Raw genomic sequence first — 288358 nt, 5'->3', positions numbered from 1 at the left:
ATAGTGTTGTGCTGCCTCCTTGAGGTGTGGAGGATCATGTAGAAACTTCATACTTTGGGTTTGCCCCTGCTGTTGTTGGGTCACCCTGATGGGTGATTTCAATGATGACTCTGTTTCAGCTCCCCTTTGTGTGGGGGGGGGGGAAGGGAGGGGGTGATGGCACGGCTGCCCCCCACTGGTAGAAAAGGGGTTAAAAGCAGCACTACGGAGGCTGCGCTGGAGGCACCAATTAGAAAAGGGCTGAGAGGAGCAGCTAATCATGGCCCGGCAGGCTCATATAAGAAGGGCTGCAGGGCAGAGCAGAGGTCAGTAGCTGACTGGAGAAGACTAGGCTCCTAGCAGGAGGAAGAAGTGCCAGCACCAGGTGCAACTCAGTGTTGCAAGCAGGGACATGGGGAGCTAGAGAGAGCTCCTGGGTAGCTGCAAGGGCCTGCAGGCTGAGGCTCTGAGGTAAGGGCAGAAGAAGGTGCTGGAGCCACATGGGAAGCAGCCCCGGGACAATGGACTGCAGTTGCCACTGAGGGAAGTGGCTGGACAGAGATTGCAGGTCCCTCAAAAGGGGGGAAAACACAGTGTGTGGCACAGCCGGATGCCGCACTCCTGGGAGTGGTGTGGGTCCTGGAACAAAAATTAAGGACAGCGAGGCACCACCAGAAGAGGGCACCCTGGAGAGCAGTACTAATTCCCAAGATAACCAGCAGGAGGCGCCAGAGTGGTAAATGAACCCCATGACAGGGGGACAGGCAGATTTAGTCAGGGATGAGGAGGGCAGTATGAATGAAAATATATATGAAACAGAGGGTAAATGTTTGGGCCTGTCCACTGAAGGAGTGCACTTGGTACAAACAGATCCATAACTGCACGCACATTTCAAACATGATTTAAGCTAGGTGGTCCAAAGCCTGCTCTGTTATACTTGTGCAGTTACACAAGTGGAGATACTCCAGGTTTATATTGGCATCACTGAGCAGAGTTCGGCCTATTATGCTTTGTGCTTAAGTGGTATTAAACAGAATTCTTCACCAACAGAAATTATGTGTAATTGTGGTTCCAGTTGTCTCCTCTGTTCCTGTGAATGCCGCTTCAGAAGGGGGCTTTGTGCAGCCGAATGGGGAAAAAACAGATGTGAGGAGGGGAGGTGTCCTGGGAGGAGAGAGAGAGGAGGAGGAGGAGGGAGAAAATGAGAATCCCCTCCGCTCGCCAGGAGCCTACAGGATGCAACCTCCGCATGTTACTAAGAGACAAAGGATTTCTGCGCAGAAAAGCGATTGCCACACAACGCCCTGGTGTATACAAAAGCAGACAGACTAATACCTTACCCAGCACCCTGCTTTTTACAGAAATGCAAGAGGCGTCTCTGAGTGCACCCAGTTATTTAGAAAATACTTAACTGCAGGAGATTATATAGGCCTGATCCTGGTCTTGCCCCCACTGGTGTAAATAATGGGTAACTCCAATGAAGCCATGGAGTTACATCAGCATGGGAGAAGAATCCAGCCCAATCAGCACAGCTTTTTATTTAGAAAAATCCACTGATTTGGTGACTCATCCTGCTAAAGTGCAGTATTTATTTATTCATCATGTCATACCTGAGGGACTCTTGGGGCTGCCCAAGGTGGTATTTAAACAATTCTGCATGTGGTACATGCTTACAGACCCACATTGCAGCAGCATTGTGTACAGAAATTCATTGGCAAGCTTGAGCATGGAGTTGATCCCACCGGCTGTATGAGGTGTTCTTTTTTTCTGAGAATGCATTTCTACACTGTTTTCCTTACATTTGTATACTTTATTCCCATTTGGAATAGAGGGCTTTCATTGAAGAGGGCTTTTCACCAAACCTACACACCTTGGCCAAATTCATTTCTGCTATACAGCCTACAACTGTGCCAATTTATATCCGGGCTAAGTTTAGCTCCTTGTCATCTTGAAGCAAACATGGTCTTTTCCCCTTTGTAACAGGAGACTTCCTCTGGCCCTGTGCCCCTACTACCTGTGTGTGTGGAGGGATATTTATGTGTATATACTGTTGTTGCCCCTTTGCTGAGCAGTAGCGCAATCCAGGTCCTTCCAGGTTAGTTTCCCCATCTGGAGCAGAAATTGGTGATGCAGAGTCACCTATTTCCTTAGTGTAATTTGTTCATTTACAAAATGTACATGAGTCCTGTTTCCGCAAACATACAACAAATAGGAAACGCCCTGTTTGCAGAAACCTCAGGTAAGGCACCTCTGCCCTGTCCCCAGAAATAGCTACCTTGTGCCTCTGACTCTCTCACAGTTTCACAGTGTTCCTCTTCTGACCTCAGGCCTCTGAGTTTTACACCTTGAAAACCTTTAGTCCAAGATTGCTCATGGAGAGACCACATGGCCTAGAAAGGTGAGCCTGGGCTTCCACCCTCCCTTAGTGACACAAAGGAACCTCAGAACTTCACCTGCCAGGCAAAAGAAAAGAGCTTTGATCCCACAGTACTCTGAACAGCTGTGCAGAGAGTGGAAATTCTGTCTTGTAAAAGATTTCAAAGTTTCAGAATTGTTGAATTCGGAATAAAACCCCAAAATTTAGAAATTCTTCACAAAAGAAAACTCGGGGATTGAGGGGAATCTTTGGGATCAATCTAAACATTTCAATGTTGATCTTTTACAATTGTATATTTTGTTATGATAAAAAATCAAAAGAATTTGAAATAAAAAGTTTCAAAATGAAAAATCAAAATGTTTGTTCCAACTTTTTTTGTTTTTTCCTACACGAAACTTCAGCAAAATCTACATGATTTCACAAAGTGTTTCAATTTTGACAGAACTGTATATTCTGACAGAAAATAGTTCTGTCTTTTTCTTTGTCTTTTTTTTATCAGCTTTAATTATTGTATGGTATCTTTAGTCTTCTTTTGGGGACATTTCCCCCTAGGTGCTTATATTTCAACTCTTTATAAGCACTCTTTGCCATAACAATTGTAAATATGCTGCTTGTAATGGAAGATTTACAGCGTTGCTTGCAGTCTAGTATCTGATTTTTCCAAAGTACTCTTCTACATAGATTAGACATGTGAGGGGATTTAGGAGACCATGATGCCCCAAGGCTGAAGAGGCCATATAGAATTAAGAGGAAACAAACAAACAGACAAAAAGTCATCCAGGCATCCTTGTTGTCCAGCACTAGAGAATCTTCTCCTTGAGTCCTTCCCCTATGTGCACCACATTGGCTGCACTTATGTGACAGTGCAGCCCAAAGGCACATTGCATTAGCCAGAAAAAACAAGGCAGTTTCCAAGACATCTTAAAAATAAAATAAAATCACAAGCTATGGATTCACATGCCCAGTATGATATGATTCCAGGCAACAAAGACATGGCCAGAGGCAAAAAATAATTCCAAAACATTTCCATCACCAATTGCAGCAGCTTATCTACTACAGATCAGCTTTAATTGGTTGTGCCAGCAGAGAAATCAGAGCTAAGCAAATGTTGCAAAATAATGTTTGATGAAAATAAATTCCAATTTTTATATGAATTTGTTGAACTGTTTCACCTGCTTCTTGTGTTTGCTTTCTGCCAATGGGTTTACTGGCGCACGAGTATGGAATCAGAAAATGTCAAGCAAATGTTAGAGAATAATCACAAACAACAAAACTTGAATTCATAATAAACAAGTAGTTTCACCAGGAACCTGAGTTATTCATCCAATTAGAGAACACAAAGATACCATGTGATGTTTGTGTTCCATCAAAACTAACCAGCACATTTTGAATTTTGAATATTAAATTCTTGTAGCAAACTGCTTGCTACAGACCAAGAATCTTTTCAGTGTAACTATCTTCCTTCTAGAAAATATTTTTGTTTATAAATATGGCATTATCTTTGAAGACCTCATACAAATTGCTGCTCCTAAATGAACCTCATGTGAATCTTGGCACCTTAGAGGAATTTGATCCTGAAGACGTATATTGCCGTGATTGTGTCGCTAATCTGAAAACTTTTTAAAAGCACCTTAATTAGAGGGTTAAGTAAACAAATGTAAGTGTAAAAAGAAAAGGAGTCCTTGTGGCACCTTAGAGACTAACCAATTTATTTGAGCATGAGCTTTCGTGAGCTACAGCTCACTGCATCTGATGAAGTGAGCTGTAGCTCACGAAAGCTCATGCTCAAATAAATTGGTTAGTCTCTAAGGTGCCACAAGGACTCCTTTTCTTTTTGCGAATACAGACTAACACGGCTGTTACTCTGAAACCTGTCAAAATGTTAGTGTATTATACTTACCGGGGACTAGTATTACTTGCTGTATAAACTGCATGGTTAAGTGAGAAATGCATATTTTGGCACACTTAACGTTTGTGAAAATGCCTGATATTCACATCTTGCATATACTACCTCTTTATGCAACAATCTAATACATCGTGTAGCAATAACAATATACACAATGCATGTGCCAAAATATGCATTTCAGGGGACTCTACCAAGTTAACTTTGACTGCAAATATGTGTTTAAAAACAAACTTTCATAAAATCTAAACCCCATAGAAATGTTTCTACAAAGGGACACTTGGACCTACCTCTCCCATCAGCGTCCCTCACTGCCAGACGTGATTGCTGATACCAATTTTTTCTAATTTTCTTCCTTAACAGTTTATATTTTGTTATGAATTGTCATAACAAATTATGAAATGAAAACTGAAAACAAACTGTTGCCACTATTTGTTTTAAATTCAAATGTAAACAATTGCTTCAAAACACATTCCACTGTGGTGTTGGGAGTAGAGCCCTACATTGAAACTGACTATAAACAAAAGTGGAATTGGCTTTGTTGTCCAAGCTGAAAGAGTTGCACAAAGTAAACAAAGAGCATAAATGGGACAAGCCAAATGGATTAAAAAATTCTTTCACTTGTACTAATAGAACCTCCTATCTTTAACCCGAGTATGAGCTTGTTTAAAGCATATGATTTAATAATATACATTGTCTCTTTAATCAAATAATACATAGTGTAATATCAGGAGTATCCGAAGGAATGAGGGAAGACCACATTATCCAAAAATTCCACACACTTTAATGCTGTCAAAGCCCTGACACAGCCGTGCCAATAGAGCTGACGACAGGCAGCCCCAACCCAAACCAAGAACACTGGGTTTCAATTTCCCATTCCCCCAGCCTCTCTCTTACACCACACCCGCCTGCAACCTGGGCACAAAGGGAGGGGAAGCCCATTACAATATGCTTTTTTAAAAAGCCCGTGTATGTACATTACAGATGCTGCAAAACAGGGTCCTGCTCCCCAGCTCATTGAAGTCAATGAGGGTCTTTCCATTTTCTTCTATGAGTGAATGGGTGCTGAATCAAGGACTTAACTGCCGCAGTTCAGGTCGTTGCTATAGCCACACAAGCCCCCGCTAGCACTGTCCCTGCTGTCAGAGACAGGATGTTGGACTAGGTGGACATTGGGTCTGATCCAGTTTGACTTTTGTTTGTTCCTCTGTTGAATTAGAGCCTGTCACCCTTGCAGCAGGAACACAGGGTAAGAACAAGAGGGTGCCTAAAGTGGTTTGATAATGCCCCATAATGTGCATGGAATTCTGTGAAGATTTAGGCCCATGACCTTCAGGTAGGGTGACCAGATGTCCCGATTTTAATGGGACAGTCCTGATTTTTGGGTCTTTTTCTTATATAGGCTCCTATTACCCCCCCACCCCCTGTCCCGATTTCAATCCAATTTCAAGCCCGAACAAAGCAGGCAAGTGCCTCTGGTGCATGTGCAATAGAAGACCCTGTCCAAGTTATAACTGTCAATGACAGAGATATTTGCTGCTCTTTTTAATAGCGCTGACCATGAGATATTGCTGTCTTGAGAGTGTGAAACATCTGATCTCTCCTTTGCTATATTCTGCAAAGATAGTAAGATGGGCCCAGTAGTCTAAGAGGTCTTTTCCCTCTCTAATTTCTGTGATCTTGCTAACATTAATGTCATTCCACTTAGTTGGATCCTGCGGTCCTTACTTGGGCAAAACTCCACAGAAATCAATGTAAGTTGTACCTGGGTAAGGATTGCACGAGCTGTCCATTCTTTGCACGCTGTGGGACCTATCCAGCTCCCATAAAAGTCAATGGGAGTCTTTCCAGTGACTTAAGTGAGAGTTGAAAAGACTGATTTAGACCTTGTGTACACTTGTGGCATCATGTAGGGTATGTGTAGCTTCATGCCACAGTGAAAGGCGGGCTGCAGCCTGTCACGGAGTCCCCGGGCGATGCTCTGGAACTGCTCCCCATGAAGCCAGTCAGGACTCTGGGGAAGTCTCCTTTCTGTGAGCAGCCTGTCTTCAGGACACACAGCTCACACAGCTTCCACCTTCCTGGGTCTGACCTCGGAGCATTCAGCATCCTCTGCCCCTCCGTGCGCTTCCCACAGCGACTCCGCCCAGGCAGTGTCCTGGGGAAGCCAGAGGGTCCTGCACCCCAACTTCGCAGTCAGACGTGGCTCTCAGCCAGCCAGTAAAACAGAGGTTTATTAGACAACAGGAACATGGTCTGAAACAGAGCTTGTAGGTGCAGAGCACAGGACCCCTCAGCTGGGTCCATTTTGGGGGACAGTGAGCCAGACAACCACGTCTGCACTTCACTCCATGTCCCGGCCAGCCCCAAACTGAAACTCCCTCCAGCCCCTCCTCCTCTGGGCTTTGTCCCTTTCCTGGGCCAGGAGGTCACCTGATTCCTTTGTTCTCCAACCCTTTAGCTCTCACCTTGCAGGGGGGAAGGGCCCAGGCCATCAGTTGCCGGCAAACAGGGTGTAGGTCATTCTCTGTGTCCAGACCCCTGCACACCCCTGCCCTCTAGGGCTCTGCAATGATCATTCATCCTTACCCCACCACCTAGATACTTAAGAACTGCATAGGGGAAACTGAGGCACCCCCCACACTATTCAGAGGAAACATTAAGAACAGTCCCACTTTGTCACACAGCCACACTCACTGCAATGTGTAGCTACAAGGGGCAGTGAAAGGCTCTGGCAAAGCGGAGGGAGCTCCCCTTTGCCATAGCCTTTCCCTGCTGCTGGAGTCTTTCACTGTGGTGGGGAAAGGCTTCGGCAGCAGAGAGTCAGCGGGACACTACACTGCTACAAATAGAAATGTTGATGTGGGAGACACTGCTTAGGCATGTAGAGAGCTGTGTAGGGTACATACCCTAGGGTTCAGTTGTGTAGAGCACTTTATTGTATTTGCCTAAGCCATTCCTCACCGTCTACACTGTTCTTTATACCTCTGTTAGCTGGGCATGCAGTGTCTGTACTCTACATGCCATCATAAGTGTGGACAGTACTGGGTTTACAATGGTGCTAGCGGCACCAGGCCCACACTCAGAAGGGGCCCTGGCGCCTGGACCATGGCCCCGCTCTCCATCCCGAGGCCTCATCTCCACTTGGCTTCCTCCCCTCGAGGCCCTACCCACGATTCACTTCTCTCCACCCCCCTCACCTCCTGTTCTCTACTCTCTGCTCCCCTCCCTGTGTGAGCGGTGGGCAGGGCCTCCTGGCAGAGCACGGGCAGAGCAGGGGCGGGGTCATGGTCCAGGCACTGGGGTCATGGTCCAGGCATCAGGGCCCACAAAAGATTCATCCAACCCTGAGTGTGGACATGATCTTAGAATAAATGAAACCCCTTCTTGCACTTGCACAGGAAAAAAATGCTTCTGAAGTGAACACTGGAGTTGTCTTTTTACTGGAGAGGAAGACTGGTCCAGTAGTTAGGGCACCAGCCTGGGACTTGGGAGACCTGGGTTTCTCCACCACAGACTTCCTTTGTGACCTTGGGCAAGTCAGTCTCTCTGGACCCCAGCTTCCCATCTGTAACATCATGATTACAGCCTCACAGGGGTGTTGTGGAGATGAATACATTAAAATCTGGGAGGTGCTCAGATCCTGTGGTAATGAGGGTCATACATGTTTATAAGTCATATAATGGGGGTCATAGAAGTTTTCCCCAGCATTCCTAAAGCCTCTTATCCTTATTATGGAGCAATGGTCACGATTCAGTTTTAAAAAGCAAAGTTGATTCTGGAGTTTTGAGAGACCAAAGAAAAAGATTATTTAACCAGGAATCTTTATTATTTACACCAGTACCTTTACGTCAGCCCCACTGATTTAACTGAAAACTTGTAAACAAAATATTTGTTCCCACGGTGAAGTCTTGAATGCCTGCTAGAAACCAGTTAATAGCATGGACAGAGATACTTCTGAAAAATGGGCATCTAAAAAGGAAATAATGGCAGACCCTTAATGACTAAATGTGCCAGGATAATAAAAGATGGGCTGTGAACTCCTTTCTGTTTTGGACCACATTACAGTAGTGTTTTTTCCCCTGACAGAAATGCCTCGTTATACTTGGAATTTTATAATAATCAGAATACTGGGGGGAAAGGTTGACTATACATCTAGCAGCATGGCTATACTGTATTGAAATGCCCAGTGTTTTCTGAAGCATAGTTGCTTTCATCTCCTTCTAAAGCACCAGCTGGAGCACAAAAGAAAAATAAAATAGAACTATCTTGCTTCCCTCAAACACTGTTGTCTCCTCCCCCACCCCCTCTTCCCAAGCAAGTACCACGAGAATAGGGAATCAGCTTTTCTCGGTCTCAAACACAGGTGTCAGTCCAGGGCGTCAGAATGTTCTTCTGGCCCTTGCACTGCACATTTTGTTCTCTGGGTTAAAAAGCAGGATGTGATGTAAGTCCCTTGTAGGTCTGAGATGAGCAGAGGTTGAATTAGGTGATTAGTAAGTACTTGCTGGTATCAGCTGTTTTTTGTATTTGTGCTTCTGAATGAACTACTGGAGACCTGAGAGATGTTATAATACTGGAGACCTGCTGAAGAGAGTACAGGGCAGGCACTTTATGTAGGAGAGAAATTGCACTGTATTCCGAGGCCTAGCTGAATGAGCCTTTTGAAGCCAGAACGAAAGTTGGATCCCTGCTAAATGCAGTGTGTTCTTTGTTCTCAGGGGTTTTAAAAGAAGTATTTTATATCAGTGTAAAGCTGCAAATACTTTTAAATCCCAAACTCTTCTGTAGCTCAATATAACAGACAATTACCTCATAGAAAAATGTCTCCAAGCTGTCAGTTAAGAGCAGATAGGAGTCCAATGGCATCCTCATTTTCTCAGCAGAGGAACATGATGCATGACAATGGGGAGGGATGTGGTATAATGACTAATGGAGAGGGAGAGTTGCAATTCTGAATCTCCTACTTGGTGCATAGGGAATCATGTCTGCTACTGCTTGAAAGAAAATATCTTTTTGTGTCTCAGTGTTGCTAGGGATCTTAGTTCAGCAATTCAGTAATAAGTTTGGCATATGCACTGGTTCTCCCCTCCACACACACACTTTTCTAGTTTTAAACTGTACTATGAAAAATCAGTTTAAACTAGAGATGGGTCTGAACGAAAACACTGGATCAGAACACCGGTGAATTTTGGAAGAGATTGGATGGCTGATTTTAAAAAAATAAGTGACTTTAATGTAGCCTCCATTTGTGTTTGTGAAATCATTTTGTGTGTGTGTAGTTTTTGGAGAGCTAACACTTATGTACATAAACTTACCCCAATATTTGCAACACAAGTGATAATGCCCCAAAACTGTGTGCACAAGTGACTGCATGAGTAAAGTTGGGAAACAATGGATGGACCTGCCCAGACCAATACACATTACTAATGAGGAGCCTTCCATGGTGATCAACTAGTCCTTGAAAAACCCTGGAGAAATACCTCTCCATTGGTGAACTTTGATGCCAGGTGTGGAGGACCAAGAATAGGCACATTAGTCCCATCAGTGGCCCCAACGCAATTTAGGAATCCCAACCATGTAAATCTATCAATAACCTCCTGTTCGTTGCCAGGCCTTACAACCCAGAGAGAAAGAGAGAGAGGACCTCCTTGATAGCAGTGCACACCTCCATGACAACAGCTCCAGTGGTTGATCTGCCAAAACCAAACCCGTTAGCTACTGACCAGCAGCACTCAGGGGTAGCGAGCTTCCAGGTGGCATTGACCATGCACTTCTCCATGCTGAAGGGAGCTCTCATGTGGGTGGTCCAGCTGATGTTGCAGCTCTGGGCCCAGCTCTGCACAGATTTCTAGGGAAATGGCCTTTGACATCCTGAATTTCTGCCACCATGAGTCTTCCTAAGTCTCAGAATTCCAGTGCACAGAGCCTAGTGGAGGAGCATTGCACCATGGCGATGTCTGCACATAATGCTGAGTGCTTATTTGCAAACAGCAGGAGGGATCAGGACCTCATTGTAGGAGGTAGTTGTGACACTTTCCAGAGGCACCCTTGGTTCTGAGGCGCCTCGCTACCACCTGCCCTTAGAATGAGGGAGCCTTGTCTGTGCCTGCCATGGGTCAGCTCCCTAAACCATTCTCCCTCCCTCCCCACACTCCCCGGCCACAAGAACTCACCTCTTAGCCTACACAGGCTCCACTGTCCCTCTGTAGGTTAATGATAGGCACACTCCAACCTCCGAGTGTCTCCCTTGGGTGTCCAGCCCCTGATCTACTGGACATTCATAGAATTGACAGATTCGCTGCTCCCAAAGGAATGGTACCCCCCCAGCAAACCAGTTACATCTAAGCTCACAGCTCTGTTTAACACATAGCACTTAGATCTGTTTGTAGCAAAACCAAGCAAAAGTTGATTTAGCAAAGAGTAGAGTAGAGTTTCAAATGATAGCATTGCAAGTAGAAATGTTGGGAACACATGGTGCCATATAAAATAAAATCATAACCTGCACTCTGGAACACAGACTTACTTAACTAGGTACTTTCATATCTTATAGAACAGTGCTCACCTAAAGTCCTCCAAGCGTTTTACAGCCAGACTTGGCTGTGATCTACTGTTCATGAGATGAGTCATACTGTCAGCTTGCCTCCTCAGTGGAAAAGAACTTGGGAGTCTCTCTCTGTGCCCCCAGTTACACCCCCCCCAATCCAGTGTCTTTATCTATAAACAAGATGCCCCCTGTTGGTGTTCCCCCCCCCCCCCCCCATATGCCTCTTTCTTGTCAATGTCGCAATCCCCTGATTAGTATTGAACTCAGACTGTAGCTAGGCCTCCATTGTGAAGCAGACAATACAGAATACAAACATAACCAGCTGGAGAGAAAGAGAGTATCTCTTCCTTCCTATTTGACAGGAGCATGTTTATCACCTTCTGGTGACATGTTTTAATTCACATACTTAAGAACATTATTTTCAGTACAGATACATAATTCCTTAAACATTATCCCTACATTTATTTTGTAATGGTTATGACCAGTGGACTCTTGGTTTTTGGTAGAGACCTCACATGCCACCTTTTGGAAACTTAATATGCATTCATCTGATCCAGGGGATTCCTGTAAAATTCTATGCACCTCCTGTGCCCTCTGCCAGCTGGATCAAGATGTTTCTGGGTCACAGCACTAAACACACTTTTAAAGCAAAAACCGTACTCCTTGCACCAAAGAACTTACAATATGCCAAGATGCAGCAGTGAGATGAGACAAACAAAAATGGAGGACTGGGAGGGAATAATGGGGTCAAAAGCAAATGGCCTGGGATTTTCAAGTGACTTGTGATTTCAGACATACAACATGAGGCTGATTTGTTCTGTAATCTTTACAATCTATAGCATTGTTCTTCAGGGGGGATTTGGATACATGCTGAGATTGTAAAGTCTTCTGGCAATTCTCTGTCTCAAACACATTCTTCATGGTCTCTCACAGGGTTTTTAATCTTTTATCTCCTGTGCTTTTTAACAATTCAGCCAGTATTCTATTACAACCTGGTGTTTTTCCGTTCAGAAGTCTTTTTATTGCTACCACGATTTCTTCATCCATTATTGGCAGTGTAACGGGGCCGCGCCCACTTCTCGCAAGCGCCCCCTCTGGTTGGGCGTGTCTACATTCTTTTAGTTCCAGTGACCCCTTTCGGTGGTTCTCAGGTGGGTTGTTTTTTTTTTTCAGCGACTCAGCCCTCTGGCTGAGTCACTCACACTGTCTGCATGTGAACCAGAACAGCCCCTTTCCGGGGTATACAGTCCACCAGCGCCTATCTCAGTACCCTTCTGGTGGTGTCTCCCTAGCTTTCCCTGGGCTTAGCCTTTAAGTAGTTCCAGCCCTGGTATGGGGCCATATAGCCAGCTTTTCCTCCCTGGAGACACTATCTTCCTGCGGCCCTACCTGGGCTCAGTCCTCACTCAGTCCCAGCAGCGAGCCAGGAACTTCTTCATTGCTCCACTAGTCCCTGCTATCAGACTGTCTTTGGCTCAGTCCTAGCAGCCAGCCAGGAGCCTCTCACTCCCCCGGTCACTGCCAGCAGACTGTCTTTGGTCCTCCTGCTCTTCCAGCCAGGCACACAGTCTTTTCTTCTCCAGCTCCAAACAGCAACTAACTGCTGCTCTGTTTTCTACAGCTCCTTTTATATGGCCCTACTGTCCCCTGAGTGACCGTTCCAGCAGCCCCTCTGATTGGTTGCTTCCTCACAACATTCCAGGCCATTTGGAGGACCTCTCCACTGCTCCTTTCCTGGGATGGGTGTGGCAGAACCCTGAGGCCTCCACGAGGTGACCTATAGGCATAGTCCACCCCATCACAGGCAGGTTTACTAGATTAATCTCTAGCTGAATTTTTTCAGGCCTATCATCAGCATATAGTTCCTTGATATATTCCTTCCATCTTTCATTCTTCTCTTTAGGGTGTGTTGAATATTGTCCATAAGGGTTGTATTGGTCACCTTCTTTTGTAACAATGATTTCAAAGCTGTTAACTTCTTCCCTACATGTTTATCTGCTGTTTGATAGCTGCTTTCAGATGTTGCTTTTCATTCATGATCTACAACACTTCTTCTTGATAGTGATTTTGTATCTCATGATTCCTCAGAGCTTCAAGTTTCCATCCTAGATAGCATTTGACTTTCTGTAACTTCTTTGGTATTGATGAAACTGAATATCAAACTAATCTATCATCCATAAAGACTTCAAAACAATCAGCCTAATATTGCATGCCTCTTTGATACTTTTGCAAGTTGTTCAAGACTGAGTACAAGGAAAGTTTTTGATAAGGAAATAAACAAACAATACAGCTTCACACATGGAAAGGGCATGATAAACGCCATTATGAACTTTAAGTTCATACTAGAAAGATCAGTTAAACTGGGGAAAACAAGGTATTTGTCTTTTATTGATTTCCAAAAAAATATTTAAAAGAATCTGCAGATACAAATTACTCAATATATTAAGAACTGTAGGGATTGATGGATATGAACTCCAAGTAATTAAACAATTATACTGGAATCAGAAAGCACTTGTAATGGCAGATGAAAATGAAAATTAATAGAGCTCAAGAGAAGAATGAGACAAGATTGTATAATGTCACTGACTTTATTCAACATTTATAGCAAGTGTTTGATTAAATTAATTGAATAAACAAGAAAGTCTTAAGATGAATGGGAAAACGGGTGAATAATATTCACTATGCAGATGTCACAGTATTGCTAACTGATTCAGAAGGAGGTCTGATGAAGTTAATGGAGATTATATATGAATATGCCAAAGAATATGGTCTAGACTTGAAGGTGACCAAGATAAAAACTATAGTGGTATTCAAGGATCCTGGGAAAACATGCAAGGTTCCAGTGAATGACACAGCCATACAGTAAATGAGAAATTATTGCTACTTCGGAAGCATCATTACAGAAGATGATTATTGGATACAGAATTCCAGCACCAGAATAGCAAGAGCTAACGAGACATTCTGGAAGAATAAACATCTGCTGAAAAGGGACATAAATCTGCAGACTGAATTCCAACTCTTAATTTAACACAGACCAAATGTAAGTTTATTGCTGAGAAACATGGACATTCAAATAATCTTTAATAAGGAACTACAATTCTTCGAATTATGGTGGTGCTGAAGAATTCTGAAAAGTTCATGGCTCGACTAACAAAAAAGTTTTAGAGATGACTGGAACACAGCAAATGCTAGTCAGAGATCTGATGAAAAGAGAGATTCAATTTGCAGGGCAAATTTTAAAGGGTTCAGTAGGCAATGCATGTTTACAGCCACTGAAAGGGAAAGTTGATAGCAGAAGAACACAAGACAGAAAAGGATCTTGGATGGATGTAGGGAGCCAGGGTGGCTTCCTTCTGAACCAGGGGGTAAAGAGCCACTCTCTCAGCCTGAGTGGGCGGGGCCAGACCAAGCTTACTCCAACCCCTGGAAGGGGAGGGGTGGGACAGGAAGTACAAAGGTGGGGGGACCTTAGCCCAGTGAGGGCAGCACCAGGGAGGGAGGGAAGGAGACACAGGCTGCTGGCTGTTCCCTCCAGACCTTGCTGTCGAGCCAGGGGAGGCCCTGGACCAGGAGAAACCTGACCTGGAGGAAGGACTGGGGCTACCAGGACTGCCAGCCGCCGAGTACCCAGAGGAACTGGAGGAGCCAGGCAGTAACCCGGGCCAGCGTGAGCCTGATGTGGAGGGGGAGCTGCAGCTGCCAGCAGCTGAATGCCCTGACGAGCTGGAGGGACCAGAGGGACCCGCTTGAGAGACTGGGTAGGAAGTAGCCCAGGGGCAGAACTGCACAGTGCGGTGGGTCTATTTGGTCAGCGTGTTGTGGATGGCTCCCCGCTGACCCAGTGGCGGGACCCTCTTCTCCTGCCACTGTCAGGGCCCTGGGCTGGAACACAGTGGAGTTGGGTGGGCCTGCGTCCCCCGACCCCGGCCAACCCGCCTCGGGTAGCAGAATCCCGACAACACCACTGACTGTGGCCGGCGCTCCCCATGCCCGAGGGATGCGCCACTGACTGTGGCCGGCACACCTCCCTCCGCTAATTCCCTAGTGACAGAAAGGTGTAACCAAGGCCTGCCAGTGAGGCAGTAGCTTCCCACCGCCCCGCAGCGGCTTGGTGGACCAATTGAAACCTGTCACAATGGACAATGTGGTATCCTGGATGGATCAAAATGCCTATTCATCCACAAATTGATTAATAGAAGGGTCCACCATGGTGGCAAACCTCCAGTAGTGGAGATGCCTCATAATAAGAAGAAAAGGAAGACTTGTGGCACCTTAGAGACTAACCAATTTATTTGAGGATAAGCTTTCGTGAGCTACAGCTCACTTCATTGGATGCATGTAGCTCACGAAAGCTTATGCTCAAATACATTGGTTAGTCTCTAAGGTGCCACAAGTCCTCCTTTTCTTTTTGCAAATACAGACTAACACGGCTGCTACTCTGAAACCTATAAAAAGAAGAGTGATTTTTGGGTACCTCCATTTTTGGGTGTCCAACCTGAGAAACCTTAAAGGGGCCTGATTTTCAGAAATTGCTGGACCATTTAAGGTATCTCAAGTCAAGCATCCAAAAACTTGAAACACCCAAAATCATTAGTCCTTTTGAAAACCTTGGCCACATTGTACACTGACCAGTAGTCTTGAGAGTGTCTTTCCTTTTTGCAGGGCAAGTTACCTTTTCAGCAGTGTTTTTATGTGTATTTTTAATGCAAATTAACTTGCTTTATGGTACAGTCATGGAAAAGAGAGACAGATTTGAAGAGCTTTTCATGGGAGTATTATTAGATTAGTATTTGGGAGATAAACAGTAACAGCACACCAGAGCAGATGCAGTCTATCAGTTTAAGACAGAGTTGGACTCAGAAAACATGCACTGAATTTAAGCTTTTAAATGTATTTACATGTTAGTGTGGACGGAAAACAGCAATAAACCTTTAGAAACCATAATTGTCTTTTGGTTAGATGGGAGCTTGGTGCCTCGAGGGAGGCAGCAGTATGCATGCTCAGAGGCAGAAACATAGGTGCCTAGGGAATTTTTACTGCAAAAACTTAGGCACCAAATGAGTTTAGGTGCCTACAGGGTTCAGCAGCAGCAGTTTTGTGCATCGTAGTGGTCCTGAAAATGGGACTTAGGTGCCTAATTCCTTTTGTGAATCCAGGCCTAAACTCCCCGGGGGCAGGGACTGACTCTCATACTATATATTTCCTCAGTGCCTAACACAGTGGGGCCTCAATCTCTGTTTAGCCCTCTAGGCTTTATCGCAATGCATATAATCATCATCAATAATAATGGTGAGTCTCCTAGTGGCCCCTATAGAGCCCCAATGGGAGTTAAAGTGCTGTCTTTGGATTAGAAGTAGGAGTTGTTACTACAGGAGATGAAGAATATTTCTGCTCTACTTTTAATGCAGTCACCATTTTTAACCAGATGGGTACACACTGCCATCTAGAAACAAAATCTAAACATTAGGTAGTGTGAGGGAAAACCTGAAGGTTCATGTTTCTGTAGCAATATTTTGATATGTTTCATCGAATATAATAATGGTGCAGCATCCCAATAAGTGGTGGCTAAGAAACCATTTGGAAAAGACTTCTCAGGGTTTAGATTTCTTCTGTTGACATAAAAAAAGAAGCAAGATCTTTGAAGTATGACAGCTATAGCTTTACTACTGCATATTTTTACAGGAAGGAAGTTGAAAGGTCCTTCCATGCACCTTGCTGTGTCCATAGAAGACCAATTTACTGTATATAAAATACTGTCAAAGGTATGCGGGCATTAATGTTGCAACAAAAAGGCCAAGACTTGTGTAATGTCTTGGTTACAAACCCTCTGATTATGGAAGATGAAATTATGCACTTGAAAAGACCAAACAATACTCTTGCCAAAGATAAGGGTTAATATTTTGTTTGAAACTGTAAGGATAAATGAACGGGGTGTGAGAAGAATGAAGGATTCCTTTTACAGGAAACCCAGTACACTAAAAACTCCATCCAAAACACAGCAAACATGAGTCGGAATAAAACAAAGCAAAACAAATCCAAATGGCTTTCTGGAAGTATTTTGTATTATCAGACTCTTCCAGAATCTGTTGTTCGCTTTTGAAAAACTCCCAAATAATCTAGATTATTTTTTTGTGTTTAACCTAAAACAGGTTTTAGGTCTGACACACGAGCCCTTGCAAAGTTAATGGTTTAACATTTGAAGATTACATTTCTCAAGAAAGAGTGCTCAGCAATTATAAGAATAGTGAGCACTTCTGAAATACCAGCTGGAGTGGCTGACTGAGTCATCACTGTGCAAACAGGTTCTCTGCTGTCAAGGATGGGAGAATACTTATCTCAATAACATTTGGACCTTTTGTAGTACCAACCACACTTAACAGTGATATTCATAGAGATGAGGGTGGCTCTGTTAAAGAATGTAAAGCTAAGATCAATACTCTATTTGAGCAGCATGCTTATTGCAGCAGATTTACATTTATTATTTCAAATATGTCCAGCATTTATTATCTGCCATTTTCTGGAGCTCATTATTGTCACAAATCTGTCCATGGTAGGGTGCCCCCTTTAATGGAAGTCCAATTACCCCCATCCCAGCAGGTGATGTGGGGAGGGGGTGTGTCTTTCTAGTGGGCTGGCGCTCAATCCATCCAGCCAAGGCCTCTTGGCTGTTTCTTGCCCTCTGGGGATCCCAGGTAAAATATCAAAACAGCCCACAATCAGCGTTTGAGGTGAAATAAAGGTATGAAGGGAAAAAGAAAGGGTGAGGCGACCCTGTAGGCAGCTCCTGTGAGGATATGGGCGTCTCTTACCCCAGAGGGCTCTGGGAGTATCACAGTCCACTTCTGAGGTCATTGGCTCTCCAGTGCATGTTTGTCTCTTTCCCCTTTTTAGCTCAGGGGATCCACAGTCTCCTTCTGTGAAGTCAGAGAATCTGCTGACAGTTCAACACCCTGGTCCCTCCCCAGGGTTGCCCCCACCTGAGTGGAGTTCTCTCCTTTGAATTCCTCCTCCAGTGCTGGCATGATTTGCAGTGCGGAGGGGTGGAGTCACTCCAGCCCAAAGCAGCTCCTTATCCCCTTCCATGCTACTGGGAGGTTTATATACCCCATCACGCACCATCTCCCTCAGGACTGGCACAGGGGTGTATTCATTGGGATTGGAAGCGCCAATTTCTTATGAAAATAAATCCGTGTTCTGGTGTTTCTTGCAGGCCCAGTGAAGTACCTGGCAACTATAAGACTACAATGACAGGTACCAATGCATTTTCCATGGGTTAGTGTCTTTTAGCATATACAGCCACCTGAATGGAATGTGGTCTATGATCAAAGAAAAGGAGTTTCCCAACACATACTACTGTAGTGCAGCCATGGCCCACTTCACTGCCAGTCAGAGGTGAAAGTAAGCCAGTACGGCGTAACGGCAAGAGCCAGTGTGCTATACCGGGATCGGCTTTCCCAGACGGCAATTTAAAGCCCTGGGATAGCGGCAGCGGGGCTCCGGCAGGGATTTAAAGGGCCCCGGAGCTCCAGCAGCCGCTACCACCCGGGCCCTTTAAATCCCCGCCAGAGTCCTGCTGCCGAAGGCCTGGGGTAGCAGCGGTGGGGCTCCGGAGGGGATTTAAAGGGCTGGGGCGGTAGCGGCTGCTGGAGCTCCAGGGCCCTTTAATTCCCGACGGAGCCCGGCCACCGCTACCCCAGGGCTCGAGCATCAGGGCTCAGGCGGGGATTTAAAGGGCTCGGGACTCCAGCAGACGCTACCACAGTGGAGCCCCAGGCCCTTTAAAGCTCTGCCAGAGCCCCGGGGTAGTGGTGGCAGCCGGGAGCCCCCAGGGCTCCTCAGTGATTTAAAGGGCCTGGGGCTCCACTGCGGTAGTGGCAACCGGAGCCCTGGGCCCTTTAAATTGCCCCGGTAAGTCATTTAACTTACTTTCACCCCTGCCACCAGTGTATCCTTCTTTGTGATGGAGTATATTTTTTCTTGAGGCAATGGCTTCCAGCTTATATAAAGTGTAGTGCGTGTTCTTCTCTGTCATGTCAATCTCCTGTGAAAGGACCATCCCTACTCCCACATCTGAGGCATCTTTTTGCCAAGTCCAAATTAAAAAGGACAACATAAACACTCCTGCAATGTCTTGAAGGTTTGATCACAAGCCTCTGACCACTAGAACTTCCTTGGGCATCCACGCTTTGAGGTCTGTGAGTAGGGGCTGTGATGGTGGCAAATCCTGGCAAGAAGCACTAATACTATCTTGCCAGACCCAAGAAATGCCAGACTTGTTTCTTTGTCATGGACAGTCTATCAATGCTCGTATCTTATTGACTAGTGGCCTCTGATGTAGCCCAAATACATAACTTTGCAGTTCCCTATTTTATATTTCTCTAGATTAGGTGTTAGACCGGCATCTGAGGGGGTCCGGAGCACTGCTGCAAGCTGCTTTACGTGGCTCTCCCAATCTGGACTGTAGATAATGATGTCATCCAGGTAGGTGGCTGAATACTGCCCATGCAGTTGATGTTTCCAGTCCATGAGCCTCTGGAAAGTCTCTACTGTCCCATGGGAACCAGAAGGCATGCTCCTGAATTGATACAAGCCAAAGGACATGGAAAAGGTTAAAAGCCAAAGGACACGGAAAAGGTCCTAGGAGTCTGGCATCAACAGTATTTGCCAGTAACCTTTTGAAAGGTCTTAAGAGGATGTATATCTGACAGCTCCCGACCATTCTCATAGTTCACCATCAGGTAGGCACTGAATTTTGATGTTGCATTGATCTTTTGGAAATCAGTGCAGAAATGGGTCATGCTGTCCTGCTTTGGCACTAGTACAATGGGATTTCTCCCTTGACTGTGTGATTTCTTCAGCCACCCCCATGACCAACATGGCTTGGAGTTCATCCCACACAGTATCCCATATTTTACAAGGGAGCAGCTGCAGAGTTTCCCTGACCTGTTGTCCTCTGACTGTTTCAATATGGTGGTATGTTTGATAGGTCTGCCCTGGTAGGAGTGAGAATATCGTGGGAAATGAATTAAAAAGTTCCTGGGTCTTTTGTTCAGTCTGCAGACCTTTGCTCATCTACATGGGCCCAGCCATTTGTGCTGTGGGCACCTGGGGTCCTAATTCTGTGTCCAAAGGAAAAATCTTAAGCATAAAAAAGGATATGGGGTTATGAGGAACCCCTCTGGGTCTTTCCAGGCTTGTAATAGATTCAGATAATAGACTTGGGTCTCTTTTTTTCTTCTCCCCGTGCCTGATCTCATCGCAGCTGATGAGGCCCTCCTGCCTGACTGCCTCAAAGGATCCCTGCCATCAGGCCAATAATTTGGACTCTGAGCCTGGTCACCTGGTTTGAATACATGCAGCCGGGCCCTCTTGTTACAGGCCTTTTCTTGTATCCATTGTGCGTTTAGCAGGTTTTCTTTAATGAACGCTCCCGAAGTCTTCAAGAGATTTCTTAATAAGAACCTTTTTGCTGTTCAAAATTATGCAGGGGGACTCTTCTGGCATGCATCCACCTCAGGATTGGAGAAAAGCAGAGATCGCCTTGAGCCACTCCCTTCTGAGCTGCGCTGTGTGCTCCTCAGCCACAATGTAGGCTCTAGGCCTCAGAGCGGTATATACTCACCCTTCGAAGTATATGTATTAATGCCAGCCTATCGTCTTTACTGACAGCTAAACATGCACATGGAGAGTAGACTTATACCCTTGAGCAGTAAAGTCAGTGAAACTAGTCCAGTGTTGACATTCGGGAACTAAAAACAATAGCTGTCCACGCCTTTCTCCACTCACAAACACTTTTTTATGCTTAAGATTTTTCTTTTAATAATAACAATGAACGGGCCTGAAAAGACAAATAAAAATAATCTTCAGTACATAAAAATTAAAACACTTGAGGTTTCATCATCAGGCAAAGTGCTCTGAGAGGTTACTCCTGAATTGACTTGCTAAGAAAAGGAAAGTGTTGAATTGAAGAAGAGTGCAGATTTCTGCATACAGATGTGTACAACGTATGAGTTTGACAGAGACCATTTTTTAAAATAAGAGAGGGCTATAAGGAAGTCTGTGACCTGAAATAAGGTGAGATGCATTTACTCAGGAAGATGCATCCATAACAAAATTACTTTTGCAGAAATGGATCTCTTGAAATGTTTGTTTTTAACTTTTATTATTTTTTGCCTGTGTGTAGCTCAGAAGAAAATTACAGATCGTATCCATTGAGAGTGAGTCTAACTGCCCTGCAAGGCTCCTCAAGGCATTTAATATAGGAACCAAACTTTTAATAGTCAGGGTAAGGAGCAGAAATATGCATATAGAACCAAATCCTAATCTTCCTAAAGTTAATGGCAAAATCTCTCTGAGTTCAGTGGGACCAGACTTGGCCTTAAATGAGCAACTATAAGCAAATTAGAAAGATGGGTTTTTTAAAAAAATCCTGTATTTTTGCCTGATTAACTTTTCCCAAATGTTTCAAATATTTGCTGTTTTATTAATGCATACAGAACTTGCCAATTGCACACTAAGAAGGCTTGTCCAGTCATGCAGAAATCCACTTTACATACCTTGCCTTTGTGCCTCTATGATTAGTTTGCTTTGAATTAAAAGTTTGATAGGATTACTAATTAAAAGGCAAAGACTTTCTATTTTGTGATCATTTCAAAGCCTTAATTTCCTCAGAGTTCTAACAAATGCTGTTGACACAACACAAACCCTAGCATCTCAACCATACTGAAAAACCAGCAAATAGGCTAATGAACTTCCATGATAACTAGCTTGTGGAGATTGAGGGCTGGATTCCAGAACCTTGTGCTGGTCCATGCAGCATATAGATGGAGCATGCCTCAGGGTAGTTACCCAGCACAGGTGCATGTCAGAGATGGCACAGGAAGGGCCGGACCATTCTGCACTTAAGCAATTCCAGCAACAGGGGAGAAGGAAAGTTGCAGAAAATTCAGAATAGAGTCCAGAGCTGCTCTAACTTATGCTGTGGGCTCCACTGGTTCCCAGAGTGGCCCAGCATTTGGGCAGCACCATGGTGGTTTACGGCCACATTTGTCCCATGGCTGCATCTTTTGTACTATGTCTCTCATGACGTGCCTCACGGAAGTTGTTGTACCAATAAAATAAAAACCAGCAAGATCTTATTAAAGGGGAAAAGGCAAAATGCCACATTTATTGTGAATACAGAAAGAATCATAGTAAGCAGTTAGTTATAACTATAACATTCCATTCAATTTCATATTTATTCACACATTCATTCATACACACACACAGAGGTTCTGCAAGTTTGTTATCATAGTTACCAGCCTTAGAGTTGCTCATGCCAAGCCACTGGCCAGGTGGCCTGGACATGAGGAGGGAGCAGGGCCTTGTCAGATGTTCATCTGATGCTCCTAGAAGTTGGTTTGCAGAATCAGACCCCAAAGTTCTCACTTTCTAGAGTCCATTTTTATAGGAATTTCTTCCAATGCCAGTCTATGGGAATTGCTTCGTCATGCTGTTGCTGAATCAATCAGCAGATGACACATTCCTGATGGCTCCGTGCTGCCAGATGTTATCTTGCTCTTTGGTTCTCCCATTCTTGAGGCTGTTGGGTGGATTCCAGTCTGCCCTCCGGGGGTCCTCTGGTTATTTCCACTTGACGCCTTCTTCAGCTGATGGACGCTGGATTCTTAGGCTGGCACCTCCCTGATCATTCACTTATTATCCACACCAAGCATCCATCCACATACATCCTCTATCTCTATTTTAATCACAATTGTTAATACAACAAAAGGGTGGGGAGTCTCTGGGTGCTGTTTCTGTTGTTAGAGTATTGCTTTAAGTCTCTCTCTCTGTTAATTGCTTTGAGAACAGACTCTGTCTTAGAATGTACTAACACAATTAGCAGCTTGCAAGTTTCACAAACAGAGGGATAGAAACAGTACCAAAAACCAAGAGACCTCTTAATTAGTAATACCCTGGAATTTAAACTATGGGGAATCAAACTCATTTGTGATTTTAATACAGAACTTCTTTAATATGATCCAACAAAGTGGCCATGAGTGAATAACACAATCTCCTATTAACTACTAAGATTTACCTCTTTGGGGCCAGCTTTTAAAAGTTGTTCTGAGTACTCTCAAGTCCCATTAACTTCAGTGTGACTTGAGGGGAATGTACGTATTGGTTACTTTTCTAAATAGAGAACAGCAGTGGGAGTGTCCTCATAACACAAACACCCCCACTGAAATGCTTTCCCGTCCCTGTCTGTGTTTAACATTCTGTGATGTGGTGTGACACATAATGATATAGAGTGGCTGATTACTGTAGAATAGCTATGCAGATGAATGATATGAGGGCCTTTGAGAAATCTATTCCATTCTAACATGGTACCTTGTCACAATATAATGCACTCACATTAGATTGTCTCACACAACTGTGCAGAATGTGAAAACACTGGGGAAGTGGTGGGGAAGCACCACATGTTGACAGCACCAGTTTGGAGTCTTCTGATGGGTGTTGTGATGTTGAGCTAGCTCTAGGGAGATGCCAGGAAAGGTGCTGAACTCACGCTGGATAACAAGGATCCCAGAGAAGATATTGACAGAAATGAGGTCAGAGTGCTGGAAATAGCTCATAAACCTGGCATAAAGGCCTGCCTGTGGCATTTGTTCAATCTCTGTTTTGAAGCACGTTAGCAGGTTAATATGTCTGTGAGCTGCCGTTTTGCCTAGTTTGGTTCTCAGTAAGTAAGATGTACAAGTAGTATGTCATCACTAATACATTTTACTGTCTTCTCCAGGGAACTCAGGAGTATGACAATGCCAGTTGCTGTGCCCACATTTCAGACAAAGGGGGAAAAAAAAGGCACCCACAAACAGAAAGGAGAAAGCTTGTGTCAGAGTGTAGCAGCATAGTCACCTGCTCCGGCCCTGAAGGGGTTAAAACAGCCTTGGGGAAGGGCTGCCCTGGGGAGCCAATAGGCTAGGCTGATTGGGGAGGCAGCCACAGCTGGGGCCATGCCCCAATCAGGCCACAGGTGGCCCTGTAAAGGGCTGTGAGCCAGGAGCTCAAAAGGATTCTCCCTCTAGCTTCAGAGGGAGAAGGACCTAGCTGTCTGGGGGCTGAGGGTGCAGGCAACCAAGCAGGGCTAGGGAAAGGTGAGAGGAGCTCCTGCCTGGCAACTTTGCAGGCTGCCGGCCTTGTCAAAGGCCAAATCAGGTACTGGGGTTGCAGAGGCTGCAGCCTAGGGTTTGGGCAAAGGCAGCAGGTCCAAACTCCCCTTTGCCAATGATGAATGGCTTGTACACTGCAGTCTGCCCCAGGGAGCGGGGGCTAGATGGTGACTGGCAGTAGCCATAGACTGAGGCAAGGTGGGGATAAAGGGTTGGGGGTTCCTCTGGGTGGGGAGACCCAGAGAGAGGGTGTACTGCCAGGGGGCAGCACCCAAGATAAAGGGGTACTGGGGTCTGGGAGGGACGTTGGGGGGCCTGAGGCAAGCAGGACACTGGCCTGCAGAGGGTGCTCCAGGCTGCAAGAGCTAATTCCCTGGACCTCCAGCAGGAGTTGCTGTGCTGGTGAGTCTTTGCATCGCTACAGAGAGGTTACAGAAAGCTTCCAGATGGACAGTGGGAGGAGGATGCAAGGGAATAAGGTGAAACTCACCAGAGGAAGAACATCTCAGGTAAAGACTTAACATGTTATGTGACATGTTCCCCATAACCCCTCCCTAGTAAACCAGCCCTGCTGACTGTTCTGACATTGCCTGTTTCCCTTCCAATCTGTGGGAGCCCAAGAGGGGGAGCCTGAGCCAGAAGGAAATTCTAGCAAATGGAAACAAAACTGTCACTCTCCTTTCCCCTCCCTGCCTCTTTCTTACTTTCCTTTCCCTCCCTTCCCATTCCTTAGGTCTTTAGTGCTTGTGTTGTGTTTTTTTTTTTTCTGTTCTCCCCTTATTTTTTTAGAGGGGGGAGGGAAATAAAATATACATTTTAAAAAAAAAAAAAAAAAAAAAAAAAAAAACGGGGGAGGCTCCTACACTCACTCACAGGAAGCCCAGGGGAGAGGTGAAAAAGAGAAGTTGAGAAACAATCACCATATATGACTCCTTAATTCTCTGCCCCAGCCTAGATGCAGGTTATAGGAGCCTCATGGCTTCTCTAACTTACAACTGTTATCTGTAGCCTCCAAGGAACCATATGTTGTCTGGGGATATAGATAGAGTACAGTGGTCTCCAGCCACTCTCCCTTCCTGGAGGGAGGAGGTATAGGGACTGGCTATTCCTACTCCATGCCCTTTAGTGGCTTTCCCCATGCTCGGAACTCATGGCACGGCAGGGTTGTGGGTTATTTCTACTCCTTTTATGCCATATAAATTGTGTAAAGGGAATGGAACAGGACAGAGAATCTGCCCCAATGTATTGATTGTGGCCCTTAGACAAATTATTTCAAAAAGGCCAGTTTGACCCTCAGGCTGAAAAAGTTAGATGCCACTGTCTTGAAGCAAGACATAAGAGATGATTATTATATAAGAATGACCATATTGGGTCAGACCAATGATCCACCTAGCCTAGTTTATGGTCTTCTGAAAGTGGCCAACACCAGGGGCTTCAAAGGGAATGAACAGAACAGGCAATCATCAAGTGATCCATCTCCTGTCACCCATTCCCAGCTTCTGACAGTCAGAGGCTCTGGATGCCAGAGCATAGGGTTGCATCCCTGATCATCTTGGCTAATAGCCATTGATGGACCTGTCCTCCATGAATTTATCTAATTCTTTTTTGAACCCCATTATAGTTTTGGCCTTCACAACATCCCTGGCAAGGTTCCAAGGTTGACTATGTATTGTCTGAAGTACTTCCTTTGGTTTGTTTTTAAACCTGCTGCCTATTAATTTCATTGGGTGACCCCTGGTTCTTGTATTATGTGAAGAAGTAAACAACGCTTCCTTATTCACTTTCTCCACTCCATTCATGATTTTATAGATCTCTATCATATCCCTTCACTATCATATTGGCTCGTTTCCAAGCTGAAAAGTCCCAGTCTTTTTAATCTCTCCTCATATGGAATCTGTTCCATCTTAATCATTTTTGTTGCCCTTCTCTGTATCATTCCCATTTCTAATATCTTTTTGAGATGGGGTGACCAGAACTGCACCCAGTATTCATGGTGTGGATGAACCATGGATTTGTACAGTGGTAGTAAGACAGAAAATATCAATATCTTTCCTAATGGTTCCTAACATTAGGTTAGCTTTTTTGTCTGCTGCTGCACATTGAGCAAATGTTCTCAGAAATATCCACAATGACTCCAAGATTTCTTTCTTGAGTGGTAACTGTTAATTTAAATCCCATCATTTTGTGTATATATAGTTGGGATTATGTTTTCCAATGTGCATTACTTTGCATTATCAAAGTTGAATTTTGTCTGCCATTTTGTTGCTCCATCACCCAGTTTTGTGAGATCCCTTTGGATCCCAGTCTGCTTTGGAATTAACTATCTTGAGTGATTCTGTATTATCTGCAAATTTTGCCACCTCACCGTTTGCCCCCTTTCTCCAGATCATTTATTAATATGTTGAACCGCACTGGAGCCAGTACAGATCACTTGGGGACCCCACTATTTACCTCTCTCCATTCTGAAAACTGACCATTTATTCCTACCCTTTGTTTCCTGTCTTGTAACCAGTTACTGATCCATGAGAGGAACTCTTATCCCATGGCTGTGTACTTGGCTTAAGAGCCTTTGGTGAAGGACCTTGTCAAAAGCTTTCTGAATGTCCAAGTACACTGTCTCAACTAGATCACCCTTGTCCACATCTTTGGTGACATCCCTCAAAGAATTCTAATAAATTGGTGATGCATGTTTTCCTTTTATAAAAGTCGTGTTGACTCTTCCCCAGCATATTATGTTAGTCTATAATTCTGATCGTTACTATAGTTTCAACCAATTTGCCTGGTACTGAAGTTAGGCTTACTGGCCTGTAATTTCTGTGATTGCCTCTGGAGCCTTATTTAAAAATTGGTGTCACATTAACTATCCTCCCATCTGGTACAGAAGTAGGAATCACCAGATGGTGCTGCTCCACATAGTCTTACAAATTATTTGTGTGCTGGCTCAGCTCAATCTCTGAAGAAATGCTGTGTTGTTAGTTTTGGGAGACCGCTCCTTTTCGGGGGGAGCTGTTGGAACCAGCAAGGGAATTTGCTGTCTTCCTTAATCTTCCTAACTACAGTCAATTCTTGGAGCAGAGTTGCATCCTGGAAACACCACATTGGTGTTTGTGCTGAGATCTCTGCAATAGGGAATTTACTGGGGGGTCATTGGTGACCCTCTCTGATGCAGAACTGGTGTACATAACAGTTACACCAAGAAAATACCCCAACTCCATGTGACATTTTCTCCCCCAATCAGAAGCCAGCCTGATAGGAAAAATGGAGGGGCACATGGTGCAGGTGGAATATAGCTCAGGAGGGGAGGGTGTAGTCGTAGCTGAGCGCAGTTCAAAAGACAGAAAAAGGAAATGTCCAGAGTAGCTCAGCCACTCCAGTGGGGGTGAGAAGAGATGGAAAAGCTGAACGTGGCTTGAGAGGAAGAAGTAGCTGTTGGGGTTTTTTTTTTTTCTTGTGTAACCACAATTGCAGGACCAGGAAAACATGTGAAACATTTGGCTTCTACCAGCAGTAAAATATCCTGTACATATAAATAAGTTGTGAATATTATTCACAAGTGTAAAAGCACCAGAATTCCGGGCAGCAAAGGATGAGATATATCTAAAGAATAACCGTAACCATCTTTGTCTTAGCACAATCCCTAAACTCCATCTCCAGGAATCTGTTATCACAGTAAAAAGAACATCAAATCTTCATTGATAAGAGAGTCTCTGGGATGGGCTCATCGAGAGGCGCGTGCACAGCACAACTGAGACTATTCAAGGAATGCCACCTGCTGCACACAGTTGGAATGACTGACAGATTGGCGCTTATTCCAGTCTTTCGTTTAGACCACCTATTGAGCAAGGGACATTGGACAGTGATCATAATGGGATAAATATCGTCACAGAAAATGTTAAGTACACCCATTCTGTATGTATGTGCATGTATACTGAAAAAAAATCAGTCTGTAATATGTGCATAGTTAGGGCAGCTATGCAGCAGAATGGGCCTGAGCCAGTACACACTGAAATCAATAGCAAATCTCCCATTTACTAATATTTGGAATTCTACTATTTTGTCTTTAAATTGTAGATATACAAATGTGTGTTTGTATAAACACGTTTTTCCCCCCCTTAAGTTACAGCAGTGACCGCTAAATAAATTCCCAGGCGAGATCACCACTTGGCAACATTTGTGCTCAGTTTAGCTGTCGCCACTCTAAGTTGTCTTTTGAAAATGCATTCCTTTCACTAGGATGTTTCTGGTCTGCTAAATATCTATGAATATTGTTGGAGGGAGGTAAAATGTGCTGTCTGGATCATATATTATTCAGCAAATATTCCTGTTTTTGTTGAATAATTTATTCTGTGAATTTTTTTTCACAAGGGTTTGACCAGCTCCAGTGTTGACATAATGGAAATTAAATTCATGCTGCTTTCCCCCTGAATCTGTATGCAACCGACTGCAATGTAACAGAATGCTTTCTGGTTCATGAAAAACTGATTAAATCATGGAATGTAACTTCCTTTATCTCCAACAGAAAGTTAATGAAATTTCACTGTTCCCCATTCCCCATGGTGGTAAAATCACTATTTTATATTGCAGTCTGCAGACACATAAATAAATCCAGGTATTTATATACATGGACAGTCACATAACCTTTTCAGGGGAAAGGGGCTTCTACAATTGTTCTGTCTGGTTGTGTGAGAAAATTAATGAGTAATGCTCTATATGGTACAAAGTTAAAGGGAGAAAAAGGAAAGCAATTATAACTACCCTGCTGTAAAATATCAAATTTAGTAATGTAGACAAGCAAATAGAATTTAACCAGTATTTACTCCAATATCTTGCCATGGATACAGTAGCTCAGAATATGATTGCTTTTGTCTCCGTAGGGATCCATTTTATCATGGTGTATGGACCATAAATAGTGCAATACAGGTGATCTTACCTTTTACCCTTTGTAACCAGCTTTTCTAGGTACTATATGTATGTAACTTCTACTGGTCCCTGGTCAGGCAAAGGGCAAGCATAACAATAATACCACACTCTGTCCTGTCTGAGCTGATTTACAGCACTGGTAAGTCCATCCCTAATAATGGAGCACTGTAAGGCAGAACAGGGACTTAGAGTAGGCAGAAAGAAAGATAACTGCAAGTTGCAGCATAGTTAAATGTTAATGTCAAGTGCAAAATATTTAGGAGCTGACTGGTATGTGTCAATGCCTATTTGCACAAAACACATACACATTTCTTACAGGTTTGGTTGACATTAAAACCAACAATCTCAAAATATAGTCCAGCTTTTGAGCCTGATGCTGCAAGGTACCAAGTGCCCTTAATTTCTATAGATAGCATGGGAATTGGGGGTTCTCAGCGTTTGCAGGGTCAGATGCTTATTTTGTACTGAATCAGTTACATAAATAGCATTAAAAATGCTTGATTATTTGTCTCTTGTTATACTAATATTTAGGCAGATTCTCACCTGAGTTAGGGTTTCTTTGTTGGCAAGATAAATTCCCTGGCCAGTGTTGCCCTAAATTTCATGGGGACGGGGGACAGCTTTGTACATGTGTTATGTACAATGACCTCACAATGAGGTGCTAATCTGGATTGGGTGCACTGTAATGCAATAATTTGTATTAAAATGTGTTATGGTTTGTAATAGACCAATTAATACAATTAGAGATACATCTGGGACCCAGATTTCAGATCTTGACTATCCCAAGGCTTTTGGGATGTTTGAGATATATTGGTCAGCGCATTACAGCAATAAGGATCAGTTGTAATGTTCAGATCTGGATTCAGATTCTGAACCCTTCAAAATTAAGGGGAGGTTTCATCTTGGGTTAAGTTGCAGGCCCATCTCTATGGAAAACTTTTAAAATAATATATATGAATGTAATGGAACGTATTAGCCCTAATAATGGTTGGTTGTGCCAGTTTAAATCTAGCTCAAGTCATTGTTAAAAAAAAATCCCCATCTAACTACAGATTCATGGTCTATATGAAATAACTACAGTGGTCTCAGTCTAGTTCTTACTGGATGTGTATCCATGTGTCACAAACCATCCACACATTTGGCACCCTTGATCCAGTGCCTATATAAGTCAATGGGAGTCTTTCCATTGATTTCAGTGGGTGTTCTATCAGGACCTTAGGTCTTATCTACATGGACAAATTTACCAGCAGAACTATAGTGGTACAATTATACTGCTATAGTTATAATGGTATAACTCAGTGTGGACACTCTTATTCTGGAATAAAAGTGTTGGCATGGAAAGTTACACTGTCCTAAAGGTAGCAGTATAATTATACCAGTATAATTCTGCCAGTACATTTTCCTTTGTAGACAAACCCTTGATCACATTGGAGAATGAACTACCCTTTTACCTACAAAGCTGGCACCTCAACTGCATGTGGGCAAGACAGCATGAGGAAGTTTCAGTGCTACTGTCTATGCAGTATTTATTCTCTGCAGAAATGAAATAAAGAAAATTCAGGGCTGCCATTCCAGTGCTATTCATGAGAACTACGTTCAGTAAAGTTGTTTTTTTTTTTAAAACAAAACTTTATTTTTAAAAATCATCAGGAATGTTTGAGCATCCATTACTTAATGCGTGCGGGTGTCTGTGTATAAATACACAGAGAATTTTTCCCCCAAAAAAATAAGAGAACAGAAAAACAAGACACAGGGAAGGGAAAAGAGAATGATTCCTAGTAGATTAAAACTGAGATGGCGATCAGATTTCTAAAAAGGTAGCCAAAATATTTCCAAATTTTCATCTTTTCCAAATGGTTAGTCTTCAAAATGTTACCCACTCTTTAGCTGCCAGATCAGCCATGTTGTTGAGCCAAGCTTCTACCCCTGGAGGCAGATTGTTCTTCCATCCAAGCAATATGAGCCGTTTGGCTACCAGCACTGCTCTAGAGAACCAAGCTTGCCATGAGTTAGGGCAGTTCTCAACCTTTCCAGACTACTGTACCCTTTTCAAGAGTCTCATTTGTCTTGCATACCTAGGGTTGTCAGGTGTCCGGTTTTTGACCGGAATGGCCGGTCGAAAAGGGACCCTGGTGGCTCCAGTCAGCACCGCTGACTAGGCCGTTAAAAGTCTGGTTGGTTGTGCAGCAGGGCTAAGGCAGGCTCCCTGCCTGCCGTGGCTCTGTACAGCTCCCGGAACCAGCAGCATGTCCCCCACGCCGGCTCCTAGGTGTAGGGGTAGCCATGGGGCTCTGCATGCTGCCCCCGCCCCAAGTACCAGCTCCGCAGTTCCCATTGGCCAGGAACCACGGCCAATAGGAGCTGCAGGGGTGGCACCTGTGGACAGGGCAGCATGCAGAGCCACCTGGCCACACCTCTGTTAAGAGCTGGAGTGGGGATATACCACTGCTTCCGGGAGCTGCTTGAGGTAAGCGCCACCCAGAGTCTGCATCCCTGACTCACTCCCACGCCCCAACCCCCTGCTCCAGCCCTGATCCCTCTCCGAATCCCTCTATCTCATCCCCCACCCCCAGCCAGAGCCCTCACCCCCACCCTTACACCCCAACCCCTTGCTGTAGTCCTGATCCTCTCAGCCCCAGGCAAGAACCCCCTCCTGCACCTCAAATCCCTCAGTCCCACACCAGAGCCTGCACCTCAAGCCGGAGCCACCCCAACCCCCTGCTCTAGCCCAGAGCCCCATCCCGCACCCTGAGCCTCTCATTTCTGGTCCCAGCCCAGAACCCACACCCCAATCCCCCTGCCTCAGCCCAGAGCCCCTTCCCATACTTCAAACCCCTCGGTTCCACCGCCCAGCCCAGAGCCCCCTCCTACAGCCCAAATCCCTCATCTCCAGCCCCACCACAGAGCCATCACCCCCTCCCACATCCTAACTCACTGCCTCAGCCCAGAGTCCCCTATTGCACCCTGAACTCTTAATTTCTGTCCCCATCCCGGAGCCCACAACCCCAGCCACAGCCCTCACCCCTTCGTGCACCCCAACCCCCTGAGCCAGTCCAGTGAAAGTGAGTGAGGGTGGGGACTGTGAGTGACATGAGGGAGGAGGGATGAGTGAGCAGGGGCGGGGCCTTGGGGGAGGGGCAGGGCAAGGGTGTTCAGTTTTGTGTGGGTAGAAAGTTGGCAACCCCCAAGTTTCACCTCACTTAAAAATTACTTGCTTACAAAATCAGACATAAAAATACAAAAGTGTCACAGCACACTATTACTGAAATATTGCTTCCTTTATTATTTTTACCATATAATTATGAATCAATTTGAATATAAAATTGTACTTACATTTCAATGTATAGCATATAGAGCGGTATAAACAAGTCATTGTCTGTATGAAATTTTAGTTCATACTGACTTCGCTAGTGCTCTTCATGTAGCCTATTGTAAAACAAGGGAACTATCTAGCTGAGTTGATGTACCCCCTGCAAGACTTCTGAGTACCCCCAGGGGTACACGTACTTCTGGTTGAGAACCTCTGAGTTAGGGAATTTCCAAGATGATAGCTACATCCCAAAACACAGTTCTGGAAAGTAATTTTTAAGGAGGTATATCCATTATCTCATTAATCCTCCAACCTATTTTTAGCCAAAAGAATTGTATCCTCCTTGGACAGTCCTAAAATGTGTGAGCCAGAGTGGCTCTGGGAGACTTGCATCTCCAGCAGCAGCGCTGTGACAAGGCCTATCTACTGTAGCTGCTGTGGGGATCAGTGTAAACGAAATATATATTTCTGCCTTAATTGTAGATCAATAGTAGAGTTTTTAATGTTTTGCAAAACACTTTCCCACTCCCCTGTGCTTAGCATCAGCAAAGGGAATAGGGTGACCAGACAGCAAGTGTGAAAAATCGGGACGGGGGTGGAGGGGTAATAGGAGCCTATATAAGAAAAAGACCCCAAAATTGGGACTGTACCTATAAAATCAGGACCTCTGGTCACCCTAAAAGGGAAGCTGTTTGTAACTTTCACCGTATATTAAGAATTCAGACTAGATGTGATCTCTGATCTAGCATTGCTTGAAGCTTCTGACTTACCCTTTTTGTGGAAGACACAAGCTTGAAGTTGCTGAGGTAGTTGTCAATGGAGATCCTTTAAAAGTGGTGCTGTCTCCCCACTGTCTTTGGATTTTCTGCTTTTATTGGCTTCTCACCTGATTCTGCAATGGTCTTTTCAATGAAGAAAGCATAATGGGTAATATTAAAAATCTGTGAATTTCGTTGTTACTATAGAGTGAAAGTTTAATGTAGCCAGATTACAAAATAAGGATTTTTAAAATTCATGGGCAATCTGATCTTGAGAGAAGAAGGCAAGAAAGTACTCAGGTATGTCTGCACTGCAAAAATAGGTGGGTGTTTTTTGTTTTTGTTTTAACTCAGAGTAGCTAACCCAGGTTAAAATAGCAGTGATGACATAGTAACTGTGCCTTTAAATTCAGATTGGCACCTTGAGTTCAACCCCAGGCTACCCTATAGGCTTTAGCTTGAGCTGCTAACCTGAGTTAAAAGTACAGTTGTCTTCACTGCTTAGCTAACCTGCTTTTAAATAACAGTGAGGACACAACAACTGTACTTTTAATTCAGGTTAGCCACTCAAATTAAAACCTATAGGGGTAGCCTGGGGTTCTACTCAAGGTGCCAACCTGAGTTAAAGGCAGAGTTATCATGTCATCACAGCTATTTTAACCTCGGTTAGCTTCCCTGAGTTAAAAAGCATACCTTTATGCAATATAGATGTACCGTTAGACAAAGAAGGTGGAGGAAGCAAGAATCGGAAAAAATAAAATGAGTGAATTTATTAGCCCAAGACTCTTTCCCCTCCCCCAATGTTTATTTATAGTTCCTTAAATACAGCACCAAATTAAATTGTTATAATAAGACTTAACTCTCAGAAATTAAATCAGATGATAAGCAGGCACATATTTTTATTGTCCTGAAATAGGCCCTTATTCAGCCAGTGCACTTAAACACATGCCTAATTTGGGCAAATGCATCATCCCAATGAAATCAGTGTGATTTACAAGCTGAAAGTTATGCATGTCCTTATATATCTTGCTGAACTGGGGCCCTTATCTGTCAGTGTGAGACATCATTTTCTTTCCTCATTTTTACAGCAAGAAATGCTTTTCATCTGAAGTATAAGAAAGGCAGTGTGATCCAATAGACAGGGCAATGGACTGGACCTCTGTTTTATTCCCAGCATTCATTCATGGTGAACTTGAGTAGATCACTTAACCCTAAATGTTCAAACCTAGGGGCCTAAAATTAGGCATTTATATTTGAGCACCTAAATAAGGTTATTTTTCAGAAGTGCTGAGTATCTGTGGCTCCCATGGGCTTCTTTTCTGTCACAATTGAAATCAATCTGAGAGTTGTTCAATGGGATTAAAGTGAAAGCTCCTTTTTTGTTTGGTTGGTTTTTACATTTCCTATAAGCAGTCTAATAGAATGTTTTAGGTCATTATCCCCTTGAAAACGGCAACTATGGTCAACTGGCTGCTTTCCAGAAGGGGACCCTATGATGTATATGTAAACTGTGGCATATTTTCTGGTGCAGGATTCCTTCAGTTTTCCCTCTGCTAACCCCAACTTATGGTCTGTTATCCATGGTTTATTGCTGGTACTATGTCTTTTCCCCTGGGCATTGCTGAACTTAAATTCTCTTCTTCATGTACCACTCTGGTGCCCTGCCAACAATCTTTTAAAAATGTTATTTCCTGGTTTCAGAAAAGGTTTTGATGAATTCAGCCTGCAGGGTTTGCTGGAGCTCCCGTGACAGCAACCCAGATAGTTATTTCCTGCCACACAGAGTCTATTTAAGCAAACTTGTGCTTAGTTTAGATTTTCCAGGCCAAATTCTTAGCTGATGGAAATTGTCGTAGCTTCATTGACGTTGCTCATGCCATAAACAGATAGTGCCCATCTAGGATGTACTTCTCAGGATGAATACGCAAAATCATTTATCCTGTATTTCAGTCCAGCAACATAAAGGATCCTCACTATTATCTTTGCTTTTGTTTTCACCATCTCAGTGCTATTATTTCACAAAATTATCATATGAGTATTTCAGACGACTTTGAGTTTATGTGCACCTGACCCCATTATATTGTATAATTTATAGTTGATATGAAATGACAATTTCTAGCTATTGTCATCAACAGAACTTTATTGTAGATAATTACTCAACTGGAATCTTTCTGAATGAATTAATCAGATTGAAAAGCCACTTTAATTTTTGTGGCACTCCAACCCTAAAAAATGTAACCATACACATTTTCTTCAGCAAATTGTAGCTATTCATTTTTTTTTTAATTATTAAACTCTTTCAGGTAAATTTGGCCTCCCAGAACTCAAACCTGTAATGCCATACTCAGCTTGTGAGATTTAATTAATTCACAGCGCAAAATGGAATTACTATAGGTATTTTGCTCATTCGTAGATTTGCTGGGATGGCAGGTTTTCACTAATTTTCAGGGGTGCAGGTAGGAGCATATATAGAAATTAGGTGCTTGAGAAACTTGGGAGCTTCCACATTCCGTACTATTATTGGAAAGAAGATTTGCTCTATGCTTCTGGGAAGAATAGAGGATATAGAGTATGTCCCTCACGAGACCTGATGTCACATGAAGGTGTAGTTTTCCTTATTGAGGCAATTGTCAATACTTAAAATCACTGGGTATGTCTACACTTACTGGGGATCAACGCTGCAGTGATCGATCCACCGGGGGTCGATTTTAACAGATCTAGTGAAGACCCACTAAATCAACTGCAGATCACTCTCCCATCGACTCCAATACTCCACCGGAATGAGATGCATAAGGTGAGTCAATGGGAGAGTTTCTCCCATCAACCCAGCACGGTGTAGAGACAACAATAAATCGACCTAAGCTATATCGACTCCAGCTACATTATTCACATAGCGGGAGTTGTGTAATTTAGGTCGACTTAATCCCATTGACTTCCATGGGACTACTGACAAGTTTAAAATTAAGCAAATGTTTAAATGCTTTGCTGGATCAGGACCCTAGTGCTCAGTGCCCTGCAAATTCAAGCCCTACAGAGAAATCAACTATTACCAACTTCAATGGCTGTTTTTGTTTTATCTTTGTGTACTTTAGTCATTTATCATCCATATACTAACCCATCTCCCCTAAAAGAAATTCTTTGAAGTGAAAGCCTAAAAGTATATCTTCCATTCTCTTAAATTACTATATATCATTTATAGTGTGAGATGGAAGCCAGTACCTACCGTATTGGTTTTCCTGTATCTATCTATCTTTCTGCTGAAATTTTCCAGAAAAAGATAAGCAATATGAAGAAGACAAAGTACCACAATAAACTCTGAAAAAGAAAAGAGGAAAAAAATAAGCAATACTTCTGAGATACAAATACATTGTTTCACACAGAGATGATATTCATTGGCTACAATAGCTTATGTATTCTTGATCTGATGAGTAGAATAATTACTACCCACACATATTGAAAGAATTTATTTCATGTCCTGCTCAAAAATGAGTTGAAGCAGAAAAGCAATAAAGTATACTAAAGATAGAAATGTAGACAAAAAAGAAAGCAGAAGGAAAAACTATGCTGAGAGACAACGTTGAGGGCAAGCATGCTGTAGGTAAATTAATTCTTTCATAGGCTATTAATTATAGGTTTATTCACTCTTTGTTAAAGCCTTGTCCTAATACATTTAGACATGGAGAAGTGGTGTCCATGCGGTTTACGAGTGGATGCAGAAAAGCCATTGCATGCAATTCAATTCCTCCTTCTACATGCTGTGGTTTAAAAATCGCTGCCACTCCTGATCTACAATTAAATATTTTAGCGTATCCTCAGTGTTAAAATCATTTATATTATTGTGCTTAGACTGGCTTATTTGCATTAATTTTCCTTTAATCCATCTGGAGTTGTTTATTGACAAGTGTTGCAGCATATCATTGTGTAATTGTTGTTTTTGTTTGGCTGTGCTTGCTTCCTGTATATGTGCAATGTCAAAATAAAGGCAGATCTCAAATACTGCAGGCTGTATATATTAAGGGTCTGGCAAACCTGTCCCATGAGGCCACAAGTAGTTCAGTGCAAGATCGAGGCCGCTCTAAGTTGCGACAACTGGGGAACTAGTCCCAGGATGAGGCCAAGATTGAGTGAATTCCTAGCATGAGTTAATGCTCCCACTCCTAGAATTAGCTTACACTGGTTCCCCCCCTACTACGCCATTGAAACTCCCAGAGTGAGATGAGGAGCTTAGGGTGAAACAGCAATTGGGAACAGCATGGAACCACAGATCCTGCTGGTGTTATACTGTCAGGCAGGTGAAAGGGTAGAACCAGGAGTCAGTGCAGAGACACAGGGGACATGTACTAATAGATCTCGGCAAGTTCCCTCACCACTGATGAAATCAGTTGAAAAATCCACAAATCCAGACTTGCAGAGCTCCTTTTCCCCTAAGCAGGATCTACCTGGATGGAGGGTGTGATGTTCTGTACCTCAGGGGAAAACCCAGCACCTCCATGTTCATCCTTATAATATGATTGTGTTGTATCTAATGCAAAGTTTGTCATGTCCATTGTCTTTTGGAAGGCTCGTGATGCCCTGAGCACTGTTATAGTAATGTTATAGGTTGTAATTTCATGTATATAGTTATGAGGCTGAGAATGTGTCCTCATGGCTTAAAGCAAGCCCAGGCAAAAACTCTCCAGGAGCAGAGAGGCAGTTCACACCTCATCAGGGCATGTATGCGACAAACCCAGCCCAGCCTCACAGGAACAAAGGACACTGGCCTAGGCAACAACAAAGGATCTGTTGGACTCTTGAGTGAGTCACCCCCCACCCCCCTTCCTTTGGTCAGTTTGGGACTGCGATGAGGTAATGCTCACCTGACTCTGAAGGGGCAGGGTCAAAGCCAAGAGGGAAGAAAGAACATGATAAAAGGGAGAGACGTTTGCCATGCTCTTCCTCTCTCTCCCACCTCCATCTACAAACATCACCACCAAATGACTGAAGCTCTGGTTGAAGGGCAGCCAGCCAGCCTGTGGTGAGAAGTATCTAAGTTTGTAAGGGGATTGAAAGTATTAAGATCAGCTTAGAATGCGTTTTGCTTTTATTTCATGTGACCAAATCCGACTTGTTATGCTTTGACTTATCACTTAAAACATATGTTTCATAATTAATAAATTTGTTTGTTCCACCTGAAGCAGTATGTTTGGTTTGAAGCGTGTCAGAGACTTCCCTTGGATAACAAACCTGGTACATATCAATTTCTTTGTTAAATCGATGAACTCATATAAGCTTGCAGTATCCAGTGGGCATAACTGGACGCTGCAAGATGGAGGTTCCTAGGGTTGTCTGGGACCAGAGGTATTGGCTAGTGTCATTCACTTGCAACTAGCCGGGAGCAGCTTACATGCCAGAGACTGTGCGTGAACAGCCCAGGAGTGGGGACTCTCACAGCAGAGCATGGTAAGGCTGACTCCCAGAGTCAAGGATTGGAGTGACCTAGTAGATCACCAGTCCAGATAACACCAGGGGAATGTCACAGGGTAATTTGGTCCTAAGAATTTGCAGTGTACTATACACTAACTTTTATTCTTGCTATTAGCTACTAGTAAATGCTATCAGACCCTTCAGACTACTGAAAAATTCCATAATACCCCATTAATTTCTTCTAACATGAAGAGAAATTGTTACAGCAATATCAAGAAAATGAATAGTATTAAGTGTTTTGGGGACAGGAGAGCATATGTGATTGGAAAGATGACATTTTAGTACTCCTATACAAATAGGAATAGAGAATTTAAAAGTGAAGAAAATTTAGAGTTATAGGGAGCATGATCATTGAAAAACACTTAGAAAATGCACAAGGACTCTAGCTTGAAAAACATGCTTACAAGAGATGGGGCATTTGAGCTACCTACTGAGTTTAATAGTCAATAGACAAACTTGCTATCTATTAAAGCTTCCCAGAAAAATCTTATGAAGTATTTCCATGTACCTCAGTTACCATTATTTTAGCTTCCCAGAGCCCTTCATTGTGCTTAATTCTCTACTGCCTTGCACCTTTTGTAACATCTTGCACTCACTTTGTTCAGGTGCAAATAATTACACAAGGATTGGGCTTGGCAGAATTTTATTTTGATGGATTATATTAGTTTATTTTTAAGCATTTTTTTTTAATTTTTATTGATTTACATTTTCACAGTTGCACAAGATGAGGGGCTCAACATCACACGTCAAAATATATGAAGTAAATATCTATATATCAAACTCTAATTAGTTCTCAAGCAGCATTTTTCTTTCTTTGCCTCCCTGTTAATTCTGATTATTATCAGTGGAAATATTGTTCGGTCAGTCTGTGTCACAGAATGTTGTCAAGCGTCACCAGTGTGGTGCTTTGCTCTATCCAGTGTTAATAACTGTCGGCTGCATGTGTGTGTTCGCTCCCTGTGCAGATAGCTGGCACAGCAGACCCCGAGAGAAACCCCAAGGACTACAGACTCCGATAAAATATGAAGGCATCCTGCCAGTTTATTGCCAGATGAAACAGTCTCTAGCTCCCCAGATCAGATGTCTACAGTTCTGCTAGTACATATGTACTTCCTGACAATGGACCGGCTCAGTCAGTGGCGGGAATTACCACTGCCCCCTAGGCCAGACAAATGCAACCCCTTGGGGTACATTCTTATACACAGGTACAAACAAGTTACACCTCACTCCTGACTTATTGTGGTACAACCCCTCTACATAGTAAGGGGTTGCCTATCGCCCTGTACATGTTGGTTCGATCAAAACAACCCCATCCATCATCTTACCCTTTTGCCCTGTCTTTAGGATGGGTCAGCATGTTCCTTGTTATCTGCATGGAATGTGCTAGTAGCGGAGTGTTCTGGTACCATCCTGGCACATGTTTATATCTCTAGTGTCCAGTTCCTTGTAGATATGTGTGTTTTGCAACATCAGCCCTCTCCTTGCCAGACTCTGAGCAGGGCCTGCCTCTTGCTCACAGCTTAACTTTATGTTAACAAGGTCTTGACCATTGCTTTAGTTCAGGCCTTAGGCCTCATACTGGGCCTCTGATACAAGAGTTTATGTTTCAGGGCCTCATCTAACAACATATATGGTGAAATTGAAATTTACCAACATTTACTGATTAAAAATCTAATCCTTCAAAGACTACCCATAAATGTTGGGCTCAATTCTCCATTTATTTTGCATTCTGTTGATTTAAATGGAGCTACTCCTGAGGTGCCTCAGTGTGACATAGGGTTGCCAACTTTGGTTGGATGAATGTCATGTGATGAAATCTCCAGGAAATTTTTAATTAAAGATTAATCTTTAATTCCTGGAGACTCCAGGACAATCCTGGAGGATTGGCAACCTAGTGTGACAGGCGAATCAGCCTTACATACAGCCTGGATCTGTTTCTTCTCTCACTAACACCAATTTTAGAGAAGTGTAATTCCACTGAGTCCAGTTAACTAACTCTTGATTTACATTGTTGCAAGTGAGAGGAATCAGACCCAGGATGGCTAAAGTTGCTAATAGATTTTCCTACCCTGTATCTTTGCCAAATATGCATAGACTTTCCACGAAAAGAAAAAATCTGCATGAGAATTTTCCAGAAGATGTGTTTCTTGGGTAGGATAAAGAAAAGAGTCGAAAATAGAGTGTCTAGTAGGAAGTTAGTCACAGAGATAACTATGGAGCTGCTACAGGACATAGAGAAAGGTTGTTAAAGAGAGAAAGTGGATGAGGTAATATCTTTTAACAGGAAAAACTTCCATTTGTGAGAGCGAAACTAGCTTCTGAAGTTGCGTTGCTCAGCTTCATTGCCATACTTGGCCTTGTGGCTCGTCGGTGGCCACATACTTTCTCGTTTAAGTTATTTAAACCCCTAACTTGGCCCTAAAAAGAGAAGAAACTAATTGGGGGGAAAAATAGAGTGGCTGTGTTGGAAACTACCCTCTATGGACAGACTGACTGTTTCAAACAGCAGGGTTACTTTCAACATACACTTATTTCCATTGCAAATACTAGATGGGAAGCTGTTTAACAGTCTCTATGTAGGTTTTGCAATAGAAGGTAAAAGCTGATGGCCCACAGTTCAGTTGAATGCACCAGCCAGCTCTTTGGAAAATAGGAGGATCTGAGCTAAAATTCTCAAGCATCTTAACAAAAAAAAAAAGGGGCAGAGGGAGAAGGATTGGGGGTGAATTCTGTTCCCACTTACACTGATGCAGTTAGATTTCACCAGCATAATTGAGGGCAGCATTTGGAACAACTTGGTCCACAATGTAATTAAGTTCAACATCCTTGGAGGAGGCAATTTACCAAATATTAGCCCAGTGATACTACATTTTACAAAGGAAGATTTGTATTTAAAAATGAGGAACTTAATCAAAATGGTACTGAAGTCTAAAGTAAAGAAAAGAGAAATTCCTTAGACGTGACCTAGATGCTACTTAACGAAACAATGCAGAGCCTCAGAAGTCATGCATACCTCTGAATACAAAAGGAAGCGGGAAGGCAAGAAATAAACTAATATGACTATATGGCAAGGGTCAAGAGGTTATTCTAGCCAAAGAGAGATCCTGCAGAAACTGAAAATCTACTCTAGTAAAGCCTATAAAAAGAAGCATAAACTATACCTGGCAACATGTAATGAGGTTATTAGGAGGGCTGAAATAGAATTTGAAGGGCAAATGAGTAAAGATATTAAAAAAACTAACAAGAAATTATTTCAGTATATCAGAAGCAAGAAGCCTGCAAAAGAATTGGTGAGTCTTCTGGTTAAAAAGAGCAGTTAATGAAAATAAGGACTTGACTTGACTCTTGTCTGAGGTGCCAAAAAAGAGGAACAAACTGATGACAAACTAAAAAGCACCAGGTCACCATGCCCAAGAGTTCTGAAGGAACTTAAGAATGAAGTAAGTGGCTGAGCTGCTTGCAAAAATATGGAGTCTTGCATTAAAATACCTATTATACTAGAGGATAATAAATTCATAGATTCCAAGGCCAGAAGGGACCACTTTGATCATCTAGTCTGACCTGTATAACACAAGCTGTAGGACTTCCCTGAATTAATTCCTGTTTGAATTTGAGCATGCCTTTTAGAACAGCATTTAATCTTGACTTAAAAATTGCCAGTGATGAAGAATCCATCCCAACCCCTGGTAAGTTGTTCCCATGGTTAATTACCTCACTGTTTAAATGTTTGCACCTTATTTCCAGTCTGAATTTGTCTAGCTTCAATTTCTAGGTATTAGATCTTGTTATAAAATGTTGTATCTATATTATAAAAAGGTTGTATAGGTGAGCCAGGGAACTACAGCCCAGGAAGTCTTTCTTGTGTACCTGGTAAATTGGTTGAAATTATAGTTGACATAGAATTATAAAACCTAGAAAATCGTGATATGGTATAGCCTAATTGTCAGGGCTTCTGCAAAGGAAAATCATAACTCACTAATAACTTATAATGCTGTGAATATGTCAATAAAATGGTGGCTAAAGAAGAACCAACTACGTATTTTATTTAGACTTCCAAGAGGCCTTCGGTAAGATCTTCTCACAAGAGGTCAGCCTTCCAAACCTCCTTTCGCCATCCTTCTTGCACCTACCCCTTTCCCAACATAGACTTTTCCAAAACAACTACTATACCAAATATCCACAACTACTACTGCTGGGAACAAGAATTTGGTAAAGGAGTATATGCAGAAGGGCCAAAAGAACACAGAGATGAGGTTGTGATGCATGGTCTGTGGTGGATGGCAGCTATAATAATGGTCAGGTGTGTGCTTGTGAGTGGATAAGAGGGTATGGGCTGTTAGGTGGCTTAAATTTTCATTTCCCTGCTTTTGTAGGTTTATCATCAGCCACGTTACAGTAAGCCTAACTTGTTCAAAATGATGTTTTTGTATATTAATATAAATCACTATGTGCTCACCTAGAACACTGTTTTCAAAAGGATATAGCACAAATAGATGAGAATGCGTGAGAATGATTGGGGGCATAAAAAAGAGTGAGAGTGAGAGAGTCAAAAGATTGGTATTTGTCTTAGAGAAGACAAATAAAAGGGAGCATGATAAATATATGAAAAATAACAAATAGTCTACAGAAGGTAGATTAGGAACTTCTATTCACCCTTTCTTGTAACACAAGGACAATGGACAAACAATGATATTGAAAGGTGTCAAATTCAAAACTGACAAAAGGAAATAACTTTTCACACACAATTAGCCTGTGGACCTCGTTCTGACTTCATGGAATCTGGATTAGATATTTATATGGATCAAAAGAGTAACAGAGTAAAGATTAAAAGACCTCACAAGTTGGCAGGAATATTAAAACCTCATGCTTCAGGGCATAAACCAGCTTCTAACTATTGGAAGATTAGGAAGAGATTTCACTAGGAGTAGAAAGAAAAGGAGTACTAGTGGCACCTTAGAGACTAACCAATTTATCTGAGCATAAGCTTTCGTGAGCTACAGCTCACTTCATCGGATGCATCCGATGAAGTGAGCTGTAGCTCACGAAAGCTTATGCTGAAATAAATTGGTTAGTCTCTAAGGTGCCACTAGTACTCCTTTTTCTTTTTGTGAATACAGACTAACACGGCTACTACTCTGAAACCTGTCACTAGGAGTAGGTAATCCTATAACTGCCTACTGCATCTTCCTCTGAAGAATCTGGTTCTGTCTGTGCCAGGATACTGGCCAGGATAGACCACTGGTCTGATGTTCTATGGCAATTTCTATGGAAACTCTTACTCCATTTAAATGTTATTTTACACTGCAATACAAGTCTTATGCAGTTTCATTGTGGATCAAAATTGTGCCCTGTACTATTGTTAAATCAGTGGTTCCCAACTTGTACTTTGTACTGGAGTTTTGCCTGAGTTAAGTTTGCAAGATAAGACTGCAAGATACACGCAGCTGGTGACAGATATGCGGCTAGTATTCAGAGGCTCCCATTCCTTTGCTGAGCCAGCTAGAATACACTTCTCTCACAAGGTATGAGCTAAAATCTTGATGATGCTCCAGTGTCCCTTTCATTGCTGTATAATCTTGGGAGCAAATTCTGCCTCAGTTCAATAGGTGCAACCCCCATTGATTGTGGGGTTGTGCGAACCCCACCTGTGTAACTGAGAGTGGAATTTGGCCTCTGGTTTTACTGGATGGAACAACAGAGTCTACTAATGTTCCCCCAAAATTTTCTTCTTTCCCTCTCAGCCATGTGGTTCAAACTGAAAGTCTGAGTGCTATGCATATTCTTATTTAGACTTCTATCTCAGAGATTCCAGACTCCTTGATCTAGCTTGCTATAATCAGTGCTGTACTGAAGACACAAAATAACCAATGAGTGGCATCCAGAAGATCCATGATTTCTTTTTCTGAGGGTTGTCTCAGTGACTCAGAAATACAGAAGTTCTCCTTGAAAAAAGTGAACGGTCATTTATGTGATTAACTAGAGCTGGTTGGTTTAATACTAGAAATTAATAGTTGATAACTATATCACTGACATTTGCCAAATAATATATTCCATGCATAGTACTGAACCAGCTCTAGTGCTTTTCCATATCTTGACTTGCATGGAGGTATTAAAGAAATTGGACGTCAGGGACCACATACTTAGAGCAGACAGTGGTATGGATGGTTTCAGAGTAACAGCCGTGTTAGTCTGTATTCGCAAAAAGAAAAGGAGTACTTGTGGCACCTTAGAGACTAACCAATTTATTTGAGCATGAGCTTTCGTGAGCTACAGCTCACTTCATCAGATGCATGCATCCGATGAAGTGAGCTGTAGCTCACGAAAGCTCATGCTCAAATAAATTGGTTAGTCTCTAAGGTGCCACAAGTACTCCTTTTCTTAATGGTATGGATGTGTAGCTACTATATGTTGCAGCTAATCACATCTGCTCACCACCACATAAAAAGATAACATAAAAAGTTAAGAAAATCTCTTTTGAATGAGTTCTGTAACCTTGCTTTAGAAGAAATTCTAACATGGTTACATCGTTAATTTTTCCCCCTAGCCATTCGTGTTGAAATATTTTGTACAGATTCATACTGTGTGTTAGAATCTTGGACTAAATATTTTCAGTGCTAGAACATTTCTAAGCTAGGCCCAAAGAAAACAATCCAGGGACCTGATCCTGCACTCCTTTCTGAGGTAAATCTATTATTTGACTTTTAAATGGAGTTTCTTCTGAATACAAAGTACAGGACTGGTCCTCATATTTGTTACCAACATCCCCAGGAGTAGTCAAGTGACTCAACCCCTCCTTACTGTAGTGGAAATATACGAGTCAGTATTTTGCAATACTCAACCCTAACACCTGCAAACCAATCTCATTGAAATAATGATGGCCTTTTACAAGAGTGAAAGAATATAAAATATGCAGCCAGATCAAGAGATGTATCTGATTTTTTTTTAAACTGAAATGAATGTGCCTTTGCATTTTTTCCTCTTGATCTGGGAATGCATCTCTTCATCTTCCTATGGCAAATAATCCATGGAAAATTTGGTCACCCCTGTCAGATTAAACAGTCCACTTATCACAAATTCTCAGTGAACTCTTGTTTTTTTCACAAGTTAGAAAACGTTCAGTATTGCATAATAACTATAAGCATGAATATTTGATTACAAAAACTTCCATAATTGTAACAAATCTGATATACTGCTGGAATCCATTAGCTATTCTGTTTACTCCGTGAATGTACATTTTAAAATATCTGTTGAAAGCTAGTGACCCCAAAGATTTGAAGCTGGGTATTTATTATGGAGCTAGGTTTTGAATATAAATGATGTACTTCCCTGGGAGTTTAGTCAACATTACATTCACAATGTGTATTTCTAGATTTAATGAATGTTTATGCAACAGCATCACTCTTGCTGTTTACTCTTATGTGATGAACTGCAGCTACTATTCTGCAAACACTCCACTGTACTGCGTTTGAAAGTTACATGAATATGCCTAGTCTGATACACAAATAAAGTAGATTACATAATTTAAAAAAAAAACCATACAATCTGGTAGTAAATACATGTTACTCTAACTCTGCTAAAACTTTCTGGTGTTTTGACTACTTGCAAGAAAATCTGAAATTATCCCTGGATTTGTAAACAGACTGTGTTACACATCACTAACTTTCTTTAATACAGTGAAGATCTGATTTATATGTGCCAAGATTATCCAAATGTATGGATATAATAACTTGTACTGTGCATACCATTGGTTTTTAATCTGAAATTTGGGGGCTCTTTCAGATGTAAATAAATTTGCTGTCTGATTTGGGTGAACCAGTCTAGCACTAATTTGGTAACGATAGCAGAAAAAAGGGAAGATCATCAAAAATGCTCCTCACCAGAGCAAAGAGCTCAGCTCTCCTTTGGACACTTAAATATAGTGACCAGATTTTGAAAAAATAGGTCAGCACCCTATAAGTCCCAGGGAGCGAAGCTGTTGCTGCCGAGCACTTTTGAAAGCCAGCCACTTAGTTAGGTTCCTAAATGGAAGCTGTTGTATGTTGAGCTCTTTGGAAAATCTGGTCCTAAATGCAAAATACACCAGACCTACTGTGCAGTGAAAAACCAGGGATATGTGTGCAGCCCAGCTGAAGATGGAACCTTAACTATTGAATGGATGCCGGCAGTTTCAAAAACACAGAACATGGTGAGCGCTGATAGAGGTTGCAAAAACTATTTAAAGGGCTACCGCCCTATTTCTATATACTACATTTGCATTTCCGGACTTTTTGTGAGCTGAACAGTGCAGCTTACTTAATTTATGTGGGGGAGGAAGGCTGGGTTTTGTTTTTTAGAGCTTCTCTCTCCCCTTCCCCTCCCCCCCTGCTTCTTTCCCCCAAGCTTAAAAGAAAATTAAAGAAAAATAAGGATGCTAGCTGACTTGGAGAGTTTCACCAGAACAGATTATAAAGTCCTTCAGCCAGAGCTTCTGAATATGGTAGATCCAATAAACTCTGCCAACTTTGCCAGAAATGCTTGTGAGCCTCCTGAATCTACACATACTATTATAAATATTTCTATTGAAGTCAGTAGGACTATTTGTGATAGTTACATGTGGTACTGTTTGTGAGATTGGACCCTAAAGCAGATAGAAGAGCAACTGATGATGAAAAGAAACAAACAATTTTATATCTTTTTAATAAGGCCTAGATAATGGGACCAGTGCTGGACCTAATTTGCCATTGCCCTGCACCTTTGACTCCAGTACAAAGTGAGTATAAAAACCTACCATTCTGATATGGTGTTGCAAGGTGCAGGACAATGGTGAATCATGATCCTTCTTGCCAGATTTTCTCTCTCAGAAATAAAAGCAGCTCATCATACCTCTTTCTTCCTGGCAGACAAAGTCAGTGAAGTCCAGTAATGAATCTAACCGAGCTGATCATTTTAAATCTGCCAGTACAGTATGAAAATGTTCACACCACTAGGGTATAATTTTTTAAAAAAAATATTCAGAAGGTTAAAGTGATACTGTCAGCTGCATTTTTAAAATAATTTTTCTCCCCTTGCCAATGTTTATAATATTCTCCTTCTAGCTTGAAATTATATCATTTCCCAGGTGTTTTTCATTGGCCTTCTCCAATTGGAAAAAATCAGTTCTGCTTTCCTTTTTCCTTAGCATTACAAAAGCCCTTTGGGGCTCCCCTTTAAAGAAATCTGTGCAGTTATTTAACACAATATGCAACCTTATACTGTATAAAAATACTAGGAAATACACACCTGGAAGCTGTTTGAGAAGGAAAAGAGACAAAAACAAAAGCATCATCCAACACTTTTAAATGAAAGATATACTACTTTTTGTAATCCTCTTTAAAGTTTACACACCCAATCATGTTAATAATTTGTTCTTCACGTGTGTCTCAACCACAGCCCAGAGAGAATAGTGCACGGCAGTCAGCCTCCCCGTACTTCTAGTTGTGCAAAGGCTGTGCCCCCACACTGGTTACGCCCAATTATGAGGTGCAGTTTATTCAGCTGCCAGCTGAATATATATGTGGGTAAGGGGGGGAGTCATGTCCCCAACATCTCAGTGCGCTCTGGGATTGCTGTGTACTCCCAGGAGTATAGGGAAGGAGCAGCACAAGGACTGCAGTTCTGCCTGGCCTTTATGATAGTGCACAGACGGTGGAGGCACACAAGGAGCTTTCCCCTTTGTACAGGCCAGTCAGAATCTAATAAGGGTCCCAATCTACACAGCAACATGCAACCAGTCATAAAACCCATCCTCCAGACAGAGCACCACACAGACTGAATGACAGGACACGTTTTATGTGTCTTTCGTCTCACTATTGCCAATATGAAACAGCAGTAAAACTCACCCACCGTGACAAGGGCTGAGGAAAACAACACAGGAAGCTTCTATATTAGAAGAAGAAGCTGCTTTATTTGTGCTATGTTGCTCATCATGATAAATGCATCAAACAGGAACTAAGCAATGCCTCTTCACACCCCTGACTCCTTTAGCTGTCCTGGCAGAAGTCTGTAGTGTAGATCTGCCCTGAGCAATTTGAAGAAAATTTAGGAGTCCAGAGTGGTGCCCTACACTAAGTAGCAGTTTATTCCAGTCCCTCAATGTTTGTCAGTCAAGGTAAACTCCCTCTTGACTTCCTTAGACTCCCCGGTACCAGATTCTGATGTCATTTACACTGGTGTAAATCTGAAGCAACTCCACTGACTTCAATTTTATGCTTGTGCAGCTTTGGGTTCAGTATGTAAGGCAGTGCAAGTTAGACACTCAAGGCTCCATTGCCCTCCCTTAGATCCAGTCTACTGCTATTGAAGAAAGTTGGAGGAGATGTAATTCACCTGGCAAGAAGCCAACAGAAGGTGTAAAAGGATGCGAGTTAAAGTAGCCCAGACACAGAGGCTTCAGTGGAATTTAAGAGACCTGGATTTTATTCCCCTGATTTGCTTTGTGACCATGGGCAAATCACTTCACCGCTTTTCCCCCCGCCCTTCCATGTTTTTTTTCTGTCTTGTCTGTAAGCTTGTCAGGACAGAGAAAGTCTCTTTATGATGTGTGTGTGCATAACAGAGTTCCAGTTGGTTAGGGCCTCTTGACACTGCTACAGTACACATGGTAATGATGAGGCGAAGACTCCTGGCATACATAACTTCTCCACTTGGCAATTGCCATTAAAGTACAGAGCACATAACGTCTCCAGGATCTTGGTAGCCACAATACCATAGCATTAAGGGACTCCTACTGCAGCACAAGGAGATATGATTTAATCTAGTAAAATTCCTTAGGCTAATTTTACATGATTAAAAGACTGCTGTCTAATTCCAGGCAGTCGTTACCAGGAGAGTTAAGAACATCAGGCATGTTACTGGTCTGTGCTTGAGACAAATTAAGTATAAGGGAAACCAAGAATTCTCCCCAAACCCCACATAAAATATTTGAACCATGTAGGCATACACACTCCTAAAGGCATTGCTGAACTCTGCCTATGAGTAGTAATCTAATGACCTATTTTCCAGGACTGCAGTAGCTATAAACAGCCCCAGATGTGTAAAAAAGGTAACTAAGCTTTATTTTTTTTTAACGGATTTTGTTTGTTTTTATTCCTATGCTCCCATGCAAGCGAGATAAATAGAGCATGCTTCTTACTCCTGCCTACAAATTTCTCTTCCTTGATCCTTCTAAATCCCCTGTTGGAATGGATTCTGTTCACACTTCCACTGGTATAATTCTGGAGTAACACCATTGACTTCACTGAGGTTACTCCAGAGCTAGACTTGCATAGCTGAGAAAAACTGGCTCTTTATTTGTTCAGGGTCTTGACTTCATATTCTTTCTCCCTTCTTGAATTCCAGCAGGAATTTCCAGTTTGCTGCCTCCTGTTTGCTGTTGCTGTTATAAAAATCTATCCTGCCCTTTGGTTTGCACTCACTGAAAAATTTGAGCTGCTTTTCCAGTTCCCACGCAGAGCTCCTAAACTAAGCCTGTGAAGCAGCTCATCAACCAACTCTCTGGATAGATCACAGGCTATTGCTTCATGTTCAGCCACCCACCACTCCCCAAAGAAATGTCACCTTGCTGCTTCTCTGGTAAGCTACTATTCTCTTGGAAATTCCCATGCACTCCCCCGTCAGCTAAAGAGGAAAAGAACAAAAGGGTATCTGGTATGAAAGAACAAGTTACATCGAATTAAATTGAGCTCAGTATGTTAATTAATTTTAAATGAGCTCGGTATGTTAATTACTGCTTCTGTCTTTATGGATATTCTTGCCTTTAATCCAAAGGAGTGGTTGAATTCTACAGCTAGGGCTTCTAGTTTTCAACAACGTGCTCCAGACTGTACAATACAAAAATAAAAGGGAGACTCTTTCCTGAAGAGCTTACAGAGCTTACAAAGCATCTGTGAGCTAAATGTGATCAAGTAACTTGCTGGAAGTTAACTATTGCTCCAAAGATTACCTATTTTGAAAACAAATTACATGTGGAAAGATGATAACTGAGATGTAAACATATAGATATTGCCAGACTGTAGCCGGTAAGAGGAAAGCGTCTGCATGTAACAAATGCAGGGGTTTAAGAAACATATTTATTGAGGATAAAGGAGAATTAACTGTTCCCACCATCTTTCTTTCCCCCAACACACCCACAGAATCACAAGTGGAAGTTTAGAATGTGGAAGCAAAATAGGTTTTTAAAAGTACAGATTTGAATTACACATGGTCAAATTCACATAGAATTTCTGTTTCTAATAAGGGAAAATAATTCTTGGTTACATTGTACAACATGGATTTTTCCTTTTATCTAATAGCTTCAGTCTTTATCCCAAAAAGTCTGATCGTGATAATATGTATTAGCATGTGCAATTCTAATTAAGTCAGTCGGATGATTTACCATAGAAAGAACTATGCCTCAGTAAGTGGTAGGATTTAGGCCCCAGTTCTGCAACATTCTCCATGCAGGTAGACTTCTGTTCCCATGTACAGCCCTACTGACTTCAGTGGGGTCCTGCACAGGTGCTAGGATCTCCCCACATTGAGTAGCTTGCAGGGTTGGGACTTAAGTTTGTTTGCTAGGGAGCATGTAAAGAACTAGGTACTCCTTGTCACAGTTTAGGGCAACTGCACCCATGTTCCCCCCTCTGTGGTCCCTCAAGGGCACCCACTTAAATATTTCTGGCTCCCAGCCATCGTCTCTCCTGAGCAGAGACCTATGTCTCACTCCCTTCTGATGGGGGATTTTAAGGCTGCACAGCTCCCTGATTTACACTGTGATATCCCCAGACTGCCTAAACAGACAGGAGTCTGAGCTTTGCTTTCTCTCCAAAGATTATGACCAGTGTATTGCCTGCGGTTACAAGTTACCACACAGTTTCTTCTAAGCAAGCACATTTATTCTTAAGGTAAAAGCATTGCAGAGAAAACATGAAAATAAAAAAGTGCCTCCATGCATGCTAAAAAGCTTAAAAGAGGTCACCCTGCCCCCCAATCCAACCTAGAGCTCTGATAGGTTTCAGTCTTTCAAAGCCCACATCTGGGTTTTCCCCATGGTTACAAGTTCATATACATTTTAGATCGAGAACCAGGACAAAGGCTGGGTAGGTCAGCTGTTTCTTTATACAAAGTGGGCCTTTGAGCTTGGCCTTCCATAACAGGTGATCAGTAGACAACAATAACCCTCTGCTCAGGGCATAGCTTCAAAAGGCTGGGTTTTTGCATAACTGGAGTTGGGGAATTTGCATTAGCCTCTCCCTAGTATTCCCCAAGAAATCCACTTACTGTTTATTGTCCATACTTGTCAGCCACATTTTCAGTATAGTCTTTGAACTCCTAGGCCTCACATCTATCACATCTCCCCCCTACAGATGTTACATACAATCCAGGCCCACAATAATACACGAACATAATACAATAAAGGATATTGTAATCCAAGGATATTACAGGAAATTGCCATATCTGTGACACTCCCATCTTTCCATGTTGGTCATATGTAGCTCTGTACACATTTGGGGGAATATTATATTAATGTATATCTATAAAATGACTGAGGTTAAAGTTATTATAGAGTCTAGAATATTGTGCTTGGCTGGATGACAGACCAGATCAGTTTTAAGGAATCTAGCGCACTGGTGGATCATTTAATTAAAACTACCAGACACGCAGCAGTTTTTGGAAATCTTCATATCCTGTGGATTACCAGCTACAATAAATGGATTCTGACTTAGATTCCTGAGAACTTCTTAGAACAGGAACCATGGCTGCTTTTCTCTTTGGAAAATGCCAAGCATGTTGTGGCTGCTACTGGAAGTAAATAAATTAACAATAATAAATAAGTGAAATGATTGATTTTATAATATCTAGCTATGGCTATCAGAATCCAGACTAGGAAAAAAAAAACATATAGATGTAATTAAGAATAGGATTTGGACTTTTATGAACACTGGAAGAAGATACATAAGTCTCCTCTTCAAATTCTGTGCTGTTTCTGAAACATGTTGATTGTAGGTATATGGCTACTCATATCTAGATACCTTCCAATAAAATAAAGAGAGAAAAATTAATGAAAAAGCAAAACTATTTAAAATTGCCTAGTGCCTCCAACCTTCAGTACTTTATGGGACATAGTTTAAAATAATAATCTTTTATGACTAAAGTAAATTTGTAATGGCTCGCTTATGACTTACAGCTTTTCTGTTTCAGAAATATTACTCTGTTGCATTTTCATGTACCAGCAGATAGTACTAAAATTGACTTGTTCAGATCAGAGCATCAGATGGATTACCAAACTAACTGAAGAATAGAATTAATGGAACCATTCTTACTGTCAAGTATCTTATCATTCATACACAGTAGATAAGTGTGGCAACTGCTGTAGAAGCTGAAGCCATGTGCATGTGTTTAAAGGAGATAAAGATATGTAATTATTGTAAAAAGCCACTTTATGTAAAATTCCTTCATGTACAATATTCCCTCTGTCCTCAACTTGTACCTCTTTTTCCCCCTTCTAAAATGTGATACTTAAATGTTACTGCTGAAAATATGGTGGTCTAAACAAATCAGTCATCCTGGCCACTAATTTGCTAATTGGCTACTGGCACTTCCTGCAAGGAATATGCAAAGCAATAATATGTTCTGAAACTCAGTGTAAAACCACTTTATCTAAAATGATTTTATTACTATTCTTATTTATTTGTATTACAGTAGCACCGAGGGGCCTCAACTGAGATTGGAGCCTAGGGCCTGTACAAATGGACAGTAAGAGACATTCCTGCCCTGAAGAACTTACAGCGTAATTAGATAAGGCAGACAAAGAGGCTAGAAGGAGAAAAAGGCACAGACAGGTGAAGTGACTTGCCCTTGATGGTTAATGGCAGAATTTGGAATAGAATCCATGTTTTCTGAGTCCCAATGCAGTGTCTAATCCATGTTGCCTCTCAGATTTCCCTTCCATCTGAAAACATTAATTTTGCAGTTAATTGTAGTTCTTGGAGTGATAGGTCAGCACAATCTAGCTGAAACAGCCTTTTAGGAGGTTCCCTCTGAAATACATGCAGTCCACAGATAAGCAGAGATATGCGGAGACAGGTAGCTCCATTTCATGGAGAATTTCAGAATTTTGAAATTTGGTTTTGTTCCAATTTGGAACAAACCCAAACATTTAGAAGTACTCTGCAAAAGGGAAAGCCCTGAAGTCCTCAACTCTGGGGCAGTCTGCCTGGCTAACTGGCACAGAGCCATGGACTCTGGAAGCACTGGGGTCCCCAAATCCAGGGTGGTCTGCATGGCTGGCTGCCTTGAAGCCATGGACCTTGGAAGTCCAAGCTATTGACAAGCCACAAGCTGGTGTTCCCAGTCTCCCTATCAACCCACCTGGTGGCTGTGAAGGAGCTGGGAGCCCTCCTCTACAGTAGCTTACCAGGCAAGCTGCAGAGGAGCTTGGGAGCAGGGTCTCTCAGGACTTCTGGGCTCTCAGCTTCCCCACTAGACGAGCTGCTGAAGACCCAGTACCCTGGAAGCCTGTGAATTTCAGCAGCCCACCAGGTAGGCTGCTGAGAAGCTCAGCAGACAAGCTGGCAGGAAACCAGAAAGGTTGCCACTGGACCAGCATGAAAATTGAACCACCTCTGCAAAATATTTCGATGAATCAATGTTCTGTGACGGAAACATGTTCCGTCGCATATACAGCTCTAGAAATAGTTATAGTGTCTGAATTTTAAGCTATAAAACTGTACTTTACCTCTGATTTAATAGAAGAGGATCAAGTACCCCCACCATGGACCTACTAAACCAAAGTGTTCGAATGCTGCAGGGGAGCAGTGTTCCCTCTAATTTTTCCTATCCATGTGGGGAATGAATTTTGTTATGTGCACCATTATGGAGGTGATGTGTGACACATCACCTTCATATCAGTGCACATAACAAAATTCATGTGGTGGGGGTGCGGCCGAGGGGTTCAGAGTATGGGAGGAGGCTCTGGGCTGGGGCAGAGGGTTGGGGTGCAGGGGTGTGAGGCCTTTGGCTGCGGGTGTGGGATCTGGGGTGGGGTTATGGATGAAGGGTTCAGGTCTGGGACAGAGGATTGGGGTGCAGGAAGTGAGGGCTCTGGAGTGAGGCCAGGGATGAGAGGTTTGGGGTACAGGAGGGAGCTAAGGGGTTACGGTGGAGAGAAAGGACTCCCCCCAGCTCTCTCTCCCCACAGCAGCAACAGCACGTGGGCTGGGGGGGAAGGGTGCCTCTCCCCACTGCGGCTGCTCTGGGGTTGGGGCTGCAGGATAGGTGCCCCTCCCCCAGCCCAAGCACGTCCGGGTCGGGGGAGGGCTGTCCCGGCTGTGGCTGGAGCTGGGCCACTCTGGCCTCACCACCCTGCAGGTCTGGGCTCCCCGGTCACAGCTGGGGTCGGGCTGCTCCGGCCGTGCCTGGGGCCATGCTGCTCCACCCCAACCGTGGCTGGGCCCCATCCGGCCGCGCCGCCCCAGCAGGTCTGGGCGACACCGCTGGTTCTGGGCCGCGCTTGGGGACGGGGGAGGGGTGCCCCACACCCTGGCAGGTTAGGGGCCATGCTAGGTGCGGGCTGGGGGAGGGGCGCCCCTCCCTTGGCCACAGTAGGTCCCCAGGCAGGTTCCTTAACTGCTTGCGCAGCGCTAAATAGGCTGCTGCACGGCCACGCAGCTTGCAGGGAACTTAGAGAAACTCATAATGTTGGCTGCATTCTCACTTGGAAATACATGTAAAGGTTTCAGACCCACAGTTGGGAAGTGTTTACTCTCACAACCAAATTGTGCCATTAAGGGCCCAGTTTTCAGAGGTTCTGAGGATCCACAATCCCAGCTGAAGTCAGCAGGAGCTGTAGGTGCTCAGCATTTCTGTAGATCAGGTCCTTGAAGCACAGGCTTGTGTTGGGGTGATGTGGAGCTTAGCCAGCTCATGAAAGCTCTGAGAAAGAGTGGGCCTCAGGAGGCACACGTCTCTTCCTCCACTGCCCAGTGTGCAGAAGAGCGTGCAAACTTGTACCAGCTTTTTAGAACAATGCAGCCTTGTCCCCTGTCCACATCCAGCCAGTTCTTTGGGCCAGAGCAAAGGTGGAGGAGCAGAGCTATGACCCACCACCTCCCCGCCCCATTGAGACACTTTGTTTCATTGGGCATGCAGGGAGGAAGCACTAGGGAAAGCGGTACATTTTGAGAGTGGCACTTGGTGGCAGAGGAGGTACTGGATAGGAACTTGGGACATTTTGCAAAGATATTTTTTCTTTGGGCTTCCGGGCTGACCACTCCTTCTTGCTTTTGTTGGGAATTTCCTTTAGTGCATCCCTTACTGGTAGGCATTTTGTGCTCTGTGGTGAATTACACAGGAGTCCTAGTTAATTCTTTCCCTCAGTCCTTAATCTCAGACTCTTTTGCAATATTTTTTAGCTTTGGAAGCAATCTTGATTGGAGGAGCCATGCCCCAGTGACTGTCAAGTCTGACCATCTCTCCTCTGAAGCCTAAGAGGAGGAAAGCCCATAGCTGGAAAGGTGAGCCTGGAAGCTGAAAGGAAAAAAACACCAATGTGTAACATAAATTTATCCTTCCTGCACATGTTCATGCTAATCAACCTTGGTGATAGAATGTTCCCAGAAAGGAAACACTAAATGGGCAGCCAAAGTGAATTCACTGGAAAATTAAAGCAAATGTTCAGGGTCATGTATTTGCCCAGCTCTAGTTGTGATTGTGATCTCTTTTTGCCCAGTGTGGCCAGAGCCTAGTGAGAGCACTACCCAGGCCCAGCCGTGATAATTGACAAGTGTATGCAAACTCAGCCTATTGTTTCAAATATCACACATGCACTTAATTGCTTGTTTCAAATATGAAATGGATCAAAAATGAACAGACGAGTAAAGTGAAATACTCTGTAGAATTCATATCACTAGTCTGATTCTATAAATACTCTGGGGTACATTCTTCTCTCATTCAATGCTTGGGAGTCCCATTAGTGTTAATGGAAGCTACGTGAATGCACTGAGAGAAGAATATCCCCCTCTGAATTTGAAGAGGAACTTTCATACTGGATCATACATGGATGAAAGAAAGAATATTTATATCACAAGCAATTTGCTTTGCCAGGGAATGGTTAGGAGGGCAGAGGGAATAACAAGCAGCGTAATGATGGGGTTATTAGCAGTGGGGGCTTAACAAGGGAGTTACCAAGATAGTGGATTTGGAAGAAGTAACGGGGGAAGAGGTATTTAATGGATGGAGGTTGTCACAGTTCATGGCAACTGCATCTGTATTCTCCCTGTGTGGTCCTTTGAGGGCACCTACTCTAGTCCCCCAGCTCCTCAGCCATCACCCTTCTTGGGCAGAGACCTGTGTCTCTCTCCCTCCTGACTGGGTTGCACAGTTCCCTGTCTACACTGTGATATCCCCAGCAAGCCAGGCTGTATCTGCACTTTGCTTCCCCCCCCCCCGACGCTATAAACTGCATAATGACCAACAGTTATAAATAACCACACAGCCCTTCCTAAGCAAGCCCATTCATTCTTAAGGTGGAAAGCATTACAGAGAAAATTTATTTAAAACAATAAAAGAACCTACACACATGCTAAAAAAAACCTTACCAGAGGTCACCCCAACTCCAGCCTTGGGCTCTAGAAGGTGTCCGTCCTCCCAACCCTTCCACAAGGATTGGAGCCCTGCTGGGACAGAAGATCCTTTCCATTTGCTGGATCAGAAAGAAGGCCCTGAGCCCATTTAAACTCAGGCTATTTATCCAAAAGCTTTTTCTTTGTCTGTTGGTCTCTGGAAAATCCTATTTGCACTAGTATATGTGAGTCTTTCCGGGAGATGGTACCACTCCGGAAGGGTTACAACCTGGCCGATTTGTCTTAATCACCATCCATTGCTTTTAGTTCCTGGAGGAGCTGTTGTAGCCCTCCCCCATGAAGCAGAATACATAAACCATTCATTTAAAACAATGGACCCCAAAGATACTTAACCTTAATTCAGTAAAAAGAAAAGGAGTACTTGTGGCACCTTAGAGACTAACCAATTTATTTGAGCATGAGCTTTCGTGAGCTACAGCTCAAATAAATTGGTTAGTCTCTAAGGTGCCACAAGTACTCCTTTTCTTTTTGCGAATACAGACTAACACGGCTGTTACTCTGAAACCTGTCTTAATTCAGTAAGTTTCCCCAAGGATATAAAGGAAACTGCCAGATCTGTCACAGAGTCAACTAAATAATAAATGGACAGGGGCTTTGTCCATCAGGAGAATCATTGCAAAACAGATTTTATGTGGAGGGGAAACACATTTTTAAATTTAAAAAACTGGGACATTATCTTTGGCCCAATGGATTTGAGGTAATTGGAAAGTGGAGTATAAGCAAATGACTCTGCACAAGATTTTACGTGAATGATGTTACCAATCTTCTATCAGCTCCTATTAATTCTACATCCAAAGTGTGCTCCCATGAGGACACTAAATAAGCTACTTGTTAAAAGCTGCTGATTTCCAACATATATTCTGTTCTGTTTTCCTGGGCCGATGGATCTGTTCCTGTAGCTCAGCTGTGGGGAGCCAGAGAGGAATGGGGAAAGAGATTTGTCACTAGGAACCTGGGCAGCATTTTCCATCTCAAATTTAAATTCTTTATATGTGTCCTTTGGCTCTTTAGAAGGTTTATTTTGGTGTCTACTAGATTCTGTTATTCATTTGTATACCAAGTTCATTTATGGAGCATTGCAAGTACAACTACTTCTACAGGAAAAGTAGGTCATGAACATTTTTCACAAGGGTAAATTATTAGTTTTCAGAGTAACCTGTGAGTGAAATTTCACAAAGCATTTTCTTGCATATACTAACTTATAAACTTGAGCACTTGCTCCAAGCTGAAGCAATAGTTCAAGCCAATAATTGTTTAAAGTCTAATTAAATTATAAATCCCTTAGGGCAGAAATCCGGTTTTCTTCTATAATGTATAGGACTGGGGATATTGTTGGTGCTTAACAAATACATAATAATATATTCTTTATTACAGGTGACACCTAGAGTTAAGGTTGTCTGACATTTTCCATTAGAAGATCCTGTTTTCAGTCACTTATAACTTTGCCAAACTTCAACCATTTAGGATGAGTGTCCGTGCTAGGTGTCTGCCTCAGGCAGTTTTTCTGTTTTTTTGGTGTATTGGGGGGGAGGGGGGCGGGGGGTTGTTGTTGGGGTTTTTTTGGGGGGGGCACCATTTCCAAGATCAAGGATAGGGAAAATACATTATTTTGCTCATGTTAAATAATTCTGGTGACCTTTTCTTTGAAAAGCTCAAGGGTCCCCAGGCTTAGGAGTAAGGAGTGTCCTTTTTGTCAGGGTTACGTCTTTTGCTATCCCCATGAAAATGTGCTCAAATTTGACCAAGTTGCAAGACTCTGAAACACTGCTGTTTGCACATGCTCAGTAGAGACTTCTTTGATTTTAGCAGCTAAAATCCCTGAAGATTCCATTCTCACTGAGCATGCTCAAGCCTCTCACAGTTCCTAGTGCTAATCAGACTCAGCATACACCCATCCCCACAAAGTGACTGATGTGCTTCATCCCCTCACAACTCCTATACGTGACTAGAATACACATGTTCCAGTCTAGGACTATAGGGGTGAAGCTAGTCTTTCTCTGTAATTGCTGCTTCCAGCTGCTCCAGGCTCGGACAGGGCCAGAGACCTGAACTGAGAGCAGGGAACCTTTCTCTCTGGTGCTCTCAATGAGTCTCCTTTGCCTGCTCACACCCAGGCAGCATGGAACACAAAGTCTGATTTGAATGCATCAGATCTGGAACTGGTGGGGAGAGAAGGCTGGACTGGGAGCTGGTGAAGGAAATTGTGGGTGGGACTGGGAGCTTGTTGGAATGTACATTGAGTTTGCTGGGAGGAGGGGAGGAGACTGGGACTAGGAACCAATGTGGGAGGAGTGGCAGTAGTGTAATGAATGAGGAAAGAAAGAGAAAGGAGGGTCTCAGAGTTAAACTAATTAAATGCTGCCCTGGCAAATTAGTTTTGATTCTTGTCTCTGCCACAGAGCTCCTATGCAATGCTGGGAAAATCACTGAAACCAGACTTTTCATTGGTGGTCACTAATTCTGTGTACCTCATTTTCTGAGTGCCCAATCTGAGACCCCTGGATCTGATTTGCAGAAGTGCTGAGTACTCACAGTTACAATTTAAGTCCATGGGAGCTTTACTTTGAACATATAAAATGCTATTTTAATGCTAAATACTCTGAAAAATGAGGTCCTAGGTGTCTCAACTTGGGCACCAAAATTAGTGGAAATTTATTACTTTAATCTCTCTGTGCCTCAGTTCCCCATCTGTAAAATGAGGATAATGTCCCCTCATCTCACAGGAGTGTTGTTCAGATAAATTCATTAATATTTTTGATATTATAGTTATGAGTGCCACAGAGAAGCCCTTTAGGAAATTAATATTCCTGTCTTCATACCAGGGTTTGAATAGCATACAGTAAATAAGGCCCAGGACCACACATTGAACAATAAGGAGAAAACAAAATTTTGAATAGCTGCTTATTCAGAGAGAACTATCCATCTTGTGCACTGAATGAGTTAGGAGAGCTTGTGAAAAAAATAGTATCGTGATAATATAATTAAATGACTGGATTTTGACACACAAGGGAGCCAAATTAAGTTACTCAGGCAACTTTAATTCTGGCATTTCCTAACTTTGAGTGCTTGGTTTCACAGCCTTAATAATATTCTTTTAACATAGGTAGAGGTGGTTTTTTTTGTTTGTTTGGTTTTGGTTTGGTTTTGTATCTTTTCATTATATTTTCTTTATCGTACTCAGAAACTGCTCAAAGGCAAAAACCCCAATCCATATGAAGGCCAAACTCATGCTGAGTTTATCAAGCAGACCTCAGATTGAATATTTCCTTAGGCATATAAGAGACACGAAGAACCTTCTGGTTTGACAATTTAAATGTTAACAGCTGCTCTGGACTGTTGGCTGAATGACTGTTGGCCGAATGATATTGTGAAAAACTGTCTGTGCTGATCCATGTTTGCTGTCTCAAATTAAGTGGAATGCTCCTTTTAATCAAATCATTGTGTAACATGTTTTAGTTGTGATTAATTCACTGCTGCTTGACTCCTGTTTTACACCAGTGCAACACCATTGATTTCAATGTTTTGTTTTTATTTAACGCCTTATTTATCTCAACATTAGTGTAAGTAGGAAGACACATACATATATCCATTGTGTATCACTTAGAGTGCATTCTGTGTTGCTTAGTGTCTCTTAAATACATAGGCCCAGATTCTCCGTTGTGCCCTCTATGAACTGAGCAGAAAAAAAGTACTCCCTGATCCTAGGGCCCGGATCTATACTGGCACTCTCCCTGGTGTAATTTAAAGCAGACTCTGGGCTGACTACACCAGCCTGGGACTGTTGGAGCAGAGTTATACTCCTCCCACATCCTCATGACAGGAGATTGCTCATCTGGCCAGTTTTAAACCAGAACAGCTCAAAGCAGCCAGACCAGGGGTTAGGACCTGGGCCCTGTGGAAACATTAACCAAGTATCCTGCTTGCTAGCTGAAGATTGGAGATTTTTCTTCAAGACTGGATGTTTTTCAAAAAGATCTGCTCTAGGAATTATATTGGGGAAGGTCTATTGCCCGTGTTTTACAGGAGGTCAGACTAGATTATCACAGCGGTCCCTTTAAGCCTTGGAATGTATGAATCTATCATTTTGATCAGGCTATAATTAGATTCTTGTGCCCTTGATCATTTCCTGATTCACATGAAGAAAATATAGCAAAAAGATCCAACCACTTGTAAGCAGTATCTAGTGCTCTCAGTGATCTTCCTGCTGGGAAGGAGCATAACATATAAAGTACTCTAATAGGTGCGCTTATCACTACTCGTGCCTACTTGCGGCATAGTTATTCCATACTTCAAAATAATTTTTTTTAACAACTCTCCACCTCAACATACAGCTTTCAGACTGTTCAGCAATATCACAGACCTGTGTTAAGATGAATAAAATAAAGGTGCCAATTTGCAATCTGACTGTACATTTATGAAGATCTACTATTAAAAATGAGAGGAACCAATGTTGGGTTAAAATGTGGATTCTGTATGCAATTTTTGTGTTTTCCAACCATGGAGTTGCTAAACACTGTGTCCCAGGTCCTTGGCTGCAACAAAGTAGTGCACAGAGCAATTCAGGGGTCTAAGGAGGGAGGCAAAAGTGGCTTTAAGACATCTTTATGCTTCGCCAATCCTAGGTGAGCTGTGTACCATGCCAGTGTCCTGACATAAACTGGAGCAGCCTGAAGACTTGTGCTAGTTGCCTGTGGCCCCAAGGACTGTTCCAATGGTACCAACTGCAAACAGTCCCGATACAGCAAGCAGGTCAGCTGCGTATGGTGATGTGCTGACCATTTCCCCGTATGCCAGTCACAGGGATGGTGAAGGGAATACTACACTAACTCTATGATCTCCAAAAATTTCCTCTACCCTGAGGTAATCCTTCCATGGCCAACTCTTCTGTCTTAAGGGCTGTTCCGCACTGGCCATGCTATTCAACAAGGTTATAGTCAGTGGAGAATCTAGCCTGTGGGCCTGATTCTCCACTGCCTTGCACCTTGTATAGCACTTTACAACTGCATAAAGGGAATGTAAAGTGGGTGTAAAATGCTTCTATTTTGATTTGGGAGGCTTTACCACTGTAAAGGGTAGATCATAACAGGGTTCAAAAAAAGAACTAGATAAATTCATGGAGAATAGGTCCATCAATGGCTATTAGCCAGGATGGGCAGGAATGGTGTCCCTAGCCTCTGTTTGCCAGAAGCTGGGAATGAGCGACAGGGGATGAATCACTTGATGATTACCTTGCATAATGACAGGTTTCAGAGTAACAGCCGTGTTAGTCTGTATTCGCAAAAAGAAAAGGAGTACTTGTGGCACCTTAGAGACTAACCAATTTATTTGAGCATGAGCTTTCGTGAGCTACAGCTCGCTTCATCGGATGCATACTGTGGAAACTGCAGCAGACTTTATATACACACAGAGAATATGAAACAATACCTCCTCCCACCCCACTGTCCTGCTGGTAATAGCTTATCTATTAATAATAATAATAGCAGGATAGTGAGTTTGTGTGTGTAGTTTTAGGGAGGGGGGTGAGGGAGTGATAGAACCTGGATTTGTGCAGGAAATGGCCCAACTTGATTATCATGCACATTGTGTAGAGAGTTGTCACTTTGGATGGGCACTCTCCAGCAGGAGAGTGAATTTGTGTGGGGGGGTGGAGGGTGAGAAAACCTGGATTTGTGCTGGAAATGGCCCAACTTGATGATCACTTTAGATAAGCTATTACCAGCAGGACAGTGGGGTGGGAGGAGGTATTGTTTCATATTCTCTGTGTGTATATAAAGTCTGCTGCAGTTTCCACGGTATGCATCTGATGAAGTGAGCTGTAGCTCACGAAAGCTCATGCTCAAATAAATTGGTTAGTCTCTAAGGTGCCACAAGTACTCCTTTTCTTTTTGATGATTACCTGTTCTGTTCATTCCCTCTGGGGTACCTGGCACTGGCCTCTTTTGGAAGACAGGATACTGGGCTAGATGGACCTTTGGTCTGACCCAGCACAGCCATTCTTATGTTCTTAACTGTAATTTACACTCACTTTAAGGCACTGTACGCTGAAAGAATGATGGAAAGTGCCATTAATGTAAATGAGACTCAGACCCACTTTGTATAGGTTTAAAAGACAACCCAAGGGGCAACACAGCAGAGAATTGGGCCATGTAGAAAGCACTTCAGATTACTTAGGAGAACAACAGAAGCACAGATAAAGAGGACGTGGGTCACATCAAGAGCAACTAATCCTCCTCTTAAAAAAGAAAGTTTGTGGGGGGGGAGGAAATCCATAATTTTTTTAAAAAGAAAATTTTGTTTAAAGGGAAAGTGTTCACATGATAAACTGAGTATTCTAGAGTGAGAGAGAGCTTCCTGTGACAATTCAGCCCTGCTAATCTCTCATGGCATGTCTACACTACAGCAGCGACAGATGCATAATTACGGCCCTGCAGCTGTGCCGCTACAGTGTAGATGCTTCCTGCATCAGTGGAAGGGGTTTTAGGGTCAATGTAGGTAATCCACCTCTCTGAGAGGCGGTAGCTAGGTTGATGGAAGAATTCTTCAGTCATCCTAGCTGCATCTGCAGCAGGAATTAGGTCACAGACTTGAGCAATGTAACTAAGTCAACCTAAGTTTTAGGCCTCTGTAATGGGGATGAATCTCCGATAATATTAGAGGTTAGCAACATGGCAACCATCTCCTATACACAATCTGTGCAATTGATTATGTAAGCCCTGACTAAAGTAAACTCTTGAAATCTGTCATTCTGTGAAAAACTTCCAAAGGCTAAAACTGTTGTTTAAACTCCAGTGATGGGGCCGATTTCCAGCTTGGCTGATCTATCTGTTATGTACTGTCGACCTAAAATTGCCATGATAGTCTCAGTTGGAAAAGGCATTTCTTATTTCCTGCCCTCAACTGATGTGTAGTGTTACTGTGCACTGTTAGGCAGCGGCCATTTCTCACCTCCGAGATGGCTGTATTTCAGTGGGGAGTGCTGTATACAGGGCTAGACTGGGCCTAGCCTTGCATAGTTATTCAAGGGAGGAGGGTACATGGAACTGCCCACAAGCTCATAATTAACCAAGGCACAATTCCATGAGGCACCATAGCACCCTTTTTTGTTTGTGCTAACCACACAACCCTAGTCTATCAAAATTGAGGAAGGTAAAACCCCTCCCCACCAACCAACAAACCTGGCCCAGCTTGAAGAGAAGCATATACTTCATCCTTTCAAAGGGCGGCACAGCTCTGGTATGCAAGCCCCTACAGGAATTCTGGGTGAACCAGCCAGAATTCCTCCAAGAGCTCCTGCTGCAGCATGGTTGTCCAGCCTTCCCCCCTGCAGCGTGACCATGGGTTTAAGAGCTGCAATCTGACCATAGCACTTTGAGATCTTTCTGGTTGCATTGCACTATATAACTGTCAGTCACCGTAATTAAATTCAGCACCTGAAAGCTGCTGACTGTGGCTGGAGTTCATCGGGTGTCCAGTGTGTTTGTCTTGGAAGTTTCAAAATCTGAGACTGCCCTGCTACTTTTGGTTGATAGTCTCCTTCTGGCAATGGACATACATCAGATGTCCATGACAACTGTATTTGATCTTTCACTTCCCTTTCAGAGGGATGAGCATGAGGTGCCATTGAATCATCTGTGGGGCCTGGAAGGGATGGCTTTACAGTGGCTCCATTCATAGGAGGACCCAGAGGGGGCTGTGTCAGGCCATTGCTCATTCTGCCCCAGGACTCTCATGAGTAACATCCTGTGCAGTTCCATCTCATCACCGTCATCCCTGCTCACTGTGAATATGTAGCTACTCGCGGGGATTGTAGGGTATTTTGGCATGCAATATCATTCCTTTTTCACATCGAACCCAGATTTTGCAGTATCCTTGCTATTCTGGTACTTAAATGAGTTAGGTTCCTTGATGAAGACTAGCTGGCTTAAACTCAGTCTATTTAGTGGAGATGATGTTTGTGGGCAGGGGAATGGATAGGTTTATAAAGAACAAATAATTCTAGCCCAAACTGAATTAAAAAAAATCTAATTACAAAATCAATGGATGAGGGCAATGAACTATAGGTAATATGAGGACCTTATTAAAGCATTTGATGCAATGGGAGTATTCACAAATTAAATGTTTCAAAAATTCATTCAGCATGGTTCAGATATGAATGCTTATGGATTGAAAACCAGATTGCAAACAAAGGACAAATTGTATTAAATTGGGACATTAGGTGCAGGAGATTATTTTTTATTATTATTACTAATATTTATATTACAGTAGTTTACACACATGTGAAGACAAGATCTCTGCCCCAGGGAGTTTACAGTCAAAGGCCCCTTTCTGAAAATCGGTATGCATGAGCAGAACACACTGCTGTCTCCACACAGAGTCATTTGCAGGACGGAGACACAAGAAGAGACATTTTTATTGCAATTTAGGATACTGCTGGGATGTGATGGGATACACCCCCACTCCCTTAGTGGAAAGGCTAATGACTAGTCCTGCAATCAGACAGCACCAATTAGGCACACCTGCAGAATGTGCTCCACCTTGAGAAGTGATGATTAAAAGGATGAGACTGGCCACAGAGGAGGGCATTTTCCCAGGAAGAGGGAAGCTACTAGGCACTGCTAGTGAGTTCCAGTAACAAGGGGTACTCAGCCTGAGGCAATTGCTAACCCTTTCCTTCATCCCCACCTCCTATTTGAGGCAGATGGGCACTACTTCACTTGGTAAGAATGAAGGCCTTGGAGGGCTGCTTCCAGCCAGTGACTTGTGGTGGGTTCTGGGAAATGCTGCCTAGGGCTAGAGATAAGGGGACTGTGCTCTGTGGTCTAAAAAGACCCTGGGAGTGAGCTGAACTCCTGATGGGAACAGTAAGATTGTCCAGGAGAGGGGATTTCTCTAGGGGACCCAGGGGCAAGATACTATGGCTTAAGCCTCATAAAAAAATAATACAAAGGGACCTGGAAAGGTTAGCATTATGGGCTGGCAGCAACAACAAAAGGAGAATCAACCTGGGAAAACAATCTAAAATAGGCTGTTTTTAATGGCTGGGAGGAACATGGAAAGCAATAATACCAAAAGGAATGTAGAAAAGTGTCACCAAAATATCCTCTGCATCAGAATCATCTGTAATAATGTAACATAAAAGATCCTTAATGTGGGTTTAAATGTAACTTACTCACATTTCAAGGTCTCCTTATGCTGCCACAGAAATATAAATGAGAATTCAGGTCCTATTGTCTTCAGGTAGGAATTTTTAGTTAGGGTTAGGCTTACTCAACCTCTTCTATGGCAACCATAATGCTTCTTAACTTTTCCGACTCTCATCTTACAGATTTGCTCCACTAAGTTAAAAGTCATGAGTCAGACTCTTTACAATCTGGAGCTATTTTTTTTTTTTTAATGATTTTTAAACTTCCCTTACCCACTCCAGATGCCTGTGCATATGCAGGCCTGCCACTTAGTGCTGCCAACTCCTCCAGATACAAGGAGTAAGGGGACGCTGGCTGCTCCAGCGGGAGCTCATGCTGGCACTGGCTGCCTGATGATGAAGTGCTTCAAGCTCCTCCCCAAACACCAACATTTTAATTCATTCATTCTAGGCCTGCCTATCCCTGAGCAATTAACTGTGCGCCTCTTAACTCCTCATCAACTTTGCCCCCTCCCAGCCTCTGCATCTGTCCTTGGCCCTTCGGCGTACTGCTCCTTCTCCAGCTCCAGGGGTTCTTCATTCCCCTTTTCCAGGGCTGGGAGGGAGGGGAAGGGCTGCAGCAGAATCAACTTCTCCCTCTTCCTAGGCCTGGGAGGAGCAGGAGAGAAAGCACCTGCTTGGGGTCTTCAGTCCCCTACCCTTCGTTCTTTCCTAGGCCTGGTGTTAAAAAGATGGGGAGGAGGAGGAGCAGAGAGCAGACTAACCCATTTTTCCAGGACAGGAGGGAACAGAGCTGCCCTGAGCTACAGGGCTTTTTCTGCTTTCCATCCTCTATCCAAAACCCCATCTTGGTTCCTGAGGGAAGGCAAAGAGCTCTGCCTCCGGCAGCAACCCTGACTGTCTGTTCTTCCCCTGGAGATGGATAAGGGGAAAGGTAGCCAACCAAAGGGAGTTTTCCCTTAGACTGGGCTGGAAATCACTAGCGAACTGGAGCTTCTGGCATCACTGGGAGACTAGCTCCAGCAGGGGCCAAAATACAGGTACTCAGGATGACATCATAAGACATGGCAACAGTGCTAATGTATAAATGTGCTATATATTTGCTATAACTGCATTAATAAATCATGGATATGTTGTAAATGCCAGAATGCGCAATATGCGAAAGAATGCTTGAAATATGATGGTACTGTTGCTACTCCAACCACAAACCTCCTCAAGTCCTATATTCTCCTTTAAACTAAATCAATAGCTCTTTTACTGTCAGATGTGACTGTTCCTAGAGCAATTTATGCTGGCATAGTTTCTTCACAAAGAAGGAAAATCCTTCACTCGATGTTTCACTTCACTGGCTTGATCCTGCAAAACTTTGCTTGTCTGAGAGTTACACAGGTGAGTAGGTCCATTGATTGCAATGAAACCGCCAATTTAGGAATTATGCAGCTGAGTGTTTTCAGAATTCGGACCTTAGTTACTCTACATTTGATTTTTCTGCACTGACCCTGTTGTATTTTGGCATGACCACATAACCAGGGAAAAACACATTTATGCAGGCAAGGCCTTTACATGCAACTTCATGGCATTTCTGTGTGTTCGTCTGGATGTAATGCGGTAAACTTGAGCACTACATCCTCTCAATTCCAAAATCTCAGGGAATGTTCTAGGCACTGATGAGTAGAACCCTGTTGATTCTTTTGAAGACTGGAAAAAGCTATTTGCATTTAAAAAGATCTTTGCTCTGCCTGCTGAGATCTACCAAACAGCTGTGGGGAGATGCGCAGCCAGCAGGGGGAGCCAGAGGGCAGGAGGCTTCCTTTTCCCCTCCCTCCTAGCATGCTGCCTCCCCAAAGCCTGCTGCATGACTTTGGGGAGGCAGCATGCTGGGGGGGGGGGGGAGAAGAGCGGGAGAGAGAACAGTAGCTGTTTGGGAACGGTACTTGTGGGTAGGGGGCGGGCGAGGAGAGATGCACAGAATCCCTGGGATCTGGTTGAACGGGGAATGGGGTTGAGTGGGGGCAAGAGGGAAAAATAGGGGGCACACAGAGCCCTGGGGCTGCGGGGAATGGGAGGTAGATAGAGCCCTTGTCATGAGGGAGGGGACAATGTGGGGGAGAAGTCCCTGCAACAGAGGGAAAATGGGAGGGTGGCACACAGGGAGCTTCTATGTGGGAGGGGTGCTGGGGAAATGGAGGGATGCAAGGACCCTGCGGTCTTAGCTTGCAGAAACAATGCAGTGGGCAAAATCCTTAGTTTATTTCAATTTCTTAAACTCTTAACAGTGCTGAGAAGTAATTCTGTATTTCCTGACTTGCGTGATTAAAATCTTATTTAATGTTAAATTAGCTTAATTTTTCCGTGTGACTAACTTTTGAAGAAAATAAAATGAAAAAAGTAGTTTTTCTTTACTGTTGTTGTTTTTAAACAAACATACAAACAAATTTTAACCAAAGAAGGAACTATAGAGTGGCACAATATAACCCTACCTCACTCTCATAAATACTACTAAATGTGATTAAGAGTTGCAGAATCTTTTTGCCTGATTAACCAGTAGTAGTTATCAGTAGTCCTGTTATACTTTATTACAAACTATTTGGTTAATTCTTTTTTGTACATTTCTTTTTCATTTTTGTTTTATTTTTCTCTAAGGTTTATTTGTATTTAACAACTACGGCCACATGCTTGCAAACACTTGACCACATGAGTAGAAAGGTGGCTAGAAAGCTGGCTAGATCGTCAGGCTCAACAGGTAGTGATCAACAGCTCAATGTCTAGTTGGCAGCTGGTATCAAGCTGAGGGCCCCAGGGGTTGGTCCTGGGGCCGGTTTTGTTCAACATCTTCATTAATGATCTGGATGATGGGATGGATTGCACCCTCAGCAAGTTCGCAAATGACACTAAGCTGGGGGTAGAAATAGATATGCTGGAGGGCAGGGATAGGGTCCAGAGTGACCTACACAAATTGGGGGATTGGGCTAAAAGAAATCTGATGAGGGTCAACAAGGAGAAGTGCAGAGTCCTGCACTTACGACAGAAGAATCCCATGCACCGCTACAGGCTGGGGACCGACTGGCGACCGACTGGCTAAGCGGCAGTTCTGCAGAAAAGGACCTGGGGATTACAGTGGACAAGAAGCTAGATATGAATCGACAGTGTGCCCTTGTTGCCAAAAAGGCTAATGGCATATTGGACTGCATTAGTAGGAGCATTGCCAGCAGATCGAGGGAAGTGATTATTCCCCCTCTATTCAGCACTGGCGAGGCCACATCTGGAGTATTGCATCCAGTGTTGGGCCCCTCACTACACAAAGGATGTGGACACACTGGAGAGAGTCAAGTAGAGGGCAATGAAAATGATTAGGGGCTGAGGCACACGACTTAGGAGGAGAGGCTGAGGGAACTGGGCTTATTTAGTCTGCAGAAGAGAAGAGTGCGGGGGGCAGGGGAATTTGATAGCAGCCTTCATTTACCTGAAGAGGGGTTCCAAAGAGGATGGAGCTCGGCTGTTCTCAGTGGTGGCAGATGATAGAATAAGGAGCAATGGTCTCAAGTTGCAGTGGGGGAGGTTTAGGTTGGATATGAGGAAAAACTTTTTCACTAGGAGGGTGGTGAAGCACTGGAATGGGTTACCTAGGGAAGTGGTGGAACCTCCATCCATAGAGGTATTTAAGGCCCGGCCTGACAAAGCCCTGACTGAGATGATTTAGTTGGGGTTGGTCCTGCTTTGAGCAGGGCGTTAGACTAGATAACCTCCTGCGGTCTCTTCCAACCCTAATCTTCTATGATTCTATGAGTAGCTTTACACAAGAAAGTACTTACTGACTTCAGTGGGAATTAAATACGTACTTAAGTTATTTCCTGAATTGGGATGCTTGCTTAAAATAGTGACTATAACTTAAGTCAGAACCAGGCTTTGCCAAGGTGTGCTAACCTCTCTGAGGATTCTGTTCTGTTATTTATAGGTTCTTAGACTACCCTCACCAGTGTAATATCTGACCCACTCAATAAGGACTAACATCTCATAGTTAATTCTTTTTCTCCTCAAGTCAGGACTTCATCCCCAGCCATTTTTATCTGGGCATGCCTGGCCTCCACGCCTACCCTCCATTTGGATATCTTCTTGTGTAACATCTACCCTTGCGTTTCTACCTCTGTCATTTTTCTACTCCATTATTTTTAGGAGGTGGCTAGCTGGCCCCCTCATATTCTATAGCCTGGCCAGTCACTCCTCCCATCTCAAATAAGATCCCAATAGTAATGATATTTCAGCCAGATTGCACATACAGTATTTTGGATCTCTGGTTAGATGGTTGGATTATATGCAATGTGGCCAAGTTAATGTTACTATTACAACCTTGGGTCAGAACCTCCGCTGCTATAAAGTAATGTAGTCCCACAGACTTCAATAGAATTATGCTAGTTTGCACCAGTTGAGGATCTGGCTCTGTAACTTCTGCATTTCCTTACATTGTAATGTTCGCATTTGTAACCTTAATGTTGCATCAATATTGAATTTTTTTCTATTTTATATGTGAGAGCAGTTATGTCACAGTTATATCCAAGTGTAAAAATATACTGTATCTTTGACATAGAGGAACCTCAGCACTTGCAATAGAAAGGAGGCCTCAACATTTTCTGGCAGGTAACGTGATTTTAGTAAGGCTTTTGACACAGTCCCACATGACAGTTGTTCCCTCTGTCCATTGAAGGTAGGACAAGAAGTAATCAGCTGAATCGGAAGAAAGAGAGATTTAAGAAATCAAGAAAAAACTTCTAACGCTAAAAATAGCAAGCAGTGGAGCAGGCTTCCAAGGGAGGTTGTGGGATCCTTGTTGTTGGAGATTTTTAAGAATAGGTTACACAAATACCAGTTAGGGATGGTCTAGGTATATTTGGTTCTGCCTCAGCACAGGAGGCTGCATTAAATGACCTCTCAAGGTCCCTTCCAGCTAAACATTTCTATGATTCTGTGCCTCTCAAGGAAGTGAAGCATGTGTTTCAAGCACACACATTTTTCTGTTGTGACAAGTGGTGAGCCAACAATTTAGCAGTTTTAGTGGCATGTCAGTGCCATTTACTGTAACGTTTTGATGTTGCCTTTTAAGTTGTTGTTCTATTTAAACATAATCATATTTCCCTTTTCAGAGAAAAAGTGCCTAGCAATCAAATAGTTTACAGAAAAATAAACACCCTCCTTCTGAATGGAAACACGAGGTAACTGAAACTGAAGAAGCACTACCAGCATGCACTCTGGGTGGCCAGAGAGAAATGGACAGGTAAGGGATGCCAGCACTCACTCTAACTGCTTACCTAGGAATAGCTCAAAGGTCATGGCATGGAGATCCAAAATCCATGATATCCAAATTCAAATCTAGTTCCCCATGTAATTTACTGGATAGAGATGCTAACTTTGGGCCAGGTTCTAGTCTCATTTGCACCAGCGTGGCTTTACTTGCCTTTTACATCGTGTAGGCATTTATTTACACGTGTGTAAGATGCACCCACTCTGATTTGGTAGCATTTTATATCCACTTTGCACATGTGTAAATGACTGAGTAAGGTGCATGGCTGTGGAAAATCAGGTCCATAAATTTTACTGTGGAGATCTTGCAAAATGGTAGGCATGCCATGACGACAATGCTGAATTGCAAGGTATGCCCTCAAGAGATGCATGTGTGTGATATGCCTTGCCCTTGCATTTGTTTGCTAAGATCTTTTTTGAAAAAACTTAACTCCTCAGCATTGGAGCCTTTGGCATGTTAGTAATTTAGAGTTAACAAAAGGTTTAATTTAATATATTTAAAGGTTTAGCAAAATCATTGGCTGCAGCTGTCAGGGGGATGTATTAGAACAGTGGCTCTCAACCAGAGATACACGTACCCCTGGGGTTGCACAGAGATCTTCCAGGGGGTACATCAACTCATCTAGATATTTACCTAGTTTTACAACAGGCTACGTAAAAAGCACTAGTGAAGTCAGTACAAACTGAAATTTCATATAGACAATGACTTGGTTTATATACTATACGCTGAAATGTAAGTACAATATTTATATTGATTTAATAATTATATGGTAAAAATGAGAAAGTAAGCAATTTTCAGTTATAGTGTGCTGTGACACTTTTTGTGTATTTATGTCTGATTTTGTAAGCAAGTAGTTTTTTAAGCAAGGTGAAACTTGGGGGTATACAAGTCAAATCAGACTCCTGAAAGGGGTACCGTAGTCTGGAAAGATTGAGAGCCCACTATGAGAAAATAACAGTAGTATAGCAATCAAGCCTTTGGAAGAAGAGGCCCCAAGATAATTTTAAGCAGAAATATGAATTCAAGAGATCATTGCTATCCCCTTTTTCATTTAGTAGGGGACTAACCTGCAGACTAACATCAAAACAATGGCAAATGGTACAAACATGAGAGCTGAACACAACTAAATAGTTTAGTGCTGGCTTTTGACCCACCACAGCAAATACCCTGCATATGGCCTGCCTTTCGCTTATGGAGAAGAGAGAGTACAAACCATTTTGTTTTTAATGTTTAATTTTCAAAAGGTAAACTTGTATATTCCCTGTATGTTTGACATTTTGTAAGGTATGTTTATGCAAAACATTCTGTGTTCCAATAATTCTGGCTTAGTATGCCCTGATAATCAAAAGGTTACAAATCTGATAGCAATTTTTGTAACTAAGTTTCCCCTGCGCCCCTCTTGAATGTTTTGTTAAATGTGTACAGGAAAAAAATCCTCTCCTGAAAAAGCAAGTCTTGCCCCCACAACCTTTGAACTTTCAAGCAGATCCTTTGCTCAGTAGGCTATAATGGAATACTAGAAAATATACTTTTAAAATGTCAGACATGTTAGTACAATAGCACTGAACCACAGAAATGCTTCACAAAAAACCACCGAATGCCTTTCAATTAGGAAGGTGTGATAAGGTGGTTATTGAGGAATTTAAACAAAGAGAGCATGCCATGGAAATAGTATCATATGAGAAGCATCTTGTACGCTCACACGATTCAGTAGGCTTTTAAATGGATGAAATAAAAGAGAAGAGGTTTATTAAATACACATGTGAACTACATTATATTTATGCGGATTAGTATGGAATCCGTAGTTAAGAAAGATTTAAGAGTAGATTTAACCAGCAAGCATGAGATGAAGGACAACAGAGTAGAAAATAAGGGCAAGTTTGTGAAAAAGGTTAGTGATGACCTGTCTGTCTTGGTTGAAGTGGTACACATACAAAAAATGGCAAAAGTGCAGAGATGTTGAAGAGATAGTGTCACCACTATAGGGTGAACTGCGCCTTAGACTCCTGTTAGTTCCTCTCAAATGCACCCCTTACATGGTAAGCCTGGCTTCCGGCCCCTCACTCTGGGTGAAACCATGTGGCCCGACCACTCTTGGATTGCCTCTCTGGGCTGCAGCATTTTGGTTCCCAAGGTTTTAACAGCACAGGCCCAACTTGGTTTTGGCACCTATTATAGCTTCCTTCTGGGAACCTGTGACAGGATAAGTTTGCAGTGACAGAAACAGCATCATCAAAACAAAGCATGATTTATTCATTCCTCTAAAGTGCAAAACATATAGAGCAGAAGTTAAAACAATAAATAAGAGGCCTATATGCATCCGTCTGTCTTACACCTTTGTAAGTTCCTCTCAGCCCAGCTAATACCATCTCTGGCAGGGAGAAACAGACTGCTCCTCCTACTGCAGTTTCTACCTCTCTCCCTTTGTGTGAGTGTTTGCCAGGCTGTCAGCTTCCTACTGACACACATTGGGCAGCCTATCTGAGCCCACCCAACCGCTCTCCTTTTTCTAGGATCTTTGAGGTTTTTAGACTCCCTTCAATCCCAGGCTTTAGCTTTGGGGAGAGTACAGCATTCTAGCCTGGATGGAGTCAGACAGGTAGTTTCTTCCCTATTGATGTGTCTAGCCATCGTTTCTTCAACGAGCCTTATCATTGTTTTGTTTTTTTGTGGGTTTCAACCTTACCCACCTCCTTTAATTTAATTCCTGGCAGCCCGCCCAGTTAATATCAAACAAATAACTTGAGAGGCATATGATATTTCTAAAAAAATAACACACATGACTCCCTCGTTCTCCACAGATGGTGAGAGCCAATCCTTTATAAAAAGACAGACCACACTGCATTTTCAATAGAGAGATCATCAGGCATGGAACTCACTTCTCCTAGCTGAACACAGTCAGTTGGGTAGCCTTCTGGGTAAAAGGTAGCAATGTGAGGCACAATATAAGCAATAAGTAGGCTTTTTAAATTAAGTGTTTTCAGGGCAACATGGACAGTCCTGCGAGACAGGGAAGACAGTCATTGGGCTAAAATAGTCTTGGGTGTTGGTGTTTTAATCATAGATTAATGTTTTAAAATGAACTATAATAGCTGTTGTATATAAATCCTTCCCCAGGTGGATGTCTTTAACAATTTCTTGGGTTGCTCAGGACTGATTCATCTTGTTACCCACATCCCCCATCTCCAGTGAAAGGAAGATTTCCTTGTGCTAAACTGAGTGTGAGTTCCTTGACACCACCACCCCTTACTTTGCCTTGCAGGTTAACAGTAAGTGCACCCCAAGTCCTCTTGAAGCTTTCCCCTGCAGTGTCCACCCCTTAACCACAGGATATTCAGAGAGATTACCAGGTAAACTGTCCCCGAAGGAACAGTGCACACACCAACTTGTCTGGTTCCACTGAGGATTGGTTCCAGAATAACATCACAGCACTGAGATACATTTGTAGTGAAAACAATCATAAGTTTATTAAAGGCTAAGATTTAAAAGAGAGGGAGTAAGGATAATGATGGAAACAGAAATAGTTATATATAAAACAAGAAGCATAACATGTTTCCTAGAGTCTAAACTTAATTGAAACAGGCTAAAATCCTCTAGTTTCTCACCGAAAGCAACCTCGCAGCATCTCCAACCAAAATGGCTGTTTCATGAATGCAAAAAGTGCTGTCCTTTGTTCCTTCCTCAGTGAAGGATGAAGGAGTGTCTCTTTGCCTTCCTCTTATATTCCCCTAAGCCATCAATTTGTCTCTAGAATCAAGAGGATCCCTGTGGTTCATTCCCTGGTGTACTGGCTCCATGTTAACATCAATATGAGGATATGATGGTGCATGCAAACCAGCTTCCATTATGCTGGCTTACAATGGTTATTTTACATGCAAACCAAGGCAGACCGGTGAAGATGCATCCTTTGGCTGGTCAAAAACTGCTCATCAACGCTGCTTTGATTCAGACTTTAAAACGTTTTCCAATATATACACACAACTCTTTACAAATAATCTGTATGTACATCTTGCAATGATCATGAGGATCAATCTGACATAAGTTTTTAATAAATACCTCACTTGTCCCTCTTGGCTTGAATACTGTGAAAGCAATGGGTTGGGTGTACTGAGTTTGTCAGGCCCGTTAAGAGTCTTTCCTTCACAAGAGTGAACCCTTTGCCAATTGGCTACACTAGAGAGTTTACAGCAGCGCAGCTGCATGACTGTAAGCTCTCCAATATAGCTGCTCTAAGCCAATGGGAGAGAGCTCTCCTTTCGGCTTAACTATTCCAGCCCCTATAAGGGCCAGTAACTATGTTGGTGGGAAAGGCTCTCCCGCCGACATAGCGCTGTCCACACCAGCGCTTGTCAGTGTAACTGATGTTGCTCAGGGGGGTGATTTATTCACCGCCCTGAGCAGCATAAATTATGCTGATATGGGCTGTAGTGTAGACATAGACGTAGGGTCACAATGTCACCTGGACTTATTTCCCAAGGTTTTGCATGCTTGTTAGAGGGAGAGTTTTATGGTTGGAGGACAGCAGGGCTGAGTTAAGACCTTAAGGTGGTGAATCCATTTCTGATTATCCCCTCAGGCTGGTAACCAGGAGCGGGAAGAAGGTCATATCGGGAAATCATGCTGGTGGGGATAGTAATTTGTGTGTAATCCTCAATATGTGTTGTCAGTGAGATGGAGCAGAGGCAGGAGAAAAAAGCAGGTGGAAGGGGAGGTGCCAATTTTGAACTGTGCTTCTCAGGAGAAACTGCTTAGCAGGCTTGTCCAGGCTGCTGGGAGTAGGGGAAATAAATAGTGGGCTTGCCTACTTTAAGGCGTTTATGCCTTCTTTATGCTTTCAGGATTCTGGGCCCTGCTGGGGATTTGCTTGGTCCTGGGTGTAACTTTGAGGAACCACAAGGGCTGCAGTGAGTTGTTATAGCTTCCAGTGGGCTGTTCTCTCGCAGAAACTGGGAGCATTACAACCCCCTTCATGTTCTGCCTAGCTCCTGTGCCAGGAGCTGCAAGGGGGGATGGCATAGGACTGCTCTGCCAGTGCTATATCACCAGAAAAGCCCTTTTGCACAGCTCTGTTATCTTTTCTTTACACTCCTGAAGCAGCATAAATGGGCTGCAGTGGCAGACTGAATTGGGGCCAGAGTATGAAGTGCTCGGACTCTCTGTGGGGTTGTTGCCAGATGAGTGCTCATAGAATCACGGGGTTAGAAGGGACTATAAAGGTCATCTAGTCTAACCCCATGCCAAGATGCAGGATTTGTTGTGTCTAAACCATCTAAGATTGATGGCTATTCAGCCTCCTTTTGAAAACCTCCAGTGAAGAAGTTTCCACAACCTCCCTAGGCAGTCTGTTCCGTTGTCCTACTGTTCCTACATTTAGGAAATTTTTCCTGAGATTTAATCCAAATCTGCTATGCTGTAGCTTGAACCCTTTTGTTGCCCACCAAATCCAGGAAAAGTCTCAGGAGCAAAATCAGGACCTGTACATGGCCTTCATTGATTTGACAAAGGCCTTTGACTTTTGGCTGCCCTCCAAAATTTATTACAGTCCTAAGGCTTCTTCATGGTCAGATGACTGCCACCATTCTCTGTAATGGCCTGGAGACAGATTCTTTCATCATCAAAACTGGGGTTAAGCAAGGATGAGTTATTGCCCCAACTCCGTTCTCCATCTATTCAGCAGTCATTTTGGTCCTCATTAAAGACTGCCTCCCCACTGGAGTTGACATTCAATACAAAATGGGTTGGAGGCTTTTTAATGTTCAGCGTCTCCGCTGTTAGTCTAACGTCCTCAGGGCTTCAGTATGCTGATGACTGTGCCATCTTCGTGCACACTAAGAACGACCTTCAGTCCACACTGGAGTTTTTTGCACAAGCTTATCAAAGCCTAGGACTCTTATTTAATATTGAGAAGACTAAAGTGCTCCATCAGTGTGCTTCAGGCCCTGCACATGACCCACCACAAATCATTGTCGAGGGCCAGACTTTGGAGACAGTTGAGCACTTCTGCTAGCTCAGTAGCCAACTCTCTCAAAATGCAAAAATCGACAGTGAGATCAGCACAGGATCCAGTGCACATGTGCTTCCTTGGGAAATTGCTCTGATGCACTTTCATGGATCATGACCTACAGAAGGACACCAAAATTCAGGTCTACAAGACAATTGTTATTCTTACACTTCTTTATAGCAGTGAGACCTGGGTGACCTATTGATCTCAAGTCTGGAGAGGTACCTCCAGACTCCAGTGATGTCTCTGGAAGATCCTTCACATCAAGTGGGAAGATTGTGGCACTAACACCAGCATCCTTACTAAAGCCAATGTCACCAGCATTGAAGCAATTGTCCTATGCACCAACTCCTCTGGGCTGGACATGGTGTTCAGATGCCAGACTCTCGCCTCCCAAAACAAGCCCTCTACTCTCAGCTAACCCATGGGCAGAGATCCCAGGGTGGTCAGAGGAAACGCTACAAAGACACACTGACAGCATATCTCAAGAAAACTGATGTGGACATCACAAGCTGGGAGGAGCAAGCCACCAACTGACCTCAATAGCACCACATCCTCCATCAGCCTTGCCCTTGAAGCTGAAGAGCGAAAAGGAAGGAAAAAGAAAGAACTTGCTTCCAGCAGGCAGCTGACCCACCAGAAAATGCCTGTACCTAGTGTGGGTACATCTGTGGTTCCAGGATCAGACTCCTGAGTCATCTTGAGACCCATATGTAAACCTTTGGTAGAGATCATCCTAAAATTGAGGGATTGCTGATGAGTTTGAACCCATTGCTGCTTGTCCTGCAGAGAACAACTTTTCTCCATCTTTTTTATGGAAGCCTTTCAATTATTTGAAGACCGCTATCATATTTCCCCCCCCCTTTGATCTCCTCTTTTCCAAATTAAATATACCCAGTTCCTTCAGCCTTTGCTCGTATGGCTGCTTTCCATCCCTTTTGATAATTTCTGTCACTTGTCTCTACATCCTTTCTGTACATTTGGTGACCAAAATTGGACACAGTAATCCAGCGGAGGCCTAACCAGCGCCAAGTAGAGTGGTACTGTCATCTCCCATGACTCGAATGCTATGCCTCTGTTAATGCAACCTAAAATTGCATTTGCTTTTTTTGTACAGCTCCGATATCTTTTTGTGCTGCTGCCAAAGCAGTTTTCCGCCATTCTGTATTGATGTATTGTTTTTTCTTCTCTAAGTATAGCACCTTACTTTTGTCTTTGTTGAATTTCATTTTGTTGTCTATAGCCCAGTTCTACAATTTATCAAGATCCCTATGAATTTTAGTTCTATCCTCCAAAGTGTTTGCAGCATTCCCTAGCTCTGTGTCATCTGCAGATTTGATCAGTATGCTCTCTATTTCTACATCCAGATTATTAGTAAAGATGTTAAACAACACAAGACCTAGAACAGATTCCTGTGGAACCCTACTTGAGACCTCCCTCCACTCGGACTTCATTCCATTAATAGTTACTCTTTGTTTGTGGCTGTTTAAGGAATAATGTATGTACTTAATGGTAGTTCTGTTGAGATGGCAATTCTCCAGCTTACTTATCATAATGTCCTGTGGGTCTGTGTCAAAAGCCTTGCTGAAGTCAAGGTGTCTTATGTCCACCACATTCCCCCTATCCTCCACATCAGTTACCCTGTCAAAGAAGGAAATCAAGCTGGGTTGGCATGCTTTCTTCTTGGCAAATCCATGCTGGCTGTTAGTAATTTACCCCTTCATCCTCCAGGTATTCACAAATTGAATGGTTTATTCATTGCTCTAATAGCTTCCCATGTATCAAAATTTCCCGCTCCTCCTTTTCCCCCTTTTTAAAAATGGGTTATCCCTTCTCCAGTCTTCTGGGACCTCTCCTGTCATCCTTGAGTTTGTAAATATTATTGCCAGTGGCTTTCATTCAGTTAGGAATGAGAGAACATAGAAGTAGATAGTGGGACTCTTGTAGGGATGGGGCAGAGATACTGAAAACAATACTCACCGTAATAGTCGTTCAGTACAAAACATGAAGAACAAGTGTACTCATCTTAGATACTCAGATAGTATATGGTGATTAGTGTGGTATCAATGACTTAACAGATCTTCAGTGTTTGAAGGGTTAATTGATTCTCTGGGGTAGTGTCGGTTAACAGTCAGCTACTGATTTAAGGTATAATGACATATCAGTAAATTATATTCTGGTTTATTCCACATCTGCCTAGTGTATGTCTACACTACAGACTTAAATCTACCTATGGTAGGTTAATTTACAGCCAACACAGTAATTACTGCAGTGGCTGATGTCCACACTACCCTTCTTCTATTGGGGTGTGTATGTCCTCACCAGGAGTGCTTCCACTAACTGAAGAGGGGCAGTGTGGGGGGCTGAGAGCCAGAGCTCTCAGCTCCATGCAGCTCCCCACAAGGAGCCCAGCTGTCCCACTGGGCTTCTCACCTCCCTGTTTCCCACTGGGAGCAGGGGGCAGCCACCTGGGCTTCTCACCTCCCTGAACGGGGAGCTAGATAGGGGCAGCTGGCAGGGAGCCGGGGGTTGCCAGGCTCTAGCTGCCCAGCTTCCTTGTCAATTTCACTGATCCAGCATGAAGCCCTGAAATTGACAAGTCGTCCAACAGCTGATGTAAGTAGCAGTGTCTGCAGAGACACTGCCCTGCCCTAACTGCACTGACATAAGCGCTATGCCTCTCGTGGAGGTGGAGTTATGTCGGTGTGGTAGGGCACTTACAGCGGCGGCTAAGGCTGACATAATTAGATCAACGTAAGCTGCCTTATGTCGACCTACCTGTATAGTATAGGCCAGGCCTAAGACCCCATTCCTCCAATAAGACTCTGTTCTATTCAAGGGTTCGGCACTAGTATATCTCCTTGAGTGACTAAAGTCTGTGAGAAATATAAATCTAAGCTTGCCTATTATAATAGGTCATTGTGCAGTGGACAATATAAACAATATCAATATTTGCTGCCCAGAGTAGTTAAATTTGCCACAGTTTCCATAATTAGTAAAAACTGTGGTAAAGTCAAATACCATGGTGTGGTAAATGCTGAATTATTTAAAGCTACTTACTGTATCCTGGCTTCTCCTACTTCTAAACTTTCTATGTACCTGTATGGTAGACTCAGGAGTAGTACAAAGAGCTCCTGTTGCAGGACTAGGACTTGTAGGTGCTATGGTAGTATAAATAATAACTAGTAATTATATGGAAGCACCTTTATACAATATCATCTGTTGCCAAGTATGGATGCTTTATGCATGCCCTCTAGAGGGAAGATATTGAAATTTTAAAAATTAGTCCCTTTTTGAAAGTACAATAGAGTCAAAAGTAAAATATGCTTTAATAGCCCTTCCTTCCATTCACTCATTTGATGGGTGACTCTCATGTACATGGGATTAATTTTAGATGCAGTTGTGACAGATTGAGTCACAGAAACCCCCTTGGGACTGCTGCCTGTTGTGCTGGGACTACCTCTGAGCCCGTTTTCCCTGACAGCTTAGGACTTCAGTACCTTGCCTTGTTGAGCCAGACACACTAACCTGCTACAAACACAGGCCCAGGTCCGAACCATGTCCCCCAAAAGCTGCAGGCTTAACTGAAAACAGCTTAAGAAGTGCTTCTGTCTCCAACACCCAGATACCCGGTTCCTAATGGGATCCAAACCCCAAATAAATCCATTTTACTCTATATAAAGCTCATTACAGGGTAAACTCATAAATTGTTTGCCCTTTAGAACACTGATAAAGAGATATGTACAGCTGTTTGCTCCCCCAGGAATTAATTACTTGCTTTGGGTTAATTAATAAGTAAAAAGTGATTTGTATTAAATATAAAAAGTAGGATTTAAGTGGTTCCAAGTAATAACAGACAGAACGAAGTAAGTTACCAAGCAAAATAAAATAAAACACGCAAGTCTAAGCCTAATATAGTAGGAAACTAAATGCAGGTAAATTTCACCCTCAGAGATGTTCCAATAAGCTTCTTTTACAGACTAGACTTCCTCCTAGTCTGGTTCCAGCAATCACTCACACCCCCATAGTTACTGTCCTTTGTTCCAGTTTCTTTCAGGCATCTCTTTGGGGTGGAGAGGTTATCTTTTGAGCCAGCTGAATACCAAATAGAGGGGTTTCCAGGGGTTTTTATAGTCTTTATTTTGTGGGTGGAAACTCCTCTTCTCCTCTGTAAAATCCCCTCCACAAGACGGAGTTTTGCAGGCACCTGGGCAAGTCACATGTCTATGAATGATTCAGCTTTTTGCAAGCTGACACCATTGTTTACATATTAGTTTGAACGTTCCCAGGAAAGCTTAGATGTGGATTGGCATCTCCCAAGGTCCATTGTTAGCTAAGTACTCCCAATTACTCAAATAACTCCTTCACACTATGTTGACCAAATTTGCCTTATGTGCTTCCTACAGCAAACACTTTAAATACAAGTATAAAGTTAACGCTCATAACTTCAGATATAAAAATGATACATGCATACAAATAGGATGATATATATAGTAGATCATAATGTTTGCAAAGGTATGTTACGTGGCATATCTAGCATAAACATATTCCAGTTATGTCATATTTACACCCATAAGCATATTTCTATAAAGCATTATGGGGTGCAACATCACAGCAGGTTTTAAAGTATCTTACTTTTAGTGTGAGAAGGATTTTGCAGTGTGTTTCAATGAGACATTTAAAATCTCACTGATTGATTTATTTTTTGAAATCTCCCTCACGCACAGGGCATGAAAAGATTACCAGGCACCTGCTACTAATAATACTCCATAGCACTTTTCATCCAGACATCTCTAAGTGCTCTACATAGGTGGATATGCATATTATTTCCATTTTACTGATGGAAAAATCAGGGCAGAAAGAGATTAAATGACTTGCCCAAGGTCACACAGCATATCAATAACAGAACAAGGAATAGAATCTAGATTTCCTGATCCGCCCCCCGGCCTGTGCCCTATCCAGTGAATGATGCTACCCCCTATTATCTAGAGGACTTAAATTTAGTAGCCAGAGACAGATGGGAAAGGACCTCACTATCAAAATCTAGAGGCAAATCCCTGCTAAGGAACTTGCTTCACCCCTTTCTGCTGGAAATGTACATGGATTCCTGTCGTGGTGCTGCCCCAGGACACTGCTTGAAGGCCCCATTTTTAAATCCCCATCTAATTGTAGGTATCTGATAACTTTTGAGTCTCACCCCAGCCTCCAAGTTGCAGAAGGGCCGGTAGGTTGGAAGGTGGGATGTCTGCTACTTTAGTCTTCTCCTGCCTTGTGAATAGTTCTATTGCTTCTGCTGCTACTGATTCAACAAGCAACAATGTGAAAATGGCACTATTCTTGTAATCCTTATGTCTATTCCCTGGGTGTATTCCCAGTTGTCAATTTCATTCTGCTGCTTGGGAAATCTATGAACAGGGCAGAGACAATAGAGCTGTCTGCAGACTCTGGAATATAGCACTTCATTGGTTCACATCTGAAAAATTATACTTGCACTCTAAGGGTTTGTCAAGGTTCCTTCCCCACTCTGAACTCTAGGGTACAGATTTGGGGACCTGCATGAAAGACCCCCTAACCTTATTCTTACCAGCTTAGGTTAAAAACTTCCCCAAGGTACAAACTTTGCCTTGTCCTTGAACCCTATGCTGCCACCACCAGGCGTGTTAAAGAAGAGGAAAAGAGCCCACTTGGAGATGTCTTTCCCCCAAGCCCTACACCCCCTTTCCTGGGGAAGGCTTGATAAAAATCCTCAACAATTTGTACAGGTGAACACAGACCCAAACCCTTGGATCTTAAGATCCATGAAAAATCAATCCGGTTCTTAAAAGAAGAATTTTAATTAAAGAAAAGGTAAGAGAATCACCTCTGTAAAATCACGATGGTAAATACTTTACAGGGTAATCAGATTCAAAACATAGAGAATCCCTCTAGGCAAAACCTTAAGTTACAAAAAGACACAAAAACAGAACTATACATTCCATCCAGCACAGTGTATTTTACCAGCTATTAAACAAAAGGAAATCAAACTCATTTCTAGCTCGATTACTTACTAACTTTACAGAAGTTCTGAGTCTGCATTCCTGATCTGTTCCTAGCAAAAGCATCACACAGACAGACAGACCCTTTGTCCCCCCCAGCTTTGAAAGTATCTTGTCTCCTCATTGGTCATTTTGGTCAGGTGCCAGCAAGGTTATCCTAGCTTCTTAACCCTTTACAGATGAAAGGGTTCTGCCTCTGGCCAGGAGGGATTTTATAGCACTGTATTCAGAAAGGTGATTACCCTTCCCTTTATATTTATGACCGGATTAGAAACTCTCTTTTCATAAAAGCTTAAATTCTTCAGATACTGATGAATTAATGCCTGCTGTCACCAGGAAAGTTTTATATTCACCGTGGGGAGCTGGGCTTTTCAAGACCTCCTTTTTTCAAACTAATGTAGGTTGACAACACTGCTTCACCTATAGACACTGGGAACTTACATTGGCATAGCTACATCTCTCAGGAGTGTGAAAAATCCATAACCTTGGGAAATGTAGCTATACCAACCTAACTCCCAGTGCAGACAGCGCTAGGTTGACAGAAGAATTCTCTCAGGGAGGTGAATTTTTTACACCCCTGAGAGATGCAGAAGGGGTTTTCCTGTCAGTGCAGGTAGTGTCTGCTGTAGTGGTTTAAGTGTAAGCATACCTCTGGATGATCTTGCAAATATACTATAACTCCAAAACATTCTCATCTTTTTTCCCAGTGGTATTGAATTAGTTAAGTAAGTGTGCATTGTACGTCACACATTGCTGTCAGGGATGTGATGATATTTGTATTCAAGTAGCACCCCAGAGTCCTAGAGAGGAAGACTGGCCCAGTGGTTAGGGTGCTAGCCTGAGACTCATGACACCTGGGTTTAACTCCCTGTGTGGTGTTGGACAAGTGACTCTGTATCACTCTGCTTCTGTTCTCCCTTTGTAAAATGAGGATAATAATATTTCCCAGCTTTGCAGGGATGTTGTGAGGATATATACCTTTAAAAAATTGTGAGGTGTTCAGATACTATGGTAATGGCAGCTATTTAAGTACCTGAGAGAGAGAGACCAAGAAAGGGACTGGAATCCTGTGTTGATGACACTGTACAAATGTACAACAAAAAGGCAGTTCCTGACCCAGAGAGTCTAAGTGTAAGAGAAGCTAGCTGAGGAAGCACAAGTAAACAATGAGACAATATAAGATAGACTTAATGGGAAGTCAGTTAATTAGGTTTGTTCTGTTAAAAAAAATGTGCTGGATCCAAATGCAATATAAAGGAGAATCTCGTCTAAAACTCCAGTGGCAACAGAAACTTCAAATATCCGGTTGTTAGGATAATGTATTTTAAATAATAATTAAAAAGCTGTCTGCTTTTTAACAAAAGACAAGGGTTTTTTTTGTTTGTTTGTTTTTAACCAGCGATCCACCCCCTTTACTTCCCTGCAACAAGAGGACGAGGAATCCCTCACCACAAATCTTCCTCATTCAAGATGACATACGCAAAATCTATATAAACAGCTGATGTAGTAAACCAATCAGCGCAGTACGACTAGAACAGCAAAACCCTAGGCAAGGGCCAAAAAAGGGGAGCAGCAGCAGAGAGCATTAGGCGCCTCCTCCTCGTATTTCCTCTCACGCCCACTTCCAGCAGAGGAGGTTTTTTGCGTTCAGCTTTTGTCGCTTTATTTTAAAAGTTAACTGCGAAAGAAAGTGCAAAGAGTTTGAGCATTTGGTGAGCTTCTTCTTTTAATCTCGTTGGGGAAAATTGTACGGGGAGGGTTGGATGGTCGGCTGTCCTCAGCAGGGGGAGGTTTTATTGGTATGTTGCAATGGGAAGGAGGAGGGGATTAAGCGTAGCTGCTAGCGAACGGGAAAACCCAGAGAGCAGAGGAAGGAGGACACAGCATGTGTGACCTGCCAGTGGCAGCAAGGAGGAACCTCCGGGATCTCCGCGTCAGCAGCAGCCCCAGTTATGCGCATACATGGGAGTGTGTGTGTGTTTGTGTGTCTTCTCTGTCTGTGCTGGAGGGATGGGCCGCTGTAGGGGGGAGTGCGACACACACCTGCGTGCCCACTGCAATGCATTGTGACAGCGGTCCCTCATGGTGGGGTGTGAGAATGCAAATAGCTTTGTAATAAGTTTTCTTTTCTTTAGGTTCTTAATCAAGTCCTGACTTTTTGGTCATGTCTCCTAGGAAAAACAGAATTCTCTTTAATAAGACTTTAACAGCTGCTTGCTGCTGCTGCTGCTGTTTGGGATTAACTGCTTCATGGTTGAAAATGTGTCCAGTAATACCAGTTGACCAAATAAGATGTCATGATACAACTTAACATGGTGCTGCACTATCTGACACGTTCTAACATGTTGTTGCATGGGCTGGCACGGTGCTACATCATCTAACGCTGTCCCGAAAGTCTGACACACTTTTGTGAAGTCTGGCGCAGTGACGCTGTGTTTGGCACAATGCTGCATGGCTCCACTGTAGTGCTGGGCAGCCTGTTTATTATGTTAACACCACTTTATCTGACATGGCACTGCCAAGCCCAGTGTGGCCCTGGGCACTCTGGCACGATGTCACTTTTGCAGGGTAGGGATGGTGGGGGCAGTGTGGCTGGGCTGGGGGAGAGGGAATCCTTGCTGGCCGGGTGGTTTTTTTTTTTTTTTTAAATCTTAGCTTGGGTGCGTATCTAGTTTCACTTCTGTCCCTTCCCACCAGCCTGCGAGGAAACCCCCTCAGTGACCCCTCCCCCTCCCTTGCAGACAGGGAAGAGGGCGGGACCGGGAGACCCGATGACGTCACTGGACCGGGCCGCTTCCTGCAATAGAAAGTGAGAGAAGGTAACCCCCCCCCCGCTCCTTTCCCTCCCCCCCCCGGACTCGGAGCCGCCGCCGCCGCGCGCCTCCCCTCGCGCTGCCCAGCTGCTGCCCCCAGCCAGCCCCGTGAGTGATCGGCCGGGAGCCCCCAATGGCTGCGCCGCCAGCGGCCCGCCCGGCCCCGCTGGCCTGAGCTTCCCGCTCCCCAGGGGGACCCGCCTACCCGCTGCCCCCTTTGCACAGCCCGGCCCCAGGGACGCCTCCCCCTGCAGCCCGGCCCGCTGGCCCCTGCCCGGGACATGAGCGGCTCTGCCCAGCCCGCCCCGTGCAGGGAGCATCCCCCGCTGCTGCCTGCGCGCCGGGGCGGGACTAGTGTCAGACAGACAGACATCGCCCAGCGGGGGCTCCCTGCTGGGGCCTGGGTGGGTGGGTGGGTGCGGGCGGCGTCAGCGCTGCTGGGGCGGTGGGTGTTTGGGCGGGCCGGCCGGGGCTGTTTCGGGGCGGCACGGTGGAGGCGGGGGCCGGGGCTGTTTAGGGGGGCTCGGGGCGGCACGGATACTGGAGCGGTGGGTGTTTGGGCGGGGGTCTCCGGGAGGGTGTTGGGGGCTGTGCGGATGCTGGAGCGGTGGGGGCTTGGCGGGGCTAAGGGGGGGTCTGGGGCGGTACAGATGCTGGAGCGGTGGGGGCTGGGGGGGCGGCACAGATGGGCGGGCGGGGGGCGTTTTGCACGGCTGCTCAGGCAGGGGAGGGAGCCAGCCCCGGGTTATGTTTGTCCGAGGTTGTCAAGTGAAGGAGGCTCCCAGGCGCCGTGTTTCCTAGCTGCTGCCTCCGCCGCTGGTGCCCCCTTACACCGGAGCCGCCGCCATCAGCCGCGGCAGCCAGCAGGGCCGGCTCCAGCCGCCCCCCGGAGCAGGCCGGCAGTGGGGGGCACAGTCCGGCGCTGCTGTGAAGCGCCAGAGCGGGTCCCATGCGCCCGGCGCGGCCTGGGGAGCCGCCCCCTCCGCCCGTCTGAGCCCCGTGCGAGCCGCGGCGGCGCCCAGACACGCCACGGTAGGGCGATCGGGGCGGGCGGGAGGCAGGGACCAGCAGGCCCGGCTCCAGCTGCCGTCTTCCCCCACCCCCACCCCCCTGCCGGGGGGCTGCGGTTTGTGCGAAACCCGCCTTTACTCCTCTTCCAGCCGCGTGTGTTTGTTTCCCAGCCGGGCTCTGTGAGTGTGTGTGTGTGAGAGAGAGGGAGAGGAGCCCGCAGGCAGGCTTTGCTGGGTTGTAGCAGGGAGTAGGCAGGCATCCCGGTGATTCCCCCTCCCAGGCCTTCCCAGCTATTCCCCACCCCCAAAGCCTCTTCCCCGGGTCGGTCCCGGTTTGCGGTAGCTCTCCCCCTTCCTGGCATGTGGATGGATGTGTGCAGCGCTTTGTTCGGTGCAGCGTTGCAGAGGGGTTTTCCCAGGCTCCTCCCTCTTTATTCATTCATGTTTTTCCCCTTTGCAACTTGTGTTTGCACTTCTCATCATTTCGTGCTTCTCTCGCTCTCTGCATTTTTTTAATCTTTCTTTTATTATTATTATTATTATTATTTTTTTAAATCCTTGCCTCTAACGTACTTTGCTGGTGATTATGATATGGCCAAGTTTTTAGGGCAGATAACTGAGGAGGAAAAAGATTTCAGATTTCTTTAGTTTTTAAAAGATTTCTACCTGTACCTTTGCTACTGCCTGATTTTCCCCTCTCTTCCCCCCCCCCCCAGCCAAAAAATCTTATTATTTTATTGCTGGTGGAAAACTAACCTATGGAGTTTTAAATATTATGTAACATGTCACTTGTGTTGCAACTAAACACTAGGAAATGTTCTAAGAAGCCCTGTTCAAATATATGTCAACATTTTGAAACTTACTTTGATGCTTAACTTTAAGCACTTAAGTGGTATACCTTTTCCAAAGGTGCCAGGTGATTACCCATAGGTCTCACTGGAGTTTATTATTATCATCAGGATTCAGAGATGCTCAGCACCTTTTAAAATTTGGCTACTGATGTAGGTGCCTAACTTCAGTCACCAAAGCTTGAACATTTTGATGATAAATGCTAAATTTCATTTATAATGTATTCATAATTATACCAAACATATTTTAAAGGATGACCAACTTAAACATCACACTACTGCATGGGATTTTATTTACATAATAATTTATTATTACAACTAAAAGAAATTTGTGAAAAAAACCCATTTTCCAGTTTTCATTTGTGTAGTCAGTTCTCTTTTTTGTTTGAGTCTTTCACACAACAGATAAGAGAAAAACATTTAAAATTAATAGCAATGTGTCATTGTAAATACAAAACAACCTGTAAGCTTCAGGAGTAGGTGTAGTAACCGAAACATATACACTTTATTATTGACTTAAATTATTTCAGGTTTATGATGTCCTTTTATAAACAAAGAATTGGAAACAAAATACTATATCTTTGTTGCACCTTGAAGATAAGGTGTGTGAGGAGGGTCTTTATCTCCCCTTTCCCTGTCAAGCAGTTTCACTTGCTACCTAGTCCAATTAAAGGCTCAATGTCAAGTAATTAAAAAATCCTTACCTGTGTTGTTGTTAGTACTGTAGACTTTACATTTTAAAATTAACTCTATATTTATATGGATTACTTTTTCATTCTGTTTAGCTTGGATAGTGGAAATGTACAGGTCAATTTCAATAAGCAGTTCTCATACATGAGCAGGATCCTGCAGTTTTAGGGTTGTAAACACTGCAGAGAGATTTAAATCCAAGCAAAATACTGTTTAAATAGAAATAAAAAAATCATGAGAACGTTTCTGTGTATTAAGCTTTGTAGAACTGGGGGGGTTCTAGCTCTTGTGATTAAAATACTTATTTGTGTCCCTTCAAATATATGGAAAACCGAGTTGTGGAATATTAGAAGAGTGTCACCTCACCTTGGTCTATTTCAGATATTGGCCTTACACTTAGACCCTGATGTTGCAGTTTCTTTGGTGTGGGTGGACAGCTACCCCCATCTAGAGCTCTATTGATTGGCTTCAGGGTGGTTCAGGAGTCTATCCGCATGCAAGATTGGGGCCTGATTTTGTTTTCAATGTTATAAAGAAATGTTGCAATGAAATCACCAGCAAAATTTCTCCTGACTTTGTCACAACTGCAGAGTCCTACAGATACCTAGTGTCATGGAGGGGAAGGAGTGGGAAGTATATATGAGAGGATCTCTAGTACAACATATTTCTGTTCACTTCCTTTCATCATGGGTCAAGATCTCAAAGCCTGAGGCTGAGTATTTTTGTGGGGAAAAGTGCATGTTTTTGGAAGTTAGAGAAGAAACTGGTAAATGGTATGAGCAGTGTTTTATTTCTTAGTCTGTCAATGACATCCTTTGTAACCCTGGAAGTCTGTTTGTGCTAACAATAGCGATAAAAGACAGTTTGCGTTTCTTGGAATGAAAGATGCTATACAGGTACAAAGGATTATTATCTATGCTTTATTAATTTGTGTAGCAGCTTTAGGGTAAAAAGGGTAGAGAAGATATGTTTTCATATTAACATTATATGTCTCTCTTAAAAAAACAAACACCTTTTTTCTCCCTCTCTTTTTAGCACATGGATTAATTGACCCCTTTGGCAGATTTATGGAGCTGCCTTTCCTCTGCTTGCTCTACTTGCTATACTGGGGAGGAGAAAGTGGCCTCTGATTAAAGCAAAATGCCTCGGACAAAACAGATACATCCCAGAAATCTGAGAGGTAAGAAGCTCATACCTAAGAAAGCAAAATCTCCAGGAAACTTGGGAACAATTTAAAATGGAAAATTAAAGGAACACACAACTTGAAAACCAAAGTTTCTGTCTGAAAAATATTTTACACACTAGTGTTAGATGTAATGTCTAAGATTACTGTAATAGAGACAATTTTGAGAGAGGTTGGGGGGCACTTTTTCCATTCTTGTAGTTTGTTTATTTTGTGCATGGACAGCACGTGGCTGTTCTACAGATTGCAGAAGTGCCCAACATAAACTAGGAACTTTGCAAACACAGAGGAAGATGTGGTTTCTTGCTGCAGAGAGTGTACAGTCAAAGGCCATGTCTACACTTACAAGCTTATAAAGGCACAGCTGTACTGATACAGCTGTGTTATGCTGACTGACATAATAAAACTAGCGGTGCTAGTTATGTCAGTGGGTGGGTGTCTCCCTCTGATATAGTGCTGTGCATGCTAGCATTATCATCAGAGTTTCTAGTCTTCTACAATTAAGTGAGTCTTTCGTTAAAAAGCAAAGAACTCGTAGAAGGAAAATCTGGGTATAGAGTAAGCCCAAATTTTGTAAAATGATTTTTTACAAGCGTTCCTTAGCACGTATCGTTATAGTTAAAATTGCTTAAAGAGGCTATAAACTACATATATATATATATATACACACACATTTATTATAATCTTAGGTTATAGAAATGAAGGAATTTTAAAAATCAGTTTACTTTTCATTATTTATATTGTTTCCATTTCTCTCATCTTAAATAATGAAGCAAATTTAGTCAGTTTCACTTCTGTTTGGTCAGTTTCACTTTTCAGGTTTAGTGTTGCTTTATCACTGTTTGCAAGCTATACTGCAGGAAATCTCTGCTTAAAATAGTTGTTTTCACTGGAATTTTGTAAAGTAGAAATATTTACATATTTTAATTTTAGAGACTGTTTACAGTGTCTCTTTTAATGAATAGAACTTCTAAATGAATCAGACATATGTATGATGTAATAAGTTATAGCAGTTGGTTCAATTAATGATTAGATCTGCCAAAAGAGGAAATGTATGGATTCTAAGATGAAACTCAATGAATATTTTCAATTTCAATAAAAGCATAATTTATTAACAGTATAAGATTAGGAAATCTTTACTGTATTTTAGGGAGGGCATCATGTACTTTGTTCGGTAGGTAGATTGTCAGCATCTTAAAATCACTTGTAGCAATAGTTTTATCATCTCTCCCCACTCCTAATGAATGGACTTTCCTGACTTCTCCCTTCCCTATTGCAAGTGTTATGTACTCAGCTTCTGAAGTTCAAGCAATCTGAACGCTTTCACTTCCTTCAGAGCTCCTTACAGGAGTCACTATTAAACATCCTGTAACACGATCTGTTTCCAAATGTGCTATGTCTGTTGCACTTACATCCCGGGCCACTCTGGAGAGTGAGCAACCATGACCAAGAATTTAACATTTCTATTGCCTCTTAGAGACTTGAAAATAATCTCCTTTTTGGTTAATACTAGACTTTTCATAGCATGGGATAAAGTTTAAAATCGTTGTTTTAATATGTTCTTGTGTTTTAAAAGTTGGTTGATTATTGCATGGTTTGAGAGAATGAAATAGCATCTGTTGATATTAAATCCAGAGATAAGATATCCAGTGAAATATGGCTTTTTCTTCAGGTGAGGTGAATTTCATTTTCTCAGGGTTTTAAGTAAAGACATTTGACTATCACTTGCAGACTAGATGTGTCCCTAAAGCATTCTTTAATTTTATGGGCTTTGAGGTGGTTGGTTTTTTTGTTGCCTTTTCACTGTATTTATATAGTGCTGTACTAATCTGACTTTTACAGAGGGAAGAAAATTTAGCAAGAAGACAGGACGTTGGAAACATTATTTCACAAATAATTATGTGAGAATAAGATCATCTTGTCACTTGCTTTCATGATTATACAATACTGACATAGGGGTTTTTATGTCAAACGGGTAAATGAGCATTAAATTGGAACAGTCTCAGTGGAACACATTGCATATACCTGCTTTGTATCATTTTGTTTCCCAGCATTAATCTTCTCATTTCTTTATGGCTGTGTTAAATATATCCTAATGTGATAATTTTTTAGTGACATATTGAGTGTTTTGGCCAAAGGTCTCAAAGATATTTTCAAACCTAGGCTCTTGACTGTTTAACTTGAAGATGTTAACTCCAGCATTGGCGATGATTGACAAAAGTCTGAGACAAGTTGTATGTTCTCAGATCTCAGAGTAACAGGATAATTATACTACCAAAACTATTCAGTAGTTCCAAACGTAAAGTCCAAAGGCATGCCCAGGTTAAAGCAATGACAGATTATGCTACCCATAGGTTAAACTAGAGTAACGGTTCATAAACAGAAGTTCTCTGCACTTTTCTAGTTAGTGCTTTTTTTTTCAGGCATTTCTGTACTTTTCTAGCCTTATAAGTAATCTGATGGGATATCATGCCTCTAACTAAGAAACATCAGCGCGTTTTAAAAAAACAAGAAGGAAACACATTGTTTTCTCCAATAGCTAGGCACAAAGACTAAAATCATTAGGTGTTATAGTTCAGTTCCTAAACATCTTGGAGGTTACATTTTCTTACCTATTCCTTCCTTTTCATCTTTTGAATACTATTCATGTCTTATTTAATACAACAGAATTATAAAGGGGAGAATTGACCGGTGAAGGGAGCACTCTATGCAGCTACTCTGTCTATTTTCATGGGACAGGCCAGATTAGCCAGTTGTTCCACAAATATAACAAACATTTCTCACTAATCTATTCCCCGAAGTGTAATTACATTAGAGACTCACTTTTAGCAGGGTTGATTACATTTGGTATTTGTTGTCAAATGGCTGTGCGGATATAGAGCAAAACACTCACTCTCATGCTTTTGCTTTCTTGGATATTTATTGAAGGTCACAGTAGTGAGGGATTTGTAATTAAAGCTGGTTGTTTATTATTTGTATTCTGGTAGTGCCTAAGAGTGCCGTCATGGACTAGGGCCCCATTGCACTAGAAGCTGTATAAACACGGAACAAAAAGATGGTAGTGCACAATTTGGTTCCAAAAATATGGGCCAGCTTCTTTAAAATTATATTTTAAGAGTATGAATTTTAGTTATTGCTTGTATTTTCCCTTTACCATCAAATATTTTCTACTTGAAGCAGATGAGTGTTCTGTCTCTAAAGCTTAACAGCCCTGTTAGGCTTTTAACATTTTGTGTTTGCTAAAGAAATCTGAGCATAATGTCAAACTAAGTTATGTTCCACTGTAATCTAAACAGTGAACAGAAGTTGATTGGAAAGCTGGATATGTTATGGTTCTTACACTGACTTCAATGGAGTTGAACAAGTGTTCTGTTAAGTAATGAAAGTAGAGGGTTCTTTCAGTATGGTTAAAATTAGAAACTATTTTTCAGTAATGAAAGGTGCCAGTGTAGATTGAAGATTAACAGGTTGATCTTTCTTACCAGTATTTTGGCACACATTTCGATATAGCTTGTAAATCAGCTGCTGTGCCAGGCTTACAAAGCATGACTAAGAGTAGGTTTGAATCAAGAGCCTAACACTTTAAAAAAAATAAAAAAATAAAAATCGGATTCTGTATTTTAGTTTTTCAGTTTAAAAAACTAGGAATAATGTTGACATGCTTTTTACTTCTGTTACTACTGCACAAATAGTGCTTTGTTTACAGGCATTTCTGAGGTGTCATTACTGTGGTGCTGGTACGTCTCAAAAATTAATGATTTAAGCCTGTACAGTGTACCTGTGAATATCAGAGATAGGGGAACATTAACTTGTCTGTCAAGTCAAAGAAAACTGAGGCACGGAGAGGATAAATGACTTGTCCAAAGTCACATAGCATGTCTATGGCAAAGCCAGAAATAGAACTGTCAATTTCTGGACTCCAGGTTGTGCTTTGCCAGAAGATTTCACATTATTATAGAAGTGCCCATTGAGTCTGTAACAGTTGAGGCTTCTGTACAGCACATACTTTGTTTTGTGTAGTTTTTTTGTACAAATTATTCCAAAAATCTTTACAGAACTAGGGAGGAAAAATGGTCTTGTGGTTAATGGTCTGGCCTGAGACTTAAAAAATCGGTGTTCAGTCTGATGGTCTATCGGAGACCTGGGAAAATTATTTAATCTCTCTAAGTCTTAATTTCTCATCTGTAACATGACAGTAATGATACTTCATTTTCCCCCACACTTTTGTCTGTCTTGTCTATTTAGATTATACGATACTTGGGGGGGAAAGACTGTCTTGTACTATCCGTAAATACAGCACCTAACAGGGTGAGGCCAATCTTGAGCGAGTCCTCTAAGTGCTACTTCAACACGAACAATATGTTCTATGTAATTACATACAAAAACACTGTTAGTAGAACGTTACTGTTGTGAAATACTGAAAAGTTAAGAAATGCCAATTAATTCCCCTTGTGCACATGCATTATGATACAGTCTTTAAATATGTGATCACATAATTTTTTCCTCCGTGCACAGGATTGATTGTGGTTATGAAACGAACCAGAGTTGTGTAGTGAAAGAGACTGTTGTCTGTAGGACCCCTGCCTCATTTGTTGAGCAAGCTGGAAGTTGTGTATCATATGATGCAGAGGATTGCAGGAAGAGAGAGGATGCTCTCATGGTAAGGCAGTTGAATGCTGCCCTGGGGAATTGGATTCTATCACTGCTTCTGCCACATAATTTCTATGTGATGCTGGGCAAATCTCTTTAAAACAAACTTTTCACAATAGGCCACTAATTATGTTCCACATTTATTAAAATAACTCAGCTGAGACACATGGGTCAAAGTGCTGAGCTCTCACAATTGCAGCTGTTCAATTAGACCTGTGATTTGAACATGATGTGGTAAAAATGGTCTGAAAAATCAGGTCCTAGCTATCTCAAATTGTCAAAAGTGTCGTCTAGTTTTGGGTAGAGAGTCTCTTAATCACTGTGCCTCAGTTCCCCATTTATAAAATGGAGATAACAATATCACTTCGCCTCACAGGGCTGTTGTGAGGATAAATTAATTCGTTTGTGAAGCACTCAGATACTACAGGGAGAGCACTATGGAAAAGTTGATGAGGAAACGAATAATTTTGTGTTCTGTTCAGGATGTGCTGTAAACCAGGCCTGGAGCCACATTTTGTATGATAAAGATTAAAAGAAATATTTAATAACTATCCAGTCCGTGAGTATTGTCCATCCTGTGCTCTGAATGAGGCAGGGATTCTGTGGATAAAATAGTATGTGATCATGTATTTAAAGAATGCATGTGCAACCTTAATTCTGACACTTTCTAACTTGTGAGTGCTAGACGATGCAACCTTAGCATTCTTTTAATGTAATTTTTATATAATTTCCTAGGTTTTTGAAAAAGCAAAATTGAACCACATTGACCCTCACATACATAAGTCATTAATAGGGTTGGGACCTCTAGAACTACAGCACAGAAGCTTCTATCACCTGAATTAACTGAGTAACTGGTAGCGCTAGTAGGTTGCTATCCTCTGTGTGGACAAGCCACTAAAGGTGGATGAGTCACACTTTTGTCAGTGGACTCTGCAGCTCTTTGTTCTCAGCAGAGGAGTGTTGAAATGTGGGAATCCTAGTTCAATTCCAGGTTCTGGAGAGGAGTGTGCTCTATAATTTGTATTTCCATCCCCCTCACTGGGTTTCTGTCCCTGTTCCTCTTACTCCATTCCTTCATGTACACCCTGGCTTTGGGACCCTCCCACCTTGCAGGGTCCCAGAGCCTGGGCTCTAGCCCGAGCCCTAATGTCTACACTACACTTTTATAGCCCCACAGCCTGAGTTAGTGGACATAGGCCAGCCGCATGTATTTTATTGCAGTGTAGATATACCCTGGGTTTGTTAAGCCTTTGAGCCCAAGAAAACTTTGGCTTGCATTTTGTGACAGTTCAGTAAGCTTTTATGTGAAAGTTTAAAGAAAAAAATCTTTTTGCTGACTAAATAAAGATGCTTTTTTACACTCAGTTCTCAAAATAGCTTCTGTTTTTGCATCTAATCCATATATGAGATAATTGCTTTGGTATTCTGCAGAAAAAGTTATTTTGAAAAGTAGCCACTACTTATGTGTAGCCATCAGGATTTATAATGAACTATCCAGTAGGCTAAAATAGCTGTAGTGCAAATATCTAGTTGGAAACTTCTTTAGAATTTTATGAGGGAGTGTGTAGTGAACATCCTTATGAACAGTAGTTAAGATTTTTGGTTTCAGCTCTTTCCTAGTGGATTTTTTCTTTAGAAAAACAAAAACGAATATGTAATTCTGAAAACAGTGACACGTGAAGGTGAGGAAATGTATAGACTCAGTATATGTTCAGGCCACTGTTACTACAGAGGGCTTCTGTGGTATTTAAGCCCAGCAGATGTGTTAGGTACGTAGCTGCCTTTTTAAAACAAACTTGTGACTTGTCTACATCTAGCTCAGTCTTTGATAACATTCATTTTTTCTTAATGTGCACCTTGCTGAATGATGAGTACTTTACATGCATCATCTTTTAAAACATAATTTAAATAACACTTATGCTGAGAGCAGAATTGTTGGCTTTTTTCCAATAATGATAGGCAAAATACTGCTTTAGGTAATGGGAAGCAATAACATTTTACATGATGTATTGCCCTACTTAAACAGATGCATACATGCAAATGCAGTCACCTGTCTGTTAGTGAGCAGTTGGTGGCTGACACCCAGCACACTGCACAGTTGCTGTGGGAAAATGAAAACCACTTTGGTCAAACTGTCATCCCTTTTTGAACGCTTCCCCATAGCCCACTCTTACCCGCACAATTGCATTTATTCAAGAGGCTGTGGAATTGAATCTTTTTTTTTTTTTTAAATCCCAGGTTTATTTTATGGGATAAAATTGAGAGTCCAGAGGAGAGCAACAAAAATGATAAAAAGTTTAGAAAACCTGACCTATGAGGAAATTTTTAAAAAATAAACTGGTCATGTTTAGTCTTCAGAAAAGAAGACTGAGTGGGGACCTGGTACAGTCTTCAAATACATTAAGGGCTGTTGTAAAGAGGACTGTGGTCAGTTGTTCATGTCCATTGAAAGTAGGACAAGAAGTAATGAGCTTAATCTGCAGTAAGGAAGACTTAGCTTAGATACTAGAAAAAACTTTCTAACTAGGGGGAAGTTAAGCTCTGTGGTAGCTTCCAGGGGAGGTTGTAGAATCCCCATAACTAGAGATATTTAAGAACAGGTTAGACAAACTTCTGTCAGGGATGGTCTTGGTTTACTTGGTCCTGCGTCAGTGCAAGGGGCTGCATTTGCTGACTTCCTGATATCCCTTCCAGCCCTATATTTCTATGATTACTTCTTCAGTACAGTAATCTTCATTTGAGACTCTTTTGATGTTCAAATAACTCGATTTCCTATTGTGCAAAAATGTTGTATTTGTGCTTCTAAATGTTAAGGGGAATTTCCAGAGTTGTAAATTTTCCAAGAGCTTGTTTTTACTTGACTTACTGGTGTAGAAATGGGGGTGAACTAGTTAGCAGGATTTCTGATTCAGTAGTGGCTCTGTGAGGTGGCATTTTTTTTTTTTTTTAAATGAAGTCTCTGTACGGTAGTTGTAAATAGTGGAAATCAAGATTTAGTGCACTACAACAGACCTATAAACTACAGTCTAAAGCACTGAAGAAGATAAACAGGGCAGGGTGTAGTATTTTTCTCTCTTTTTCATTCCTTAAGTGCAGTAACATTCAGAGTGTTTACATTTCATAAAATAAATTGGTCAAATGTTTGGAATCTGCTGTGACGCATTTGTGGAGGAAGTAGGGAAACTCTTGTTTTGTAGAATCTGATGCATCTGAAGGAGTCTGTTTTTTTACCCACAAAATCTTATGCACAAATAAATCTGTACATTTGTTAGCCTTTAAGGTGCCACCGGACCCCTTGTTGTTTTTGTGGATACAGACTAACATGGTTACCCCTCTGATTCTTGTTTAGTAGGGCAGGAGACACAGTTTGTCTTATAAGTACATTTAAACATTATTCTTAAAATTTCCTTGACTTGAAGTAGTTCAGTGTATAAACTGACTGAGTCAGCACTTCTTGTGCAAGTCGGTAACAGACTAAAAGAAATGTTTTTATAATGATACACAGGGTCATGAAAACTACTTTTTTTAAATGTTAAACTCAAGAGTCCTGTTTACCTGAATATGACCAGCAAAACCAAATCCTTTGGAGTTTGAATTTCTAAGTAATGACTGGATTTGGTGACCCCTGGATTTAACAGGTTACCCTCACTTATTGTTTGTTACCATGAGAAAGGATGAATAGAAGTTTTACAGAAGTGATTTGTAGTTTAAACAGCTGCTGAATTTTAGTTTTTGTTAAATGAAGAGCCCTATATATTTAAAAGAATAGGACCGTATTATACTGTCCTTTCTTACATGGCCCAATGGAGAGATGACGGTTTGAAATTGTATGACAACAGATTTGGAGCAGCAGTGCTGTGGTATGATCTCATGACATCATGTTGCCTAGTTGTTGGTAGCTACAACTGTGTGTGAGATGCATTCAGTTACCTATGAAATAGGTGGGTTAGGTCCTGCCAGGGAAGAAGTCATGGAATGTCCAGTCTGAACAGCATGTTGATTATTGGCATAACTTGAAGGTGTGGGAAGTAGCATAATAAATCTCAGCATTAGCTTGTCTTAACCAGTGAGCCTTGTCAACCCAGAGGGGAGGTCTTATGCTTGCCTTGAATTCTAGAGATGCCTTTGACAGGGGCAAAGTAGTGTGCAGAGTAAAGAAATTTATATATATATAAAACCAGAAATAGCATGGTACTTACAATGTCACTTTCTATGAATTTTTGGCTTGTATGTTGTTTTTAGGCTATACCCCTACCTATTCAACATCACTGGTGGCCCTGCTGAGTGTAAAGGAGTATATGTCTTAATAGCAAAATGCAGAGTTTAAAACTTTTATCCCTTCTGCAAGATTTTCGACAGAAGGAGAACTTCTGGCCCATGACTATCAAACACAATGATGTTTACACATTATAGTGTTTTTAAAAATCCTGAAGATTTTGTTTTGTTAATATAATGAAAATATTGCATTTTGTGATGTGCCGAAAATGTAATTCCTGAGACATCTTGTTAAGAAGCACAGTTAAATACATGTATTGTAACCAGGGTGGATAAAAGTCAATGATTTTTTTAAAAAGTCAAAAAAATCTGATTTTTTAATTTAAATTGGATTTTTTTTGATAAAATGCTTTTTGAGGGAAAAAACCTATCTAAAGATAGTTTTAATTAAGATACATTATAGTTCAAAGATATTTCATCATGGAATAGGGATTATAAATTCTAATTCTATAGTATGAGACAATATATTCATGTGGCGTGGGCCAAGGGACGTACTGGCCACTGCTTCCCACAGCCCCCATTGGCTGGGCACAGCGAACCGAGGCCAGTGGGAGCTGCGATCGGCCAAACCTGCGGACGCGGCTGGCAAACAAGTTAGCCGGGCCCGCCAGGGGTTTTCCCCAAACAAGTGGCGTTCCAAGTTTGGGAAACACTGATGTAATGCTTAAGAAAAGTTTTGTAAATGAGTTCCAATAGTTCATGGATTAGGGACCCAATCTTATGGAGTTCCAGGGCCTTCTGTATAGTCTAGCAGATCCCATCAGAGATGCTTAGTTTTGCAATTTTCAAACTGTGAATTTGTGTCTCCAGAGATAACATGCTTGTTAACAGAAAAAATGTTTTAAATAAATAATATATAGAGGTGAGAAATAACAGACCTCAATCCTATTGTCCCTCTGCAAATTTGTGTACATAGTCAGTCCCTTACCTCTCTCTAAAAGTGCGAAGTTTCAAAAAGTTCAATGAATAGAAGATTGTTGGGGAATAGATCTGGACAAGGAGAAAAAGTCTGGAGATAAATGTGAGAAGGGAGGGACAGGCAGTAGAAACAAAAGTGAAACTGTTTGAGCAGCATATTCCAGAAGTCTTGAAGTATTTCTGAGTGTAGCCTTCATGGATTTGAGATCTGCCATGCCATTCTCTCACTAGAAGGGAAAACCTATAATGGCAGAACACCATAAAAAAGACCCAGTTTGGGTCTCATCTGTCTTTGAGTTGTGACGAATATGTATCAAGGTTGTAAGAACCAAAAAGAATGCACTTTTATGTAGAAATCCATGCTTAAATCTAGTCTTCCCGACTAGTGATTTAAATCGTGATTTAAATCAATTTGATCAAATCCACCCTGATTGGAACAGTACAGTTTTGTTTACTCTGAGAAAATATTCAGCCTCTTCAGTAAAAGACCACAAGAGGTAGAACAAGAACCAGGGATAGTTGATATCTCTAAAATACCTTACCAGAGTGTTTTTATAACTTTCTAATAAGATGTTGTCATTACTATATCATGGGCTGTCTGAGGTTTCCTTAAGTATTACATAGAATCATTACTTAGATGTTGCTTCTGGGAGAAATAATCTCTCTATGAATGGATATCTTTTTTTTTTTTTCCCCCTCCCTATGATGCTCTTCTATTACCTAGTTCAACTAGAAATCATCTGAATTGCTTTTTCTTGTTTTTCCTTTCTTTGTAACCAGATATCATCTCTGGTGTAATGCCTTTGCTAATCAAATCTTAAATTGGTTTTAGAAAAGTATGCATATATTGTGCTTTTATTTAATTGTATCTAGTAGCTGTCCAGCTACACATTTCAAATGCTATTGTCCATATATTCTTTCTTGCCTCCTTCCTGTAAGAAGATTAAGGTTAAGACATGACCTGAAGCAGTGATGTAACTTGGAGATATATAATAGGCTTTTTTTTTTTTTACCATTTTCTGAGTGCATCATAGATTTCATTTTCCTCAGACTTCTGAATTATAATTTATTGCTCATTATATGGGCACACAGATATTCAGGTTCCTAAACTGATGTTTCAGATAAGCATCACAGTTGAATTTGAGCATGTTCATTATTAAGGTAACACAAATAATACAGTAACGCCTAAGAGCCCTAATATGATGCTGTCCATATACCATTATGCTAGGTGCTGTACAAACACAGAACAAAAAGAGAATGCCTGCCCACAAGAGATTGTTGTCTAAATGATTACCATTTTAACTGTTAAATCCAGATCTGCTTCCCTATTAAAAGTTGAATATTCTGTCTTTTGAGGGCTAGTAGTTGTTTGTAAGTACCTGAGTGTGCTCAGAAACTCCAAGATATGTTTGTCAACCTGTGCAATTTATTCTTTTTGTGTTGGGTCTGTGATTCTTTCAGTTGGCTAACTGAATTTTTTTCAGTTACACATTAATTAATTAAAGAGTTTCATAGTAATAAGGTGACTTTTCCGTAGCCATATTTGAAGTGTTTGCCGAAGGGTCTTGTATCCTCATAAATATGCACATTAGTACACAAATCGACCTGTGTACTCTGGTCCCAGAACTCCCACTGATGTCAATGGGAGGTTTGCACAGAGATCAAGGCCTTTTATCTAGTAACTGTACGTGTAATTGTTTTTTCAGTATTCTTTCAGTATTACCGCTTTCTGTATCTGGTTTTGAGGAAAGCATATTCCCATTTAGGACCACTGCTATTTTTGCCTTTTGTTTCTTTTTCTTCCCTATCCTCCTCCTCTCTCTGTTTCTCTTCCCTATATGTCTCTTCCTTTTCCTTTCATTTTTCTGCACGAGCTCCCAGTTCCCTCTCTCCTATAGCCCTCACTCTTGCCCCTTTCCCATTCCGTCTCTTAAAATGGTCAACAATGATATTAGTGTCAACATTAGGCTTCAGAATTGATATTCAGTGGGATTAATATAGTGAGTAAGGTGGGTTTTTTTGCAGACTTAGGAAGAGAGCACTGTATCAATTTACAGTCTGTTCACATTTGGAAATTTTCCAATAAGAATGGCCATACTGGGTCAGACTGATGGTCCATCTAGCCCAGTTATCCTGTCTTCCAACAGTGGCCAATGCCAGTCGCGTCAGAAGGAATGAACAGAACAAGCAATCATCAAATGATCCATCCTCTGTCGTCCACTCCCAGCTTCTGGCAAACAGAGGCCACAAGGGGTAGATAACTTAGATTGAACAGAATCTACATATGTATATGAACACATCAGACTTGCAGGATGAGTGTTTGGCACTGCTGATCCAGTTGGTGTTTAATGGAGGGCACTATGGATTTTCCAATTTAACTTGCTATAGTGCATAGAAAACTTTGTAGACTAAATCTCTGTGATGTATCCTCTTTATTTACATATTTTACATTTTTATTAGTTATATTTGTTTACTTTGCCACAGAAAGTAATACTTAACTTTCCCAGTAAATGTGTCTATTAAAAGAATTTTTTTAAAAAAAAAGGAATAAGCCATGAATAATAATGCTTAAAAAATATTTGGAGACCATAGGACAAATAACCAACCAGTCAATAACCACCACAGTGGCTAATGAATTGTTCAGGAAGTTGGGGGGGGGGAGGGGGAAGTGAAATTTATAATACACTCAAAGTGGTAACAAGTAATTGGTTATTATTTTCTGTCTCTACAAACTTAATGTACTCCGAGGAAGAAGAGTGAATGTATATATGGTAGCATTTAAAATGTCTGCACAGATACACAGAGGAATGTTCTTAAGATTTGATTGGAAATGTAGGCTTAAAATGAGTGAGTGTAGGAATAAAGCATTTTTTTTAAAGTTGTGCAAAAAGAGTGGTACTTTCCCCTTTTATTATAAAATATTTTAAATCTAATAGTTTTCAATTTGCATGTTTTGTGTCTGTGCTTCAATACTGACTAGCTTTTCCTGGCTCATTAGGAATAGCCTCCTATTGGAAGTCCTTTCTGGGACACTTACAGAAGTAGACCTCTTATAGGAGAGTTCGTGTCCATTAGTTTTGGGTGACCTGCATTTCTTAGAGCCTCCATGTTTGCCACATATTTATGAGTTAATGATTATGAATTTTAGGACCTGTTACAGAATGAAACCAGGCATATTCAATATTTGGTATTGTGCCCAGACATTAAAAAGCTTGTAAACTTGTAAATGTTTGTTTTTTTTTTTTTTTTAACCTCCTCCCACCCCCCAATGTGAACAGAGAATTAAACTTTGGGCAGCGTGACTGATAATGAGTAATAATTTAGTAACGCTCTTGCCTTCTGCAGCCTTGTAATGTTTTAGTTTACAGATTTTAGTAACTATAAAATGATATTTAAAAATCCCTGGATACAGGGTGGATCCTGATAAGTTAATGTTTTATTGGCAGAATATAAGAAATTAAAAAGGAGATGTAGTGATAAATGTTCTCCAGAGCTGAGTTCTGGTTAACCACTTATATCTGCTGTACTGTTTTAAAAAAAGGGATGGAGGAAAAGGAAAGGGATGAAGAAGAAAAATTGTGCCTCTTACTACCTGAGCTAAGAGAAGGGTTAAGCTAGATGCAGTCATGTACTTGTATCTGCGTGTTAGTAGGAGTCCTGTTTCTCACAAATGCTGATGTAAATGTCTCTTGAGCTAGTACTAGAACTAATCAGCTTTTTCTCCATTAGGCTTTAAAAACAGTTTTGGCAACAGTAACTAAGACAACATGTTTAAAGGAGAACCTCTATTAAATGGAAAGACGCCTGTAGGCATATTTGACTAGTTACATCTGTATTCTGTCTTTAAATGTTGATGCATTGAATAGCTGCTTATATAACGTTAAAAATACGAGGATGCCATAGAATTTGTTTTAAAGCTGGAGATAAATTTCCTTCAAGTACCAAAGGCAATAAATAGTGGAGGAAAATATATTGGGATTCTTCCTCCAAATCTTAAAAGAGAAAATTGTGCATTGGTATTTTCACTGCCACTTGCAGAGCTTCTGAATCCACTGTGTATGTGAAACTTCTTGAACATCATCTGTTTATGCGGGCTTGGCTACACTTACATTTTATAGTGCTCTAACTTGCTGGCTTAGGGGTGTGAACAATCACCCCCCTGAGTGCAGCGAGTCAGAGCGCTTTAAAACTCTAAAAGCTTTAAAGCTTTAAAACAGGCTCCGAGTGCTGGGAGCTGCGCTTGGAGCTAATCCCCTCGTGGAGGTGGATTACCAGGAGCGCTGGGATAGCTCTCTCCCAGCGCTCGCGCACGACCACACTCGTACTTCAAAGCACTGCTGTGGGAACACTCCTGCAACAGCACTTTGAAGTTTCCAGTGTAGCCATGCCCTGGGGTGGGTCAGTCACAATCTAGTTTAGATTTTGGTAATGTGCTGAATACACCCCAGGCCCTTTGTAGTTTCTTTAAGAGTCACTTCTGATTAGAATCCTCATCTGAAGATGCCTTTTCCTTGTGCAGTATTCACTTCCACACCTACCAGTGGATCTCTCAAATATTAGGGCTACCTTTTTTGATGTCACAGTAATGTGGATTTCTTCCTCACAGTTTTTTCAGATAAACAAAGATTCCATTAACATTAATTGAAAGTCCCAGAATATTTTGATTCACCCATTAGTTTATTTACACTGATCATTTAAGTCTTATGTGACCAAGAGAATAACTACATCCTTTTGGGTTGCAGCTCCTAGAAAAGCTGACATTCTACAGAAATGTTGGCCTGCCACGTAGGCACATAATAAAAAGTGAAAATCTGACAGCTGTGTGGCTAAGAGTAGTGGAATTGACACAAGCACGTTGAAAATTCATGCAACAGGGACATTGTATCAAAACAAATTCAGGAGTGAGGCACAAGGAGTCCCGTTTTCCCCATGCTTGTTTGTTTTTTTTTAATTGTTCTTTAATCTTCATTTCCGTGTTAGGGTATTACTCTCCTGAAGTGAACAAGTTATAGGAGTACGAAACAGTTCCCCAAAAGATTTTTGGGTAAAATGATGAACTTTTGAAGTAACTATTAAAGGGAGAAGGCAGCACGAAGATGAATAGTTTGAGAAATAGCCATAACACCTCTTCTGTAAGCAACGTTAAATGTGGTACTGCAGAAGGAGAAAAAATGCTCACCTACAATACATTTGAGAGGGAGCCCAAGCATGGAAAAACTAATCTCTTACCTTCACCCAACCCTTCAATTTGCACAACATCTTCATTATCCTTCTTCAGTCTCCCCAAAACAGCTGTTATCCTTCCCTATCCTCCTTGATTCCAGAACCTATTTATTTTTCCAGTATCGTCAAACATATCTGCTTTTTGTTGCATTGGGCTTTGAGTGATTCTTCCATTGTAATTTACAGAAGCAAGGTTTTCTGGGTACATTTAATGCAGTTTTGGTGGGTAGGGAGAGGATGGCTTATTTAAAGCACTAGGCCATGAAGGAGTGGTGATGGTGACAAACTTTTTCAGTTTAATTCTCCATACTGGAAAAATCCCTTATGAGTGGAAGATGAACACATTGGTCCCTATCCTTAAATGTAAAGTAGGTGTTCAAGAACATAGTAATTACTGACCATCAAGTTGATTAGCCTCGTGATAATATGGCTGGAAAAATTTTCGAGAAAAGACTTTGGGAGGAGCTGAAGCCTCAACTAATGTGAGTTTATGCCAAGAGGGTCAACATGGATGCAGGGTTTGGAGCCTGATTATTTGATGAGGAATATGGGGAGAAATATGAGGAATTGTGCTTAGTGTTCGTGAATTTAAAGAAGGCTTATAACAGAGTTTGTAGAGAATCCTTATGGTGGTGCCTGCAGTTGCACAGTCTGCTGAAGACATGTGTTCAGAGTATCATGGACACTTCTGAGAGCAGCATAACAGTAGTGAAAAGCGACTGTGGCTACAGTGAGTAATTCACTTTGAGGGTAACTGCATCAAGGATCTGCTTGGAGACCATTCGTATTTATGATTGTAATGGACACCTTGATGCAAGAGATTAGGGGAGAGGCTCCATGGAAACATTCTTTTTGCCAATGGCATCATGTTGTGCCATGGAGATTAATACGAACTGGAAAGGGCCCTAGAACTGTTAATTAGTCTGTGCAATAATTTAAATATCTAAGCCATGATGGGAATGTGGATGCAGATGTTAGGAGCTGCATGAAGAGTGCTTTGTGTAGATGGAGAAAGTTGACAGGAATTCTGTGCAATAAGAATGTGCCAAGTAAACTAAAGAATGAAGGGTATAAGATCATGACTAGGCTAGCCATAATGTATGGGTCAGAATGCTGGCCACTGAGGGAGAAAGAAGAACTACTACTTCATGCTTCTGAGATGAGCATGCTAAAGTTGACGCTGGGTAAAATGAGATGTACCTTTTCATTACTTAGTCTAAGCCAGGATGCAGGTAACCCCTATCACAAAAAAGCTGAGGGAGTATCGAGTCAGATGGCTGGGTCATGTGGTGTTGAGATATCGGAGGTGTTGGCCAGAGCGTACAAGAGCTAGTAGTGAAGGGACAACTACCACGAGGAAGACCTAGAAAAATGTGGTTGGAGATGCTGAAGGAGGACGTGAAGCTTGGAAGACACATAAGACAAGAACACTTGGAGATGAACAGGACAATGCGAAGTCAAAGTCAGCAGAGGATGGATAATAAACTATTTCAAGAGCATTGAGGGTACTACAGGCAAGCATTAGAAAATATGCATAGTCAAGCAATAGAAAAAAGACTTAAAACTCCTGTGCACTGCTGGGGCAAATCGAAATCAGATTCACAAATAAATTGTCTTGCCCTTCTTCTTTTTTTTCTTCTCTGCACCTTTTGAAACTATCATCAGCAGCTAGTTTGCAAATACAAGTTTCCCACTTTAATGAGTAATTTCCAAAAATAATTGTTCAAGTCAGCATCTATTTTCAATAACAGTTCAATATTTGACATCTTACAATAGACTGTATAATAGATTTATAGGTTGTCAGAAACTAGGGTTGCCAGTTTGGTTGGACAGATTCCTGGAGGTTTCATCACATGACATAACCTTCAGTTAAAGATTAATAAGGCTAAGATTTAGGCACGACTGTTTTTTAGTAAAAGTCATGGACAGGTCTCGGGCAAGAAACAAAAATTCACGTCCCATGACCTGTCTATGACTTTTACTATAAACACCCCTGAGTCAATCTTAGCTGCCCCAGCCCTGCTGGGGTGGGGTGGGGATGACCCTTCCCCTTCCCCCCCCGGGGGGGCGCCGCTGCTCTAGTGGGGGTGGGGAGGGGCATGGCTGGCCCTGGGACTGCCTGAGCGGCTGGCTGAGGGGTGGCTCCAGCAGTGGCTGGCATGGCTGGCCCCGGGACTTCCTCGACCTCTGTGACAAACTCGCAGCCTTAAAGATTAATCTTTAATTCCTGGAGACTCCAGGACAATCCTGAAGGGCTAGCAATCCTGTCAGAAATAGAAATCTCTTTATTCTAAGTATGTGTTATGTAGAGTAACAGCTAGTATAAAATGAGTGAAAAATGATTTGGCTTTAAATAGCATCCTGTAACATAATTGCTGTTATAGTTTCTGAAGAGAAGAAAGAAATGTGCCTTTTTTGGACTCCACCAAAAAAGTTTAGGATTTTTCCAGGAGATCTTTTTACTTAATCAGTGTTGGCAATACATTGGTTTTGCTTGTTTTGCACCCTTATAAAATATGCTATATAATATGTATGTTCTACAACATAATGTGTACATACGCACTCACTGGAATTTACGTAAGAGTAGCCATACTGGGTCAGACCAATGGTCCAATCTTCTTGTCTTCTGACAGCGGCGAGTGCCAGATGCTTCAGATAACAAGGAGAAACAAAATAGTTTCCTTACAGGTGTCTTTAGAATCATTAGTAAAATATGCCTTTTACACATGGACTTATGCACCACAAACTTCCTGTGTGCCCTTGAGCTGGTAATTTAGGCTTGGACTTTTAAAGGTATTGAGGCACTCAGCATTGCAATGCCTAACTGATTTAAGAGTCTAAATCATTTTCAGTGCCTCAGTACCTTTAAAAACCTTATCCCTAGTCTCCCTCTGCCCATTACCTCGTCTGTAGAGAGACGATAATAGCATTACCCCATCTCATAAGGATGTTGTGAGGAGAAATGCATTAAAGGATGTGTGACACTCAGATACTATAGCCTTGAAGGCCGTATAAGTACTATAGATAGAATGATACTGTTTAAACCATTATTTCTCCGGAGACAAAGAGAGGGGTGCAATCTTAAGGTAAGGCTAGGAGAGTTAATTATGCATGTTGTTTGCCCCTGTTTTCTTCAATAGAGATAGAAAACATCTGGCTGGCATGAATGACTCTCCAATGCTGATACAATGATCAAACCTCGCAGTTCAGTAGTGTATGACAAAGAACCCCCTCCCTTCCAAAAAAAAGCCCCCCAAAATGGTCCTGAACAATGGCCATGCTGAAGAATTGAATTTTTCTGTGTATGTGGATTGGATTTATGTTAAGGATTTATATAAAAGATTTGTATTAAATAGTTAGAAAATGTAAAAGAAGTAAATAGTAATGTCAATTCTTATGATTGGGGTAGGAGCAAGGCAGTACATCTGAGGTGCAGTGTATGATAGATTTAGTATACATTAATGTAAAGATGACTATTAATTTAAGTGTTAGTTTGTAATTTAAAATTTCCCTGTGAGGTATGTCTTTCTGTTTATGCAAATACCTAGCTCTGACTGATATAAGTGTTAGGTCATACATGTGGAAAGGAAGAGATGAGTAAACATGCTGGTTTGGTCAAATGTTGTGTTTTTCTTTGCTCTTGCTCGCTCTCTCTTTTTTTTTTTTTTTTTTTTATTATTATTATCCCCTTTCAATTTACATAACATCCATGGAAATAATTGTGCATGCATTTTCTTAAGGCTAACATAAACATCTCCCTTCCTTTTTAACAAAAAATTCAAGCTGCGGAATATGTTGGCTACATGAAAACCCCTGTGAAATGAAAGTTATTTAGGTTGCAAAGTCAAACACTTGAAAGTTAGGAAATTCCAGATTTATGATTACCCATGCAAATTGTGTTCTGCTTCCATGTACATCTGTCTTGTGCTCTAAATGAGGCAAATGTTCTATGGAAAAAATTAGTATTGATCATGTAATTTAAAGACTGGATTATAATGAATACGTACAAGAGGCGGAATTAAGGTTATATGGGCCAACTGTACATTTGACATTAACTTTAGAGTGCTTGACTTTGCAACCTAAATTATTGTTTGTTTTATATAGCTTAATGTAATTTCATATGCTTTTTTAATATGAAAAAGATTTTAAAAAATTCACTATGTATAACTATTACAAGTTCCTTCTCAATCATATATCATCAGAAGGGTTTGAACCCCGAGCCTACAGTACTGAAGCACAAGTACTGTGATTTGACCTAGAGGATTTGCTACCTCCTCTGTCATTAAGAAAAGCATGTTATCCCAGAGGGGAAGATGGGTTTTTTGTATCCGGGGGAGTGGTTGTGGGGAATTTGGCTTTGTTCTCTTCCCACACCAAGAGTTTGAGGAGCTTCTACTCCATGTAATGTCCCTGGAATGAGGGCACTACTCTGGAGTCATAGACAGAGCTGGAGGGAAAGGCTGGCCTAGCTTCCTACCCACTCCTGCTACTGTTCTGGCAGCTCCCATGCATTCCTAGTGCAGTGGTGCTGGTGCTGCTTTGGTTGTGAGGTCAGTGTGACCCAATAGAATGTTCATGTTCAGTTATTGTTGGGCATGCTGCCAGTGGTGGTGTGTTTTGTTTTTTTTGTTTTTTTTTGAAGAACCCATGTGAGAGAATGGAAATAGCAGTTTTTCACCATTTATAACTCTGCCAGCCTGAATAGAATTTCATGGGACAAGCTTAAGAAACCTCTCCAGGTCGCAACTCAGTCTTAAAGTACATGATTTCTCTAATGCCACCATTGTTTGCAGCAAGTCCTTGGAAGTCAACATGGACAAAATAATGGCAGAATTAGAGCTTCTCATAAAATCATTGAAAAGTCTTTTATAATGGAAAGTGTTAAGCAACCTAAATACAGCGGTAGCTGTTAACTCCCTCTATTATGCCGCATGTCTGAAACAAATGTACTGTGGACATATATCAGCTTAGATGGAAATTAACTATTGTCTGTAGGTAATATCTGAAATGGAAAAACATGTCAAAGGAAAACATATCTATGTCCAGTGCAAAAAAATTCTTAACCTATTTGTACTTTAAATTGCAGATATAATACTTCTATTTAAATTTAAAAAAGTGTGATCTGTATGTTGTAATACTCTCTTGACGTTTCTCACTTGCAGATAATTTACACATTGTTTATGCAATGTAAACATTTGTATTAGTTTGTGAAGATTGTTAAACTAACTGGTTCAGGTAAAATGACTTGAGTTTTTAAAGTGATATGCTGATTTAATATTTATTGCGTCAGTTGTAAATTTAAAATGAATTTTACGTTTCCCTTATCATGTTCGGTGATATTATTTAAAGGGTTGTTGTAATGAACAAAGTGATTGTTAGTATAACCAGTTATTTTTTTTTTTGGATAATGTCAAAAATAAAAATGAAACTGAGATTGAGTAGGAAAATATTCATAAAATGGTTGTTAAACTAGTGTTAAAGATAGAAGGAGGAGTGATTTGGTTGTTTGTTTTGATAAGACTTTAACTTATCTTTCATTTTATGGCAGAGATAATGCCCTTATCTGTTTTCATCTAATACTGATGAATACGTACAATTTATGAATGTAGTGGGGAAGAAGATATGAAATATAGCAATGTGAAAATATGCCTATTGAAAACATGGGTCCATAGTGTGTGTCTGTTTCTCTTCTCCATTATTTCTTGTTTTCTGTGAAGAACCGTTTTCCTTACTCACAAAGAATTGGATTTTTGAAAATGCCTTGGGAGTACAAGTCCTATTGATTGTCATTTGCACTTGTGCTCCAAAGATGCTTAGGCACTTCTGTAATTCCTACCCTGTAAATGAACCAGACTTAATGCTCTTTATCTCAACATTCATGTTTTGTTTTTGTTTGCTTTTTGTTTTTTAAAATGATGCGTGGTTTTTTTCAAACTATCAAAAATCCTCAGTGGTGAATTCCAAATGTGGGAGCCATGGGTTTAAAGCCTCAAATGTTTTTCATTCCCAGAAACAGTCCTCGTATACTCAGTGGTGGATTATGCAGCTATAATGAAGGGAGACCTTCTGTTGATGGTTACCAGAGTGAACCTGTACTAACTGAGCCAATTGTCTGACTTGTTCTAGTTGTTTGTCTTTGGTCACATACCATCTCTGTTCATCTGGGTAGGCTACGGTGGTTTTAAAAAAAAAAATCCAAGTAACTGTGGAATATTCAGGAATCCTGCAAAGCCAATAAGGGAGGCAACCTCAGTGGGGCATAAGTTTCCTCCATGTAACAGATGCATTGTTTTAATTGGGGCCCCTAAAATTTTACGCAGCAGGCAAATGGACATGTTTATGCTTGGAAGCAGAAATAATGGGATTTCTTCAAGTGACTATGTGGTGGTAAGAGGCACTTTTCCTGTGAATTATTTCTGACTTGAACTAGAACAATAATTTAAATAATGACTCTTCCCAAAGTTTTTGGGGTCATGAGAAACAAAAAATCTTTTTAAACCATAGTCAGTAAAAGAAGGGGTCTAATTTAAAAGGAAAAAGGGCCAAGACTGATCATTCTAAAGATTATTCTGGGGGAGGATGAGGGAAGCTGAAATGTTTTAAGGCTTTTTCTTAAAGTGGGGAAAGAAAGGACAAAATAAAAATGGATTGCCGGGGTGGGGGGGGGTGGGGGCTGGGGGGTGGAAGGAGAACAGGTTTAACACAGCAGAAATATTGCTGCCTTAAAATTATAGTTACAATAGTGGAAACTCAAAGTGAGTTGGATGAGAGTCCAGATATTCATCAGTACACACCTCCAATAATAAAATTTGTATGTAGCCATGGCCAATACCAGTAAATTCTGAGAATCAGTATTGCTGAGAGAAAGACAGTCTACCACTTCATAGAACACGTCTACGCTGCAATTAAAAAACCCGTGGCTGGTCCACACCAGCTGACTTGGTCTTGAGCTAAGGGGCTTTTTAATTGGGGTGTAGATGTCCTGTAGGGCTGGAGCTCAGGCTCTAGGACCCTGTGCAGTGGGAAGGTCCCACAGCTCGGACCTTAGCCTGAGCCAGAATGTCTACACTTCAGTTAAATAGCCCCTTAGCCTGTGCCCTGCGAGCCTGAGTCATCTGACATGGGTGTCTAATTGCTTGTTAGGATTGGTCATGGAGCAAATCATGGTATTCTTCCTGTCACTCACTGGCTGAACGAGTCCCATGTGATCAAGCAGGCCTGCTCAGCTCAGCTGGAATTGTTTTCACCTGGTCTCTCAGAGAGAAGGTCTGCATTTCAGTTAAATTGTCCTCCCTTACTGGGAAGTATGGGAAGGGAAAAGTTTTTTCTTAGATCCTGTATCTGCCTGATTCTGGCAAGCATTGGCCTACTATATTTGTCATCTGCCGTAATTACTTTGAGAGCTGTTGTTTCTATATTTTATTTCTCCTGATGTCCGTATATCCCAGTTTTACAATGGGATTTTTGTTTCACTGAGTTCCCTTATGCTATCAGCCTGAGGGCTCTGGTTCACTATTCCTGGATATAGGTTTACATTTGTTAATTTCCATAATTAGGGGAAAGTTTCTGAACCTTTGCAGACTCCTTATTTAATAGTCTGCCTGAAATACCTACTTCCCATTTTTACAAGGGGTAACATGTTTTACCATTGATCTTGATCACACTAGGGAATTCTTGCAAAAAATTCCCACTGGGGCTACTATGGGGCCAGTTCTACTGGTGGTAGCAAAAGTGTGAGCCCTTCTGTAGATAGAGATATAGCAGCTTTTTTCCAGCCTTTTTATTACCATGTCAATTAAACCTACTGCTGCTTAATTAACCTGGTGGGAAAAATGGTGGAAGCTTCTGGAGCCTTGTCTGTACTAACACTCCCACCAGTGCAACTGCAACAGTAATAACGCCCGTAGGAATTGTTTGCCAAAATTCCCTAGGGTAGACATAGCCGTTGCTAGCCGAATCTTCTCTTGTTGCATCAGAACTAAGCCTACTGTGTGGTGTTCCTCGATGGAGGCCTGTACTTCTAGGCTAGTAATACCCTCTGGAATACCCACAGTTCTTTGAAAACTGCTTTACTATTTGATGTTAGCCTTCTCTCCTGGCATATTATGTTGGCGTCAGCTTCAGTCGTTCACTGTATCATGAAATGGTTATCGCCAGTAGCAGTACCAGCTCCAGCCATAGATGAAAAAGATACATCAAGTGGCCATAGCTGGATGGAGAGGGTCGGGATTGTGTAGCTTGTTTAGAAATGGTCACTTTACAGCTAGACATTTCCACCTGAAAACTTCTGAGAGCTGCTTCCCTGAAATTTACTTTTTATTTGTCAGATTTGACCAGGATGAAGCATTGATTAGGGAGAAATGTATAACTATCAGAGACTGTGGAGAAGGCTTAGCACCGGTATAGCAGCGGCTTCCAGTTCTGGAGAGAATTCTTTGCCAAATTTTTGAAATCACTAGGAAGCCAAAATTGTGGCTATGAGACAATGTAATGGGAAGGAGAAGAGCAAGAACAGCAGGTTTATATGCACACTGGTAAAAAGGGGAACAAAATGTTTTGGATCCAGGTGCAGGAGACAAACTCTTTGCTCTATGGTAGCTGTGAATGAGGATCTCCCACTTTAACATCCTGTTTCCCATTAATTACAGCATAACATGAAGTACTCTGTTCTGTATTCAGTGCTGGACTGAGGGCAGAGGCCTGGTCTACACTAGATCGGTCAACCCAGCTACATCACTCAGGGGTGGGAGAATTTGCATCCCTCAGAGATGTAGTTAAACTGACCTAAGTCCTGTTGCCCTGAGGGGATGGATTTACTACAGCGATGGAAAACCCCTTCCATTGCAGTAGCAAGTGTCTACAATACAGTTGGGTAGCTGCAGTGCTGCTCCTATACCACTGTAGCATTTGTTGGGTGGGCATACCCAGAGAGGTCACAAGGAGTGGTAAGGAAAATGGTAGTGATTATGCTTATCTTGTGCTGTTCCCAATCATCCAAGGAGAGAGAGACTGAGTACAGCCATATCCCCATTGAGCATCAGTAACACCAACTATGAGTGGTACAACTGGCAGAATTTTTTAAAAACAAATCTCCTTGTCATTGAGGCAGAGTGGTTTTAGTTTTGTAGATGGTGCCGTGTCACACCTGCAGTTTATTGCAGGATCCAGGACATTGGGCAGCATGAGGTTGGGGATAGGTACCCATTCGTTATACGAGCTATAGCAGAGAGCCACCTCATCCAAGTCAACTGTTGGAACAAGTACTCTGTTGCTCAGAAGTAGGCAGAACTGAAGCAGCATGACCTATCCCTGCGTTATGTGGGAAGGAGTGGCAGCATTTATGAATGTACAAAGAAGTAGATGTTTCTTGTGCAAACACACAATTTTACCTCTTACAGACTTACATCTTCTGATTCACACGTCAACTGGTCTGATAATGTTTTCGAAATGCTGCATGAACTGGAAATATTTGCAGAACTTATAAAGAGTACCTCTTGTGTTGTCAGTACTGTGGGAACTGCAAAACAAACCAGTTTTGTCACCAAGTTTGCAAATGAATCACTGGCATTATACCTTGAGAACTGGATGTCTTGTATTTACTTTGTATACATGCAGTTTCCCTCTTGCTGTTAGTATTCTGTGCTGTGGATATGGAATATTTATTTATTTATTAAGCAGAATACTTATGATTAATATGGAAAGTTACGCCAGGAGGAAAACACAATGGAACAGTTGATAAACCAGTCAGTATTCTGAGAGGACAACTTCTGTTCATGGTACTGAGAACATTTCAGAGCTGTGAGAAGTTGTGAATGTTGATTGGAGAAGAACTAATGATTTATAAAAATCAGGACTCTCCTCAGTCCTAATATATGCGATTCCTGAATTTGTTTGTTGGAGATGCACAGTAGAAAACAATATGAGATTAGTTAAATAATTGTATTTACAAAAGTAGTTTTTATGAGTGTTTATGGGTGGGAAGTGCAGACCATAAAGCTCAGTGACTTTTTTTTTTTAATGTTTTTGTGTAGTTTGCTTCAATGAGGGCATCTTTGATTTTATAGTATTTTTTTAAAATTGAATCATTTATAGTAACATATGTTTCATTCAGTTATGTATAATTACTACTTTTCAAGTTTATTTGTTCAAAAGAGTACGTAAGTATTTGTCTAAACTTGGAAATTTAGTTTGGATTAAAGTAGAGTCCAAATTAAAAGTGCAGTAGCTATTCCTGAATAATTCCATGTGTCGCTACACTTACTCCAGAATAAGAATATCCATACATGGAGTTATTCAGGAATAGCTGTTGAATAACTCCATGTGTAGACAAGCCTTGCATATCCATCTAATTTTTCTTCTTAAAGAACTTAAGAACATCCATACTGGATCGGCCCGAAGGTCCATCTAGCTCAGTATCCTATCTTCCGACAACGGCCAATGCCAGGTGCTCCAGAGGGAATGAACAGGTAATCATCAAGCGATCCATTCCCTGTCGCCCAAACCAAGCTTCTGGCAAACAGAGACTAGGTACACCCCCCTGCTTGTTCTCGCTAATAGCCATTGATGGATCTATCCTCCATGAACTTATCTAATTCTTTTTTGAACCCTGTTATAGTCTTGACCTTCACAACATCCTCTGACAAAGAATTCCACATGTTGACTATGCGTTGTGTGAAAAAATACTTCCTTTTGTTTGTTTTAAACCTGCTGCCTATTAAATACATTTGGTGACGCCTAGCTCTTGTGTTAAGAGAAGAAGTAAATAACACTTCCTTATTTACTTTCTCCACAGCAGTCATGATTTTATAGACCTCTATCATATTACTCCCCTTAGTCATCTCTTTCCCAAGCTGAAAAGTCAGTCTTATTAATCTCTCTTCATATGACAGGTGTTTCATACCCTAGTCATTTTTGTTGCCCTTTTCTGAACCTTTTCCAGTTCCAATATATCTTTTTTGAGCTGGGGCCACCACATCTGCACATAGTATTCAAGATGTGGGTGTACCATGGATTTATATAAAGGCAATAAGTTATTTTCCGTCTTCTTCTCTGTCCCTTTCTTAATGGTTGCCAACATTGTTTTCTTTTTTTGACTGCCGCTTCATACTGAGTGGATGTTTTGGAGTCATTGTGGATAGCTCTCTCGAGCTCTTTCTTGAGTGGTAACAACTAATTTAGACCCATCATTTTTTGTGTGTACTTGGGATTATGTTTTCCAATGTGCATTACTTTGCATTTATCATAATCTGAATTTCATCTTCGAAGCCACACTTGAGACTGAATGCTTTTACCCTTTTTGTTGTTAGAAGTACATAAGATTACTATAAGATCAAGTGGGTAAAGAAAAAACAAATTGTGTACTCTGTATGTAGTCGCTTCTGGGTAGTTGGTTGACTTGTTCAGAGTGGTTCTGTCACACAGCATTAGGGGAAGGATTTTTTTAAAGAGGAAACGTGATGGTAAAACCACTGACACTGGCAAGAGAGTTAAGAGTAAGGGTCTTACCAAATTAAAGGGCAAAAATCTTCATTAAAGCAAATTTAAATTTCCTGATGATAGCTGGTGCCTTTCCAAAACATCGAGATCAGCAAAACTCAAACTTCAGGAAACCAGGAAATACAGAGTTGAGGTACATGCACACACATAACCTTAACTCTGTCCCTGTGGAGCTTGCAGAAGCCACTGCAAGCTATCTGCGTTGACTGCAGTCTTCGGTTGTGAGTTGTAGCTGTTTTTTGAATGGCTTGAGTTATGACAACGCCAGGTTGGTAGATGCGTGTTTGTGAGATGAGGAGCGTCACAGAGCTGTAATTGTGAGATGAGATGAGGAGATCAGGGTCTGTGTGTACCCCACGTGTGTAAGGAAAGGAAAGGAGAACATGACTACCTTCAGGAGCTAGTCTGCATCATTTTATTTCAAAATGTTACAGGTTGTCTCAATAGCAAGACACTGGGGGGTGTTTCTTGCCATGGATATTGTCAGTAGTGAGTGCGGAGGTGAGAACGGTCTGTGAATTTCACGATGGATAAGAGACCACATAGGTTTAGGTCGGGGCAGGCAAACTTTTTGGCCTGAGGAGGCTGCATCGGGTTTCCAAAATTGTATGGAGGGCCGGTTAGGGGAGGCTGTGCCTCCCCAAACAGTCAGACATGGCTCGGCCCCCCACCCCCGAGGACCTCTGCCCCATCCACCCCACCCCTAGCTCCTTGTCCCCTGACTGGGCCCCCCCCCTTCCTGACTGCCCCCTGGGACCTCTGCCCCCATTCAACCCCCCTGTTCCCTGCCCTCTGACCACCCCAACCCCTATCCGCTGCCCCTGGAGCACTGGTAGCTGGCGGCGCTACAGCCGTGCTGCCCAGAGCACCGGGACAGGCAGCCGCGCCGCCCGCCTGCCACACCACTGTGCACCAGAGAGCACCAGGTCAGGCATCATGCAGATGCGCTGGCGGCAGGAGCTCGTAGCCCCGCCGCCCAGAGCATTGCACCAGCAGCGCAGTGATCTGAGGCTGCAGGAACAGCCGGGGAGGGACTGGGGGTGAGGCTCCTGGGCCAGAAGCTCAGCGGCTGGGCAGGAGGGTCCCGTGGGCCGGATCTGGCCCGTGGGCCATAGCTGTCACCAGGAAGCCTTATCTGTGGTGTTAAAGCTTTTTGCCATTTAATCTCCTAGGGTGTTTTTGTTTATACATTTAAAAAAAACAAAAAAACAAAAACAACCTTGTTGGCAGGAGTTAGGAGTCGTCATAGTAGTTATAGGTCAAATAGACTATCCATCCTGGCCCTACACCCTTCTGCTTCTTGTTGCCCAGTACCATCAACCAGCCTTTCCCTTCCAGTCTGGCCACCCTCTCAGCCAGCCCCCACCATGCTGTTTTATCCACACACACACACACACACAGGCAGGGGAGGCTTGTCCCTGGTGTATGTACGTGGCAGTGTACCCAGGTTTCTGACAAACTTAGCCTTGGAATCTGGCTTTCCCCTTATGGATAAGAGAGCATCAAAAAGCTCTTTTAAGAGTCATCTCCGTTTTCTGAAAAGGAACTGGATTCTGTGTGCTTCTTGGCCTTACTGGATTTCCGCTCAGATCACTCACTCCCCACTGTCCCCCTATTCCTTTGGTAGATGGCGCACCCAGCCCTGCATATCCATCTGCAGCATAGGAGGCTATGAGAGGTGTGAAATGGCCCATTCATCTCAATGAGGTGCTCTTAGCTGAAAGGATACCCAGGGGAGATTAATACAGCCTGAAAGAATAGCTGTGAGATATGTGAACTGCTCTGTTCATGTCACTGGGTGTTCCCAGGCCCCCTCCCCACTACTAGAGAGTATTAAGCATGCCCATTCTCAGCTCCTCACAACAGTGTTTTTGCTTCATCCTTTGAGCATGCCTGTTCTTAGCGCTCCATCCAGAGGGGTCCTCAGGCTTCCCCAGATAGTGGCCTACATTGGGGTGGCTAGGGTGATGGGCTCAGAGCCCCTTAGAGGTATAAGGCACCTAAGAGCTTCAGCTCACATGGGTGTGGGGCTCAGACACCCCCACTATTGCAAGCCTCTCCCAGAACCAGGCTTACATAGTGGGGAGTGAAGGAGGGATTGACACTCTCCACCCAGAGGGCAGGGACCCCTATATTCCAGCTCACACTGGTGGGGTACGCAGGGACACACACTATGGTGCTGACAGGCACCCCTATTCTTTTCCAGTCCCTACCACTCACCCCCGTGTCCCCTTCCCACCAGTGTCTTTTCCCCCTAAGCTGAGTCCCCCAGCCCCTCTCACCGCCTCTGCCACCTATCCACATTTATCTCCCTCACCTGATGCATTCTCACCCCTATTCCCTCAACTCCTCCACCTGCTAAAATGCCCCTTCCTGGCAGCAAGCATTCACATGTCTGATTTTTATTTGTTACGTTAGTGGGATTACTTTCCCTCAAAACCAACAGAGAGATTTTAGCAACGTGCCTTCCAACCTTTTCCAGATTTTCAGCCCACGGTGGGACTCAAAACTCACACTGGCTGGATGGGCTAAGTTCAAAGGACTACTGTTTAGCCCATTGAGCTGGCCAACTGATGTAAAACTTTATAGATTAAAAATGCTGTTAACTCTCTGTCTCCATGCTCAGTGTAAGTCATTAGGTGTGTGAGCCTTAGCGCCCCTAAGTGCAGAAGCAACCCTTTTTTTTTCTTTTTCTTTTTCAAACTATATTTTAATTTGATATTCTCCAAAGGTCTGGTGCAGAGGCGATGCTTGGGGGGAGGAGGGGCGGTACTCAAGGTCATGTGCCCCCTAGATTTCTGCCAGGGTTTGTCGGCCCTGCTCGGTCACATTGTGCGGCCGGGGCCCTGCTCCCTGCTTGGCAGCTAGGAGGGAGGAGCAACAGCTGGAAGCTGCAGGGAGGAGCTGCTGCTTTCCAAGAGGGGAGACTGAGAGTAAAGGGGGGGCCCTGCCTGGAAAGGGCGTGGCTCAAGCTGTTCCGGGGCTGGCCAAACCTTTACACCTGCAGCACTGTAAGTGTAGACAAGCCCTGTGTCAACTTTATGGCTATGTCTATACTGTGGACCTTACAGTGGCATAGACAAAGCCTAAGAAAAGCTATGTTTTTCAGCAAAAAGAAAAGGAGTACTTCTGGCACCTTAGAGACTCACCAATTTATTTGAGCATAAGCTTTTCTGAGCTACAGCATCCGATGAAGTGAGCTGTAGCTCACGAAAGCTTATGCTCAAATAAATTGGTTAGTCTCTGAGGTGCCACAAGTCCTCCTTTTCTTTTTGCGAACACAGACTAACACGGCTGTTGCTCTGAAACCTATGTTTTTCAGGAGCTGTATCTCAGGAACCCGTTGTTCAAGCTGGATCACTGACTATATCTTGCACCCCCATGATGAGGCATACCAAATTTCAAGGCAATCCAATTAACCATATGGATTTTAAAGCACTTAGAATAGTCAAGGTTTAAACTGAAAGCTTGTCTGAAGCTTAACTTTAGCAGAGCTGCTGCTCTGCTGTACTACTACTTGTCTTTTAATTTACTTGATTTCATGTTGAATGTGTCCCTTTAAAATTTTGTCTTAGTTTGCAGAAGTTGAGATAAATGTGATTTTTTTGTGTGTGTGCTTTTATTAATCCTCTGGATTACATGGAGATAGCATAGTTTTAGCACCTTCACGCTGTTTTCAGGTTTTTTTTTTTGGTTTTTTTGTAATGTTGCTTTACACTCTGTTTGTTTGTTTTTAGAAAGAGCAGAGGAAATAGTTTTTCTGTAGATGCATGCTGTGCTTTTCAGCATAGTGAGTTCTTTGAAACATAGGGCCCAATGTTGCAAGTATTCTGCATGCAGAAGCCCTACTGACTTCAAAGAGAGTTCAGTGCTTGGAGTGCTTCCAGGTTTCAGGTCTTTAGAGGTGTATCCAGGGGCGGCTCTACCAATTTTGCCGCCCCAAGCAGTTGCCACCAAATTGCCGCCACTGCATCCGGAAGAGCGGCAGAGCTGCTGCCGAATTGCCACCGTGGGACACGGACTTCCACCCCATTCTGAATGCCGACCAAGCACCTGCTTGGAAAGCTGGTGCCTGGAGCTGGCCCTGAAGGCATGGACTTTGCCACAGAACCTACCCTTTCTCCCAAAATTGTGTTCCCAAATCTAAGCTTTCATTACAAATTGCTTCTTTATCATCCTGAAGGACACATTTAGAAGGTTAACAGCGTGTAATCTTAATGTAGTGTTGTCTGTCTGAGGCCTTGTCTACACTGCCACTTTACAGCTGCTGCCACTTTCTTGCTCGGGGTGTGAAGTCAATGGGAATCTTTCCGCTGACCTCCATGAACTTTGGATCAAGCCTAAGTGTGAAGAAAAGAAGTGATATGTGTCCTTCCCTGTGCCAGTAGCTTTAGTAGTCTCCTACATGCTCAAAACCCAAACCGCTTTTCCAGGAGCAAAATTATTCAACTATCTCCCATGCTGCTGCCTAAACTCCAGAGTTTGGGAGCTATGGGGAAGGGGCAGAGGATTAATATATGTATACACTTTAAGGCCAGAAAGCCCTGTTAGAAATTCTAGTCTGACCTCAAAGGAGCCTCAGATTTGGGGTGTTGGGAGAGTGACATTGGATGAAGAGCCCTCATGGGAGACTGGGACTGGCTGAGTAATGAGATTGGCAACCAGTGGGGTGGGAGGGAGGAAGACACATCTGACAAGGAACCAGGGTGTGTGGGTGTGGGACGGGGGGAGGGGCAGGGAGAACTGGGACTTTTTGGACAAAGAAACCGAGACAAAGCCACGCAAGGAGCCCATGGAGGAGACTGGGAATGGGAGTCAGTGAGACAGGGAATGTGGGGGGTGGGGTGAGAGAGACATTGGATGAGGAATCAGGAAGGGGTAGCTGAGATGGAATGAGCAAGGCAACTGGGGATAAGGAACTGAGGTAGGGGCAGGGAACTTGGAATGTCTGGACAAGGAGACTGGGGATAAGGAGCAGAAGATCTGGGGGAGGGGCCTGGGAGCAGGGATGGGGGAAGTCTGGGAGTGGAAAAGTAGTGGGGCAGAGGGGATCAAGCCGGGGTGGAGGGAGCAGAAAGTCTATGCTTACTAAAAGCATGCTTCCCTCAGAGCCTGGAATGGAATCCATGGTTTCAGAGTCTTACCATTCACCTGTTGTAAGTAAATGTCTGTGAAACCCAATGACAAACTATCTCATTTCACGCTAGTTCTGGTCTGTATATAGAATTTGTTAGTCTCTAAGGTGCCACAAGTACTCCTTTTAGCCTACTACTGCTATCAATTACTCTGTTAGTTCAAGTGGCAGAGGTCTGAGCAGTGGACTAAAGGTAGCAATTCTGCTTATGGCCCATGTGGATGTCGCTATGATCCCATGTGATGGAGTTTGTTTTATTTCGGTTTCAGGGGTCCTGTGGAAAAAGTAGCAGTGAGCATGTAATTAAAACTATAGCATGGTGCATGTACACAGTGGCGTTGAATTAGGGTTCTAGAGGCAACCTTAAATCTGGCATTTCCTAACTTTTGAGTGCTTCACTTAGCAACCTTAATAATGTTCTTTTAACTTAATTTTGTGTGCGTGTCACTGTAGATTTATTTATTTAGTATGTCTTTTCAGTAGTTTGCCCTGTACGGCTAGTTGCTTAGAACTATACTAAGGAAATTTTGCAAGCACGATTCTTCTATCTTCCAAACTAAAAATATTGCCTTTCAAAAGGTGTGAAGACAACACCAATAAGCAACTCAGCAAGCTTGAATTTTCTTTCAGTAGAGGAGGTTCATTATTAGCATGGTAGATTTGTAGTTTATAACTTGGCATATGTGAATCTGAAACAAAGATAGCTATCTAATTTTGTATGTGACCTGTATCACCATAGTATCTAAGTATCTACCGACACTGCTGGATACCAGTTTTTCCTCTAGTTTGTTGAGACCATAATTTTAGCTTTATACTCACTTTCTGTCCCCAGCTCCATTTTGCTTTTGCACTTTTCTAAAGAGGTAAAATTACCATTGTCAGCTTTAAAGTTTCTGATGTATCAAAAGTTCAATAAAAGATAGTGTTTTGGAATCACATGAAAAGTAGTGAGCGGAGCATATTTTGCAAGCATCCATTTTGCATACAGAAATTAAATGTGTAGGGAGAGCCGCACACTTGCATATGTTGTTTGCATTTTTGGAGGGTTTTTGGTTTTTTAAAAAGTTTTTAGCTATATATAACTGAAGATGGACACTGTCACCAACAAAAAGCAATAGTGCACACAAACTGCTTGATAATTCCAAACTGTTTTTCTGCTCCTTTCATGTCTGCAAACTGCTAAATGCTATCCTTCCTGGTAGCTAAGCAGCATTCTCGGGCGTGATTTTTAACTTCCTCTTATGCCTGTGTTACAGACTAAACAGATGCTTTTTTCTAGCTGAATATAGTGGTTAACAAGCTATAGATTACAACTCACAAAATGCCTAAAGTAGAACATTTATTGTATAAAAAAATATGGGAGCCACTGAAAAAGGAGATGTGGGGAGTGTGTGTGTGTGTGTGTGTGTGTACAGATTCATCCAGATATGAGAAAAGCTGGGGAAAGTTCAAGGGCCCAGTATGTTTTCCTTCTGATTTTTTTTTGAACCACACCCTTTATTTCTTTATTGATTTTCATTACTAGTGTTGTGGGTCAAAGGCCATCTCTTTTATGTGTTTGTGTACTGTGTAGCATAACGGTGTCCTGTTATACGACTAGAGCCACTGGGCACTTCCATTACACAAGTAATTAATGATAATTAATTCTCCCCCCCCACCCGCCCCTTCCATGCTCAGAAGGTAAAGTTAGGTGATTGTCTCTTCCTAGAATGGCATTGTTGCTATTCAGAAGGAATAGTGGTTCGTTGTACATAGTAGATGACAAGTTACCATATAGCATGGTATGGTTCCTATAATAAGAGACTGAGGGTAGAGCTCTCCAGTCTATTACTTTGCTCTGCAGGAGGAGCACAAAGTAGCTGGTGAATTCCCCACTGTGCAGGGAAACTCTGCTGCAGTACAGCTGGAGAAAACCCCTCCTACACCAGCGGCTGCCTCTCCCTCCCACGAGAAGGGGAAGGAAGCAGATGTAGTGGGGAAGGATGGGCAGGTGAGGTGGTGTGGTGAAACAGAGAAGAGTTAGGCCCAGTCTTCTACTGACATTAGGCTCCTCCCCCTTGCAGCCCTACATGCACCAAGTTTGGGTAGCTCTGACTCAGGGAACCACAAGTGACAGCTTGGACCTTGAGCGGATCACTGTGGACTACGTGGCTCTGGGAAGAAGGATAAAGGAGTTTGAGGCGCAAGTGCTATTTTCGTCCATCCTCCCCGTAGAAGGAAAAGGCCTGGGTAGAGACATGGGATGGTGTTCCAAGAAGGAGTGCTAGGCAGAGACGGGCTCCACCTAACGAAGAGAGGGAAGAGCATCTTTTCGCAAGCAGGCTGGCTAACCTAGTGAGGAGGGCTTTAAACTAGGTTCACCAGGGGAAGGAGACCAAAGCCCTGAGGTAAGTGGGGATGTGGGATACCGGGAGGAAGCACGAGCAGGAGAATGCGAAAGGGGAGGGCTCCTGCCTCACACTAAGAAAGCAGGACAAACAGCAAGTTATCTCAAGTGACTATACACAAATGCAAGAAGCCTGGGAAACAAGCAGGGAGAACTGGAAGTCCTGGCACAGTCAAGGAATTATGATGGGATTGGAATAACAGAGACTTGGTGGGATAACTCACATGACTGGAGTACAGTCATGGATGGATATAAACTGTTCAGGAAGGACAGGCAGGGCAGGAAAGGTGGGGGAGTTGCATTGTATGTAAGAGAGCAGTATGACTACTCAGAGCTCCGGTATGAAACTGCAGAAAAACCTGAGTGTCTCTGGATTAAGTTTAGAAGCGTGAGCGACAAGGGTGATGTCGTGGTGGGAGTCTGCAATAGACCACTGGATCAGGGGGATGAGGTGGACGAGGCTTTCTTCCGGCAACTAACGGAAGTTACTAGATCACAGGCCCTGGTTCTCATGGGAGACTTCAATCACCCAGATATCTGCTGGGAGAGCAATACAGCGGTGCACAGACAATCCAGGAAGTTTTTGGAAAGTGTAGGGGACAATTTCCTGATGCAAGTGCTGGAGGAACCAACTAGGGGCAGAGCTCTTCTTGACCTGCTGCTCACAAACCGGGAAGAATTAGTAGGGGAAGCTAAAGTGGATGGGAACCTGGGAGGCAGTGACCATGAGATGGTTGAGTTCAGGATCCTGACTCAGGGAAGAAAGGAGAGCAGCAGAATACGGACCCTGGACTTCAGAAAAGCAGACTTTGACTCCCTCAGAGAACTGATGGGAAGGATCCCCTGGGAGAATAACATGAGGGGGAAAGGAGTCCAGGAGAGCTGGCTGTATTTTAAAGAATCCTTATTGAGGTTACAGGGACAAACCATCCCGATGTGTAGAAAGAACAGTAAATATGGCAGGCGACCAGCTTGGCTTAACAGTGAAATCCTTGCTGATCTTAAACACAAAAAAGAAGCTTACAAGAAGTGGAAGACTGGACAAATGACCAGGGAAGAGTATAAAAATATTGCTCGGGCATGCAGGAGTGAAATCAGGAAGGCCAAATCACACCTGGAGTTGCAGCTAGCAAGAGATGTTAAGAGTAACAAGAAGGGTTTCTTCAGGTATGTTAGCAACAAGAAGAAAGTCAAGGAAAGTGGGCCCCTTACTGAATGAGGGAGGCAACCTAGTGACAGAGGATGTGGAAAAAGCTAATGTACTCAATGCTTTTTTTGCCTCTGTCTTCACGAACAAGGTCAGCTCCCAGACTGCTGCACTGGGCAACACAGCATGGGGAGGAGGTGACCAGCCCTCTGTGGAGAAAGAAGTGGTTCGGGACTATTTAGAAAAGCTGGACAAGCGCAAGTCCATGGGGCCGGATGCGTTGCATTAGAGAGTGCTAACGGAGTTGGTGGATGTGATTGCAGAGCCATTGGCCATTATCTTTGAAAACTCATGGTGATCGGGGGAGGTTCCGGAAGACTGGAAAAAAGCTAATGTAGTGCCCATCTTTAAAAAAGGAAAGGAAGAGGATCCTGGGAACTACAGGCCAGTCAGTCTCACCTCAGTCCCTGGAAAAATCGTGGAACAGGTCCTGAAGGAATCAATTCTGAAGCACTTAGAGGAGAGGAAAGTGATCAGGAACAGTCAGCATGGATTCACCAAGGGCCAGTCATGCCTGACTAATCTAATTGCCTTCTATGACGAGATAACTGGCTCTGTAGATGAGGGAAAAGCAGTGGACATGTTGTTCCTTGACTTTAGCAAAGCTTTTGACGCTGTCTCCCACAGTATTCTTGCCAGTAAGTTAAAGAAGTATGGGCTGGATGAATGGACGATAAAGTGGATAGAAAGCTGGCTAGATTGTTGGGCTCAACGGATAGTGATCAATGGCTCCATGTCTAGTTGGCAGCCGGTATCAAGTGGAGTGCCCCAGGGGTTGGTCCTGGGGCTGGTTTTGTTCTATATCTTCATCAATGATCTGGAGGATGGTGTGGATTGCACCCTCGGCAAGTTTGCAGATGACACTAAACTGGGAGGAGAGGTAGATAGGATACAGAGGGCCCTAGACAAATTAGAGGATTGGGCCAAAAGAAATCTGATGAGGTTCAACAAGGAGAAGTGCAGAGTCCTGCACTTAGGACGGAAGAATCCCATGCACTGCCACAGACTAGGGACCGAATGGCTAGGCAGCAGTTCTGCAGAAAGGGACCTAGGGGTTACAGTGGATGAGAAGCTGGATATGAGTCAACAGTGTGCCCTTGTTGCCAAGAAGGCCAATGGCATTTTGGGATGTATAAGTAGGGGCATTGCCAGCAGATTGAGGGACGTGATCATTCCCCTCTATTCGACATTGGTGAGGCATCATCTGGAGTGCTGTGTCCAGTTTTGGGCCACAAGAAGGATGTGGAAAAATTGGAAAATGTCCAGCAGAGGGCAACAAAAATGCTTAGGGGACTGGAACACATGACTCATGAGGCGAGGCTGAGGGAGCTGGGATTGTTTAGCCTGCAGAAGAGAAGAATGAGGGGGGATTTGATAGCTGCTTTCAACTACCTGAAAGGGGGTTCCAAAGAGGATGGATCTAGACTGTTCTCAGTGGTAGCAGATGACAGAACGAGGCCTAATGATCTCAAGTTGCAGTGGGGAAGGTTTAGGTTAGATATTAGGAAAAACTTTTTCACTAGGAGGGTGGTGAAACACTGGAATGCGTCACCTAGGGAGGTGGTGGACTCTCCTTCCTTCGAAGTTTTTAAGGTCAGGCTTGCCAAAGCCCTAGCTGGGATGATTTAGTTGGGAATTGGTCCTGCTTTAAGCAGGGGATTGGACTAGATGACCTCCTGAGGGCCCTTCCAACCCTGATAATCTATGATTCTGTGACATAGTGGAGAATCAGGGCCTTAATTTCAAAATACCAGTTTTGCCAATAACAAATGTTCAAAGATCTTGACTCGGTGCCCCCTCCCCCCAAGGCTTGAAATCAAAAGATTCTTTTTTGAGTAGTATCCTTATGGGTGCGCTCCACTGTAGGTGTGCTTGTGTCCCTGCGCTTCTTATCGGAGCACTTCAGTAGCAGTGTCCATTAGGCCTGCACACCCACTGTCTCTCCTCATGCCTCACTACAAGGCTAGCCAACATGCGCGAGCTAGCCCCCCTCAGTTCCTTCTCAACTGCCCCTGGCTAGAGACAGAACTATTAGCAATCTGTTTCCAACCATTTCCTTCTTTTGCATTTCTATAGTTAGTTAGTCTTCCTGGTCTTAGTTGTTGTTTCTTCTTCTTCTTTTACTTTGTTCCAGAACAAAAAAGCAAACAAACAAGACTTTTATTCCCCCCACCCTCCTTTTTGTCAGGGACCCTTCCCTCAACAGGTATGCCTGGTTCACTGGGCATTAAGAAGTCCCTCTCCTGCAAAGAGGCCATCCCTGTAGCAGACAAACTCTCCCGGTGCATATCCTGCCTCAGGGAAGGCCACATTCCATAGAAGTGTGGTCTCTGCCAGCAGCTCAGACCCAGGTCTCGCAAGGATAGGGAGTTGAGACAGAAGATCATCTTCATGGGTCAAAAGGCCCTCCAACTCTCCCTGGACCTGCACTGAGAGTTACCTGGCAGACGTGAGTCTTTCCTACAACCCTCAAAATACTGCAGACCCTTCTCGCAAGTCATCAAAAAAGAGAGGGAAATCCCCAGAGTGAGCCCTGTGTCAGCTGTAAACTATTTCTGGCATGCTTGGTATCCTTGGTATCATCGGCATTGAGACAATCCCTGCCTGGTACCCATGGCTCATGAAGATCTGGAGTAGCAGGTGCTGTTGATGCACCTAAGGACCCAATGGGCACAGGCACTGAGTCCATGGCACTGAAGGACAAAGACAGGAGCCAGCACTCCACTAAGAAGATGCTGCTGAAACGTGCCATACCATCGTGGCACCATCATCAATGCCCCATCCAGCACCAGAGTGGTCGGTGTGGGCAAGATCTCTAACCCGCTCGGTATCAGCACTGGCACCGAGTCGGTCGGTACTGCTGGAATTCCGGCACTCGAGAGACCTCCACATATTCGACGTATTGGAGTCTCCTCGGTACCAGAACCTCGGCTGGGAGTTTTCTCCGCTGCCCTGCCATGCACACCCGCTCTCTAATGCGGTCTCGAACGGCAAACCAGAGGAGGCAGTGTCTCATTACTTCTGTCATGCTTCCTATGGTGCCCACTACCAAGAGGGCCCCTCAGCATATCCTCAGATGGCCCACCACCACCACCTTGGTATGGCCAACTGTGGGCACCACCACCCCAGTGGCCATACTGGGATCCTTGGGCTGCATATTGCCCCCACGCCTCTCGGGCTTTTGGCCTCACTCTTGACCATGGCATTCAGAGCCTTGGAACCTCCAGAAGAGATCGTAGAGGCGCAGGAGGGAAGCATTGAGGAAGAAGCGACTTTGAGGACTATACGTTCCATGAGGCTAGTCTCTTCCTCTGTCACCTTCTTCAAGAATTTCCCTATCTCAGAAATCGGTAGAGCGGCGACATGGGCGTCCATCCACACCTTCACAGAACATCATTCGATCACTGGGGACTCCGCCTCCGATCCCATGTATGGCTCCCTCACAATAGTGTCATCTGTTATTGACCCAACTCCGAAGCCCCAGACCTCTGGTAGGGGTACTGCTAGGGAGTCACCTACAGGGGAGCACCCAAAGGGATGTTACTGAAAGAAGTAGTTACTCACCTTGTGCAGTAATGATGGTTCTTCAAGATGTGTGACCCAAGGGTGCTCCACTGTAGTTGTGCTTGTGTCCCTGCGCTGCTGATTGGAGAACTTCAGTAGCCGTGTCCATAAGGCACTGTCTCACCTCGTGCCCTGCCAGCGCATGCAGGGTAACCCACCCCCCCTCAGTTCTTTCTCTACCGCAGAGTCATAGACAAGAAGTCCAAAGTAGAGGGTGGAAGGGTGGGTTGTGGAGCACCCATGGGGGGGGGGGGGAGGGAGCAGAGAGGTACATCTCGAAGAACCATCGTGACTGCACAAGGTGAATAACTTTTTTTTTTTTTTTTTTTTTTTTTTTAATAATGAATTTGGAGTTAGTTATTTGCCTTCTGGTTTTTGAGCCTTAGGGTTCACTTACTTTGCATTTTTAAAGTTTTCTCTGCAAATGTGAGGGCTAGAAACTCAAAAAAAAAAAAAAAAACCACCAAAAAACAAAAAAAACTCCCTAAAGATGAGATTTTCATTCAGCCTCTTGGTTCTAGCATCTGGGGCTTTAAGAAAAACTCCAAACATTGTGAGACTTGTGATGAAATCATGAGAGTTGGTAACAGTCTTCAACCTAAGTAGCTATGCTCTCATTTTAGTAGGAAAGAACTCATCTTCAAAAACATGTACAGCAGTCATTGGCCAAGGTTTTTAAAAACAGGAGCCCAAAGTGAAGTTTCTAAATTAATATTTAGGCACCTAAATAAATGGCCTGATATTAAAAAATCCTAAGCACCACTAAGGTCAGTGGGAATTGTTGGGTTCTCAGAATTTCCCCAGATCCGAACTTTAGGTTCTGCTTTTGAAAATGTGGGCCATTAGCTTTTTGCAAGTTAGTGAACCCTGTACTTAGACAATGTAAGTGAGGTGGTTGTTCTGTGGCACAGGCTGCCACAGTCTGATGAAGCAACTACTGTCAAGCAGCTATCCTTGTGTCAAAATTTAGGTTAAGATTTCATACTGTGCACATTATGTAATATCCTTTTTGTGTGCACATGCATATAATTGTTTTTTTTCCTCTGAATATAGTTGTTAGTTACTGCTGTGGGAGATTTCTGAGAGTGCGTGGTTTTCTGATAAATAGTTTTTGTACAAACCAGGAGGAACTGGCCTCTCCTTTCAAAATGAGTTTAGATGTAGTGCTTAGGTACTTTCCAAATGAGTAAAGCATGACATCTTATGTGGTGAGCCAGTGCAAATCCTGTACCCTGTCAAGTGTGTCTGTTATACAAACAAGGGCTGTAAAATATAAGATTTGGGGTATTTTGAAAAATGAGGATTACTGTAACCGTATATAAATAATGGTATGACCACAGATCAAAGGTTCATTTATTTTTCCTCCTGCTCAGGATTATATGTTTGCAAAGACCAGTGTTGTTACAGTGATATGGGCTGACTGAAACAGCGAAAGGATGTAAATTCAGTTAAGGCATACCTAGGCCCTGTCTATGCTACAAAAAAATTGTCATATGCAGTTTTGAAGATCAGTTTCAAAAACCATTGCAGGTAACATAACTACGCAGGTGGATATGGATAGGGCATGACCTTTTGAAAACACACTCAGGATCCTCAAATTTTTGTATTGTAGACAGAGCCTTAGGCAATAATAAGTAAGGCTATGATTTGGTCACAGCAGTCATGGACTCTGTGACTTTACTGGACTGCTGTGACTTGTTGCGCTGCGGGTGATGGAGCTGTGGCTGTGCCCCCCCACCATGGTGAGGGGCTCAGCCTGTCAGTTCTTCTCTCTCCCCCATGAGACTCCATTCCTCTCCCCTACTTAGCCCTGCCCTGGTTAATTTTAGTAAAGTCACAGATAGGTCATGGGCAATAAACAAAAATTCACACTCTGTGACTTTTACTAAAAATAACCATGACAAAATCTTAGCATTAATAATTAGTAGACCAATAATATGGTTACAGTGGTGTTCTGTTATGACTACATTCTGTTCCAAAAGAGCCTTAACTCTGAAGACACTTGCATTGTCTAGACTGCTTATAAAAGCTGTGTATGTACTATGTATGTACCCAAGGTGTGTGTGTATACTGTGGATGAGATCTTTGCCCTCACTCCAGCCACTTTATGCTGGAGAACCCAGTTTTCTTCTCCCCTGCTAAAAGCATCTGAGACTTCCTCTCCCCGGTGTAGGGAAAGGACTGCTCTCGCTTTTCACTGGTTGGTGAAATGAGGGTTTGCCACACAGGGAAATCTGAAGTAGGATTAGCAAAATGAGCTGATGACTGTCTGAGGACTCCCAGCTGTCCTGCATGTAGGAGCATGGGTCACCTCAGTGCTAGTTTCTATTGCCCATTTCTCTGCTCCCCCAAGCACCTTCATACTTCTATCTTCCTTCCAGACCCTCATGCTTGGAACACAATTCTGATTTAGACGATGAAGCCATTACTCTGTCCTCCTTTGCATCTTTGTGCCAGACCCACTTTATTCATAATACCTTTGGGAAAGTGCCAACTGATAATGGCAAGATGGATTGGCCAGTGAGGACTTCTAATAGCGAAATAATTTATTGGACCCTGGTGGACGCATGTTCCTATTCCTGTTTCCATTGCCCTTCCTTCTGTGTACTACTTCAGTGTTACAATCACTTGTTGCATCTTGTCTTTATTAGATTGTGGGATCTCCAGGGACTGTTTCTTAGTCTGTGTTCACTCGGGCTTTGATCCTGATTGGGACTTCTAGGTGTTACCATAATACAGGTAATTAACAGCAATAAAAGATCTGATCCCCCTCTGAGGGAAAGTGTGATTAAAAAAGCCTCTTCTTCCCCATGCTCAGCTTCTTTTCCCCATTAGGAGCAGTAGGAAAGAAGAGATGGCAATTTTTGCTTTGGCTTTCCTCTCCCCTACAGGATCCACACTGCCAGCTCTCCGTTCCTTCCATGGATATTGGGAGAAGAAAGGGAGTCTGCCCTGCCAGCAAAATCTCCTTTTTAATGGAGTTAAAAAGACAAGTTTAGCCCCATCTGTGGAGGAAGAAAATAGCTCTGTTAGGTTCCTTTCCTCTCTGGCATTCAACTTAAAAGCCCAATTCTAACTCTGAAGCCCCTGCTGACTGACAGTGTCACAGCAGGTGTTACCATTTATGTGTATTATGGTAGCACTTAGAGATCAATTGAGAACAAGGTCTCATTGTTCTAGGCACTGTACAAACGAACAAAACAATGTCTGTCTCAAAGAGCTTACAATCCAAATAAACAAGACAGACTAAGGGGAAAGTGATGCAACATACATGCAGAGTAAAGATGCTCAGCAAACATCATGTGTAAGGATACAGTTTTGTCACGGAGGTCACGACTCTAACAGACCTCCATGACTTCCGACTCGAACTAGGGCAGTCCGCCCCCCACAGCAGTGAGGCTGGGGCTTCTGTGATTTATTGTTCATTGCCCACGTCCTGCCTGTGAATTTTAATAAAAATTTCGGTGTCAAAGTCTTAGTCATGTGTCATACATTGGTGAATCCATAGGAAAGTCCAAACTAAACAGGACACAGATGTACCAAATTTCTTCCCCCTGCTATGGGCAGACTCCTCCTCCCATCACCTTCCTGTTGATTCTTGTCTTACTCACATGCCTGAGCCCCCAAACTTCTTACCAAATCAAGCAACTTAGTCTGCCCTAACAGGTAGCCAGCTGACAACAATCAGCTATATGTTGCACTAACTCTGCCTTAGGCTCACGGCTCATGGCCAGATTGTAGCTGGTCCCAACTACAGGGTCGCAAGGAGTAGGCGTGCTTAACGGATCTCTGTCCCTTACATCTCTAAACAGTGTGGCTGGGGAACATAAGCCCTACTCCTTTCTAGTGCGCCATTGGACTAGCTGCTAGAAAGATAGGTGCCGACACTGTGGGTGTTAAAAAATTAGTGGGTGCTTAGCACCCATTGGCACCCAGCTCCCCACCTTCCTCCCAATGCTTCCTGCATGCCACAGTCAGCTGTTCCATGGAGTGCAGGAGGTGCTGGGTGGGAGGGGAGGAGTGGGGATAGGGCATGCTCGGGGGAGGGGGTGGAACTGGGCGGGAAGAGGTGGAGTGCTGGTGGACCGGGGTGGGAATATGTGGGGTGGGGGCAGGGCATGGGGCGAGGGGGGTTGAGCAACCCCAGGGCTCAGAGGAAGCCTGTGCTTGAAAGGGTTTGGAAGAACAGGGTAATATCACATCATGGGAGACTGGAAAGGATGGTTCACGGAATATGGAAATTGGAGGTGGCATAAGGATGGGGAGATTGAGATGGAGGAATGGATGAAGAAAATTCATCATAGAGAGACTAAGAAACAAGGAAAATATTGCATTGAATTGAAAGAGCAGAAAACTTGAGGAAATTGGCAAATTAAAAAAAAAAAGTGTTTATGAAATCTGATGCCAGGACTTCAGCGAAACATACGTTGGTGTTTGATTTAGATGTTGGGGACATGACCTGGCTGTGGATATAAGATGGGTACAGAAAAACCAATATTCTTGCACATAAAGGGGGAGATAACTTGCTGGTTTATGTGGTTTTTTGGGGGGTTTTTTTACATGATCAATGCTGACATTTGGCACGTTTGCATATGTTTTAATGTTTGTGTCTGGGAAAAACACATTGTCAAGTTACTTTTAAATTCAAATTTTTGTGTGTGTGAATAAAATTTCTTTTGAAATGTCTTAATCTTCTAACTGCAGGAAATCTCATTATTTAAAAAAATGTCTAGAGAAAAAGGTGACTAGATCCCCATTTTTATTTGTTTTTCCATCCAGTCTCTGTCTTGATCAAGTCTAAGTGATGATGCTTATAAGCGCCATAAACTGCACACTCTTGCTTACTTTTGTTTGAATGGCCATCGGCCTGCTTGGAGCCATAACCTTCTTTCAGATAAATTACATGTTATGTCCCCATTATCCACTTTGTGCTCTGTCCCATCAGCATATGAGGCCAAGATCTGTAATGATGGCCAGTATTGGTGAACTTCTCTTCCTGTTTTGGTGTACTTAAGCCACTCCCTAAGGAAACCCATATTGTTCCCCGGAGAATGTGCAATCACTTGTACTAACATTTAGTCTTTCTACACTATGCTTCACCAAAGTTCTTTGAGTACGGAGACTGAATACTAAAGAACTCTTATGACATTTATGCTATTTAAAACTTGCCACACACGCACAGTAAATGTTTCCTTTAAAAGGGGTGGAGAGGGGGCGGAAATCCCTACTCATTTAAAATAACTTATTTTCCAGATTGGACAAGAAAAAAAAAAAAACTGTTGGTCCTCACTGCTGGCTAAATGCCTGTAAAATTTCACCACTGTAATTTTTTCCAATAATTCCAAAGACTATTTGTTCAGCTGGTTTTATTCACAGTAACATTTATTAGGGCTCTTTTATAAAGCTAGGTGGCTAAACTATATGTTTTATAATGCTGGGGTGATGTTCAAACAACTTTTCTCATTCATGATGTGACTCTTTTTTTTGGGTGGGGGAATAAATTGTACTGTGGGTGAACATCCCCTGGAGGTATATTATTAGCAACTTTGTACTGTTGAGTCAGTGCAAGTTGCTGGAAAATGGATAGAAACAGAGTAATTAGAGAATGCAGCAGGAATTCACCTTCTATTATTTCAGACAGGTTATGGACATTGAGCCCTTTCTAACAGGCCTGATGCTGTTTATGAATGTTTTGTGCTATTTTCAGAGATACACAGAGCTATTCATGTTAGAGATGACAAGAGGAAAGACTCCCTTTGGTTGGTCCCCTGCCAGAGTTGACAAGCTATTGTGCGAAAAGGTGTAGGTGACAATTTGCTTACTCCTCAGTTGACTGCTGCCATGGAGATGGGCAAAGTATATTTCCTGTAAGCCAGAGCATTAATCAAATACATAGTTTATTAGTTTGCAGAGTTTGAATCAGCTTCTAGGTGATAGGCCAAAGACTATGGAGAAACAGATCAGACTCTTTGGGCTATTTTTCTCCTTTGGTGTGTTCTACTCTGAAAATCCTTGTCTCAAACTCAAAATAGAAATGTTTTTAAATTAACATTTTTTCCACTTACGTCATTTAGGATTTTTTTTTTGTTAATTTTTCTAGAAATAGAGACAATTGCATTGACAGCATGGTTCCCAGCTCTTATGTGCTAGGAGGTGCTTATCATAAACACATGTACTGTTCTGAGCATCTGGGCAGATATTATCCTTCCCTGTGAAGGAAGGAGCAGTGTTAGAGTTTACTAGATGCTTTGTCTCCAAAGAGCTGCACAATGTTGAATGCATTATTTGCTGTTAATGTATTGTTTGAGTGTTAAAGTTAATAATGGCATTGTTTTCAGAAGTGCTGAGTAGCTACAGTTTCTGTGTTTTATTTATTTCCGTTTAAATAATTTAAAAAAAATGCCTGTACAATAGTCTAGGTGCCCTAACACATAATTAATACTACCTCAAAACCACAGCATTAAAATAATTATTCAAGAAGGAACTCTGCTGGTCTGCCACTTACAATAAAAGCACCTTTCCACCCTTTTGTCATCCTGGGAATCATATCCTCAGCCTTCTCCAAAAACCCTTTTGAACAGATTTTTTTAAATGTTTTTTTACACAGTAAGCCTGTTTGTAGGATCAGACTTTTAAAAGATGCTATTCATTTTATACCGTTATGACTATTTTATATGTATTGTGTTAAAAACCAGGGGGGAAAATTGACTTTACTTGTTTATCAGATTGTACAGCTAACCTGAATTTGTCAGTATTACTTACATTATAAGGGAGCAACATTCTGATGCATTTTGGTTGAGTATCAGAAGGGTCTTTGTCCCTGGTTACTTAATTGTTCAAGTCAATAGTAAATTCTCTAGGCATAAATATTGGAGTTTGTTCTCCTGTACAGCAAAGTGAGGATCATTTGTACAGAAATGGATAAGTATGAAATTTTTTTTTCCATGTATATTTTAAGTTAAAACATTGACATAACTGTCAAGCTAATGCATCCATTACGCTAATGTGACTTAATATCATTTTGTAAGGCATTTCTGTGACATGAGCATTTCTAAGACTTTTTATTGCATTTACCGAAACCAGTTTTTTTCATGAAGTAACCGTAAGTTGCATACCAAACACTTTTTTACTTTGTCTTGTAGAACCTCTGCAGAATATATTGTAGGGTAGCCTAGACAGAGACAGGGTATCCACCTCAAGGATATCCTTGTTGAGTCATACAACTGATCATTCTTACCTTAATGTGCATAACATTTGAAGTATGTCATAGGGCAGTCCCACTTGGAGTGCCCACTTGCAGCAGGCCACAGCAGGACAAGTGTGCCGCCTAATTTCCCCTCTCAGGTAACCCAATAACTCCATGCAAGGCTTATCTTCTAGTCCATCAACATGGTTTGTTACTAAAACATAGTTCAAAACAGTCCATAATAAAGGCCTCACAGATGTAGTCTGTTTCTTACCCTAGTGTAAGCAGTCATCAGTACTCAAGTTATCTCATCTCTTGATGCCCCATGTGTCACAAATTGTCACCGTAAACCATGCCTAGACTCTCTCAGTGCTCTCGTGAGCTTGTACCAGGACAGCCATCCCAGCCCTTCCAACTGGAGTGCAACCCCAGTCTTCCCAGCAGGAACCCCTATAGCCTCTCAGCTGCGAAGCATCCTGCCAGGAGAGTATCCTTCACTCCCCCAGCCCTCTTAAGGATTCCTCTGGGTCTGGCTCTCTCACCCTGGAGATGTCAGCAGGTAAGACCCTCTGCTGCTCCCCTGTCTTCAGGCTTTTGGCTCTTGGATGTGGTTCTCTTGCTTAGAACCAGCAGGCAGCTCCCACTGCTGCTCCTCTTGCCCTCACTTTTCTCCATCCCTCTGGCCTTGGCTCTCTGGCTTGGGGACACCAACTAGCATTTCCCTCTTGTTGATCTTTTGCCCTCAGGCTTCTCCCAGGAACCATTTTCTGCTTTCTTCTGGGACTCCTCCAATCCCCCTGGTCTCTGGCACCTCTGACCTGCCCTTCCTGATTGAACCAGTCTTCTCTGATTCACTGGGCCCTTGATAGCCCCCTGTCTGCTGCCCTGCATTTTAATTGGCCAAACGGGAACACCTGTCCAGGCACCGGTGAGCTGGACCTACTTTGTTTACCATGGCCAGCCGCTGTGTGACAATGCGCTTTAAATGCTCTTTGAAATTTGATATTTTTTAGAAAATGTGAGATTTTTAACCTAAACTTGGCATTTTGTAAAAATGCTAATTTTTCTCTAAGATGCGTAATAGGTTTGAGGAAGAGATCACATTTCTTCCCAAGACAGAGCTAGCAGATGGTGATAAGCAAGCAGACGAGGTTCTGAAATAGTCACCACCTGGGAATTTTAGTCATCTTCATTCTGGAAGGTACAAGCCAGTGTAAGCCTCCTTCCTCTTAAAGATGTTCTGCTTTTACTGATATTTTGCTTCAGTGGGTTGACTGCATCTCAAAAAAGAAAATAGTGTTTGCTGTTCCTGTTGCTATCTTCTCTATCTCTGCAACAGATGTTGAAAGCATGTTTCTTCTTCATTAGGTCTTTTAATAAAGCTATCTTGAATTTACATATGGTTTAAATTTGCTGGGGTACTCTGTTTAAATATAGGTTTCAGAGAAGCAGCCGTGTTAGTCTGTATTCACAAAAAGAAAAGGAGTACTTGTTGCATCCGATGAAGTGAGCTGTAGCTCATGAAAGCTTATGCTCAAATAAATTGGTTAGTCTCTAAGGTGCCACAAGTCCTCCTGTTCTGTTTAAATATGATTCAAACATAGCTTTTGTTAAATCTGGTTACAGCATAGTTTAAAGGGACAAAACCATGTTAGGACTTTTTTTTTTTCTCAACCATGTATTAAAAACAGTTGCAAAACTACTTCAATCCATCCACAATAGCTCTTTAAACTGTGTTAGAATCTGGTATAGTGTGAACTCTATTTTAAACACAGGTATTTAAGCATAAATACTTAGAGGACCTTGATATAGTGCCTTTCATCTTAAGTATCTTAAATTGTATTTCATCTCCTCTGTTCCCCTCCCACAGTTGAACTGCATTTACCTCTGCGGTGGAGTAAGGCAGCTGGTAACTACCCAGAGCTACACTGTACAACAGCTTAGAGCAGAAAATGAAGTAAATCCTATCCAAATGAAGCTGCAAGAGGAGTTTGGAATTTAGCCAAGAAGCTGGAGTCAGCTGTCTTTGACATAGCTGGCCCTGAGTAGATCCTAGATGGGGTGGCTGGCGTGGCCCTGAAAAAAGGCATTATTGCTTCTGAAATCTCAGAGGATGTTCGGGGATAAACATCTTGTCTTCCCAAGAGAGTTCTGATATGTGGCTCTACTCCATTATTCCTACGGCTGTTTATGTATTGAAGGCCAATGGGAGCATTAGCGAGACTATTCAGGCTGAAGCATGATCAGCAGGTGGATGACAAGTATGTCTTGTTTTCTTCAGCTCTAAATGGCATGGTGTGTTAGCTTTCCTGGGATCTTGATGATCCTCTGAAAGTTTTATAGCTGATTCAGAACACAGCTACCTACCTGGAACACCAGTTCTCCGGAAACTTCATAGGCTTCCTGTCTGCTTACAAATGCAATTCAAGGTGTTGACTTTGTCCTGTGAAAAACTTTGGGTCCCGGTTGTCTGAGAGAGTCCTGGTCTTACTGTGTACCACCTCAGTAGTTGAGATTAAGAGAGGTGTTGAGTTAAATTGAATGATAAATACAAAACACATGAGGGCTAGAAGAAGCAGATAAAACATATCAACAAATGGGCAAGGGTGCTGATTTATTTGTATTTAGCCCTTCTTCATCCTTGTTGAAAAAAACCTCTGCCTGTTCATTTGTTGTAACCTCGGAAATCCACACTTTGAGTGAAGAATAATAGCATCCTGTATCCCCTCTATATCCCCTAATGCCAGCCTCCTTCATGTTCTCCCCTCTCCTTTCTGCCCATTGTCTGGGCTTAGTGATGATGAACACAGTCCATTGCGAGGAAAAAAGTTCTGCTGACATCACCTCACATCTTGCCACAGAGTTCTCTGCTGGGGTGGTGTTAGCAGAGCACCGCAGAATACTGAGTCTTGAAGTTAATGTCCAGTAGAGATGAATGGGACATTTCATTCACACCCCCCCCCCCCCGCCCACCTTACACCCTGCCTTTAGAGCTGTTGTTTCTGGCTGTGTGCAGACTCAGGCAGACACCTCTCAATTGAAAGAAACTTATTTTTATTTTACATAAAAACTGAGGCGCTGATATAATCTCATGATTTGGGGGGGTCTGGAGCTGTTTCTTTCTGGTTCTCGGTGCAAGGATGATGCAGAGGGGCTGATGTGTCTGATCTGCCCCCTACTCTGCTTTATTGCTCCTGCTATTAGCTAGGGGCTTATTAGAATTCATCCCTGCAAGGAGGAAGTTCCTGGAGTACCTTCTCCCTGTGGTGGGTGGTGAAGGTACCTGCGACTGTTCCCTGGTTGTAGTTCCCCTAACTCTTTCCATGGAAAGAGGTCAGTTCCCCACCTGTTGGATTTTCTTTCCCATTTGGGGAACCAAGCGTGCAAAGTCAGAGCTCTTATGACCAGTGCAACCGTTGTGACCCTTGGGGCTGGTAGTCTGTCTCCACTTCCTCCCTCAGGAATCTTTCTGAGGGTAAGATCACTGAGCAACCACATTGTCCAGCACCAAAGCACCCTAAAGAAGTAACTGAGAGGCCACTATTTCCTGGAGGTTCCATTGTCCATTTAGAAGAGGATGTCTCTGAATCAGGGCAGAAGGAGGAGGAATAGATCACTAGATGACTTCTTGGTCAATTCTTTGTTTCTTCCTCTTTATAATTTCCATGAGATGATGATGCATTAAGTTCAGGTCTTGGTTGTGTGAGTTGCAGCAGGCCAGGAAAAGGCATCCAAACTCTTTGACATCTCGGGGGCAAAACATAAAAGTGTTTGTTTGTCTATTAATGAAAGGTTGACCAAGAAGAGCTTGGAGCACAACCAGGTTTTAGTGTCATCTTCTACCAGGATACTTAACTGTGTCAAGTCCTGCAGTAGGAGACTTGCTTTCCCCCCACGCCTCCTATTCCAGGAACTTTGGTCTTAGCTGCCTCAGAACAACATAATAAAAGGAACAGAAAAATTAAATAAAAGCATCCCACTTCTAAAGCATCCATTGTAGTGTTCAACCAAAACTCTGATTGGCATACAAAAAAAGTTAATCTTGACAAAGGTGGTTTTCCTCGCTCTTTTTATTTGTAGGAAGAGAGAAGAAACATCTTAACATACTTTAACAGATTGCTGATTGGGAATAATATCCCTACATGATATCAAGGGAAAGGATCTTTGGAACAGCCAAAATTGTGGGTGGCTTCTCTGTTTAAAAAAGCCTCTTTCTGAGGGTGGAAGATCCTTCTAATTTTAAGAACACAAACCACTGTGAGCTCCAAGGAACACCCATCCACTGTGGAAGAGAAACTGAAATACCAGACTGTTTGGTTATTTATATTGTGCCCATAATCATAATGTCATGGTGCTGAACTTTAAGGCCTAAATGCTACTGATCCGTAGTGGTCTTTAAAGTTCATAGCTTGTTATATCAGTGCTTGGTGTCATCTTTACCTATGTGTCAGAAAGTGGATGTGTGGTTGCTTTGTGTGTTTAGTTTTTGTTTTTGGGTAGTTGTCATTTATGCTATAAAGGGAGTCCTGTGACATTAGAGGTAATGGTGACCTTACTTCATCTGGCAAACACCTACAATCCATGTTAGCTGAAATATATTCATAGACTAGAATATTGTAGAGCTTTATGTCAAAAAGGAACTAGTGGATGTACCATATGACCTGCTATATGTAACCCTGTCTTGGCTCATGAACAAGATGTTGGGGGGAATTCCAGACATTTCTAGAGTGTTAGAGCTCTCCTATTTTCATGTGCTAACTTTTTTTCCCCGCATAAAAGAGGCTCTTTCATGGGGACACATTGCAGTCTATAGTCTGTTGGTCTAAAAATATAAAGGAAAATAAATGTTTTTTTTAAGGAAAAAGCTTGTAAGTCTAAAATGACACTTCATTTTCTATAGTCTGTTTGGGTTCTGGTAGTTTAATTTGAAATAAGAATTATGTGATATGAAATAAAATAAAATGATATATTGTTTTGTTGCTTCATAGCACATATGGAAAAATCAGGCCAGTATATCTGTGCTATAAGGCTCTGATAAATAAGAGCATACCTATTTAGAGCAGCACTTAGTACATATTTACATCCTTCAAGGGAATTTAAGAATAAGATTAAACTTAAGCACATGTTTAAGTGCTGCCCTGAATAGGGATGGATTTAAGCACATACTTCAGTACTTTCCTGAATGGGGGCTTAAGAAGTTTGACTGCTATTTATATATGTTTAATAGTCCTTTGTGATAACTTCTTATAAGTCTTTTTGTCTTGTTTTGTTGAAAGGTACCAGGTTTAAAGATTTTTTTTTTCCTACATATTTTTAGCTTGCTTTCTATGGACTTGATGCTGCAATCTGATCAGCACAGGCTGACCTTCAGTGGTTCTCCATATGGGCTCTGGGGTCCACCTTCTTGGGTCACATTTCAGTGACAATGTCCATATCTTGTTTTCATCTTTAATATTTGCCTTTTGAGGGTCTAATTTATCATTTTATTAGGTTCAGAAAGTTAAAGTCAATTCAGATGCAGCAATGACTTACTGGGAAAAAATGTAAATATCCTGGTAAATTGCTTTGGTATTAAAAACAAAGTTTTTTCACAGTTTAGATTATACATTTGTGGGTTAAATTTTAACATTCAGAAGGTGATTGGTGGCAGTATCCTAAAGTAATCAGTATCCACAATCCCAAAGTAGACATTGTAAAATTCTTTTGTCTACAAGAATATCTCTGTGCAAGGATAAAGAATATTCTGCTGAAGTACTTGACACATGAAAATATAGGGGGGAAATCTGTCGTTGAAAACATCGGTGTATTATCCGTATGTACTTGGGTTGCAGCTCTAATTTCCAAGTCTGCTTTAAGCTGTTTCTCATCCAGCAAAAGGTGACTTGAGATATTTGAATTGTAAGGGAAAAGAAATATAGACTACTATTTCTTTAAGGCAGAAACTAAATGGGGAGGGGAGAGAGTGATGTTTTGTCTGCTGACATTTGTGGCCTTTTGGCCGTGTTTCATACTCTTTTTTCGCTTGCGTAAGAGGTAGACTGTCTTTACTGTAGCTACTGTTGCCATGGAGAGATAGCGGGGGAGGATTCCTAGGATCCCATAGCCTGTGAGAGATTGTTTTAGAATTGCACTCTGAATGTAATGTGATGTGGCAGGGTAATTCAGGTGTGCTGTGGCACAGATAAAGGGGATGACCTGTCATCTGTCTGGTAACGTGACTATTAAAATACTTCTTATAGGCATAATATTAAAATAAAAATAAAGTGGTGCATGTGAATTAGCTTTGAGAGTAAAGAGGATTATGTTTATTTGCATGTTGGCTGTGTTTTTAAGATGTGACAGCACCTTCTACAAGGTTGGTTTACACTATTTGGCAGGCTTTAATGAAAAGGGGATTTATACATATTTATACATGGTGGTAACATCTGCTAAGGGTCTGGCTGTCATGTAGCAGAATTGTATTTGTTTTAACTTTAATCTGCAGATTTGATTGTTAATTTCCTTTATTTTCTTATTTAACCATACAGCAAAAGCTGTGTTATGGTGCTGACAAATATATATCCTAAAAATGTTATGCTGTAGGATAACATGTAACCGGCAATAAATTTGTAACTGACTGATGTTAGCAAACATTAGCTCAGTGCTACAGGCAAATTATCTAGCAGTCTAGGCAAAAAAACAAGTCATTGATGGATATTTTAACGTGAGTGGAAGGAATGACGGGAGGCAGGTATATATGTCCTGCTTAGGTAAGTTTTCTTTTAGTTATTTTTAATAATTGATGTTTTACCCCAATACTCACTGGGCATCAGAGTGAGAGAGACTGTTATTAATCTGGTCTTTTAAAGCTTTTGAGTATTTGTATTTCCCTGCTTTTAATTCCTAGAAACAGGTGATCATTTATTGATTACTGTCATTGTAGTCTCTTCCTTTGCTGCTGCCAGGAAAAATCATCACTGTGGGCAGAAACTTCATAGATAATGGGACTTGATTTTAACTTTGAAAAAGGTGATTTACTGTCTAGAAGTAGGTGGGAGAAATACTTCATTCTGAAAATATTTTCTTTGGGAATATACTTCAAAGAGAAAGAGAGGGCCCTAACCAGGTTACTAATATTTTGCAACTTATTTTTCTGGTAATATGATGTTCAGAGAAAAATCTAAGTAAATGTAACATACTTAAGTTGTTTTTGCAAAAGCTAGGTGAGAAATGGGTTAGAATGTAAGGGAGTATATTACTGGGAAATGAGCTTGCATTACACCCACAGAGCATTTACTGTACATTAGTTATAACCCTGTTGTTTTTGTTGTCTGAAGTTAATTGAGTAATTTCTTCCATGACAGAAACTGCAAGCTAAGCGTATTTAGTTTGAGAGGCAGTCTCTTGAATCTAGGCAGCTTTTTCTCTTATAATAGCGAACTCTTATGAGTCACATTTTATACACCATGGGTATGAATTCTTGAAATATACCAGTGGGGGTTAATTCATTGTTATATAAACAGCCAATAACAGCATTTCATTATATTAGAATTGCTCTAAAATTGTTATTAGTTGCCAGGCTGTTGCTTGCAAAAAAAAAAAAAATTGTGGTACACACGAATAAAGGAATTCTGCCTTTGTAAAACTTGTGGGGTGAAGAAGAGAAAAGTAGACTAATGGAATGTCAAAATATATAAATGTCTTTTGCATAAATAGGGAAAGCCTGACTTTTTAAAAGTGACATGGGTTTTAACATTCTGTTTTAAGGTCAAGGTAAAATCTTTATTTCCAAGTTCCATTGAGACAACCTACCACAGCATTTTTTGTGCAAGCTGGATATTTATTATATGAAAACATCTGAAAAAGCATTTTTTGCTTTAATTATTATTTTCTCATTTATGCTTTTTGTGTGTGTCTATTTTCTAAAGATGTTAGAGGCTAGAGTATGCTGCATTTGAAAAATGGTGTAAAATAGCTTCACCAAAATATAAGTAAATGAGCAGCACAGTGGAACGTCAGATTTATTGCAGTAGTGTTATGCAATAGTTCATCTGGGGAGTGCGGTAAAGAGATGAGAAACCGTTTTTTGATAATGATTGAATGCCATGGTACAGTAATGGAGTTAATTTATAGACAACTATAATAGTAACTGAAAGTATGCCGAATTTTAATAGTTCTGTTTTAAAAGCTTGCTAGAGCGTCTGATTAGATTAGATAGGCTGTTGGAATGTTTGTTTGGTATGCCAGGCATGCTGGTTTTTAAAGATTATTTCTGAACTAGCATTTTCTTCATATGATTTTATCTTATGTGAAGATAAGAGACCATGTTTATTGAAGGAATTTAATGCCATTTAGACATTATGACGTTGCTTGCTCATGTTCCTTCTTGGTTGAATACAGATTAATTTACTGCTTGTGGTGCAGTGCCATACAAAACACCATAATGCTTTTTATTATTTTTTGTACGTGGGTTTTCCTATGCCTATGTGCGCGTGTGTGATTTTTTGGTGAAAATAGGCAACTGCCTTTTAGCAGGTGGGAATATTTTACATGTTGATACTTTTTATATTCGTCTTGTTGACTGTGTTTTTAAGAGGCAGTGTTATTCAGCAACCATAACATTTGTTTATTTAAAGACGTATCCATGCATACCAATAACCCCATTTTTTTTTTAGTTGAAAGCCTTCTTTTTGTTAAATGTTTCAGCCTGAGACTTGATAAGTTAATGGCAGTTACCTTGGCGAAGTATAAAACAAATGAAGATGGATGATCCTTGACTTCAAAGTTATTTTTGGCTGGACTGGGCATATGCAGCTGAAGGTGGAGAATTAATTGCTGTTCTTTTGGCAGCAAGCTTTGACTGTGTTGGATTTCAGTAAATACTTCCTCTGTAAAGGAAGTGACACATGACCCATCTTCTGATTTGATTCTGAAGTCTTTAGCTCATTGGATTTGCATGTTTCTGATCAATATAATGTGATGTGATTATGCAGCTGGTCAGATGAAGGAAGTTAGGAGACTAAGGGACTTAGCCAGTTAGGTTTGCCAGTGGAGTAAGGCAGGAAGGTGGGGTTGTTTTTTGTTTTTGTTTTCCCCCTTGACTTGCAGGTATAAAGAAGAACCTTGCAAGGGGCAGGGGCGGCAGGTTTGTATAATTTTTGGTGGTGCCCAGAACGGGTCCGGGTCCAAGTCCTGCCCTCTTCCCCCCCACGTGCCTTGTAAACTGATATATATATATATTTTAAATAATGTAAAAATGGACTGGAAACAGTAAGCGTTTAACAGTTTTCCTATACTGCACAATGTGGGGTTGTGTGGGGGATGAGGGCTCTGGCTGTGGATGCGGGCTCTGGGGTGCGGCGAGGCCAGGGATGAGGAGTTTGGGGTGCAGGCAGGCTGCCCCGGGGCTGGGGCCAGAGAGGAGGATTCCACAGTCCCCCCCCAGCCCTCTTTTTTTCCCTCCTTTCCCCACCGGGCAGCACACTCACCCGGCACCATCACTGCACGTGCTCCTCTGGGCTGGGCCCCTCTCAGGTCCAGGAAGCCCCCTCGCCTCCCCTGTGGTGGGTGGGTGCCATCACATGTGGCCTCCTCCCTTGCTGCAGCCTGCTGCCCCTCCCTGTAGCCTCACGGGGGATGGGGCTGCCCTTTGCCCAGCGTGGGGCAGGAGTGGTGGCTGCGGGGGGGGAGGGGGAGATCACATGGTCGAATGCTAACCCAAGCCCCAGCAGCTGCTCAGGTGAGGTCCAGACTCCGTCTCCCAGAAGCCCCCTCGGCATCACCTCCAGGTGGGTGCCAGTGGAGGGGTGGGCTGCCGATCATGTAGGCACTTCCTTCCTCTGCAGGTGCAGCAGCCGCCTCAGTCTGCCACCAGTGCTGATCTCGTGTTGTAGGCAGCAGTGGCCGCCAGCGGCCGTGAGGGAGCGCAGTGTGGAGCGGCAGGGCAGCTGCCCGCTTGAAGCAGGGATGCTCGGGCCTGGCGGTGGCTGGGGCACGCTCTGGGGGAGGCACGTGGGGGTGGCAGGCAGGGCTGGGAGAGAGACCTAGTTCCAAAAATTTGGTGGAGCCGGGCCCTTGGGCTCTTAATATTCCTGGAGCCCGGGCACCAGGGGGCATATAACTCACCGCTCCTGGCAACAGGAAGAAAACGCATGTCACCAACAGCACTGCTAGTTCTTCCACTGCCTACACATATGGAGGTGCTGGCCAGACAGGTATCCTGGCTCTGGAGGCTTCTACTCAGATCCTGGTCTTGACTTGCTGGGGATGTGGCCTGCAGGTGCTTGCCAAAGAAAGCCAGGCAAGCAGAGCCACCCAGTGTGAGAGGAGTCTTGGTGAAGTCCTTCAAGAAGCAGGTGAAGGAGAGTGGCTTATCTGCATAGCATCCAGTAGCATGAGGACTTCATCAATAGGATGCACATAGACAGCTAGGATGGAGGATGCCAGCTGACTAGAAAATACTAACGCAGCACCAGGGGAGGAAGGAAAACCAGCTGTTCTACGGTGAGGAGACAGGCTGCTTGCCACCTCCTTTGATAGGGCACCATGTTTCATCCTCCACCCAGGATCCCCATCCATTACAGCCAAGAACTTATATGCTGTACAGCCTCCACGGCTGAGAGGCTCCCAGCCACCACCCCCACGAGGAGGAGACATAGCATAGTGGTGGTCGGGGACTTCCTTCTGAGTGGGATGGAGGCATGCATCTGCTGACCTGACCTAGTGTCCCAGGAGGTGTGCTGCCTAACTGGAGCCCACACCAAAGATATCACAGGTTTCCGAGGCTCATCCATCCGTCTGACCACTACCCATGCACATGGGTTCTAAGATACTGCCAGGTATGGCCCTGAGCAGAGCAGCAGTGATTACAGGACCTTGGCAGCGAGAGTGAAGGAGTTGGGGGCACGGGTTATATTCTCGTCCTTCCTGCCCTTTGAGGGTAAAGGGCCAGGCAGGCGCTCACACATCCTGCAGATGAATGCTTGGCTACACAGATGGTGTTGACGGAAAGGCTTGGTTTCGGCTTCATTGACGTGCGTTGCTGTTCTAGAAACGAGGACTGCTGGGAAGAGATGAGGTCTACCTGACCAAGAAGCGGAAAAGCTTCTTTGTGCACTGACTCGCCAACCTTGTGAGGAAGGCTTTAAACTAGTTCAAAGGGGGCAGGTGACAAAAGCCCACAGGTAAACATAAAAAACTATGACCTTAGCAGGGGGTTAGATGATGGGGAGGAAATGGAAAATTACAATAGAGTCATAGGATCAACAAGAGGGAAAATAGTGGAGGAATCTCTTCCACATCTTAGATGTCTATACTTAACTGCAAGGAGTGTGGCAAATAAACAGAATTAGAAGTATTATTATATAAGCTAAATTATGGCTTAATTGGCATCTCTGTATAAATCTCATGACTGGAATATTGATATGGAGGACAGGCAAGGGGGGAAAAGGGAGGATGTGTTGCATTGTACATCAAGAATATATACATGTGTTCTGAGGCCTAGAATGAGGTGAGAGGCATACCAGAGACTTTCAGCTGGGTAGAGATAAAAGAGGAAAAAAATAGAGGTGATGTCATCGTAAGGGTCTACTATAGATCAGGCTGAGGATGTGTATAAGGAATTTCTAGAACAAGTAACAGAAGTATCCAAAACACAAGACCTTGTAGTAATGGGAGCTTTTAACTACCCAGACATGTGTTGGAAAAATAATATACTAAAAAACAGTATCCAACAAGTTCTTGGAATGTATTGGGAACAACACATTTCAGAAAGTGGAGGAAGGTCTACGTGACTGGGGACTCCTTACTGAGAAGAATAGACAGGTCTATAACCAGAGCTGATCCAGAGAACAGAAGGGTGTGCTGTCTACCGGGTGCTAAGATACGGGATATGGACCTGAGGTTGAAGAGGATCCTAAAGGGAACAGGAAAGAATCCACTGATCGTCCTTCATGTGGGAACAAATTATACCGATAGATTCTCGCTGGAATGTATGAAGGGAGACTGTGCCAGACTGGGGAAGACTCTTAAGGAAATGGAGGCTCAGGTGCTCTTCAGTGGGATTCTGCCTCTTCCTAGAGAAGGGTAACAAAGGTGTGACAAGATTATGATGCTCAATAGATGGCTCAGGCAGTGGTGCTATAAGGAGGGCTTTGGGATGTATGGCCACTGGGAGGCATTCATGGACAGAGGACTTCTCTTGGGATGGACTCCATCTGAGTAGGGAGGGAAATAGACTTCTAGGATGGAGGCTTGCACAACTGATTAAGAGAGCTTTAAACTAGGAATTTGGGGGAGATGGTTGGGAGATGTCCAGGTAATCTCCACGCCAGATTTTAACATTGAGAGGGAAGAAAATGAAGTAAGAAAGGATACAGCTGTGGGTAGGAGAATGGACATGAGGAGGAAGGGCAGTGTGTATACCAGTCTAATAGGTGATACTGGTGGTAGAATGTCTGTGCCTAATCGGGTGAAGAAGTGAGTGAGGCCAAACAGCAAAAATTAAGATGTTTGTAAACCAATGTGAGGAGCCTAGGTAACGAAATGGAGGAACTAGAGCTACTGGTTCAGGAAGTGAAACCAGATATTATAGGGATAACAGAAACATGGTGGAATAGTAGTCACGACTGGAGTACAGGTATTGAAGGGTATGTGCTGTTTAGGAAAGACAGAAATAAAGGTAAAGGTGGTGGAGTAGCATTGTATATCGATGATGAGGTAGACTGTAAAGAAATAAGCGATGCAATGGATAAGACAGTCAGTCTGTCTGGGAAAAAATCACATTGGGGAGGAAAGCTACTAGAGCCTCCCCTGGGATAGTGCTTGGGGTGTGCTATAGGCCACCGGGATCCGATTTGGATATGGGTAGAGACCGCTTTAATGTTTTTAATGAAGTAAATACTAATGGGAACTGCGTGATCATGGGAGACTTTAGCTTCCCAGATATAGACTGGAGGACAAGTGCTAGTAATAATAATAGGGCTCAGATTTTCTGAGATGTGAGAGCTGTTGGGTTCCTTCATCAAATAGTTGCTGAACCAACAATAGGGGATGCCATTTTAGATTTGGTTTTTGTGATTAAGATTAAATTACTATGAGGTGGGTACAAATTGGTTGAAAGACCATACTGAAATAGTACTTATCAATGGCTCGATCTCAAACAGGGAGGATATGTTAGGTAGGGTTCTGCAGGGGTCAGGTCTGGGTCTGGTATAATTCAATATTTTCATTGATGACTTGGATAGTGGAGTGGAGAGTATACTTATGAAATTTGCAGATAGCACCAATCTGGAAGGGGTTGCAAGCACTGTGGAGGAAAGGATTAGAATTAAAAACTACCTTGATAAATTGGAGAATTGGTCTGAAATCAACCAGATGGAATTCAGTAAAGACAGTTGCAAAGGAACTGTGCTTAGGAAGAAGAAAATCAAATGCACAACTACAAAATGGGGAATAACTGCTAGAAGGTAGAGGAATCTGGAGGGTATAGTGGCTCACAAATGAGCCAACAATGTGATACAGTTGAGAAAAAGGCTGATATAATTCTGGGGGTATTAAGAGGAATGACATATGTAAGACATGGGAGGAAATTGTTCTGTTTCACTCAGCACTGATGAGGCTTCAGCTGAAATATTGTGTCCAGTTCTGGGCCCTACACTTCAAGAAAGATATGGACAAACTGGAGAAAGTCTAGAGGAGAGCAACAACGATATAAGGATTAGAAAACTTGACCTATGAGAAAAGATTTTTAAAAAAACAAAAACAAAACTGGGCATGTTTAATCTCTTTTTTTCTTTTTTTTTTTTTTAAGCCTGAAGTTAGACCTGATAAGTCATCAAATATATTACGGGTTGTTATAAGGAGGATCATGATAAATTGTTTTCCATGTCTGCTGAAGGTGAAACAAGAAGTAATCAGCTTCATCTGCAGCATAGAAGATGGGGGTAAAAGTTTCTAACTCAAGGCATGTTTCAGAGTAGCAGCCGTGTTAGTCTGTATTCGCAAAATGCTCAAATAAATTGGTTAGTCTCTAAGGTGCCACAAGTACTCCTTTTCTTTTAACTCAAGGCATAGTTAGCACTGGAATAGGCTTCCAAGAGAGGTTGTGGAATCTCCAACATTGTTACAGGTTTGCCAAACCCCTGTCAGGGATAGTCTAGGTATACTTGGTCCTGCCTTAGCACATGGGGCTGGACTAGATGACTTCTTGAAGTCCCTTCCAGCCCTACATTTCTGTGTTTCTTTGTAGATGTGTTTTTTGAGATGTTTATATTTCTTTACATATAAACAGTATTTACTTATTTCTGTATCATGTTGGCATGTGTACTGAACACTTGTCATCATGAGAAGTGAATTAAATGTTTGTGAAACAGTTTAAAAATAGGAGACCTTTGCAACTGTCAATGTAATTATACCAGAATAAATGACAGCCTTAATCAAATGGGGATTGTTGGCTCCTTTGTACTCTGCATACTGTGATTTGAATATAAATCCCAATACTGCTCGAAGGCATTGGAGAAGCTGCATGACAGAACTTGGCCTCACTAAACCTAGTATTCTTTAGAACAATGGAAGAAATATCTGTGTTGGTTCATCCATTCCTAGCTTGTCTCCTAAGTAGTTGCTGAGGAGGATTATGAAAGGACAGCGACAATTTGTTTAGGAGGAGATTTTCCAAAGGCACAAAGGGCATTAGGTGCCTAATTATGCTGTTGAAAATCTCTCCCTTAATATAATATCATAATAGCATATATTCATATAGCAAGTTTGATCCAGAATGATCCGAAAGCTTTTTTATACTTTGTAAAATTTGCTTTAATTCCTACGTATGGAGAGCTTATAATGTCTGAGCAACAGGGGGAAGGAAGCTTGTGGCTGTTTGTGGGGTAGTTGCTCTTTTAATGGACTGTTCTACTTGCCAAGAAAAAAATTGCAATAGCCAGGTGGGGGGGTCATGCCAAATTAAGGTAATCTTGGGGCCCCTTTTGGGGGGTCTCCCAAATCAGGCACTGTGGAGTGTTTCAGATCTAGAATGAGCGGATTGCGACACACTATCATGTAATAGAAAAATAAAATAAAATGCTAAATAATAATAATAATTTCTTTTAAAAAAAAATTTTATCCCAGCATGCTGTTCTGATCTTTTACAGTCTAAGGCAGTGGTGGGCAACTTGCGGCCCATCAGGGTAATCTGATTGTGGGCCGCAAGACATTTTGCTGACATTGACCGTCTGCAGGCACGGCACGGTCCTCCTGCAGCTCCCAGTTGCTGCGGTTTGCCGTTCCTGGCCAATGGGAGCTGTGGGAAGAGGTTGTCCACCACTGTTCTAAGGTCTTTGGGACAGGGACCACATCATCTTGTATGTCTGTCTGGTTCATAAAACAGTGAGGCTTAATCTTGATTGTACCTTCTGGGTGGTGGTGTAAAATAAACATTAAACAATAATAAATGTCCTCACATAGGGCATGCACAAGAACTTTGTATCAGATAATAAGCTTTCTTATCACAGAACCCTTTTTTAAAAGAAGGCTTTGGTAGAAAATTTACCCAGAATTAATGGGTGGGATTTTAAAAAGAATTTAGCATCGGCTTAATTCAGCGCCCATTGTAGTTAATGGGAGTTTTACCATTGGTTTCTTTGGGAGCAGAATTAGACAAAAGTTGAGTGCTCTTGAAAATCCTGGCCTATATTTTTAAGATATTTAATTTTGAAATAACATTCTACACAATTAGAAGAGGACTAATTTCCAAGTAGCATGATATAAATTGTGCTTACTAGAATAGTTTGTACATTCTTTCTAAAGAAAACAAAGATATATTCTGAGGTCAAGGTTTTCAATGCAGACCTCTGTGATTTTAGGTAACTCAATTTTAAAAGGCCCCAATTTTCATAAGGTTCTGCGCAACCAGTCACTGAAAACCAGGCCCCTTTAATGTGTCTGAAGTTGGGCACCTCAAATCAGTAGTCAGCTTTGAAATTCTTGGGCTACATATGTACTTTAACATCTAAGAAATTTCTCTATGGTCTGGTTTACACTGAAAACTTACATCAGTATAGCTACATGTCTCAGGGGTGGGATTAACCACAGTGAGGGAGAACTATTGTTGTAGCGAGTGTCTACACTGAAACACTACAGTGGCGCAGCTGCGGCTGTGCCGATTAGAGTTTAAGGTGCAGACATAGCCTCAGTGAGGAGCTAGTACGCCATAAGGGCTGTGTGATAGTAGCACATGATCAGATAGCAGAAATGTGAACAGCCTTCAACTTTGTGTGCACTGTAAAAATATTAAGAGTAATTAAGGAGTGAATGCAAAAGTTTCTTCCCTGTAGGCTGATGGCAGTAAATTGCTGATGTGTGTGGATTTATATGGCTCCATCAGTATACCAAGTGAGCTCCTCAGAAACATTAATGACTTTATCCTTACAACAACCCTGTGAGGTATGGAAATATTATCTCTGTTTTACAGTTTGGGAGCTCAGGCACAGAGAGATTGCCACTTGCCTTTGGTCACACTTGGAATCTGTGGCAGACATACGAACTAAAGTCTGATATCTTTGAGATCCAGTCTAGTGCCTGAGTCCTTCCCCCCCCCCCCCGCCCCCCCCCCCCCGCATGTGTGTGTTACTCCTTCCATTTCTTTCATTGGACTGCTTAGTCAAGAGCAGTTATTTCCTCCCTCACCCTGCTCTCTGTGTGTAGAGAGCTTTGTGCTGCTGGTGTGCATCCTGCCACCTGCTTATATTGCTATACAGATGACTACTTCTGTCAAGGTTCCTCCCCCACTCTGAACTCTAGGGTACAGATGTGGGGACCTGCATGAAAAACCTGCTAAGCTTATCTTTACCAGCTTAGGTCAAAACTTCCCCAAGGTACAAAATATTCCACCCGTTGTCCTTGGACTGGCTGCTACCACCACCAAACTAATACTGGTTACTGGGGAAGAGCTGTTTGGACGCGTCTTTCCCCCCAAAATACTTCCCAAAACCTTGCACCCCACTTCCTGGACAAGGTTTGGTAAAAAGCCTCACCAATTTGCCTAGGTGACTACAGCCCCAGACCCTTGGATCTTAAGAACAATGAACAATCCTCCCAACACTTGCACCCCCCCTTTCCTGGGAAATGTTGGATAAAAAGCCTCACCAATTTGCATAGGTGACCACAGACCCAAACCCTTGGATCTGAGAACAATGAAAAAGCATTCAGTTTTCTTAGAAGAAGACTTTTAATAAAAATAGAAGTAAATAGAAATAAAGAAATCCCCCATGTAAAATCAGGATGGTAGATATCTTACAAGGGTAATTAGATTCAAAAACATAGAGAACCCCTCTAGGCAAAACCTTAAGTTACAAAAAAGATACACAGACAGAAATAGTTATTCTATTCAGCACAATTCTTTTCTCAGCCATTTAAAGAAATCATAATCTAACACATACCTAGCTAGATTACTTACTAAAAGTTCTAAGACTCCATTCCTGGTCTATCCCAGACAAAGACAGACTATAGACAGACACACAGATCCTTTGTTTCTCTCCCTCCTCCCAGCTTTTGAAAGTATTTTGTCTCCTCATTGGTCATTTTGGTCAGGTGCCAGCGAGGTTACCTTTAGCTTCTTAACCCTTTACAGGTGAGAGGAGCTTTCCCCTGGCCAGGAGGGATTTCAAAGGGGTTTACCCTTCCCTTTATATTTATGACAACTTCCCACTGCAGTCCATTCCTGCTTTTCTCTGCACTGTAGGATCCCAGAAGAAATCTGAAGTAACACCTTTGGGTGAAATTTGGCAGGTCTACAGAATCACTTGCCATTGGGGAGTAGAAGTAGCAACAAGAGTTTCCATAGATAGGTGGGCGTTGTAGTGCTGGAAGAGTTTATGGAATGCCAGGAGGTTTTGTCATGGCTCTATTAAGTCCACCGGAACGTTGCTATTGACTTCAGTGAGGTCAGGTTTTCACCTAGGGCACACATGGCTTTTCTGGGTTAACAGTTTCTGCTTTCCCCTGGTCATTATAATTCCCTATGTTCTGGAGATTTTTAAGTTCCCAGAGCATGAACTTTTCATCAGCTATCCTCTCCTTATAGTGATTTTATGCTGGAGTGGAGTGCTTGCAGTATGGGGCCAAAAAAGGCATTTCAGTTTGATCAAACTTTTTCCAGTCAATAGAAGGTAGTATGAAAGCGATTGTTCTTTCCTGAAAAACAGAAAACATACATATGCATATTGGATATGTAATTATATATAAATATGCATAGAATGAGTGTGTGTCTGTGTATATATGGCAGAGAGAGAGGGTGAATATTGTGGAAGCACCATTTGCAGATCTACACTTAAATTTGAGTTGAACTTTACATTTTAGTCATCTTTGTTGTGTGAAAGATAAAACTTAGCCTTCCCAAAATTGTAAGACTTCGTGGAATAATTTTTCTGAAACCTTACAAGTAAATCTATGAATGTTTCAGTTGAGATTAATTTAAAAATGGGTCTTGTAAAAATTTAGCACTAGATGCCAAACATTTGTGTGTGTGCATGCCTTATTATCTTAGTAACAAGATAACATTGTCTTTAAGCTTCCCTTATTGCTAACTCATTAAAATGTCCTGCATGGGCTACATTTGAAGAACTTTCGTTTTTGTACTGTTTTGTGGGGTTTTTTGGCCATTTTTCTTCATAATAGAAAGTTTCTTTTTCAGCAGTGCTGGCTAATTAGTTTTCAAAGAATTCTAAAAAGTATCACTGTCTTTCAAATTGCTGCCATTTCCCATTATTCACAGAGAAACTGAAGCCACAGGCTGTCCTTTGCAATAATGGTCTCTGCCTCTTTTCACCTGCTCCTCAGAGTGTTCCTCTCTCTGGAGCTGTGCAGAAAGTGGTTTACCTGTCCCACAAAGGTTTTGACAAGTCAGATTTGTTTCCTTCAAGACAAAAAACAAAACAACAAGTTGAAATCAGAATTTTTAACTGACCATCCAAAAAAAAAATTGGTTTGAGTTGGTCAAAATGTTTTGTTTAGGGAATTTTTGAAACATTTCATTTCAATTTCAACCTTTTTTAAAAAAGGTAACTTTTATTAGTATACAAAATAACTAAAATTTCAAAAAGAAAAGTAACTTCAAATCAAAAAATGAAGCTTCTTGTTTAGAAAATGTCATAACGGGACAGTTCAACATTTTTTGAACCTTTTTTTCAAAAATTCTGAACTGGGAGATTAATCAGAACCAATCCTTTCCTCTGAACAGTGTCAGTTTGGAGGAATCAACATTTTTCAAGAAAAAATGTTTATTCAGAAAATTCCCAACTAGCTGAACGCTCCTCCTCCTCACTGTGCAGGAGGCTACTCTCTTGCCTGAGTGCAGCTTGGCTTCAGTCTCAGATGGTATGAACATCTCCAGGTATAGAAATCTGGGATCACTGTGACATACCAGGGTACAATCCAGACCAGTGAGGGGCTGTGTCACCCCTGCCCTGCAACCTTAGGTGCCTTACAATACCTTACTGGTAATAGCTTCCAGCTGGACCACCCCCAAACAGCCTTCCAGCATGCAGTTCACACCGTGAGTGTCCGTGTGTAACTGCAGCCTGCCAGCCACACTTGGGTTACATGCTAGCTCTTGCCAGTCTGTATAATACTGCAAGGTGATCCCAATGCATTACCAGTCCTGGACTGTCCCCGGAAGTGTATGTCTTGTATTGCCCAGCCTTCTCCTGGACAGTCCAAATATATTAAGTTCCTTATTCCTTTAAAGAAATAATATACATCAGTTTATCACCTTAAATGGAGTTACGCAGACACTTTAAGTTAAACGCACTGGATTAGATAAAACAATGAAACATTTATTAGCTAACTACAAAGATATTTTAAGTGAGTACAAGCAATGAGGCATAAAGGTCAGAATTCAAAGCAACGTTTCTCACCACATGCTTCCAACAGCATTACTGAACAAACTTGCTGGTCAAGACTCCTCCCCCAGAGTCCAACAGCTGTTGTCTTTTTCTTCTCAGGTGGAGAGAATGAGATGGGCAGAGAGAAAGAGGAGTGCATTGGGATGTTTGCCCCTCCTTTTTATAGTTTCAGCCCCTCTTTGAAAAGCATTTCCGGGTGAGAACCAAGATACAGGGGGCTGGTGGACGAAGGAGACATCATGCTGTTTCTTTGCTAAGTTGCAGATCTTTATACCTGCCCTCCTTTCTTGCCAAAGAATGGCCACTTGATAAGTGATAGCTTTTTTGACAACTCGCTGGGGGCATCAGCTTGCCCTTTGTCTTTGAGAAACTGGTTTAGCCACTCCCTAGACTTATCTTGGAAACACACTTCAGTCATGATTTCAGCTTATGTTCATAACTTTACAAACATGTTGCTACATGCATTTTAGCATGATATTACTGATTAGCAAATTGATTTTTCAAATGATATCTCACAAGATAGGTCATGTACAAAGATTATTATAGTAGTGTGTAGGATGTGAATACAAGGGCACATTCCATCACAATCAAAAACACTAATATGCCTTAATCATACAATTATTTCATGGTGTCACTATAGAGCTGAGTTAAGGTTGTTGAGGTACTTCAACTGTGTATTTGCATACCTTGCTATGTTGAATTTATTTTAAATTTGAATTTCCTGGGTGCGTTTACTCTCAACCCTAACTCTATTTTATCCTAGTTTTTGTCTGTAAATTTTAAAGTGCACTACATCTTGTTACATCACATCCAATTTGTATCACCAAGGATTAACAGTATATTATTAACTGACAGAGAATGTGAAGATTCCTATCAGTCTTTACAGAATATTCCCAATATGCATTCAACAGTGAGATTTACTGTAGCTCTGTCTCTTTTCTGCTACATGAATTTATTAGAATCCTTGAGTTCAAGGTCAGAAGGGACCCCCAGATCATTTAATCTGACCTTCTGTATATCAGAGCCACCAACCAGCACACTACACCCAACAACCAAACTTTACTCTGGTATCACCAATGATTTTGCAAGATCCTCTTTTAAATTGTATTTTTAAAATAAATAAAACACTGACATTAAAACAAAATCCTGTAAATGTTGTGTTGTACCCAAGACTTGACTTGATGAAACAAAAAGAAATCTGCAAAGCAAGCCCAAATGTTATTTATAATATACTGTGTCAGTCAATTGTTTGATATGGCAACATTACTTCTGATATTCTGCATACAGCAGCATTTTGACAGTTACTTGGTATACTATTATTTATTCTCTCTTCCACTTACCTTGTTCACGTTCACAAGTTGCTTAACAGAGGCTTAGAATGTTTTTTTAAATATATTTTTGGTTACACAGATTGAACAAGAGAAATGTAATGGAAATTGGACTTGCAAAGCATGACAACTCCAATTTTGTTCCAATTTACATTAAAATTCATTTTTATTTTCCCTTATGCGGGTTAGTATTATTTTTTCTCTTAAGTAGTAACAAAGAAAGTTGACTCAAGTCAACATCTGTTGTTAAGTTGAGACTTTCATTGCCTTTTCTCTGTTACATAGATTTGAAAGAGCTGATGTCATGTTGTGCATCCGATGCGCAAACCATATATTGGAATGTGGGTGCCTATTTCCATACTGTGATGAGTACGTCCACAGACCCATAATTGATAAAATGTTACACTCGGTCCCAGGTATGGAGGTAGTTTGAAGTGCTTTCCTCAACTATCTGTGGTATATTCTATTTTTTGAAAACTCTGTTTTAACTAGGATTTTCCCTTTTTAAAATAAATAATCTTGGAGTTTGGGTGTGGGAGGGAGTGAGGAGCACAGGCTCTGGGAGGAAGCTTGAGTGCAGGCTCTGGGCTGAGGCAGTGCATTGGGGAGTGGGAGGGGATGAGGGGGGCGGCTCTTACCTTGGGTGACTCCCGAAAGCAACTGGCGTGGCTCCTAGGCAGGGGGAGGGGCAGGGGGGTCTCCATGCGCTGCCCCTGCCTGCAGACACCGTCCCCACAGCTCCCATTGGCTGCAGTTCCCAGCCAATGGGAGCTGCAGAGCCGGCATTTGGGCTGGGGGCAGCGCGCGGAGGCCACCTTTTCCCCTCCCCCGGGCCGCATGGGTGTGCTGGCCGCTTCCGGGAGCGGTGCGGGGGAAGGGTCCCTGCTCTTTCCCCTCCCTTCCAGCTTCCCCAGCATGAAGAAGGTGCTGGGAGCGAGGGACGGAGAGGGGAGGAGTTGATCAATGGGGCTCGCGAACCCCCTGGAGTACCTTTGGGGACCCCGAGGGGTCTACAGACCCTAGTTTGAGAAACGCTGTGCTACACAGTTGTTTCATGTGTGCTCACTGCACTGTGATTTTGAAAATGAGGTTCAGTGTACCATACTGCTTCAATGACTGCTGCTTTTACACCTCTACACTTTTCCTCCCTTTTCTTCAGACTGCATTTTGAGAGTAGCTACCAAAGTGACAGCCAGTACTTTAATGTCTAGCTCTATCCAGCTTTGAGATGGAGCTTCCCTAGCCTCTTGTCTTTCCTCCAGCAAAGCAGCCATTTGGAAAGTATGGGAAATAGAGAACAGGGATTATCCTGGCCAGCTTACCCCTCTCTCTCCTTCAGCAACATGGGAAAGAAACTCTGAACCCCAAGGCTATGAAAGGAGAAAGAGGTTTCACACGGTAAAAATTAAGGAGTTCCAATGCGCAGGATTGGCTAGGACAGAGCCTCTCTCTCCTTTTGAATATGAGGGAGTACAAAAAATATATGACACCTCTTAGGTGTGGTGTCATTATCTTACTAGCATTCTTTTGAGGATGCAGTGAATTTTCTGTACTGTCTCCTCCTGATGTTGCTGAACTCAACAGCATTCCTGAAGTGGCAAGCTGTGACTAGGAGAAATTTCTCCATTTTTGTAACTTTACTGACTAATACAGAGTACCCAGATGCCCAAGATAACCAGGGCCACTCACAGATTTCAAGGCCAGGAGGGGGGTGGCAGAAGCCTCTCTTGCAGGAAGGTTTTTGCTGGAAAGGAGGAAGAATGCTTTCAGTCTGGTATAGTGGGAACCCTGGAATCCCATTAAAAATGTAAGTTGGCTTCGTGGCCAGTGAATTTCCCTTTCTCTATATATACATGGGCAAGATTGTTCACTTGCAGGTCTATAGGCTGACTTAAGGGTGACCTTGGCCTTCATGAGAACCTCCTCCGTTTCCACCCTTGCCTCCAAAGAGAATCTCTCCATCATATGGCAGGTCCTCAAGCTTCTGATGAAAAATGCAGCTATATATGCTAGCAAGCTTCGGTGCCGGAGACAACTGCCCTTGCTGCCATATCACTGATTAAAGATGACAGCACCTCTGAGACATGGTTGAGTCTACTCTCTCACAAGTCAGCTTCTTGGACTGTTTATATCTCCATTTGGAAAGAGAGAGAGAGTCAGTGAAGAAAAGAGCCTTTTGCTACAGCTCAAAATGGTATTTGGCCATGAAGAACAGATACGAATGTTATAATAAAGTCTGCATCAAAGGGTAATCCAGCATACTAAATCACAGTCTTTGAATTTTAGATCAGAGATTAAATTGAACTCTGTATTTAGAGCACCAGGGTGATATGTTCACCATGGTAGTGCTCCTAAGTAAATGGAATGCTGTATTTTATACTAGTTAGTTTTTTTCAAGGTGTGTGGATTCATTCCTAGACATAGGGCATGATGCAAAGCCCATTTGAAAACACTGGGAATCTCTCTCTACTTACTTCAGTGGGCTTTGGATATAGATAGATCACAAGTTACTGTATATGCATCCGTGGAGGTCACAAGTATATGGGATTACCATAGACATATCTATGTCTGATAGAATGGAGCACAGTCTTTGGCACAGCTCTAAGTGAGCCTTTTTCAGTGTATATTTGAGTATCCAAAAGCACTGGGGAGTCCAAAAGGAGCTAGAGACTTCAAACTGATGTTACAATCAGCAGGTCCAGTAGCTACATAGGCAGATTATTATTGGTTGTATTACAGTAACATCTAGAAGCCACTAACCAAGGATGACAGCCCTCTTATGATAGGTACCGCATATAACAAAAAGATGGTCCTTGACCCAACAAGATTACAAGTTAAGAATGCCAGTAGAACTTCCAGTCCATCAGATGCCATTAACAGATTCTCACTTAGTGACTTGCACTAGAGGAAAGTTCACAGGAACTGTCTAAGCTCACAAGGGTCTGGGAGTTGCAACCAAAATGCACTACTAGCATTTACTACTACTTCTTTCATGTGGCTGGTGTAGAGCAGCAACTACAATTTCACCTGAAGTTGATCGGTGCCAAATGGCTACATCAGGAATAGCAGAATTTATTGTAGTAATGCCTCCTTCATATTTATAAATTGGGCAGTAGGTAGTGATATGTTCGATAGGAACTACACTTGCACACCGGGGAGTCCTTGATTTTCCCTTTGTGCATTAGATATCTGCATCTACCATGGTTGGTTCAAATTCGGTTAAGAGTTGACCAAGATGACTGTGGAAGGTCAAATCCAGGAACCTTCTGCGTGGAATCCGCCACAAGGTGCTTATTTTTTAAGTCTTGTTTAGCCCAGTCTGCTTTCCAAGCCTCCTTCTGATCGTAGCCTGGTTGTATGAGGCTAAACTAATGTTCCCAGAAAGGCTTGCAGGACTTTAAGACGTTGCAGGAGGGCATTGTCAAAGTCTTGGTGAATAGGAAAATATCTGTTTTCCTGGATTCACTGAGCTTTGTGGACTGTCGCAGCAGTTCAGTGTATCAGCGGGGGAGCGATTCTTAGACAGAACAGGTGGCCAGGGTGTTGGAGATGACTTAAGAGTTCCTGTAATGCATTGCACCACTGTATTCAGCTGGGTATCCACAAGTCGCATGCAGCTGCATCTGCTCCATACCTGTGTGGAAGATGGCACGGGGCCCACTCTGTTAAGTGAGAGTTCATGACGAATGCCATCAACTCGGTGACCAAACATTGCTCAGCAATCTCCCGATCATCAGAGCAGCAACTCAACAAATCCTAGCACTTATTGAAAATGGAGGAGGAATACTGACTAGGAAGTTGCAAGACAGTGAAACTTGTTCAGTAATAAATTAATTTATACCAGTTACTGCACCCCAACCCCTTAGGGGCCCCAGCCTGGTGAAAGTGAGTGAGGGTGGAGGTGAGCATGTGATGGGGGGAGGGTGGAGTGAGCGGGGGCATGGCCTTGGAGCAGGGGTTGGGGCAGTGGTGTGGCCTAGGGGAAGGGGGTGGGGCAAGGGCTGAGCAGCGGGGCTTGGAGGTCCCCAAAAATTTTTAAGTCAAAATGGGGGTTGTTGGGTTGCTAAAGTTTGAGAACCGCTGGTGTAATACTTAGACATTGGAAATGATGGTCATGTTTAACTTGTGCCTTCTCTGTATATATCCATAGGGCATTTAAAAATCGGTATTCTCATAAATGCGAATGTCTATTGACTCCATTTCGTACAGCGTCCTTGGTTATGAAATTTACAGAAAAGATGTAGACTAAGTCAGTTGTAACATTTTCAAATGTATGTTGTGGTACAGTGCACACAACTAACAAATAGATGTCACTGTTTGCTTATACTATAGTTGTATATGTGAAGAATACCAATCACTTTTAGCTTTAATATAAATAAAGGAAACTTCAGTGAAATTTTATTTTAAGCATCACGCCCAGTATAATTATATTTAAAAGTAAAATTTAATATTGTTCAGTATATCAAATTTGGAAGGTTTTGCAGAACAACAAAGAAGGTTAACACATTGCTTAATTTAGCAAAGTGGCCTCCCAGAGAAAAATACTCAGCTTGTCAAAAACAAATGAATAAATTGAGTTATGGTTCCATTGTTTTGCTGAATTTCATATCTGCAGTTTTAGTTTTACATATTGTTTATCTCAAATGTTGTGCTTCTCTCTCTGACCAACGGATAGGGTGACCAGGTATCCGGTTTTTGACTGGAACATCCGGTCAAAAAGGGATCCTGGCAGCTCTGGTGCTGACCGGACTGTTGAGTGTCTGGTTGGCGATGCTGCGCAGCAGGGCTGGCAGGCTCCCTGCTAGGCTCTGCGCAGCTCATGGGAAGCAGCTGGCATGTCCCTTCTCCGACCCTTACGCATAGGGGCAGCCGGGGGCTCCTCACGCTGTCCCCAACCCAAGCACCTCCCCCACCGTGGTTCCTGGACAATGGGAGCTGAGGGGGTGGTGCTTGCAGATGGGGCAGCGTGCAGAGCCTCCTGGCCGCACCTCCACATAGGAGCCAAAAGGGGACATGCCGTTGCTTCCGGGAGCTGCTTGAGGTAAGTGCTGCCCGGAGTCTGCACCCCAACCCCGATCCTCCTCCTGCCCTTCGAACCCCTCTGTTGCAGCCTGGAGCACCCTCCTACACCCCAAACCCCTCATCCCTGGCCCCACCCCAGAACGTACACCCCCAGCCAGAGCCCTCATCCCCTCTTGCATCCCAACCCACTGCCTCATCCTGGAGCTCCCTCCTGCACTCTAAACTCCTAATTTCCGGCCACAGCCGGAGCCCTCACCCCCTCATGCGTGCCAGCCCCCTGAGCCTGTCCGGTGAAAACGAGCGAGTGAGTGAGGGTGGTGAGAGTGAGCTGGGCGGGGGGGGGAGTGAGTGGGGACGGTGCCTCAGAGAAAGGGTAGGGCCTGGGCAGAGTCTCAGGAGGGGCGGGATAGGGGACAGGGCAAGGGTGTTTGGTTTTGTGTGAGAAGAAAGTTGGCAACCCTGCCAACGGAAGTTAGTAAGATATTACCTCACCCACTTTGTGTCTCTAACAATAGGAATTAATTTTACATATTTTTATATAACTGGTTTGAAAACATATATAATTAAAGGAAAACTATATTTAAAAAGTAAGCCAAAAATACATCCAGTATACTGACATGTACAGCAAAATCTTCCTCTAAATGACACATATATTAAATTTTAAATTTTAATGTGGTTGTAAGGTCAAAACAATCTTTTGATTAGTACCAATTTGAGAAGTCTTAAAATCCCAGTTAATTATATTTTTTTCTCATTTAAAACAATAGTAATAGAAACTAAGTATGTATTTAATTATAAGTAATAAAAATGCAAAACTTGTTCCCAAATCACTACAGTTAAAAACCTACAAGTGGATTGTAAAAGGTAATAAACTGCGCTTGGGTTTAGCCTTACGCAGTAAGCATCATGAACTGCTGTAGTCTTATTATTATAGTGAGTGAGAGAGACACAATCCCCCCTATATATATATATATATATATATATATATATATATATATAGACAGAGTGATATGGAGCTAAGTAATGTTTTAGTGCCGGGTCAGAGTAAGACAAAACAGTAAAATCAAGAGCCTTTGGAGTTAAGTCACAGCGTTCTTGTTATAGTACTCTTTTGCCTAGGCATTTTAGTATATTGCTTTTTTATTTAATTTTAAAGATTGCTTGATGGTTAACCAGCCATCCCTGGATTTTGCTTATGTGCTCATGTCCTGTGAGCGGGCCATGTATTGAAATAGGAGACTTGTGCTCCCCTAAGCACTCCTTTTTTTTCTATATTTCAATGATCTGCTACTCAGAACCAAGGAAACAATGGGTACACTGCAAGGGATGGCACAGCATTAAGTGGCTGTCATCACATGAACAAGTGTAACCCAAAATAAATATTGTAAATCCCCTTTAGGTCTACCAGTCTGGACAGCAGTCCTTTCATTGTTTGCACTCATTAAGATATATTTTGGATGGAACATAATAGCGGTCCATGTTTTACATATAACAAAACCCAGACAAATAGGCTAGCAGTTTTGCAATCTGTTTTTTTAAATGAAAACCTGGTTCACCATTGGTAGGATAAGTGCCCTCAATAACATAAATGGGAAACAAAGTAAGAAAGCCATAGGGTAGAATTTCTGAGTGAAGTGTAAGCTAAACATTTTGGTATAACAAAAGGGATCCCTTCCCCCATATAGTTTAATACTCTTGTATTTGGAAACATACTTCAAAAATGAATCCTTTGATTTGACAATACAATAGGTGGCTTCTACATTGCTTTTGATGATACAGAAAACATTTTTTTAATGTTGAATAAGTTTTTGGTTTGGTTTGGTTTTTTTAATGAAGCACTACTAGGCAGTGGGTTATTGTAATATCTTGTGGTCCCAATCTTGCCCCCAAACTAGACATAATTAAACAATTTCACTTGATATCTGTGGTGGCAATATTGTGAATTACTGCAGGGTCTGTGAAGAAAAAACATATAGTGAAAGTACAATTTCTGTACCTTCTCATAACCTTTTTGGTTATGGTTTCTCACAAAAGGGTTAAAGTGGTTCCTGAATCTGTGGTACAGGTGCACTGTAGTAGTATGTATGTAATCTTTTTTCATGTGTGTCACAAGTTGATATCTAGATTGTTTAGCCATCTAACTGCTGCATCATCAAGGTAGCGAGGGGTTGCAGTCTTCTGACTGTGCACTTCTAGTTGTTTGATAGTCTGCAGCGCTGCTGCATAGTCATGCCGTGAAAACTGGGCCAAGCATATCTGCATTGTGGCTGCCATTCTTGCTATTCCCAGCTGGAGCCTGTTAAGTCTGGTCCAGGATATGCGTTCCAGATTGCAAAAGGTGATTTGAGTTAGGGATTCTGAAATTCATCTGCATACCTGTCTCTCTGTCCCAGAGTTTCTGCCACTCTGCGAGGACATAGCTGTTGGCCCTGATGTTCTGTTGTTCATCCAAGGTTGGCACTAAGCCATTAGCGCTGGACATGAATGTTTGTTACAAAAGGTTGTTTAGAATTCAGTCATGGCAAGTCAGCAGGAACTGCAAATGTAGGTGTTTTCTTCTGGAGGTGGGCAGATCTTATAGGAAGTGTGTATTGCTTATTTGCCCCCATTGGAACCATTGTTAGCCTTGCATGCAGCAGGCTGTTTTCATCTGTCATAGCCCTCTTGCAGTTTTAAGGGAAACAGCATCTCATCGAAGTTCTGCAGAAGATGAGTCAACACGTATACATTTTACGTTAATGTGTGGCTAAGACAACCACTAATGGCATGGGTGGCTGTATTCAGTTCCAGATCGAGACCCCTATGCCAACTTCTGTCCCAAACTGCTCCACAATATTCCATTGGAGCAAACACCAGTACTAGGATTGAGGTTTGTAAAACACTTGCCTGAGCTCCCCAGGATGTCCTGGCTAGGTTCTGGATCAAGGAAATGTGGGAGGTGATCTTTTTCTTCACTTATTCTAGATAGGACCAATATATTAGAGTGCAGTCCAGTTTCACTCCTAAGTAAGTGTCAGCTGGCTGGAAAGGGAGTGAAATCCTTAACACGGCCTGGATGGGTTGGATGTCTGGGCAGTTCTTCAGATAGAAGGTTGTGGCCACCGTTTTAGACTCACATAATATAAGTCTCTGCTGACGAAGGCAAGTGGCCAGAGCATTCATGTTCTGGATGAGCGGCTCTTCAGTATTGTGTGTTTGTTTACCACATCAGCACTATATGTTATCTACATATATGTACTTATCAGCCTTAGTTGTTGTTAGGTCATAAATGCATATGTCTAAAAGGAGAAGAGGTGGAACAGATCCTTGCATTATGGAGATGCCTAAGTTGGCTGACTGTCTCCCGTTTTCAAAAAGAGGCTTTGATTCGTTATCGTTTCCCTAATGAACCACACCAAGAAATAATCTGCAACAACTTGCTGGTCAACAGTATCATATGGATGTGACAGATCAACCAGAACGGCGCCAACTTTCTTGCCCTTCTCGAAGACATCTTCGATGTCTTGTGTTAGGCAAATGACTTGATCTTGGTTATGCAGTCCTTGTCTGAAGCTAGACTGAATGAAGGGCAGTTGTGGTTCAATAGTCTTATTGATATGCCTCAGAGTCAGTCTCTCCATAGCTTGTATGTGACACAAAAGAGATAGGTGGTTCCATAGCTCTTAAGATTTTCCAGTGGTTTTCCTGGTTTCAGAATGTCTACGAACTTTGCCCTGCACCAGATTTATGGGATGCAATTATCCTGGAGACACTGGTTGAGGAACCAAAGCAGCCAGCTTTTGGTCCTAGGTGAAGTAGAAACTCCATATTTATATAATCTTCACAGCTGAAAGACCTACCCAAGTTCTGTATGTGACCATTAGCCACTAGCTGAGTGTGATGATGCTTGTGGTGACCTGGAAACTCTCTTTTTTGCTGAGGCTGGAATCTCCAGGAAGTCTTTTGATGATCTGCTACGTTTTTTGGCTAGAACGAGTAAAGTCTGTCTTTGTGACTTTCTCTCTCCATCAATCATGCCTGGTTTGAGCGAGTAATGGATTGAGTTCCTTGCTCTTAGTAACAGCAGATTTTAATTCCTGGTAGAGATTAATTGCCTCTGGCCACATAGGAACAGCGATAGCTTCTAGGGCAGAGGTCCCCATAGTTTTTTTTTTTTTTTTGTTTATTTGTTTTTTCTGCGCCCCTTTGAGAGATTTGTATCTCATGTGCACCCCCCTCTTTCTAAGAGACAGTATGTCCATGGATGTGTGGGGTCCAGGACCCCATCCTGGCCAGGATGTCCTAGTGCTCCCTGCCCTGCAAGGATCCCTTGCCTAGGACATTCTTCAGGTGGGTGGCCCAATCAGAATGCAGTCTGGCTGCACCCCCCCTTCTCATGTCCTGGGCCCTGGTGCGATCCCTGGCATGCACGCACAAGAGCCTGTGCAGGTAGGGAGGAACTAGCTCTCAAGGGAGAGCATGCCTCAAAGAGGCCAGTAAGCTGGAAAGCCCTCCTCCACACATACACTTCCTACGTAGGGAGAGGCTGTGTCCCTCACTCCTCGTCTCTCTTTTCTTCTTGTTCTTCTGGCTTCACAGCAGGAGCTGAAGCTGGAGACTCAACTAGTGAGAGGAATTCTTATTTTATCAACAATATTTTGAAGAAACAAGAAAAAATTCTTAACCAGTCAGGTCTTTGCACCCCCTTTTGCCCCCGATAACCTCTTAGGTTCCCCTTGCCCCACAGCTTGAAAACCAGTGCTCTAGGGATCAGGTTTTTAAGCAGCTGCTTGAACTAATTTGCAGAAGTTTGGTAGGAGTTGTTTAATATTGCCTGGACATGTGAAGTTCAGGGCTAGTTCACTGACTGACATCTCTAGTTCTGCTTGAAAGACCTCCCACTGAGCTTTCCGATAATTCCACTGGGCCTTCTGTAAGCTGTTTTGTTGTTGATATCCACAGGCCCGTGGTGATCAAAGAGAGCCCATGCTGAGACTTTGGGAAAGCTTCAAGCATCTTCTACTTTTGACCACTGGAACCAGTTGCCTGGAAGATGAAAAGACAATGTTGGATGAAGAGCCTGTTACCCATCTGCTACTGTGAAAGCTTGGCATTTGCTTTGGATCATAGAAGAGTTGTAGGTCAGCAGCTGAAGTCCGCTCCATTAATCACTCTCTGTCTGCGCTGTTTTCAGGATATCACAGATGGACATTGTGGGAATTGATGTCACCACAGTAGATGGAAGATCCTAGAAGGGTGGGCAGAGCCGGGTTTGGCCAGTTAACTGATGGAGGGTTGTAGACATTAATCAGCATAGGTTTGTTTACCTTTTTTGCCTTCCATTCTATGAAGTCATTTGGACCACATGTTTAGAACTCTGCAGGAGATGCAAACCACTGTATGGAAGGGACTCCTGTTCGGGAGCGTGCAAGCCGCTTACGAACACTAGCACGACCAGCGAAAGCTGCTGGTGAGTCTAGTGCTGGGGGTGGTACAGCCACACCGGAGGAGCTGCCTGGGCTGGGCGCTGGCTCCTGCGAGCGGTGGCCTGACATACTGCTGCTTTCGCTGCTGCGATTCCTGGTAGAGCCCTGCAGCTTCATAGATATCCACTTTATATCCATGGATATCCGCATCTGCGAATATAAAGTTGTATCCGCAGAGGGCTCTACAGATGTTGACATGGTGACAGCCCTTCTCTAAGATGGCATTCCAAACTGCTTGTGATGGTGATGACCCATGACGGTATAGCCTGCAACTGGAAGCTGCACATCTCCTGAAGCAAGATAATGTGTGTTTCAGTGTTTGTAACTAAGTGGAGAAAGAGAGCTCTTTTCACTGTCGATATTTCCTTGGTATTAAAATGCAACATCTTGAGGAACAGTCCCACGTCTAGGGTTTCTGGTGCTGGCCCTAAAAGGGGCCCCATTAGAGGTCAGCTCTTTCAGTCAGATTGTATTTAAAACATGAGCCTGTTCCACGTTTTTCTTTTCTTTTCTTTTTTTTTTGTCTTTCATTTTGGTTGATGCTACTCATGGAGGGGATGCCATGAGATGGTAATAGACATTTGTCTACTGTGCATCTAATGATACCTCATATAAAGCAAAACCAAGGATGTCAGCTTCTGAAGCAACCAAAATTATTTTAAACTTTGCTTTTCTTTAAAACAAAAATCTAGTGGTCCATCTAATGTGAAATCCTTTCTCCAACTTTAGCTAGTACCAAATGATTCAGAGGGATGCTGTAAGACATCCATAATGGACAATTATGTAATAACAGCCTATAGGCCAGAATATTTCTTCTTAACCCCAGGCATTCAGTAGTCTCTCCCCTGAACATTTTTAATCTAGCTAGGGTAACTATATATGCCGAGTTCCTTTTTGTATCCTGCTAAGTTCTCAGTCTCAATAATGTCAGATGGTAGTGAATTCCACAAGCTGATTGATTATGTATTGTAAAAAAGGATTTATCTTTATTCCATTCTAAAGAAAACTGATAACTCAGTGTAAAAGCTAGGTCTAACAATTATATATTTTTAAAAGAAGTTGGAAGAGAATTAAGATATACTTTTAAAATAAATGAAGCTTGAAAGATGCTCAACTACTAAGATGAACTTCATGATATTAAACATTTCGAGATCATATTTATTGGTCTTCAAATTTGTCTTTTTTTCCCCCAATGGTTTGTCTTTGCTCTTATAATATAAGAGAGGGTAAACAGGAGTGCTCCTGTTAACTGTCTATATGTCTCTTATTATTTTGTATACCTATATTATATCAACTCTTTTACATCTCTGTAAATTAAGATTAGAGAAATGTTTAGTCTCCCCACGTATTGAAGCCTTTCCGTACTTTTGACATTTTTTATTGCCCTTCTTTGGACCTTGTGTACTTTTGCTATATCTTGTTTGCTGTATCCTACACTGATCGTAGTACTAATGGCACTATAATATTTGTCGTAGTATTGTCTGTCTTTTTCTTAATACTGCCTGACATCTTGTTTACATTTTTGACTGCTGTTGTGCATTAATAGTTCTTGACTGTGAGCTGTCTGCAGTGACATCTAGGTCTGTTCCTGAGTGGTTACAGTTAATCTACAATCCATCAACGTGTTTGAGTAGTTCAAATAAGCATTGTGATTTGCTTTCTGTTTAACTCTGTCTCAGTTTCATAATATTTTGATAAAGACTGCTCCCTTAGCAGATCAGGCAGTAACTTAACTATCTGAGAAGAAGCATTTTTCATGCAAACAATTTAGATACATAATGTACTAGGAAGATTGCATTACTCTGTCCTGCGCACATGGAAAATAAGTGATTGTTAAAACTTCCTATAACATTAGGTTTTTTATACAGGTTTCAGAGTAGCAGCCGTGTTAGTCTGTATCTGCAAAAAGAAAAGGAGGACTTGTGGCACCTTAGAGACTAACAAATTTATTTGAGCATAAGCTTTCGTGAGCTACAGCTGAATGCATCCGATGAAGTGAGCTGTAGCTCATGAAAGCTTATGCTCAAATAAATTTGTTTGTCTCTAAGGTGCCACAAGTATTCGTTTTCTATACAGTATTCTATAAATATTGAATAAACTCAAGTACTTATAGTCCTGACCTGTACAGAGCTGACTCCTAGTGGTAACTCAGGGTGGTGTCTTTGTCTCTTTTTCCCTTTTTTGTCCAGGTTTGTTTTTGACAACTGTCACCAAGTCTGTCTTTGTGCTTATGCTAAATTTTGTATGGAACAATAGTAATTTCTGAATCCTTTGCTTACCATAAGATAGAAAGCAATTAAATTACAACTATCAAGCCTTTTAAAATGACCTACTAAAAGTGGGAGATTTCAATTTTTAATGACTGAAGTTTATGTAGTTTGTTGTTAGTAGAGCCAAATTAGGCTATCATTACTCATGCTGAGTAATATGTAACTCTGGGTTTAAAGGGATTACTCATGGAGTATTAATTATGAATAAATATGGCAGTTACTCTTCAGAAGTTGTTAAAATGGATATTTTAATTGACCTAGAAAAAGTGATCACTAAACAGAATAAAATAAATGGGAAATCTAATATTTAAACAGGGACATAAACCACACATTTGATATTATGTCTCTTTGAACAGACACTAAATCTATTAATGAGTGAAATACAGTAACTCCTCGCTTATTGTAGTTATGTTCCTGAAAAATGCAACTTTAAGTGAAACGATGTTAAGCAAATCCAATTTCCCCATAAGAATTAATGTAAGTGGGGGGGTTAGGTTCCAGGGAAATTTTTTGAACCAGACAAAAGACTATATTATATATTTATATGTATACACAGTATGAGTTTTAACCAAACAACTTAATACTGTAACACAGCAATGATGATTGTGAAGCTTGGTTGAGGTGATGGAGTCAGAGGGTGGAAGAGTGTGGGATATTTCCCAGGGAATGCCTTATTGCTAAATGATGAACTAGCACTTGGCTGAGCCCTCAAGGGTTGACACATACTCATCTTCCATACTAATTTTGTTAATGTAGCCTCACACTCTACAAGGCAGCACAAATGGAGGGAGGGGAGACAGTATGGCAGACAGAGACACACCCTGTGTGTGTGTGTGTGTGTGTGTGTGAGAGAGAGAGAGATGCACACTGCCCCTTTAAGTACACTGACCCTTTTAGATCAGGAAGTTGAGACAGCAGCTGCTGCCTACAAGCTCCCTCCGTCTTGAGCCCTGTCATGTCCACCTCCCTGCTCTATGGAGATAGGGTAAGCGGGTGGCAGGAGCAGGGGGGAGGGGGACACCCTGATATTAGCCCCCGTACAGCAAGCAGGAGGCTCCCGGGAGCGGCTCCAAGGCAGAGGGCAGGAGCAGCACATGTCAGTGGGGGAAGGGACAACTGAAGTGCCAGCAATTGATAGCCTGCTGGGCAGCTGCCACAGGGAACTTAGGGGAGCAGGGAGCTGCCGGTCCACCCTGGTTCCAAGCCCCCACCAGCTAGTTCCAGCGGGCTGCTCTTTCTGCAAGCAGTGGACAAAGCAGGCGGCTGCCGAACAATGTTATAAGGGAGCATTGTGCAACTTTAAACAAGCATGTTCCTTAATTGTTCAGCAACATAACAACAAAACAATGTTAACCGGGACGACTTTAAGTGAGGACTTACTGTAATCTTAACAGTTGGACATAGGTGTCTTTGATTAATTGATGAAGCTAAATGCCAAATACTTCTGACCACCCAAGAAATGTGATAATCCTTTAAAACCATAATGTTGTATTTGAAATTTGGTTTGCAATTATGAAATACAATTACAGAAAAAGGAAAAATAGACAAAAAGATTGTCAGCAATGTGAACCCCCGGCTTGTTTACCAGGGCACTTGTATTTCTTGACATGGGTATATTGATGGCTACAACCATCGATAAAGTTTTGTCTAACATTCTAAAGCCACTGTATTTACATCTGGAAATACACAGGAAATTTGCATTTAGTATTTTCTTACTTCCTATGATTTTCTGAACGGTAATATTCTCAAACTATAACTGATCTGTTTGTATGTGTTCGGTTTTTTTTGTTTTTTTTTTTTAAAGTGAAGGTGAATTTCAGCCCATCACTGGTAGTTATATAGCGTGGTTCTACTCTGGGAACACCTGTTTTCATGACTTTCTCTACTCTTTCTCTAGTTCTGTAACACTTTTTTCGTTGCTTTTGCTCCTCTTTCCATATTTCAACACTGAGGAGAAAGTCCCTGTTTCTATCTGAGGAGCACGCAGAAAACAAATTCAAGATGGAAGCTTCTTACCCATCTGACCAGTCTAGGTCCCACCGTCTCCAAAGGCACAAATTGAGTTTTCTGAGAGAGTACTTTTTGAGTTGTAGGACACAAGATATAAGAAAGAGCAGGTACCTCCCTCCCCCACTACAATACACAGCCTAGCAAAAGCAGCATCTACAGGGATGATCAAAGTAGTTCCCCCTCTGTAGAGATTTTGTGCTCATTTTTTCTTTTTTGTTTTGAAGAAGTTAGGATGAATCAGAGTTGTCCTTGGATCTCCGAGCTCTCAACTAGATACAGAAGAATCAGGATGAAAACTATTTTCCACGCTAGTGAGTGTCCAACCAAAGGTTTTGGCTAAAGTCAATGGACCTCCATGAAGCATACCTACATATTCCAATTGCATGCAAATGTCCTGGAAGTTACTTTGACTGATATACATTTTATATTATATTAAAGAAGAAAAAACCATGGGAGTTCCACAAGGAAGTGACTGTTTTTCATTACCTATGATTCATCTAATGAGTTCAGTTAAGGGCACCCTAAAAGTAAGAGCAAAGTGTCCAAACAGAGAAAAGCTGCTGCACACTCTCTTCCCATTGTAATGAATCACCATAGAGCTGGACCGGCCAGCAAATCACAATAAAATGATACCTTGCTCTTACTCACGGGATGAGAATATATTTTGTAAAGAAAATGGACCACTGGCTGATATCAATGGGCAATCTCTTCCAAGACTGGATGAGACACCTGCTATGTGACTTACCTTCATTCCATTGTTGGCTAAGGTGATACAGAAAACCAAGAGGGTCTCAGGCAAGAGTCATGCTGATAGGGCTTCCTGTTTAAGGATGGCTCCGATTTTTTTGAGATCTCTTGCCTCACCATGTGTGAACTCCTTTGTATTCCACTTGAAGAAGATCTTTTAACCTTTTGCCCAGTGACACATGGATCTTGAAAAGCCTGAGTCTGTTAAGGTGGCTGCTGAACAAAACCAAATGAAGAAAAGCCTGTTAGGTCAGTGCTGTCATTAAGACCCTTCTGAACTCGCAGAAATTACCTTTCTTCCAATCAGCCAACAATGTTGTGAATAAATTTGGGAAATGGTGCACAAAAAGATAGATCAAGCCTTGAAGATCAGAAGTTATATACTTCCTAATCCTCTAGGTCATCTTCCTGGAAGCTGTCACAACAACTTCTGTTTTCATACAATAACATATTTTTTAGGATATTCAAAATTTCATACCCAAGAGAATATTCATTTCAGTAGGTCCCAAAACATAGTTATGCTGCCTTTCTGCCCAAATCCCAAGACAAACTGGCACATGTTCAGTGTAAGAACGCTGAAGATTTACCTCAGCAAAACTGAGCAATGTAGAAAAAATCCACGGCTTTGCTTGTTCACTGGCCTGTGAAGTGCAGGGTCCAAAAGGATAGTCTGTGAATGCAGCTGCTATTGTAGCAGGGAGGTGTGCAACGTGAAAGACTTGTTCTGTCTGAAAGAACTTGAGATTTGTCCTCATGGTTGGCATGAAAAGCTAATAGGAAGGGACCTGGTCTGCTATTTGCCCCCCTCCCCCCCCCCTTTTTTTTTGTTAACAAATGCTGTAAGACCAACCATCAGGTGTTTTCAGATGCACATGTTGGCAGAAGAGTCTTCATTTAGTTGGTATCTATCTAAAAAATATTCTATGTAATTTGTATATGTATCTCCTATCTTCCTTCCCTTCATTGCTCTTCACTTCTGGTTAATTACAAAAGCAGAGGATCAGCAGACCTGACCACTGAAAGGAAAATGTTGCTCTAGTCACATTTATCTTCTCCTCTTCTGTCACGGTTCCTCCCCCACTCTGAACTCTAGGGTACTGATGTGGGGACCTGCATGAAAACCTCCTAAGCTTACTTTTACCAGCTTAGGTTAAAACTTCCCCAAGGTACAAATTAATTTTACCCCTTGCCCTTGGAATTTCCACTGCCACCACCAAACTTTAACTGGGTTTACTGGGAAACGTAGTTTGGACACGTCTTTCCCCCCAAAATCCTCCCAACCCTTGCACCCCACTTCCTGGGAAAGGTTTGGTAAAAATGCTCACCAATTTGCATAGGTGACCACAGACCCAAACCCTTGGATCTTAGAACAATGAAAAAACATTCAGTTTTCTTACAAGAAGACTTTTAATAGAAGTAAAGGAATCACCTCTGTAAAATCAGGATGGTAGATACCTTACAGGGTGATTAGATTCAAAACATAGAGAATCCCTCTAGGCAAAACCTTAAGTTACAAAAAAGACATACAGACAGGAATAGTCATTCTATTCAGCACAGTTCTTTTCTCAGCCATTTAAAGAAATCATAAGCTAACACATACCTAGCTAGATTACTTACTAAAAGTTCTAAGACTCCATTCCTGTTCTGTCCCCGCCAAAAGCAGCATACAGACAGACACAGACCCTTTGTTTCTCTCCCTCCTCCCAGCTTTTGAAAGTATCTTGTCTCCTCCTTGGTCATTTTGGTCAGGTGCCAGCGAGGTTACCTTTAGCTTCTTAATCCTTTACAGGTGAGAGGATTTTTCCTCTGACCAGGAGGGATTTTAAAGGGGTTTACCCTTCCCTTTTATATTTATGACATTCTTCCAAAACAATTTTTGGGATGGGAATATGTAGTAATATTGCTGGGTATTTGCCTAAGAAACACAGATGTAGTGACACAATTTTTATTCAGTTTCCATGGGTTATAGCTCAGTTACATACGAGGCTTAGTTGAGATATTCTTGAAGTTTACTAATGCTGTCATAAGCTTCTGGAGGGAAGTAGGTGGATCGGTCATCTACTGGCTAGGTTCACTCCAATGCAAAGCTTTAGCTGCCTCAGTCAAGGAGACTCAACGCACAGGAAGATGGTTGGCAGATGTGCCCCTTCTGATAAAAGAGAAATTGACTAATAAGAGGTTGTTTATTGTTTTTCTCCTCTTCCATTGTTTGTATTTTTGTAATCAACCATACAATTTCAGGTCCCATTTTTAACCTGGAAACTTTAAGCAAAACTATATATGTGAATAGACCCATTCTTTTATGATGAAGAGAAAATGCTTCTGTTGGTGGTCAGGGAAACCAAACTTATCATCCAAGCTAGTAAGCAGTAAGGTACAGTATGTTAAGAAAGAGAGACAATTTTAAATCTAAATATTTGTAGAGGTTCTAAGGGAATGTTTATTAAAACATGAAGCTTAGTGGTACCCTAGTAAAAACCAAAAAAGCATATTTTAAAATGATAGCCCCAGGACACTACACCATCTCTGTGTTTCCAGTTGTTTTAGTATAGTAGCTTATTATGATTTCCTCTCCCACTCACCATATTTTCTAGAAGTCTCTGTTCCAAAAATTAAGTATCTTACTGCAAATGAGTTTAATAAGTTGGATGCAAGTCTTTCTACTGTTCTGACCAAGAGTTGATTTGTGTAAATCTCTTTAAAGGACAGAAACCCTTTTGAAGACTTGGGCGTCCCTTGACACACTCTTCGGCACATAACTGTTCAAGAGAGCTCCCTCCAGAGTTAATTGTTCATTTCCAAATGCAGTGTGGAATAGGGCGCTTGTTTTTGTGGCAACTTACTGTGGCTTTCTCCCATGCAGTCCTCACCAACCCCTCATCTTCAATCGGACTGAATGAAATTGAGCATGAATTTAAAAATAAAGGAAAAATAGGGTTTTGATGTGCAGGTATTTTATGGGTGTGTAAGATGATAGTTAATTCTCCTCCTAACTTGTAAGTTAATAAAGTAACTTTGTAATGAATGTTTTTCAGAAAGGAGGTGTTTGTTTGTTTTTTAAAGAAACAAAACGATACATGGTTCTCCCAAGAGATGTTTTACAAGGTTATATATAACGTGAAGTTAAAATTGGTAAAAAGTGTGTGCATATATCTTTTCATGTGTCATGATGCCATGTTTGATTAGATTAGGAGTCTACTAAATATTTGTTAGATTGTTTTCAAATAATCATTTCATATTTGCTTTTTGACTTAGGTCCAGATTCTTAAATGTATATAGGCATTGCAACACCTAACTGACTTAGGAGCCTAAGGGTATGTCTACAATTAAAAAGCTATAGGCCTGTGTCAGCTGACTCGGGCTCTCTAGACTCAGGCTAAAAGGCTGTTTAATTGCAGAGTACACCATGGTTCAACAGCTCCTTAGCCCAATACCTGTGAGCCAGAGTCAGCTGACACAGGCGAGCTGTGGGTTTTTAATTGCAGTGTTGACATATCCTAAGTCTCCTTTTCAAAAGTGAAATAGGCATGTGAGAGCCTAAATCTCACTGTAAATTAATGGGATTGAGTCTCCTGAGCCAGTTAGGTGTAGCAAAGCTGATCACAGCAATGCCCAAATATATTTTAAATCTGGGTCTTTGTCAATAAAATACATTTAGTCTCATGTAAAGACTAGTTTTACGTGAGAAACACAAAAGTTACCATTTATAGACATTTCAGTTTTTCTCTTCTACCTTTCCAGAGTTTGTTTTACAAACTCATGTTGTATTGTAGCTTACAGGTAATGGAAAAAGATTGCCAACAAAGGATCTAAGCTTTACCCCTTTTTATTGCTCTTCGTTACAAACCTCATAGTCTGAAGAGTATTCTGGATCTGCCCTTCCTGTGCACTTACAGCTGATTAAAATCCAGAATGTAGCAACAATTTTGCTGAAAATAATAATTAAGAAGTTGTCTGACTTGGAAATCAGGCTTTGTTCAAAATCTGTTCAGAGTGCATTGTAAATTTTCCTTCCTTTATTCCTTTACCTGTCTTCTCCATGAACTCCTGCTCCACATGCAGACCTGTCATTGCAACATGTATGTTTTGTTGACCGTGATTAAAAACATTACATACTGTGTGCCTTCCCTTATTCCCTGTTACCAAACTTCAAGGCTATACTATTTTTAATGGTCAAAGAGTTGAATTCTTTATCTCCTAGGCCTATAAGAATATGGAGTTGAAAATGTGTCGGTATTAGACATTATTTATCTACTTAGCTTGGAGGGTAACCAGTTACTCTCAGGGATTTTCTTTAGCATACTTTCTAAAATATGTATTAAACTTTTTTTTTCTGTTTTGTGTAGCTGCTTTAAAATTACCTGTTTCGATCACAGCAAATTCATCAGTTTTCCAATCAGTAATGACTTTATTAAAGAGAACAAAGTTTATACCCTACAAAAACGAGGAGTCCAGTGGCACCTTAAAGACTAACCGATTTATTAACCCACGAAAGCTTATGCCCAAATAAATCGGTTAGTCTTTAAGGTGACACTGGACTCCTCATTGTTTTTGTGGATACAGACTAACACGGCTACTCCTCTGATACTTTATACCCTACAATTAATAGTTGGTCATTTGTGCTGCTTGTTTTATGCGTTTAGTCAATTTATGAATTGTACTTATTTTAATATATGTGATTGGTATTATCCACATTTAGTTACAAAGATTAAAATTTACTAGTATTTACTACATCTTAGGTCTGTTGTACAGGTGAATAGGGAGAGTGAAAGTGGAACCTGTGAATTTATTCATTATTATAAGTAGAGAAGTCACATACAGCAATTACTTATTAGCCAGGAATCTTTATCAAAACGTTACAAAGATCCAATTCATGAACAATTACACCATTGTGATTTCCCCCTGGGTGTGCACTATACCCTCTGTGGATGTGTGAGTTGACTCCATGCCATTCACCCGAGCCTCTAACATGCAAGCCACTCCCAGACATACACCGGAGTGCTATGCCCAGCCATTCTTGAATTACACATAGGGCAACACATATCACTGGTCCCAGCGTTGCACCCCAGAAACGTACCGTCTGGCACTGTTCAGTTACTTACTGAACGGTACAACCTCATAAGGTCCGTCAATTGCAAAGAACTTGATTATGCATCACCGTTTGTTAACCTGAGTAGATTCCCCAAACACTTCAGCCAAAAATACGCTGGTTTAGATTAAACATAAAACAGATAGATTTTAAGTGAATAAGTGGTACTGGCATAGAAGATCAGAATTAGCTACAAAAGAAAACAAAATATAAAATTGCAAGCTAATTCCTAAACTTTACCATGCTAATAATTCTAAAAGCAAAAGAATTTCTTTCACGCAGCACTTCAGCAGCAGTTCTTGCTAACTAGAATGCGTTCTAGTCAGGACCCAGCCCTTCCCATAGCCTCAAAGGAGTTTCTTTGTCTTCCTGATCTTTCTTGCGTAAAGATGGGGGAGGAGAGGCAGGTGAAGTGATGATGTCATTGTCCCCTATTTATACTCTTCTTGCTTTCAGGCATAACTCTCCACCCACATGGGGTGCCGTGAAGTATGTAGTGTGTCTCAGGTGAATTGTAAAACTGCTTGCTCACGCCTTTTTGTCTGTCTGAGGCTTGAGCCCTCTCTGGGGATGACATGCACGTCTTTTGTTTATAGACCCTTCATTTTTTCTGAGAGATTAGTCTGTGGGCATTTCCCAGACTTACAACATGTTTCAGTAACAAGACATATAGCAAAATGTCATCACTTGCTATACATTGATGCACACATTTAAACAGGACAATGAGTTTCAGCAAATAATGATGTTTCAAATGATATCTCACAAGGCGTACTTTGTACAAAATATCATAACGATATACAAGTGGTGAATATGGGAGTACAGGGCAGTGTTCCCTCTGATTTTTTACATCCATGTGCGGAATGAATTTTGTTATGTGCACCAATATGGAGGTGATGTGTGACATATCACCTTCATATTGGTGCACATACACAAAATTTATGTGGGAGGTGGGTGTGCTGAGGGATTCGCAGTGTGGGAGGGGGCTCAGGGCTGGGGCAGAGGGCTGGGGTGCTGGGGGTGATGCGAGCTCTGTGTGGAGGTGCAGGCTCTGGGGTGGGGCTGGGGATGAGGGATTTGGGGTTCAGGAGGGGGCTCAGAGCTGGGGCAGAGGATTGGGTGCAGAGGGTGAGAGCTCCGGCTAAGGGTGAAGGCTCTGGGGTGGGGCCAGGAATGAGAGGATTGGTGTGCAGAAGGGGGCCAGAGATGAGGGGTGTGGGGTACAGACTGCCCCAGGACTGTGGTGCGGAGAGAGGACCCCCTACAGCCCTCTCTCGCTGCAGCAGCTCGGGGCCGGGGGAGAGGCACCTCCCACTGGCCGTGGCAGCTCCAGTGGGGCTGGGCCGAGGGAGGGGCTCCTCTCCCCCAGCCGCGGCAAGTCTGGGGCAGGTCTGTGCTGGGGCCGCCGTTGAGGGGCGCTCCCTGCCGTGGAGGTCCGCGCTGTGGGAGAGGCATCTCTCCCCGCTGCAACCCTGAGCCCCTCCATGGGGCTTAATAGGCAGCTGTGCAGCCGTACAGCTCAGAGGGAATTTAGGTACAGGGTGTTATTTTGAGGTACAGTGTGTCACAACCATCACAGAGGATTTCACATCTGTAAATTGTTATATAAATTGTCTTTTCTGCTGTTTCCATAGCACCTACTGTAATGTTTGGCACAATACCAATAGTGAAATATGAATTATGTCGTGACACCCTACTCATTACCAAGGTATTAATGGGTCCTGTTTTTTCTAATCTTTTTTTTAAAAAATCAAAGTATAAAGCAAATACATAGACAAATTGTGATGCAGAATAAAAGTACGATTGACCATAAAATATCTCTAATGGGATAGGTCAAAAACTGTTTCTACGGTTGAAAGTCCTTTAGGGGGGAGAGAGAGGTGTCTTCCTGTGGGTTTATCTCCAAATATTCCAGATTTGGGGTTCATTTATTATAAAACACTTAAGTTCTGGTTGACACGGTACCAGTTTATTCCATTAGTAGTGTATCTTACAGGGTTCATGCAGGATGGCCTAACCCATGCAAACGAAGAGAGTGCAGTTATATTCTCAAACCTGTCTGGTATATATGGGAACAATTTCAGGGAGAAAATAGTAATGTGAGAAATACTACTCATTGGCTTAAAATTAAGAATGTGCTTAAATGTTTGCAGGATCAGGGCATGAAAGTAATCTATTTTTCACAGTTGATGTATGACTGCCTGGCCTCCTTTAATATGAAACTTTAAATCCTCTTTGTCAGAGGAAATCAGTATTTGTTTGAGACATGGTCCTGCTAGGTGCCAAGTATCCTGCAAGTTCAGCTTTCAATACCTACCTGAATCGGTGTTAACAGGTTAGTAGCTACTAGAGTTCAGTTTCTGGCATTTCTTTTAAAAAGATAAAATGACTTTATAGTTGTTTGCTCCTTGAAAGACTGCTGATGTGCTTTGAATATGGGAGTGGATTTTCTTAATACAATTTTATTTCTCTTTATCTTTGAGCGAGCAGCAGTACAGGACTTCTCCCTTATGCCTCTAATCTCATCTAAGCATGTATGCCAAAATGTTTCCCTTCCATTCCCAAGGCAGTAATTTGGGAAGCATCTGGCTAAGTCAGATGATTTAGGGTAATCAACGCACAACTTTCCTGCTGATTTCCATTTTCCCTGATTAATTCTCCTCCTCCCCCTATGAGCAGCATTTTCCATTTGGAGCTGGAATGCCACTGAAGCTATGTTGCCAAAGAATATTTGAGAATATTTAAGTCTGTACCATTACACTTTCCATCCTCGGTAAACATCTGACAGAATTTCCTTATTAAGAGCTCCATATTGCCTAGAGATTGCCTGGGTTGCTACACGTCTCACACAGTATTCTTTTACTCAGCATTTAAGTTTTATCTTAAAAATTGACATCTGAAATCTAATTTCAGGTTTAATAGGCTCAGATCTGTCAAGTTTTATTCACTGTGACCCTGATCCTGTGAGCTGCTGAGCACTGTCTGAGAAGGTGGTGATCACTACACACAGCTCCTTTGACTTGAACTGAACAGGCTGAGGGCACTCAACAGGTCGCAGGAGACTTTTACACCAAATTTCTGGTAGTTTTTAAAACTTAAAAAAAAAAATTAAAATAAGTTGTAAAATCAACTTTGAGCCTAATTTGCCAGTTTTAATTTAAACAAAACTCATTTGTTGCAGCTATAGGAATAGAGCAAAAACTAGGTGTGGCTATTGGATAAATCTAGTTAGAAAGGCTAATCCCATGTTCACATCTGGAATTTTAACAAAGCAGTAATGTATCCTTGTGGTTTTATTTCATTTTATGCTCAGATAGTTTCCTAAATCTTTTTCTACTGGCCAACTCATATCACTTTCACCATTCACAAAAATGTGCACGTTTTGTATTGAATACAATGCCGAATTTATTGACCATGGGAACAACTGAGAAATCTCCATGTTCATTTTTTATTCAGCTAGCCCTGGGTCTTAATAGGGTGGTGGTGGTTAGTTTTTCAAAGGCTTTTCAATTTTATCAATTCCACCTTTCTTGTAATTTACCTTTGTCACAAATGATATTTACATTTCATGGAATATGAAATGAATATGAGACAAAATAAAGAATTAATATGAAAAGATCAACTTGTAAAGGCAAAATTTTAATTAAATTAGGGCTGTCTATTAATTGCACTTAACTCATGCGATTAACTCAAAAATTAATCACGATTAAAAAAAGTAATTGCAATTAATCACAGTTTTAATTGCACTGTTAAATAATAGAATACCAATTGAAATTTATTAAATGTTTTGGATGTTTGTCTACATTTTCATACGTATTATATTCTGTGTAGTAACTGAAATCAAAGTGTATATTATTTTTGCTTACAAATATTTGCACTGTAAAAATGATAAAAAAGATAGTATTTTTCAGTTCACCTCATACAAGTACTGTAGTGCAGTTTCTTTATTGTGAAAGTGCAGCTTACAAATGTAGATTTTTTTTTTATTTGTTACATGACTGCACTCAAAAACAAAACAATGTAAAACTTCAGAGCCTACAAGTCTACTCAGTCCTACTTCTTGTTCAGCCAATCGCTAAGACAAATAAGTTTGTATACATTTAAGGGAGATAATGCTGCCCACTTCTTATTTACAGTGTCACCTGAAAGTGAGAAAAGGCATTTACATGGCACTTTTGTAGGTGGCATTGCAAGTTACTTACATGCCAGATATGCTAAACATTCGTATGCCCCTTCATGCTTCAACCACCATTCCAGAGGACATGCTTCCATGCTGATGACGCTCATTCAAAAAATAAGCGTTAATTCAATTTCTGACTGAACTCCTTTGGGGCAGAATTGTATGTCCCCTCCTCTGTTTTACCCACATTTTGCCATATATTTCGTGTTATAACAGTCTCGGATGATGACCCAGCACATTGCTCATTTTAAGAACACTTTCACTGCAGATTTGACAAAAGGCAAAGAAGGCATCAATGTGAGATTTCTAAAGATAGCTATGGCACTCGACCCAATGTTTAAGAATCTGAAGTGCCTTCCAAAATCTGAGAGGGACGAGGTCTGGAGCTTTCTTTCAGCAGTCTTAAAAGAGCAACACTCCGATGCGGAAATTACAGAACCAGAACCACCAAAAAAGAAAATCAGCCTTCTGATGGTGGCATCTGACTCAGATAATGAAAATGAACATGCATGGGTCCACACTGCTTTGGATCGTTATCGAGCAGAACCCGTCATCAGCATGGACCCATGTCCCCTGGCATGGTGATTGAAACATGAAAGGACATGTGAATCTTTAGCGCATCTGGCACCTAAATAACTTGTGACAACGGTGCCAAGAGAATGCCTTTTCTCGCTTTCAGGTGACATTGTAAACAAGAAGCGGGCAGCATTATCTCCTGCAAATATAAACAAATTGGTTTGTCTGAGCAATTGGCTGAACAAGAAGTAGGACTCAGTGGACTTGCAGGCTCTAAAATTTTACATTGTTTTATTTTTGAATGCAGGGGAGGGGTTTGTACATAATTTGACATTTGTAAGTTCAACTCTCATGATAAAGAGATTGCACTACAGTACTTGTATGAGGTGAATTGAAAAATACTATTTCTTTTGTTTTTTACCGTGCAAATACTTGTAATCAAAAATAAATATAAAGTGAGCACTGTACACTTTGTATTCTGTGTTGTAAATAAATTCAGTATATTTGAAAATGTAGAAAACATCCAAAATATTTAAATAGAATACCATTTATTGAAATATGTGTTATAGTTTAACAATGCAATTAATTGTGCAGTTAATTTTTTTAATAGCTTGACAGCCCTATTAATTATACAGAATAGCGCTGTTTTCAAGTATGAACTGTATCTCCATTAATGGGCTTTGCTGGCAAAACCTTTTCAGTGTAGGCTATCCCTCAGTGTCTCTCCTGCAGGGTCCCCCCCTCAGCAGTTGCTGATCACTCACATGTCCCCATCCTCCCGAGGCAGGTTTTTTGTTTTTTTTTAACAGTTTAGTGTCCTTTGATCTTAGGCCCCAGCCTTGGAAAAATATAAACTTGTTAACCTATGTAGAGGCAGGCAGATAGGTGCATCCCAATCAAGAAGCCAACTGTTCTCTTAATGACCCTTGAAATATGTCCTCCCCCCATATTTTATCTTTAGTAATTGATTAGTTTCCTTCTTGTTCTTTTTTAAAGCCCCTTTTAAAATCAAATCCATGTAGTTAGAATAATATTAATCAAGTAAACTGAGGTACATATAAAAAAGAAAAATACTGATACCTCCACAACTTGCCTACAGTATATCCCCTGCATAGACCAGTGCTAATGATACCTTGTCATTCCATGAATTGGCTAAGAAATCGACATCCTTTGCTTACTTCAACCATTCCCTGTCAGAATCTGGAATGGATACTTGTGTGTTTTTTCTCTGATTTCTTCAAATTTAACTTGAAAAACTTGCCCGTTATGGTTGCGTTTATTTTTGTTTACCTTTTTCATACTGTTTCTATATTGTTTCTTTTCAAAAAATCCTATATTGAGTTAGAGAGAGAGAGAGAGAGAGCATATAAAGCACAAATTAAATGTTGAATAGTGACTCCACCAGCAACTTACATAATTAAGAACATGTTAGCTATAATGATCATTCAGCTCTATGTATATAGGTAACATTTGGCTTTCTGTGTAGAATATCAGCATAGCTGTGTAGTAATTATCTTAGTATTTTGTTGATTAGAAACTCTGCAAGTGCAGACACTATCGCTGTCTTTATTTGTAGTTGGTTATATAATTGAAATAGCTATAAATAAAAAATAGTCTTGTGTCACAGGTAATATCTGAGGTAAACAAAGTAATGCCTTGCTTTGTGGAGCTACTGGGATAGTTATTATCCTTCAGTGTAATGAAAACTAAAGATATTACATAATATACTTACTCATACAATGTAAAAAGATGCCTTCATCAGATGATTCAGCTGGTGATCATTCACCTTCTTTACTTCTGAGTGGTTTGCTTGATAATTACCGTGGGTTTTGGCTGTCCCCACAGATTAGAAGATACTTAATTCTTTGGGTTTGTTTGTTTGTTTGTTTATTTTTCTAACCTAGGGATGCAAGTAGTCATCACCCAAGGATCTATCTATCTTTGTCAGCCTATTTTTGAGCAAGTTTAATAATCAATTCAAATAGTATCAATATAAGATAACATTGTGGAGGTGATTACATTCATAGTGTGGAGGATTGACTTTGACCTGATTTTTCAAACACATATATAATTTATGTATAAGTCCCATTGAGCTATGTGTAGTTCAAAAGCTTGTCTCGTTCACCAACACAAGTTGGGTCCAATAAAAGCATGTCCCTCACCTTGTGTCTTATGCTTAAAGTAACACACAGACGATCGTAAGATTGGAGCCTTTGTGTATTACGTTTAATATATACACAGTTATGGCACTGAATTTTTCACTAATGTGGTATGTATGTTCACTGCTTATGTACATTTAGTCTGAAAATTATAAAGCATGTTGTTTAACATAATCAACCCTCTTTTTTTTAAAAAATTCAAAGCACTTCTTAGAATAAAAATGAATGAGAAGGTTATTTTATTTTCTACCTTTTGTGTTTTATGTTGAATCTTTTTTAAAAATTATTATTTTAATTTTTAAATGACAAATAATAATATAGGACATTGATATTGTTCAAAGTCAACAGTAAGAAAAAGGTTTATGAAAATTTCCCTGAAACAAAACTTTTTTGTCTGATAAGTCACTGATCAAATAGATAATGGCTGGTAGAATACTTTACACCTAAAGAAATAACTTAAACTCAAAAAATTAATACTTAAACATTTATAATAGGTAGTTCCAGCAATTAAACCTTCTCTGAATCTGCCTTCCACTTTTTAGGATCAAAACATATTGTCTCATTTGTAAGAACTTTTTTTTTCATTCCGTGTTGCTGTGTGAAAGATCCACATGGTGAGAGACAACTAACTGTACAGGGGAAAAGGTGAAATTGACAATATACAAAAGTGATGTCCCATTCACAAACTGGAAAAATAGGGGCAATTTTTGTCCCATGTAGTCTTTTAATTACAATAATCATGGATGTTACTTGTAGCACTATTAGGTAAAGCACTTTCAGACAGAAGTTTGACTTTAAATTATTTAATACATGTTCTTATACTGTGCTCATCAATATAGTACGAGCACCTTTCAGTCATGCATTAAACTAACATCTGGCATGCATTAATTGTGCTTTTATCTTCTCCCCAGGGGGAGAAGTATATGCTGTGAAGTGTCTTGTTTTGATAGGGCTTTGTTTGTTTGGGGGTCTGTGTTATGGATCATATATTTTTCTTTTAATATGCATGTTGCTATGTTAGAGAAGACAAGGTTGAAGAAGTGTGTCTTGCACTTGGATGTGCTGAGGTTTGTGATGGAGCAAGTTCATGTAAGAACGAAAGATGTTTGATAACATCATTTTTGTGACTTTTTATTGCTTATTGTCTATTTCACAGGGTTGGATTCTGTGGCAGGAAGGTAGTGGTGGGAGGTTTGGACCAACAAAACAATCTTCAGTACAAGGGATTTATAGCTCTGCCAGGTGCTACACCTACTCGCTCATAGCTTAACTTGCTCCTTTACACGCCTCACCACGTCCAAGTGCAAGACACACTTCTTCAACCTTGCCTTCTCTAACATAGCAACATGCATATTATAAAAAATAACCCCCTCAAATCCCCTCCCCCAAAACAAACACACAATCCTATCAAAACAAGACACTTCACTTCTCCCCCTGGGGAGAGGATAAGAGTACAATTAACATATGCCAGATATTAGTTTAATAGATAATTGGAAGGTGCTTGTGCTATGTTGATGAGCATGGTATAAGAACATATACAGAATAGAATATAAGTGACTTCCAAGGAAAATACCGTATATATCTGAAGATGGCAGTTCTCTCTGTGATACGGTGTAAAGTTTTAGCTGTAGCTTGTGCTGCTCAAGAAAGAATCCGACATGGAACTATCCTTCTGATGCTTGTCAAATAAAGATGGCTTTATTAGAAATCAGGTTATTTTTATAACCTAAATCTGAGATGTAAAATGGTATTTATTGCCTAGGTAGTGATGTTTAATGAAAATGCTGCGTAATGAATACAACTGAAAGTTTCAGTTAACTCACCTGAATCTCTTTGCTGTACTAATGTGTGATTGACTTGATACTTCCAGTTGTAACATCTGGGTATATCTCACAGGTGCTCAAACACTACGTGATGAGGGAATATAAAAGCCTTGGTTGATGGGCAGATGGATGTTATCTTACAAAATTTAGGAGAGAATTCTGAGTATCAAGTAATCCATACTGTATGTAATCATTTTCTAAACTGTGTTTTACAAATGACAGCTGTGGAATTGAATAAAAATGCAGCAGAAATAGTAGTTCACTAGTGAAACACATTTTAAGAGGGTACTGTATCCAGTTCCCTAAAGCGAGAAGAAAATCAGATGTATTTGTTAGCAGGATTATTCTGGTCAAAGCAGTGATCGTGAAATGGTTTTTTGTTTTGTTTTGTTTTACTAGAGTCAAGATAAGTAGGTCTAGAAGGAGCTAAATGTTTTCTCCTGGCAATGATATAAGAGCTGATGCTGCTATTGCCTGCGCAGATTTAAATATAGTTTTTGTACCTTGATATTGGTGGTGTACTTTTACTACAATGTGATTAAAATAAGGAGAGGTACCAGTGAAGAGTAAAAATCTATAAGAGGCCAGTCCTGGGGTGTGTCTTCTCAAGGGGGACCAGGACCCAAGCACTCACCTAAATCTGTGGGTGAGAGGGAAAAACAGCAGAGTTACCAGGACAAAGGCATTCCTTGGAAGTAGTAGAGAATTCCCTTGCTGGTGCCAGAACTGCATGGTAGCTTAGAGACTTAGGTGGAGTCTCCCTGCCCCCAATACCTTTAGAACACTTGTGTGCCAGTGGTGTTATCAGACTGCATTGGACTATTTGATTCTGGGTGTTCTTTTCTGTCTGCCCTTTTTTTTTCTCCAGCTTACTCCTGCCTCTCTCCATTATTGCAAGCTGCAGGTCTTTTACTGCAGTATAGACTTACTCTCTGTTTTTTAATGTGGCTTGGCTAAATATAAATGTATATATCTAGGAACAAAGAATGTAGGCCGTCCTTAGAGGACAGAAGGCACTATCCTGGGAAGCTGAGATTCTGAAAAAGATTTAGGGGTAATTTTGGATAATCAGCTGAACATGATCTCCCATTGTGACACTGTGGTCAAAAGGAGTAATGCAATCCTTGGATACCAAAACAAGGAAATCTCAAGTAGCAGTAAAGAGGTTATTTTACCTCTGTGTTTGATGCTGGTGGGACCGCTGCTGGAATACTGTGTACAGTTCTGGTGTCCACAATTCAAGAAGAATACTGATAAACCATAGAGAGTTCAGAGAAGAGCGGTGAGAATGATTAAAGGATTAGAAAACATGCCTCATAGCAATAGATTCAAGGAGCTCAATCTATTTAGCATAACAGAAAGAAGGTTAAGGTGTGACTTCATCACAGTTTATAAGTATCTAAATGGGGAACAAATATTTGATGATGAGCTATTCAGTCTAGTAGAGAAAGGTATAAGATGATGCAATGGCTGGAAGTTGAAAGTAGAAAAATTCAGACAAATTAAGGTGTACGTTAAGAGTAATTAACTATTGGAACAACTTACTAAGTTCATGGTGGGTATAAATCAAGATTGGATGCTTTTTCTAGAAGATCTGCACTAGGAATTACTTTGGGAAAGTTCTGTGGACTGTTTCTTACAGCAGGTCAGACTAGAATCTATGAAAATGACATTAATAATTTAATGTTATTTAGTAAGTTATTTTTAGTACACCTGATGCTTTTCTAAAGAAAAATAGGGAAGAAGTATTTATAACTTTTGTGCAGAGCTTGGAAAACATATTATGTAATCTAATTCCAGAAACCTTCACAGTAAACCAATTATTCCTGTAATTGAAAAAGCAGAATATATTATTTTATCAGACAGATCCTGAGGCCATGTCTACAGATGGAAAATGTGTTAGCTAGCACATTTTAACTAATTTGATGCTAAATACAACTTAGTTTGTGGTGTTGACAGAAGCAACACGTTACCTAGTAGTGGTTAGTGGTAGGAATCCCGCTTCGGGTAAAATCATACGTAACATCATGTTTCATTAAAATGTGTTAGCTAATACATTTTTAAACACAATGCAGTTTCGCAGTGCAGACAAGAACTAATGGTTGTAAATGTGTAAAAGATACAGTGTGGTGTACAGTTTTGTCATTAAGGGGGCATAATTCCTCTCACGCTTATCTGTCAGATCTGTTTTAGAATGAGTGCCAGGATTACAGCCACTGCCGCAACACAGCTACAATGATGTAACTCTGCTGCTGTCGTACCATGGAGTAGACTCTTTTGACATTGATGGAAGAGGACTTTCCATCAGTGTAGGTAATCTGCTCCTCTGAGAGGCAATAGCTAGCTTGACAGAAGAATCCTTCAGTTGACCTACCTGCGTTTACCCTGGGGTTAGGTTGACCTAAGCATGGTGCTCAGGGCATGGAATTTTTTACAGCCCTGTGCGATGTAGCTAGGCTGACATACGTTTTAGGTGTAGACTAGGCCTTAGAGTATAAAATCCTTGAGGTAGGGTACATATCTTGTTCAATTTTATAAAGAGCTATGAACATTTTGAAGTGTTCTGTACATGATTAGTAAAGGTATCTGTCTGATAAGGATTGCTGCAAACATGTAATAATGAAATTTTTAGTAAATTAGACCCATGCTAATCCATACACCTCAGGTACAAACAAATTTGGAAGCGTCTCATTCTCACTTCTCAGCAAAGATTTAGAAAGAGTGCTGTAGTAAAGTCTTATGAAGTATGAAAATTAAATCTTAAAAATAATTAAAATTGTAATTACGATTTAAAAATTAAACCGCACTTGTCAAATATGTGATGGAAGTAAATTTAGTGATGCACTATTCTTGCTTGTTTGGCCATTCCGTTCACAATTTCAGAATCAGAGGGGTAGCCGTGTTAGTCTGTATCCACAAAAACAAGGAGTCCGGTGGCACCTTAAAGACTAACAGATTTATTTGGGCATAAGCTTTCATGGAGGTTCACTTCTGAAGTGGTTTTTTACCCACAAAAGCCAGTGCCCAGATAAATCTGTTAGTTTTTAAGGTGCCACTGGACTCCTCGTCGTATTTCAGAATGGCTCTGTTATTAGTACAATATTGAAGTTTTTCTAAGTTCAGAATGCTTGAAACTCATCTGTATTGATGCATATATTACAAAGAAATACTTGTATTCAATAAATTACTATAACTATTGCATAGCATGACTTGCAGGAAGTGGAAGAAATTTCGTAGCTGCATACAAAATGTATAGTTGCCTAGTTATTATTTCCATTATCAGCTTCTCATTACTTAGCATAACAGACTGTGCTAGAAGTGGTTAGAAATTTCTGTGGGCACTTGTTATAGTTTATTTGAAAAAAGGAAAACAGAATGCACTTGAGCTGAAAGTACTTTCTTAATAATCCTCCTGAAGATCTAAGTAGAAGGCTTCCATAATATTTACATAATTGATTTTATTCTATATACTATTATTAGACAGAAAATATCATATTGCCTCTGTGTAAATCCATGGTACGTCCACATCTTGAATCCTGAGTGCAGATGTGGTCACCCCATCTCAAAAAAGATATATTGGAATTGGAAAAAAGTTCAGAAAAGGGCAACAAAAATGATTAGCGGTATGGAACGGCTTTCGTATGAAACACTAGAATGCGTTACCTAGGGAGGTGATGGAATCTCCTTCCTTAGAAGTTTTTAAGGTCAGGCTTGACAAAGCCCTGGCTGGGATGATTTAGTTGGGGATTGGTCCTGCTTTGAGCAGGGGCTTGGACTAGATGACCTCCTGAGGTCCCTTCCAATCCCGATATTCTATGATTCTATGGTTATTAATCTAAATGTATGAATTTACTGTAACTAAGTGTAATATACTGAAGTTGTAAATTGTTTGAGATAAAATTGTAGCTCTTAGTGTATTCAAAAATACATTTAGATGGCAAACCTGCTAAATTATCTGAAGAAAGGCAAACATTATGTCTTATGTGTATATGTCAAAATGTTTGGGAAAATGAGGTGGATATCCCACTTACAGTTTTGGTTTGCTAAGTAGCATCTTAGGACTCTCAAAGATTATCTGGTTCACAAATACCAGTCAGGGCTGGAAGAATGTAGACAATGTTCATTCCCAGATTACCTGTGAATCCCAGTGATGTAATATACTTTAAAAGGTGTAGTATAGATGTTAATAAAATATCTTAGTGCTTCAACTGTTAAGTACATGAGAGCATAAGAGTGGCCATGCTGGGTCAGACCGCAGGTCCATCTAGCCCAGTATCCTGTCTTCTGACAGTGGCCAGTGCCAGGTGCCCCAGAGGGAATGAACAGAACAGGTAATTATCAAGCAATCCATTCCCTGTTGCCTATTCCTTGCTTCTGGCAAACAGAGGCTAGGGACACCATCCCTGCCCATCCTGGCTAATAGCCATTGATGGACCTATCCTCCATGAACTTATCTAGTTCTTTTTTGAACCCTGTTAATCTTGGCCTTCACAACATCCTCTGGCGAGGAGTTCCACAAGTTAACTATGCGTTGTGTGAAAAAATACTTCCTTTTGTTTGTTTTAAACATGCTGCCTATTAATTTCATTTGGTGATGCCTAGTTCTTGTGTTATGAGGAATAAATAACACTTCCTTATTTACTTTCTCCACACCAGTCATGATTTTATAGACCTCTATCATATCCCCACTTAGTCGTTGTCTTTTCCAAGCTAAAAAGTCCCAGTCTTATTAATCTCTCCGCATACAGAAGCCGTTCCATACCCCTAATCATTTTTGTTGCCCTTTTCTGAACTTCTTTCCAATTCCAATATATCTTTTTTGAGATGGGGTGACCACATCTGCACTCAGGATTCAAGATGTGGACGTACCATGGATTTACACAGAAGCAATATGATATTTTCTGTCTTACTATCTATCCCTGTCTTAATGATTCCCAACATTCTGTTTGCTTTTTTGACTGCCACTGCACATTGAGTGGACTTTTTCAGAGAACTATCCACAATGATTCCAATGACTCCAACTATCCACAACGACTTTCTTGAGTGGTAACAGCTAATTTAGACCCCATCATTTTATACGTATTGTTGGGATTATGTTTTCCAATGGGCATCCCTTTGCATTTATCAACATTGAATTTCCTCTCCCATTTTGTTGCCCAGTCACCCAGTTTTGAGAGATCCTTTTGTAGCTCTTCACAATCTGCCTGGGACTTAACTATCTTGAGTAGTTTTTAAGTAATTAAAGAAGAACAGTAAAATAAGATTGTCAGAGGGGTTGTATTTCGCTCTCCCATGAAAGCAGTCATGAAAGGGGTGTATAAAACTGCACATTTGATGCTTCATATTTTATATTTTTTTAGTAATTGTCTTTGACAGGCCTTTTCCCAGGGGATTTTTTTTTTTAAAAAAAGAGTACATTTCAGTTATGTCCAGCTCTGAGAAGATACAAGTGTATAAAGTCTGCATTGTATAAAGTCAGTCAGCATGACTAGATATGTGAACAACTCCTTAATGCTGCCTCTTGCAATGGATTCATCATTGGGGGTCTGATGGTGCAAGCTGCTGACAAACCTTAACTCTCATTTGAAGGAGACACTCAGCACCTCACAGGATCAGGCCCACTATACAAATTACTACATGTTGGTTTGGTTTTGAGACCATCTTTTATATGTAATGTACTTAATTTTTGCATATCTACAAGCGTCTAATATGTACGATATATGCTTCCAAATTGCTGTTTTCTGGTTTGCTAATGTTAATGGTAAGCAACTAATCACAACTAAATAACCAATTTTAAATAAGACTTTCTGCTGCAGGCTGTGGGTCACATCCTGCTCCTACTGAAGTCAATGACAAAAACCCATTGACCTAAGGAGGAGTTCACCCACAGGACTACAGTTGTAGACTTTTTTGGCTGTTTAATTAGATATAAATTTGGGGGGGGTCAGTCCTTTAAATATGCACGAGCTGTCCCATTGCATTGTCTGGGACTGTTTACAGGAGTGATGTTATCACAAGTGTAAATGTTTGAAAGATTGGGCCTCTATGCGCGTAGTGAATATAAATCATCTCTCTTGTTAATTTTGAGACTTAAAAGTACAAGATAGAATAACTCGGACAGCACTTACTCTCCAAACCCACAAAAGAGTATTTATATTATAGTTCTCTTCCTTGAATTTTTTTCAGATTTTTTTTTTTAAATATTGAAAAATAACTGCAGGCTGTTACGTCAGTTATTTACAAATAGTGCCAATGAGCCAAACCCTAACAAGTCTTTATGGTGTGTTATTGTTTTGTCTCTCAGATATTAGGAAAGACAGTAAGAAGGCAGAGTCTATCATGGGAAAAGTTCACTAGGGGATATATTATGGTGGACCCTTACATAGCCTCACACTGGGTAGTGGGAGGAGGTAAGGCCAGCCAGCTCCTGTTCTCCTGAGAGTACACTAGCTACCACCAAGATGCTCCCCACCAGGAACAGCTTACCTGAAAGAGGGTGGAGAGTATGCAGAGCTAAGGTTTCATTCCTCCAGTGTGCAAATTAGGAGATCTAAGTATACTACACCCTTTAAATGCACTTCACCAGTACAGCCAGAGAGCTTCAGAGATTCCCCTGCAGCAGTGCAGTTCTGCATTACCACCAACTCTGGGCTGTCCAATGGGACTTGGGCTCCTAAATCACTTAGGTGCTTTTGAAAAATTTGCTTTGTATCTAAATGCTATAACCTGAACTCAGGTCTTGGTAGGAAAGTAAAACCTGAACTGGTTCATATCTTCAGTCACTTTGTTTTTAAAAGTGTTTGCATAGGAATGTCAAAGTTTACCCGTGTGTGTGTGTGCTGTTTCATATTTGGGGATATTAAATTTAAAAAACAAACTCACTCCCTAAGATGTTATATGCATCTTTAAGATTGACTTAGAATGCATGGAAAAGATACTACATCCCAGATGGAGAAAAACTGAGATTAACTTCCACAGTAGTATGTCTTATTTAAGATGAGACTGAGGTATAGTTATACCGAGAGCTGAAGTCTTTGAACTTGATTGGGTTCATGCGATCTTCCTTGGGAAGAGATCTGTGTGCAGATTCCCTGCTTCCTTGTGGAGTACAGGCTCAGTTACTTCTACAGCAGCATTCCCCACCACTACCTCTTTTCCCACAGAGCACGTGGAGGACTGTTTGGAGGACCATAGGTCTGTACGTGGGGAAGTTGGGCAGGGGAATTTGTGTCTTCCTCCACCTGCACATCCACCAGAGTTCAGTACAAAAAGAAATACATCTCAAGGTTGTATTCGTTTCCCACTACTCCCCATCCCTGCTTGCGCACACACATGGTGAGGTGTCATGGTACAGATGCCCACTGCAGAAGCCTTGCCACTGTGGCTCCATTGGATCCCTTGGTAGGGGTGGATTGCTGGGAGCACAGGTTCTCTGCACAGATGGACCTCCTGCTGGTCCGTGAGTTATGTAGGACAGTTCCATAGTTGGATAAACCATACACACTTGATGGAACAATTTCCATCCCTTTGCCTTGTCCTTGGGCTTTACCATGGGGAAGCGCAGTTGGGCCTTTTGATTCTACCCACATCAGTATTTACGGAAAAACAAATACTGTTTGTGATTTATATTACCATAATTCTTAATGCTGTAATAACATTGTAACGTTTTAACAGCACTTGATGTTTTCTAAGATGAGTTAAAAAATGTGTATGTCAGTAATTCATATTAATACCTATTTTATGTAGTCCATTGGGCTACATGAGTTACTGCAGATAATGTGAACATGTTGTGATTTACTTATCAACTGCATATTCCATAACAATGCTTTTATTCCTTTACTACTTATTTTGTGTATGCTAATGTATCAGTAGCAATTTAGTAAATGTAGGTGCTAATACAACACAGTAAGATTTTACTTGCCAGTATTACTGTAATGTATTGTATGACTTACACAATATTTATTTACATGTAAATCATATATTGCCCATAAATGTAAATGAGATTATCCAACAAAGTAGTTAGCATATTAACACAAGCAGATATTTTCAAGAAATGACTTTTTTACAACTTTATTTTATATTTTAATATGATGTATTTTTTTCTTAAACAGACAAAATTGAAGAAGCACAAAAAGAACTTAATGAGACAGAAGACCAGCAGAAAGGTAAAAAAGCAAAAACAATGTATGGCAAAACTGATCAAAGCCTTTTGTAGTCTGTGGAAAGTCTCCCTTTGATTTTGCTGGGCTTAGGGATAAGCCAATAGAATGCATGACTGTAGAGCAAATGCTGTGCTAACAAACACAGTCTTGCTAACAAACACTTGCTTAAATTTAACCACTTGAGTCGTCCCACTGACTTTGGCTGCTGAGGTGAATAAAGTTAGGTCTGTACTGACATTTCAGCTCATACTAGAGGTTAATTGATTATTAATAACTATCTTCGGTCTTTGATGATCAACCTGTGATTGGGTTATATGGATTATGAGAGGACACTTATCAGTTATTTTAACATACAGATGACTTCTGACAGATGAAATCTGTGTAGCAGAGATGCGTGGTGACTAGTGGTAGTGGTCATATAAGGTTGGCTGACAGCAGTAGCGTAGGAGATTGGTGCTTTGTGGCAAATGTTAAAGTCATTCTTTTCCTCCTTGATAGTATGTTTGAAGTGTTATCTGACATGTTGCAGATGGTGGACAGTTTGGTGAATCTTTGATGTTGCCTGGAACAGAGTTGCTTATTTTTTTTATAAGAGTTTCATAATTTTTTACAGATCATAGTTTCAGACTTTACTGATAGCCCATCCTCAAAACAGAGATTACATTTCCCGACATCATAGAGGTGGTGTTGTATCCTAACTAAGTTTGCAAAGGACAGGGTCAATCAGTGGAAGAAATAAAAACTTTTAGTATGAAGAGAAGCAACCAAAGGGTCCTTTTAGGAAAAGTTGGATGCAAGCTTTTGTTGTTCTGCATCGTCAGGGCATTGACATTTCACCTAATATTTGTAAAGGGTGAATAAAACAAAAATAAATGATTAAATGATAAAATCATCAGGCTTAAAGCTGCTGTGCTATATTTGAGTATCCTTTGCAAATTTAGAGACTCTTCCATTTCCTCAAATCAGACTCGATACTAAACTTTAACCACTTCTGGCACATTCTTACTTAGTAGATCCTAGATCCCTGTGTATCTTCAGATCAGATTATAACTGCTTATTTAAGTGATAAAACCAGATATTTTTTATTATTGTCAATCTTGCAGTCTAAAACCAGTACAGCTCTGGGAGAGTAGGCTAGGCATAATCAACCAAAATGTTAACTATGTTCAGGACCATGCATGCAGCCGGCATAGTTGAAATTATGTGCCTGGTTACACCTGGGCAGCCCCATTGAAGGCAATAGGGTTGCCAAGGTATAACAGAGAGTACAATTTGAAGATGATGTGGTTACAGAGGTTCAAGTGATGACAACATTTGGCCTTCAAAATCTACTATTGGTAATGACTTGACTTTCAGCTCTTAGGCCAAGTTTATGAGACTGGCAGTTACAGAATTTAATATGGAAATAATTGAGACAATAAGTGGAGTACCATCTGTTACCATTTTTAATGAAGTCTCTTTACAGAGTAGAAATGCACTTTTTCTCTTAGAAAAATTATTTATTTTATGTTTTGTTTGTATGTTGTACTTGGTGAACCAGTTGCTAGTATGAGCTAGATTCTGATGGATATCATTTGAAGAAGCAATCAAATTGTTAAGGATATTGAAAGACTGAAAAGAATATTTGTATAAAATTGAAAAAGTAATTTAAAATACGGACACTTTAATATAATGTTGATGAAACAAAGTAAAATATACACAAATTCACCTAAAGTATATGCGTTTCTTTCCTTCGTTCAGTTCTTTTGTATCTTTAAATTACCAAATGGTCTTTTCAGTTTAGAGATTCTTTAGATAAGTGTCTTTCCTATTTAAAATAAACAGGGTAATAAATTCCACAAACTTACAAGCCAACTACTGTTTGGTAATATTGTAATTTACATACCCTGCTTGGAGAGGAAAATGTTTTCATGAGGTTATTAGACATACTGTTTTTTCAGCTGGCGGTAATTGGCCAGTGATCAGATTTATAAATGGTGTGTGTGTGTGTGTGTGTGTGTGTGTGTGTGTGTGTGTGTGTGTAAAAAGCCACAAAACGAGTTTGTGCTAAATACACCTTTTTTCACTCAGTAAAGTAGTGAAAATAAGAAGAAAATTGTAATAGATCTTTCTTTATCAAAAACAGGGAGAAAAATAAAGAAGCAGAATAGCAATATTTATAGACATACTTCTCTACCTATGGACCTTTACATGTTCACAGCATGTCCCCACTCTTCCTATCATCTCTCATTACCTATAGAAAGGTCAGCCCCTGTCTCTGGTTGACCCATAATACCAGCCCCTATTGCCATCTTGTTAAATTTCAAACAAGAACATTTATGCTTCCTCCTATGTGGCCTTCCTCACTTGGAGGAGCTACCCATAACATCGGCAAAACTAACTCATTATCTTCCTTCAAATCACTTCTTAAAACCTTTCTTTGCCATGAGCTGTACGACAACGGTTAGGCTGCTGTTGTGCCGAGACCACTGCCTGTCAAGCTGACCAATATTATCTCATTGTTTCCTTGTACTCTGCCGTGGGTCTGTCTGTATCCACCTGTTACATCTTGTGTTACACTTAGATTGTAAGCTCTTGGGATCAGAGACCATATTTCTGTTCTGTTTGTACAGTGCTTAGTACAATGGGGTCCTAGTACATGACCGAGGCTCCTAGATATTAAGATAATAATTTTAATAATATTTAGAATAAAGCTACAACTGGAAAATCAAGACTTTTTAATTTACAAATATCTTGGACCTGATTACGTTTCATATACATGAGAGAAGAAACAGTTTGACCATTCTTAATTCAAATGAAAAAAAATATTAATTTATGCAATACATTGAACTCCAGTGTAACTTAGGAAAGGAAGGTTGCTGTCATAACTGAAGCACCGGACTTTGTCAGGTTCTGATAATACAGGTTCATCACAGTCATACTGTGTGTCCTGGGACAAGTCACTACTTCTCCGTCTCCATCTGTAAAATGGAAATAATAGTAATAATATCTGCCTCATAGGATACTGTGAGCCTTAATTCGTTAATGTTTGGTAAGTGTTCTCAAATCCTAGATTAAAAGAGCTAAAGTAGTACGAAGTGTTGTTGCTAATCACTAGCAAGAAAGCACATAGTGAATACAGATACTGTCAGCATATCCAGACACCATTCCACCCTTCCATACTAAGCTAACTCTGCAGTGAGTGAATTTTGAACTTTGAAAAGTAGACCCTGAAAAGTCAGTGCCTAAAATTCTTAGTATTCCGTTCTTCTTTCCCTTTCCTTGTGTTCATTAAGGTATGAATTGGCTCCAGCAGCAAAATTGTGAATTAAGGTGCATTAGAAATGTCTGCTTTAGGAATATTTGCATAGAGTGTTCAGTCAGGTCTAACATAAGTTGTCGTGAACTCAAGTAGTTCATGTACAACATACTATAGAGTCTGCCTCATTCTGGCAAAGTACCATGTAAAATGCGTGTAGTTTGATTTTGCTTTCCCAAAATAAAACATTTTAAAAAGGAAAAGAAATCCTACCATAATGGGGAAGGAGGGAGAAGAACTGATCATATTTCGGTAACCAGTAAGGTGTTCAGTAAGGGCTTTAATTTGTGATGTCCTGCAATCCTCAATCTTGTCACCTCTCTTGTTCAGTTCATGTATAAAGTCACTGCGTGAAATCATGGAAAGATACTCAGAGTGCCATTAATAGCAATATCTCCTCATCACTCATAAACTGTGCTATATGCCCACTATCCCAATGCCTGAGAAAAACAGGGACCTAGGATGACAGAGGGATGGCTCAAGATAAAATCTGGAAAGATGGAAGTGATGGTGATAGGCAAATGAAAGCATTTTGATGATCTACCATGATATGACCTCACCTTCCACAGAAGCTGTTTACCCTGAGGTTTTAGTACAGTCTCTTTGGTCTCCTCACTACTTTTGGATACTCAGTAGTAGTAGCCAAAAGTGCCTTCTTTTTATCTTATACTTGCTGGAGACTATGCCCTTGCCTCTGGAAGAGGACCTACTCACTGTGATCCATGCTTTCATTACATTCATTTTGTATTTGTAGGTTAGCTTCACAACCATAAAGAATAGAAGCTTACTTATTTTAAATGAAAGCTTAAATTCTTCAAAAGTTGAAGGTTTAATTCCCATCCCACATTCACCATGCAAAGCTCTCATTTGGCAGTGGGGGATTTTTTAAAGCCCTGAGTTAACCTATTTATTCTGTTTGCTTGCAACAGAGTTGCCTAGCTTTGAATTTCTAAATGCCTTTAAAGTGCAAACTAATAATCATTTGTGTAATTCTGTTGCATGTTTTTGTTGACTGGTTACATAAAGTCTTTGGTCCTGTACATAATTAAAACATATATAAGTGGATATTAAGTGATTCTGGGTACATCAGACTACAAGATTTTAAATCTATATGGGATATTTTTCTAAGATATAAAATATAGCACAAATAGGAGTTATGGGCTTGACACAGGAATTATCATGTTATGTAGGCTGTCAGACTAGATGATCATAACAGTCTCTTCTGGCATTATAATCTATTAATAGGTCTATCTTTACAGCAGCAGGTAGAGTACAGACACTGTATGCCCACCTAGCATGGGTATAAATAGCAGCGTAGACAGTGCAGCAATGATTAGGGAATCAGAACCCTAGGGTATATACCCCATCAGACTCTGTGCATGCCCAAGCCACGCCTCCAATGTCTACAGTGCTGCTTTTAGCAGTGTGGTGTCCCACTGCTTGAACCTTTGCCCACTGCCTCTTCCCTGCCCAGCTGCGCACCATAGTGAGTGTGGACACCGCCTGCCTTTCACTGTGGCGTATAGCTGCACGTACCCTACATGTGGCCACAAGTGTAGACAAGGCCTATGGTTCTGAGTAACTCAAAATGGAGTGAGCAGACGTGTTAGACATCTGTTTGCTGCTGCTGAGAATAACTGTGACTTACTGGGGGGTAGAGGGGGTCTTTTCATTTTTAAAGCTCTTTATAAACTTATTCATGCTCCCATTGAAATAAAGTAAAAAACTCCCATTGACTTCAGTGGGTGCAGGATTAGGCCTTACTCCTCACTCCCTGACTCCTCTGTTGGGTAGCTAAGTAAGTCTCAATATTCTCATTTTACGGATGGGAGGTGGTCAATTTCCCTAGGACAGAGTGGGAAGAGGTATTAGAGCTCGGTGTAACCAGGTATACAAACCCCACGCCAGGCAAGAATGGGTTAAATAGCATCTTTGGGTTCAAGAAGCCCCGTCCCCCCACCCTACGGCACCTGTGAGGCATGCCGCTGTGCCAAAAGGTGACCCTGCTGGAGGGCCAAGACACAAGACAACAGGGGACAAGAAGTGGACCTGGTCAGCAGGACTACAGGGGAAAAAAGTATGCAACTTTGCTCCTAGCCAAAACACGGTGTACCAGCTGGTGAATTTGTTTGCCATACTGGGCTTGAAACTCAGCCGTTCCTGGCTCCCAAGTCTGCTTGGACTGCAAGGCCATGTCTGTACCTGCTGTTTCTATTTTGGAGGGAAAGCTATTTTTGTTCTATTTATTTAGTAAATATATTGTGTAAACAAATTAATTGCTGGTGCTAGACGAAACAAGTTCTGGTATTGTTTTGACGGTTAGGGAGATAAACAGATTTACAATTTTAAAATTAAAATGTCATCCTCTGAAAGTGTTATGAGAACTTTATCATATTAATGTGATGTTAGAGTAATAGTATTTTGACTTTTTGATGAGTACAGCAAAGTTTTTGAATAACAGTTCGACAAAGAGAGATTCCAGGATGCATCTATTACATTTTTTTCAAAGGTTAGCATGCCCCAGATTACAGGTTAGCATGCCCCAGATGTCCTGAATCAGACCCCACATTAAAAAAAAAATCTTTCTGATAGTAAACAAGAAACATATCCTCCAAAACTAAGGCTATGCTGCAGTTTTAAACCTGCAGCTGGGTGTTGTGCCCCACCAACACCACACTGAGGATATTTGGTTTGTTTTGATTGCAGATATGCTTGTGTACTTTGTGCTGTGTTCCTGTTTACAGTCCTTGTTTACAGTCAATGTTTCCAGTCCTTGTGAGCTGGTAAGGTAATGAAATTGAGAAGAATCTAGAGAGAACAGACTGCATGAGAGGCGCTCATGTATCTGAGATCAGAACAAACTCATTCCTTTTAGATGGGTATATATCTAAGCAGGTGGGTTGCCTGTTGCATCACACTCGAACTGGCGTAAGCAAGCGCTTTCATTGCAGAATTTTGGACTCTGGGTTCCTGTTAGCTTCCTCAGTCTTGTGTGGACTCAGACATGATTACCAAGTCTTTCTAGAGGTTTCCCTAGATCAGGTTTTTGCTCATTTAGTTAGTCCTCCACCAAAGGATAAAGGGGTGTTTTAAAATGGTTGATACAACAGAGTACTCAGATGAAAATATAAGTAATTCTCCTTTTGTGGAAAGATATTGTGACCTGACCTGGCTGAAGATTTGTTATGAGAAACTTCTAAAAAGTTGTGCGTATGAAGTAGTATTAATAATCTGCAGCTAGTGAAGAGCCACTTCCAGCAAACCAAAGATCTCGGGACTGGGAACTTTGCAGTAATGCATAAAAGGGACATGCCCTCGTGGATGTCATCCTTCCCACCTTCTAACCTTCCATATTTAACTTCCTTGCTGGTTAAGGCATCACTGGCTGCTAGAGCAGTGGCTCTCAAACTTTTTACTGGTGACCCCTTTCACATAGCAAGCCTCTGAGTGCGACCCCCACCCCTTATAAATTAAAAGCACTTTTAATATATTTAACACCATTATAAATGCTGGAGGCAAAGTGGGGTTTGGAGTGGAGGCTGACAGCTCGCGACCCCCCATGTGAGAACCCCTGTGCTAGAGTGTAGTTGAATTAACCTCTTCTGCTTCTGTTAAGACCAAAAAGGAAGAGTTAGCGTTTAAACTTCTACAGTTCCATCTTTTAGGGCTAAAATTGTTCCCACCATCTTCTGTCTAATGTATCTTTAAACATTATTGCCATTAAATGAGTGCTCATGTTTCACTAATTGCCTCAGGCAATGTGGATTTAATTGAGCCCATCTTTTCAAATGGAAATATGTATTAAAGAACTGAAGAGAAGGGAACAGGGACTATTTATTCAGAAACTTGTTCTGGCTCAACATCATTATGTACAGAGGAAGCTTAGGTAGAGTGACCAGATGTCCTGATATTCAGGGCTTTTTCTTATATAGGTTTTCTATTTTTCCTGTCCATACTCATGGTTGGGGAATTGTCTGTAGGCAGGATTTCATTAAATCAGGTAATGGTTTGTTAACGACCCTTACATTGGTCACTCTTTCTCCTTTTCTTACAAAAAAGCTTTTGAAATCTAGTGACCCATGCAATGAGATGTTATTCCTGCATGCAATACTAAGTAGGCACATTTAGCATAAAATGCCTCATTTCATGATTTCAATTCCAAATTTGGCACACTGGAGAGGAAAGAAAAAAAAACAGTCTGTAGGAAGAATCTTTCATTGGACTAAAGATTTTGGTGTCAAGATGTTGTTTTGGAGGTTATTTTGATATTTTGGCTAAACATATGTACTGAATTGGAATATACTATAGCATGCCTGTTTAACAGTGGAGGTTAGAATTGCTCCATTGAGGCTTTGGCATTACATAAAGTGGTCAAATGTTTATTGATCTTTGGTCCTTAAACTTGATGGATTTTTTGCTTGCATTACAGTCACACAGGCACAGTCAACTCATGGAAGTGTTGAATTTTGGGGCAGCGAATTTGGTAAGCTCAAGCCTCCTTTCAACATCCCAGTCCTGATCTGCCTCAGACTGTGGGCAGCAGAAATTCTGAACTCCCTCCCAGGCTATTCCCCAGGTTGTTTCCTCTTTAGGTAGGAGGTAGGGGATTTTTTGGGGTGGGGGTGCGGGAGTTGTGTGTGTTTTGTTTCCTCTCTTCATGGTGGTATATACAAATGTATAAGTAATCGGATAGAACAGAGAGGAAGAATGTGTTCCTCTCCTAGCAAAGCAGCACCAACTGGTCATGTTGGGTTTCTGTTTTCTGTGTCAAGTTTCCAAAGCATCACCTGTGGTGGTCTCTGAGTAGTAAAATCACTCTCTGCAACTGTAAAATCACTCTGCTTCAGCAACTGAACAGCTGGTTTCTGTGGATTTGGGGTATTTGTACCAAGGAAGAGGAAATGCTGCTGCAAAGTTCTGGGGTGTGAGCCTTCCTGGCTCTGCCATTTCTGTCTCAATCTCTCCTTGTTAAGCAAGGCATTCTTTTGTGGCTGGAGCTCTGCCGGACATGACTTCCTTCAGCCAAACCTAGAAGCTAACTGTCGTAAATAGAAGTCTTTTGTTACAAGGATGACCTTTCTTGGGCCTACTAATTAAATTATGTCCCCACTCCCACCCTGAACTACTTCTGATAATTTTTCTAGGTGGTATGAGTCATGACATTAACAGACTTAACTTCAGGACAGCATCATCTTCTCATCTATATCCAGTCATTTAAGGCAGTGGCTCTCAACCTCTCCAGACTACTGTACCCCTTTCAGCGGTTTGATTTGTCTTGCGTACCCCCAAATTTCATCTGACTTTAAAATTACTTGCTTACAAAATCAGACATAATAATACAAAAGGGTCACAGCACACTTGCGGAAAAATTGCTGACTTTCTAATTTTTACCATATAATTATAAAATAATTGGAATATAAATATTGTACTTACATTTCAGCATGTAGTATATAGAGCAGTATAAACAAGTCATTGTCATTTTAGTTTGTACTGACTTTGCTAATTCTTTTTATGTAGTCTGTTGTAAAACTAGGCAGTTATCTAGATGAGTTGATAATAGAGGGAGGGATAGCTCAGTGGTTTGAGCATTGGCCTGCTAAACCCAGGGTTGTGAGTTCAATCCTTGAGGGGGCCATTTAGGGATCTGGGGCAAAAGTTGGGGATTGGTACTTCTTTGAGCAGGGGGTTGGACTAGATGATCTCCTGAGGTCCCTTCCAACCCTGGTATTCTATGATACCCCCTGGAAGTCCTCTGCGTACCCTCAAGTATATGCGTACCCCTGGTTGAGAACCACTGATTTAAGGCAAAATTCACTTTGTCTTAACCGACTTCTATTTCTGGTAAGAAATAGTATCAGAGAGGAACTTTCTGATGAGTCCAGGCATTATGTCTTTGGGATCTTCCCTGCCTTATGCTGTGATACTACTGGATTGCTAAGGCTGATCCTATCTCCCCTTGCTGATGAAATATCTCAAATTCATATAAACTGTGAGGAGGAGAAGCCAAGTGGAACACCTTCCTCTTTGCCTGCACATTCTAAAGCTGTCAGACATCTCACTCTCCCTGCTTGTTCATCCAAGTTGTACATATTGTTGATTCCTAGATGAAACATTTTAACTTCCAGTTGTCTTGATTGAGCACTTTTTCTGGTCTAGCTTTGTTATTTCCAATAAATTACTTTTTCCTTCTGGCTTCAGTGTATGTTTAAGTGCTACAGCTATTGTGACTGGGCAGTGACAAGGAGGTTTCAGATCATCTATATTGCTGTCCCTTAAATTATTTTCTCTCTTGTGCCGGCTAAAATGTGAGGTAAAATTGTTCAAGTCATCAGTAAAAGATAAGAAATAACTATTCTTCCTTCCCCTTGCTCCCATTTTTCTTTTAATTATTAGAATTAAGTTCTTTAAAATGCTCGCTCGTCCTCTCTCTCTCTCTCTCTCTCTCTCTCTCTCTCTCTAAAAAATACAGGATCAAACAATGTTTGAGTCTTCTTAACTACTGGTTATTAAGGTGAAAATATATCAGTCTAACAAACCACAAGCATGGACATTTCTTGATGAAATGTAAAAACCTTACTCGTTCAGAAAATACGCTTTGCAAAAGACTGGACTTAGCTGTAAGGAGTTAAGATTATGATACTAGCAACATCACACTGCCTCTAAGATATCCTGTAGAACAAAGAGAAAATTGTCAGTATCACTTTGGACCACTGTTTATTTTTGTTTCTGTGTTGTCATGGCTAAGATGCGGTGGGCAGAGTGCATGCAATTGTAATTTGACTGGTGGTGGGAGTTGGGAAAAAGAACAAGGAATAAGAGGCAGCTGTGAAAATGAAGGAAAAGGGAGAATTCACAGGCAATGTCTTCCTCTGTGTAGCCAATTTCAGGGTTAAGTGAGGATCTCCTGGGCATATATTGTGGTCAAGATTTTTGAACAAGATGGAGACCTGTTTGGATACTGCAGGTACCCCAAAACATTTTAAACTGTTTAGAAGTTCTTCAACTCTATATGTATTGTCCTGGTATATTGGGCTTTCCAACTTGGCAGCAGTAACTTTAAAATATAGAATGGCTATAGTTTATTTCTAGACACCCTATATATAGATTCATAGAGTTTAAGGCCAGAAAGGACTATTAGATCATCTAATCTGACCTCCTTTCATTGGCCTTTAAATCTCACTCTGTTAACGAGTTGATCTTCTTAGTACAGTTTGCATCAGTATGTTTTACATACAGTAACTTCACAGCCGTACTTGATTCTTGTAAATCTGATCTTGTAAATACTTTAAATTGTGCATAACTTTAGATAAATGAGTAGTCCCATAGAAGTCAATGGAACTACTCACACAAGTGAAGTTATGCACATGCCTAAATATTTTGAGGTTCAAAGACTAAAGGCTTGTACAACTTGTATGTGTGGACTGCTTTAACTGCACTATCACAGTTCTAGCAGTACAATACACACACCAACCATGAATGCACCTATACCTTATGGAGTTGCTTATGCCTGTACAGCTTATTCCCATAACGGAAAAGGAATAAGCTCTTCCAGCATGGTACCTTTGTACCCACACTAAAAGTGGTACCTGCATAACTATTTTGATTTTAAAAAGAAATTCACACCCCTAACCAATAGTAATACTGGTACAAAAACTATGTAGAAGAAGCAAGCCTTAGAGAGCTGATCCAATGGTCACTGAGGTAAATAGAAAAATTCATAGGTTTTAGTGGGTTTCTAGTCAGTGTATTGGATCCTTTGAATGTTGAAATAACATTTTGTTTTATTGACTTATTTCCAATTGTGATTTATGTAAAAGCAGATTACGTGGCTTTTAAGGTTTCATTCACCTCATGAAGAAAAAATCATCTTAAAACTCCTGTTCAGAAAAGCAATTAAGCACATGCTTGGCTTTTTAAGCCCATTGGCCAAGATTTTCAAAAGCGACAACTGATTTTGGGTGCCTCCAGTTTTGGGTACCCAACTTAAAATGTCTAAAGGGGCCTGATTTTCAGAAAGTGCTGAGCACCCTCCCTCTGAAAAAAGTCAGGCCCTTTAAAGTGTTTCAAGTTTGGCACCCAAAACCATTAGTTGCATTTTAAAATTTTGTCTGTTGACTTTAAGGGGACAGTACTGCGGTTCTCTTTTCAGTCAGCAGGCCTAGTGGTCACGGCTTGCTGCTCCAGTCCTTTTTTATTCAATGTGTCCGGAACCTTCTGAATGGGGTTCAGCTGGATCAGCCTACTTGTCAATAACCCCCTAGTCCTGCCCATCCCAGGGCTAGCTATAGGGGAATTTGGGGTGTGTACGGGGACATGGGTCCACCAGGTGCCTGCCCAGGGTCCTTGAAAGTGTGATAGCATAGGATGGCCTACATTTGGCCCACCGCCTGCTCACCTTCCTCTGGGCCACTTCCTATCACACCAGATGGCTCAGTTTACGGCATGGCTGCTGTTCACTTGTAGTCCTTAGCTTCAAAACCCGGAGTCTCAGGACTAATGTAGGTGACCCTCTGATGCCCATCCACGCAGTTCTCACTGCCTCTTGGGCAATGTCTAAAGGGACAGGAGATAGACTCACAGCTGGACCTCTGTGGAAAGGGCTTGTTCTCCTACTGTAGTAGAGCAGTGCCCCTCTAGGAAATTGCTTCTCTCCTCTCTCCTGCCTGGGCTACTGGAGCTCTCTTTCTACTGCTCCTTTCCCCAGAAGCATGCTCTGCAGTGCTTGAGAGGCAGAGCTTTCCTGGCCCAGTATTGCTCCAGCCTTTCCCCTGTATCAATTTTAGTGTACAGGAACTACTTGTCCTTAAAATTAAGCATGTGCTTAAGTGTTTTGTTGAATTGGGGACTAAATTTGGGTAGAATATGATCTTGGCCTCATTAATTATTTTCATGTGTATGTATGTATGTATTGACACTTAAATTTTTTTTTCAACTTTGAAGGAAGAAAATATTTTAAAAACTTCTGTCATTATTTGAATGTCCAGTCTGCTGTATGAGGTTTAAAAAAGTTGGTCAGTTACAGAAACAAAAGGTTTTAGCAGTCTGCTGTTAATTTAAATGAAGATCCTTTGGCTTTCACCATTTAGACTTACTTTCTGTATCTAGCACTCAAGTTTTCTGTTGTTTATTCATGAAAACACACTCACAGGGATGATTCATAATTGTTTTGCAATAGGCTCAGAGATCATTGCTGTAATTAAATAGACATCACATATAGGAATGTAGAAATATTTTAAATATTTTAAATATTTTAAAATACCAAGTCCCTAGGGTTTCTAATTTTAGTTTGCGGAAGACCCTTAGCAACGGTCTGCCTCTCTCTTGACAGGCTTGCACATCTTTAACTGCATTCTTTTTCAGAAAATATGCATTTTAATAGTAAATGTTGGCCCTAGTATATGGATTTATAAAGTGTTTTAAAATACTTCTAAAGAATAAACTAAAAATACTAGAAACTGAATAATGTACTATCTGTTCGACTGTAAGCCAGAAAACTATGAATCCAAAAGGTAACTTTCACAGAGTAGTATTGGAATGGAAGTAGATACCTTACTTCTGCTCTCTGTTGCTCTTTCTTTTTTTATTCAAGCCCGCAGCTTTTTTTTTTTGAGAGAGAGAGAGAGAGAAAGTGGATGTTTAATAACATGTGGGTTTGAGCAGACTTTCAGACAGGCAGCTCTAAGAATTACTGCCACAGAGCCATGGAGCACAAGCCAGTGTCAGGTTCCTGGGTGAATAAAAAGGAAGAAAAATTCAAGTAATTTATATTTTTCCTTTATTTGTCATGTTTATTGTATTACTGGGTTGTTGTTTGTATTCTACTGCTCTTCATGTGCATGGAGCAAAGAGTAACTGACAAATTGCAGGTCTCTGAAGTGATGTGTAGAAATCTTGGCAGAGTCTCTTGCTCACACTTGAATGCAGAATGAAGCAGAGTAACCATAGGTGCTGGAACTATTTTTGTAGTGGGGGTGCTGAAAGCTTTTACCATATATTTGGTTGTTATTACTACTTCAAGCCAGGGGATGCTGCCGCACCCCCAGCATCCCTAGTTCCAGCATCTCTGAGAGAAACCAGGGAGCAGGGAAGAAGAAAGGGAAAGTGAAAAGAAAGCAAAGCAAACCAAAAAACAAGGAAAAATGATAGTGGGAAAACATTAGAGATAAGCTGGTATGGGGTCTGATGGGAAAGAATGGAAGTACAAGTCAAAGAGAGCCAGTACAGGGCCCTGGGACTGCTTTCTGTATACCCACCATCTAGATACATGTGGGTGACGGCTTGGGTGACCAGATGTCCCAGTTTTATAGGGACAGTCCAGATTTTTGGGTCATTTTCTTATATAGGCGCCTATTATCCCCCACCCCCGTCCTGATTTTTCACACTTGTTGTCTGGTCACCCTAGCAACGGCTGCTGTACTGCAAGATAGACTGAGAAAAAATGTTTTAAGAAATTTTATTCAAATTTGACCAAGAAGCATTTGACCGGCCAACGGAAGTATTAGCGTTCACAGAAGCACAGTGATTTGGAAGGATGAAGCTTTTGTAATTTGATGAGGGAGTTTATCAGTCTGTGATTGATTGCTTCTGTCTTGCCCAAATGTAATTACTATTTCAAAGCAAATCAATCTCAAACATTGCATTACTTTGATAAAGATTTTTGTAAATTAACACAGTTGTATAATGAAGTTGTGACAGATATGACTATTTCATGCAATATCCATAAAAACCTTAATACAATAAGATGTGTATTATTGTGGGCCAGGATTATTTGTAACCTTTCTAGAGGGAAGGTGTAATGTCAGGCCTCGGAGTTCAAAGGGCTATATTGAAAATGTGCTGGACAAAAGTGGGCTTTTGGTTCAATAAGTGTGACTATCTCGGGGGAGGTTAATGTAAATTCCCCACCTCCATCTATGCAAAAACCCAGCCTTTTGAAATTAAGCCCTGGATGTGGTTCATTGTCTGTTCATGGAGATCAAAGTCCTGAGCTGAACTGCTCAGCCTGAGTTTTGGTTCTGAATTAAAAATGGGGAAAATCCAGTTGCGGGGTTTGAAAGACTACCCACATATCAGAGCCTGAGGATGGAGTTGGGGACGTCTTCTGATACATGTTTGTGCATGTGTGCAGATTGTTTTATTTTTTTAATACAATTTTTCTGTAATACTTTTATTACCTTTAGAATGAATGTGCTCAGAAAGTTTTGTGGGGGAATTTGTAACTGCTAGCAATTACACTGTTCATGGTCTTTGGAAAGAAAGCAAAGCGCAGACCCTGGCCTGTTTAGGTAGTCTGCCTTGTTGTGGATATCACAGTTTAGTCAGGGAACTGTACAGCCTGGAAAAACCCTGGTTAGGAAGGAGTGAGGCACAGGTGTCTGCCCAGAGATGTCGAGGAGCTGGAAACCAGTAAGTGGGTTACCTCAAGGGGCCTCAGGCAGAATACATGTGTGGATACCCTGAAACTGTGAGAGAAATATCCTCAAGAACATTTACCCAAAAAGGTAGAAAAAAGTAAAAATATAGGTGAAGATTGGCTGTAAGGGAGCAGTTCCTTTTAAAAATAAAAATACTGTAGCTTGTGCAATTAGCAAGCATAAGATGAATATTTTTCACTTTTCTATAGTGCCTATTTTCAGAGGATCTCAAAAATTTCCGAAAACAATTGAAGTTCAGAATACCATTGTTAAGTGCTTTATTTACAATATTTTATAGATAAGTAAACTGAGGTACATTTTAACACCTTCCCTGGTCAGGATCACAGAGGGAGTCAATGACAGAGCCAAGAATAAAAACGAGCAGCATGACTCATAATTCCTGCTGATTCAAAGTTCTTTCAGTATGAAAATCCCACTTTCAGCGATTGCTGAAGAATGAAACAAATTATAAACCATTTCTACAAGTTGTTTGCCTTTTGTGAGAGCATTTCTACACAGTCTTCATTCCCCCTCCCCCCCGAAATATACAGTCACCATATATTAGTATGTCTTTACAAAATATGGCACTAGATAACCCTCCAAAACTCTTGAGATTATTTTCACAGTGAATTTGAGATTCCTAATTACTGAATTGATAGAAGCTAGGCACAGGTCAGATGTTGAAGCATTTGTACTTGTCTTAAAAGACCCTGTCCACTCTATAACTTTTAACCAAGTTTGTTAGTAGTTTACTAACGTGGTTGGGTCTAAATATGATGTGTGTCCTCACACAACATGTTTCAAACCAGAGTAATTTAGCACCATTTCTCCCCACCAGTGGCACGTGGTTGCCTTCCTGATTTAATTCACGGTTTGTAGCAGTTTGGACAGGACATTTTACCCTTGTGCTACGACATGTTCGGCCGCTGGGGCATTCCTCTTCATGCTGCTTATTTCCACTCTGGGCTTGCCTATACGTGAAATGCTGCAGCTGTGCTGCTATAATGCTTCAAGTGTACACAATACCTGCGTCAATGGATTCTCATATAGGCATCGGTAATCCATCTCCCCAAAGAAGCTGTATCTAGGTCAACAGAAGAATTCTTCTGTCAGCCTAGCACTGTCTACACCTGAGGTTAATTTGTCTTAATTACATAACTCAGGGGAGTAGATTTTTCACACCCTTGAGCAACAAAGCTAGGCCAGCCTAATGTTTTAGTTCAGACCAGGTCTATGTTCTTGTTCCATGGGCACGCTATCTGTTCTGCTACAGGTGAGCTGCCTAGATTTTCTCGTACAAATGCAGGCAGTACAGTAGGTGTGGAGGTATGGTTCTGATAGCAGAAAAGCTGCAATATGTGTATAAGTGGAGCTGTGTTCCTTGCACCCTGTTAACATGACAAAGCCTCTTTCAGGTTACAAAATCACAGCTAAAATTTTAGTGCAGGCAGGGCCTTTTTTTGTTGTTGTAATTACCTTAATATTTTCTCTGACTCATGTCAACTGTTTTGTTTGTTTGACCCTGGCTTAAAAAAACTGGCAATAAATGCTGCATCTTAAAAAAAAAAAAAAAAAAAAAAAGGCCATCATTAGTAATATTGATGGCAATTTATTGATGTAAGACTCAGTTAATTGCAATATTATTGAAACAATAAAACATCCTAATGAAGGCAGTAATATTTTGGATGTCATTTAGTTGTTTGTGATAAAGCATTAAATACACGGTTTATCCAAACATATGTATTACCGTGGGTTCCTATCTGAGTCCGTGTCTTGTGCACAAGAACAGCAGGAGCTCCTGTGGCTCTAGAGTTCAGAGGCACTAGGTTCTAGTGACATCCCCCAGAGGCAGTGGATCCCTTACAAGAGTGTGGAACTTGATCTATCCATTGCCTACTCATTGTGGTTAAATTTCCTCTAGCAAATGGGAGAGAATAACCTTTTCTGCCGAATCCATGTTTTTGTTTATATAGAAAAATGTATTTAGCCCTGAAGATTGAAAGAAAATCTTCTAAATGTGAACTGGCTGTAAACTAAAGCATTCTGTGCAGACACCAAGCCTGAAACAAGCCTGTGAACTGCCTAATACCCAAATTCTGGCCCCACCACACAGTCCAAAAAGCCAGGCTATGTGCTGGGACATTTCTCTGAGATGAAGTGAGAGGGACTCTATTTCCTCGCCTTCTCTCCCAGCTGCTCTGGTCTGCTGTTATAGCTTCAGACTGAAGCTGCCTCTGCATCACTTATATCCCTGATACATGGAGCACAGGATGATTAGTGGATCTACACTGAATCTGCCAATCCCACCACTAATTCCCAACTGCACTGTGGCACATCACAGTCCCCTCCAGAGCTGCTGGTTTCCTTGTCATATAGGAAGCATATATGACATGTGTGCTTTCCACCTTCTGCAGAATAGAAGCAGACTGATGCCTCTCAAGAGCCACTCTCAATGTACAGAGGAGGAGCCAGAATTCATCCATACTAGAAGTATGACTGCCACCATTCATCTCAATGGGATGTTAATTGTAAAAATTCTTCGCCTGTCTGTATATTCTGGAATAAGAGTACTTTGTTGGTGCTTAGCTAAAGAAACAATATGGAGTGGACACTTATTTCAGAAAAGTGCCCATACGTGTATTACTCAAGAATAGCTCTTCCTGAATAACTCCGTGTGTTTACAAGCCCATAGTACTACCCCTCAAACTACCATTCATTGGAATCTTTTGAGGGGCATCTGCCTCCCACTCTTTCCGTACCTTTCCTTCACTTTGAGCATCAGCAGTCCATTCGGAAATCTTCTGGCTAGTGACCTACTGGTTTATTTGTAAAGGTTTGCAAGGGTGAGAGAGCACCCATATACAATTATTAGCTTCCACTGTGATAACCATCAACAATGCTACTTGAGGTGGTGGTGTTGATTTTCTGGATACTTGTGCATTAGGAATAGAGAAATATTTAGTAGATTAGAATAGGATACAGAGATGAGGTAAACAAAGGTACATAACAGCAAGTTTCATATACACGTGTGTGTAGAGTAAATATTACTATTTTATTTTTATTTTATATGTGCTATGTTACGCTGTGCTTTGATGCATGCTCTGTACAGAATAATATATGCCTATGCTACAAAATTATACTTTTGCTTGATATTATAAATCATTTGCTATTCAGGAAAGCCCTGAAACTCCCAGTGTATGCCTAGTTAAATAGAGCAACAAGTGTAGTTAAATATGGAAATAATTCAAATTTTGTTAGTTTTGTTTCATGAATACACAAATGGAAAATTTTAAACTTGACTGATTTCATTCATCTGTGGTAGTAGCTCATCTGAAAAGATATCGATAAATCCAGTCACAAAAATAACCATGAAGGAAGGTGTCTTCATTCCTCGCTGTTGCCAAATGTAGAGGCGGGGGGGACAGTCCTGACAGAAAAACAAATTTGTTGCTCAGTGCTTCATTTGTTCCACTATAATGATTTGTATTTTTAAACAAGCACAAAACGAAGGCTTAATTTTACCATGACTGGAAAGGAGTTGCTATAAATCCAAAAATATTATTTAAATAGCTCAGTTTCTTTATATTTTCTTTGCAGAATTTCATATATACCAGCATAGTGACTTTTGTAATATTTTACAGCATCAACAAGCAAGAATAGTTTTCAGGGAAAAAAACATATCTCTCAATCTAATCTAATCAGAGAGTCTAGATATGGAAAATACCTATCCAGTCACCTGGTCCATTTCCCTGGTAGTACAGGATTTACTGTAACTGACTAGTCTTATTTTCATGGTCTTAAACTGAAAGAGATGGAATCAGTAAATAGTATAAACAAGTGAATTACATTCTGGCAGTTTTAATATTCTAAAGTATCCTTTATAACATAAGGTAGGCTAAAAAATAATTGTTACCTGATGAAGTCTCTGTAATTCGAAAACTAAAAATTTAGAGCCTGCAGACACGCACAAGTCTCTGTACTTGTTTGCATAGAAAACCAATATAATAAAGTAAGTTTGAATAATGAAGTTTGTAGCTTAAGCCATTATTTTTAGGTTTAACTGGCCAAAAAAAATTTAAAGTGTTTCAAAAAATTAATATCTATGGTCCACCCCTCCAACCCAATCAGTTTGTCACAGTTTCAGGGCCACTGTACCTGTATTTCCTCTCTGTGGTCCACCAAAGGCATCCAATTTAGGCTTCCCACTCCTACCAGTCACCTCTCTTGCGGAGACCCACATCTCATTCCCTACTGACTGGGGATTTTAAGGCTGAACAACTCCCTGCCTTACTTACTTACTTAGTGATATCCCCAGCAGCCAGACTACCTAAAAAGACCAGTGTCTAGGCTTTTTTTCCTCTCCAAGGGCTATACCCAGTGTATTGCCCACAGTTATAAGTTATCACACAGCTCCTTCTAAGCAAGCACATTTATTCTTTAGGTAAAAGCATTGCAGAGAAAACATATAACAATAAAAGTTGCTACACGCATGCTAAAAATCTTACCAGAGGTCACCTACATTCCCTGTAAGCTGCATGGCCACGCGGCAGGCTCTCAAGGGCTGCACAGGCAGGTGGAGAAAGGCACCCCCCCAGGCCTGCCAGAACTGCCGGGGAGAGGAGCCCCTCACTTGGCCTCTCGCCCGGCCCCGAGTTGCTGCAGTGAGAGAGGGCTGGGGGGAGTCCTCTCTCCCTACTGCAGCCCCGGGGCAGCCTGCACCCAAAACCCCTCATCCCCAGCCCCACCCCAGAGCCCGCACCGCAACCCTCTGTCCCAGCCCTCAGCCCCCTCCCACATTCCAAACCCCTCAGCCACAGCCCCACCCCAAAGCCTCCAGCCCTGAGCCCCCTCCCGCACTCCGAACCCCTCGGCCCCACCCCCACCACATGAATTTTGTTATGTGCACCAATATGAAGGTGATGTGTCACCCATCACCTCCATATTGGTGTACATAACAAAATTCTTTCCGCACATGGATGTAAAATATTAGAGCGAACACTGGAGGTCACCCCCAGTACCAACATAGGGCTCTGGTAGGTTAAACCCACAACTGGATTTTCCCTCATGGTTACAAGTTATAGATTCATAGATACTAAGGTCAGAAGGGACCATTATGATCATCTAGTCCAACCTCCTGCATAACGCAGGCCACAGAATCTCACCCACCCACTCCTGCGAAAAACCTCTCACCCATGTCTGAGCTACTGAAGTCCTCAAATCGTGGTTTAAAGTTCACAGTTGTCTTCACTCCAGAACCAGAACAAAGGCTGGGCAGATCAGTTGCTTCTTTATATAGCTCGGGCCTTTTACCTTGGCCTTCTGTAACAAGTAATCAACAGACAATAACCATCTACTCAGGGTATAGCTTTAAAAGGCTGGGTTTTTGCATAACCAGAGTTGTGGACTTTACATTTGCCTCTCCCTAAAAATTCCCCCCAAAATCAACTGAACACTTGTTTCCAAAGTCCACGCTTTTCTGGCACATTTTCAGTATAGTCTTTAGAACTCCTAGTTCTTACATCTGTCACATTTTCCCTTATAGAGATTACATACAATCCTGGCCCACAATAAGACATAAACTTAATACAGTAGTACAGGATATTTCAGGAAATTGCCCTATCTGTCATAGTGTTTTCGCCATCTTGTCATATGGATGTATTCTGTGTGGCCCACATCACATACATTTAATTTATCCTTACAACACCCCAATGAAGCAGGAAAATATTAGGAAAATATCTGTTTTACAGACTGGGAACTGAGGCACAGATAGATTAGTGTGAAATCCGCACCCCATTTAACTCAACAAAAATTTTGCCATTGACTTAAATGGGGACAGAATTTCTTCCGAAGGGTATGTCTGCTCTGCATCTGGGAGCAAGCCTCTAAGCCCAGGTCTACAGACTTGTGCTAGCAGGACTTGCTCTAGCATGCTAAAAATAACTCTGTAGAGCCCCCTCCTGCAGGCTCCAGCCTGAGCCACAACATCGATGTGGCTATTTAGCATGCTAGCGCAAGCCCTGTTATCACAAGTTTGTGGACCTGGGCTGGGAGGCTCAGTTCCTGATGAACGTTGAGTGACTTGCTCAAGGTCACATAGGAAGAACTGGAAACTGAACCTAGATTTTCTGAGTCCCAGTCCCATTGTCTTAACCACACAATCATATTTTCTCAATGAGCAAAGTTGGGTGACATGGTGGTAAAAACAGCATTACCCAGTTAACATCTGTACTATTATTGTTGCTCATGCTAACAGAGCTAATTGATCGTAATGCAGCAGTGAGATGTTACTCAAAAGAAGCTTAGCAGTAGTAGCTGAGAGAGAGGTCTTGCAGCTAAGAAGATAAAATGTTAACAGTGGGAAACATGGGGCTGGTCTTAGGTGTGTTAGCAACACAAGTCACAGAATCAAAATTCAGCTCTTGCTTCCCAGGACAACAGGCGCAGGTTTCAGCATGTTCAGTCCATAGAAATGAGGAACACTCTGGAGGAACTGTCTCCACCCCTTCTCTGCTAGATAGTTTAATGCTCATGATAAGACAAGTGTTGTATGGGACTGTCAAAGAGACTTGTTAATTCTGAATAATTTGTAGTGGAATGAAAACTATTTCCATTTTCATTTTAGAACATGTTGAAATGTTTTACTAGATTTGTTAAAATTGTAAGATGTCATTACATTGTTATGATGATATAATTTATTTGTATTGTAATAATAATTCATACAGTGATTATGTGAATTTACCATTTCTTTTTCTGTTTTGTTTTAACATATCTCAGAGGCTGGTACTAGAGGAACTTCAGATACAGTTAAAGGCGTGAAACGGAAAAAGATTGTAACTGAAAACCATCTGAAAAAGATACCAAAATCGCCTTTGAGAAACCCCCCTCAGGCCAAGCATAAACAAAATGTAGAAGAATCTTCATCATCTAAAATTCTTCCTGATGCTTCGGAACACTTACAGGCAAAAAATCAGTTACCTGTACAGAATGGAAAACAATGTGTGAAACAAAATGGGGAAACACATAGTAAAAAGGTAACTGATGAAACAGTCACATCTGAGACATCGATGCAGACAAATCTTTCATTGTTACGTAAGTCCTTGGATTTGAATAAATGGACAGCAGAAGACTGTGATACAAGCCAATTAAACTTGCCGGAGAAGAAGCCTCTCTCTAATTCCTGGTCAAGTAAATCAAAGACTGACAATAATGAATGTATTACTTTTGTTGATTGTAGTACTTCATCCTCAGGTACAAGTACTGCATTTGATGTCTTATTAAAAGCTATGGAGCCTGAACTGAACATCTTAGCACAAGAGTGTCCTCCTTGTGGGATGCAAATAGAAAAAGTGAGACCAAATAAAACTACAAGCGCCTCTTCAAGTCTCACATCCAATACAATGAGTGTCCAAAATCATTTTTCTTTGTCACAGCAAGAGTTTGTAGCTGGATCGCACTACTACCCTTCACATAATGCGCATGCAGTAACATCAGGGAAGAGTGAACAAGCACAGACCCAGTCAATTTCTCATTCACAAGAACAATTTATTGCTAAAACTGGACAGCAAAATCAACAGATTGTTGTGTGTCCAGGTTTCACTAGATCACTGGTACGTCAGCAGGGTCAAGAAAACCCCAAACTCCAACAGATATACAGTATAGCAGTAACCTCTTCTGTAGTACACCCCCCCTCTTCTACTGTTACTCAGGTTTTTCCTCAAAACCAGCTAGTAGCTAGTTCATCTTCATCTTTGTCAATTAATCCATCTCATTCAACACACTTACCTGTAGCTCCCCTGTATAATTCAGCCCAAATAGCATCAGTTGTCAACCATGGTGTAGAACAAATATGTAATCTTCTGAAAGACCAGAAGCCTAAAAAACTAGGAAAATATGTTTGCGAGTATTGTAATAGGGCTTGTGCCAAGCCTAGTGTTCTCCAAAAGCATATCAGATCCCATACAGGAGAGCGGCCGTATCCTTGTGTGACATGTGGATTTTCATTTAAAACCAAAAGTAATCTATACAAGCACAAAAAATCTCATGCACATGCAATCAAACTTGGACTTGTCCTACAACCGGACTCTGGTGGTTTATTCCTATCCCATGAATCAGATAAAGCACTTAGTATTCATTCAGATGTGGAAGAAAGTTGTGAAAGTGAAGATGAAGGCACTGCTGATGAAAGACAAGATGATCAAGGATCCTTAGAACTGGACCCTGCACAAATAATGAAAATCATTTCAAATTCTGAAACGTTGCGGAAAGGTAGCCCCATTCCACTAAGCAATCCAAACTATATAATAGGTGACTCTTCATTGCATGACACAGAACCACAAGTTAGGGCAGCTTTACCTAAAGTAGTAGTTCATCCTGTGAATGTTTCTCCTTTAAGGGCTGATAGTCCAGAAGTAACAGACTCCACGCCTGAGCTTGCTGCAGCACAGAGACAAGGAGATTTTAAAGTTACAAATATAAAATCAAATGTAACACACATGGTCTCTTTCAAGGAAACCGATGGTAAGCACCACCAGAAAATAGAAATGGGTTCATTAGAAGAACAGCTTGGGTCTGCTGTAGGAACAGTGCATGCACAGTTACAAAGACAACAGGCAACTGATTGTTCGCAGGAACAAGGAAAATGTCTTTTGAGCCCTAGGAGTTTAGGTAGCACTGATTCTGGTTATTTTTCACGTTCTGAGAGTGCAGATCAAACAATGAGTTCACCAACTCCTTTTGTCAGGGGATTGCCTATCTCTGAAAAAGACCCAAATAAAAATCTGCCCTCTGTGCCACGAATAAGTGCCACAGTGGCATCTGTTGTACAAACAGTTTGTGCTGAAAAACATTTACTTCTCTCTGGTCAAATGCGACCACCAATGGCAACAAAAACACTTGAGGAACGCATCTCAAAGTTAATATCGGATAACGAAGCTGTAGTGGATGACAAACAGTTGGACAGTGTGAAACCAAGAAGAACATCTCTTTCAAGAAGAGGCAGTATAGACTCACCAAAATCATACATATTTAAAGACTCCTTCCAGTTTGATTTAAAACCGATGGGAAGAAGAACTAGTTCAAGCTCTGACATACCAAAGTCTCCTTTCACACCAACTGAGAAATCAAAGCAAGTTTTTCTTCTGTCTGTACCATCCCTTGACTGTTTACCTATAACCAGAAGTAATTCTATGCCTACTACCAGCTATTCAGCTGTACCTGCAAATTTAATACCACCTCCTCATCCAATTAGAGGAAGTCAATCGTTTGATGATAAAATTGGCTCTTCGTATGATGATGTCTTTGTATCAGCACCTGTCACTCCACTGCACCAAGGGGGGCATACTCGCACTCTTGTTAGACAGACAGCAATAGAAGACTCCTCAACTAATGAAAGCCACGCTCTCGGCCCAGCACGATCTGTAGAAGAGAGTTATCATGGATGCAATTTGTCTAGTGAACTCTCATTACCAAGGAGCAAGTCACTTGCACAAGTATCAAATTTGGAAAAAGTAAAGAAGTCACATCCAGGGCGAGGGACAATGTTTGAGTGTGAAACTTGCAGAAACAGATATAGAAAACTGGAGAATTTTGAAAACCACAAAAAGTTTTATTGTTCAGAGTTGCATGGACCAAAAACCAAGGCAGCTATCCGAGAGCCTGAACATAAGATAGTCCCCAGCACTACACAACCTCAAATTCTGCACTACAGAGTTGCCAGTTCAACTGGTGTCTGGGAGCAGACACCGCAGATACGAAAAAGAAGGAAAATGAAAAGTGTTGGCGATGACGACGAGCCACAGCAAAATGATACTGGGATACCATCAAAGAGTACAGAGGGTCAAAGTAAGCCAGGAGACTTTCCCAGTATATCTAAACCTAATGCAACAATAGTAGGTTCACAACAGCATGGTAGCATTCTGCTTCAAAGGTCTCAAGTTCAGCTTGTGGCTCGAGGCACAGAACAAACCACTGAGCCAAAGATCTCTCCACTTATGAAAAAGCAGACAAGTTCAGTTGCACAAGAAAAGGTAGAGTTGAAAAGACAAGGAACTGGCATTTCAGTAATACAGCACACTAATTCATTGAGCAGACCCAGTTCATTTGAGAAATCAGAATCTTTTGAAAGAGTTTCACCAGTTTCTTTTCAAGAGGTTAATAAGGCTGAGAAGCACCATTCTTTGAACACAGTTGTAATTCAAGAGGAAAGGCATTCTCATCTGAATACTTCCCAGCATCATCAGTCAGTGTCAGCAGAAGCACCCAGAGTAGAACTTCAGGAAAGTCAAATAGTCTCTAATGAAAGAAATGCAGTAATGCATCCATTGAAACTAGTTCGCCAACATAACATCCAGGTTCCTGAAATACTGGTCACGGAAGAACCAGACAGGGACCAGGAAAACCAATTCAGTGATCAGGAAAAAACAGAGAAGTTTAACTGGCCTCAGCGTAGTGAAACTCTGTCAAAATTGCCAACAGAAAAACTGCCACCGAAGAAGAAAAGGATCCGGTTGGCTGAAATTGAGCATTCTTCAGCTGAATCAAGCTTTGACTCCACACTTTCTAGAAGTTTAAGTCAGGAGAGTAGTTTATCTCATGCCTCTAGTTTCTCAGCTTCATTTGATAAAGAAGACATTTCTAAAACTGAGAATGCTTCCAAAATAGATCTTAATAAAGCATCAGAATTCCTTACGATTCCAGCTGGCTCAAATACACTTGGTGTGCCTGGTCCTCCTTGCAGGGAAATGAGACGTGCTGCATCAGAACAAATTAACTGCACACAACCATCCATGGAGGTTGTAGATTACAGAAGTAAATCTTTTGATTGTGGAAATATGTCTTCATCAAAACCTACGCCACTTGTAGAGATATCCTCTCCAAAGTTGTCTTCTGGCTGTGGAGTTACTGGACATGTGCCTCTGTTAGAAAGGAGGAGGGGGCCACTTGTAAGACAAATATCTTTAAATATTGCTCCAGAAAACCATCTGCCTCAAGTTAAATCTTCATCTTCATTTCAAATAGCTCATGCAACGGACATGTCTACAGTACCATTTCACAGGCTGAAGACCTCTAGTAGAACTTCAGTGGAGTTTCCTTCAAGTTCTCAGCACTCACAGCCTTACTCTAAGCCATTACATGAGTCTCAATCAATAACGCAGAACTGTAACCCTCTTAGCCTCCCTTCTGTTCAGCAGCCTTTAGGTCCTGTTTTGCATAATCAGGGACAGCAGCCCTTAACACAGCATTCACAGACTTCTCTTAAAGTACTGGCCCCAGGAGAACAAGCAGACACAAACACCTTTTCTTGTCAGTCTGTTGAAAAGGAGTATTACTTTGCTCCCAAGTATCAGCTTCAAGTTAAAGCTTTGCATGTAAGTACGTCGTATTCTTCTAAACCAATGACAACTGCTTTCCCAATCCACACTCTTCCAAGTCAAATTAGTGTGGATCAGAGTGGGACTTCATTATCTGTACCTACTAAATTAGCTGACAGTATGTCTAATCTGTATTCAATGCCTCCCCAAAAACATATGATACCTGAAAACTCCAGTGGTAAAATATATCAAATCCCACCTTTTGTGGTGCCTGTTCGTGTTCATAGTAATGTTCCATCTTATGGGTTTGCTACTGTTACACCTCTTCCCCAAATTTTAGTGACGCAGGATCAGGTAAATCAGTCTGTCTGTAAAACAAATGTTGTGACAGTGCCAATTCTTGAAGGGAAAACTCCGCTGCCAAAATTACACAGAGATCATCAGAGGGTTTTGCCAAATCCACAGTCAGCATCTATATTTGATCATTCATTTTCTGAGACTGGAAGCAGAAATTCACCTTTGTCAAGTTCCTTGAATATTATTCAGAAATTGCCAGTTAGTGGACTCTTCCCCCAACAAGAAGCTACAGCATCAAGTAAACGCATGCTTTCACCAGCCAATAGTTTAGATATTGCCATGGAAAAACACCAAAAGCGTGTTAAAGATGAAAGTGGAGCAGCTTGCACAACAGATGCTAGATCAATGTATCCATTGAACATTCGAGCCAATGACCCTAATAGGCAAAAGAAACCAGTGTTGGTGCGACAGATTTGCACCACAGAGCCTCTTGAAGGTCTCTTATTAGAGCCCGAAGTTATTCCACAATATGAAAAAAGCAGCAAAGATAGCCATTCACCAGATGTGCTGTTGACTGACCAACATTCATCTGAAAGTGTTAAAACTGGAGTTTCTGAAACCATAAAGGAGTCACCAGAATTTGAAAATCTTACATCTTCTGCACCTCCAAGTTTTGAAGTTAAAAAGCCATCTGAACCTTCTGCAGTGAATAATCAGACTTCTCTTCTGAAGGCTTTAAGTAACAGTCAAGAAAGGTGGTCTCCACGGATTAATAATGAGGACACAAATTTTAATACCCAAGGCCAAGCAAACTCGGGAACTACTCTGTCTGTGGCAAATGCAGGGGATACACAACGGTTGTCATTTCCAAGCCTAAAGACTTCAACAAATTTTACATGGTGTTATCTGTTAAAAAGAAAGCCATTACATCTGCTACAAAATGACCAAAAAACTTCAGCATATTCTACTTGGACTATTAGTCTCAACAATCCCAATCCACTTGGTTTGTCAACAAAGGTTGCTCTTTCCCTCCTAAATTCAAAACAAAAAGCTGAAAAACCACTATACACTCAAGCAATAACAACTCATGCCAGATCCGACGTATTGGTTTACTCAAGCAAGTGGAGGAACAGCTTAACCAAGGTACTTAAAGTACTTTTAATGTATTTTAATTTTAAGGATCAAATTTGTGTATAGAGTACTTGCTTTAAAAAAGCATACTGCATTTATATTTTTCATAATGTATTGTGCCTTGATTTTTTTCTACCTTTAATTATATGCATAATGTGCTTATGTGTTACAGTTGTGCTGGGATGCACTACTATAAAGATATTATGTTTTTCAATTAAGAAACTTGTTCTTAGGGGTTTGTCGCTTTTCATAAAAAAAATCCTTCATGGATTAAAATTGGACAGCTCTTTGGACAGAAATCCATTTGGCTAGTTTTAAATTGCGACAAGAGTGTACCAAAAATAGCTTCCATTTATATAGTTTAACACTGTCTATTTAAAAGCAGTTTTGTTTGTAAATGAAGATTTTGCAGGTATTTGACCCTATAAAGTGAGTATTTTTGTCTGATGTAAAATAACAGCTCAATCTGAGAGCACTATCCATGGGTGTTCTACAAACACATTTGATATCATTGCTAGTTGAAACAAGGTGAGTGGGAGGCCAATGTTCCCTCTAATTTTTTATATCCATGTGCGGAATGAATTTATTATATGCATCAATATGGACGTGATGTGCAGCGGGGGTGGGGCCAAGGGGTTTGGAGTGGGAGAGGGGGCTCAGGGCTGGGGCAGAGGGTTGGTATGTGGGGGAGGGCTCCGGGGTGGGGCCAGAGATGAGGAGTTTGGGGTGCAGGCTGCCCTGGGGCTGGGGCCAGAGGACTCCCCCCAGCCCTCGCCCCACCAGCAGCAGCAGCGAGCTCCGGGGCTGGAGGAAAGGCCCACGGCAGCCCTGCAAGCCCCAACTTGCTCCCCTCCCCAGTCCCCACCCACCCCCTACCTTTCTCCTCTCCAGGCCCCTGTGGTGCACGGCCCTTTATAGCCTACTATAGCCGCACAGCTTAGAGGGAATTTAGGTGGGAGGGAGGGAGAGAGCATGTAGTATTCCCACCCCAATCCCCCAGTTTGATAGTTTGGATGAAATAATTGCCAAGATAATGTCATTTAAAATGTGGTTACTGCTTTCTTAAGAATTTTCACTACCTGTTCCATATTATTGATCGATATTGTTCCAAAGAACCCATTAAATCTGTGGAGGTAAGAACATGTTCAAAATAATATAGGTAATCCACATACATATGAATAACACCATTGACATGGAATCAGCGGTAAAAGAGCATCAGACTCCTTTAGTGGCTCATATGTCCTCAACAGAAAGCCCTATGCTATTCAGCGTATTTGACAGCCTCCAACTGAAGAGAGGCCTCTGACTGGAATAATAGATTAAGATTGAAAAGTCCAAATTGTTGAAGACTCTTGCACAATACCTACCTGAACAATACCTACTTACAGATAATGTTACAGCATTTCATTTGCGTGGGCACCGCAATAAGGTAAAAACGTTGAAGTCTGAGAATGATATATGACTATACAACATGGTGTCTTCAGCTAAAAAGTGTTGAATCCTTGCTTTGAAATATATGCATTTTGAATGCTGCCAGGTATTATGGGCCATTACAGGATTTCTGTTTCAATCCAAAGTATACAGTACAAATTACTTAATGGACTTCAATACACTTTTCAAATGATTGTCTTGTATGTGCTTGAATATCTAGGCAAAATTCAGTGAGTTAGAGGCAGTATAACTGGCTACAATATAGATGTTTATAAAATATCGCTGCAGTGCATAGTGATATCTCATATCACATATTTTATATCTATAAAGTTTATTCTCAAATCCATTTGAGTGTCCTGAAAATTTTTTTTTCCATGAGTGTTTCACTGCAGTTGGTGCTTCCCATACATGATCAGAATCTTTATCAGAGTATAATATGCTGTGCACATTTTGGGTGAATTTGAGTAACTTTTACTTCTGCACTAAAACATTAACGGAAACTAGACAACTGGAAATGCATGATGGTCACCACATGCAATCCATTAATTACCCTGTTTTTGTTGTTAAAAACCCACACAGCACACACAAGACTATGCAAGTTGGTTCGTATATTGGGCCTCTCCTATGCACTCCCTCTTGCCCAGGGGTGGCTCTGCAATGCCCTGCTAACAGTTTCTCACTCAAAGGGCTTCTTAAACAAATGGCACCGGGGCTTTTCTTGTCCATTCACCACATTTTCTCGAGGGTCCAGGTTTATTCACATGCATAAAGTTCCAAAATCAAGCTGAAAGTCCCAAAACACAGTCCGTCAGGTTTACCCTCTTATCGGGTTACGCCCAAGCTTTTCCTGCCCCTCATCCCAGGTCTGTCTTCTGGAGCTTGCTCACTCCCAGAAGTCTCCAGTTCACTCCCAGGGCTTCCTGCCTGGGGCTTTTCCTCCTTTGGCAGGCCATTCCCAGCCCTACTTCACTGGAGCCTCAAGTTTCTGGCTCTGGCTACTAGACCCCGTGGTATCAGGGTTTTTTCCCATAGAAACCTTTCTCACTTCCTGCAGTTTCCTAGGCTTCCCCCTTCACTAAAGCCACTTGCTGCCCTTTACAGGGAATTACCTGATCCAAGCCAGGTGTGCCTCTTTAGTAATAAGGGTTGACTAGCCCAAGGTCTTCCAGCCCTTAAGAGGCAAGCCACCCTGTTACAGTACTGTTCTAGAAGGCCTCTAACCAAATGCACATCTTGGCTGGCATAGTCTATCTTGTCTTTGACCAGTCAGGTAAGCCTCCAGAATGTCAGTGCCAAGGACACCAGCATTAGAAGCAGCAATGTAATTGCCTGCCTGCCTCAGAGAGATACAAGGACAGCGAGCTATTGATAAATGTTCATTATCAGAGTATAAAATTACTTTTTTTCAAACTAAACTAAAACAAATTAAAATTTATTTTTTCATTGTGTGGGGGGTAACAGTCACCCTTTTGTCTGACAAAAGGATTTCAGTTGGTTTTTGCTTTAAGAATATTTCCACTCCCTTCTTCCACCCCCCTGCTTCAAAAAGTTAATAGGTGTGATCATTAAAAATTAACTACTCTCTAAGCTGCAAGGTGATAACATTTTTAATGCCTTGGTGTACTATAAAGATGTGGAAGAAAGGAGACTTTTTTTGCAATGGCTATGTATTTCAGTGTTTTTAAAACTAACGAACAGAGCTGTATGCTAATTTGCACTGAATTTGATGTTCTTTAGTAACTGATGTACCTTTCTGCGAATAGATTAAGAAGACTCTGTACCCTAAGAATGTTTCCCTATTGATGCTACACCAACAGGATATTATAAATTGGCAGCCAGGGTCAGTGTTTATCTAGTCTGCCTGAATTTGTTGTCCCAGACACTGAAAGGTTAATTACTAAGAAAATGTAGAAATGTGCACATTGAGCTGTATCATCATCTTATAAAGAAACCTGTGCACTGTACAGTACAGTTTGCGATTCCTCTTTATATTTTCCTAACCATTTTGCCTGATGCCAGTTCTGTGCAGGTTTTTTTTTTCTTTTTTGGGTACAGCTGTAAGGCTTCAACATTAGCCCCAGAGATCAGTTTGTCTAGAATCACGCAAAGAATGTCTAGAACATACAAAATTATTATTTGGGGGCTTAAAAATGATTATTTTGGGTTAGTCTTCAGTGTACTGGCAGCACAACATTCTTTGTGCTGCGGCTATGTAAGGATTTGAATCTGGGTCAACAGGACCTGCAACTGCTGTGGAGGAAACACACCGCCATCTGAGGGAAAGAAGTGTTGCTGTTCAGTGGCAAAGACTATAGTTGAGCAGCTCCAAAGGGATCTGTCTAGTACTTCTGTGCTGAAGAGAAGGTTAAGATGCAAAATATTCATAGGTGGGGAGAGATAATACAGTAAGGTTAGAAAAAAAAAACTTCAGAATTGCAAAAGGAGCTGTAAGGATATTCTATTAAACCCCTATAGGCAGGAAAGTATTAGGGTGAAATCCTGGCCCTGGAAGTTTTACCATTAATTTCACTGGGGTGAAGACTTAACCCTTTGTGTTAACAAAAAATGTGCATTTCAATACAGATGCTGTTTCTGTATCCATATTGCCACTGAATTGTATTATGTATTGCAAATGTTTCAGAGTAGCAGCCGTGTTAGTCTGTATCCGCAAAAAGAAAAGGAGGACTTGTGGCGCCTTAGAGACTAACTAATTAATTAGCGCATAAGCTTTCGTGAGCTACAGCTCACTTCATCGAATGCATACAGTGGAAAATATAGTGGGGAGATTTTATATACACAGAGAACATGCAACAATGGGTGTTACCATACACACTGTAACGAGAGTGATCAGGAAAGGTGAGTTATTACTAGCAGGAGAGTGCGTCAGTGTTTCTCTTTTTCTTGTTTGTACTCATCTATTTCAAGATGTCAGCTTCATATAGTAGATGAGATGTATTTAAATGTTACTAAATTAAAACAAAAAAAAATTAAGGGATGCTGTCAGGACAGGTAGGATTAAATTGGCCTTTTTTCCAGTTATGTGCATTTAGCCATTTTCTTTGGGAAAGCCAAGTTTTGCATGGGCTTTTCATGATACTTTAGTTTTTGGTTTTTTAAAAGAACAGTTTAACAGTTCTGAGCAGCCTCTGCAAAAAGAAACCCATGTGCATGATGATGAAGAAAAGAAAATTCTGTCGGAAAATAATTTCAGTTTAGAGTATAAATACTGAGTAACAAGATTCTGAAAAATATTTTGACAAGTGTCCTTTTAAACAGAGGCTGCTGTCATATGTGGCCATTACTTACATTTACACTTATTCTGCTGCCAAAGAAGCAAAGTTGCTAATTTTTCTTCAAGTTTATATGCTGATTTTTTTTAAAAGTATATTATTATGGTGAAGCTGGAGAGAAATTCATCTCCATTTCTCCAGCTTCTGACTGTCATCAAATTGAGTGACTAGCACTTGTACTTAAGAGTTATAAAAGAAGAAAGTGCTGAAAGAAATCATCACGTGAAGATTAATGTATACCTCAGATTGTGCGAAGGTTAGGATGAAAAAATAGAAATTAAGGATTGAAAAGACCTAATGTGTCTAGCATATACCTTACTAATGCAGGATTTTTTCCTATAGTATATTCTCAGCTGTTTCCTCCAGTCCAGTTCAGGTTTAACTGACTCAAGCAGTAGGGTTTGAACTGTTTTTCTGGATGCTCAGAATGCTATTACGATATTATCACCTTTCTGAGCTAATCCCAATCCTTAAAAAGGTATTTCTATTGACATTAGATGTCAAAAGAAGAATGAAGATATGTTGAAGTAAATGCAGGCAGTAAGGAATCCAGGGCCCTTTTCTTTTCTTTACCATTAACTGGACCAGAGGAAATAGTGTGGGCATGGACCATTGATTTAAAGTACACCCCAAAGATGTGTGTAATAGATGAGGGGCTATTGCTCCTAAAATAAATAAATACAGTATGTTCAAATAAATTAAAGGCCCAGTGAGCTAATGCAGCCTCTTGGACAGGAGAGGTAGCTACTTGGTCCAAACTCCATTTTCTTCCCTAGACATTACAAGCTCAGTCACCTGATATTATTTGTGGTGTCTCAGTAGCTCCCTTAAGACTAGATATTACCTAATTTTGTGTACTATTCTTTTAAAATTAGATTCCCTCTCTGAGGTGATTCTTGGTACAGTTCACTGTGAGGATTTTTTGCCATCAGTAGGCTGAAGAATGGAAAATACCTACTAATCAGATCATTTCCTTTCTTGGATTATGTTTGACAACAATCCAACTCACCGCTGGAAAGAAGTTAAATCGGAGCAGTCTTATATTAAACTAGCAAACGATCTCGAAATATTAAAAAACATTTTCCCTAAATGGCTCTGTGCCAACGGGGAAAAATGATTGAGTATTATAGAATGAAAGTTATAGCTCTTGAAGACTTTGGTTCTGGGTGTAGTTTTCCATGGGACAGTTGTACGTGCCAGCAGTAGCTGTTAAATCCTGGTCTCTGTGCTGCATTAATCACTGTCACTCCAGTGTTATACCACTAACTGAAGTTGGTGGATTTAGTGTGGCAGAAAACTGGAATAATGCAGAGGTGAATCAGGCCCTTTGCCTCCAGTCATAAGAACAGGGGAAAAGCCACTGAGAGGGTTGTCAGGCATTAGTAATTGAAGAAAGGAAACTTTCACTGTCCAGTATAATTTTTCTTATCAGTTGACCACAAGCTGGGGTCCTTTCGGTTAGGAGTGGGGCACATTAATGGATTGTATTGCCTGTCCCTGCACTGTACCTCTCAAACAGATAGAGAGAGGACCTGAGTCTTCATGAGGGTCAATTTGGTACTTTTCACAAACATGATTTACAAAAAATAAATAAAAATGCAGATTTTCCAGATTACTCAGTGATTCCTGCAATTCTCTCTGACAGAAATTCAAATAATATTTCTATTCGTGCATTTCTGTAATAGCAGAAGTTTTGCTACAGCTCACTGGGGTTACCTTGTATGTTATGAACACTAAAACCAGTGCTAAATTAGCATAAACCAGTTCATTAAAATATGTGACTGTGGGAAGTGGGATGGTAGTTTTGAACACATGGATTTGAATATCCTGTCTCATTGCCATTATGTATAGGCCATATATTTATAAAAGTTAGATTCACCTTGGTGCAGATGGCCCAAGAGCTTGTAAGCTACATAGACCAATTACCTCTGGATTCTCTTCCCCTTTTCCTTTTTATACCATTACAAATTAAATGTGCAAAAAAAAAAAGTTAATTCATTAAGATTGAAAGATCAAGCACTTAAAGTCAGCAAATTCCAAGTGCTGGGAATGATCACACACTGCTGGCCACATTGCACATAAATTGCATTTTCTATTCCCCTTTCCCTTGTTAAACATAAATGTTAGTCTATTACTTTTTATAGTGTAAGCTATAATGTATGCCATGAAATATACAGGAAGTTCAGTATGATTGAGTAAAGTTTGCACAGCCACTTGAACTTCTGGTATCTCCTGTCCAGAGTGTTAGATACCTTTATCCTTCATGTTGCATTAACAATATTTTTGCATGAGGGTGAAATTTATGTTCCACTGTATAAAGCCAAAATTATCAGGCTTGATGTGGAAGAAGTATTTAGAGTCTGGAGAAATGAAAGACCAGTACCAGTCAGGGCACAGAGATGTATCAACTTTACATGCTGGATTAGCAGCTGCAGCATCCTGCACTTGTGCAGACTGTTAGGGTCATTGGATATGTCAAATTATGAATATACTAGTTTCTCCTTTGACCCATCCCCAATGCTGCAGTTCTCTGCACCATACTTCTACATAAGCAAAAGCATGGCTCAAGTGGCACAGAGGAACTTGTGCAATCCCTTCATACCAGGATGACTGTCACCCTTTAAGAAATGTAGTTTACAGTGTTTTAATATGCAATCAATGTAAATAAATCGCTGAGGTATTGCCTTTCCTGTGAATCCTAAAACCTCCAGCATTCACTTTTATATCCAGTAAAAAGCATTTAAAATAATGAGTCTAATATTTTTCTCCTACCATTTTATTGGCTTATTAGTATTAGAAAATGTGCTAGTTATGCCAGCTATGTGGGTAGAACAATTTGTAAATATGGCTGTAATAACTGTCAGCTAATTAGATCATTGCCTCATTTTATAAATACCCTAGACTTGGAAGGATTAGATTTCAACTGGTAAATGTTGTAGAATTCAGCCTTCACAGAAAAAATGATAGAAAATAGTCTCCTTTAATAATCAAGGGAAAACTAAAAAATTATTTTGCTTTGTTAGATGACTGGTACACTCTCTTAATTTTCTCTGGCAATAAGAAACAAATATGGAATACTGTTATCAAGGGTTTTTGGAATCTCTGCTTTGAAAGTTACTAAATTGTGAATGGACCACTCTTACAGTGAAAATCTGAACATAAGAATGGCTATACTGTGTCAGACCAAAAGTCCATCCAGCCCAGTATCCTGTCTACCAACAGTGGCCAATGCCAGGTGCCCCAGAGGGAGTGAACTTAAAAGGTAATGACCTAGTGATCTCTCTCCTGCCATCCATCTCCACCCTCTGACAAACAGAGGCTAGGGACACCATTCCTTACCCGTCCTGGCTAATAGCCATTGATGGACTTAACCTCCATGAATTTATCCAGTTCTCTTTTAAACCCTGTTATAGTCCTAGCCTTCATAACCTCCTCAGGCAAGGAGTTCCACAGGTTGACTGTGTGCTGAGTGAAGAAGAACTTCCTTTTATTTGTTTTAAACCTGCTGCCCATTAATTTCATTTGGTGGCCCCTAGTTTTTATATTATGGGAACAAGTAAATAACTTTTCCTTATTCACTTTCTCCACACCACCCACGACTTTATATACCTCTATCATATCCCCCCTTAGTCTCCTCTTTTCCAAGCTGAAAAGTCCTAACCTCTTTAATCGTTCCTCATATGGGACCAGTTCCAAACCCCTAATCATTTTAGTTGCCCTTTTCTGAACCTTTTCTCATGCCAGTATATCTTTTTTGAGATGAGGGGACCACATCTGTATGCAGTATTCAAGATGTGGGTGTACCATGGATTTATATAAGGGCAATGAGATATTCTCCATCTTATTCTGTATCCCTTTTTTCATGATTCCTAATATCCCGTTTGCTTTTTTGACTGCTGCCGCACACTGCGTGGACGTCTTCAGAGAACTATGCACGATGACTCCAAGATCTTTCTCCTGATTTAGTTGTAGCTAAATTAGCCCTCATCATATTGTATGTATAGTTGGGGTTATTTTTTCCAATGTGCATTACTTTACATTTATCCACATTAAATTTCATTTGCCATTTTGTTGCCCAATCACTTAGTTTTTTGAGATCTTTTTGAAGTTGTTCTTCACAGTCTGCTTTGGTCTTAATTATCTTGAGCAGTTTAGTATCATCTGCAAACTTTGCCTCCTCACTGTTTACCCCTTTCTCCAGATCATTTATGAATAAGTTGAATAGGATTGGTCCTAGGACTGACCCTTGGGGAACACCACTAGTTACCCCTCTCCATTCTGAAAATTTACCATTTATTCCTACCCTTTGTTCCCTGTCTTTTAACCAGTTCTCAGTCCATGAAAGGATCTTCCCTCTTATCCCATGACAACTTAATTTACGTAAGAGCCTTTGGTGAGGGACCTTGTCAAAGGCTTTCTGGAAATCTAAGTATACTATGTCCACTGGATTCCCCCTTGTCCACATGTTTGTTGACCCCCTCAAAGAACTCAAATAGATTAGTAAGACATGATCTCACCTTACAGAAACCATGTTGACTTCTGCGCAACAATTTATGTTCTTCTACTTGTCTGACAGTTTTATTCTTTACTATTGTTTCAACTAATTTGCCCGGTACTGACGTTAGACTTACCAGTCCGTAATTGCCAGGATCACCTCTAGAGCTCTTCTTAAATATTGGCGTTACATTAGCTATCTTCCAGTCACTAGATATAGAAGCTGATTTAAAGGACAGGTTACAAACCATAGTTAATAGTTCCACAATTTCACATTTGAGTTCTTTCAGAACTCTTGGGTGAATGCCATCTGGTTCCGGTGACTTGTTACTGGTAAGTTTCTCAATTAATTCCAAAACCTCCTTTAGTGATACTTAGTGAAACATATGTTTAAATTAATATAACCTATAAGTATCTCTTTCTCCCCTCTTCATCTCTGTTGCCAGTTGTCAGCTGCCCTTCGAGGCAGTGAGATACTAGTGGTTCATGTGCCCCGGTAGAATCTGAGCATTGCAGCTACAAGACACAAATTTTTGAGGGAGATATGTCCCCAGCAGTCCCTTGTGACTGCTCTAATGAGCAAGTGATTGGAATGTATGGTGCTCATGAAATGTAGTCCTGATACAATACTAGCAGTTCCAGAGGAGAAAGTGGAAATAACTGGTTTGTATGGCTAAAAGTTCTCACTTCTAGTCAAACTATGGAGGACAGCAGCATCCTGGTGCAGCTGAGGAACATCACCTAAGAGAGTCCTGAGGTTGCAGCTAGCATGACCGCCACTGACTTCATGGCTTCTGCCACAGAGATAAAAGGGGCCAAGAGACATGGAGAGGCATAGGAGGGCCTCTTCAGATTTCAGGGGACTAAGTAGGTTTGTGGCCCAAACTTCATGCTTGTTCCATAACCCCACCTAAGCCGAGCCCTTGACACAGAATGAGGAGGCCACTTTGAATGCAAACTCACAGCATTCCCATTTGCCATGAGAGAGTAATTTCCATAAGGGTCAATGGGTCCATAAACTCTCAAGGTGTAATAGGAAAAAGTAGGAAATAAGATCTGCAATCTGTGTTACAGGTATGGCTTCTAAAGCAATTTGTACATATAATTGGTTTTTTACTTTGTTTACTTTTAATTTACTGACTTGAATAACATAATGAAGGGTGCTAACATCAACTGTAGTCAGAAATTTATAAATTTCCTATTTTCTTTCAGCGGGCATTAAATAAAAAAAAAATGACTCCAAGTGAATTCAGCAATAAAGAAAACTCTGAAACGAGCACAGAGCACGATAAAGAAAATTCCTTTACCAAAACCGAACCAAGAAGAGTTAAAATATTTGATGGAGGGCAAGTATATATGTTTTTAACCAAAAACTGTTGGGGATAATTATTTCTTGGTTCTGGGCTTTGTTTGATAGTATGATGTTGTTTCCTCTTTCAATTTATTTCAATTAACAGTTCCTAAACTGTGGCATGTAGACCAGTGATGGTCTGTGGAATGTTTCCTGGTTTTCCCTAGAGAAACAGCAAATCATATGTTCCATGGTGGTGCACAGATAAAAGGAGAAAGATTAAATGAAGAAACAGTAAAGAGTGGGATTAATTTTTTCCAAAGAAACGACACTCATCACATTAAAAATGTCTGATGTTATAGCTAGAGGCATAGGTATTTTCCTAATGTTACCAGTCCATGTAAGTGATTTCTGTTGCTGCCACAATTATGTTCTGTGATTGTGGATGGGAGGGGAGCTGGTCTAAGTGATCAGGCCTGGGCAGGATGGTGGTCCTCAATACAATCTCTGTTTACATGCATTCTATGCTGTGAAAAAGTTGGAGAGCTCTAGCTTCCAAAGCACTCTGAAAATTTTACTGAAAATAATAAGTACTGTAACATTTTGCATCAGATATCAAATGGCTCATCAAAATAAGTCACTTGCATGTGGCACCCTCCATGTAACATATTTCAACAGTTCTTTGTAATAGTAAAGTAACACTGACATTTTTAAAGGTTTTGGGGGGGAACAAAGAGAAGAGAGACGACATGACTTAGGTGATTGGTGATGATGAGATCCCAGGGCCATTCATTTCTAGGCTGATGAATCCAATCCAGGGCAATGGTGAGCATGAGTTTATTACCATCTGCCCAGGCAAAGTGATATTGCTTTTCTCTGCCCATTTCCTAATGGGTAGGATCCACTTCACAAAAAATCATCACCTCAAGTGGCATCCTGGATGATGTTCTCAGCAGAGAAGCCAAGTAATGAATGGCAGTAGACTCTGAAGTACACTTTCATCCAGAGGGGGTCCCACTAGGTTAAGAGTGAAGTACATTGGTAGGGATGTGTGAGGAATTTTTCACTGTCGTAACCCAGACTATTCCTGTTACATAGACATCAGTCTCCAACATGTTCTTCTTTTAGCACCTTCCTCCTCCCCTCAAAAATGGACAGTTTTTAGAAGTGTGTGTATGTGTTAAACAGATTTAAGATTAAGTTTGGAATCTAGATGTTTGTTGTATGGGGGGAAGCCCATTCTTAGACATTAGGATTCCACCTAGTAAAATAACTGAAGACTAAAATGCCATGAGTTCATCAGAGACAGGCTTTGATTTGGACATCATTCATTCACATATTACATTATTTCTGGAATTCCGTTCATTCTACTGCAATTCTAATTTTCTGACTTTAGCTGACATAGGACTTGAGCTAGAAAATAACCCACTTCATAACAAACCTCCTCACTGTTACCATATTGTTGTTAGGTACAAATCAAATGAAGAATACGTGTATATTCGGGGAAGAGGAAGGGGAAAGTATATCTGTGAAGAATGTGGTATACGTTGTAAGAAACCAAGTATGTTGAAGAAGCATATTCGTACGCATACAGATGTCCGGCCTTACCACTGCAACTACTGCAACTTCTCCTTCAAAACTAAAGGTAGAGGCACTTGTCACAGCTAGTTATTTTTTCCTTTTTCTTTTTCTTTTCTTTTCTATCTACTTGAAACTGCCTTTAGATTTCTTTAAAAAAAAAAACAAAACAGCAAGACTGAATATAGAGTATGGAGGTAATAAAATGAATTGAACAAGTGGTGTTACAGTAACAACTATAAAATGTTGTGGTGGTCTTCAAGCAGTGTCCCTAAGCGTGCTCCATTTGTGCCTTTGATTTGGAGATTTATTGTGTAGATCCTCGTCAGGCCACACATGAGTCATACACATCCTCATGCTCCTTATCGAGGGCATGTAAGGCCATGCAGACTAACCACCTTCGGTTCCTTCTCAACAGGCTTGGTCTGAGATGGAGTGCTAGTGTACCCACTTGTCTTCAGTCTCATTTTCTTTCTTTACCTGTCCTTAAATTTAACCTTTTCAATAGTTCATTTTGTAGAGAGGTTTGTTCTATAATCACCCCACCCCCCATTTCTTTTTTCTTTTGAGATGCCCATCATCCCAGGGTATACCAGAGTCTCTGGGTTTTAAACAATGCCACAGTTGCTGGGAAGCTATGCTGATCAGTTGTAGGCATTCCTGGCATATCTGTTGCTTGGAGAAACACATATCCCTCAAAAGTGTATCGTCTGCTCAGCTTTTGAAAGCAGAGCTAGGAAGAATCTGGAGACAAAGCTTAAATTCTTAACGATGGAGTGTTCTCTCCATCTGGCCTTGGATCCAGGTAAGAAGACCCCCATCTCCATCCCCACACAGCAGTCTCTGAATGAGCATAGTGTCCCGTCAATATGTACATACTTGTCCAGGTCTACTTGGGAAGGATCGTCAGAGAACTCAGGAAAGACTCCTAGAAAGAGGGCCAGTTCTTTGCTTTGAGAAAACCTTCATTTCCTCAAAGTAAGATAACACTGAAGATCTCACATCCCAATATGGGTACTGCTGAGTCTCCATGTTCCATCAGTACCAGCCCTGCGCCTGGAGCTCCAAGCTCCTCTAAGGCTAAAGGCACCAAACATGCCTCGGTACCAGGATCCTTCTCCATACCACAGCAGCAGGACACTGTAGTGAAGGAGTTTAAGCACTCTACTCCTAAAAGGACAACACCTACAATATACTCAGTACTCTCCATTCCTAGGCCAGGAAGATGATGTGCCAGAGAAGAGGCATACTACTTACACTGTTTCGGTTCCTCCCAAGCCATCTTCTTCATTACTGTCTACTTCCATCAGATGAGATTTACCAGAGCCGTCTATGCTGTTGGTTGACTCTGAAACTTGCCCCGTGCCAACCCCCTCTGTACCACAGGAATTCAGACACTCCAGTTATTTATTCGTTTCAGATGAGCTGAAGTCTCACCAATAATGGTTACCAAATGTCTGTTGGTAGCAAGAGTGACATGGTGACTGAGACTGGACCTTTCCCCAGTACCGTTCAGTCCTCCAGCACCTTCTAAAAGTGGCAGAGTACTTCCTTTAGATGAGGAGTTCTTTTCTGACTCCTAATCTCAGTGCAGGATTCCCCTACTCACCAAAGGAACTTCCCTCCTGTTATTTTTGGGGAGAGAAGGGAGTTACACCCAGGACAAATCCGTGTCCCACACTGACTCAAGCACCATCCCATTTCCTATGGACCCCCCTCAGTGGCTAACCTGGGATCCTTGGCCTAAATATCAACAGCAATTCTCATGCGTCCCTAGTCTTTCTCTTGGAGACCATAGAAGGAGACTTTCTCCTACTTCATCTCTTTCTCCTCCCTTACCTCACATGCAGGAATCCTTTGAAGAGCAGGAGGCCAGAACAGATAAGGATGCTACTTTGCAAATTAATATCTCCTCCTCCTCTCCAGATGAGATGATTATGCTGCCTCCACCTTTGGCTGATGATTTCAAACAGTTCCAGGACTTAATGAAATGTACTGCACACTCTTTACAGATCCCCTTAGAGGAGGTCAGAGTCACAGCATAAGCTCCTGGATATTCTCCAGTGGACACCCTCTGCTCGCCAATTAATAAGCCCTGCTGAATCCTACCAAGAGCATTTGAAAGACTCTGGTAACAATACCACCACCATGTAAGCATGCCGATTTAAAAAAAAAAAAAAAAAAAAGTCCAGACAAGGACTCTGAATTTTTATTTTCCAATCTTGCACCTAACTCTCTGGTTGTGGAAGCAGTGAATGAATGCAAGATTCCCAAACAACTTGCTGAAGGCACAGACATTCAGGATGGTGACTCTTGCAGCTGTAACTTCATCATTGGAACTGGGGGATTGATTTTCAGCCTTTGACCTTCAGGATGCATATGTTCATGTCACGATTTATCCAGCTCACAAGAGATTCCTTCAGTTTCTGATCAGTTGAGATCACTTCCAGTATCAGGTGCTTCCTTTCAGCCTGTCTTCTGCCCCAAGGTTATTCTTGAAAGTATTGGCAGTGGTCATTGCTTATCTTCATCTGGGGATAATTGTTTTTCCGTGCCTTGACAACTGGCTATTCAAGGGCCAGTCTTACAAGATTCTCTCCACCATAAAGACAGCAATGTCTCTGGTTCCACGGATTAGGTATTCATCTCAGCATCAGTAAATCTAAGACCTGTGCAAAGGATAGAATTCATAAGGGCATCCTTAGATGCACTATGAGCAAGAGCTTACCTGCCCATGGACAGTGTCATGTCCTTAACAAACCTCATCTCAAAAATTCAAATCAGTCCACAAACATCAACAAGAAATCACCTTCAACTACTCAGACACGTGGCAACTTGTACTTTTGTGACACAACACGCTAGGTTATGCTTATGATGTTTCTAGGGCTGGCTCAGGATGGTTTATGTCCCCGAACAAATGCAGCCTGCAGAAACTGGTGTCAGTCCCTCATCGAGTACAAGTACTCAATTGGTGGAAAGACCCAGACAATGTTTATGTAGGTGTTCCATGCATCCAGCTGTCCCCAGCCATCACCATAATGAAGGCTGCAACTCTGGTGGGTTGGGGAGCACACTTAGGGATCCACACCATTCAGGGCAAATGAAGCATAGTTGCACAAGAAGCATAGTTGCACATCAACATCCTGGAGCCGAGGACAGTCAGAAATGCCTGTATCTACTTCCTGCCATTAAATCAGGAGCAGTTTCATAAAAATCATGATGGACAACGTAGTCTGCATGTTCTATATCAACTGGTGTGATGGACGGTGGGGTAGGCATGAGATCCCCTTTGTGTGAAACAGTGAGGCTATGGAACCACTGTATAACCAACCACATCCTAATTTTGGCAGCCTACCTCTCGGGTACAAAACACTGAGGCTGATGACTTCAGCAGGCACTTCTCAAGCAATTACAAATGAGAGATGGAGTCCTGGATTCTCAGTCACATTTTCCTGACTTGAGGAGTTGCACTTCCCCTCACACACTGGGGGAAGTGCTTTCCTCATTAGTAGATGAGGGCCTTCTGTATGCATTTCCTCCAGTGCCCCTGATATTGAAGGTGATAAACATGATCAAGCAAGACAAAGCCAAGATCATATTAATAGTTCCAGTGTGGCCCAGATAGGCCTGGTACGCTTGCTGTTTGCCCAGTGATGAGTCTTCCATCCATCCTGGGACCTAGTGATGTGGGGGAAGCCCGGAACCCAGGCTCCAGCTCAAGCCTAAATGTCTACATCGCAATTTTACAAGTCTACTCCAGAGCCTGAGTCAAATGAAATGGGCCAGCTATGAGTATTTAATTGCAGTGTAGATGTACTCAAAGACTCATTACATCACATACCAAATTTTCTATATAAGGTGTGCTCTGAATTTCATATCTATCAAGATATCTATCTTTTAGTTTTCTTCATGAATCCACATCACACCAGGATGGATGTTGCCTTCTATACCCTAGACATCAGGAGAACACTGGCCTCTTATTTGGACCAAACCAGATCATTTGGAAAATCTCCAAGACTAGCAATTGCTGAATGTCCAAAGGATCCACAATCTCCAACCAGTGACTCTCCAGATGGATTTCTGGATGTATTATTCCTTGTTATGAATCTGCCAATTTACAAGTGTCTTCTAGGGTACTGACCATTCCATGAGGTCTTTCTCTACCTCTGTGACATTACTCAAAAACATTCCCCTTGTCCAGATCTTCAGAGCTGCAGCTTGGTCTGCAATACATATGTTTTCCAAGCGCTACATGTTGGTTCATTCTTCTAGATGAGACGCTGCCTTGGGAAATGCAGTCTTGTCTTTAGTATTGGACTCAACTCCAAAGCTGCTTCATGTTGAGGATACTGCTTGAAAGTCACCTGAAAAGGGGCACCCAAAGGGAGACTACTCCAAGGAAAAAAGAGACCTTACCCTCCTTGTGCAGTAACTGGAGTTCTTTGAGATGTGTGTCCTTGTGAGTGCTCTGCCACATGTCCTCTTTCCCCTGTTCCAGTGTTTCTTGTATGGGACTTTGTGGTGGAGAACAAACTGAGGGCAGTTTGCCCGTGCAGCCCTGTATGCCCTTGGTGTGCAGCAAGGGCACCACTACCACCAAAAGTTTCCGACTGAAGGCGCATATAAGTGCATCTGAAGTGCAGCACCCACAGGGACACACGTCGTGAAGAACTCCAGTGACTGCACAAGGTGAGTAAGCGGATGGTAAATCATTACCCACTCACCTTACACTTAGTTTTCAGGATTCTTGGTGCTGCGAAGAACTCTTAATGGTCTGAGAGTGTAGTTCTGCACTGCTCTTAAAATATAAAAGTTAGAATTCTGACATGGTATGTAACAGTTATGTTTCTAATTTAACTTAGTTTCCTTCTCTGAGTGGCCTCTGCACACTCCTAAGAGTGGGAATGTGCAGAGGTTCTTTCAAAGAACTCTAGTAACAGGTGAGTAGCCTTCATTTTCAGATTTGCTTGTTCTAGGTTCATATATATTGTACATGTGATTAGATTGGCAAAGGATTAAAGTAATTACCAATCTTAATAGTTCTCACCGAGTGATTCTTCAAGAATATGGATTTTCTATTTTACTTGCTTTGACACCAGCTCTGGGCTCTCAACACTCTGTGTCACATCCACTGACCTTCTAGCCAAGATGAAATTGGGTGGGTAGTATCTGAGCCTCCCTCCGGAGCGGCCAGAGAAATTGATAGGGAGGGACTCCTATTCCTCACCATTCTCTCCACCTACGATCTGGGAGTTCTGAATTGCAGAGGCAGCACAATCATATATGGGTTTCTGAGTCTAGAGCAGGAGACTAAGCTAGCTTTAATTTGACCTTTTAAATGATCAGTCCTTTTCTAACACAATTATTTTCTTAACTATAGAATTCTGTCTCATGTTGCTGAACTGTTTTCTTCTTAATTGAATGAGTAACAGAGTGACAAACACTGTACTAATGACATGCTCATTATAGTGTTTTTAAATTATATTTAAAAAAAATTAAATCTGATCTTTGCTTTAAACTTTCATGCAACTATATCACTATGATCTCAGAGAAACTCTTGTGTTAAGTAGGGTCAGGCCTAGTCAGCACTGGAGTGGAAAACTTCCTACAGTATCTTGTTTTGTTTTGAAAGTGATGCACGTAATTCAGCACGTGTGTCGGAACTTAGTACTCCATCACAGTGTAGGGAGTACACATGTTTGTGGTGCAGTCTTTTCGATGAAATGTCAAATGGAGGCTTTTATCACTTCTGATCATGAAAGGTCCAATGGGAGTTTTTGCAAGAGTGGGTGTGCTGGCCATATTCCAAACTCCTAATTAAATTTCACCTACCTCAATTCCCCTGTCACTTTAGTTAGATACAATATTTTTATTCACTTCCTGTCCTGATTTTCATCAGCAGGGTCTACGCCTGCACCCCAAATACCCTCATGCCCCAATGCAATAGTATATAGGAAGGGGTGGACCTGCCGCAACTCCATTTCCTTCTCAGTTGCCTGCAGCTTGACATGATGCATTGCAATGTCCATTTTCTAGCCATGCTGCTTTGTATACTTCTCGCTTATTTTTTTCCTTATTTTTCTAGTGGTACTTCTTGTTTTATTATTTTTCCATTATTTAGCACAGTTGGAGTGGGGGTTCCCCTCATCCTCTCTTTTTGCCTGATATGGTCCTTTATCACTTTTCTTGGTCCTCACTATATGATCTTGAGTATGGGTTATGCCCAACAGGCCAGGCTTCAAACCCTGCCAGACCTGCCATCGGTTTTTCCCCACAGTGACGAACATTCAGGCTGCCTTTGGGAGTCTCACATCCCCTCCAAATTAGAGAGACAAGGTGAGTGAGGCAATATCTTTTATTGGACCAGATGTCGGTGAGAGAGACAACAGAAGACAGACGAGTCAAAGAAATTATCTCACCCACCTTGTCTCTCTAATATTCTGGGACTGACACAGCTGTGACAACACTGAATATCTTCTCCAAATGTAAGCTCTGGTCAGGATTTAAGAGCAGATCTAAGAAGCTGAGAGAAGACAGGCTAAAACTCCTGCTAATTGAGTGCTCACTGTGACTCATGGGTCCATGTCACCCCAATGTTCCCGGGACCTGTCTGACTGCTTCTGCTCTAGTGGTAAGCAAAGACCCAGGGGGCTCTGCAGCAGACCTTCAAAGAAGAAAAGACTCCATTCTCTTAAACAGGATAAGAAATGGGGAAAGCCTCCCTTGGGTCTGGGTCTGGGTCTCAGGAGACTTTGCATCCTTCTACGGATTCCTCTGAGACTCTCATCCCCTCCAGTACCAATTCTGCAACAGTGGCAAAGAAGCCACTTACCTAGAAGCCTCCTTAAGTGGCATCAATGTTTGGACTGGACTCAGTGCCTTCAAAACAGGGATTGCAGAGTCTAGACTGAATCCTCATCACACACTTATCATTCTTTGGTACCATCTCCACCTGCCATACTGACTCCTGAGGATCCCCATCTAGAGTCCCCAATACCATCCAGATTCCTGTTAGACAAGGACCTCTGTTCCCTGGAAGAGCCTGAATTGCCACTGTTGAGACACTCTCCACCGTATCAACTCATTTTTCTGAACCTGTTTACTCTCCGTCTATGCCTTCTTCGATGGTGTCTCATCCTCTGGTACCAACAAGGTCCCCATGGACACGCTTTGAGGGTACTGAGAAAGATTTCCAGTTGGTACCAACACAACTTTCCCTGGTGCCACCTCATCAGCCAACCCACCTATCAAACCTCTTTACCAATAAAGGGGCATATACCATGCTAGAGTCTGGTATCAACTCGACCTCCAGTGCTGGCATCATCCACTCCCCCAGTGGATATGGGGAATGACACCTCATCTGACTCTGAAGTGTCTATACAAGGGTCCTCTGCCTTCCTACCACCTTCTCTTAAGGTTCAACCTGAGGAGCAAACTCTTAGTGGGAAACACACCCATGGACCCTGGCAAGGACTACCGTGGGGCCCTTCCTTTTTTACTTTGTCCCAGTTCAGTGAGCAGTCTGGAACCCCTGCGACCCATATGGTGACCATTTCTACCAGGTCTCCTCTTGTAAGAGGGCATGTCAGGAGCAACAAACAGTGTTATTGAGCCTTGCTCTTACAATACTTCTCACTGAGGATCAAGTACTAGTTGAGGAGGAAGAAACACCTTCCCACAAGTGCTCCTCCTCATCAGATGAGGCTGTCATGCCTCCTCCACTATTTTACTGTGATAATATCAAGGCCTTTCAAGACCTGGTGAAACATATAGTGGACAGTTTACAGACTCACTGGAGGAGATACAGGAACCCCAACGTTCCATCAGATATCTTTCATCCATCTCCCCAGGCCAAGATTGCCTTGCCCATCAATGATGTTTCATTAGCCCAAGTAATGCAAGGTGTGGCAAGCTCTAGCTACTATTCCAGCTCCTGCAAATGGGCTGACAAGCAATATCATATTTCACCCAGAGGGTCAGAGTGTTTTTTTTTTCCTCCTACTTTACAACCAACTCTCTGGTTGTTGAGACCGCAAACAAGAGGAACAGATAACATCAGTTCCATTCAAAACCATCAGACAAAGAGCCGAAGCGACTGGATCTTCTGGGTCACAAGATACTCATTTGCTTCTTTGCAATTCAGAATAGCCAATTACCAAGCCCTATTACCAAGCCCTGATAGCGAAGTATGACTTCAAAAACTATTCTTTTTCTCAGGCTTTATTAAACACTTGCCTCAGGATCAGAGAGGACGATTTCAGGCCCTCATTACAGAAGGCCAGACAATTGCTAAGGCACCTCTACAGGCTGTGCTCAAGGCCACTGACACAGCTGCAATTTCCATGACTACAGCAGTAGTCATGCACCAAGCTTCTTGGCAGCTGTCTTCCAGCCTCCTCCGGAAGGTAAAAAATACTGTTGAGGGCCTTCCTTTTGAGGGACGCAAGTTGGTTAGTGACACCACAATCGGGTCTCTTCGCAGGTTGCAGACTGCTCAGTGATCTCGACTAGTCCGCTACTAGCCCCTGAGACCAGCTGAATCCCCCCACCCCAGGAAGAAGCCCAGGTTCCCTAAGAAAGGGCCCTCCTCTTCAGTGAACTCCCAACCAGTGATGTCCTCAAAATACCAGTTTTGACCTATTGGTCAAGGGCCACGAACTACCATCTACTCTGGATCCTACACTGCACCTCCCCCTCTCCCACCCTTATGGGAATCATCTGTCCCATTTTCTACCTTTGTGGGAGTGCATCACGTCAGACGGATGGATCCTGGAGTGATTTTCACAGGCCATTCTATCAAGTTCAGCTCCTTACCACCCCCTCACCCTTCTTCCCTATCCCTCTTCAGGGCCATTCTCACAAGAATATTTTGAGACAGAAGGTATAATCTCTCCTAACACTGGGATCGATTGAACTTATTCTACTGGATTTCCTCTAAAAAGGTTTAAATCTTGGTATTGCTTGGTCCTGAAGAGAGTTGAAGGACAGAGATCGAGTCTGGACCTCAGGATTTTCAACACTTTCATCTGTGATCAGCATTTCAGAATGATAACCCAAGGAACAATAATTCCCTCTCTGGATCCGGGAGATTGGTTAATTTCCCTTGACCTTCAGAATGCTTATTTCTATCTCACCTTTCTGCCAGCCCAAGGTCTTTACCACAGTCTTATTGGTTGCCACAGTCCATCTTGCTAGATGGAAATAATCATCTTCCCCTACCTGGACAATTGGCTCCTGAAAGGTTGCTCATTTCTAGAGGCTCAGGCAGTAACTGGCAAAGCTCTAGCTCTTTACCACTCACTAGTCGTCTGTCTCAATCTGAAAAAATCTACCCTTATACCCAGATAACACAGACTTCATCAGGGCCACTGTGGACTTCTCCAGTGCCAATGAGTATTTGCCCAAGGACAGATTTACCTTGAAGTTCAAAGACACAGTAAATCACAGCATGGACTTGCTTACAACTTCTGGGCCATATGGAAGTCTGTACATTTGTGGCACCCTTAGCAACAGTACACTCTTGGTGTCTTCAGGCCTGGCTGAGAACCATCTATATCCCCAACAAGCACAGTCTATTGGAACAGGTATCAGTTCCTTGGAGAGTACTAAACACTCTAAGTTGGTGGAAAGATCCACAAAAAGAGTGTGTGGGAGTTCTGTTCCTGCAGCCTCCTCCTATAAGGACCATCATTCCAGGCATCTCGGTGATAAGCTGGGACGCACGCTCCCAGAACTTCATAGCGCAAGGAAGATGGACTCCTTGGGAGGCCATACTCCATATCAACATATTAGAGTTCAGAGTGGTTCATTACCCTTAAAAGCACTTCCTACCCAGCAACAGGCGCCACCCAATCAGGATCATGCTGGACGACAGAATAGCAATGTATTATATCAGTCGTCAAGGAAGAGCAAGATCCCAGTCCTTATGCACCAAATCCATAAAACTTTGGAATTCTAGTGCAATATTACACCGTGGGCAAATCTCAGCAGTTTATCTTTCGGGACTACAGATCTCATTGGCAGATTCCCTCTGCAGACACAGACCACAATGGGAGCTGAATGACAAGGTATTCCCAGAGATATTTTACCTGGGGCCAGCTACTGACACATCCCTTCAAAACTCCATCCAGTGTGAAGTGCAGACAATTCTGCTATAGGGGATGGGACCTCCACAACTTGACAAGAAATACCTTAGACATTCCTTGGCCTCATGTATTGCTTTATGCTTATCCTCCAATTCTCTTACTGCTTAAGGTTCTTAGAAATTGAAAAAAGAAAAATTAGTAGCCATCCTCTTAGCACTATCTTATCCAAGAGAGGTGTGGTTCCCAGAGCTGACTCGCCTGTTTCTGTGATTGTCTCTCCTTATTCCCCTGACAGTGAACCTCCTCACCCAAGAGTTGGGATTGATCACTCATCTGAATCTTTCAGCTCTTCACCTGAAGCCTGGCTACTAGATGGTTCTCTGGTATAGGACAAGATTGCTCCCCAGAGGTACAAACTGTACTGCTTCATAGCAGAAAACCTCCAACAAGGAAAATGTACCTGCAGAAGTGAAAATGCTTCCAGTCTGGGTGCGGGCAGAGATATACAGCTTCTTTCGAGTATTGTCTGTCACACATTCTCAATTACCTGTTCAATTAAAAACCTCATATTTATCATTGAGCTCCGGCAAAGTTCACCTAGCTACTGTTGTAGCTTTTCACCTCTCAGTCAAAGGGTTTTCAGTTTTTACTCACCCAACCACAATGAGGTTTATCAAAGGCCTCTTCAACCTCTTCCCTCCTGTCAAGGAACCAACTCCACCAAGGGACCTCAACTTACTCCTTATTGCATGGAGGAAACCTCAATTTAAACCTATGGCGAACTGTTCCCTCCTTCATCTGTCCCTTTAAGATCTCATTTCTCATAGCCATCCACTCAGCCAGGAGGGTAATGAAGCTTGGAGTCTTGATCACTGACCTACGGTATATAGTGTTCTATCACAACACGATGACTCTACATCCGTACCCTCGCTTCCTTCCCAAGGTTTCCCATCAACCAGGAGATCCACCCCCTTGTGTTTTATAGTAAGACTCAGACTTAGAGAGAAGACTCAAGCTTTCCCACACTGGATGCAAGGAGAACTCTTGACTTGTACCTAGACAGAGGTAGACCCTTTAGGGCTTCACCCAGGCTTTTCATCTCAATTGCAGAATGCATGAAAGGACAAGCAGTGTCCACCCAAAGACTATCCAAATGGGTTGAAGGATGCATTTTACCCTGTTAGTAAGCCTCGGGGGTTCTGCTTTCTCCAAGACTTGAGCTCATTCCACCAGTGTTCAATCTACCTCAGTAGCTCTGCTAAAAAACATACCTTTTAGATATCTGCAGGACAGCAACCTGATCTTCGGTACAGATGTTTTCCCAGCATTACGCTCTTGTGACTGCACCCAGAGCTGATGCAGATTTTGGCAAGGCTGTTATATGAAAGTGCATCAAAGTTCATAAAATGTCACAAAAATAAATGTTGATGGGAAAAGGTATAAAATGGAGACCGAAAGACTTAGTCTAACCAAAAAGACCTATTGACGTAACCATGGACTAGGACTATGTTAAGCTCATGCCTGGTAAACAAGAGAAGTGTGGGACTGGAAATTAGGTCTAATTGGTGGACAACATAATGAGGGGACGAGCTATTCCACCCATCACTCACTTTTGGAGCTCTTCAGAGAAAAGACTTTGGGGGTGAAAATTGAGTCTGACAATTACTGACTGAAAAAAGGGGAAGAAGTGAGCTTCACCATCATGGTTTCCACCCTCACCGTCTCCTGGGACCCAGGATCCACTGTGACACTGTTGGGCCTTCGTCAGCCTAATCCTAAGAGATGTCCTGACAAAGCGAGACCAGAGAGAAGGACCCAGATAACATAGCCAGTGGAGGTGGCAAAATCCCAACCGGTGGGGTGTGAGAATTTGTCGAACCCTTCACCCTCTTTCTCCTCTCTCCCTCCCCCTGCCGTATTTCCTTCCCTATCTTATTTCTTCTCTTTCCTGTCTCTCTCCTTTTGCTTTCCGTCCAGTGAGAGTCTGGCTTAGCCAGCCAAGACTGCATATTTTGCAACACTGCTGTAAGTTTGTGGCCCGAAAGGCAGCTAAAAGCAATGCCCTAAACAGCACAACTCTGTTACAAGAGGTCAGCCAGATCTCAAAGTGGCTGAAAAGACCACGTGTTTCTCCAGCAAGGAGATTTCAGGTGAGAATCAACACCACAGATAGAAGCAGCATTTTTCTGTCGTTGCTGTTCTTTTCTTTCCCCATTTGTGTGCGTTTGTCATTTTGCCTTCTAGGAAACTGTTTCGAACATCAACAACAGCTCCAGCCGATCTCTACTAACTTTTTCTCTTTTCCTTAATACTTCACATTTCAAATGCTTTAATTGTTTTTCCTCCATTTCTGTAACTTTAATAAAAAATTAAAAACACCTTTTATGGCATGTTTGCCGTGTGACAAATTCAGTGAGTCTTGAATCTGAATTTGTCACATGGCACCAAGCAGGGTAAGTTCTCTGTATATCAAACCCCTAATTTGGTTTAAAACTGTTTAATGGTGGACAGTGACAGGGTCATGTTAACTCCTTTAACTCTTTTGAGTTATTTATTTCATCAAAATTAATATAACAGGCACTTCCACTGTGGTGGTGGCAAGTCCCTACCTCATTCTTGTAAGAAACACTTTAGCCATCTAAGCAAGTGACTCCAGGAGAGGGGTTCTTGGTTGTGATAGGCAAGCAGAGATAGGTGTCTCCCTGAGAGGAGTGCGGCTTAGGACACACCCCTCTCCTCTGCATTTTCGATTGGCTAGCTTAGGCGGTTCTCCATCTCACATGCTGTTTTTTTGTGGATCTCATTCTTAGATGCCTATCTGTCCCCATTCATTGTATAGTGAGCCTAGGCACCTAACTCAGGCATTTTTGATTGTAGTGTTTGTTCCGGTGATTTTTCTAGGTCCCTACAAGTTAGGTGTTGTGACACTTGGTTCAGGGTGTTAGATGTTTGATAACTGTGGACAGCTTATCCGGGTGTGGGGAAGAGTGAGCTGGTTATATATCACACAAAATCAAAGTACACCTGTAACTGTATTTGTCTCAGTGTAGATCCATGTGCAGAATGTGACATGGATACAGAGATATGTATATTTAAAGAGTAAATCTTGGGTACATAGATATGTATATTTAAAGAGTAATTCATTTTTGTTTTTCTCTTAAGGAAACTTGACAAAACATATGAAGTCCAAGGCACACAGCAAGAAATGTATGGATTTAGGAGTTTCAGTAGGCTTAATAGATGACCAGGATGGAGAAGAATATGGTACAGATTTTAAATCTTCATTTTTTTACTCCACCTTTGTACTGATTTATTTTTCTGTCATCTCACGTATCTAGCCTTTCTCACCCAAAGCCTTTGACTTCTGTTAGAAGGAAATGCCAGTGTGATAGACACCTTAGAAATATGACAGAGAGAGTAAAAGATACTAGAAAGACACATAAGCCAGAAAAAAAAAAAGATGGCATTTGCTAAAAGTCCATTGCTGGGAAATGTTCAAAAAAATGCTACACAGTTTAATATCACCAATTTTACAAAACCTCAAAATATCTCAGAAACATAAATTTTCCTGCAGAACATGCAGTTCCATATCACAAAATTTCACATTTTTCACTGAAAATAATTTTGCTTGAAAACATCAAATTTTAATATAAGTCTCATAAAAATTGGACCAAATGTCAAATCTTCACTAAAATGCTCAAATTATGAACATATTGCTGTAAATATTTTGTGCAGCTCATCCCAGAAAGCAAAAAAGCAGTCATTGTGCTGCATGCAGAAGAAGACTGTGCTCTTGTAGCAGTGATTGAGTGTATATCACTAGGTGGGGTGATATGCAGTTAACAATTCTGCCGCTTTTCCACCTTCACCCTTTTTACTTTGTCATTAATAACATGAACATCAGTAAAAGGCATTTATAACAATTGATAAAATTTGAACCAAGTCCTGTATTCCTAAAACACTCTCAAAGCTGCCGATGGAAGAGGGTAGGAGGTTGAAGCTGTTCCAGAAATGCAGAATTAGGGACATTGCAGATTTTGATTAATTGAATAAGATGGATCACTAGCAGTGGGCAACTCTGAGAGGTAAGACAGGACATTATTTTAGGACTTAGTTTTGGCTCTAGAAATTCATCAGTGTAGTGATGGAATTCATCCGCCCACCCACCTGTACTGCAGTAGGATCAGACATAATTTTTACTTCGGAATATTTTTCTTCTTTACATTGAATAGTTTATTAGATTGTGGAAGAGGCTTTAAAGAGAAAAGTAGTGAAGAGTTTATTGAAAGAAGAAGAAAGGGTAATAGATTAATGCACTTGCTCCCACTTGACAACTAATAGCAGACTAAGTGAATCAGTCTGAATTTAATTCTTAATAATGTTGAGAATGTGACTCAATGTTCTTCAGTTGGTATGACTCAGTAATGTTCTAAGTACAAAGGAAGCGGCATTTGCCCTTTCTGAGCACAAATTGATTTATTCCTTCTGAAGACCAGAAAAAAACAAAGGTAATCTTTCTTATTTGACAACAAAATTCATGAATTAGTCCTCTTTTTTTGATGTACAAAACAAGTACCACAGAAAATATGCAGCCATTACATAGTCACATTTATTTCTCACTTAGGAACAATTTTATTTCAAATGTTCAGTTTCCACACACAATAAAAAAAAAAAAATGCTGAACTGTTGTTTTTTTAAAATACCATTCTGCAGGTATCATAATCTTATTTGGCCTTTTGTAGTATAGGTGATCAGGGATGTTCTATTCACTAGAGTGAAAAAACGTAAGTGATTGATAGGTTTATGTTTGCATTGTTAAAGATGTCCCTTTATAGTAGGAGAGTTATGGTTTTGGATTTAAAATCCTCATTAATACTCTGGACAATAGTTATTTTTAAATTATTATTTTAATTCTAACTGTTAGACTACATAGTAGTTCACTAGCATATATTAGGGCACAACATTTTTGCAAGAAAATTACTAAAATGCTATAGCTAAATTTAGTGGGATTTTTTAAAAAAAAAAAAAAGAAAATTGAAATTCATTGAGATTTAGACATTAATTCCATTAGGCTCTTCTGAAAATCCTAGCCTGATCTGAAGTGTCCACTTGCCAGAAACTGCTAAAATCATTAATAGGTGCCCAAATACCAAGAGAAAACAAAGCATGTAGATAGTGCATAATTCTCTTCAGGGAAGAAGATTTGATACCCAGTCTTTAACGAGACATAGCAAGGATCTGTCATTGTGTTTCAGGTACATCTGTGTCCCAGACGTAAATTGACCTGAACATTTTTCAGTAATCTCTGTAAAAGTTCTAATGTATATCAAAATTTAACCTAGTAGTAGTATGTACTGTATATTGTAGAATGATGTATATTTTGCTCTGTTCTACAGAGAAATCAATGCAAGTTTTGGGGAACACTTAAAATGTTTCTCCTTAAAGAAGCTGACTCCATGTATCTTTAGTTTTGGAGTTGTGTGCCAGTACATGCAAATGTAACCCATACACCTTCTGGGTGTAGTGTTCTGTCCCAGCTAGTGGCACTGACAGCACTTAGCAAGAGAGAAAATGAGTCTGTTCTACAGCCGTAGCTAACAGGCCGTTGGCTTTTAGCACGTGCGGTAGAGGCTCATGCACTAAGCTCCAGAGGTCCCAAGCTCAGTCCCCCCTGCCGACGACTGGGATCTGTCAGCGTTATACAAGCATAGGACCTTCTAAAAGCAGTGCTCTAGACAAGGTTGTGAATTTTGGGTATGCACTGTAAGGTGTTAAGATTGCATCAGCAAAGAAATGCATGTTGACTGTATGTATGCCAAGTTTTTTCTCTGCTTACAGTTTGTACATTTAAGTGCTGCTATTTCGCATAGGTTTTTTTAAACCCTTTATTAGTTTTATGTTTTTACAGTTGTGTAAAGTTTTATTTCTCATCAATATTCTCTAGTCTTTGTTTGCCCAAACAAAAGAGAGAGAATTATTTTGATGTATGTAACCACGGCACCTGAATGCATGAAGGATGTACAGGAAGTCTCCCCTTGGGGCATGCAAAAGTTGTAAATGGTTGCTGTGCACCTCTCACCCCCTTTGGTTTCTTTTCCAAAGGCCACTTTCTTCAGCCTTTATTGTGCTCTTGTTGTTCCAGAGCAAAAACAGAAGCAAAACTACATATGAGACAAACATTTTTAAATTAATATGAGAATCTCCAGTAGAGGTGGGAAATTGGGAAATGTACTTGATATTTACCTTTGTTTACTAAAGGTAACATTTTAAAAAGTGCCTGAGTCACTTAGGAGCCTATGTCCTGTTGAAAATCCATTTGCTCTGTTTTATTAAAGGTCTGTGGTGTTCTGTGGAAGAAATTACACATGTTCTTTAGAAGAACCACATTATTAAGCTTCATCTCTATTACAAATTAAGAGTCTTTAACCTCTGAGTTAACACAGTTCATTTACAGTAACTGACCGTGTAAAGTAAATGGAACTTGGACTCCAAAGTCACGTAGGCACTTTTGAAAATTTTACCCTAAATAATTTAGTATCATGTGCTTGATAAGGTAGAATTTACTAACTGTACCGTTTTTAAATTGGGGGGAAAAAAGATTATTACCTCACCTTGCATGTACATTTACATGCGTATCATGCTGCAGCACTATTTAAAATTAATTATTTTTAATAGCACTTAATGCTTATGCTGCACAGTAAGATCTGATACTACAATACATCTAAACTGTGGCGTTATGCTTGTACTTTTATAGTGATTGAATCATGTTTATTGTCTTTGGAGATTGTGTAAATCATCTGATTTCACCTAATAACATCAGTATTATTTGATCCTTTCACCTTCCACCACCTTGATTTTCAGTGGTGAATGTTTTATTTGTGTGAAATATGCTTTTTTTATTTTTACTTTAATAAATGACAGCTTTGCATGCTTTTATTTTTTATTCAAAGAGCTGACTGATTGTTAGAAGTGGCACGTTTATATCATAGGAACCAATGGTCCAGCTGACCCAATATTCTTCCTCAGGCAGCAGCCAATACCAGCTGTTTTTTAGAGGAAGGTGCAAGAAATCCAGGAAGGGACAATTGGGAAATGACTTGGTCATAGCAGAAATTTCATCTTTCCCTTAAGGCAGTTAATTGTTCGCTTCTGTCCTGAAGCAGCAGGGTGTCTATAGGTCTTATGTTATAATTTGTTATCCTAGCATATGTAATAATGCATATTCTTACTGGCCATACACATGTCTAGACTTCTGTCGATACCTACTTAACTAAGCTGTTGTCTCCAGTAAAACTCAGTAGGTTTTTCTTCGGGTTAATCAGCTGAAATTAGTGTTTGGCATTTAAAGAAACTACTAGCTTTTTGTTTGAGTCTGACCGTTAAAATTTACCACTACTTATGTTATCCTACTAATACCAGTACTGATACCACTATGAGTAGCCAATATCAGAAAGAGGTTGACTCTCACCTGGAAGTACTACACAGTTTAATATCAGCGTATAGAAAAAGGGAATGGAAAGCTGTTGTAGATATTTCCCTATTGTGTGCACGCACTTAATGCTATCCATTTTTCAAACAACTTGAGACATTGCAGTCATTACACTTAAGAATTTACAGGACTACGGTGTCCTTTAAAAGAGAGCGAGAGTGAGATTCCCCCTTGCTGGGTAAGAATCTGTGGGATCAGAGCTTTTAACAGTGTTCTTTTGTTTGGATTTGTCATCATTTGGGTATTAGTAAATACTTTTTGGTTTCACCTTTTGTGTTCCAAACCATCCCCACATCCTTTTACCTTTCATCTTCTGATCCATGGAATGTTCTTGTCCCCAAGGGTTACAATGTAAGGAATGTTAATATCTGAATTCAGCTGTCAGCAGAAGTGAACCATTTTGTGTGACAAAATCCAACTGGGGATATCCTTTTTGACCATGTTTGTTTTTACTTTGCAGTCTTTTTAATAAAATGAATTTGTATCTCTTCTGAATTGTAAACATTCTAGGCCTGATCCTGCCAAGTGCATATGAGTGAGGTTGCTTGCCTGAATAAAACTACTCACAAGTGTAAGAGTTTGCAGACTTAAGTAAATCGCCAGCTGCGTTATAGAGGTTATTAACAATAAACTCCAGTGATGAGAAGAATTTGTGAGCAGTCTCTATGCAGAAAGTTTTCATCCTAAAAATATTTCTTGCTTTCCACGCTGTAATTTAGATATTTTTATATGTAATATACACTGAATTGTAGTTTTCAAACAAAATTACATGAGCCTTTCTAAAGATCAGATTTTTCCAAGTTAATTAGCAGTGTGTCATTTATCACAGTAGTTCATAAAAAGATTTTCAAGGCTCTGGATTAGTTGAATGCTGTTTCATTCTGCGTTCTTAGCATAGAAAAGGTTAAAATAAATGAAAACCTCAGTAAAAATCTACTTCTGATAATCTGGAAGAATCTAAAATTGACCTTTTTTTTTCTTTTCCAAGGAAGATTTTTTTTAAAAATAATAATTAACATGATTATTTGCTCAGCTTAAATGTATGTAATATGCATTCTAACTCTACATCCTCTGACCTGGGAGTAGAATGTTTGTGGCTACTGGTAATTCATAATACGAGATATACACAAGGCAGGATTATGTGTGAATAACACTTCTTGTTTAAAGAAAAGAATGTGAGAAGCCATAAGCTCTTTTCTTTTTTTATGTAGTTTCGGGTTCAAACATTTACAGCTGCTTATCTGAGGATCTTAAGGTTCTTCCAGCAGATGTCACTATGAGTCTGTTAGACAGTAATGAGCAGAGACTAATAGCTGAAGCAGTATTTACACTTAATCTGTGTGAGTTTACTTTAAAAAATAGTAATCCATCAAATTTAGAAAGAGGTGCTAATTTTGTTTCGTAATTTTCTTGTTAACATTTACCTATAAGTCTGTAAAAGCTCTCTGCCAAGTAGTTTTAAATTGTCTCACTGGGGAATTGGAGATGTCCAATGCAAGACTGCAATACTCTTCTAATAATAACTAATAATAATTCTATGCTACTTCAAGTATGTACCTGCAGTACTATTAGAAAAACAGGTCGGGTGGTGATGGTTTACAAAGGAGGCGCTGCTGTATATTATTGATAATACAGTGTAATATTTGAAAATATTTCCACCTTCGTTGCCATAGTATACTATATCTTTCTTAAACTTGGATAAAGACTATAACTTGATAATATGGAATAAATGCCTTAATTAGTTGTTAAGTTAAATGTTCCCATTTTCTGGACAAAATAAACTGCATTTATTGGAAATAGACTCAAGGCTGCAGGTAGAAGTGTTTATCAGCCCGGGATATTATTCCGTTAGTAAGAAGTACCTTCGGTCTCTCATAAGCAGACCTGTTAGGGACACTTGTAGTTGAGATTGCCTAACATTTTCCATTATAATTCCCTGCTTTCAGTAGCTTATAAACTTTGCCAAACGTAGCCGTGTAGGCTGGAATTTTCCATGCATGCCCTCTGCCTCAAGCTGAACAATTCTGGAAAGTTGCAGCAAAAGCAGTTCCGCCCTTTTTAAGGAAAAATCCTAGTTATGCGAATGTTAAATGTATTTACCTGTTTCTTTGAAGAGTCCTAGTGCTTCCCTGCTTTGTAGCAGGAGCTTGGAATTTGGCAGGGGAATAGTCCTTGGGTCTTCTCCTTTTCCCATGACAATTTACCCAGATATGGTCAAGTTCTAAGCCCCTGAACTTTGCCATTTGAATTCAGTGGGAAGTTACTTGCATGACTAAGTGGCTGTAGGATCAGGCCTTGAAAAGTCAAAAAATTCACCACGCTTATTTCTGACCATAGCAGAATCAAGATTGAAAAATGATAAACTTAGACTATGAAAACATTTGCTGTGAGGCCGCGTGTAAATATTATGACTAAAATGAACAGTGGATTCAAGCAGGAAAATATTTTAAAATAAAGGGCTTACAAAAGTGTGTAAAGAAATGCTTAGTATTATCTACCTCAGTACTATAGTTTGTAGCATCCTCATCTGGTAAGAGCAGGGCTGGAGTTAGTCAGCCTTAGGCTCTCTCAGTAATGGACATATTAAGATGCTAATAATTCCAACTAATGCTGCTGTGTGGAGGAACTTTAATCCTTTTCTTTCCCTCTTGGAGGTAAAATGCCATTATAGCAACTAACTAATCAACACCATTGTAAAAAATACTGATCTGAGTGGCAGGCCAAGGACATACGGACAAAATTAATCAAGAGGGTTTACCCATGAAGCTGGTGTACTTCAATAAGTAGGATTAAAAACTCAGTTTTACTAGCTGAAGTGCTAGCAAATCTATAGTGAAAAGTTATGTCAGTGTTTCTATTAAATCGCTGTTTGCAGTTAACTTCCTGAAATTTTCATTTTTCTGGCTGGAAGGTTCAGGTCTCATTTGTGGCCTAAGGAGAACATTCTTTGGAAAAGTTTGAAGAAAAAATGGTGGTTCAGCCACTTTTTGAGGGAGAACAAAACACCCTCATCCCCCTTCTCCAAATGTGTTTGCCATTGATAAAATATTCTTGAGGTTGATTTTTTTTGAACAGTTTTTGTGCTCAAATGGTGGGATTAGAACTTTGACTGGGAAATAACCTTTATAGAACAGAAGAGCTGTAAAAAATTAGACTGAAAACAAGTTTTGTATTTGCAAAGTTATAAGTGCTTGAAAATCCTAGAATAAGCATTTGCAGAACTTGGGATACTAGATTTTAGGCACATTCACCAATGTTCTAAGCAAAGGAAACAAATCTGGGGAGGCTAACTCAGGTGCTCAGTGAACATACAGTATGTGTCTGCTGAGGTACACACTGAAAAGAGCAGAGTTCCTTTGCCAGACTGAAGAATGTCTGAAGAATATTTACTTCAGTGGGTTTTGGGTCAGGCACCATATCAATAAAGAGCATCTGCTTTATTAATTGTGGACATTGAGCAGGATAGAGCCTTTTTCTTCTTTAAAATACATAAGATCTTCAATTGCATAAAACAAAAACAAAAAAAAACCTCTTAAAGACCATTAGATTTGCACAGTTAAGTCAGGAAATGCAATTAAGTTTGTGCTTTCATAAGATCCCTTGCCTCATTCAGTACCTGTCTCCCACACACAAATGATGCATGGACTCATCCATACACAGTTGTACTATGTAGTGGAATGTTACCCAGGCATATCTAAGATGTTAGAGGAATGTATCCTTTTTTTCTTTGAGAGAGGATTAAATCACATAATTAGACAGGGTCAAACTGCATACATGTAAGAGGACAGAGTTAAGAAGGGTGCAGGAAACCTTAATTTTCACTTATCCTGAGTGCTTTACACAAACATCCTTCAAGTTCTCCAAGTAGATTTTCTTTTTTCCCCTTTCTTTCTTTTTGCTGTAGTAGACTCTATTTTCACCAAGCTGGATTCTTGTATTGGTTATTTTGTGACCAAGACGAAATGTGCCAAAACTTTTAAAACAAATATTTAAATATTTAAACACAATCATTATAACAATGCTGCTAATGTTAACATGTCCTATATTGCTTTACAAACTTACACTGATATCCACAGCAAAATGCACACAGCTCTTGTGATGTATCAACTATGTAATAACAATATCATACAGAACTTAGGTCAGCAAGCAAATAATACATTTTTCCGACTAAACTTTTACAGGGAACTTAGGCAGGCAGAAAGCAATTACCAAGGTTGGAACTGGACCAAGGCATCTTGGTTAACAAGCCTCAGCTTGCAAAAAAAGGTGCCATAGGCTCTTTCAGTTACAGTAAGTGGTCACAGCCTCTGTTTGACAACTCTTCCAAAGACTGCACCTTATTATTAAAAACCTGTAACCTTCATGGTTCCTCCCCTCCCCTCCACGTAAGAAGGAAGCAGAAACCGTAGAGTTGAACATTATCACAAGTAACATCTCTAATATTAGATAATCCTCTAAGCATTCATGAATTACAAAAGCTCAGGGACCTATCAGTGCAGTGATCACGCACACATGGATATAAAGCATAGTGTTCCTTTTTGCATTGCCAAAAGAACTTGAGTGATTTTTTTTTTTCATCTAATGTTTTGAAAGCAGTGTGGGAGTAATGGAACTACACTCATCCCTGTCAGGTTGCTTATAATGCAAGCTTCTGGCTCTAGGTCTACACTTTTAAGCAGAAGCTGGCAAACTCAAATGATGGAGGGAAGTAGGAAAACAGTGGGCGGGGGGAATGATAGCCCCATATTAAGCCCTGCATTTAAGGAATCAGTGTCCCCTACATGCTTTCCACTTTTTGATGATGGAAGATTGAGGCATATGCATAAGTTTACAAAATATTGGCATAGGTCCTATATTAACAGTATTTCCCTGTGAGATCCATACTGTTTTTAAATGTGTGTTTAGAGAAGGTAATTTCTCACAATGAAGTAGGGAATTTTGGCCTAGTTACTTGGGGTCTCTTTTAGTCCTTATATAAAAATGTATTCTGTGCACATCAGTGTAGTCACCTCAAAGTGATGATACAAAGCTTCTGCAATATATAATGCAGCTGACAAAAATGTACTTAAAGTACAAAATATATATGTTAAATATCAAAATATATCCTTAAAGCTAAGTTGCAAGATGATCTAAAAAAATCTGTCTCTTAAAATATGTGCTTAATGCATCAAATAACCAAGCTTACCTGTGTGCTGGATACCGCTCAGCTAAATCTTACTCCTTTATCTTTATTGTGGGCCTGGACCTAAAAAAACCCAAACCAGATGAATGCTAATCTAATAATGCAGGTGTTCTCCATTTGGGAAACCCTGCCAATGTTTTGAATACCCCTCTTTGCTTTGTTACTTGTGCCATTGAACACGCTTTGTTTTAAAATATTCTTTTTATTGGAGATTTAATTATAGGAACAAAAGAAATGAGACTTAAACACTAGCACACAGCAGGCATACTAATGTAGAGAAAAGTAAAGAGTTAGTCGGAATCCAGATGTTTAAATAATGCTTAGGAGCTCAGTCAATCAAAATGCAAAGATGCTAGCATTGACTACAGTGAAAGCACTCAGTTATGTAAATCCCTGTTTACTGATTGGCTGAAAATCTGAATGACAATGATTGATGTTACTATTCAATAACAACCGTGAAGTGTGTCAACCCCTGTGCAATGTTCAGATCACAACTATCAGTAACTACTCACAACACACTGTTTTGCATGACAGGTATGGTTATTTCTCACTGGCTACACAACACAGATCCCGCACACTTAATCTCTGCAGAATGTACGTCATACGTGCACAGAAACTCTGGCAACCTAAGCTTTTCACCTCTTCCCACTACCATTTTATGCCACCTGCCACTGTTCACGACCACTCACCATGCTCCTCCTTTTGCTAGTATTTGTTCCTATGGAAAAACTAAACCATTGTGACTCCACAAGAGGGAGTAATTCATAGAATCATAGAAATGGAGAGATGGAAGGGACCTCGAGAGATCATCAAGTCCAGCTCCCTGTGATCCACAGAGTTTATACTCCTTCTCTCTGTTCCATTGTCCAAGTTATTAATGAAAATACTGAATAATATGAGACCCAGGACTGACCCTTCCTACAGGACCCCACTAGATATGTCTTCTCCGTGTGACAGCAAACTGTTGATAACTACTTTTTGAGTACTGTCTTTCAACCAGGTGTGCACCCACTTCATAGTAATTTAATCTAGACCATATTGCCCTAGTTTGCATATGAGAATGTCATGTGGGACTGTGTCAAATCCTTACTAAAAATAAAGATACATCACATCTAGTGTTTTTCCTCCAATCCACTAGGCCAGTAACCCTGTCAAAGAAGGAAATTACAAGCTGGTTGCTTAATAGTTTGTCCCAGTATCTTTCCATGTATCAAAGTTAGGCTGACTGATCTGTAATTCCCAGGGTCATCCTTGTTCCCTTTTTTAAAGATAGGTACTATGTTCGCCCTTCTCCAGTCCTCTGGGTTCTCAAAGATAATCGCTAATGGTTCTAAGATTGCTTCAACTAGTTCCTTAAGTACTCTAGGATGAAATTCATCAGGCCCTGCTGACTTGAATACATCAAACTTATCTCTTTAACCTATTTTTTTCACTATTTGCTTGCATTCCTCCCTCTTCCCCCCCCTCCCCCCCATTAATAATAATTGTGTTGAGCATCTGGTCACCACTGTCTACTGCCCGACGTGGCCAACAAACAGTCTCCTTTCTCCTCTGGTGCTGCTGTAGTCATCCTTAGTTGGCTAGCATCCTCTGTCCCAGATGTTTCCACATATGTCCTGTCAATGAAGCCCTTGTGCTCCTGGTTGCTACGCAAACAAGCCACCTCCTTTTGCAGCTCTTACCTGCTTCCTGAGGGACTCCACTTGCAGATGCCTCTCACAAAGGTGGTTCCACCTGCCTGGTATTCATCTGTGTAGATGCGCAGTCTGCATTCCCAGCAAGTCCAGACCAGACCAGAGTGGAAACCTGCAGAAATTGCTTTCTTAGGTGCATGATATTGTTTAAAGATTCCCCTCCTCCCTGAAACACATGAGGGTGGATAGGTAACAGCATCCTAATCCATCCCTTCCCTAGCATAATCCATCTTTTAAAATTACTCAGAATGGTGAAAAAACACTTTTCAAAGAGAGATTGAAGTGTTCTCCAACTGGTTTTTGAATGTTATAATTCTTGACATCTGATTTGTGTCCATTTATTCTTTTACGTAGAGACTGTCCAGTTTGGCCAATGTCTCTCTCTGGTCACTCGATTACAGACCTAAAAGTAGCAATTCTTCACCAACAAAACTTCAGAAACAGACTCCAACGAGAGACTGCTGAATTGGAATTAATTTGCAAACTGGACACCATTAATTTAGGCTTGAATAAAGACTGGGAGCGGATGTGTCATTACACAAAGTAAAACTATTTCCCCATGTTTATTTCCCGCCCCCCCCCCCCACTGTTTTTCACACGTTCTTGTCAACTGCTGGAAATGGCCCACCTTGATTATCACTACAAAAGGTTTTTTTCTCTCCTGCTGGTAATAGCTCACCTTACCTGATCACTCTTGTCACAGTGTGTATGGTAACACTCATTGTTTCATGTTCTCTGTGTATATAAAATTTCCCCACTATATTTTCCACTGCGTGCATCCGATGAAGTGAGCTGCAGCTCACGAAATCTTATGCTCAAATAAATTTGTTAGTCTCTAAGGTGCCATAAGTCCTCCTTTTGTTTTTGCAGATACAGACTAACACGGCTGCTACTCTGAACCTGTTATTAGATTATATTTCTGTTAACGGTTGCTATGAGCACAGAAAGAAAATATATAGTATCCCTTCTTGGTTAATGCACAGATTACTATCTAGGATGCAAGGTCTGAATCATTACGCAAAGAATTATTTAAAGACTCAGAGCTCTTCCATATCCTAATCCTACTACTAATTTAAAAGCATAAAGGCTTGAAATGTTGCGAGGTAGTTCTAATGATACAATTTTTTTAACCTAAAGCTCAGTGCATATGTTTTTCTGTGTGATGCATGTTTTGATTGTGGTTTCACAGCTGAATAGAGTAATGGTAGTAGGTCTTAATTCTTATTAAGATCTGATTTTTTTTTCGTAAGTCATTCATCTTGACAGTAAGTTGTCTGTGTAAATTCCCGTAAACAGAGGCTCTTTTTGAAATTTTAACACTAAAACCAGACATCCTTGAATATTAGGGTTTTTTTCTGAGCCAAATGCTGTTTTGTGCTGATATTTTCTTTGGAGAGCTCAGCAGACTGACATTTAATCCAATATAAAATAAAATATTAGTGTATCCAAGCAGTTCATCTTTTGTCAAATATGATCCAGCCAGTTTGGCTTGGAATCGGATACAACAGATGGGGTTTCTCTCTTTGATGAAGAAAATTCTTCTCTCTTCCCAAGGTGTGGTACAAAAAAAGAAAAAGAAAGAATATCTGTAGTTTAGCTTACCAACTAAAACTGATCAAGAGTTTGATTTCTGAATGATGGGCAAAGACAGTAGTGTCAGTTCAGCTTTTAGACTTAAAGTCAATGGGACTTCTCATGTGAATAGAGTTACCCGCCTGCTTAAGTGTTTGCAGAATCAGGGCTGTTTTGTGCACTAGTTGTCAGTTAACTCCTAGTACATTTGGTTGATATAAGTGAAGAATTCTGGTAAAATCTAATTTTAGTCTTTTCTGCCTCTTAACTCGACACATTTCTGACTAGCACTTTCCATTCTTTTTGTTTGCCTCTTTAAAAAGATTGTGTAGTAGTGATTCATACTAAATGCAAGGATGTCCACCTATGAGTCAGTAACAAACTTGGGAATATCCCACTGGTAAGCTTGGCAAACAAATCTGCCATCACTGGAAACTTAATGAACCAGGAAACCAATTCCCTCTACCCCCTGCAAAATAACTATTTATTAAAAGAAACACTTTATATAGAGAAGATTTAAGGGGGAAAATCACAGTCTGAAAGGCATGAGAACAATGCATAAGTAAAAGATACAGGATTGGCATAAGTGTGCCTAATGATATACTTCGGAAAATGGAAGCTTAGAGCCCTTGGTTGTTTGTGACTTAGTAGTGGAAAGTAGCTGATGCACTTGTGTTGTACTTTGAGTGTTGGGTGATAGACATTTGTGATTCTGTTTTGTATCAGCATTACAATTCAGATGATGTCAAGTTGTCTTGTCCTATTCCCCCATAGCTGATAACTGTGTTAGAAAAACTTTGCTAGGCCTTCAGTGGAATAACTATTTTTCTAATTTTTGTATTGGGTCTATTTTACAGGTGAGAAGCAAAGGTTTGGCTGTGATCGATCAGGATTTGATGTGGAGGATTCTGATGGCCCGGAGGATGATGATAATGACAATGAAGATGATGATGAAGACAGCCAAGCTGAATCAGTCTTATCTACAACCCCCTCAGTTACCGCTAGCCCTCAGCATCATCCATCTAGAAACATCCTACAGGAGACCACAAGTGCTGATGAAGACATCAGAATTACAGACTGCTTTGCTGGGGTCCACACAGACTCTATGGATGGTCTACCTAAAGCACTACTTACAAAGATGACTGTACTCAGTACAGTACAATCAGACTGCAGGAATTCCAGGTCACCAATAGCAATCACACATCAAGAAGCAAAAGAAGAGAAAATACAAGACAAGGAAACAAGTATAGAACCTACCATCTCCCCTGGCCCTTCTCCTAGATCTCCATGTCATCAGATGTCTGTAGATTATCCAGATACAGCAGAAGCTTTGGGAAGTTCTGCAACACCAACTACTGTTGTTTCAAAGGTTAGAGTATTCAATTTAGGGGGAGAAGGGAGACTTGTATTTTAAATCCTTCTCAAGAGCTGTGATTGGGAGCCAACCCTATTATCTATCCTTATTTTGGTGATTTTTCTAAAAGCCATCTAGTTTCCTTCCTTATATTCTTCATACAATTGTTGCAGACTGATACAGATTTAAAAAAAAAAAAAAAAAGAATTCCAAGTGCAGGAGCATAGTAATAATATAGAAACACAGTTTTTACCTCCCCCTCCCCCCCAAAATAAAAAAAAGTGTGTAGATTAGATTGTATCTCCAGGACTAAAAGGATTAGTTATAACATGGTTCTTCAGATTTTTGCAAAAGTTTTGAATTAATTGGCTGTACTGTTCAGACTAACTAGTGGTATATACCAAATAGACTTAGTGCTAGAATAGAATGGTATGTTCCGGGATCCAAAAAACCTGCACAGTAGTTGCCTTTGTTCAATACCAAGGGCTGGGAAGAGCACAGAATTACTAATCTCAAGCTATAAAAAAATTAAGACTTGTATTCAAAGTTTCCAGCCCAGTGCACCTTCACCTAGGCAAAAGGATTAGTTGTTGGGAACAGGACAGCATCAACAGGAGGCGGTTCCATTGTGTCTGTCTGGAGCTTCACCTGCATATGGCATACTGAGCAAGATGCTCGGGTGATGCATGCGCCATGCTGATGGAATCCTGAGGGATATGCTCCTTGGGGAATTCTGCACCAAAAACTAAAAGTTCTGTGCACAATTTTAAAATTCTGCATATTTTGTCAAAAGAACACAATGTAATCACACAAGTTTCAATTATTTTGGTAATTTATTTCAAAATACCTGTCAGCAAGTATGTCTGTAACAATACAGAAAAAAAAGATTCAGGAAATGTTTTTTTGACAAATAGATTCCTTACTTGGCATGTTAATACCAAACTTTGAGTAATAATTCATTTAAACTATAAAACAAAAATTTATTTCCTGCACCCCCTCAGAACCAGGACAAAGGCTTGGGGAAGTCAGGGTAATGGAGGAGCTGAGGGAGAGGGAAGTAATTGCTGGGAAGGAGCCTGGGAGTGAATCTGGAGGGTTGTTGGGTGTGGGTGGGTGAAGTATGGAACGAGTTTTGTTTTGGTTTTTTTGGGGGTAGAGGGGTAAGGGAGGTGAGATTGTTAGGGAGTTGGGAAGCTTCCCCAATGCAGACCTTGGCTGATCCCTAGCCTCTCCCATTCATTCAGACACCTCTGCCCCATCCTAATGTGTCACTGCATCACCACTCCCCCATATCCTCATGTGTCCCTGCACCTCTCTTCAGCCACCCCTCTTCCATTCCCCCCATGGGTCTCTGCACCTGAACTCCCATTCAGCCCCTGGTTTAATGCTGTCACACCATAGCCTCCTGTGCCCTGCCCCACTCTGTCCCTCCCACTAGCCCTTCTGAACCCCAATCTGTGACACCCCCCCAGCAGCCCTGTGTGCTCTTTTCTGTCTGTCCCCCCCATATCCCATGACTCCTCACCTGGCCCTGCAGGCAAGGCTCTTTAAAGAACACAGCCACTGCTGCCTTCATCTCCGAAGCTGGCTTTTCCAGCCCTGAGCTGGCTGCCCTCTCTTCTGGCACAACTGCAGCCCCTGGTGGGAGAAAGGTGTAATTGCAGCGCCTCTCTGACAATCTGTTTTCGGGGGAGGAGGGGAATCTGCAGGGGATATGAATTCTGCGCGTGCAGAGTAGGAGTAAGGATTGAACCAACCAGCCTCTAGCAAACTGAGGAAAACACAGATGGGAAATGGCAATTTTCAGCATCTTATAACTCAGCCAAATGGTGACGGCATAAGGCACCTGCCTCCTCAGTCTCTGCAGTAACCTGACGTATGAGGTAGGGTCACGGGGGATAGTAAGCCCTAGTAGTAGCATTGCAGTTGCCCCTAGAAGCCCCAGTTGCAATGGGAGCCCCATTGTGGTAGGCACTGTGCAAACACACAGGCCGAGAGTATCCCTATATCAAACGGTTTACAGTCTAAATAGACAAGACAGACAAGGAGTGTGAGAAGAGACAGGCACACACAGGCAAAGTTAGTTGTCCACGACCATGCAGCAGGTCAGTGGCAGAACTGCGAACAGACCCCAGGTCTCCCAAGTCCCAGTTCAGTGCCTTCTCCATTTAACCATGTCAGTTTATGGTAACAATACTTTATCATGCATCTCTTTTCATTCTAATCTTCCAGATTAAAATCCTGTATTAACAAATGCATTTAGCATTAGCCTTTCAGTGCAGAGATTGTAATGCTGCTGCTGTGTGGCTAAATAAATACCCCCGAGGAGAGGAGGACGCTTCTAGATCTGGATGTCCAGTTACAAGATACCACAGTAGTTAATCCCCAGTCGAGAGCCAAGTTTCACAATGAATTTACTATAAGGGAAATGCCAAAATGCTTGTTAAGTATTAACACTAGAGAGAAAGCAGATGTACTAGACTTAGGAAAGTTTTATTAAAGGGTGAGGAGGCGGAGACATAGTCAATAATTGTTCAAGTCATGAGCTGCATTGTGAACTGATTTGCTGCAACTTCCTAAAGGGAAAGTAGGCTGTAATTCAAACTACCTGATTTAATTGAGCTGCATTGGCACTCTTAATATTGAAATGTTTTTGCTGCTCTTTCGTAGAGCACAGCACCTGTGCGGCTTCCCTCACCACCCGTGGACCAAAGCACGCAGACAACAATGGTGGTTCCTTCAGCAGCTTCGCCCTATCCTGACATCCAAGAAGAGAAGCTGCATGCCACGGAACTGACAGCTCCTCTGACTCATTTATTTAGCCACCTTCCGTTGCACTCACAGCAGCAAGCCAAGACACCTTATGGTATGATCCCAGTAGGGGGAATTCATGTGGTCCCTGCTGGCCTAGCCACGTACTCCACATTTGTACCAATTCAAGCTGGGCCAGTGCAACTCACCATTCCTGCTGTTAGCGTGATTCACAGAACTACAAGTGCGCTTGGCGACACGGCACGTGCAGTCTCTGCCACTGCAAATCCACTCGGAGTTGCTGAAGTGAACAGTGTTGTGCCATGTATTCCAATAGGTCAGATTAACGGGCCAGGCGTCCAGAGTCTGACTGCCCCAAGCTTACAACCTCTTCCACCGTTGGGCATGGAGACAGTGAACATATTAGGCCTGACAAATACAAATATAGCCCCTCAAATACATCCTTCAGGACTCACGCTAAATGCTGTGGGACTACAAGTTTTGACTGCAAACACTTCTCCTCAGAGCAACCCCAGCCCTCATACACACATTCCAGGCCTGCAAATACTGAATATAGCACTGCCTACGTTGATCCCTTCAGTCAGCCCCGTAACTACAGATGGGCAAGGAGTTCCAGAAACACCAGCTTCCAGTAACAAAGCCTGTGAAATTCACCAAGAGCGGACTCCTGTGAGTTTTCCTGCAGCTGACAGCAATCCGATCAGTAGTGCTTTATCTCCTCAAACGGCACCAACGGTCCAGTGGTACAACGTAAAAAAAGTTGCAGAGCCTTTTCCTTCGAAGGAGTATGAAAGACTCGATGGTCCTGGAAAAACAGATACTGAAAAGGCTGACCCAGTAAATCATGTCAAACCAAAGTGTGATGTCATTTCCATTCAGGTCAAAAGGGCTTCCACCTCAGAACCCCTCTTGAAGGTGAATTCTGAAGTTTTAACCAAGTCCCCAGTCCATCAAACTCTCTCTCCAAAGAGACAGGTACATAGGCCAGCAGGATTGCCACGAAGGCAGAATACTGTACAGTTTAGTGATGGCAGCAGTGATGATGAGGACAGACTTGTAATAGCAACCTAGATTTTTTTATTATTATTATTATTATTATTATAACACTTACAGGTTTCTTTGCAAACCTTCCTTTCCTTAAAGCACATTTTTCTGACACAAACTCATTACTAATCTTTGTGCAATCATGAACTCTTGACCAATAATTGTTGTTTCTCGTCAGCTCCAGCCATTCTTGTACATGTTGTATAGACAATTGTGCCTTTTTGGAGTTTTATGTTTAGAAACCTGTACAGATTGTTGAAAATATGTATATTAAAACCAGGTAGTTGCTTGTGTTTAGTAAGTAAAAACATCTTATGTCAGAAAAACTAAAATGATTAAATTATATGTTGCACTGTTAAATGTAAATTTTTATGGCTGTGGGGCAAAGTTTCTGTGTACAGATCTAGTATGTAAAACTCCATATTTATTGTATCCATATTAGTCTTGGAACAAGGGTCTGTCCATCTTTCTTGTGTAAGACAGTAGCTTTACACTTAAAACAGAATACAGTATCTGTGTTATGAAATATTACAGTAAAATTTTGTTTACTGACTTTACCATTGCTTATGTTGTGCCTTCTTGATACTAATTAGTGATTGGTGAGCTGCCTAGATCATTTATTTTAATACAGCCCCCATAATTTGCTTTCTATTTTGAAACTGCTGATCAACTGCCTGCAACCATGGTTTCACCCATAAAGAGTGAATTAGCAGGTGTTTCATGCTCTCAGGAAGCAAAGGCTTCCTTTTTAAAATTCCTGTAGGGAGCGTATTTGCTTCTAAATTTTTCATATTTATTATCAAAGCCTGAATGTCAAAATAAGCCTTTTTTACTGACCAAAAATGACAAGGTTTGAGGATAATCTTGTCTTTTGTAACTGTGAACGATAAAGCCACATTTTAATGAAACTAAAAGATAGCTGAGCAACAAAGGAGTAGTTTGTGTCTTCTTGCTTGTAGTATCACTAGTGCAAGTGGCAAAAGAATGATGCTGCAGCAGTGTGGGTTTTGCAGTACTAGTTGTCAGGATACTTCCTTAGCTTCTCATAAGTATTTCATTTCAGGACATTGTTACTTCTAGCAGTAAGTGGCTAATTTTGCCTTAAATACAGTTTCATCTTATTCATTCAGGAAAAAGAAAATAGTTTGATGCATACCATTAACTTGCCCCAATTCCAACAATCTCATTGTAAGCATACAAGATATGGAACAATTCCAAAATATTGGAAGTGAATGAGATTCTGTGCATGTACAGTGCAAGCAATTTAAAATTACCAAGAGGCTTTGAAGTGTTTAAGAGACAATATACAAGTCTAAGCTGTCCTAAATTTGGAATTATCCTGAAATTGATGAGATTAAAAAAAAAAAAACTTTCTCAACCACAAAGTGCTTCATTTTTTCCTTTTAATAAGTGTATGGAAGTTGGTTAAAAAGAGCAGTTTAGAAAACAACAGATTTATAAAGCCATTTTAAAAATTGTATTCAAAATTCAGTAGAACAAAGTAATAAAACTGATAAGCAACCTTTCTGGTGAAAGTAAAGATGATGTGTGCATAGGTAATGATGATTGAAAAACTTGAAAATCACAGTTGAAACTGAATGTTAGCTGAGTGTTGCATTGCTCACAGATTTATTCCTGTAAATTACAACTACTCTTATCTCGCATTGCTCTAGTTCAAGTGCAATATTATATCCCTTAGCTGTTTATCTGTTTTTGTACTTTACTCACGTTGTCTACAGTATTACAGCACACAGTAATGAAATAATCCAATGAATACAATGTTGACCTTTGACTTTAAGAAATAACATTTACAGTATAACAACATATCAATGGGATTGTCAACTAATTGCAATAATGCACAGCAGTTAGAACCAAATGTACTGGCAGAGAAAAATCACACTCAGTTCGAAATGAATTGTCATGTTATCCTTTCATAGAGTTTTGTTAGGGGTCTGATCACCTGAAACCATGAGCATCCTCAACTCCCCCCAAAGTTACTGGGAGTTAAGAGTGGTCAACACTTCTCGAAATTGGGCCTCAAATGCGTGCCTTGCATTTAGCTGCTGTGTATTGGTATGTTCATTTTATAACTGTTCTAATGTAAAGGTGGACATCTTTTACTACGTTTTCATTATATTGGACATGTCTGGATTTATATGAAGTCATCTTTACTACTAAAGGGGTGTAAGCATTGCTCCATTATATGTTCTTTAATGGACTGATCCTGCTCCAATGGGAGTTCTTGATTTTAATAAGTACAAAATCAGGCCCTAAGTATGCCTCTGATATTTTAAATGTTTTATCTAGCTATAGTTATTGAAAGAGTTCTTGCTTAGAGCTTTTTGAAAAGTGCAAATAATTTTCATATGACTTTTCTAAGAAGCTTTGTATTAATTTTAGCTCTCTTCCATAAAGTGCACACATGTGGATATAAACAAATGTGAGTTACACTACTGATTAATTTGAGGATCATTTGCACGTATCAGGTTGGAAAAGAGATTAAATGGATGAGACAATGTTAAGCAAAAGAAAAACAGTCTCTAAAAAGTGTTCGAAGGATATAATTTGAGTGGAATAACATCACTGTGCACATATGATTTTTACATAAGGAGATAGCAATTTTTTGCTTATTTCATCACACTTACACCATAATCGTGTGGGAGTTGGCAGAGATTTATTTTGCTGTATATAGTTCCATCTAAGTATTCCCTTGGCTGGCACTGCATGTGCCAGCATTCTTAGGGTTAACTCTCTCTGAGAAGCATTATACTAGCAAAATGGAAGAGAAGTGATTGATTCACTATAAATGAAACCCAGTGACTCAGACCATCTATATGCAGCTCTGTTCTATTCTAGGTTTCATAACAACACCAAGAAGCGTGATGCAAGAGAAGAAGAGTGCAGTGACAAGACAAGTGTCTCACTTGGTAAGTCAATGGCAGCAATAAGGAGCAGGGGAAGGACCCATAGGCTGTCAGGTGGAGCGTTAGTGACACCAGTACTACTGCTAGGAACTGCTGGCATCACTTACCCCACACAAACAGCTGAGCTGATGTTTGAAGTAGGATTTCCACTAATGACCAGGCTAAGGGGTAATTGCAGATAATCCATATAGATAGTATTTTTAGAAGGGGAAGTGGAAGGAAATAGATGTGGATAATTGTCACCCTTTTGCCTTCCTGTGTATTACATGGTAAGGTCCAGGCCTTATTGTGTGTTTGTACAGCACCTGACTCTTTGTGGCTAGTATCAGAAATGTGGCCACAGCTTACAGATGCATGGGATTCTTGCCTACTCCTCTTCCGTGTCTGTCAACTTGGCGTTAATTAACACACCTTGCCAACAGAAGCTTTTAGTTATTTAGGAGAACATTTTTTATTTCAGTTTTATGCACTGAAAATTGGTTGTCAAGAACATAAAAGGCATATAACATTCACATAGTGCACTTTTTTTTCAAGTTACAGAACTTCTCTGTCACACATGGTTATTTTACCATTGATATAAGCATGTGACTACATGCAGAGCAATCCTGGCTTTCCTTTTTTAAAAAAAAAAAGTTGTCTATACTTGTGCCCTCCCATATTTGCTTTGGCACCGTTCGTGATGAGGTGATTCATCCTTTCCTTGTCTCTAAGGGCCTACTCCTGCTCTCACTGAAATCAGTAGCAAAACTTTCATTGACACTGACCATGCAGGATTAGAAAGGAAGGGGCCGTTCCTCAGCTATCACAGTTCCATTTAATTCCATGCACCTATGACAGTTTATACCAACTGAGGATCCATGCCTAAAACCCTGATTAAGGACAGCATATACACGCATGCTTAATTTTAAGTATGCACTTAAGTCCCATTAACTTCAGTAGGACTTAAGCACATACTAACATCTGTCAATGAGATCTTGAAAACCCTAATTACAGGAAGAATAGGTAAGTAGCATGTGACCTCCCTATTTTCACTGGTGTCTTGCGTAATGGTGGTGATGCACAGTGTTTATCAATAATGCGTGGCTCTAGCTTACCACTTTGGTAATCACCTTGAAGATATGGAATGTAGATAATATTTTCACCATGGATTTCCAGTAGTCCGTGCTGTATAACTGTTTTTTTGGTAGCAATATCGTTTTTGGAATGTAGGTTCTCACTGTGTAATCTATGAAGCGATTTCTGTCCTAATCCCTCTTAGAGCTTTAAAAGGATTTACTCTTTGGGCAAGATCCCAGAGTGTCGTGCAGCCATTTTTGTCATAACCAGCCCCAGATTCTCCCATTTTGTAGAGTGAGCACAGTAGCTCATCTGTCCCTACCTTCACTGCCAGATCAGGTCCATGACCGAAGTAAAGGCGTTGTGTCCACGGCTTCCCTCTCCTCTACTGACCCTTGTTGCTATTTGTGCTATTGGGTCTGCTGGCAGTACAGCTGGTTGAAAAGTTTTCATTCGAACGGCTTTCTGATGAAAACCGTCCTTTTTGCAAAACCAATTATCCACGAGAAGATTTCAGTTTCACCAAAAACTTGATTTTCTGTTGGGGAAAAATCAAAAGGCTGGTTACTGGGCTGCATGCCTGGAAAGCTGCTCAATTTCACTTTTGGCGGGTGTACTGCATCCCCCCACCCCACCTCCAGGGATGGAGAGGCAAAGACCCCAGGAGCTGTCTCTGTCCCCCAGAGCTCAGATAGGCAGAGTGGCCTGGCTCTTTGCCTCTGGAAGCTGGAAAAATCAGTTTCCGTTGTCCCCAAGCTGAGGTTTTCTTTAAACCCTTTTCCAAGGGAAAATGTCATGTTTTTGATATTTTGCCCTGCTTTAAGGATGCTTTAACTTATTCTGCAAGACTGGCCAAACACACAGCTGGCCCTTGTCAACTAACTAGCTGTCTAACTCCAAGACGTTAGGTTGTATAACAAAACCATAGGAACACTAGAATTCTGTGTTCCAGTGAAGTCAAAGTCCTGCCATGGACTTATTTTTTATTGATATCATTCTAGTTAGGTCGAATAGGGGGTGTTACCCCCAAAGAGCAAACGTGTACCATGGCATCCTGGAATAGATTTTGGATAAACAGTTTAATCTCTCTTGAGTTTATTCACAGGTGGTGTCCAAAAAGAAAAAAGGAATCTGTCACCATATTGCTTATCCCAGAAGTCTGAATTTTCACAAGGTGATGCCAAGTAAATGTTCATAAACACACCTGAGTGTGTCTGCAGAGTTCCTTTTCACAGTCTGATAGTACTTAAATCAGCATGGTACACTATGGATAGATTTCAAAGTAGCAGCCATGTTAGTCTCTAAGGTGCAACAAGTAATCCTTTTCTTTTTGCAGATACAGACTAACAAATTTATTTGAGCATAAGCTTTCGTGAGCTACAGCATCTGATGAAGTGAGCTGTAACTCACGAAAGCTTATGCTCAAATAATTTTAGTCTCTAAGGTGCCACAAGTCCTCCTTTTCTTTTTACTATGGATAGAGTTTCCTAAAATTGGATAAAACATGGAGACACTATAACTGATTCACAAGTGAACAAAACCCAGAGACTCCAACTATTTACATGAGACTTGCTGTTCCAGGTGTTGTAAAAACATCCCAGTTTGAGAGTTTCCATAGACCATCGCCTACAAGCTCCTACCTGCTGCTTGCCATGTGAAAGGAAGGTCTTTAAGCCTGTTGCCTTTGACAAGCTCCTCTGGGGCCAGTGAGATGGCAGAATGAAGAAGGAAATCTCACCCCCTGCTTTAGGATTATTGTGGTTTATAGTATTGGTGATGGACTGTCATCAGTCTTAAATGGAAGTTTGTGAGCAGTCTATTCATGTGCACTTTAAATTATGGATGATTTGAAGCATATTTTCAAGAATCGTCTTAAAACACTGGAACGATATTTCTCCCTTATTGACAAAAATGGGGATGGGTATCTACAGAAGCCTATTTTACATGACAATATGATGTAATCTATAGGAGACTGAAGACAGGGGATGACTTTAAAAACATATAAAAATCATTGATGGATTATATCCCTAAGGATGACACTATTGTATAAAGGCATTGACATTTGTATGTATAATTGTCACATGCGTAGGTTGTGGATTATTGGTTGATTTAGGATAGAAGCAAACTAAGTCTTTTCTCTCGCTGCCCCCCCCCCCACCCCCATTAAAATACATTCCATTACCAGATTATCCAGTAACCTGGGAGGGCATAAGGAGAAGTAAGAAGCATATAATTGTGTGTTCCAAAAAATAATGATCCTAAAGCGTTTAATAAACACACTTCCCATATTTAAAAGAAAAAATATTGGACACTGCCTTCCCCCCCTAGAATCACAACAATATTTTGAGTAAGATATAATAAGATACTAAGATATAAATAAGATACTAAGATATAAATGTTGCCTATGAAGTCTAAGAAAACCCTGCTAATTGAAAGATGACAAGGCATTGCATTCCTAAAGTTCAGCCATGGAAAGAAAAGCCTGTCTTGAGATCAGTCAATGAGCTAGGCATGCTTAGTTGTCTTTGGTAATAACAGGTTTGTTTTGCCCCGTGAGGTCAAATGTTAAGGCCTGTTTGATTCTGTGGTTAGTATATTTGAAATCCCTTACATTGCAATGTCTGTGACCCATGAGACATTTTGTAATGCTGGAAACAGGCTGACTGAAGATGGCTTGTAAACACAGGTAATCCACTGGTTTCACTTTTCATGAAGTTACCTGGTTAAAATGTCCTCATTTCAAATTAGACATCACTCATTTCATATTCACATATATCTTTAGACATGGAGTTAAATCCTGTAACTGGTTTAGCCTTTCAAGATGCTAAAAATCTAAAGTGTAGATCAGCTTAATTACACATCAATACATTCTGAGTACAGCCGTCATCTCTTAAATTCATAGGGCTCAGTCATGGCTTTCCTCTGAGCAAGCCTGGGAAATGGATTTGGAGTCTCCCTCCCAGGGAACCCACACCCTACCTCCAGAGGAAATACCATGCACCAGGATTCTGCACTGGTGTAGCTATGCTGACACACTGTAGAGGAAAGAAGGACTGAGTCAAAGCCTCATTCATTTGCATAGATGCAACAGCATTCAAAGCTGCTCAACTCCCTGTTATCGGAGTAGCTAGCGCAAGGAAATACTCCCTTGTACAATTTTGTAAACCAGGCCACAATCTCGCCCTTCGTTTTGGGCCAAAATTTTCAAAAACGGGTACTAAATCTGTAGAGTAACAGCCGTGTTAGTCTATATTCGCAAAAAGAAAAGGAGTACTTGTGGCACCTTGAAGTGAGCTGTAGCTCACGAAAGCTTATGCTCAAATAAATTGGTTAGTTTCTAAGGTGCCACAAGTATTCCTTTTCTTTTTGTAAATCTGTAGAGTGAGCACAGTAGCTCATCTACCCCTACCTTCACTACCAGCATTGGGTGCACGACCAAAGTAAAGGCGTTGTGTCCACGGCTTCCCTCTCCTCTGCTGACCCTTGTTGTCATTGTGCTATTCGGTCTGCTGGCAGAACAGCTGGTTGAAAAGTTTTCATTCGAATGACTTTCTGATGAAAACCATCCTTTTTGCAAAACCAATTTTCCACAAGAAGATTTCAGTTTCACCAAAAACTTGATTTTCCATTGGGGAAAAATCAAAAGGCTGCATGCCTGGAAAGCTGCTCAATTTCACTTTTGGCGGGTGCACTGCATCCCCCCACCCCACCTCCAGGGATGGAGAGGCAAAGACCCCAGGAGCTGTCTCTGTCCCCCAGAGCTCAGATAGGCAGAGTGGCCTGGCTCTTTGCCTCTGGAAGCTGGAAAAATCAGATTCCGTTGTCCCCAAGCTGAGGTTTTCTTTAAACCCTTTTCCAAGGGAAAATGTCATGTCATGTTTTTGATATTTTGCCCTGCTTTACGGATGCGTTAATTTATTCTGCAAGACTAGCCAAACTCACAGCTGGCCCATGTCAACTAACTAGCTGTCTAACTCCAAGACGTTAGGTTGTATAACAAAACCATAGGAACACTAGAATTCTGTGTTCCAGTGAAGTCAAAATCCTGCCACAGACTTACTTTTTATTGATATCAATAAAAAAGTATAAATGGGTACAGAAGGCTCCTAAATCTATATGTTGGATTGGAGGCACCAATGAAAACTCATCCCAGTCACTCATTAGTCAACACAAACTTGTAGTCTATGATGCCCTATTTCCTTGTGTACTTAACTTGATCAAGCCTTTCTTAACATAAAATTTTTCTGTTGTAGTTTGTGTAGAAATGTATCCCCTTTGTCAGGTATCTGAAATTTGAAAATATATTTTGGTTTATGCACAATATCTTATCAATTAATGCTGTTTTGTTTCACACACTGGGTACTGAATTCTGTGCACTTCGGTTTAGTAAGACTTTTTATCCTAGAATTCACACTGTACTGGGTCCTAGAGTCACAAAGAAGGGGGATTCGCATAGTGTGGCACACCTGGAAAATAAGAAGACATATTTAAAACGCTGACTTGGTCTGCACCTTATTTTGTGTCACCTTTAATTATTGAAATGTGTTTTGGGAGCTTTGCCTTTTTGCCTCATGTATCTATCTCCTGTCTCTTGCAGAGAAGTCTTAACCTTTGTGTTGTGTAAGTGCCAGGCAAATCATAGAAATTAGAGAGGAATATATATCCCCTGCCAATCTGCATTGATTGCTACCAAATATTCAACAGGTTAGGTGGTTCAGATAAACTTTTTGTGATGCTTATCAGGCCTTTCTATGGTCTCTCTCCCACATCTTTTATTCTCCTGACCTATAATAACCCATAGGGCTGTCTGCTTGATCATCATCCATCTTTAGGAGTCTCAGTACACCCGTCTAGTACTTGTGGCCTTACTGATTGGTTTCTCTTTAGAAATCATGGTTTCCCTGTACCAGCAGTGCCTCATAGTGTATTCCTTAACCTAGAGCAAAGCTCTAGCATACTTCAGCTATGAAGACATCAACTGTCTCAGCAGATTAGAGAGGGCAAAAAATGTTGCAGGCCAGTTTCTCTCCCTCTGGTTGTGCTGAAGATTTATTTCCATAATAATGCCACAGACCAAAAACAACCACATAGGAAAAAATTATTTTACCTGGAATCTTTTACAAATTAACTTTTCTGGAGTAATTCCAGTTTTACACATAACTTATTCTAATGTTTGGGGTAAACTGTGGGTCAGATCTTCAGCTGGTAGAAACTGAGCAAAATAATTTATGCTATTTGCGGATCTGACCCTATGGTTTTAAATGTTAGTCCTGCATACTTCTCCAAATTTCCATATTTTGTTCAAATATGAAAATAGGGAAATAAGAGTATCAGACATGACTTCTTGTTAATCTATTACAGAAGGTTATGTACATTCTATTTTTTAGATTTTTATGGATCTTCCATTTCATTGTTCTAGATTTTTGTGGATCTTCCATTTCATTGTTCTAGGTTATAGTTTTCTTTTTCAATCTCTGACACTGAAATGCTGAAACTTCAGGCCATGAGACCAGCAGTTCGCAAACTTTAGCAACTCAAGGACCCCCATTTTGATTTAAAAATTTTCAGGGACCCCGCAGTCCCCAACCCCGCTTAGCACCTGCCCTGCCTACTTCCCAAAGGCCATGCTCCTGCCCCTTCTCTTCTTTGAGGCCTCACCCCGCCCCCACTCACTCCATCCCTCCTCCCTATGTCACTCGCTCCCCCCCACCCTCACTCACTTTCACCAGGCTGGGGCAGGGAGTTTGGGTGCGGGAGGGGGTACAGGCTATTGGAGGGAGTTTGGGTGCAGACTCTGGGCTTGGGCAGGGGTGTAAAAGGGGGCTTGGGCTCTGCGATGGAGGGATTTTGGTGCACATCCTTCTGGCAGCGGCTCCTAGGCAGGGGGCCTGGGGTCTCCATGCACTTGCACTACCCCTGCCTGCAGGCGCTGCCCCTCACAGTTCCTGCCAATGGGAGCTGCGGAGTCTGTGCTCAGTGCAGGGGGGCAGTATGCGGAGACCTCCTGCCTCCCCCCCAGGGCCACAGGGATGTGCCACTGCTTCTGGGAATGGCACGGAGCCAAGGCAGGTAGGAAGCCTGCCTTAGCCCCACTGTGCCGCCGCACTTTTAGCGTGCAGGAGGTGCTCGGAGGGATGGGGGAGGAGTTGATCAGAGGGACCTGTGGACCCCCAGGGATACCTTTGGGGACCCCCAGCTGTCCACAGACCCCAGTTTGAGAAACACTAGACTAGACTATTATTGTTTCTTCTCCCCTTCAAATTTATGAAATCGATGAATTTAGGTCTTATCAGATAATTGAATGAGTAACTGGTTGAACAATTTTCTTCAAGGAAAGTTTGATCTTGAAAATTGCACGTGGGATTAGTGCTTTGGGATTTTAAACTATTTTTTCTTCTAAAAAATAGCATTTACGTTCATTCAGGTACTAGCTTTTGTGGATTTCTTGTAATTCTTATATACTAAAAATAAGAGCCACATGGGCTGTAGTACATTAGACAGTATGTTTAGATTGCTCCCTCTAACGATTGATAAAGTATTGAGCAACACATTGATTTTCCCAACATCGAGATGATTTTCCTCCAGTAATTGCAAATAATTGAGTGAGGGCTCAGAGAACTGAACTTTTTCTATCATTAAGCTCATACAGTAGGAAGATAGATGTCCTGATCTCTGAGCTTGTAGGTGCCTGTCACAGGCTGTCATTTACTCATCATTACTAGCCTACCACCATAAGAGTTTAATATATAACAAGCAACCACATTTTTACAAATTTAGGCTCCAGAGCTTAAGTTGTTCCCTTGAAATCAGTGGAGAAAACTCAATATGACACAAATATTTTCAATAAAATCAATGGGCACAAAGTTAAATATATGCAGAAGTCTTTGCAAGATTGCGACTATGTTCTAGAGATGCATTAGTTTCATTTCTATCAAGATTATAGTTTAAGTGTTTTAGAGAAATTTCACTCCTTATGCAAGTGATTTAAATGAATGTCAAAAGAGTGGGGCTCAAAGTTTAGCTTCTGCAAAAATATTAAAATTGAAATAAAAATGTTGGAAGCACTTTTGATGTAAAACTTTCCTGCAGTGTTACACTCCTAAAGCTTTTGGCTGTCATATAGAAGCCAGAAAGGTAATCCTACCAGTCTCTCTTCGTTGTTCAGTGCTGAGGGAAACAAAAATGGAAACATTTTTTTTATTTTTAATAATCCAAGGTACTGCTGCCATTTTTTGAAAAAACATATTAATTACAGAAAGACAAGTGAGATTAGCAATGCATTACCAATAAAAAATCCCAAGTGTTGGAATATTTAAGAAAAACCTTTTCAGAAGAGGGAAAAATTATGAAATTTATTCCATCCTATGATTGTGTGATTTTCCGCTAAACCTATGAGTATATGCACGTGTAGGAAGACTCTCTCTCTCCCTAAAATTGCCTGTCATTGCTACAACAGGTGGGAGCACTAGTGTGGGCAACAGATTGACAGCCACTGGTATTTTAAGCATTGTGTCATCTGACCCTGAAGAGAAGCAGAAATAGCAGCAGCTCCCCGGTTCCTTATCTCCCCAACGGGCCTGATTCACCAGTCGATTACAGGAGTTTTATGCCAAGGTGACAAGTTTTCACCAGCATGAAATTGGAATATTGGAGTGGTGAATCAGAACCTAGAGCAGCAGAACCAAAGGTGTGAAATATCAGGGGGGAAAGTCTAGCATACACAGGGCTACATTATTCTATAATTTCTTGCAGAAATGATCTAGTAAGTTTCCAGTATGGTCTGATACACTGAAAGAAGGGTTTTCAAACTTTTTAGGCTACATACGCTTTTCCAAATAATGTAGTACAGGTGTGCCTGTATTGAGAGAGGCGGCATGAAGCGTTGCATCTCCCGTCCCCCACGCAATTTCTGTCTTCCCTTTAGTAACAGTTTCCAGACGTAAGCGGGGGAATGGTCCCGCTATTGTGGGGAACTTTCCTGGTTCATACACTACCCCGGTGAAATGGGCTAGCGAAAGGATCTGAGTCCTCGCTCCCACTTCCTTTACCCTGAGCCCTGCCTGACCTTGAAAACTCCCCTTCCACTCTCCTGTCTGGCAGAGTCCTCGTAACCCCAACAAGGCTGGGCCCAGGATTCCTGGGGGGCTCAACCCTCAACCTTATCGTGGTCACTTAGGACAGGGGTAGGGTGTCCCCACTCCGGGGTACTCTCTGTGCACTGAACACTTCCCTACCCCACTGATCATAACATACAGTTCAAAGCAAATACAATTTATTAAACAGCAATCAATTAAAAAAATAAGGAAAAAATGGGAAAGGTTAAAGGAAAACACGTCACCCCGCTCTGTGGCATGGGGACATCACAACCAGCGTCTCTGGAATGTCAGGGACATTTCGTCTGTTCCTCACAAGTCCCAGGCCTCCTCAGGCTGTGGCTGTGCTGCAGGAAGGCTGCAGGTCGGACACTTGCTCTGGCGGGGGCCACACGCCCTCAGGCTCTTACTGGAAGGACCCTTCTTCCCAATGTCGCCCCATCCCCCTCCAAGTCTGGCCTGCAAGGCATCTTGGCTGGGAGCGTCTCCCTGCGCATGGCCCAGGGTCCCCCCTCGCTCTCCCCAGCTGCTCACCGCACCTGGCTCCGGACTGCTCCAGCTCCGGCTCCACTCTGCCTCCAGCACCCTGGGCTGCTTCTCTGGTTGCTGCAGGTCTGCTCTCTGGGCTGCTTCTGTGACTCTGCTCCCTGCAGCGACCGGCTTCCTGGGCTGCTTCTCTGGCCCTCTGGCTGGCACGGCTCTGCTCTCTCCTTAGCTCGGCCCTACTTTGTCTGACCCAGGTAATTCCAGCTCACACAGAGGATGGGACCTCCTGACTCCCTCATTAGCCTGCCCCCCCCCCCGTCAATCAGGCTGACCTGGAGCATTGGCCTCTCCCCATTGCTCCTGGGGACTGTCCTGAGTTCCCATTGACCCTTCCCCTTTCTTTGGTACTGGGAGCTAGGCAACCAAAACACCCCCACTGAGTTTTAGTAAGGGGACAACAGTCCCCTTACACGGGGGTGAACAGCGATGTCAGGTGGCTTGGGCCAGCCCAACGTGGGGCTCAGGGAGGGCACACCATCTCCACCCAGACTCATCTCAGCAGGCCACCCAGCCTGTCTGGCGAGAAGGCAACCAAAAAATGTTAACTCCAAGGCAGGGGCTCAGGGAGGCTGGGTGGCTTGCTGAGGTGACGCTCTCTCCTCAGCCCTGCCACACAGGGCTGGCCTGAGCGCCTGGCATGGCCACTTGCCCTCCCAAACGCTCCTCCATGCTTTGCTGGGGGTGGCGCCCCACAGGTTGAAAACCTCTGTACTAAATAAAGCACTCTGTTCGCCATTACAGGATTTTTCTCACATACCCCCCTGACTCCATTCCCCAGTTTGAAAACCACTGCCCTATGGGAAGAGGGATTGGGGGGGGGGGTTGCTTTTAACTAAATGATTACATCAGAAATGAGGTGAAATCTTGGCCCTACTGGAATCAGTGGCACAACTCCCATTGCATTCAATGGGGCCAGCATTTCACCCATGGGTGTTTAAGGACATCCTGAACCAGGGAGGAAATCTAGAAAAGCTGTGTGAGTGTTTCACAATTATTAATGACAGAGGGAAGTGCTTTTTTTTTTTTTTTTTTTTTAACCTGAGGTTGCTCCTTCGTGCAGCTCAATGGTTGATACATTTGCAGTTGTGCATCATTAACCCAGATGTCTGCAGGGGATGTAAGGCTTGTGTCAGCTGGCCAGACTTAATCCTACTAATGTGCTTTTCCTAACACATGGAGGGAATCTGTAATCTTTCTGTTTGAAGCTGACTTGCTATTTTGACTAATTGCTCATAGCAACAGTTAATAGCATTTTGTAAAGCAGCTTCATCAGCTGACTGCAGATTGATGGAAGGAAGGGGCACAGTTCACACTTTCAAAAGGAACATCAAGAAACACATTACCAACCTCCTTGTTCTGTCCATAAATAAAATTAAAGGACAAATAAAATGTGGCAAATTGGGGTCTGCTGGAAAAGTCACTTTAACAGGCTCAGAATAAGGTCAAAACAGACACCATTTTCTGCTGCATTTTAACAGCAGAATAAGAGGAGGGCTTCATTAAAAGCTCTGTAATTAATCTGAGAGTACTGTAATTTTACCCAAATGATATAAGAGGAGTTTGACAAGGGATTTTTTTTCCTTGGGAGATTTAAAGAAATTAGAACATAAAGCTTTGTCACACAATCTAACTTTATGTGCTAATCCAATTTCACATGAAGCCTTATATATCGATTGCCACTAGAGTAGGTACTGTCCAGCTACCCTCACAGTCATTGTTCTTGTGACCCCTCAGCACATTCACCCAGCAAAGTAGTAGTGGAGACCATGGGGCAAAGCAGCCAGCCAGGTTCCATTGCACGAGGGAATGTAGCAGCGAGCTGCGGAGCTAGAAACAAGCCTGATAGAGCAGGGAAGCCCTCGTGTCAAAGGCCCCTTTTCCTAGTAGGTAGCACTGGCCCAGCGGGAGTCCGTGTGAAGTTGAGGAATTTACATAAATACTGATTCACAGGATCATTACAGAGCCATCCTCTCTCCCCCACCCCAAGGCTGTCCTCCCAGGTGCTACATAGCTCTCTTGACATATCTATCTACATCATGAGGGGAAATCTCTTAACATAGATATTACAGATAAAAATAAACCTCTCAGTTGGACTTCAGGATAGCACTGCTGAGCCAAAAGCTATGGATTCTGTTCTATCAGTATCCCATAGACACTATGGTAATGAGTTCTATAGAACAACCTCAGAGTTATCTAAGCTATACCTGTACAATAATTACCTTGAAAGCAATTGGTTGTAGGAGAAAATTTGAAGACAGAATTGCACACAACTCTGGGCTAATTTGGCCTGCAGAATTTGTTAGTAGGAACACCTGAAATAATGGCACGATTATTAAAAAGTATAACCAGACAATTATATGTATACACACACTCATGTAAGGTATTAGGAGAAAGTGGCCCATAAAATTGGTCAACGTTAATAAAGAGTGAGACACCATACGAAGAATAATGCTGTAGTTTTCATTCCCACTGCTATGTCTTGATGATACTAATTTACCTAATAACAGCTATCTAGAGGGCCACACCCCAAGCACAGAGAAAGGTGATGAATAGACACAGAGAAATGAAATGGTTGACTGGAAAGCAGGCATGACTGAAAAGATGAATTGGATGAAAGAAAGTAATGAGGAAGGTAAGAAGATTGGGCTGTGTGGGACTGTGGCAATTAGTGCTTGTGTCATACAGGTGGTGCTGTTTTTTAATTTAAAAAAATCGGTATCTGTCTATACAGTCGCCCCATCACACGGTATCCAGCAGCTGGTTTTCTGAAGCTCTGGGAGGGTACATGGGCATCTTTTCAGTCATGCCTGCTTTCCTGTCGACCATTTCATTTCTCTGTGTCTATTCCTCACCTTTCTCTGTGCTTGGGGTGTGGCCCTTCAGATAGCTGTTATTAGGTAAATTAGTATCACCAGGATATAGCTGTGGGATGAAAACTATAGCATTACTGTTGTCCATATGGTGTCTTCCTGACAAATCCTTCCTCTTAGGGAGGAGTTAGCAGTCAAACCAAATGGGAGGTGGGAGCAGTGTGGAAAGAAAGTATTTCTGCAATCTCAGTGGGCCAGAGGGAACAGGAATTAATGCCTAACAAACGCTGATTGGCCGGAGAACAGATAAATGCTGGGTTTACAGAACAGGAAGGGAGTGGGGTTTGTGTAATGGGGTATTGTGGGTAGAACAAGGAAGTGGAGTGGGAAAGAGCCAGTATCTCATTAGCTGCAGCATTAATTTAGAGGAAAAAGCAACACTAGAAGGGGGTGAGGCGGGCACACAGATTGCATACAACAACACACAATATAGGGTTTTTACTGATAGAGCAGCTATCGCGCTGTTTGCACTATCAGCCTGAGCTCAGCTACTTGTATTGCTGGCTGCTGCTGGGATTAATATTGGCATGTCAGGTTTACAGGTGTTATTATTCATGCTTTTTAGTTTGGGTTCAGAGACAACCAAGTCTTTCATTCTTCATATACACAATCTTAAACACAACAGTGGATGATGGATAGACCTTAGTGTCACTGCTGCAGGTGTTGACTGTTGCCTAGATTTGAATTTAATTATCTGAGGTCCCATATTGCCTATTTTCTACATGTTTCTGCTTGTGCTGAATTCTTACTGATTACCTGCTACTAGAGTACTGTTGACCATGTCTAGCCAGCACATTTTGTTACTGCTGGCTGCATCTCATTACTGCAATCAGTTGCTCACACAGGGTACAGATATGCATAGTACTAACAAAAGAGGAAGCAAAATCTGTTTGCCTGTGCCTTCTTTCTTGATGTGGTTATTATCTCTATAGAAACTTCCCCAAATACAGTCTGGCTGTGTTGTGTCCATCTATTCCTAATAGGCAACTCCCAAAGCAAATATGTTTCCCACAATGCTGGCTACAAAGGGAAATTGACTACCAGTTAGTTTTACTCTGAAGCAAGGAGGAAGTACAAGCCTTTGCATATGAAGCAGCTACAGAAGGACATCCCAGCATATCCCTTTGCAGCTTTCCCAGGTGTAGAGTACAAAGAGCAAACAAACAAAAATCACTGAAAGAAGACACAAATCTGGAAACATAAATAAGCCCCAGAATCAGTGGTTGTAGAAGCTTCTCTGATGTATTGCTGCATGCAGGCCCTATGAAGAAAAGGAAATAGAAAATATCCTATGTGAGCTAAATTGGTTGTAAACAGTGGGTTAGATTCTGTCCTGTCTTCTGTTCACCCCCAATTCCAGCTGTATATATTCACTGCTGCTATGGAATAGAGTGGGAAATATATACACAGTATATCTGATGGGAAAACTTGGCTTTTCAAGAGTCATTGATCAAATTCCACTCTTGTAATTGGTCTTTAAATGTTAGTACATATAAAGCTTAAAAGCTGTGTGCCCTGCAAAGGTACTTAAATTTCACTCTAAAAATGTGCCACATTTTGGTTCTGAAAATTAGCCTTTTCCCATGTGAGATGTTAAAGAGAAACCATTCGGAGCTCTCAGTATTTTGCTTTTGGTCGGGTTAAAGGACCAAGCCATTGTCTTTGGTATGTTATAAAATCCTTGGAAAATAAAGCTATTTAGTGGGAGCACTGACAGTCCTTGAAAACGCTGCATTGCTAATTTGGTTCATTTCTAGCCTCTTAGACGCTCTCTCTGTGAGACAGCAGTTGTACTCAGTTCTCGTAGAACATGGGGCTCAGAGTGAAGAAACTAGGATTCTACTCCTGGTTCTGCTACTACTGGCTCTCTGGTGTGACATTGGTTAAGCTACCTAAGCGCTCTGTGCCTCAGTTTGGCCATCTGTAAAATGGGAATAATGATACTTACCCACATTTGTAAGTGTTTTGATACCGATGAATGGAAAATTATAAATTATTTTATTTTAGAGCAACACACATTCAACCTATGATTTTACCAGTGGCTGTCACAAGTTAGAGCCAACATATCTGGTGAGGTTTGGAAGTAACAAAGCCAGGGAAACGTTGGGGTTGTAGGGATTTGAAATTGAAAAACAATAAGTGATGGAGGTTGAAAGAATAATTTATGGTATAAACTAGCAAAGCAGCTGAAAGAGCAACAGGAATCCTACTCGCTACCTTACCCAGTGGTGCCCACATAAGGAACTCTGCTAGAGGTATCCTCTGATCCTTCCAAGGAGGGGTTGTTCCCCCATCAACAAAAGAAAACAGGGCTCTGTCCCACAGATCCGATGGACCTCACAGATGTGCACTGGCTCTGCAGTCTCTTACAGCTCTAGCTTGGCTCCTTGCCACACGCTCCCCTGCTGGGTTCACAGCTTGGAAAATATATTGGCTAGATTAAGTACAAATAATTAGCTTTGGTGCATCAGCATAGAGAGGTGTGATCTAAAGCCGCAGTTTAAATGTTCTGGAGTAGAGAGACTCATGAAAGCCTAGATCATGCCCTGCGATCCACACATAGAGAGGGCTAGTCAGGCGTAGATTTCCTCCCTACCTTATGAAAGGTAGGTACAGCTGCATCCACAACATTTTACCCCTGCTCAACCCCAACCACACATAGGCTTCTCAGTGGGAAGGAAGGATGGAAACTGCACTGGGGGGAGGAGTGGGTGTAGCAGGAGCTGGGCACATCTCCCTTCGCCTCCAGCACAGTGGAGCATATAGCCCTATCCTTCCCGTGCTGAGGAGTCATGCAGTGTAATAAACCCCCTCCGCCTATACTGCCTTTTGCAGACACCTTCTGCTGGTCCCTGGAGGCATCTGCAGCCAGAGAAAAGAAAGTTCTAAAGCACTGCACTGTCACAGACCTGGGTGGACTTTACTATGGACCAGAGCTAGGACTGGATGAAATTGTTCTAAATTTAAAACGTCAACATTTCTTATTGAAATTTTGACCCCCAAAAGAATCACAATGAGGGGAATTAGCCATTGTAACAACCTAGCTGGAGATGTGGTGGCTTCTTCCTCACTTGAAGTCTGGGTATCTTTCCAAAAAATAACCGAAAGCTCAAACAGAAATTATGGGCTTGATGGAGAAATTATTGGGCGAGGTTCTATGGCCTGTGTTATGCAGGAGGTCAGACTATACGGTTATAATGGTCCCTTCTGGCTTTAAAATCTATGAATTTACAGGGCCCCAAGCAAGGTAGTTACCATAAGGACAAGGCCTCATCCTCCTGTCATATGGCTGGAGGGAATGGAGTGGACTTAGGCTGTGGACTGAGGATGACGGTGCCAGGCACCAAGCAATTGCTGGTCTTGAGTAATTATATTACTTACGCTCTTTCTACAATAGCACCTCTCTACTCAGCTGAGATTGGAGCCCGATTGTGCTGAGTGTTTTAGGTACACACAGTAAAACACAGTCCCTGCACAAAGAGTCCAAGCTTCCAAACCTGCCATGACTTATGCACATACTTAACTTTACCTACTACAAGTAGTCCCATTGGAGGAATCTCTGTGAGAACCACGGGGGGACAACAGCCAGTACATTCCAAATGATAATCACAGCTTTACTTGAAGCTCAGAGGACTACTCACAGTGCCAAAAGTTAAGCACATGCATGAGTCTTTGCAGAGTCAGGGCCTAATGAGACAAGTCACGAGACAGAGACCAAGGGAGCAACATTCGCCCCAGTTTGCAGAGGAGAGCGCAGTCACACATGCCTCACTTTTAATACTGTATTTTAATTAGCTGTGCATGATGACAGATATGACCTGTTGTGCTGCAAGATGCTAATGACTACCAGCAGGGGTGATCTTGGATCTAAAGCCAATCCCAGACCTCTTTAACGCCAATGAGTGTGCCAAGCACTCTTTCAGGATCAACAGAAGGAATCAACAAGCCCCTTTGTGTAGTAAAAAGAGTTGCAAACAGTGGGGCCCACCACCTGAGGAATGAGGCTGCATGCTATGGCAGAGCCAAGCCCTGTGGACTGAGGGATTTCCCTGATTGCAGACACAGGGACTGGGATATTGATTGCTACCTGTGTGGGTTGGAACCAGAAAGGCAGGTAAAGGTGCTGTGACTGTGACCCTGAGAGAAAGCAAAGGGCAGGGCTTCTTGGGCACAGAGCTCGCTGGAGTGGCAGGCTAGGGGATTTCTTAGCAAAGAACCTGCCTGCTGTTACATGTCTCTACAGTGTTCAGGGAAATGGGATGTTGTGTACATAATTTGTAAATTAACAAGTTTAAACCAAGAATACGCCTCACTCAGATCTTCACTTTCTCATCCTAATGGAAACAAACCTGCAAGTCCCTGACTATTGGCTAACTGCTCAGACTAAAGGGGCAACAGAACCTTAGAAGGAAAAAATATCCTGGAATTCAAATGCTAACTCTCTAAAAGGAGACCACCCACAATGGCCTTCCCATTCTCCTCCTCCTCTTCCCTCTAATGCTCATTTGTTTCTTATGTTCAACAAGCTTAGCAAAATTCTTCTTGTTAAAAGATTCTATTTTCAACTGCTATTTCCTTCTCTTCCCTAAGTCGTCCTGTGTTTATTTTGTTAACTGCACTAGCTGTATATCAGCATGAAGAGATGCTTTTAAAAAGTATTCTTCCTTGCTTTGATTATTGCCCTCCTTTTCTGCATTTTATTTGGGGGGGTGGGTGAGTTATTTGAGGGAATATTACTATTTGTGCTTGAAGTTCCTGGGAGGAACCTCATCAACATAAGCAAGATTTTTACTAAGCTTTTCTACAGACATTTAAAAAAATAAACCCACCCTGAACTCAAAGAATTCTGTTCATGCTCTGGGGAAAAATAATAGCATCATATATGCTATTTGGAGAACTCTTATTATAGCTCAGCTATTCAGATCGTATTTTTGTCTGAATAGCTATTTAGCTGTATCTCTCCCTGGCTCAACCACAGGTGAGCATTAACGGTATGTGTGGGGTGAATCTGTTTTCCGGCTACCCACTCTCCTATCTACTTCATTAAGTGCCAAATGCTATTTGGAGAATTCTCCCAAGTTAGGAATTAGACCGTGTTTCACACTCTCTGTCTTTTACGTACTATGTGATCACAGGAAGCATGATTAATAATCGCTTGGCTTCATTTTATATTCAATGCAAAACTCTGCTTCAATGGAAGGTTATGGTTACGCAGTTAAAAGCAAATTCAGGACATGGAAGCTTTGAACTTCCCACAACAATGTTCTATTTTGTTTTTTATTTTCTCAGCACGTGTGAGGGCCCCTTGAATTTGGACCTCTCCCCTCCCATTGGTCCAAATAGCCCAAAATGTGTCTATGTTTCAGGCACATTTGTTTCCTGAACCTCTTGGAGAGCAGGGAGAATTACGAGCTCAGTACTGCAAGATGCTAAGCACTCTGACTCTAACTCAGCAAAGCACTTGAGTACAGGCTTAATTTGATTTATGCACATGAGTACTCCCAATGAAGTCTCATTGACATCACTGAAGTCAATTAAGATTCATAGATATTAAGTCCAGAGAGGACCATTATCATCATCTAGTCTGACCTCCTGCCTAACATGTTACACAGAATTTCACCCAGTGATTGCTGGGTCATAACTTGTGGTTGAGCTAAAGCATATTCTTTTAGCAGGGCATCCTGTCTTTTTGGTTATGCATATACTTAAGTGCTTTGGCAGATCAGCTTCAGACTGATCAGTAGCCTGCAAGATCGAGCCCTATCAGAGTGGTTAGTAGCAGAAAGAAGTGGGAATTGGCTCAATCGTTATTATGCCTATCTATGTCTCATTTGGGGTCAGGAGGGATGCAGTCGGGGGAATTGTTGGCACTGTAGGAATAGTGAAAGTCATTACATTCTATCCTGAATCATGTCGAAGGTGCTTGGAGTAAAGAATAGGTGCCCTTGTATGTTCCTCGCTCTTTATCAACATAACAAAACAAAACAAAACTTTAGGCATTGTCACTCCCAGGGCTTGTAAACCTTTTAAGAAAATCAAAATTTTGACCAGCATTTTTTCAGAAGAGAAAAAAGCTGCAATGGTCCCAATTACCCTATTCACCAGAAATACAAAGCTAAATATTTCTCACAAGCTCAGTAGAAAGTGGGAGCTTCCTTTTGTGCACTAAATTCAAATCTCTAGGAGAACATCAGGGCCTATAATTTACAATTTTCAGTTGCCAGCTATTTAAGCCTCATTGAAGGAGCTCATAATTACCGAGCTCCGTGCTTACAAACAGATTCATATTTATATGAAAGATGAAAACAGCCAGCAACACATTAACAAATTCAACTGAGGCATAATTTTGGTGATGCAAATTAATTTGACAGCAGTGTGAATTCAGGAGTGTGTGCCCAAGGGAAAAAAATGAGGAGGTGTCTGAAACATTTGTTTTATATTTAGATGAAGGGGGGGGGAAACTCCTTAGCCCTCTGATTGTTAAAGAGATACATGAACAATTTACAAAGAGCGAGGGTCCGAGATGGACTCTCTCTACGTTTGCTTTAGTAAAATCCCAAGTACAATGGGGAATGTTTGAATTAGTACTAGTAATGTTTGAGGAACTGTGTGAGCATTAATTCCCCTCTCAGTGGGTGCTCTAGCTTTGCCTGGAGCTGAGCATCCCCTGTTTGTTTCCAAATACCCAGGTCTTTCAAGTATCCAAATGTGTTGCTATCATCCAACCAGCCAATGAAAACCAAACTAACAGCTGCTCTGAGGCCAGTCGTTACCACTAAATCCATTGAGTTGCTGGAGGAGTGTGAACATTTGGGATATACATTTAAACATTTCCAGAACTCAAGCCCGGAAGCATCCAAGCCAGAAGCAAGCTTTTGCTCAAGTTGAAAAGTGAGTTTAGAATTCAGGTCCCAGATTTTCCCTCTAGAGAGAACTCCTTGTCCTCTGTGTCTCCTCTCTGTTACTAATGGCATAATGCTAGAAAACTTTATGCATTAGGTCTAGGGCAAAATGGCACAAGTAAGCCATAGCCTGCAGTAAGAAAGGGTGTGGAACTGTACTGCTTTAGCAAGAATTGCTGAAGAGCTGGGTTTTGGGGGTTTTTTTACCCACAAAAGCTTATGCCCAAATAAATCTGTTCGTCTTTAAGGTGCCACCAGACTCCTCATTGTTTTTGTGCATATAGACTAACACGGCTACCCCCTGATACTTGAAGAATTACTGGAAGCTTTGGGTCCGATTCACCTCTTACTTACATCAGTTTATGGTGTGGCTCCATAGATTTCAGTGGAGCTATTCCTGACTTGCACCAGTGTAAATGAGAGGTGCCTAAGGCCACCAGAAATGCCAAGAGAACATGACAATGTGCCACCCTTTCCCCGGCGTAGGGCCATGG

The 288358-nt window shown here is 41.6% G+C and overlaps 1 protein-coding gene across 3 annotated transcripts; it reads left to right on the top strand.

Annotated features, from left to right (window-relative positions):
- Positions 1 to 85133: 85133 nt before the first annotated feature.
- Positions 85134 to 266030, top strand: HIVEP1 (HIVEP zinc finger 1). 3 transcript variants are annotated; one of them, XM_077810644.1, is made up of 10 exons: positions 85157 to 85232; positions 86218 to 86329; positions 89917 to 90061; positions 194698 to 194751; positions 216235 to 222209; positions 232625 to 232758; positions 234173 to 234348; positions 247529 to 247630; positions 261161 to 261672; positions 264328 to 266030. In XM_077810644.1, the coding sequence occupies exons 3-10, from the start codon at positions 90022 to 90024 to the stop codon at positions 265498 to 265500; spliced, it is 8166 nt and encodes a 2721-aa protein (XP_077666770.1). In that variant the 5' UTR covers positions 85157 to 85232; positions 86218 to 86329; positions 89917 to 90021; the 3' UTR covers positions 265501 to 266030. The 3 variants fall into 3 exon arrangements, with proteins under 3 accessions (XP_077666769.1, XP_077666770.1, XP_077666768.1); XM_077810642.1 differs by having other exon boundaries at positions 86218 to 86339; XM_077810643.1 differs by lacking the exon at positions 86218 to 86329 and having other exon boundaries at positions 85134 to 85232.
- The last annotated feature ends 22328 nt before the right edge of the window (positions 266031 to 288358 follow it).

The sequence above is a fragment of the Eretmochelys imbricata genome, chromosome 2 (genome assembly GCF_965152235.1).
Source record: "Eretmochelys imbricata isolate rEreImb1 chromosome 2, rEreImb1.hap1, whole genome shotgun sequence".
In the NCBI taxonomy this organism is placed as follows: Eukaryota; Metazoa; Chordata; order Testudines; family Cheloniidae; genus Eretmochelys; species Eretmochelys imbricata.
The sequence above is the reverse complement of the archived record's forward strand: the minus strand, read 5'-3'. Positions and strand labels throughout refer to the sequence as shown.

Bases quoted from the DNA above. Each gene is read 5' to 3' on its own strand.
- HIVEP1 (XM_077810643.1), top strand. From the start codon at position 90,022: ATGCCTCGGACAAAACAGATACATCCCAGAAATCTGAGAG. The intron at 90,062-194,697 runs GTAAGAAGCTCA...TTTCTTAAACAG, and splicing joins ACATCCCAGAAATCTGAGAG to ACAAAATTGAAGAAGCACAA. The intron at 222,210-232,624 runs GTACTTAAAGTA...ATTTTCTTTCAG, and splicing joins GGAGGAACAGCTTAACCAAG to CGGGCATTAAATAAAAAAAA.